General features: G+C 37.0%; 4 protein-coding genes and 1 non-coding gene across 15 annotated transcripts; 2 read left to right on the top strand and 3 right to left on the bottom strand.

Annotated features, from left to right (window-relative positions):
* Nucleotides 1-14016: 14016 nt before the first annotated feature.
* SPCS3 (signal peptidase complex subunit 3) lies at nucleotides 14017-26623 on the bottom strand. The gene is made up of 5 exons (XM_005556348.5): nucleotides 26376-26623; nucleotides 24365-24438; nucleotides 22334-22410; nucleotides 19134-19249; nucleotides 14017-18212 (listed from the first exon to the last, which is right to left on the bottom strand). Exons 1-5 carry the CDS (start codon nucleotides 26516-26518, stop codon nucleotides 18080-18082), a joined length of 543 nt encoding a protein of 180 aa, XP_005556405.1. The 5' UTR covers nucleotides 26519-26623; the 3' UTR covers nucleotides 14017-18079.
* Nucleotides 26624-73866: 47243 nt separating this feature from the next.
* On the top strand, nucleotides 73867-133667 carry ASB5 (ankyrin repeat and SOCS box containing 5). Of its 3 annotated transcripts, none has more exons than XM_045393079.2 (7): nucleotides 73867-74176; nucleotides 123256-123335; nucleotides 126337-126444; nucleotides 127160-127310; nucleotides 127470-127604; nucleotides 130305-130496; nucleotides 131606-133667. In XM_045393079.2, exons 1-7 carry the CDS (start codon nucleotides 73981-73983, stop codon nucleotides 131731-131733), a joined length of 990 nt encoding a protein of 329 aa, XP_045249014.1. In that variant the 5' UTR covers nucleotides 73867-73980; the 3' UTR covers nucleotides 131734-133667. The 3 variants fall into 3 exon arrangements, with proteins under 3 accessions (XP_045249014.1, XP_015306538.2, XP_015306539.3); XM_015451052.3 differs by lacking the exon at nucleotides 73867-74176 and adding an exon at nucleotides 110222-110510; XM_015451053.4 differs by lacking the exon at nucleotides 73867-74176 and adding an exon at nucleotides 116522-116657.
* Nucleotides 133668-145678: 12011 nt separating this feature from the next.
* On the top strand, nucleotides 145679-162938 carry SPATA4 (spermatogenesis associated 4). The gene is made up of 6 exons (XM_045393078.2): nucleotides 145679-145919; nucleotides 147803-147932; nucleotides 148420-148538; nucleotides 148649-148869; nucleotides 159035-159151; nucleotides 162715-162938. Exons 1-6 carry the CDS (start codon nucleotides 145702-145704, stop codon nucleotides 162825-162827), a joined length of 918 nt encoding a protein of 305 aa, XP_045249013.2. The 5' UTR covers nucleotides 145679-145701; the 3' UTR covers nucleotides 162828-162938.
* A 1714-nt stretch (nucleotides 162939-164652) lies between these two features.
* WDR17 (WD repeat domain 17) lies at nucleotides 164653-284208 on the bottom strand. Of its 9 annotated transcripts, XM_074040781.1 has the most exons (33): nucleotides 283967-284094; nucleotides 268574-268844; nucleotides 253643-253765; nucleotides 252584-252743; nucleotides 235281-235409; nucleotides 230715-230898; nucleotides 226839-227069; nucleotides 221599-221850; nucleotides 218100-218222; nucleotides 215537-215721; nucleotides 212571-212739; nucleotides 210254-210345; nucleotides 207883-207965; nucleotides 205669-205755; nucleotides 201630-201794; nucleotides 199474-199676; nucleotides 197834-197983; nucleotides 197619-197749; nucleotides 197203-197328; nucleotides 195838-195993; nucleotides 191742-191806; nucleotides 187794-187926; nucleotides 186904-186995; nucleotides 185734-185833; nucleotides 183517-183656; nucleotides 180694-180714; nucleotides 178361-178472; nucleotides 174639-174780; nucleotides 173789-173891; nucleotides 172746-172847; nucleotides 170638-170736; nucleotides 170142-170325; nucleotides 166147-167990 (listed from the first exon to the last, which is right to left on the bottom strand). In XM_074040781.1, exons 5-33 carry the CDS (start codon nucleotides 235401-235403, stop codon nucleotides 167871-167873), a joined length of 3873 nt encoding a protein of 1290 aa, XP_073896882.1. In that variant the 5' UTR covers nucleotides 235404-235409; nucleotides 252584-252743; nucleotides 253643-253765; nucleotides 268574-268844; nucleotides 283967-284094; the 3' UTR covers nucleotides 166147-167870. The 9 variants fall into 9 exon arrangements, with proteins under 9 accessions (XP_005556391.2, XP_005556394.2, XP_015306529.2 ...); XM_065545698.2 differs by lacking the exon at nucleotides 268574-268844 and having other exon boundaries at nucleotides 283967-284099; XM_005556334.4 differs by lacking the exons at nucleotides 252584-252743; nucleotides 268574-268844 and having other exon boundaries at nucleotides 164653-167990; nucleotides 283967-284208.
* Nucleotides 251954-252086, bottom strand: LOC123573794 (small nucleolar RNA SNORA51). The gene has a single exon (XR_006698526.1). It is a non-coding gene; the product is annotated as a small nucleolar RNA SNORA51 (small nucleolar RNA).
* Nucleotides 284209-288358: the final 4150 nt, after the last annotated feature.

Raw genomic sequence — 288358 nt, 5'->3', positions numbered from 1 at the left:
TCCAAATCCTCCTGTTTGTTTAATTTCACTTTTCCCCATTTCCACATATGGCACAATCAGGAGCTTTGCTATATGCTCTCCTGGATCTGCTTTCCAGGGAACAGAAGTAGGTATGACAATTTGAATTTCTCCATTGTAATCTGAATTAATGACTCCTGTTTGTACTTGTACCCCTTTTAAATTTAAACTAGACCTGCCACCCCATCTCTACTAAAAAATACAAAAAACTAGCTGGGCGCAGTGGCAAGTGCCTGTAGTCCCAGCTACTCGGGAGACTGAGGCAGGAGAATGGCATAAACCTGGGAGGCGGAGCTTGCAGTGAGCTGAGATCCGGCCACTGCACTCCAACCTGGACGACAGAGCGAGACTCCATCTCAAAAAAAATAAAAATAAAAATAAAAAAATTAAAAAAAATAAAAATAAACTAGACCTGCCTAGAAGTCATCGTATCGTCCCCTCTGGCAAGGGTCCACATACCCCTGTTGTAACTTTTTGCGGGGGTTCCCCCAGCAGAAGGCCCACAGTTTTTGTGCAGCATAAATCTACTGCAGCACTACTGGCCGTGTTGGGGAACAGACATTGTACATGGGTGAGGGAATGGCCCAAGCCAGAAATGCCCCAGTTTGGAACAGGGCCCGGGATGGGCCCCTCATGGCATTTCCTGAAATTGGGTTCCCATCTTTATCAAATTTAGAGTGACGCTGATTAGTCCAGTGTTTTCCTCTTTTACACTTTGGACATATTTCAGGCTCAGCAGTTTTCTTTCTTCCCCTATCTGGCAGCCTGACTCACTGATTTTTTCTACATTCTTTTTTAGTATGGCCATGCTTCCCATGGTTAAAACAAGTTCCAGGAAACAGAGTATTTCCTTTATCCACTCTCAGTCCTGCCATTGCCTGGGCTAGCAGAGTAGCCTTATGCAGATTACCTCTGATACCATTACAGGCCTTGATATAATCAACTAAATGTGCTTTCCCTCTAATAGGTCACAGAGCAGTGTGGCACTCAGGATTAGCATTATCAAAAGCTAATAACTCCAACACTGTATCCTGAGCAGCTGTATCTGCAATCACCTTTTTAAGAGACTCCTGTAACCGAGCTATATAATCCACATATGGTTCTTTTGGTCCCTGTTTCACAGCACTAAAGGGAGGGTATTTTTCTCCCCTGAAGTGATTTTTTCCCAAGCTCTAATGCACACTCCTCTAAGCTGCTCTATGGCATCATCCTGCATGACCACTTGTGCATCTAAACCAGCCCAGCCACTGACCCCCAAAAGTTGGTCTGCAGTTATATTAATTTGAGGTTGGGCCTAGACGTTGGGAGCAGCCTGAATGGAAGCTTCATCTGCCCACCAAGTTTTAAATTGTAAGAACTCAGCAGGAGTTACACAAGCTGGAGCAAGAGCACACCAGTCAGTAGGAATCATCTGACTGGAAACAACAACATTCTTTAACAGTCCCATTACAAAAGAAGAACCTGGTCCATATTGATTAATAGCTTGTTTAGATTCTTTGAGTAATTTAAAAGGAAAAGACTACAATGTAGCTATAATATTTCCCTGTTGATCTCAGGGGTGTATTCTAACAGGGAACTGCCAAGCCTCTAAATCACCCTCTCTTCTAGCTTGCTGAATTCCCACCTGAATAGAACTGAGAGCGATTGCTTAAGGCACTGCTTGAACAGTCACTGGGGCAATCACTTTTTGCCCAGCGTCCTCTGGAAAAGAAAGATCTGGAGGGTCAGGCCACTCTTTTTCTTCAAAATAAGGAGGGGGTGCAGAAGGGTAGGGATGAACCGCTCCCTCCTTTGCCACTTTAGGTTTAGTGGGCAAACAAACCTGCTCTGTTACTTCTTCTGTTACTTCATTATACTCTCCTTCCTCTTCATCATCAGTGTGGAAAGGTTCCAAGGTGGAACAAACCAGAGCCCACACTTGTCCCATTGTTACCTTGATGCTTCCAAGCTCTCCTTCTTACTCACCATGAGAGTAAGAAGTACATAAGAGTATTCAGGTGTCCTCCAACTTAGTTCCATGTTCTCCAACCGTCGCTCCAGTGACCCTTCGATCTGGGTTTGAGCCTCCACGTTGGGCGCCACTTGCTGAGACCAGCTCAGTCTTGGAGACCCTAACCCAGCAGCACTAGAGGAATTAAAGACACACACACAGAAATAGAGCATGTGGAGTGGGAAATCAGGGGTCTCACAGCCTTCAGAGCTGACAGCCTCGAACAGAGATTTACCCACATATTTATTGACAGCAAGCCAGTGATAAACATTGTTTCCATAGATTATAGATGAACTAAAAGTATCCTTATGGGAAACAAAGGAATGGGCCGAAATAAAGGGATGGGCCTGGCCAGTTATCTGCAGCAGGAACGTGCCCTTAAAGCACAGATCACTCATGCTATCATTTGTGGCTTATGAACGCCTTTAAGCAGTTTTCCGTCCTGGGTGGGCGAGGTGTTCCTTGCCCTCATTCCAGTAAACCCACACCTTCAGCATGGGCATCATGGCTAGCACAAACATGTGACAGTGCCACAGAGATTTTGTTTATAGCCAGTTTATGGCCAGATTTTGGGGGCCTATTCTCAACACCTGTGCTCTCCGGAGCCCAGGAAACCCTCCTGCTCCTGCAGGTTGGAATTGCTGCTCCCAATGCCTGGCCTCTCCCTGCTTCTGGCGCCTGCTCCTATTTTGTAGTAAAGTTGCAGATAAGCCTGGGTGCTATTACAACCCAGATGGGTGTGTGTGTGCTTGAGGCAATGCTGACATGCCAGTCCCCTGCCACCTCAGCCCCCTCCTGACTTTGGGCACTGACAAGCACAGGAGGGAGGCTTAGGGGGGCTGAGAGGAGTTCAGCACAGGGCATGCAGGTGCCCCTTGGCACAAACAGCCTGGGCACTGTGGGCACTGTGGATGGCAGGTTGATGGTGGCAGGAGGTAGACAAGCTCCTGGGCACAAAGAAGCAGGCCTCCCAGTGAAGCCACACCTTCAAGCCAGGGACAGACTGAAGCCTGGGGGCCAGGTTATCAGTTCTGCAGACTGGATACAGAACTTATGGTGCTTTTTCCGGGTCTGCCTATGGCTGCCCCTGGACCAGTCAGCATGCAATTCCTCCCCTCTAAAGCCCATAAAAACCCCAGACTCAGCCAGGCTTGGGTAGAGGATGGGACAATTTGCCTGTGGATAGGAGCTACCAACTCTGGGCCTCCTCTCCACTGAAGGCTGCAGACAGCAGGTTGACCTGCCTGCAGAGAGGAGCTACCTTTGCAGTCTCCTCTGAGCTGTTCTGTCACTCAGTTAAACACCTCTTTGCCTTGCTCAATCTCCACTTGTCCACATACCTCATTCTTTCTGGACCTGGGACAAGAACTCAGGAACCACCAAATATGGCAGGGCTGAAAGAGCTGTAACACAAGAGGGGCTAAAACATGCCCCTTGCTCACCACGTTGCAGGCAACAAGAAGGAAAGAAGAGAGAAAAAGAGAACAACTGCAGCCTTTCAAGGAGCCTAGATCTAGGAGCTCTCAAGCCAGGGCTGTGAGGCCCTCATTGGGGCTCTGCATTTCCTGGCATCTCCAAGCTTGTGGATACCACCATGTTCCCCAGTGACAGCCATGGAAGATGGTTGTGGTATGCCTCATTTGGCCACAGTCTTGCAGGGAGCCAGGACCCTTGCCAGCACCTGGAGCTGTCCATGCTACTGCAGCTGGCATACGTCAGTGTGCACAGTGACTGAATCCCACACTGGCTTGCTCACACACCACTCAACACTCTGGGCCTGGGTTGCCCTTGGCAGGTGAGGGATCCAGGCCAGCAATGTAAGTCAAGCACAGCCTGCCCGGCCAAGTGGGCAGAATGAGCCCAGCAGGCCTCAGCAAAACTCGGGCAAAGGCACCACCAGCCACAGAGGTTTCTGGCTGGAAAAGCGACACCCCAAGGATCCTGTGACTCTGGGAATACAGCAGTGGACAAAGTCAAAAATCCCAGCTCTAATGGAGCTCACATTCTTAATGCTTTACATTTTTAACTAGTAAGAATCAGTAGCTTAAGAACTGGTTAAATCTGCATGACAATATTTCAAGGTTAACATAAAAATTTTTAAATCATTGAATACAAAATAATTAAATAAAAACAAAGATTCAATTAAAAATAAAACAAGATGAACAAAACAAGTACAAAAAATGCATTATATACAAATAAGAGGGGCAAAACAAGCCCAAATACATTATTAATCACTATAACCACCAATTTAAATAGCTTACCAGATTGGATTTTAAAAATCCAGCTGTACACTATTTAAAAGAGAAATATCTAACACATGAGGACAAGGACAAGATTTCCATAGTTTTAATGATGGAAAATCATGTAGTGTAGGGCCATACTGTTTCCTGTTGTCAACCAGTTTGTAGTTCAGATTGCCCAGAAAAAATACCATGCTTTCAATCAGTGGGTTATTCACCATTTTTAATTTACTTGCCTTGTTTCAATGAAAGGAGATTTCCTGACAATATGCACATAGAAGTGGTAAGGCTGATTGATTTCTGTTAGTCTATCAGAGATTTAAATTTTTTTTTTCCTTGCCATGGATTTTTTAGCGTAGTCTCAGTTTATGAAGTTAGACATTGCTGCTGGGTGCAGTGGATCACATCTGTAAACCCAGCACTTTGGGAGGTTGAGGCGGGTGGGTCACTTGAGCTCAGGAGTTCAAGACCAGCCCAGGCAAGAGTGAAATCTCATCTCTACAAATACAAAAATTAGCAGGGTGGGGTGGTGCATTCCTGTGTTCCCAGCTACTCAAGGAGCTGAGATGGGAGGATCACTGGAGCCTGGGAGGTCCAGGCCGGAGTGAGTGCAGATTGCATCACTGCACTGCAGCCTGGGTGACAGAGTGAGAAGCTGTCTCATGTTTCAAAAAGTAAAAAAACACATACAAAGAAACCCTCACAAAGTTAAGAGATTGCTTTCTCTTACATTACCGCTCTCAACTCAAAACTTTTAGCAATTTTTATGTGAGGCAAGACTAAATAAACTGGTAAGTGTACAATTATTCTTGTGGGTAATTTTTCTTTATGCATTTTGGTGTTGTAAATTGTGTACATTAGATGGCAATACTATATAGTGTGAGAGAGAGAATGAGAGATCTAGTACTTGTTTTCATCAGCTATATCACCAGAGGGCACCAAAGGACCAGTTATGAGCAAAACTAACTAACTAAATAAATAAAAACAAACAAAAGCCCATTTGGGAAAAAACCACTATAATGATTATACTGTTTTTCTCCAATCTTTTCACAAGCACTTATCTTGCCAGTGTGAAGAAGTTCCACCTCATAAAGGTAACATGAAATACAAAGCTTCAGGGTATCGGGTCTACACAGTGCATAGTGCCATGCCAAAGACTCTCTGGTGCTATCACTTTTTATCATAAATAAAGAAATTTTTAAAGCAAGAAACTGGAAAAATTACTTTCCTCTCTAGTGACTTTACTGCTTACACTAGGTTAAAAAATATTTCATTTATAGAGAAATTGATTCTCCAGTGCTATCTCACTAATCATTTAATTGAAACAGTAACACACTAGATGTATTTGCCTCTGACTAATCTTTGAAAAGTTTGTAGTCCCGAGTGTCTTTCTTTTGTTGACAGTTTCCTTTAAAATGTGATTTCTAGCAAGGGCAATTTGACTCCTTTACTTAACCAGAAAACGTTAGATGGCCATCAAATATTTAGAGCAAGAGTTTGGATAATGACACATAGTAGATGAGCAGTCACTAGCACATGTAGTTATTTGTAACGAATAGAGCACTGACTTTGGAGTCAGCTAGACTTTTGTTCAGGACCCTCTAAGTCTGACCTTGAGCTCAATGTCCTGAGCCTGTTGTTTTGCATTTGAATCATAACTCCAGTGTCCTATCCTTTGAATTCTCCAGTATCTGTCTTGCCTCAAGGTCTGGCTCTTGCCGTTCCTTCAGCCATGATTTCTCTTCCACCCAATATCCCTGCAGTTTTCTCTCTCATCTCTCATCTCCTTCAGATATCACCTTGTTGAAGAAGTCTGCCATGACCACCTTACTTAAGCTAGCATCCCAGTACTCCTTATCTCCCTTCCCTAATTATTTCTCTTCATAGTGCTTACATCCTATGACACGAAATATGCTTTACTTTCTCATGTGTCTGTTAAATATTCTCCCTACTAGACTGTAAATTCCATTAGACAATTTTTTTTTCCTGCTTGGTCACTGCTCTGTCTACTAGAACAATGCCTAGCAAATAGGAGCACAATAACTATGTGTTGAATACTGAATGAATCCCAAGAATGTTATGACTGGTCATTTTCTTGGAAAATCACCTACCACATAATAGGTAGCCAGTAAATTGCAGCTCTTATTATGAAAACTTTTAGGCTCTTATTATCATAACTTTTAATGGCAAAAGCCACAGGTACTTTTGTACCAACCTAACAATTCTTACTACTGTTTGAACTGACTTTTCTTTTAAACAAGGGTCCTGAAATTGATTTACCCCAGGTAATGACCACCAATTTTTTAAAAAATGATATGAAAGAATAAATGAGCATATCCCCGTAAGTGTATGTATTTTGTGAAACTTATTTGTAATTTTATGTGTGTGTTATGAGTGTGTTATAAAAGCACAAAATGTACTGACAGATCTTTCATAGGTTTTCCTGGAGATCGTATACCTCTTAAATAATGGATCTTCCTTGCTAGAAGGAAAATGACCAACACAGAGACATAGATTTGAAAGGACTGATCCCCCTGGCCAAATTCAGCAATTCCAACCAGGTAGTGATGTTCCTTATTGTTTTCACGCAGGGCAAAGATTCTCTGCTATCTAGGAACTTAAGCTTCCTAGGCCTTTGCATCCATCAGGAGAATTCTAACCAGCTGGCTCAATGTGACAAGCGACATGTTATCCCCCTGCCTCCAACCCACTTCAATATATTTATTCTTTAATTAATAATCACTGCAGTGGCAATACTTTAATTCTTGACTCTCTAAGACAAGTGGAGAAATCTTAAAGGCAGGGCTGAGAATTAAGGCCAAACTACAAAACAAAACAAAACAACAAAACAAAACAAAAACCTCCCAAGAAAGTGTAAAGTGTTTTGAAGAACTGTCTGTATTACCACACTCCACTCCAGAGTATAAGCAGTGTCGGCCTATTAAAGATACTAACACACACAAATGAACAATGTAAAATGGATGAAATCTGAATAGTCTATTAACTGTACCAATGGCAATTTCTATGTTTTGATACTGAACTATAGTAAGATGTCACCATGAGGGAGAACTAGGTGAAGGTTACAGGGGACCTCTTTGTGCTAGTTTTCAACTTCCAGTAAATCTATAAAAAGATCAATAAGGGCCTTTAAACACTATAGTCTCCTTACCATCCAATACCTTTTTCAAAACTGAAATTATTGTTAGACTACTTCCCAGAAATGTATTTCTAGTTAGTAGGGATGGGTAGACAAAGGAAAAATCTTAGAACCTGTCAATGGTTTTATAGGATCATTTCACTATTGGAAAGATCATCAAAGATTGTTAAGTAGACAAACGATCAATGGAGTTATTAATATAATGCACTGATTTCAAATTAAAATTAAAATAAAGAACTTGCTAGAAAAAAAACATGCTGTGCAAATATTTAATTGAATTTCTTGATTTACAATCAAGTGCAAAGAGTGGGGGGTTGGTGGCCGCTGAACTATCAATCTTTAAGTTAAAGTTATAAATCACTTCAGATTTTGGGTTCCTCTTCTCTTTGGGGGATTAGGCTCTTGATTAGGTTTGTTACACACTTGCTTTGACCATTGTGACTGCCTGGCTACTGACCCATAGCCTTGCTGTTACAGTAGAGGATTCTGCGTTTTTCTTAGCTTTCCTAAAGGCAGTGACAATGTTGAAAATTTCCAGAGCCCTGTGCTCCCAGGAAAAAGCAATTGCTAAAAAAAAAAAAACAACTCCCACCTTTTATGTTATGAGAAACAGTTAACTTCAAGGAACCACCTCCCTTGGCACATCGAAGAACTGAGCCCCCGCATCCTTTCCCTTGACTCCCTTGTTTACCTGCCTCTCTAAAACCCCAGGCCTCCTTCATTTCTTTCACACATTCTCCTGCGGAAATGAAAATTCTCCCTATTGTAATATCCAGAGTAAAATTATCTTTATTGTCTGGCGAATTTTGTCTTTCACACCAACTTCCATTTAAAGTTTTATTATTTGTTTTCTCTGGCCCTTTTTAGGCCACATGGTTAAAATGAGGGTATATTTTCCTATACTTTTCAAGATCATTAAGAAATTAATCTATATGATTGAGCTAAGAAATTGATTTTTTTCCATTCTTACCAGAAAAATACTAAGTCTGTTGTTCAGAGAACATCTGTCTCCTACATTAAAGATACTGAAGACTCATTGGTTTGAACAAGGTAAAAGAAGTATTCAATTTGCTCTACAATTATCTGTTTAAAAAATACATATGACTTTTCAAAGAGACTTTAATGTTTGTGTTCTGTTCGGTTCTGTTTCCTCAACTCCCCTACATTTCACAGAAATAACAAAAACCTGCTATGTACTAAAAATGCTGGGAGGTCCTTTCCCATGCATATTTTTTTGCTCACAGCAATTCTAAAAGAAAGGTATTCTCATTCCCATGTTTCTGAGGAAGAAGCACAGTCTGTATGGAGGAGAGTTCAGGCTCTAGTGCAGGTGCCAGGCTTTGAATATTGGCTTTACCACTACCTACCACACTGACAGGGAGCAAGTTACTCACCTATCTTGATCTCAGCTTCTTTTTCTTTAAAATGGGAATGATAATAGTATCTACCTCATAGGGTTGTTGTGAGCATTGAGTTTAATATATGCAAAGCAAACATAATAATGCCAGGCACAAACAATTAATATCAAACATAAGGCTTAGACAACTTACTCTAGTGAGCATTGCTTAGCCAATTTCACATAGCTAGAAAGTGTCCATACCAGAATCCAAACCCAGATATTCTGACTTCAAAACTAAGAGATTTTCTGCTTCATAACACCGTAGATAGCTGGGAGAATGGTTAAAAGAGCATTATTAAATAAAAGAAAAGCCTAATACATTTGATTATAATAAGCAGCTTGATTGATCAAAAGGAACCATGCAAAAGTGAAAGGGTAAGCTAGAAGACTCAAACTGAGAGTATATAAAGAAATCCTACAAATCAATAAGACAAATAGAAAATGGGTAAAACTTGAACAGGCACCTAAGAAAGAAATTCAAATGAACAATAAACATGAATAGAAGTTTCTCATTTTTGCAAACAGAGAAATGTAAGTTACAACCAAAATAAGATACCATTGGATATTCACCAGTTTGGCAAAAACTAAAGTCTGCAAACCCAAATTGAGGCAAAGAGAACTCATACTTCGAAAAACCACTTTGGGAAAGTTTGGTAATATAAAGACGTTGATACGAATTCCACAAGACTTAGGAATTTCCAGTCTTAGATGTGTATGCTAGAGCAGTGGTCTTCGATTAGGAGGAACATGGAACTTTGTGCATGGTGACAGAGAGCTGTACGGAAATCAGCTGTGCTCTCATGAGTACTTCTAAAGTGATCTGGCTGGTAATGCACCCAGGCTTGAGGTTCTTTCCTTCCATCACCCCTTTCACAATAGAAAGCCTCACCTCATCCAGAATCTTGCTATGGTGCGTTGCCACAAGGCATCAAACCTTGGGGACAAATAAATAATTTAATAATTCCCTTAATAAAAGCAACATAAATTATCCCCTCCCATATCTAATTCCATCTCATCAAGAGTTAGGATTATCTATCACATTTCTAATATACTTGTTTTGATCAACTGTGTACTATTGATAATCACAGAATTAACTTACTCCAGAATAACTTTTAAACCCTTAGAACTTAGAATATTGGAGTCAGAGGAAATTGTAAAAGATCAATTTCAATTTACATGCACATTTTTGTTACAAAGAAATGTGGTAGAGTTATCAATAAAAGACTTGAAAATAGCACTCTCTAGAGTATTACCCATTAGGACAAAATTTTGCTAGAGACATGTAAATATGATTTGAAAAAGAAATAAGAACTTTGACCATTAAGGAAGAATTTGTTCATTAGAGAATGAATGATTGTATCAAATCATATAAATACTGTATTCTACTGGATACATTTAGATACATTTTTAAAGTAATGCAAAAAAGTAATGTGCAGTTTGTACTTTAAAATGTTAATATTTGCAATGTACCAAAAATCACATTCTATAACAAGATGAAAATTTTTCAGTATTTAAGAAAGTTTAAAAAAAAATCTTTGATGTGCTATGCAAGCAACAAAATGTGAAGATCCCTTTCCTAGAGAAACACATACACCAGGCTACCTGTACAAGAATATTCAGAGCACATGTCTGTCAACAGAACAGGTAAATAAATTATGCCTACTCCAGATGCCTACTATGGATGACTATACTACAATGAAAACTGCTAAACAATGAAAATGAACTACACCTTCACACAAAAACATAAATGAAACTCTTAAAGTTAATGTTGAGCCAAAGCAGGAAGACCAAAAATTCTTATGATAAGATTATACTTATGTTCATAACCAAACCAAACTAAACTATATCGCTTAGGAATGTGTGATAACTTATATTTCTAAGAATTCCCTCCTCCTTTCCTGTAAGAGTATTACTAAGTGCCATGTGACTTGTGCTCTTTCCCTATGGAATTTAGCTCCCCAACCCTTCAACTTCTTGGCTTTGCCATGTAACTTGCTTGAGTCAATTAAAGGAGTAGACATGATGCTTGTCACCTTCAATCAGAGGCTCCAAGAGTTCCCAACAGTTCTAACTGCCCTTTGGCATCGCAAAAGGAACTGTTCTCTCAACCTGGAATCTGGAATGAAGAGATGTGAGGAGTATATCCTAAGCCCCTATTGATGCAAGAAATCCACATTTGTTTTTGTAAGCCACTGAGATGTTTCTATTGTCCATGATGGTAGTAAAGCTGACAGGATGCAACACAGGTAGTAAAATGTTCAAAAAAGGCAAGAAAATGGCTAACACAAAAGTGAAGACAGTGGAAAGGTAACAGGTTGTGATCCAGAAGAGGTATAGGGAGGAAGCATGCAGTAATGATATTGTTCCAACTGCTGATCTGAGTAGTAGTTACAGAGGCACATGCTTTATATTATTCAGTAAACTATATACAAATATCTCATAAACTTTTCCACATTTTCTTTTGTCTGTTACAAATGTAAAAAATGGCAAAAGACATTAATCCATAAGGACTTATGATTGTCCTTAGCCTAATAATTTTCAAATATAAACTACTCCATATGCCTCCCTTTACCATTAATGTTAAACATTTATCACTGAGATACAACTAGGAGATAACATTTTACAGTAAAAACCCAGTTCGTTTATCCTCTGAAAATTTGTCATGGAATGTCCTGAAATGCCTCTCTTACATGAGACAAAATACCTGTGTAAGCCAATATAACTAAAATTTATTAATCACACTCATTTTTTGCTTTTTATTAATTCAATTTACTCAGCAAATATGTAGTGTCTTATAGTAAAGTGAACAAGATAAACATAGCCTTCTCGCTCATGAAACTGACAAACATGAAACATATATATATAGTGTGTATACATATATACACATATATACATATATACCTATATACACATATATATACACACATATATATATAGTCCCAAGGGGCAGCAAGGGCTATAAATGCTGCTGCAAAGTAAGGAAATAATGTTCCAGGAACTAATATAAAAAATTAAGTACTGGATGATTAGGCTAGAGATTAGATCAGGTAACTCATGCCTGGTAAGTGCTTTAAAATCTAACCTTTAAAATCTAATATGCTCACCTTCAGAAAATCCTTAATGCACTACAGACAAGACACAAAAAATAAAATGTTGACTATAATCAACTGGTATTCCCTGCTGGGGTATAACAGGGGCGGGTCAGCTTAAGCTGGTGAGCATGAGCAGAAAGTGAGTGACTAGCTATGCAAGAAAGATTTATGCTTCCCATCCACCACACAGTTGTTTCTGAGAAGTGATTACCCAACCAAAGATTGTACTTCCCAGAGGCCCCTTGCTTATCTACACAGGGCCATGCAATTTGTTTTCACCCTTGGAATGCGAGTTGGTGGTGTGATACTCTGGGCAAAGCTAATTAAGCAGGTGGGCCTTCTCCACTCTTTTCCTCAACCCCAGACTGCCAACTTCAAGTGAAGTCTTGTCAATCCTGGGATGGCAATCACAAGCTGGAAGACACCTGGGTCCTTCAGTCACACCATGTGGAAAGCTGCCTCAACACCCACATTGGTTCCTTGTAAAAACAAGAAATAAACTTTCGTTTTCTGAGACGGAATCTCACTCTGTAGCCCAGGCTGGAGTGCAGTGGCGCTATCTAGTGCAGTGGTGCTATCTTGCAACCTCCGCCTCCTGGGTTCCGATTCAAGCAATTCTCCTCCCTCACCTTCCCCAGTAGCTGGGATTACAGGCACGCGCCACCATTCCCAGCTAATTTTTGTATTTTTAGTAGAGACGGGATTTCACCATGTTGGCCAGGCTAGTTTTGAACTCCTAACCTTGTGATCTGACCCCCTCAGACTCCCAAAGTGCTAGGATTACAGGCGTGAGCCGTGCCCAGCCAAACTTTTTCTTATGCTACCAAAATTTTGATGTTACCTATCATAGTACTTGGTGTTAACTAACAGAGTGCTTAAATCAGGCTTTCAAATGTTGAGATGAGAGCAAGAGTCAGGTAGCAATCAATTTCTCTCTTAAACTCAATTAAGTGTGATTCCCAGTTAGACTTTTAGTCATCCTTGGTTGTCGGTGCACGTGCAGAGAACTAACAGCACTTACAGATTCTTAAAGCAGCAGCAGAGGCTGCAGTAGTTGGACAAGCCATGGACTTCTCAAATAAATTTGAGCGAGACCCACACAACCTTGAGCAGACTTCTAAGATGAATTTGTTTCAGATTCCTCAGCGCATGTCAAAACCCACTTCCTCCCCACTCACATCTGTTAGATTCCTTCCCACCCTTTGTACTCCCTCACCAGGGAGCTTGCAGCCATTCCAAGCCACTCACAAGCAAGCACAGAGCTTAGGAGCACAAACATGGTAGCTTTCAGAAGAAATGCACAGAGGCTTTTTCTACAGTATAGTACTAATCAGTCCATGGACTTCTCAACTCTTAGGTGCCTATTTCCAACTATACTCAACAGATACACAAGTGGAATGTGTATAAATTATGCACATGGAAAGGGAATACTTCAAAGCTCCTTCAGGCTTGAGGTTTATTTGGATATAAAAGTATACTTATTAACGTTGTAAGTTTTCTTTTGGCCATGGCAACTCATCAATCAGGCAACAATCTACAGAACTCAGAATTCTTGCTTAACACTTCACTGGGAGAGCGGGAAAAGGACAAGGGAGTATGAGGAAAAACGTTTAAAAAGTGAAAGTTCTGGTATACACTTGCCCAGGTTGGGAGAAAACAAAGTAAAATGTAGTTGACCTCTTTTATCATTCCTGGTAACATACACTTAGGTTAAAAACCCTTACCCTCTAAATGCAATGATTTTCTGTTGTTTTGAGGGAGTATTTCTGTTTTGATTGCCTGAATTCACTGGTAAATAAATGTTCCCTTAGTGAGCCAAACCAGCCAATGTGCCCAAGAAGCTGGCGGAGGATCAGCCAACACCCTGGCCTTTCAAAGAGTCAGCTATTTGTTTTAACCCATTTCTTCCTGAGCTGTACTTTAAACATGCATCCTGAGATTTTTTTTTTTTTTTTTTTTTTTTGCAACGGGGGGGGGGGGGGGGGGTGCGGTCAGGTCTACAGTAGGGTCTTCTAGTGTTATTTTAAAGTAAAGCAATTTATGTATCAATCTTATCACTAGCCACTATCACTTGGCTCCCTCAGCAAAAGTCAGAAAGAACACAGGTCACAGCAACTAGATCAAGAGCAGCATTTACCTTTACTGAATTGTCCAACTGAACTTGGTAAGATCTAATCTCATTAGGAACTCAAGAAAGAAAAAAAGAAAAACAGCACTTACAAAGGAGGACAGTATTAATGACAAAGAATCCCCATGGTTTGGTCACATTAGAAACACAACGCCTTCATTCTTCATCAGTATTTATTGGGTGCCTATTATGTGCAAGGCACTATGCTAGGCCCTGGGGAAGATACAAAGATAAATCTGACAGACTGCCCTCAAAGAGCTTACAGTCTAGTATAGGAGCATACAGTCTCTGGAGAAGATATTTTAAGTGTAGCTAACCTCCCCCATCCCACCCCCACCAAAAAAAGAAAAAACCTACTAGACTTGGTTTCTTCCATTTACTTTTAGTTTAGCAGCTTCACATAAAAAGCATAAATCTGAAAGTCTTTTAAAATGCATACTTCTACTCGTAAACAAAATTCATTTTCATTAGAAAAAATGCTGAATATTTATTGCAATTAAGAAAAATCTTCGGCTGGGCACAGTGGCTCACACCTGTTATCCTAGCACTTTGGAAGGCCGACACAGGTGGATCACTTGAGGTTAGGAGTTCGAGACCAGCCTGGCCAACACAGCGAAATCCCACCTCTACTGAAAATACAAAAGTTAGCCAGGCGTGGTGGCGGGCGCCTGTAATCCCAGCTACTCCGGAGGCTGAGGCAGGAGAATCGCTTGAACCTGGGGGGTGGAGGTTGCAGTGAGCCAAGATTGTGCCACTTCACTCTAGCCTGGGCGTAAGAGCAAACCTCCGTCTCGGAAAAAAACAAAGAAAAGAAAAATCCTCAAACATATATTCAGTATTTTCATGAATTTTTTTATGAATGACTACATTGTGAAGTAAACAATTTCTCAAATTGCATCAAAAACATGCAATAACTTTTTGAAACATCTCTTTAAACTACTGAAAGTCACACATGTAAGGTACACAGGCTTCTCTCTGCTAAAAGCAAGGAAAGCTTTGAAATGAATATATCTTTGTTTGCTACCAATGTTCACAGCTTATGGTTCTTCCCCCATGAACCCACTTCATGTCAGTACAAAGTATTATAAAATAATACCTCCATTGACATATACCCCAAAGATCCAAAGCTTTAGATCTCTAAGCTTCAGATAGAAAAAAAAAATAGTGAAAAATGTTCATTATCAATAGCTGGGCTTTAAGCTCATCATCTTAGAGAAAAAGCCCAGCTTTTCATCTCTAAGACGAAATCTTCCAAAAAGCCCATCTATCATCTCTAAGATGATAATCTTAAAGCCCAGCTATGAATTGGCTGACGAGACCCACCAAAGAACTATAAAATAATTCCAGGAAAGGAAACTCAAAACTCACTTTCCTATTACACCCTTAGGAATTTCTGAAGTTTTTGTTATTTTCCTTTCAGAATAAAGAAACCAAATGTAATCCATTAGGGGAATAAAAAAACACTGATACAGATGGTTGCCTAGTTAAACTGTTAGAGAAAGGGATATGTGAGCACATTTTTAAATTAATTCATTTCTAACCATAATTACTTTTAAATAAGTGTCTTGAAATCATTCTCTTTTCTCAGAAACATTTCTGGGCTCAGAAATTTCTAATCATACTCAGTTTTGTATAAGCCTAAAGCTTTGTGTCTTTGTAGAACATTATAAGACTTCTCTAAAACACTGAGACTAAAGCAAATGAAACGGTTATCAAACTGAACACAAGTCAATTTTTTAAATGTAGAAACTGCACCCCAAAATGAGTTCCTGAGACTGAGGGTCCTTATTCCCACGTTGGAGCATTCTTGTTCTGAGCAATTTCCCTTAGTCAAGCCAACAGAAAACTTTCTCCATGCTGTGCTAGTTGGGCATTTCTACTTCTCTTCCTCACCAAACTCCAAAAAAAGTGGGCTTGTGAAATTGTAATTCAAGTAAATTTCAACACTAATCTCTACCAGACTAACAGATCCACTCATCACAGAAGTGTAACGAACTGTTAAACTGGTGCCAGGTCCGGTTAAGACTGCAGGCTTATTGCGAATACCTTCTTTGAAGAGGACACACCTGATTTTTAAGCTTTGACACCTGCACATTTTAAGTTTCCATGTCTAGTTTTGTACAAAATAAATGAGGTTACATTTTCTGAGTGTAAAATCTAACAGAAATAAAGTAGATCAATATGAGTTATGTGTTAGACTTTCACTCATTTTCCTGTCTTCATATTACTAACGTGCTTTTTTTGTTCAATCTTTTTGCTGAACAGATAAATTTTATAGATTTGTGTGGAGTAAAAAGATTGCCATTAAAGTTAACTAGTCCAACTCTGTCACTTTACAGATAAAGAAACCAACACCCTGAAAAGTTTAATGAAAAAGCTGGGAGCCAAGCAGTTTAGCATTCATGGTATCTTTGACCTTTCTGCTGATTTGAAAAACCCATACCCACAGGCTTTTGCATGAACTATACAACTCCATACAACAGATGTTAAAATTAATGTAATTAAATAGTGACATATTTCACATAAGGTAAATATAACAAATGTTTATAATTTAAACTATTCTTAGAAAATATTAGCCCAATTCTTAGAAAATATTAGCCCTTTTTGGTTACTGCTAATAGTGTAACTACAGTGTTTGGTCTTGCTTTTCTAAGGGTAACTGATTTGCAGTTGCTACTTTGGGGATGTTTGTTTATCCACTGCAGAAAAAAAAAATCATGTTAAATACGATCATGTATTCAATCATGTATTATGTACTGAATTTCTAAGTTATTTTTACATACATGTAGATTTCTTTATGCTTTTAATATAAGTGAAATGAATTTATTCAGAGAATAAAATATTACCTTGACATACGTTGTTGGCAGCTTGAAAATTAGTCACTTCCATATAAAACAGGAAACCTTTTCTAGAATAGAAAGGGTGTCCAAAGTGACAAAAATATCAGGAAGGTTTTAAGTGAAATTTGATTAGTCTGCAATCTGAGGTATAAGAGAAAGGATGAGCTCAGAAAATTAGAAGATCTGAGTTCAAGTTTTAACTCTACTCCTTGATCCCTAGGTAACCATGGAGCAATTCAATAAACTTCTGGGTTTCAGTTTCTTATCTGCAAAGAGCTAACACACTACTTACCTCATTAGATTATTGAGGATGACATAAAGTCTATGAGTGGTTTGTAAATGGGAAAGCATACCACAGTTATTATCCCAATAATTATTAAAATGTAGACCTACAAAAAGTAGTAAATAATTCACTTAGTGACAGTAGGCATGCGCCCTAGAAGAAACGTAACTCAGAGGGTAAACCATGCAAACATTTTAACTTTCAATGGCAACGCTAAAAAAAAGTAAAAAGCTATAAAGGAACGTTTTTAGAGAAAGTACTGAAGACACACATTTGGTTTACCTAAAAGATTTTAAAATGAATTAGAATAATTTACAGCATATGAAGAGGTATTTAGTCTTTAAGTAGAGAAAGTTGCTAGTCACATGTAAGAAAAACAAGTATTATGGGCCTTCCTAAGACAAATGGAATAAAATTCCATCACTTTTTTATAAACCAGACTTCTAACAAATAACCGTATTAATTTTCCAGTAATCGAACATATCCTAAAAGAGATAAAAGAGAATGTCTACTTTTAAATCACATCCAACATGAACTCGCGTGAATGCAAAAGGCATAAAATACAGAGCTGTTACGACTCTACAGGCACCTGAAAGTTTTAACTACCTTTCATGCTCACTTTATATTCCATAGAGAATAATAGAAATACAGGGAATACTTCAAATATGTATTTTTTACAAATCCATTTTATGTAGTTCTTATTCTTGTAAGATAACACTCCACTGTGGCAGCCTTGTTTTTTTGTTTTGTTTGTAACATTAAGTAGCCCATTAACCTTTCCCTTCAAACAGGCCTTTTGATGTTAGTTCTTATACCAAATAAAAAAACAAACAAAAAAAACCAAACCAACAATAAATGAAGATGTAAGGGAAGAGATTAATGAGATACAATTCATTAAGTATAAAAATATGTCGTTTCAAATTCAGAATAATTTAATAACTCTTCGTTATTTCATATGTATCTGGAAATGGGACAGATACGTGTCCTGATCCTGTCACAAGAGGTAGAATTCCAGCATTTGGTACGACGTTCCAAGATAGGGTCAAAGTGACATTCCTGTTTCCCCTATAAAAAGATACAATAAACACAAATCATCAGAAACGCTAGTAGATCAAAAAAAAAATTTAAGTCAAACACTGAGATGTTAAATACTTTACTTATAACCATCTATTCCTAACAGAAATCCTAATATGCTAATCTGCAAAAAGAACTATTTTCTCATGTCACTTAAAATCCAAGGACAATGCTAGAAGACAGCGGGACTACATTTACTGATGTCCCAGGATGACCCATAGAAACTCACAGCTGCAGTTAATAGAACTCTCAACCAAAAAGTTTAAATGATTCAAACAGGAAATGTAAAAAGAGACAAGCTAAGAATCAGAGCAATGAGTTGAAACCTAACTCTTGTCAATTACCTAGATGGACAAACCTTAACAAAATTCTCATGTTCTGAAATTTTCATTGCAAATACAGAGGTTTGGCTTGGTCAAAATAGCTTTCTTCTAAAATTATTTCCAATGTTTGCCACTAGAGTCTAAGAGGTAAAAATAACCTGAGAGATCAGTCACTCTGAGTCAACTGAGCTTTAGAGAAGTCACGTCTGGAGAACCAATAGCACTTCCCTTAACTATTATCAACTCCTAGACCCAACACGCTGCTTCTAAGGTTTCCCGACTCACGCTCAGAAAGGAGCTCTTTAATTTGACAACCACAGCCCTACCACATCTGAACAAGCCCATATTCCTGGTACACTTAAGATAGAAGCTTTATTAGTTTGACTATGACATTTCACAACCTGCAAGAGAATTGCTTATCTTAGATCCCACTTTGCATTTCCACCCAATTTTTCAGTTCAGATATGCATAAATACTTCTCTTCCAATTTTTCTCCTTTTACTCTCAAGTATTTTTCTTTAAAATAAAAATATCTTTCTCTCTTTTTCATCTCTTATTAAATGTAAAAAAATGACCAAGAATTGCTCACTTGAGACCATTTCCATCGTCAAAGAAAAAATATTTTGTTTTCATATCTTTCAGCAGCAGCTTCGGATTATCACCTCTCAGAACAATCTTGTCCCACAGGACAACTTGGTTCAGAGCCTATATTGAAATGAAAATTAATTAGATAACTCATCAGAAATACCACCTTATCACTTCAAATTAAAAGTATTAGTAAGCAAATAGTTTGACATGTTAATGAATTCAACTTTGAGGAGTTTGCTGGAATCTTAATGCATACAAATAGCAGCAAAGAGACAGATACAAAAAGGAGCAAATTATTCTTGGAGAGAAGAATGATAATTCCCTGAAGGAATTCATTCCTTTTGCAAACTCAACTGTATTACTTCGGGCCTTCACAACTTAATGCAAGGTTTTTGATCTGTAAGATCTCCAAAAAGTGAGGCCTTTGGAGGAACAGATGAATTAAATCCCTAGAAGGGAAGTCTTCTGTTAAATCACTTTTCCCTTAAAATTTCTAAGACCCTCCAGCTCAGCATGGATCCTAAACGGTACCAGGAAAACAGAGCCAATCCCTGTTCCATCACACTGCTAATACAGTTTACTACTGATTAATTATGTCACGAAAATTTCTAAGAAATCTTCTCCAAGATTTCTTTACAAAATCTTGAAGAAATCACTAAAAAAATGAAGCCTTTTAAAGATCTTTTTTCCCTTTAATTAAAAAAAATACATGCATTGCTGTCTCATCAAGGCAAAATTCTAGAGGTCAGACAATTCTTTTAAGCCACTCCTTCAACGTATTACAAACAAGCTCCGTTTAGAAAATTAAAAGTGTGATATGGAAATAAAAAAAATTTATGGCCACTACTAAATCCCAAGGAATTTGTTCTTTTTAAGTTAGCATCTATTAACTTGTAAGGGCAATTACTCAGTATATGATGACTACATTAACTAAAAAGAAATGTGGAGCAGTTTTTTTTTTTTTTTTTTTTTTTTTTGAGACAGAGTCTTGCTCTGTCACCAAGGCTGGAGTGCAATGGCAAAATCTCAGCTCATTGCAACCTCCACCTCCCAGGTTCATGAGATTCTCCTGCCTCAGCCTCCTGAGTAGCTGGGATTACAGGCACGCACTACCATGCCCGGCTAATTTTTTGTATTTTTAGTAGAGATAAGGTTTCACCATGTTGGCCAGGCTGGTCTCAAACTCCTGATCTCAGATGGTCCCCTGCCTCAGCCTCCCACAGTGCTGGGATTACAGGTGTGAGCCACTGCGCCTGGCCTGAACTAGTTTTTTAAATCACAAATTATAATTCATAGTAAGTTTTATAATTAAAAGCTATTAAACTATTATATCAAAACCTATTAAAACTATTAGTTTATGACTGAAAGTTATTAGCAAGGTGGCGGGTGCCTGTAATCCCAGCTACTTGGGGGGCTGAGGCAGGGGAATCACTTGAACCCAGGAGGCGGAGGTTGCAGTGAGCCAAGATCATACTACCGTACTCCAGCCTGGGCAACAAGAGTGAAACTCCGTGTCAAAAACAAAACAAAACAAAAACAGTTCAAGTACTCAGATACTTAGATTAATGAATCCCATACAACCCCAAAACAAAGGCAAACTGTTCTCAATAGGTAGGGATATTAATTAATTGTAGCTATATGGCTTAATAAGACTACCAAAACAGTTCACACCATGTTTTTTTTTTTTAAAGAAAGGTATCTGGTACTAAGATGGATTTTAAAATAATCTCAGAAGGTTAAAAAGTTATTAACAATCTGGTACTAAGATGGATTTTAAAATAATCTCAGTAGGTTAAAAAATTATTAACAATCTTTACAGCTTTTGATTATATATCTTCATAATGAGAATTATAATCACAGATCTCAAATTCTGTTGATTCAAGTAAGTCACCATGCAGCTCTCTAACTGTAGCTGTGGAGAAAGAATATTTTAACTTAGAGAGTAAACAACAGCCGGGCGCGGTAGCTCATGCCTGTAATCCCTGCACTTTGGAAGGACAAGGCATGCGGATGACCTGAGGTTAGGAGTTCAAGACCAGCCTGACCAACATGGTGAAAGCCTGTCTGTACTAAAAATACAAAAATTAGCTGGGCATGGTGGCAGGAGCCTGTAATCGCAGCTACTTGATAGGCTGAGGCAGGAGAACTGCTTGAATCCAGGAGGCGGAAGCTGCAGTGAGCTGAGATCAATGGCGCCACTGCACTCCAGCCTGGGCTACAAGAGCGGGACTTCGTCTCCAAAAAAAAAAAAAAAAAAAGAGTAAACAGCTGAGTGGCAATACTACTGGCTACCCGCGCCATTTCCTAGTTGATAGTTCAGCAATATGTTTCTGATCTTACTATAGAAAGTGGTCTCCAATAGTTTTTGGATCACAAATCCTCGAAATAAGTGTTATTATAAATTATATAGGTACTACATATGTACTATTATTAATTAATACCATTGACAGTGTCTCAGCCAACTTATCAGATCTATTTAGGTTGTCTTTGTGTTTTTTTATTCTTCAGTGTGACAGAGCAGCTCAGAAGAAGAATACAAGTATGAGCTTCACCATTTTCCTACTGTTTACATATGTATGGATTATTAGCATCATCTTCAATCTGTGATTTCTTTGCAGAAATCTTTTTAAGCCACTTTTCCATTTTGAAAGAATTAGCTAAAATTAGATAATAGAATCCACTTATGTATTGCATATACTGCAATATTTTGCAACATGCTGAAAACAAATGAATAAATGCTAGGTAACATGGTGAACTTCTTGACCTACAGAATTCCTCCTTTCCTCCGGAATACCTGCATATTGTAGAAGGCACGTGCCCATTTATCTGACTTAAAGGCTGAATACGAGTATTAACATCAGTTCATATAGCAAGTATTAGTAAAGCTTAACTGTTTTTACTTTAAATTAATATATTAATAGAAGCTTCTGTTTTCCTTACATACATATATTTCTTTGCATGGACCCCATTCTGGAGACCCCAATGCTAGAGAGCTATATAGAACAAACAGAAAAACGAAAACAAAAACAAAAAGAGGCTCCCAAAAGAGCTAACGTTTTTATAACAGAGTTACGTCCACAGGCTTGTGATTTTTTGCTAGGTAACTCAGGTCAGGTATTTTAAATACATAAAATGTGTATTCTTTCATAAAGAATAAGGCTTTAAATAGCTATTAAAATACTTCTAATTAGATATACTTACATTATTTTTTGTTGAATATTCTGCTGATAAATAAAGAAACAACTGCTTAACATTCCAATCAAATATATTCTCTAGATGTAAGTAAATTAAGGAAAATATAAATTTATGAGCAGTATATCACTTTTAAATAGATCTTAATTATTCTTAGGTTATTTATCCATAACAGTAATACTGAAGTAGAAAAGAGAGAGGTGGCCCAGAAACATAATGTGCCACTAATTTAATAAAAATATGCAGAAGACAAATACATTGTGAAATCCACCTTATTCCAAAACAAAAAAACCTCAGTATGAGATTACTGGCATCCTGCCGTATTCCTCCAAGGATTACCGGCGGAGATACTTTGACTAGTAAGAAAAGAACAAATCCAAAATTTGTTTTCTGTAACATCAACTAAGTTTTATAAAAAAAAAAAAAAAAAAAAAAAGAGCACTTGATATTTCAAGCAAATACAATTCCACTGGTGCTCTAAAGTATAAACAATCACCACTATTTAAATTTAACAATATGCAAACATAAACAAGGCTCAATAATTAACCAAGTATAATAAATTGTACATGTCACTTTTGGTCACATGCAAGTAGACATTAAAATGTCTCTCAAAAATGCAAATGACACCAATGTGGCTCAATTCAGTTTCCCAAAGAGGACAAGAACATCACCAGAATTAACAAGACTGGTGCCAATACCAAGAAATAAGCAGAGTTAATATTTGGATTTTTAAGTATTATGTTAATTGTTAAGTTAACTCATTTTACTACATGAGTTTCCACACTGTTAGTAACACATTTGTTGCATTCCATTATTAATTATGTGTAACCACTAAGAATCACTCCTTTAGAACTAAGTCTAGGACTGCTGTTTACAAGAACAAGTACAATTTAAAGTAGTAGTAGCAGCAGCATTAAGAAAATCTGAAGAAACTACAAATAATGAGATTGGTAATATATAAATACCATAGATATCAGGAAATTTCACTATACTTCTCTGGATACACAAAATTACTACTCTCACAGTAGACCTAAATTCCCTTGAGCAGATTTTTAAAAATCATACAGACTTAAAAATACACATGAAATTTAGCATAAGACTCTTCCGATGGTACACTCTATTTCCTAAAAAGGTACCTACAGAACTAATTCTTAGCCTATTTCTAAACCTGACAATTGTTAAAAGTTAAGCTGAAAGTAAATTTCAAGGTCATAGAAAGGCAAATTAGATAAATTCCCCAAGTATATGACCAGCTTTAACTGTTCAGACAGGTACTTTCACACAAGTTCAGACTGTTCAATCTCCACAACCATTTAAATCATGGGGTATTAAAAAGGCAGGTGAGATCAGGCTAGAAATGGCAGAGAACATTGCCAAGACATTAACCTAAGACCCTAAAAAAGACTAGCTTGGCCAAAATGATCAGAGTTGTCAAAAGACAGAAATTCAACGTCAAAAGAAAACATTTAAATATCACCACCAAAGAAACTCTTACAATTGTTAATATTTTCTTTTATAAAATTCCTTATAAAAAGAGTTATGATGGCAAAAAGCAACCAGTTTACCAATAATTTTGATATCACCCTTTCAAATCGTAACAGACGTAATTCATTTTTTAAACATATGTCTCTCTCTGCTATAATAAAATATGGATATATTATTTGAAATTGTACATGAAATATCTATAGGCAGGCTGAGCACTGGTAATATTTTTCCTTCTTATCCAAATGATCTAATTTCATTTTTTCTTTCTAAAAAACAGATTCAAACTTTCTTACGTAGCTTTCAATCAATTTAATGTTTCGGTTAAGAATTTAAAGTATGTTCACACAATAAGAATTTAAAGTACGTTCACACAACTACTCATGAAGTTTTCTCAAAGTGTGATGGGGAGGTATTAACATTATTTTACTGATGAAAAAGGCACAGGAATTTCCAAGGTTTGGCTGATTCAATGAGATAGTCATCCAAATCATTAAACAACACATATCTCATTATAAAACTATAGAAAAAGTAATGAAATATTTTCTTAAAGGATATCAGCAGTTATATCAAATGTGATAAATCCCAGATCACTTCTTTCTCTAGGTCCAGTGAAATCTTCTACATTTTTTCTAGAAGTAAAGATAAAAGTTTTACCATCCAACAGAACATACAAAATTCACGTAACTTCTTAAAGAGAAAGAATACAGGTGTGTGCACAGGTGAAACAGCAATTCCACAAAGAAACAAGTAAACACCAGAGAAATCTGTAAGCGTGAAAACAGAAGAAACATTCTAATCCAATATGAAAGTAAGTCTTCAGCTAATTGCATGTAACTTAAGAGAATTCCTAACAAAACTCAGAGGGAGATAAAAACTGCTAAAAAGAATAGTAAATACTTGATGTAAAGCAATTGTGCATAATGGGTAGAAGAAACTACACATGACTACAAGGTGATATGGAATACTAACAGATGGCATATTAAGGGATGATACAGTAATCACCCCCTTATCCGAGATTTCACTTTTCGGTTTCAATTATCCGCAGTCAACCCAGTGTGAAAATAGGTGAGTACAGTAAAATAAGTTATTTTGAGAGAAAGGGAAAGAGATCATATTCACATAACTTTTATTAAGTATATTGTTACAGTTTTTCTGTTATTGTTAATCTCTTATTGTGCTTAATTCGTAAGTTTTATCATAGGAAAAAACCAAGTATACTAGGATTTGGTGCTATCCGTGGTTTCAGGCATCCACTGGGGGTCTTGGAACGTATACCTACCCCATTAAGGGGATACTACTGTAACCAGCTGCTATTTACTGTTTACTACGGGTCAGACCCACTGATAATATTTTTCACATTTCAAATAATACTCACAACCTACCAATTAGGTATTACTTCCATCTTAAAAAGAAATTAAGTCCCAGAATGGTAAGAAACTCGCTCAAGACAAGCTAACATCTGTTCAGTGTTTAATATGCACCAAGCTCTTCTAACCTCACAGGGCTGACAGTGGCAGTGCTGATTTCCACCCCAGGTCTATTCGAACAATATCTAACAAACATCAGTACAGTAATTAAAAAAAAAAAAAAAAAAAAAGGTGGGGGACAAGGCTGGCTATTTGATGACTGGCTTCTTGGCGATTCTGACAAAGAAATAAACTAAGGTTAAAGAACTTGTTGGAAGATGGAATAGAGAAGGGTATGAGAATAAGAGGGGAAAAAATACGAGGATTAAAGACAAAAGTGCCAGAGAATAAAATCAAGGACAAAATAGGCAATAGCGAAATGGCCCTGTCATTTCGAATTGCATTTTTCGGCGTTTTCGCAGATTTCAAGTGGTTGGCCAAAAAATTAAAAAAAAAAAAAAAAGAAAACAACAACAACAAAAGAAACCCAACGAAACAAAAATCTCGCTGTATCAGATGGCTAAGATGCTTAATTCCCTCAGTGCCCAATATCTCTGGCCAACTTCAAAGCAGCTGCAAGTGTTTACTGCCTTCTGAAGATGCAAAGGCAACAACTGTAAAGAGAATGTCAAACAGGGCAAACTCGGGTGATGAATGACACAAAGACAACCCCGTCCTGTGGCCTCCAGAGCCGCCGGGAAACCCCACGGAAGCCCGACCCGGAGCGTGGCGGCAGCGCCTGGCGGGCCTCGCGTGCGGACCACGAGCGGCCCCGGACCCGCGGGAGGCGCCAGCCTGGGCGGGCGGCGGCGCCGGCTCTGCTGTTGTGTTGCTCCCTCATTGGCCAGGCGTGGGTGGAGGGAAGTGAGGAACAGGAAGCAAGCGGAGGCACCGACCTGAGGAACGCTCAAAATTAAAATTTAAGAGCAAGCCCGGGAATTTACTGTGGAGGGGTGCAAGTTCCGAGGGGACGCCGGAAAAGCCCGCGACGTCCACCCCTGACGACCGCCCTCGGGGACGAACGGCCGCTCAGAAGGGCGACCCGGACGCCCTGCCTGCGGCCCCGGCACGGCAGCGCCGGCGCGGCGGCCCGGCTTCGGCTTCCGCCCCGGCCCGGTCCCGGCGTTCTGCACCGCCGGCCCGGCCTCGGCCGCACTCACAGCATGATCCGCGAGACGTGCAGCCGCACCGGGACGCTCCTGTCTTTGAAGGCGGTGGTGATGAAGCAGCCGAAGGTGAGCGCCGCCATCACGCTCAGCGAGAAGGCGAACAGCGAGTTCGCCCGCGACAACACCGTGTTCATCGCGATCGTCTCCCACGAGCCCCGGCTCCACACGCACACTCACGCTCCCGTTCCGGCGGCGGACCGGCTCCCTGCGATCCGCGCCGTCTGCGGTGCGCGCGATCCGGGAGCGCGCGCCGCCGCGGCCCCGCCTCCTTTCCGGTCCTCCGACGCGAGCGCGCGCGCGCCCTCTTCCCGAGACACACCCACAGCGCGCACGGGACCGCGCGGAAAGGGAGCGACCCAGCCGCGAGCCCGCCCCTCCGTCGCGGCCTAACGCCGCCACCAATCAGCGACGAGCGAGGGAGGGGCGGGGTTTGTCGCGGAAGACCCACCCCCTCCTAAACAGCTTCTCCTACTCTTTGGCTCAGAAAATCGGGAACGGGTCGTTCGCTGTCGTTTTTCGGTTCTTTGATCAGAGGTCTGGGACGGCGACTTCTTGATTACTATGTACTATTTATTTTCAGTTGAAACCGGCAGCAAGTTAAGGTGGTTTAGAATCTGTCCTGACGGGTGGCGTTTGGAAGCAGCACTTTACAAAACGCCTCTGCCTCTCCCTTCTTTGTCAAACCTGGTCAAAGTTAGGACTTGAGCTTTTTTTGGAGGATCTGGGGAGGAATGGGGAGTGGGGAATTGGCCGCCCAAGTCCTTACAGCCGTCACGTGCAACAGTATTTCCATCTCCAACGTCAGTCCAATTCCTATTAATGCTTTGCTTTTTATGGATAGCTAAAGATGTTGTAGAAGATAGGGGTTGAGGCTACCAATCCGAAGTATTTTAATTTTAACATGGTGACTTCTGATAAATAAAAGGATAACCTTTCTGGGTTCTTAGGAGCAAAGGAGATAATGGCTGCGGAATTGCTCTACAGCATAACGTATTCGAATTTTGTTAGGTCATTAATAAATAATGCAATTATTTTATCGCATTTTCAATATCCCGAAGGGCATTAGGGTTCAAACCGAGCCAATCCTGACTCTGATTATACTATCTGCCAAAACCTTTGTTCCTTTCACAGCTAAGGATTTTTATAAAAATGGATTCAGAGGGTCTGCTGAAATAAATTTTTTAAAAAATTTTCAGCCCGTAAACCAAAACAAAAACATCTGTCCTAGAATGTCATCAGGAACAAACCAGAAAATTGTGAAGATCTGATCTTGATACTGGCTTATGTTGTCTCTTGTTAAGCTTTCGCTTCTTTGCATTATTCATTACCATTCAATTAATTTTTGTATAGCCATACAGGTAGGATTATTACTAAGTGCCTACCGTGTACCAAGAATAGTTCTAAGTCTTGAGAATACAGCACTAATAAGGCAAACTCCCTGCTCAAATGGAATAGAGCCAACTAATGAAAAATCGATAAAATAGAGATTAAAGAGAGATCCTTAGTTGCGTTTAAAATCTTAGTTTTTAACTTCCAGGCTGGCACAGTCTATTAAAAAAAAAGGATTTGTATTGAATGCCATCTATACTGCAAGTGATACAGAGATTGTACTGATCACTTTCTACACTCAAAGTATATAATCAGGTAGAGTTAATACAATAAAAACAGAAATCTGAAATGTAAAACAAAAAAATACCGTGGGCAGTTACATAGCAAAGGAGGAACGAATCACAGCTGTGGTAATGTGGGACAACGCAGTGTGCAAGTTATTTAACACAAAGCCTCAACAATACACGTTATTATTGTAGCATGTTTTAGGGAAATAATTCTTGTTGTCGAACTGCAAGTATGGGTATAGCTAAGAGATACTCAGAAGGCTGGTCGTGATAAACAATGCATGTATAAAAGAGTAGGCAGAAATAAGCCTGGAAAGGTAAATTATAGTAGAAAACCAGGTCAAGAAGTTGACTTTATATCAGAGAAATTACATATAAAACAAGCATCGCTACACAGACAACCATTTACCAGCTATATGTGGATAGTGAGTGATTGGACCCCAAAAGGAAGACTGATAGGAGGGGCATTTCAGAAACAAACTCCGTGTAACTTAGCAACTGCCTAAATAAGAGTGGGGGTCTGTAAAGCATAGAGTGAATGCAGATGGTGAACACACAAATGAAATTAGTATTATTATTATGATACCATAGTTTTTAACTTGACTTACTGGTAGTGCTAAAAACACATAAAAGTCCACAAAAAGAGCAGGATAAGGATGGGATAGGGAATTTTCTTATTCTGTTGTCTTTTTCCAAGTGTTTCTTTAGATTTTCTAGACATTTAATCATATCACCTACATTAGATATCATTTTGCCTTTTCTTTTCCAATTATTATATTTCCAATTGTTTATTCATTTCAATTGCTAATATTTCCAACATGATATTCAGTCAGACGGGGACAACTGATGTCTTTTTGTTCCTGATTTGAGCAGGAAATTTTCTTTCATTTCTCCATCAAGTAAGATGTTGGGTTTGAGGTGGAAATGTGTGTGTGTGTGTGTGTGTGTGTGTGTGTATGTGTGTATACATGTATCGTTATATAATATATATTGCATATTGATAGGAAATATCTATTAATTTCTATTATATTGGGAAATTTTAAAAAATATAAAAAAGTGCTAAATTGTTTTCAGATGCATTTTCCCTATCTTTGAAGGTGGTAATATAATTTTTCTCCTCTACTTATTTTATGGCTTATATGAATAGATTTTATAATATTGACCCACTAAGCATTCCTGGAATAAACCCCACTTGGTCATGATGAATCCGTTTTTAATATGCTCTTGGGCTTTCTTTGTTAATTTTGTTTTTTTGTTTGTTTGTTTTTTAGTTTTTGTCATCAAAATTCATAGTGAAACTGATGTGTTTTTCTTTTTTGATTGTAATATACTCAAATTAGAAAATATATATTTCTAATATAACAAAGAAAAAAGTTTTCCTTAGTTTTCTATGCACTGGGATAGTTTAAGTAGCATTTGGATCTGGTCTTTAAAAATTTGGTAGAAATTCCCAAGGGAGTCTATTGTTCTATTTTTATTGTTAATTCTATGTATACTTGTGCTTTCTACCTTTTTCATGTATTGTTTTAATTAGTATTTTTCTTTGTTGGTTTTTAACTTCTGCATTTACTAATTAACCCTACTGTTCTGTTTTCTAACTCATTAGTTTTTGTTTTTAACATTATCAACTTTTTTCATTCCACTTTTATTAGCTTTGGAAATTGGATATTTCGTTGTTATATTTTTCATGTTTATTGTTATGGTAACTGCTTTAGCTGTATCCTAAAATTTCTGACTATGAATTTCCAAGAGAAAGTGCCCTTTTTACTTTTTATTGCTTTAAATTAATGTCTGATTTTAAATTATGTAGTCAGAGAATGCTGTTTGTATATTTCTATTCTTTGGATTATTGAGGTCTTCTTTGTGGCTTAAAATGTCACTTTTGTAAAAATTCAACATGCAACTTGAAAGAAGGTATTTCCTCTTAATAGTATATAGAATTTGATAGATATCTATGAGATCTGCCTTATTGATTAGGTTATTTATTTCTTTCACATCTGTAGTAATATTAGTTATCTTCATTTTCTTGGATTCTGAGAGATCTGTTAAAAATTTCCAATATTAATGTGTTTTGTCTGTTTATTCTCACATCTCCTATAGTTTCTCCTTTACAAAAATTGTTGATATATTATTTGGTAAGCAAGTATTAATAATAGGCACATTTTCATTATGAATGGTAGTCTTCAACATTATAACGTGTTGTTTTATTTTTAATGCTTTTTGATGCAAATACTACTAGTCAAACACTGAGGGTGTACTGAAGGAAACTGAGGCTGTTGTTTATCTTAAATAGTATTACAGACCTTAAATTAATACATAGCATTTTTAAACTAAATGTCTTGTACTCTTTAATGATTTCAACTCAGAACCTAATGCCAGTAATGGGGGGAGCAATTGGCATGCTTTGTCAGCACTTGAGTAAATAGTGACCAGTTGGGGAAGACATGCCTAACAGTATTTCCGAAGGATAGAAAGAAACCTAGAATAAATGTAAAGTTTTGATCTTCATATTTGCAAATAATTATTCTTCTGTTGTAGCAGAATGAGCCACTGACAAAAACTCCTCAGACACCCAGTTAAAGAAGGAAGGAGTTTATTTGGCCGGGAGCGTCGGCAAGACTCCTGTCTCAAGAGCCGAGCTCTCCAAGTGAGCAATTCCTGTCCCTTTTAAGGGCTCACAACTCTAAGGGGGTCCACGTGAGAGGGTAGTGATCGATTGAGCAAGCAGGGGGTATGTGACAGGGGCTGCGTGCACCGGTGGTCAGTGAGAACAGACCAGAAGTTTTACAATGCAGTCAGGGGTCGATCTTTAACTACCAGGCTTAGGTCAGGCAGGCCCAGGCCTGGTTTCAGTCTGGTTCCTTGGTTTTGGGTCTGGTCCCTAGGCGCCAGGCTACCTGCCTTTAGTTTCACTTCTCTTTCCTTTTCTGAGTATAAAACAATATGAGAGGGTCTGTCTCTCTTCTCTCACTGTAACATCAAGCTAGGAAGAGGTAAGAACAACAAATCACTTTATGAGGAAATCTTTAAATAAAGCTGTGTGCACAGGGACAGATAATGCTGTTTAAAAAGAGGATAAACTTAAAAGACATAATAAAAGCCTTCTTTTTTTTTGAGACAGAATTTCACTCTTGTTGCCCAGGCTGGAGTGCAATGGCGTGATCTCGGCTTACTGCAACCTCTGCCTCCTGGGTTCTAGCAATTCTCCTGCCTCAGCCTCCCAAGTAGCTGGGATTACAGGCACCTGCCACCATGCCCAGCTATTTTTTTGTATTTTTTTGTGGAGACAGTGTTTCAACTTGTTGGCCAGGCTGGTCTTGAACTCCTGACCTCAGGTGATCTGCCTGCCAAGGCCTCCCAAAGTGCTGGGATTACAGGCATAAGCCACCACACCCAGCCAATAAAAGCATTCTAATTACATATGGTGTTATTGGGGATATCCAAAGAGCACGAAGCACCAAGCTCCCCAAGGAAGTTCCTGCAATGGAGCATGTTATAGATCTAGCACATTAAGGACTCGTGGTTTTCAGAAAGCGACTATGAATTATATTGTCCACCATAGAGAGTGGGAATCTAGTCTTGTTCATTTTTCTGTCCCTTTCAGTGCCCAGGACACTGAGCCTTGCACACAGTAGATGGGCAAAACAATTCTTATTGAATTGAGATAACTTGAAATCATAGATCATGATATTTTTGAAAGAATTCTCATGGAAAGCATACATGTCACACACAGGCAACAAACAGTTAAAGTGTAAATGGGTAAAATGGTAAAGTGTAAAGCTAAGTTGAATATGTAGGCCAAGGACAAATTGTAAAAGGCTTGAGTGCCAGGCTAATAAGTTTGATCATAATTCAGGAGACACTAACGAACTTTTGAGGATTTTAGATCAGTTGAGTGTCATAACCATGTAGGCTCTCAGTAAATGAGAGGGATGAGACTGCCACTTTGTAGACTAGGCCAGAAGTTATTGCAGTAGGTTTTTGTTATGGTTGTTGTTTTGAAGATACTTGCGAGATCACTTGGACTCGGGAAGGGGAACATCGCACACCGGGGCCTATTATGGGGAGGGGGGAGGGAGGAGGGATTGCATTGGGAGTTATACCTGATGTAAATGACGAGTAGTTGGGTGCTGACGAGTTGATGGGTGCAGCACAGCAACATGGCACAAGTATACATATGTAACAAACCTGCACGTTATGCACATGTACCCTAGAACTTAAAGTATAATAATAATAATAATAAAAAGAAGATACTTGCTTGGTTAATCGAAGGATTTATAATCACTCGAGACTGGTAAGTAGACTATTCCAATGTGATAATTCCAGGAGTGCTAACTTTTTTTTTTTCATCTTTAAAGAGATTCACAAAATTCCAGTTTGTGAATCTCTTTAAAGATGAAAAAAAAAAGTTCCTAAGGAAAACAAGTTTTTCTCTAGCATGTACCCAAATTCCAGGCTCCCAGAAGGAAATCTGGGACATTGTGTGAAGGTGTTTGGCATAAACCACATTGTGGACAGTTAGTCACAGTAAACCAGTCTTATCACTCAGGAAAGTGTGGGTAACTGTTTACCAGTCACGTTCCCAGACACCAGCCAAGGGCCAACCTTGCTTACAGGTCTTTCTAAGGATCGGTATCTCAGGCCTGTTGCAGTAGTTTAAAATCGTTGCTTTCAGGTCATTTTATTTCTGTTGAAAGCTTTTTAAAGAATGATTCCTATGGCACATAAGAAAATTTAAGAATATATTTTAATTTTTATTACAGTATATTTCCTTCATTTATTTTCCTTTTTTTAATATTAAGTTTGCCTACTCAGCTCAGATTCATTCAAACAGAACTATTTTATTCACTCAGTAGACCATGGAGAACTTATAAAAAGCCCATTGTCCGCCACAGACCTCTAAGTATAGTATTTCTCCAAGCAGCTTCTCTTCCTTTGTTTTGTTGTCCCATCACTGTCACTCTTTTGCATCTTGGCTTTTCACTGCAGTTCTTCATTCCCATCTCAGGCCCTCCTTTCTCAGACTTGCTATTTGAACCTAGCTGTTGAACCATGTTTCTAGCCCACCTGTAGGCACTTGACCCTGAGCTTGCTTGAGCAGTTAGCACATGTATTCGTAGCTGCCTGGCCCATGTGCACGTGTCAGAATCATTTATTGAGCTTCCTTAAGAGCAGAACCAGATAGGATACCAGAGATCACTGGTTTCTGAGAATCTATACCTCACCCTCCCAAGGAAAATGGACAAGAAGCCCTTCCATATTCTCTAGATAATCAAGGACATCCAAAAGTTACTGGGATTCTTTGAATAGTTTTAGCAGTTGATATTCAGCTTCTCTGCTTATATTATCTGGACAACTATACTGTTTAGGAAAGTGAGAGAGTTTGCTTGGCTCCTTGTGAAGCCTGTATGTAGCATTCTCATAGTTAACAAAGCTAGTAAATTTTTCTGTCTTCTTGGCCTTTTCTGACTCACCCACAAACCCACTGCTGAAATTATATCTGTAATATGCTATCGTGAACATCTGGTCTTCAGAGAACCCAGGTTCTAATTTGTATCACTGCATTTTCATTCTAAAGAAACTAGTCCCAGCTGAGGTTAATGGACCTGTGAAATCACTACCAATATAAACGCTGGCTTAGGGAAATACCTGCTACTTGAAGTGCGGCTAATCCCCATTTATGATACACTGAGACAACTAAAGCTCTAGAATAAGTAAGATCCAGAAATTAAGGTCCTGTGTGGTGAGTTAATTATTTTACGTGAGTTTTTTTTTTTTTTTTTTTTTTTTTTTTATGATAGGAAAGTTTCTGGATTCCCATTTGCAAACAAAAGCAGCTATATCTGAAAAGGAAACAAAGAGGGAAAATTATGGTGGGAACTGTGTAGAAAAGAGTTAACGTAACACACCTGAGACTTCTATTCTTAAAAAAGACCTGCTTGCAAGGTTGGCCCTTGGCTGGTGTTGGAGAACTTGGCTGATAAACAGTTTCCTACACTGATATAAAAATTTCCCTAACTGATAAGAATGGCCTAAACTGTTTCTAGAAACAATGTGGTTTGTGTTAAACACCTACCTTCCTTCTGGGAGGCTGGAATTTTGGTATGTGTTAGGCAAAGGGTGCTTACCACCCCTCAATGAAAACCTTGAACACTGGTTAATGAGCTCTCCTGGTTGATAACTTCACACAAATCTGTTACTGGAGGAACTGAGCACATCCTGTGTGACTCCATTAGGACTCTTGGAAGTGTGTGCCTGGTTTCTTCCAAACTTCTCATGCTCCTTTTCCCTTTGGTGATTTTGTTGTATATCCTTTAACTGTAATATGCCTAACTGTGAATATGATCATATATATTTAATCCTATGAGCCCTTCTTGTGGGTTGGTCTTGAGAACCCTAAACACAAGGGCTATCTCCCATTTCATACATTTGCATATTCAGAATGTCTTAAGGATTTCTGCAGAGTCTAGGGAAACTCAGCCCCATTCTTTTCTGTAACGGGAGGGGTTTCATTATTGTTATTTTTTTATCCTAAGTCCTGTTAGTCATCTCAGTCTTTTGTTCTGGATGCTATACTGCTCACACATTTTGACCTGCTGTACCTCAGTTTTATTCTGCCTGACACTCAGAATCCTTGTCTCTGCCCTCTAGTTCCCAGTTACCATCTCAGGCTCTACCTGTCATGTTAACTCACATGGACCCATTTCCCTAGGTTCTTGACCTTGAGTTGTTTAATAGCTGCTCAGTCTTGATTTTCAGCGTTCTGCTTGCACGCATATACCCAGAATTGCGTGGAGAATGCTTTCACCTCTTGTTCTTAACCATTGAGGCACTCAGTGTCTTCATCAGCATTTCTGACCTCCATGTAAAGGGAATAAATCAGGCAAAATCCACTATTGAAGGTCTGTTCTTTCTGTGGACCTGTTGCTACTTTCATGCTCCTTATTTATGTATATAAAGCTGAACAGAATTTAAAATCAGTATATGAAAGAGCAGGTTAGATGAGCCGTGCACATGTTTTTATTACTGAGAATGCCTACAGAGTTAAAAATTCATATGCAACTCTATTATTCCATTTGGTAACTTAAAAAAAAAATAAGGAAATGTCCGAATTTTTCATGGTTTCCTTTGAAAATTCTATTCTGGAAAAACAATGTTTTAAAAGAATTCATTTGTTTTAGCTTCTGGGTGCTGGAGAATATGGTTTTTTCTTTTTTTTTTTTTTTCCGTATTACACTCCGGGAACCCTTTTATTGGAAGAAAGTAGAAAGTACCATTCAAGTGATAAGGATATACTACTAAAACTGAAATATTTGAAGCAAAAATTCTGCTTCGGTGAGTGGGTAGGGAAGAAAAGAACTCATTACCTGGCATGCAATCTGGTCATAGATGCCAAGAAAATGATCTTGTGCACACTGATTTTATCATTTAGACAGGCAAGATTCAGTACCCAAGAGTGGTGCAGGGCAGTTGTAATTTTGGCAGTAATCAGCATCTGAGGTAAGTTATGCGTGAAACCTGCAGATATCTTTCTGCATTTATGTCATTCATTCGTGTGAGACATGCTTCACTGTAAGTTACCATATTTAGAAGATGGTCAGTTTTGCGACAGTTTTCCTGGAGGTGATTCCAAATGATTCTTGACATGATTATCCTCAGAACAAAAACAGTAAATCAACCATTTCTTCCTTATTTTCTCAAACAGGGATAAAGAAGAAATAACCTTTAGTTGACCCACCGGTTACATTTCTCCATTTTCAGTGTTCATTGAGCCATTGGATATCAGTGTGAATACAGAGCAGTACATACATGACACTTGCACTTCTCTGTTTAACACCTTAGAGTTTACTTGCAGTCCTTCTACCAAGCCAAGAATCAGTATTTTTAAGGCAGGAATCATTTTTTTTGTATGTTACATAATATAAAAGTTATTTAAAGGTCTAGGGAGAGAGTTGTTAGAATAAAACACATAGATGATGGAGATCTGGAAATACATCTCGACCATTTCCATTCGGTCTTACAGAAATCATTATTAGTAAATCTTTTCTGCAAGGTTGCGTTTTCTGGGCACATAACCTTGACGTATTATATGCTCTGATTGGGCTTAATTTTCTGATCACAAGTGAAGAACCCAGTGTTGAGAAACTTAACAATAGAGACAATATCCAGGCATTAGGCAAGTGAAGGCTAATGTGTGTCCATGCAGGGTATAGGTATTAGTACGTACTCTGGGCAAGACTCCCAGGGCAGTAAGTTGAATAACCTGGCTGAATTTAGAAGTAGAGACCATGGCAGACTCTCAGTTCAATATAAGGTGGGGATAACACTAATGGGAAAGAAAAGTTGCACTGTATGAGCACACGTGGCTACTCACTAAGGAGACTAGAGGAGCAAAGCTGTCATAACTGGGCTCCTGGATTGCAGTGAATGATCGTTAATTAATTATGCTGAACTCTAGAGCATGAGGGCATTCATGCTGTTGATATCTGCCTTGTTATAGTCAGGATAGACTAAACAGCTAGAAAATTGAAGCTTTAGTTAGAGGGAGACGTCAGGAAGTCATGGATCGTAACCATCAGAAGCTGGGAAACAGAGGACCAGGGGGAGATGATATCGGGGTGGGAGGGCAGAGATTAAATGCCTACTTTTATTTCCATTTTAAGACAAAGTATCCATGATTAGGTGAGGTGAGTGAATTAAATCTCAAAAATTTTAAAAATAGAGATATTTATACATCTAAAAAATACTCATACTAATAAAAAGATGAGTTGCTTTTAACCCTCCCAATTATTCTGTGAACTTCATCAAATTTTAAAAATGTATTTTTGATCTGTGTGTGTGTAAATGTTTAGTTACTCTATAATTCAGTAAGTAACATCTAAATGCAAATGATAATTTAAAATGTTTTAAATTCAGATAATTTCCTATTATTGAACCATTCCAACGATTCATTCTGTATAACATAGAGCAGCTTGTAGTATAACCCTTGGCCCACTGATTAAATACATTCTTTTTCTGCTTGCATTATATAAACTATCTGTCATAATACCTGGAATAGTGTAGGAACTCAATAAATGATACCTAATTAGTATCGCCATTGCTAAAAGTAAAAAAAAAAGTCTAAACAAAGTTTTTGAAAGTAAAGACTTATATATTTTACCGGTGATCAATGCCATGGTTATACTTTTTTTCCCAAGCACCTTATGTAGTAATTAATCACATTGAGATACAATGGAGAACTGAGATAAATAATACAGTCATGCATTGGTTAACAACAAAGATATGTTATGACAACTGCATCATCAGGCAATTCCATCATTGTGTAAACATGATAGAGGGTTCTTGCAGAAACCTAGATGCATAGCCTAACATATCTAGCCTATATGGTATGGCCTATTGCTCCTAGGTTGCAAACCTGTACAGCATGTGACTGTACTCAATATTGTAGGCAACACTAACACAATGGTAAGTATCTGTGTATCTACATATCTAAACATAGAAAAGGTACAGTAAGAATACAGTATTATATATGTAATCTTATATATTACATGTATGCAGTCTGTCCTTGACTGAAACATTTGTGGCATATGACTGTAATTAAAACTTAATGTCCTAGGTATATAAACAAACAGTATATGAGACAGAAAAGACATCAGAAGTACACCTCAACATGGAATGTAATGACTTTAGAGATTACCTGTAGATATAAACATATTATTTAAATTATTTCCTATTACCTGAAGTTTAAAAAAATGACAGGTTTTGGGGCTTTGGGAAGAGGGTATAAAAAGGAAAACTTACCAAGAAACATGCCCTCAGGAAGAAAACTGTGTGCTTAAAAGCTAGACGTGAATGGGATTGCCATCTGCAGATGAGAAGGCAAGACCTCCAGTGTTTGGGAAGACATCACTTCAGTATTGTAATGTGACAGAAGAGACTGAGAACGACCCTAGTCACATTTATGTAGTCACCACTCCTGTGGTATCTGAGGGAAAGCAACAGCACAACCACCTGTGCTGCAGCTGTGACTGTCACCTGGGCACTCAGCTCTGCAGTCCTTCCTTTACCAAGCTATAGCTCTAAGTAGTCCAGTATTCAACTTTGAGGTCAAATTTGAGGTCACACCAAAACTATAAAATAGATCTTGATATAGTTGAAATAATGAGTAGTATATGACAAAATCCTGCAGAATAAAGGAGAAAATGACTCCCCAAACTGTCCTTCATTACTTCATGTGGCTTTAATGCTACTTTAAGGAGAGGTGATCTCTTTGAATGAGAAAGGCTTATTAGTCAAACATCATTTTTATGATAGCTACCATTTACTTACACACCTACTGTGTGCCAAGCATCATGCTAGCCATTTTGTTTCATTCACTAGGTATACAACAAAGTACAAAACAAATCTAGACCCAAAGGGCATGGCTCACAGCCTAGCAGAGGAGATAAACTTCAAGCAAGTAACAAATGATTCAAAATTACAATAAAGGCTATAAAGGAAAAGAAGAAGTTACTAAGACAAATTATAACAGAGATTGAGTGTGTAGGGCACCTATAGGAATTTCATTAAGATGCTTTCAGCTACAAGGAAAAGAAACTCTGAACCAAAGTGGCCTGCACAATAAAGAAGTTTCTTCTCTTGGCAGCTCATGGAGAGCTAGAGCAGGTTTTGCAGTTGGTGGTTTCAGTGGCTAAACCATATTATCAGGTGCCTGGGTTCTTGTGTTGGCTCTGCTGCCCACAGTATCAATTTCCTTTTAAGCCTGACTCTTTGTTTGGTTATAAGAAGTCTAAAAAAAATTGGGTGTTTGTTTTTCTCTCACTTAAAGAGTTGCAACTAGGATTTCTTGTCTTCTTGTTCATGTCCAGCAGGAGAGGGAAAGAGGAGTATGCTAGGACTAAGTCCTTCCCTTCGGGCTAATTGGTGCACCATGGCAGAAGGACTGCTAGTTGTGCACCGAGATCCATGATCCTACGTTTTTAGTGGGGCACAGAGCCACCGGGAGCAAAGATTACATTTCCCAGCTTTCCTAAGAACCAGGTGTGGCCTTTTGACTCTTTTGGTAATAGAGGTAAGTGGAAGTGGTTTCTGGGCTATAGTCTTACAAGGAAGGGGTGTACCCTTCCCTGTCCCTTCTTGCTTCCTGCTGCTGCAACGTGAATATGATCTGAAGATCTATAGCCACATGTGAAGATAACAAGGCAATATGGACCCTGAGTGCTTGACAGCTATAACACCATCCCGACCCCTGGCTATCTCCTTCTTTTAAATGAGGGAGAGAAATGAATTTCTGTTTCATTCAAACCACTAATTAGGAGAGTTTTCTGCCATGTGAAGCTCCAAACTAATATATTTTCCTTAAGTCATTGCCCAGACAAGGTTGGATGCAGTGGAACACACCTGTAATCTCAGTGCTTTCCGAGGCTGAAGCAGGAGGATCACTTGAGCCCACAAGTTTGAGGCTGCAGTGAGCTATGATGGCACCACTGTACGCCAACCTGAGCAACAGAGCGAGACCCTGTCTCTAAAAACTAAAGTTGTTAGTAGACAGAGGAATGCCACAGCTGACCGACTTCTTCCTGTCAGTATTCTTCACTGGACTAAGGTTGTAGTTACAGAGTTTCTAAGTGATGGAAGTTGTGTGAGGGATGGCTGGACAAAATCCAGGTACCACTGAGAAAAAAGTAGGGAAGGGTTGCTGTGTAACTGGCCTACAGAGTGTGACCACTACAGAGATTATTAGTTAACCAGGCAAAGAGAGAAGAGCTGAACAAGATAGACTGAAAGTGTGTATTGGGTCCCTGAGCAGGAATGAGCTTAGAGGTGGATATGTTCAAAGAACTGAAAGAAAGCAGGATCAATGAATGGGGAAAATTTAACAAGATGTGGTAAGATGATGCAGGGCCTTCATTTATCGCCAAGGTAACTGTATATACATGTTTGCCCAGAACTGTCCTAGTTTAACCATATTTTCCTGGAAAAATTGTAATAGCACACTCCCTTTCACTTCAAAAAATGTCCTGGATTGGTGAATAAATTATAGCATCATACCACAAAGATAGTCGTTGTTAAGGAATTTGAACTGTATTCTGAATACCGTGGGAAGTAGTCTTTGTCCTTATTTTGTATTAGTGTGGAAAGCGGATATCTTATTGTCTCAAACTTTATCATCTAGCTACTCTCTCATTTCTTTCCCTAGGTGAACCTTAGAAAGTTCTTCCTGAATTGGGTCCAAAGGTTATCCAGCCTCAAAAGAACAGATAAAAGCCTATTTCTGCCTTTTCTGAGTCACGTGATGTTCTCTACAAGATGGCTTCTCTCTGCCTGAACTTCTCATCCAGCAATCCAGTTAGGCTGTAAGCAATCTTGCTATGTTGTTATAAACTATGCTCTGTGTATTAAATATTCTTGCTTATGGCACTTCTTTTCAAATCTTTTCTAACTTATTTTGACTGATCTTATAGCCATCCAGTCTGCTGAAAATCTGCCAGCTGCTTTGTGACCTTGAGCAAGTTTCTGAACCTTTCCTGGGCCTCTTTTCTTATTTGTAAAATTGAGCTACCATGGACTGAGTGGCTTAAACAACAGAAATTAATTTGCCACATTTCTAGAAGTCCAAGATCAAGATGCCCTCAGGACTGGTTTCTAGTGAGGCCTCACTTCCTGGTTTGTGGAGGGCTGCCTTCTCACTGAATCCTCAGAGGGCCTTTTCTCCATATGCACTCAGAGAGAGAGAGGCCTCATGTCTCTTCCTTGTCTTATGAGGACACCAGTCATACTGGATTAAGACTCACTCTTACTGAGCGTGGTGGCTCACGCCTGTAATCCCAGCACTTTGGAGGCCGAGGCAGGCGGATCATGAGGTCAGGAGTTTGAGACCAGCCAGTTGGAGACCAACCCGGCTAACATGGTGAAACCCCATCTCGACTAAAAATACAAAAATTAGCTGGGCATGGTGGCACATGCCTGTAGTCCCAGCTACTCGGGAGGCTGAGGCAGGAGAATTGCTTGAACTCGGGAGGTGGAGGTTGCAGGTCAGCTGAGATCATACCACTGCATTCTAGCCTGGGTGACAGAGTGAGACTCCATCTCAGAAAAAAGAAAAAAAAAAAAAGACTCACTTTTGTGACTCACTTAACCTATACTACCTTTTTATAGGCCATACTCCAAATACAATCACACTGAGGGTTAGAGCTTTAACATGAACTGGGGGGAGTGGGGACACAGTTCAGTTGATAACAGAGTATTATGAGTAATAAATGAGAAACTGCATGAAAAGCACTTTTAGAGTTTTATATTCTTTATTTCTATATATAAGATACTCATTGGAGAATTAAAATAGCATTTAACTATATTACAAGTGCAGCTACTATTTAAAACCTAAAGATGATGAATAAGATGAATATAATTTATAATAAAATAGCAAAATTGCATATATCTTAACTGTCTACGAGAAAAAAAAAAAACTTGCAATATGAGTTGGTTGCTTTATTATGCCAGAGTGTAGGGGGATATACTTTATACAAAATGACTCGGAAGAAAACAGTATGTTTGACACAAGGAATACTAAGTATATTTGAAAGAATAATCTAATACAATAATGTGTGATTATTGTCATTATCTGTTAATTCAGAAAAGAAAAATAACTTAATTTTTAGTGCCTTCACCACAGCCGACACAGTTATGATCTATTCAGTCTTGCTATTTTATCATAAACTAGATTCATCTTATACATCGTCTCTAGGTTGTAAATCGTAACAACATGAGCAACAGCTCGTGGACGCTAACGTGCAGAGCTAGGTGGCACTCCATCATATTTAATCACAACTCCTGATTTTCTTGAAACCTAAGAATTTCACAGAGAGGAACTTGAATCTTGCCCATAATTGTGGTTTATAGACAGTAAGAAGGAGATGTTGATGAAAGTTGTAGCCAGAGAGAACAAGGATCCTGACAGGGCAGAAAATGCCACTTTAAGTGAAGTACTGAGCACAGACACTACCACCACCTCCCACCCTGGCCTGAGACAGGAGAAAGCTATGGATATGGAAAGCCTTTTAAAAAATGACAGAGACAGGTGGGGCACGGTGACTCACGCCTCTAATCTCTGCACTTTGGGAGGCCGAGGTGGGCGAATCACCTGAGGTTAGGAGTTCTAGACCAGCCTGGCCAGCATGGAAACCCCATCTCTACTAAAAAAAAACACACACAAAAATTTGCCGGGTGTGGTGGTGCATGCCTGTAATCTCAACTACTTGGAAGGCTGAGGCAGGAGAATTACATGAACCTGGGAGGCAGAGGTTGCAGTCAGCCAGGATTGCACTACTGCACTCCAGCCTGGGCAACCGAGTGAGACTCCGTCTCAAAAAAAAAAAAAAAAAAAAAAACGAAACCAGAAACAAAACAAACCACCACCACCAAAACATCTTTACTAGTGTGAATCCCAAATATCTGAGATGGTCTCAGTTACTTTAAAAAGTTTGTTTTGCCAAGGTTGAGGATGCACACCCGTGAGACAGCCTCAGGAGGTCCTGAGAACATGTGCCCAATGTGGTTGGGGCACAGCTTAGTTTTATACATTTTAGGGAGGCATGAGACATCAACCAATATATATAAGATGTACATTGGTTCAGTCCAGAAAAGAGGAGACAACTGGAAGCAGGGAGGAGACTTGCAGGTCACAAGTAGGTGAGAGACAAATGGGAGCATTCTTTGATTTTCTGATAAGCCTTTCCAAAGGAGGCAACCAGATCTGCATCTGTCTCAGTGAGCAGAGGGATGACCGAATAGAATGGGAGGCAGGTTTGCCCTGAGCAGTTCCCAGCTTGAATTTTCCCTTTAGCTTAGCAATTTTGGGGTTCCAAGATTTTCCTTTCACACTAACAATTCAAGTATTTCCGTTCTGAGAAAACATGGACTCTCCAGTGGAAATAACACTTTCTTGGTTTTCCCAGTATTCCCATAAGAAGCCCTAGTTTCCTAAGGCAAGGAGATGAGTCTGATATGCAGATAGGGAGTGTTTGCTTTGACTTCTCCTGAAGCATTTTACTCTTCATATACTAGAAGTAGCTCTATTTCTGATTTGAAAAGAGAACACTTTTCCTGTCTTCCTGAAAGCCAGATGGTTACAGCTAGACTGGGTCCCTAAGTAAAGTCCCAAAGTATCAGGAGGACTGGAGCACCATCTTCTAGGTATTTACATAGCAAAAGAGATGAATCTCGAATTTAGGAGATGACTTTAGATTATAAAAGCCAGGATCTGGGTTTATCTAGAAAGACATTTACATTCCCAAAGGTTAGGGTGAGAACCTAGCACTCTTTCCATTCCATTTCTTTTTCCTTTTTTCCTTTTTCTCTCTTCTTTCCTTCCTTCCTTCCTTCCTTCCTTCCTTCCTTCCTTCCTTCCTTTTTCTTTCTCTTTCTTTCCTTCTTTCTTTCTTCCTTTTTCTTTCTTTTCTTTTTTCTTTCTTTTCCCCTCCCTCCCTCCTTCCCTCCCTCCCTCCCATCCTTCCTTCCTTCCTTCCTCTCTTTCTTCTCTCTCTCTCTCTCTTTCTCTTTTTCAAGTTCTCCCTCTGTCACCCAAGCAGGAATGCAGTGGTGCAATCTTGGCTTACTGCAGCCTCTGCCTCCTGGGCTCAAGCGATCCTCTCATCTCAGCCTCCCAAATATCTAGGATGACAGGCATGTGGCACCACACATGGCTTATTTTTTAAATTTTTTGTAAATATGAGGCCTCACTATATTACCCAGACTGGTCTTGAAACTCCTGGGCTCAAGTGATCCTCCCACCTCGGCCACCCAAAGTGCTGGGATTATGGGCCTGAGCCATCATGCCCAGCCTCCATCCTATTTCTAAGGAACAAATATTTTGGTTTTGTTCTCTCTCCTCTTAGGATATGAGTAGGCAGGTCATCTCTCTTAAGTATGTAAAAGAAGAAAATCTATAGTTCTCTTTTTCTTACCTGGGGAGTGTCTGGCCACTCATGAAGGAGATGTTTCCAGCTGCTTTCATCCCTTTGTTCCAAGGTAAGTTTTGGGGAAATGGTCCAATAATTTATTATTTACTGTAAACTAATTAACAACAGGGCTGTCTTGGATTTACAATACTCATGTGCACATTCAAGATGAATTAACCAAAATAAATATTAAGAACCCAACATCACCTCTACTCTGCCTTGCCGAGAATAGCACTGAAAGAAAAAGTGTTTTCCTACTTAATGATGATAGTAGTGAATACAGATGACTAGATCTAGAGGCAGATGTGGCCAGGGCCATAGGGGACAGGTGCAGACATAGAAGATGGCCAAAAGGTACCAGAGCAAGAGGGCATCCATGCCACTCTATGGGAGATCTAAGTCACAGGATGGGCGTACCATTAACTAGAGTGTCCAGACTGGTTCTATAGTATATGGGCTAACAGAGCTTTCAGAGAGAATTACTGACAGTGTTTCAATTATTTTGGGATATCTAGAAGGATGTAAGAAATGGAATGTACGGAGGCCCTTTACTATGCAGATGAGAGCTATTGTTAGGAGCTAGCTCTTAGAGGTAATAAACTTACCAGTAATCTATAAAGATGAAACCTAGGGGACCTCTTTTCTTGTTCCTTCTAACTGAAAAACTGTTTACATTTTTATACCAAGTATATGAAGAAAGAAAAAGAGGTAGGATGTTGAAGAAAAATCTCAGAAGGAAAGGGTCAGAAGAGGAAGCTGAACGAATGAGGTAAATGCTAGAATAGCTGGTTTTTACACCTATAGCTTGACAAATAAATGCACTAAACTGAAGTTCTATATAAAGCTCAACAGCTTTGTGGCACAATGAAAAAGAGTAGGCACAGTCAAAGCATATACATTCTTCAATATAAACTTACAGAATATCTGTATGGAATCCTTATTTAGAATCCAGAGAAATACTCCCAGGTAAGAGGTAGTAGAGATAGATGCTTACTTTGTCATTTGTTATATACTATTATTGATCTTTTAAAGTGAAGGTTTGGCTTCTTCATATGTTTACCATTTTGTGAGTCATTTTGCTGCCTACACTCATAATGCATTCTCAGATGTTGACTCAGCCCTGCTATTTTAAGTAGAGCTATTTAGTAGAGACCTGCAAAGAAGAATTATCTGTTAGGGACTGTCATTATTGCCTAAATAAAAGTAAAATATTTAATGATTGCAAATGATTCAAGGTAACTTTTTAGATAATGTAGTATAAGAATGGCCATTTTTATTTGTAGTCTACATTCAGCCCACGCAATGCTTTTGTTCACTCACTGTGTTACGAGAATTAAATAAGATAATGTATTTTTAAGTGATTTGGAAACAAATATGTATATATATATATGCTAATAGAATTATTATTCCTAAGTGCAATAGTATTAGACTGGGCAGAACAAAAACTAACCATTTTTCAATTAAGCCAACCATGTGAAAGAGTAGGAGTCTGTTGTGTAGGCCACGAAACACTGGTACGACGTTTCCATTGAATTTTTTCTTTAGATCTGATTTAGGGTCGTTAAGCTAGAGGGATTTTGTCTCTATAAAAGATTGCTTTGATGAAGATTTGTTCACCATCTGTTTTATTGCTGCCTAACACAAAGATTCTTGGTAACAAGGAAGAGAAGCTGTTAAAAGAAAGTTGAACAAAAGCAGGCAAAATCTCTATGACTATTGGAAGGATTCAAATAGAGCCTTGTACTGGAAACTCTAGTAGATACTCTATTCAAAAACTTGCTTTGGAAGATGCCAAAAGGACTGATGCCGGTCCACCTAGTTCTGAAAATTCACATGCTAAGAAATTAACTGTAGAAGCAAAATAAATAGACAGCCCTGAACTCCAGCACACTGAGCTTGCTGACCATGGATGGTGCCCAGGCACATCCAATGAAAAGATTCCTCATTGTCTCTGATTTATCTTGGAGTGAGTTATTTGGGGACCTTGGGGAATTATTAAAGTACTATCAGTCAGTTTTAGATCTAACATGCTATAAGTAAGTCTGTTAAGCAGCTGCCCTATCTGTTGAGAGCTCAAATAATCAGTTATAGTTTTGTTGAAAATCTTTTTAATATCTGACTTTGCTAAAAACAGGGTAGTTGATTCATTACTGAAGATATTAATGCAGATTTCAATACTCATTATTCATGAGGAACATTATAAATCAAGCATATACAATTCTTTGGTTCCTACATTTTTCTAAAAATTATTTCAGAGGTCAGTATATATTATCCAGTGGAAAATGGGGTATATTAATGATATTAATAGAACTTAACCATGAGTGAAGATGTTGGAATGGACCAGGTGTGGTGGCTTACTCCTGTAATCCCAGCACTTTGAGAGGCCGAGGCGGGCAGATCGCGAGGTCAGGGGTTTGAGACCATCCTGGCCAACATGGTGAAACCCAGTCTCTTTTAAAAATACAAAAATTGGCCAGGCGTGGTTGTGTGTGCCTATAATCCCAGCTACTTGGGAGGCTGAGACAGGAGAATTGCTTGAACCAGGGAGTCAGAGGTTGCAGTGAGCCGAGATAGCAGAGTGAGACTCTGTTTAAAAAAATAAATTTGGAATATTAATTATGACTGACCTCTGTCATTCATGTCTATTATTTATGAAAGATGTTTTCTCAATGATTTCTCCATGTGGTGATAGTTTCCCACATTGTGCATTGTGCCTCCCCAACGCAGAATTGAAAAAACTACATCTCCCAGCACAACTTACTGTTAGAGTACAGACATGTGACTTAGAGTTCACCAATCAGATACAGCTTAATAAGCCTTTGATTTGATCAACTGCTTGGCAAAATAGTATGGTGACATCCATATTTGCAAGCGTGGGTGTTTCTGAGTTTAAGGGTAAGTGAAGTGCTTCCGGAATCACAGCAGAAGCAGTGTAGTTTGGGTGGTCATTGGTGGCAGTAGTTCATTCTAGATTATGGTAGAGGCAGCGTTAAGTTTAAAGTCAGATGAGTTAGCCATTCCCGCAATGGGTCATTTCTATTATGTGGTCTTGGGAGGTGTTCCTAGGTCAATCTAGGTTTGCTGCACCTGTGCTTTCAGTGATTGGACAACTTCCTAATATTTCTTAATAAATCCTTTTCTGCTTAAACTAACAGACTTGGATTCTAATCTCTATAACCAATAACATTCACTGGCAAAGTATACACAATATGATAGATAGGAATCTGACTGAAAAATAATTGTTAAGCCAGAGCTTTATTTTATTTTTTATTTATTTATTTTTTTTTAAATCTTAGGTTAGCGCAAACCTACTCTAAAAATAACTCCTAATTTTTCTGGAGCCATTTAATTTCTACTCTCTTTTATTCCACAGTCATTCACAAATACTGACTTTGTGTAATACCTATTTAAAAATGATTTCATGGGCTTAGACTTAACAGTACAAGTCTGTTTTCTGGAATATCAAGCCACTATTGACTTCTGAGACCATGCTAGTGCATCATAAGAACTGTGAACCATGTTCTCTTACATTCATTAATTCAGTTTACAATATTTAAGCTCAGCTTAGCTACAAAGTGCCAGATAGTGACGAATTTGCAATTATTTGTTTTCAAACACCATTGACTATAAAAAACTACAATATATAACATAATCATTTGTGGCCATGGTTTTCAATTCATACTGATTACACATTTCTTTGGAGATAGTTTCTAAAATGAGCCCAAAACATTATTTCGCAGAATGTTAAGCATGGGTCTTTTCTCAGTACTTATTCAAGCTTCAGAAAGCAGTATTGAATTCAGGTGCCCTACCTTTTCTGCTACTGCATATGCAAAATTTTGTTGCACTATCTCTTTGGTGTTATTCTTTGGTACTTCCTTTCTCTCACTAGCCAATCACCAGTTCTACCCCTAAATGTATCTTGTATTTATCCACTTTTCTCAGTTTCTACTCCCATTACCCTAGTTCCAGCCATCATCATCTCTCTGGGATAACTACAATAGCTTCCTAACCAGCCATCTGATTCTGTTCTGCTCTAATTCTACACATACCTGGCAAAGTGATCCTCCCTTGCTTTTATTAAAGACTTTCCATAGCCTCACATTTAACTTAGTGTAAAATCCCATGTACTTACTGTGGTATTGTAGTTTGGGTTCCTCAAGAAATCTTTGAGAGGTTGATTAGGGCCATGAAAAGCAAAGAGGACAGCTGAAGGAAGTCAGCAGGCAGCACCACTAGCAGCTGGGAGAATAAATGCTATAGTTCTGTGGGGAAATCTGGTTGGTACATCACACGATCACGTGTGGCCCAAAACAGTGGGCCCTGCCCACTTCTCAAGCACCTTCCCTCACTCACGCTTCAGGCATACTGACCTTCTGTATGTCAGTTCCTAGGAAACTCAAATCCTTTACTGTCACAGGATCTTTGCACTGTCCTGTGCCTGGAATGCTCTTCCCCAGCTCTTCATTTGGCTGGCACTCTGTCTCTGAGTCTTCAGGTCCCTGCTTAAATATTGCTTCCTCCAAAAATATGTCCTTGCTTCCTTAATTGTGGGTCAGCACTGTTATTTATTTATTGCAACACTGCATTTATTTCCTATATGTCAATCACCAGTCGTTGTTTATCTTTCAAATCATTATTATATGACTTCTTCATAAGGATATAAGGTCCATGAAGAAAGGGAAACCTGTTTTACTGACATTTGTCCTTCTGATGTCTAATATAGTGCTGGCACAGAGTTGGTGCTTGATAAGTCTATATTGAATGAAGTAATAAAAATCTTCACCATGCTTTTGCATTATAGAAGCTTCATGATCGTCCAGTTCAGATAGATCAAGTTGATTATGTATTGGTCATACTGTGGCAATTATATAATTAATACCAATACCATGTATTGGTATTAACTAACATGAATAATGTATCAAAGCAAGCTTAATGTAGTTATTAAGAGGACAATAATTGTTACAGCAACTGTCTTACTGGAAAAGCACAACATTGTTATCATTAATATGATAATAATAAGTAAATCAAACAGGTACCAATGTGTTGCTCAGGGACAAGATTGGAAAAACAACAAAAAAATGGATTACACAGAAAGCCTAAGTCTGTGGTTGTTGGAAAGGGTATGTGGTTGAAGTAAATTTAAAGATAATCACCTTAGAAGGTCACCTCACACAATTATCCAAGGCCCATAACATAAATTGCATTAGCAAACTTTGCCAGAAGGTTATTGATGACACAAATCAACACTCCATTAAGACTAAATGTGTCTTAGCCAAACTGGAAGTTAATTGATAAAGTAGATTATCATGAGATAAAACTGAGCAAGCAAAAAGCCTCGAGACCTTAAAATAAGAAAGTTGCCAAATGTTGTGCGATATGTATTCCAATTAAACTACCATTGAACAAAGCTGCCTCTTGCTGACTAAGACCTGATATTATGGCAATTCCTTCTGTATCTACACATAGCATGTAAAAGAGACAAATGAGTTAGCAATAATGCATATGATTCATAACTAACCAATATAGGTCATTTTTACTGGTCATTGTAGTTCCCAGAATTCAAAGGCTACTCTTTGTCTTCTCATTTTTTTTCTTTTACAAATATTTGGGTTTCTTGCTTATCATTGGGAGAAGTGTGGCTTAAAAACTTGAATATAATTTCCTTTCAGTATATCAGCCTTTTGAATTCCTTTTGTTTTAAGATGCAGGAATGTAAATCCCATGAAGATAAAAACTGTGTTGCTTATCATTGTATTCTCAGTTAAGCCTAGAAGGTCCTTAATGCATATTTTTTGACTAAATAGTGAACGTCAAAGAGACTTGAGAATGGAATTAGACCAGAATTCTTCTGTAACAGTAGAGGATAATTTCATTAAAGAATTTTATCTACTTTGTTTATTTTTAGTGCTGCTAATCAACAGAAAGTCAAGTGCAAGGCGTTATTTTCTTCTTATGTGTACTATAATTGTTTACTAAACTCTACCAGGCATTAATGCCTATTCTTCTAGTACATGTATTGAAAAAAAATACTGCAAAGTTTTTAACCAACTTTCTTTTATAAGATTTAGGCATAGCCATTTTAATAAATATTATTGGTTTATCGAGTATAAGACATAAAACTTTAGTTTCATTCCTTCATTCTTCCTTTTGTAGAAGACACTTAAAATGTCAAAATGATGTTGAATGTAATTCCTCTCCTATTCTGCCCATCATTTGAGTGCCCCTAAATGTTCTTATCATTCAACAGAGCCTGTTTTCAGAGGAATGCATCTTCCGAGCTGATGCTTTTTCTAGGCATAGAGACTCAATTGGTGTCTCTCTCCACTACTTTATTGACTTCCTCTCTTTCCTGACCCCACCATCAAGTGACTTTTGTGCCAGATCCCCATTGACTTCAATAGGGATAGCACTAAGTTTGACAGACTGAAGAAGAAACCCAGAGTCGGTGAATGAGATGTAGGGTTTATTGAAGGTATTTACACACAGGGTGGTCCAGTGGGGGCAGGCTGGACAGGAGAAGTGCAGCCACTTGTAAAAAGCATGCAATTTATATAGCATTTTCACCCATCACCCTCTCTTTAGCAGTCTCCTCCTGGCAACCTTCATTCAACACAAAACAGAAGGTTTCCATCTCCTGTACAGCCTGCACTCCATGGAATGGGTTAGGGATTCAAATCTTCCTCATAGATAAGGCACGAGACTCCCTACCTCAGACCATAGGGTCATTCTCAGGGTATGCTTAAGTTATGTGCATCTGTCACACAGTCATTAATCTGATTGACAAGTCGTTGGAGAAAAATATGGATATGCTCACCTCAGCTTCTCCATTTCATATTGTCCCTTGTAGGAGCTAGCTTCTTATCAGGAAGGGGCATTCTCTGCTGTTTCTGCAGGAACAAGCATTTCCATGCCTTCTGGAGCAATCTGCTTCAGTCCAGCATTGCCTGCGACTGGGGGATACATGTCCCAATTCTTTTTTTCCGTTTTTGATATGGAATTTCACTCTTGTTGCCCAGGCTGGAGTGAAGTGGCTTGATCTCGGCTCACTGCTACCTCCGCCTCCTGAGTTCAAGCAATTCTCTTGCCTCAGCCTCCCAAGTAGCTAGAATTACAGGTGCCTGCCACCATACCAGGCTAATTTTTTGTATTTTTAGTAGACAGGGTTTCACCATGTTGGCCAGGCTGGTCTTGAACTCCTGACTTCAGGTGATCTGCCCACCTCGACCTCCCAAAGTGCTGGAATTTCAGGCATAAGCCACCATGTCTGGCCTTCCCAATTGTATAATAAATGTGGGAGTCACATGGATGGTATTCTTCACCCTAGCATCTATTAGTAATAAAGGTGATATTTTGATTCTCATCTTCTTCTTTGCCTTCTTTCTGTGGGAAGGTTGAGGTGTTATTTATTTGGTCCCCTCAGACCATCACCATTTTGTTACGTTGGCCAGGATCACTGAGAAATAGGTTAGAAAGAACAAAACTCCATGTGGAGTGATTAAAGCCTGGGCTTCAGGCTCAGACTTTCATGTGAGCAGGGCATGTTGACCCGGAGCTGTGGCTGACTTCATCTGTAGTCACAGTAGGCGTAGTGCCTAAGGCCCATGACAATTTCAGGGCCCACAAAAATGTTTCCGTGTCTTTAAACTCTGAAGAAAAGAAATACATATAATCCAGCTTGGGTGTGTTCTTTATACCAATGCAGTTGTGAGATGTAACTTTTAATATTTTTTATAGCTTCTTAGAATTTTTCATGAAAGGAGCTTTGAAAGGCAAAAGTGCACAGGGCCCACAAAAGTCATAACTGCATCCCTGCTTGATGGCCTGTGGAGGCTTTTATTAGTCTGGTCAGTCATTTACCGTGGTGCAGTCGGCTTTTAACTGCTCTGGCCCTAGTAAAGTAGTTCATGTGGATGTTGGTCTGATGGGTGCATGCACCTTATGGCCACTCTGCTCTGTCCACGGGTGAGTGGCCGCTGCTAATGAAGGTTAAATTACAAGCGTGAGAAGCTCTAAGCGAACAACACGTGTGCAGCATCTCTCTGAAGCAGAGCCGTAAGGATATCAGCAAGGTTGCTCAGGGCACAGGTTGCTACAGCATCCCCTTAGGGTACACTTGGCAAACATTTCCAGATCGAAGGGCCTCAATAGGTGCTAGTGTGACACGAGAGGGAAGGAGGATTCATTATAGGGGAAGGTCTTTCTGTATACAGAACTTTTAGATGTTAGGACACAGAATGTATCTGCTGCTTTTACAGGACAGGATAGCTGACAGCTTTGTTCCTACCAAACGCTAATGAGATTCCACACTTAAAATTGCGATGCCCCAAATTCTACACTGAAGTGCAAGATGCACTGTGAAACAATAACCTTGAATTCATGTGGCTGATCTGTGGGATCAAATATAAAAATACTGGAAGAATCAATAGATAAACTGTGAAGTGACATAGAGGGAATGAACCAAGCTGCTGGTCGAACTTGCACCACCCAGATTGAGGGAACATGCTTGAGATGATTGTAGAATTCAAAGTGGTGAAAAGACAGTAGCTGGAGAAATTTACACAGGCCTCTTCAGGGCTCTCAGGGAACAGGCATTAAAATTCCCCAGTGCAGCTGCAGTTCAGGAGTTTGTTGAGGGTGATTTTCTAGGTGAACTGAAGGCGGAGAACTTGGTGAACACTTTCTCTCAATACTAGTTTCTTAGACCTAAGCAGTTCCATAAGAAAAGACAGTGGCAGAAACTTCTGAGGTGCAAGACTAAAAATGATTGGTTACCAGATACTCAGGAGGCCATATTACCTCCTAGAGCTCATACATAAAGCTTTAGTATCAGATATATGAGGCTCAAAAGGGAAATAGAAATTATGATGTTTTACTGGTTAGGAAGTAAAATATTTAGATGGGCATGGGGCTCATGCCTGTAATCCCAACATAGGGAGGATTGCTTAAGCCCAGGAGTCCAAGACCAGCCTGGCCAACATAGGGAGGCCTTGTCTTTACAAAAAAATGCAAAGATTAGCCAGGCATGGTGGTGCATGCCTGTAGTCCTAGCTACTTAGGAGACTGAATTGAGAGGATTGCTGGCACCCAGGAGGTCAAGACTGCAGTGAGCTGTGTTCAGGCCACTGCCACTCCAGCCTGGGTGACACAGCAAGACCTTATCTAGAAAGAAAAAGAGAGAGAGAAAGAGAGAGAGAGGAGAGAGAGAGAGAAAAAAAAAAGGAAGGAAGGGAGGGAGGGAGGAAGGAAGGAAAGGAAAAGAGAGAAAGAAAAGAGAGAAAGAAAAAAGAGAAAAGAAAAGGAAGGAAGGAAGGAAGGAAGGAAGGAAGGAAGGGAGGGAGGGAGGGAGGAAGGGGGTAGGGAGGGAGGGAGGAAGGAACTTTAAATAAGACTGGTGACTGGAACTGTCTTCATTGCATTCAGATCTCCGCAAAAAGACTTTAGTCACAAACATCACTCTCTGAAAGAGGAAAGAGTATGTATAGGTGGGCTTTCTTTTCCAGATATGGTAGATTTATAGTACTCAAATTAAGCTCTTGCTGAGAAATTTCTTCTCTTTAAGTTCACAACTGTAGATGCTGTACAATTTGGCATCTTTTGACAGACAATCTGGTGAAGATAAAACCCAGATTTTGTTTTTTGTGTATCCACACTCCTACACTTGATACTATTGAGTTTCTGCCTTGGCTTTTGGCAATACTAATACTGGGTAGTAGGAATGTAATTTTTCCTGGGATAATTGCCATCAGCAAAGGATTGGCTTGTTTTCTGCATTTGTTGGGTATGGGGCCAGGGCTGCTGATAATCTTATATGTCCTGTATCTATTTGGACACTTTGATAAATGAGGAACACAAGAGACCTGGCATTGAGCGAATGCAGCTTTTGATGCCCTAATGGTATTACAATCATGCAAATGAGGACAAGGCTGGGAAGGCTGCAAGAATTCCAACTCTTTCCATTTCCTGAGAATCCCTTAGACTGAACCTGAGCGGAATAAGAAATTAGGAAAATCATATTTGGATCTTAATTTAGCTTAAGATGTATTTGACTCTGGTAACTCACAAGATCAAGTGAATTTCATTTTGCACTCTTAACTCCTTTATATGTTAACATGCTAAGGGATTCATCCCCTTTAAGAAATTTTGAAAGTTAACAATATGTTGAAATATGCACAAAACAAGTATATATCTTAGCAAATTATTATAAAGTGATCATTCAAGTTTAAGAAATAGGACACGGCCCCCTCCATGTCATACCTCCTGATCCCCAAAGATAACCACTAACCTGGTAAACACTAGAATGGTTTTCAGCACCAAAATATGTAACCCTAAACACAATTGTTCACTTTCACCTTTATATGAACTTTGTAAATGAAATTCTATAGTATTCTTTTTTGGTATGGGGAAGCCATTTTCTCAACATGATGTTTGTAAAAGTCATATTTGTGTAGTTATAGTTTATTTTCATAATCAACTAAGTGCCTGGGCCTGGTTCACTGACAGTTTGGCTAAGCCCAAACCAGATGGTGTCCATTGGGCTGCTTGGACTGTTCAGCCTCAGTGCCAATGGTACAGAACAGAAAATGAACGTGGTTGCTCCATTCGGTGAGTATAATTCAGTTAGATTCTCATAGCCCTGGCCAGGATGGCCCTCCCCTGGATGAAGCTATTTTTTACTGATTCTTGAGCTGTTGCCAGTAACCTAGCTGTTTGGTCTGCCACTTGGAAAACTGCATACTGGCAAATTAAAGACACTCATCTTAGGGGCCACAAACTATGGAAACAAAGCACAATTACCAAATGAACTATCTGGGTCACTCATGTGGATGCCTGTAAGGGCCCATCCTGATGAGACCAATAAGATGAAACCAACTCAAGCTGCTGACTGAGTCTGCACCACTCAGTTTTCCTAGATTCATTATCACACTGAACATGGCAACATTAGACTGCTGCCATCAGAGACTGGGGACTGTCATGCAGAGGCCACCACTGCCTCATACGTGTGACTCCTATCAGAAGGTGTCTAATTTGTCTTCCGTAAGTAAGGCTGCATGGTGTGGGGCATGGACCTACACACTCTTGGCAGACTGTGTCAGAGCTTTGACCCTCTCCTGGGGCTATCAGTGGTGCTTTACCACCATTAACATTTTCTATTTGTGAAATGTCTTTTCCAATCTATCTTATTCCATTGTCCATGTTTGCTATTACAACAGAATACCACAGACTGGGTAATTTATAATGAACAGACATTTATATCTCACAGTTCTAGGGGATGGGAAGTTCAAGACCAAGGCATTAGCAAGTTTGGTGTCTGGTGAAGACCCCATTTCTGTTTCCAAGATTGTGTCTTGAACACTGCCTTCTCCAGAGGGGAGAAATTCTATTTCTCACGTGGCAGAAGGTTCAAGGACCAAGAGAGGGTGCCCATTCCTGAAAGCTTTCATATTAAGGCATTAAACCCGCCAATGATGGGGAGCCTTTGGGGCCTAATCACCTTTGAAAGGACTCACCTCCCAACCTCATTACATTGGCAATTAAATTTCAACATGAGTTTTTGGAGGGACAAACATTCAAACCATAGCACAATCCAATCAGCTAACCACTGTGGCCCTAAACTGTGCTCTGTGTTCAGCTTTCTGGATTATTTTCAGTCTGACAATGGTGTGCTTTTTATCAAAGCTACTCAATAGTGCATGGATAGTCAAGGTACTTGACAGACCTTCCCTGCTTCCACACATTGGATATTGTTGAGCTTTGGAACAGCTCCCTCAAAAAAAATTAAATAATAAAATAAAAAAATTAAAAATTAAAAATAAAAATAAATAAATAAATAAAGACTTCTGACTTTATCTCCCTCCTCTCCTTCTGATCCAGTGTGGTAAGGCAGATTGGTCACTGAATGTGGCTATTCCCAGAAAAGGAACATCCGCATCTGCCTTCTGGATAATGATCGGAATGAGTGAGGAGTGACATAGATGTGTTTTGAAAGCTGGGGATTCTGCCCTGAGCATTTCTGGCATAATGTACCTTTCTTTTTCCCTAATAGCAATCCAGGCCAACCTGGTAAGTATGCTTTTCTGCTGACAGCCTAGTCAAAAAGGGCTCCTGGAGATTTAAACTTAAGCCACATGGGTTAATTTTGGGGGGGAATGGCATGTTCATAGATCATGAGAAATCCTATAATTTGGACTTTTGTCCCTTCCAAACCTCATGTGGAAATTGATCCCCGGTGTTGGAGGTGGAGCCTAACTGAGGTATTTGGGTTATAAGCCAGATTTCCTTATGAATGGATTAATGCCTTCCTGGTTGCGGGGAGTGTGAGGAAAGGGGTGAGTGAGTTCTCAATCTAATAGTTCCCAGGAAAGCTGGCTGTTAAAAAGAGTCTGGCATCTCACACCCTTTCTTGCTTCCTCTCTTCTCTGCCATGAGTGGAAGCAGCCTGAGACCCTCAGCAGAAGCAGATGCTCATGCTAGCTTCTTGTACAGTCTGCAGAACATGAGCCTAATAAATCTCTTTTCTTTATAAATTACCTAGGTATTCTATTATAGCAACACAATCAGACTATGACAAGAGTAATGATGACTCGTTGCGAACACTGCTTGTCAAGTCCCACTACAATGGCCCACAGAGGCTAAACTTGGATGAGTCTCCCTGTTTTATAAAAATTTCTCTCTGTCTGTTGCATCGGACCCTTCTGGATAAAAGTCTGAGTGTATGTAGAGGATAATTGGAAAAAAGGTAAAGATTGAGCTACTGGAATAGCTGCAGTCTGGAAACATGAAGAGCGAACACCTTAGACCCTGGGAAGTGTAGGAAGAGAGAGACATTAATGATCTTTCCCCTTCCGATCTGCCCTGAGTGCCTTCCTTGTGAAGGAAAGGCCTGTTGCAAAAGAAAAAGAAAAATGGCCTGTTGCAGACTTCTCAAACTGGCAGCTTCCAGTTTAATAGGTCTGGCACCTCCAGCCTAAGGGCTCTAACCAAAATTTGACCACCATTCTCCTTAACCATATTGTAAAGTCCGTTGGAAACAGCAGGAGATGGCTCAGTTCCTGCCTCCTTGTCAATGCCTCCCGATGTCTTCTGCACTCCCCACACTGAGCCATCAAGCAGTTTTTCCATGGAGTGGGCAAATGCCACCAGCTATGGTATGGATAAACTGGACAAGTTGCACTGACTGCTCTCAGGCAGTCCCTTCCAAAATAAGGACTACAGTCAATTATAAAATTAAACTGGGAGGCCTAAGATTTACCAGCCAATGGGAAGCCACATTAGAGGCACTGTCAACCTGTGTCCCTCCGTCCCCATATAATGTACCTATCACTTGGAGTGGCCCAACAGTTCGAACAACACTTTTTGAGGACACCATGAGAATCCATGGGGTTGCACAGTTTGTGTGGAAGCCATGCATAACCTTGCCTTCTCCTGAAAACCAAGTGGATTACACCTAAAGAATGATTTAGGAAAATGCCACCAATAGATCCTGTATCCCTCAGATGACTGCAAAGATCTCTCCAAAATGAAGCTACTCTTGATTACTTGAAATTGCTCTCTAGAGCAATTTATGCATACTCTGAGGGTAATTTTTACTCATTATTTATGCATAATCTGAGGGTAACTATTTCCACAATGAGAGTCCTCCAATTAGAAAGGGTGATGCAAAATTTGCCCCGAACTTTAGCTAAAGTGATCGATGAAACCTCCTCAGCACTGGAAGGCAGGTTTGTCAGAATTTGTTTGTAGTAACTGTTCAGCTGATTGGGTCCAGAACTCTGGGAGGAATGGTTGAAATCAAGAGTCTAGGCTGCTCTCATCCTATTGTTTGGAGTCCTGTTAACAGTGTCTTCATTATGTTCTGTAGGAAGCAAATTGAATGTATTTGGTCTTAGCTTCTGTTGATCAGATTAGTCACAAAAGTTGATAGATCAGTGGACATAATGGGAAAATTTATTACAAGCCGAAAGGCTGTAAAAATGAGGAGTGAATAAGATCGGCAGACAGTTCTCCATGGGTCTTGTATGACTGTGCTTTTTTTTTTTTTTTTTTTTTTGCAAAAAGAGTGGCTTGCTGCCTTTTTTATATAGGTTTATCCTTTCAAGGATATTTGTATAGCAAATAGCTTGGAAGATGGAGGTAAATGTCTTTGGATCAGAGGGTGGGCTTGTTTACTGTTCAGCATAATAAGCATAGTGATCTTCCTCCAGGGTAAAGTGTAGGTCAGCTTACTGCCCACTATAAAAGCTCTGGGTTCCTAAAGCTTGGAGTGCCTGAGCCACAACATGAAACTACTGCAGGTGCAGCACATACACTAGTTTCATCCCTTTGTTGTTGCCCTGTAGGCAAGAGGAACTGATGCAAACACTATACTCTTGCTGTTTGCTGTGCCATGAATAATAAAGTCCTGTGACTTGAAATAGAGTGGCTGATCTAGGAGGCTGATGTGTTTTGTTAACAGCCACAAAATTATGGCAGCCTAACTTAACTAGATTACAAATAGCACAAAGTCTCACATTCTTCACAGTTCTTGACAAGGAAGATTTTTATTGTTTTTTCCTTGATTTCTTCTTAAAAAATGGGATACATGTGCAGAGTATGCAGGTTTGTTACATAGGTATATGGGTGCCATGGTGGTTTGCTGCACCTATTGACCCGTCCTCTAACTTCCCTCCCCTCACCCCCAGCCCCCAACAGGCCCTGGTGGGTGTTGTTCCCCTCTCTGTGTCCATGTGTTCTCAAAGTTCAACTCCCACTTATGAGTGAGAACATGCAGTGTTTGGTTTTCTGTTTCTGTGTTACTTTGCTGAGGATGATGACTTCCAGCTTCATCCTTGTCTCTGCAAAGGACATGATCTCATTCCCTTTTATGGCTGAATAGTATTCCGTGGTGTATACGTACCATATTTTCTTTATCCAGTCTATCATTGATGGGCATTTGGGTTGGTGCTATGTATTTGCTATTGTGAATAGTGCTGCAATAAACATACATGTGCATGTGTCTTTATAGCAGAATGATTTATATTTCTATAGCCTGGAGCTATAGAAATTGGTGCTGCCATTCCTCAGCCCGGGGAGCTTAGCGTGTTAGGTACTTGCGAGTCCCAGTGCTGGCTGCTGCTCCTCCCACAAGGAGCTCAAACGGCTTAGACAGCAGGCAGCCACAGCTGGTGATGGTTGCTGCACGCCCCGCCACCCCCAGTTCCCTAGGGTTAAGCAGATTCCAGCTGTGAGGCCGGTCCCGGTGGCTCACACCTGTCATCCCAGCACTTTGGGAGGCCAAGGCAGGCAGATCGCGAGGTCAGGAGATGGAGACCACAGTGAAAACCCGTCTCTACTAAAAATACAAAAAATTAGCCAGGCGTGATGGCAGGCACCTGTAGTCCCAGCTACTCGGGAGGCTGAGGCAGGAGAATGGCGGGAACGTGGGAGGCGGAGCTTGCAGTGAGTGAGATGAGGCCACTGCACTCCTGGGCGACAGAGCAAGACTCCCTCTCAGAAAAAAAAAAAAAAAAAAAAAAAAAAGAGTCTTCATGTGGCCTGGTGCGGTGGCTCAAGTCTGTAATCCCAGCACTTTGGGAGGCCAAGGCGGGTGGGTCACCTGAGGTCAGGAGTTCAAGACCAGCTTGACCAACATGGTGAAACCCCATCTCTACCAAAAATACCAAAAAATTAGCCTAGTGTTGTGCAGGGCGCCTGTAATCCCAGCTATTCGGGAGGCTGAGGCAGCAGAATCGCTTGAACCCAGGAGGCAGAGGTTGCGGTGAGCCGAGATCACGCCATTGCACTCCAGCCTGGGCAGCAAGAACAAACAACTCCCTCAAAAAAACCAAACAAACAAACAAAGAATCTGCATGCTCCGATGCTCTGGGGTGGGGACACTAGGCTCCGGTAGCATGGGTTTGCGAGTGGGATCTTCTGTTCTGTGGATTGCACAGTTCCATGGAAAAAGCAGTTTCCCCAGCTAGACAGCGGCTCCCTCACCACCTCCCTTGGCTGGGAGGAGGGGATTCCTCTTCCCCGCCTGGCTCTCAGGTGGCCGCTGCACCACACTGCTCTTCCTTCTCTCCGTGGGTCACTCCAGCCTTCTAGTCAATTTGGATGAGAGAACCTGGATACCTTGGTTGCCGGTGAAGGCTTCCTACACTTATTATGACTTTTTTTTTTTTTTTTTTTTTTTCTATAAGAGCCTCCAAACGCCTCTGCTTCCACTCGGCCATCTTGGCCCCGCCTCCTCAGCATATATCAGATATTTATTTATTTATTTATTTTTGAGACACAGTCTTGCTCTGTCACCCAGACTCCAGTGCAGTGGCACGATCTTGACTCACTGCAACCTCCGCCTCCCAGGTTCAAGCGATTCTCCTGCCTCAGCCTCCCGGGTAGCTGGGATTACAGGCGCCCACCACTGTGCCTGGCTAATTTTTGTATTTTTAGTAGAGATCTTGGCTAAGCTGGTCTCGAACTCCTGACTTCGTGATCCACACGCCTCGGCTCCCCAAAGTGCTGGAATTACAGGAGTGAGCCACCGCGCCCAGCCCAGACTTTTATTTTTATTTTATTTATTTTTGAGACGGAGTCTCGCTCTTTCACCAGGTTAGAGTGCAGTGGCACGATCTCGGCTGGCTGCAACCTCTGCCTCCTGGATTCAAGCGATTCTCCTGCCTCAACCTCCAGAGTAGCTGCAACTACAGGTGCACACCACCACGCCCAGCTAATTTTTGTATTTTTTTTAGTAGAGACGGTGTTTCACCATGTTGGCCAGGATGGTCTCGATCTCTTGACCTCGTGATCCCTCCGCCTCAGCCTCCCAAAGTGCTGGGATTACAGGTGTGAGTCACCAGGCCTGGCCCAGATTTTTATTTTTAATTAGCTTGCTTGGGAGTCACTGAGCTTCTTCAATGTGTGGCTTGATAGCTTTCATTAGATTTGCAAAATTCTCAGCCATTACATTTGCAAATTTTGCTGTTGGGTATTTTTTAAATCTATGACCTCTGTTAAATATGTGTTAGGTTTTCTAATTATATCAATTCCTCCTGTTCTTGCTTCTGTCTCTTTCATCCTGGATAGTTTCTCCTGACATCTTCAGAGGTGCTAACTATGAGTTACATCTATCTGCTGATGATACACCCATACACTGAGTTACTAATTTTAGATACTATGTTTTTCATTTCTAGGGTTTCTCTTTTTTTTTTTTCATTTTCATTTTTTTCTTTTGCTTTAAATCTGTGATGTTCTTTTTAAAGATTCCTCTTTTCTGCTGAAATGTTAAAATTTGACTTCTAACTTTATGAGCTTAATAAAATACTTGATACATTTATTTTCAGAAATTTCACCATCTGAAATACCTATGGGTCTATATCTGTTGTTTGTGCTAGTTCTCAATCATATTGATATATCTTTCTGTTTCCTTATTCTTTTTTGAATGACTCCTAAACTTGTTTGAAAAATATGTATAGAAAAATTTAGGCCCTAGAACATTACCTGCCGCCAGAGAGCATTGTTTCTTTCTGTTAGGTGCCTATGGGCACTAGCAATCTTGAATCACCTTAATCTGATTTCAGGGATTAGAATTTTATTGCCCATGTAGATTGCAGACATTGAAGGAGCTCATGTACTTCTGGCTTACTCGTTCTTACTGCTAGATTTCAGCTCTTCTGGATGTCAGGTCTAAGTGTTCAGCATTCCATTTTACCATGGTCCTCAATCTTGGTAGGCCTGTTTCTTCACCTTTTATTTCTGCTTTCCTGAAGAGACTGTTCGAGGATTACTTTATCTCCCTGCCATCTCTTCCTCAGAGCAAATGTTCCTAGCAAAAGTAGTCCCAGTAAAAACAAACAATGGGAAAAGGATTCCCTATTTAATAAATGTTGCTGGGAAAACTGGCTAGCCATACACAGAAAACTGAAACTGGACCCCTTCCTTACACCTTACACCAACTCAGGATGGATTAAAGACTTAAATGTAAAGCCCACAACCATAAAAACCCTAGAAGAAAACCTAGGCAATACCATTTAGAACATAGGCATGGGCAAAGACTTCATGACAAAATGCCAAAAACAATTGCAACAAAAGTCAAAACTGACAAATGGGATCTAATTAGACTAAAGAGCTTCTGCACAGCAAAAGAAACTATCATCAGAGTGAACAGGCAAGCTGCAGAATGGGAGAAAATGTTTGCAATCTACCCATCTGACAAAGGGCTAACATCCAGCATCTACAAGGAACTTAAACAAATTTACAAGAATAAAAACAACCCCATCAAAAAGTGGGCAAGGGATATGAACAGACATTTCTCAAAAGAAGACATTTATGCGACCAACAAACCTATGAAAAAAGTTCAACATCACTGATCATTAGAGAAATGCAAATCAAAACCACAATGAGATACCATCTCATACCAGAGTGGTGATTATTAAAAAGTCAAGAAGTAATAGATGCTGGTGAGGCTGCGGAGAAATAGGAACACGTTTACACTGTTGGTGGAAATTTAAATTAGTTCAACCATTGTGGAAGACAGTGTGGTGATTCCTCAAGGATCTAGAACCAGAAATACCATTTGACCCAGCAATCCCATTACAGGGTACATACCCAAAGGAATATAAATCATTCTACTGTGAAGACACATGCACATGTATGTTTATTGCAGCACTATTTACAATAGCAAAGACATAGAACCAACCCAAATGCCCATCAGTGGTAGATTGGATAAGGAAAATGTGGTACATATACGCCATGGAATACTATACAGCCATAAAAAGGAATGAGATAATGTCCTTTGCAGGGAAATGGATGAAGCTGGAATCCATCATCTTCATCAAACTAAGACAGGGACAGAAAACCAAACACCACATGTTCTCACTCATAAGTGGGAGTTGAACAATGTGAACACATGGACACAGGGAGGTGAATATCACACAGCAGGGCCAGTGAGGGGTTGGAGGGTGAGGGAGTGAGAGCATTAGGACAAATAGCTAATGCATGCGGGACTTAAAACCTAGATGATGGGTGGATAGGTGCAGCAAACCACAGTGGCACACGTATACTTATGTAACATGTTTTTCTGCACTTGTATCCCAGGACTTTAAAATAAATAATGATAATAAAAATAAAAAAGTAAAATAAAAATGCACCTGAAAAAAAAAATGGTCCCAGAGTCCATACTCTCCTCTTCGGATTTTCTATTTGTCCTGGATTCTTGGTCCAATGCCTTCTCATTTTCTTTATAGCTTGTAGATGCAACTAGAAAAATGGTTTAATGTTTCATCTAGAAATCATTGTCTCCAATGGGAGATTTGTTCTGAATTAACTAGCCTGCCATTACCAGAACTGAAGATTTGTTTGTAGTATAGTTTTTATTTAATCGCAGTATAATTCACACAGAATAGAATGCACACATCTTAAATGAACATTTGATGAGGGTTTTTTCCCCCAAATGTGTATTCACATGTTATCATCACTGAAGGACAGATGATGTTCCAATATTCCTGGAAAGTTACCACATTTCCTCATCTAGTAAAATCTCCAACTCATCCCACCCCCCTCAGCAATGTCCTTTAATTTCAGTAATCATATATTTATGTTGTTGACTTTAAACTTCATATAAAAGAAATCATATAATGTACTTTTGCTCAAAGTTTTTGAGATTCATCTACATTTTGTACATATTCATAGCTTATTCCTTTTATTGCTGTACTGTATTATGTTACATAAATGTACCAGAGTTAGTTTATTTCTTCTTGATGAAAATTTGAGTTGTTTTCAGTTTTGGTTAATATGAATATATCGTTTATGAACATGCTCAGAATTCCTTTGAATTTTAATTTCTTGTGGATAATGAGAGGCCATTCATATTTAAACTTAGAATATAGCTATGTTATTGGAGTTTCTTACGCCAAGCTACACACCAGGCTTCATCTTCCAACTTGGTCTTCATCAATTGGTTTTACTTGTCATATATTTTGTTATTTCAAAATTTATTTCTTTAACAAATTTTTATAAAACACTTAGTATATGCTAGACATTATTCCAAATGCTTTTAAGTACTGACTTGTTTAATATTTAATCATTCTGACAACCTCTTGAGATAGTTGTTATTAGTGTTTGCATTTTACAAATTATGAAATGGAGGCATAGAGAAATTAATCAACTTCCTGAGGTCACAGGAGGAGAAGTAGGAGAGTTAAGATTCAAACCAAGGTGCTCTGGCTCCTGAGGCAATGCTGGCTCTCTAGAGATGTTCATATGTGAGTAAGGAATGCCTCTAACATAATCTTATATAACCTTAGAATAAATAGCCATGCCCCTTTGATATGCTACAAATTGTCTTTATAGTAAACAATTGCACAAAAATTAGGTACATATAAAATGTGCTCGTTTGAGTGACAAGGTTGATAAACTGAAGAGACTCTCCACAAGTCAAATATGGGCAAAGCATGCTTACCTGTTGACCGCATTCAGTTCCTCACGAATGTTTCCTCATTTGTTTGGGGAGCGAGCTTTCATTCTCTCCATGTGTGAGTTGCCAAATTCATGTGATAAATATGCAAAGGCTGAACAGTTCAGTCCCTTCAGTCTGCCTTCCCTTGCCATACACACAAAAAATCTGATCTTGGTTTCATGGACCTCAGTGTGATGCATATTCATCTTTGTTGGTCTTTGCAAAACACGGCCAAAGCCCACTACTGCCTTTGGTGATATTACAGACAGAGGCCAGGCGGGGGAGCTCCGCAAAAAACACTACATAGGAAGTGTGACCGAGCCAAGCTTGGAGGCAGTTACCACACACACAAAAATGAAGCCAAAATGTAACTGGAAAGCAAAATAGAGGCTTGAGAATTGTCCAAGTGAGAAAGACAAGGAGAGAATATCAACACTAAACTAATGCGGAGGTTGGTGGACAAATAAAGGCTTCACCCGACTTTTTATTGATTTGAGATTTGAGATTCTGGCACTAGATAAAGGAAAGAGCAAAACAAAGAGCAGAATCGAGAGAAAATCGATTGCTTGAAAAACTGGGTACGGTTTACAGGCTGCGAGTCCCGACTGTGTCAGCTGATGAGTTTAACACTATGACAGCGCAGTCCTCGCCTGCCTGCTCGCTGTTGCAGTCCCCACACTGCTGTGTGCCCTATAGCACCTGGCACACGGCGCTCAAGAGATGTGTGTGAATGAAGGAGCCATATCTTGACTCGCAACTCAGAGCAGTAAGCTGGAGTTTGAGAAATTACTGTGGGACAGGTTTGTTTATTATTATTTTATTTTTGTTTGTTTGTTTATTTTGGGACTGGAGTCTCGCTCTGGCGCCCAGGCTGGAGTGCACTGGCGCGATCTCAGCTCACTGCAAGCTCCGCCTCCCGGGTTCACGCCATTCTCCTGCCTCAGCCTCCTGGGACTACAGGCGCCCGCCACCACGCTCGGCTACTTTTTTTGTATTTTTTTTAGTAGAGACGGGGTTTCACCGTGTTTGCCAGGATGGTCTCGATCTCCTGACCTCGTGATCTGCCCGCCTCAGCCTCTCAAAGTGCTGGGATTACAGGCGTGAGCCACCGAGCCCGGCCTCTTTATTATTTTTGAAAAGGATAAAATCAGGGGCTCACCAGTTGAGGGGCTGCCTTTAAAAGGAAATTAAAATGCAGGGCATATTCTCACACACCCTTCCAATGGGCCTGTAATAGAACTATTTTCCTGTTTTCATAGTTGAGAAAACAGGCTCAGAGGGATTAAGGAGCTTGCCCAAGTTCAAACAGCTCATAACTAGAGCAACTGGTTCTTCTGAAGACCTTGCCCTGCCTGCCTACCACATTCTGCTGACTTATCCTGATTAGCCTGGGACATACAGCGTGTCAGCTGCTAGATGCTCATCAGAGCAAATGTCGAGGCTTTAAGGTGGCCATGTAGTTTTTGTTGTCTTCATTTCCCTACTGGTACAACCTCAGTTAATTCACGGGTTGCATTAGGGTTACAGTAATATACAACAAGATGTATTTGCTGTTACTGTTCTTATTATCATTGCCACGATCACATCTTCAGGTAAGAGTTCCCAGTTCCAGAGCCTTGATTTCTTCAATCAGGAGCCGTGGATGCCAGCGTGGGATACGTTTTATTTCTAAAACCCAAAATATCTGCTGTTTTCCCAGGATATATCAAACTGTTGAGTAACTTTGTTATGGAGCCTGGGAAGAAGAAATTACTCAGAATATTTGTGATGTGTGTATTTCTTAAGAAGTTACGGCTGTCTTTCATACCATGGAGCAAAAAATACATCATTTGTTTTATATATAACGTTGGTTATGAATTCTGTTTGTAGAAATGGACATATTTCATAATACCAGAGGGGGACTGATTGATTTCCATTATATAGCTACATGTCTACAGTAGGCAGTGAGTATAGTGTTATTGGAAGTTGGACATTTCACTAGACAAGCACACAGTAAAATTTCCGTGCCTGGCATGCAACAGATTCTAATTTAACTTAAATAACAAAGTAATAGTAATAATTACAATGTAACTAACATTTGTTGAACTCTTACAGTGCAGGCAAGTGAGTGCTTCACATGAATTACTGCATTTAAACCTCCCAACATGTGAAGTGGATACTTTTTCATGGAACTCTTTACAGGTAAGGAAGTGGAGGTGCAGGGAGGGTTACCAGATCGTCCAAGATTACACATCTGTGGTAGAGGAAATACTTGAACTTAGTTTGTATTTTACTACACTGGATATGATATTTGAAATTAGAGCAAGGTTGAATATGTACTATCCTTTTCACATATTATTTTATCCCATTAAGCTTAACAAGGAAAAGATGAAGCCCAGCTCATTTTCTGTCTTCTGTACGCAGGTGGAGGAATAAATTCTGCCGCCTGCTTGCATGGCTGCCGCGGGGATGAAGGAGAGGGGACTCAGCCAGATGCTAAATTCTCAATTTCCAGGTTTATATTATTGCCTGCAAGTATGAAGATGGGAATATTACCAGCTAGTGCATGACTTGTGCTTATCTTGCCTTCTCCAGGATAGAAGCACCAGAGGCTAGCAGACACTAGCCAGAGACTGAGTGGTGGTCACCCGAGTGACTCCTGCGGCCCCAGCAGACATGTGCTGAGGCTCCCCGTTGCTCATATTCTATGGGATCACAGGGAGCTGGGACATGGAAGCATGAAGAGTACTAAGTTGACTGTGTAAATTGCTGGAGAAAGGTGAACTATGTACTAGTGTTGCTCATGTTGTATAAAAAGTATTAAATTTATAAGTCTAATAAGAATATGTTTAAAATATAATTTTTCTCTAAAATTCATAATTGGAGTTAAAATAGATTTGAAATCCATGCACATAAGTCAGCTACTTATGTTGTTAAAGAAACTCTAATCTTAGATTCCTAAACGGGGTCCTCATAGATCCCAATTTTATTAGCCAATTGGCCATGTTCCAGGGTAAATGATATATTTTACCTGATAGAAGAAATGATCATTATTAATTCATACGTGTGTATAAGAATACTGATCAAATTGCTATGCTGGGCCTGATGCAGAGGCTTATGCCTATAATCCCAGCACTTTGGGAGGCTGAGACAGGCGGATCACCTGAGGTTAGGAGTTCGAGACCAGCCTGGCCAACATGGTGAAACCCTGTCTCTACTAAAAAACACAAAAATTAGCCAGGCATGGTGGCATGTGCCTGTGATCCCAGCTACTCAGGAGGCTGAGGCAGGAGAATCACTTGAACCCGGGAGGTGGAGGCTGCAGTGAGCCCAGATAGTGCCACTGCGCCACTGCACTCCAGCCTGGGTGACAGAGTGAGACTCCATCTCAAAAAAAAAAAAAAAAATTGCTATGCTGGAAGTACTGGAAAGATCACTGTGGCATCATTTCACTTCTAATGTGATCCCATACTTTGGATCTTCAAAATGATGTCATTGAAAGTTTTCCCTTTCAATAGTCTTTTAAATATGTGGTTAGTTAAAATGAGATTGTTAGAACAAATTCTTAATCATAGAAGATTTGGGTGAGACACATCAGCTTCGGCCCAGTAACGTACTCCACTATTTAGCCAAAGGCTATTTATAACCCACACGGGGCACAAATGTACACTGTAGATCACAGGGTGTGGCTACCTCGGAGGACAGTGGTTAAACCAGGCAATTATCAATGTTTCAACACTAACATCTGAATAATAATCTGAGAGGCACTGCAGGGCAAAAAACCTGGGTTGGAATCTCAGTGCTTCCACTTCAAGATGTATAATCTTGTGCAAATTCCTTACCTTCTTTCAGTCTCTCTTTCTTCATCTGTTGTACAGAAGGGATAATGATACCCACTTCATAACTTCTCTTTATAAGGACTCCAGAAAATATAAATACACCAGGGTTTGTTTTTTTTTTTTTTCCCATACAAGTGAGAGAGGCCTTCAATTCAAGTTGATTTGATTAACAACAGCAAAAATGACTTTATTACTTCGTATTACTGTCAAATCTATATTACTGTCAGATTAGCTACTTCAGGTGCAACTGACTAGATCCAGGTGCTCAAATGAAGGTACTGTGATGCTGCCTTTCCAAATCTCAGCAGTGCTTTTCTTTTTATTGGCTTAATTCCTAGGCGAGCTATTTCTTTACTGTCAATTATACCTCCAGCATCTTTAGGCTTAGATCTTGCTATCTTAGCCTTCCCTGCAGAGGATGAGTGCTTTTTCCAAAACTCCAGCAGAAGTCCCGGAAATATCTTTCTTGGCTAGTTTTGGTCAAGTATCCTTCTTTCTCTAGAGCCAGGAGATCAAGTACATGGACTTATGTTGGGCAAGATATGATCCTTCAAAGAAATGCTGGGTTTACAGGAAAAGAAAAAACCAAATTCCCAACATTTCATTCTAATAAACTCTGTAGAAAATTGCTTGGCATATAGTAAGAATTTTAATGATTTTAAGAAATCTATTTTTTAAACTCTTATATATGCAGAACTACCAGCTTTCAGCCAAGTTTTTCTGGACAACATATACATGAATAAAGCTCATTTAACCTGAAGCAATTTCTAGTTAGGGCAGATCTCAATATGTGATGTTTGATGTAACTCAATTTTTAGGATAAAGGCTATTCTGTGTTTTGGGGAAAGCTAGTGAATTTTTCCAAAGAGCCTGGATGCAATCTAAGTTAGTGACCCTTTTTGTGGCTAAATACCTTTTTTGTGGATTATCATAATGCTAGCAGAAATTACTCTTTTATGGCAAGAGACCAAACAAACACAGGAATTTCCCCCCAAGTAGGATAGTCCAACAAAATAGCTCTCACCCAAACTTTCCCCAGCCAACACTATAAATAATAATAATTTGATAATTATAATCTCTAAGAGAGCTTATCCTGCATCAATAATTATGGTTATCTCATAGAAACCTGAGACATCAGTGTCTATAATTCTGCTGTGAATATATTAATTGTCTATGACAAAAGCATTATGTCATAATATCTACGTCTGCATCAGGAGTTATGAAAATGTGTTTTGCCTTTTTAAAGTATCTATTTCCATTAGTGCAGCTTGGGGGTAAGTGAAGATAAACAGGATATACTGAATGGAGATAAGACTAAATTCGGTTTTTCATTCCCTTTAAGGAATTCAGTTTGAAGTGTAAACACTGCTGTTTTCATTTCAAATTCTCATGTATTCTGAACATCTAGGGGCTTCATTTGCCTTTATTTTTTCTCATGAGATTTCACAAAACAAACAAACAAAAAAAGAGGATTATGTTTTCAGTAGTGTTTTAAATGCAATAGTGAATAGATTACCGTGACAACTTGCATAATTTTTTCTCTTTCATCAGCCATCATTGGCCTTCAAATTTATGGGTAAATGACCTTTCTGAGTTTGTATTCACTGCATACAAATAATCCTCAGTAACCTGTTCTAGGGCTAGGAACCTGTCTGCCATTATGCTGAACATTAGCAACCTTACTGTTTGAAATGTGTCCCTGTGGTTTTGTTTTTTGGAATATTAGGAATAAAAAAAGTCAATTAGAGCCTTTAGATATCTACCAGAGAATTAAAAATTACATTTTTTTAAAGGGTGGGCCCAGTGGCTCATGCCTGTAGTCCCAGCTACTACAGAGGCTGAGGTGGGAGGACTGCTTGAGCCTGGGAGGTCGAGGCTGCAGTGAGCTGTCATCATGACACTGCACTCCAGCCTAGGTGACAGAGCAAGACCCTGCCTCAAGAAAAAAAAAAAAAAGTCATCGAAAGTGGGTCACTATATTTCCCCTCTGTTAAGATTTAGCAACTGGAAAGCACTAGAAATAGGCACTTTTTTTTTATATCCCGTTGATATTTTCCATCTAATAGCTTGGATCAATACTGTAGCTAAGTCAAAACAGTTTAGTCCCATAATCTCTAGACGCAAAATTCCCTCTTTTATGAAAATTTAAAGGCTATCTGGTTATATTTGAAAGTCATTTTCCTATTCAACTTCTGAGTGACATGAAACTAAGTCCCTAAAACACAGCAACAATTCATATAGTACCCTGGGACACTGAAGAGAAGAGTGAGCAAGAGACTCAAAAAGAGGAAGGTGGGGAGTCCCAGGGGGCGGCTGTACAGTCTCTTCTCTGATACCTGCATGGAGGTGAGAAAAAGAGGCACCTAGAAAGGTGACAGCAGGAGGAAAGCCAGGGAGCCCTTGTTCTTCAGGAGTTGCTGTGAGGATCATTCCCTTAACACTGATGTCCTGATTCCCACTCCATTATTTTATTAAAATACTGAGTTGAAGGTCATCAGTGAACTTCTGGCCAGACTCAACTTACTTTCCTTTATCCTCATCCTTTTATTAGGTTGGTGAAAAAGTAACTGCGATTTTTGCCATTAAAAGCAATTGCAAAAACCGCAATTACTTTTACACCAACCTAATAGTTCTTAATCATTGGACCCTGCCTTGAACACTCAGTGTTTTTTAATGTACTAACTCTCAACTACCTTACTTGACTTTCTCTCTGTTGTTTTAGTGGAAACCACTCACCAACACATAGCTTTGAATAGTCCAACAGTATTAGCCCCTCTCTCTTTATTCCCACTTAGTAAGCGCACACAAAGTTCCGTCTTATTTAATCGTCGTAGCATGTATGCAGCTTACTGGAGCAATTGGGTTCCCGATCACATATAATTTTGTATGATCTCTTGTGTGTGTGTCGGGGGCGGGGGCAGTATGTGTGTGCGTCTGTGAATCTGTGTGACTGTCTCAGTCTCTGTATGTATGAGTCGTATTTGCTCAATCAGATTGTAAGTGCTTAAAAATAGAAAATTTTAGAGGCAACTTGAGCATGTATTTTATGTTCAAATAGTGCTGTTCTTTATAATGAACTTTTATAGGTCTCTAAAGCTCTCTGAGCCCAACTTTTCTCATCTTTAAAATGTGAATAATAATATCCACCCCTAAGATGAAATAAATTCATAAATAAATATATGCATGTAGCATCCAGTATACCCTCAATAAATGATTTTTCCTATGTTTTAACTTTTCTCACATCACCCATTCTAGTAATACAATGTTGAGTTCAGTTTCAACATTTTAGTTTGACTGATTCATCGAAGCTAACAAGATCAGGAAAGTTGTGACGTACTGAGCTAATCAACTAGATCTTGCTACCACAGTCTTTCAACGTGGTATATTATAAAAACATTTATCTCAGTAAGTCACCTCAATGACTAATCAATATTTTATTTTCCTGAGGAAATGAAAATGCCAGGAAAATAGATGCACAATACTTTTAATGTGGTTATGTGTCTTTTAAATATTAACAGATTTGTTCATAGTGTTATTTGGAAGGATTTATAATATGAAAAATACAGCATCTAATTTCCACTTGAAGAATTCATATGCTATGAGTTATTTTATTTGGGCTTAATTTTTATTAAGTAATTAACAGACTCAGAGATGGTAAAATTTGCTGAGGGAAAGTATACCAACAGAACATACAAATGGGAATCAAGTAATTCATAAAAACAAAGCCAGATGTCTTGACATAAAATCCTAAATATTATACTGTAGTTTTTTGTACTAGTAAAACTAGATGTATTTAAACTTAATGCACCGATGATTCCAGCCTTAGTGAAATGAAAATGTTGCTTAGCCCCAAAGAATCCAGGCTTCTGATTAGCTCATGCAAAGACAATTATTTGTAATAGCACTTACTGGTAGAGAGAAAGGACTGAAACCTTAGATGGGCACGAAGACGTGACTAAGGCGGGTTTTATTTCTGATCCTGAAGCATTGAAGGGGAAGTCTGCAGTGACTCAGAGCACTGTGATGGCCCAGCTGTCCACGGACATACCTCTCTAGTGTGGAGTCAGGCATCACCATGCCAGAGGGAGGACTCACCATAGAAGCATCAGCATGTATTGACTCAACTGACACAGTCTTACCGGTAGTGAAAGAGAGGAACATTTTGTTAATCTTCTATTTGAAGTTAATTTTCACTGATTTCGAAAGCACATATTGAAATGGCACACTGGGTCTAATTAGTGTCTGCCTAGCCAGTATTCTGCCTCTGAAAATGATACTAGGGGCTATTTTCATAAGAAGCTTGGTAATTTCTTTCTAATGTATAGATCTAATTATTATTATTATTTTTTCTGAGAGCCATTCATTCACTGGGGAAAGCAGCAGCCTGCTTTATTTGACATATTTATTTTACAGCCATTTCTCCTGTGTTGGAATGCATCAGGCAAATCTGTCCAATCAGTTAACATACTCAGCATAAAATGGATACACCAAGGGAGAGAAGCACACAACACTTACTAGTATGACCAGTCATAGGTACGCTCCTTATTCCAAGAACGGACACTTCTATTTTCTTACGGTTGTTATTTTTTGTTCTTTTGGAACTTCTCAAATGAATTAGGCAGCAAATACCACAATCAACAGGCCCCAAACCCGGTCATAGAAATATGTAACTAAATTCCCTGTAAGAAATGATATTTAGTATTTTGGCATATCATTTTTGGCTTAAATGCCAAAATATTGCTGTTCTATGTCATTTTCTTAATAATTTATTCTATTTCTCTTTTAAAATATGACTTGCCTAAGGATACCTATATACAGACGCATTTCATTAATGAATAAAACATATTGGGGTTAGCAAAGATTATAGCCCTAAAAAGTATATTGTTTTCCTTGGTTTTGGACAGTCTTGATGAAATGCATGTTTACCTGATAATCCTTCTGGATATGTCTTTTCTGACACCTCCCTCCCAGGATTACATGCTTCCTCTTTCTGCTCCCTTAATAACTGTTTTCACCTGCTTTATATTTACCTGATTTCTTTTCCGTTTCCTCTGCTAGACTCTGAGTTCCTTGTGGCAGGGACCATTCTACTTGTCTTTGTCTCTTCAAAATCTAGCAAAGTGTTTGACACATACCAAGTTCTTAAAAATTGTCCATTGGATGAAGGAACCGTGTTAAGTTATTAATCTGTGATGTTCCAGTGTCATGACTTGTAAGAAAAATGTTTATTTCTAAAACAGTAAAAACAAAATAATTGGTTAATCTGATGAGTGGTCATTAAGATACACGCCATGGACTGTTTACTGATTTAGCTCATGGTCTACAAATAGTACAGTGCCATTTTAAAGCCTTAAATGATAGACAACTTTACCTGATGTTATGAATATCATTTATATTAACAATGGGAACCCCATACACTGTCTTCAAATTGTTCTTGATAACTAAATATATCAAACGGAAAGGATATGCTTATATACTTCACTATCTGGATTTTGAAATTTGGAGCACAGAGGTGGAGTATCATTTTATATTGAGAATGGAAAGTCAGGAGACTTGCGACACGTGATGCAATTGCTTCCATGGAATATTTTCAGACCAATAGGAGTTTGCGAAGAACTTTTACGGACTGTATAAATATTTTGAGCTGTAGGCATCATTACCAGCTGATATTTTCTTTCCTCAGGGCCAGCTGTTCAGGAGCATCCCGGACGAGAGCCAGGCACATTTGAGACTTGGATCCAACTAAAGACAGCCCCAGATTCTTCTGCAGCAATGTCGGTGTTGGAAGAAAATCGGCCATTTGCTCAACAATTATCCAATGTCTACTTTACAATACTTTCGCTGTTCTGTTTTAAGCTTTTTGTGAAAATCAGCCTTGCCATCCTCAGTCATTTCTACATTGTGAAAGGCAACCGCAAGGAAGCGGCAAGGATAGCAGCTGAATTTTATGGAGTAACCCAAGGACAAGGTATGTTTGTGATAATCCTCTCTTGTTTCAAGTGGAGTTTAACTTTCATTTGATCCATAATTACATGTTTTCTTTTTAGACTGCTTCAAGGTAAATATGTTATAAACTTTTGTTAAGTGAAATACTTATAACTCACTTCATGGCTTTATAAAGAGGAAAATTACTTTTTTTATGTCAATGTTCGGGTTAAAATCAAGGTATCATTGCAAAAGAGATTAAGGGAGGCATACGATATATATAATAGGAATATATATATAATAGGAATATATATATATATATTCCTATGAAGAAACATTTTAAAACGTTAAACATTTTATTTGCCAAGTCATAGTATTAGAGATTAGTTTTAGAAGTAATTGATTGCACTTCAGTCATCCTCTAATGTGTACCTGGATTGTATAATTTTAAATCAAATCTTTAGTTATATGTAAAATAATTGTTATTAAAAAGAGGGGATTTCAAGATTTGGTTTCTCAGAACTTTAATAAGATAACCATTTGACTCTAAAGTAAAGCACACACAAAAAGAAGATTGATGGTATGTATTTTTCTGATGGAGTTGTTATTGCTCAGCTCAGTTTGTAAAAAATTGATTATAAAAGGATAGAAACATAATTAATAAATTTTATATGTGTGCAGCCAAGTGCATCCATGTTCTTTAGAAGAAATTGTGGTATGAAACCAAATGAGAAACAATATTACCCGTAGACTTCAAAAGGTTGTAAAACCATTTAGGTTCTATTGGATCGATACTCTAAAAAGTAAAAATGATTCATATGGCAGGCTTTAAAGTGCCATTTTTTAATTCTCTCAGTCTTCAGATTCATTTCTGATTTGAAAATCAATAGGCATGTATGAATATTTATAGCCCAAATACCTCCAAAACAACTTAAATTGTCAGAATTGAAATTTACTGTCTCACAATTTAAACATGTAAACTTGAAAGAAAAATCACTTAGAGTAGAAAGCTTGCCTTCTTAAAATCCATGTTCCTACATTTTTCAATGTGGGATGCGACTCATTTTAAAATCTAGGTTACTCTATTGTTACATGGAAAGTTGAGTGAGGGTGGAAAATCTTTTTTAGTGTATGAGGTAGATAATGAGTACATTTTTCCTGAGGAAGATTGCAATTTTGCAATATGAGGAATTGATGTTCTCATTCAAAATGAGGAAAATTTAAATGTTCATAAGAATCTCTTATAGGGAAGATAAAATCTCAAGTAAATAGGCAGTATTTAACCCTTTACCTACCACCTCTGCCTTAGAACAGAGAGAACTATATTTTATGTATTTATTTATTTTCCTGGAGACTGGGGCTCACATTGTTGCCCGGGCTGGAGTGTAGTGGCTCAATTCTCACTGTATCATTGAACTCCTAGGCTCAAGGGATCATCTAGCCTTAGCCTCGTAAGTAGCTAGGACACACAACCGTGCCTGGCTAATTTTATTCTTTGCAGAGAAAGAGTCTCAACATTGTCCACCTCAAGTGTGGTCTCAAACTCCTGGGCTCAAGCGATCCTCCTGCCTCAGACTCAGAAAACTCTGGAATTACAGGTGTGAGCCTCCGTGCCAGACCTGAACTGTATTGAAATGTGACATATACACTATGTGATTCATCTGTACTAAAAAATTTAGTTGGCAAGGGGAATATTTGTATACAAAACAGCAAACATAGAAAATTAAATTTTAAAACAAAAGCCATATTTGCAGATATATGAGTAAACAGCTTACATGATCGTAAGGTGGTAAAATTTACCCTCACGGGCAGCCTGTCGCACATTACTTCATGATCAGATCTTGTCTATGTGTTATGAGAATTGCTTTACATTGACACATGAAATATTGCCTAAACAGAAGAAACTTTTTTGTGGTTGAAAAGGGTTTTAGAGGGGGCCATGGAAGCTCCTTTTTGTACATGTTTTCAAATAAAAAGAAACATCCCCTCATTAGACAGATCTTAGTGTACTTACACTGGGAAATCATGGGAGTATATGCACTGGTTTCCACGTTCCCATATACTTTTAGGATTCTATTTTAAAATAAATTAGAACTCTAGGATTTTTTGTCTCAAGAAGGAAAGAAGAAAGGAAATCGATATCAATTAATAGGAGACACTTTTCCTGGAAATATAAAATGGAAGCAAAGTTTTTAAAATTTTGTTTTGTGTTATTTTTAATATTAGAACTATTTAACAAAAATTTCCCCTCTAATATCATTCATTAATCTGTATATGAAACAATACAGTATAGTATTATAATTTTTATTCAATGTAAGCATAATTTGTTTCCAATTTTATTTTAACATTAAGAGAACAAATCAGGTACCTTATAAAACTCTTTCTTAATCTTCTACTTCTAAGCATTCATTCTTGCTTGCCCAGGAAAATTATTACTTTCTCCATTTTAACATAGTTTTTTTGTTATTTACTATAAGTAAATTATTTTTAAGTTCTGTTTGTGTCTTTATAGGTCACTAATTAGGCTTAATTATCTGTGTTTAATCCAGCAATTTCCTCCTTCCCAGGAGAGATTATCACCTTCATTCCCCTTTGAATTGGGTTTCTCATTCCTACTTTCAAGGCTTAGCCAGACTGCTCCCCAACATTTCTGATGTGGAGTTGCCAAATTCCATGAAATAAGAGATGGTGTGTATATTTTCATGTCTTTCATAATCACAGAAGACCCTGTTGACAACATTCTGGATGCCCTCCCCATGAGCAGTAGTACTTTGGTGAGAAATAAAAGGAACTGTTAACTTTCTTAGATATTATTGCCAATCAGCTGATTGTATTAGACAAATATCTGGGGTTTTTTTTTTTGTTTGTTTTTTAAAAGCTCTTTCCTATCAGGCTTGAGACCAAGGTATGATTACCTATGAGAATGCTGAAAAGCTAAATGGTATCTAAAATAGCTTAAGATATTTCCTTCTTGATCCTTTTGCTATTTCGTTAAACTTTACAAATCTATCTTTTCATCTATAAAGGCTTTTATCATCCTCATCATCATATTGCAGGGGTCTATTCTTTGCTTTGCTTTTTTGTATAACTACCTCCTGTATCGTCCTTGCTGCTAAGTGTTCTGATTACAGTCTTTGTATATCAGAGGCCTAGTCTATTCCTAAAGCTAACTCTAGACTTTGAAACTGACAGGGAGACTACCAGGCTTTGAAGGCTATATTGTAATATTAAACAGTGTACAGAGAGAATGAGGATGTGGAGAAATGCATTAATTTGGTGAAATCATACCAAAGGCCTAGAAGAAGCCATTAACTACTTGACTCCCAAAGATACTTCAAGAGGCATCTCTTCTCTTCTGTTAAGGGCACTACTTTTCAAGTTCTGTGTTAGACTCTGAAGAAGTTTAGCAGTTTTTGCTACAAATGGACAGGACAAGTTCTAAGCATTGATTTTTTTGAGCACCCTTGATAGCAAGACACTGAGGATACAGTATACATAAAAGGCAAAATGTATTGTTCTCATCCTTAAGTTTATATTCTAATTGAGGAGATAGGATATCTACAGATAATAGTCACTTTCCAAAATACTCACTGCCAAATGACTTTAAAGAATGAATGGGTCATTTTCCAATTGTACTTTCAGAGATATCTTCAAAGAGGAGGCAGATCTTGAGGTGACTCCAGGAATGAGCGAGGCGTGGATTTATGGGTGCACATGGACTGTTGGGAGTCAGTAGATTTGGCTGGAGTGGAGAGTTCATGCAGTAGAAAAGTAATAATAAGTTGGGCCCAGATGTAAAGGAAGTTGAATGCCATGCTAAACAATTCAGACTTAACTTTGAAGGCAGCAGGCATCATTGAAAGTTTTTCATATGAAAGAAGGTGGGAAAATAAAAAAGGGTATGTATTAAACCATAATTTAAAGTATATCTCTATAGTAATATTCTCTGGAGTTGGATGAGACAGATTTGAAATAAGTTGACCGGTTAGGACCTTGCCGTGTGGAGATGAGGACCTAGACCAGTTTGGTAATGGTGGTATGGACAGAAAACAAAGAATAACAACAAAAAATAAACAAAGAAAAAGAAAAGAAGAAAGAAAGAATCTGATGGTACCTGTAAATAGCATTCAAATAGCCTTTAAATTGGCAGAAAGAGCAAATGTTACCTTAGAGTAACATTTTAACATATTATTTTTTTCATTTTAACATAGCTTTTTCTCCCAGAGTTAGATACTAACATGTCAATCAGAAGATTGATTAGCCGCACAGGTCAAGTCTGCAGCCTCCAGCCAAGGCCACCCCTTGAAAGTGAACCCTTAGAGCTTGCTGAGTCTGGTAGGTTACATACCTATCCCTACTGGGAAATATCAATGTAAATCAGGAAGTAACAGAATTATAATCTGATTTCTAGTCTTGCATTTGATTTATTTAATGTATTCTTTTCGTTCCAAATTATATTTTTAAGCACCAAGCCTTCTGATTATGACTTGGCTCCAATCTCAATCTGCCCACAGAAAGAAAATGTGCCAACTTGCCCTCAGGACTGTTTTAGTCCATCTGGCATTTGTAGGTCTTGTTGCAAATTAATACATTTGCATCTTGATATCAATCAACAGTACTTTGTGTTTGTGGAGTTGTAAGTCCATTTCTGAGACATACATTTGCTCCAGACTTGCTGACAGATTTCTGAGCCTGCAAGGTAATGGACCAAATTTTGGATTGTGGAAAATTCCTCAAGATAACGTGTCTCTGAGGCTGCTTGAGAAACAATCTGGTGACACCCAAGCTCTTCAGGTGCTCCTTTCACGGTTGAGATTTTATGTAGAATACACAACACATGTAAAATCATCGTATGGAATATTTATGCTTGTGATTTCATAAGTTTTATTTTAGGGTTGCCATTAATCATGAATTTTTTTTTGTTGAGTCTGTGGTAGACACTTGGAAATAGGACATAGTATAAATGTGTGACCTTAAGCTGAATGGCAGGTGAACTTAGCATTTTGGAGAATAGCATAACCTGGATAGGAAAAGCAGCTAGAATTTGATGTAATATCTTTTTTTCTCCATAAATAAACTCCATCCTAGGTTTAAAACCAACTTTAGGAATTTAGCTTTACAGCCAGTGCTAGCAATAGAAGCAGTAGTATTCTTTATACCTGTTTCTGAGGAGCAACTTATTTCATGTGACTTTTGGTGCTGCTGGTTACCTGTGCACGAGATTAGTTATCTTAGGGACATTCTGAGAATTACAGCAAAGAATCTGTAGTGAATCTGTAGGATGACTTATTAATAATATCTTTATTATATAAAGGTAAATATTATCAATATGTGGAAGTTTTTGGACACATTTTCTATACGTAGGTGGAACAACTCCAGAGAATAATAACTGGAATTGATAGAACTGTTCTTGTATGACAAAATACATGGCATTATACTCAAAAGTGCTACTACTTTTTTTTTTCAAAGAGGTTCTAATTTTGTCCAAGCGCTACTTTTTCAGAAATGCCTGAACACTTTTGTGGAAGAAACCACTATAATCCTGCAAATTAAAAATGAAATCTGGGAACAAAGTTCCAAGTTTAGAAAAGACTTTGTCAAATTTTAACGTATTAATGCTTTTCCTCTCCTTCTGTTCCTTATTCATTTTGTGTTGCTATAAAGGAATAGCTGAGGCTGGGGAAAGAAAACAGGTTTATTTAGCTAATGATTCTGGTGGCTGCTGAGGTCCTCAGGCTGTTTCCACTCATAACTAAAGGGAAGGGGAGCCAACATGTGCAGAGATCACATGGTAAGAGAGGACTCAAGAGAGAGAATGGGGGCAGGTGTGTGTGCTTTTCAACAACCAGAACTCTCAGAAACTAATAGAGTGAGAACTCACTCAGCACCAAGGGAGGGAGGGCAAGCATTAATGTATCCATGAGGGATCCATCCCCATAACCCAAACATCTTCCATTAGACTGTACACCTCCAACATTGAGGATCAAATTTTCACATGAGGTTTGGAGGGGACAAATATCCAAACCATAGCACTTAATAACTTTATATTTGGAGAAATGCATACATTTTTTAAATAAAAAAAATTGACATTGGTGGTGATAGTTTAGGAGGGATCAGTTTTCCTAGGAATATTCTTATATCTTTCGTTCATCTCTTCCTTCCTTTAATCATTCAATTACTTGCACATTTATTACTTACAACATAATGTACTTGCCCAACACTTATTTATGTATCTACCAGGTCAAAAGGCATTGTGCTAGACACTAAGGATGAACTACAGAAACTAACCACTGTCTTTCCCAACAGTGTACACAGTCTAGTGGAAGAAAGATGGATAAGCAAGTAATTTAAAAACATGGAAAATGCTATTTTACAAGATTAAAGAAGGTGCTATGGGAAGGTGCTATACAGAGAAATGTATGTAGAGCTAAGAATAGTTCTGCCTAGGATATGCCAGTTACACAGAAGCTGTACTAACAATATACACATTCTCTCACACAACTAAGCATGCATCCTTATTCTCAATGCTCAAAAGCTTCCCAGTTCCCCACTTTCACTTCCTACCAACTTTTTCACTTCTCAGTTTGCTATTTCGGACTAATGTATCTCTTACCTAAAGCTTTATCTTAGACTCAGAGTTTTGTTGTTAAAAGAATTTACTTTTAGGAAGGACACAAGTATGCCTTGTGAAAAATGAAAAGTATTTTGATGAAAAAATTTCAAAATGGATTTTGTATACTTTGACAGGGGACGTTGATATTGTCAACGTTTTAAAATTTTTTACATAGTCAGGATAGTAAAGGAATGAAAACTAGGTCTTAACTTTCTGCTTCTTAATTTACTACCTCTTTTAGAAGACAGTGAATTATTAAAATAAGCTATTTTTTCTTATTCATTGCCATAACTGCTATAGCTTTGAATGTAGCTTCGTTGAATAAATACTGGGATATCTACTCTCTTCCTAGCACAATATTGTGTACTGCATGCACATATACCAATATATCTATAATATATATAGTATTTAATACCTATAATACATAACTAATACATAATAAATATAAATGCATACTATAACATGTATATAATTTCTATATTATATATGTGCATATGTTTACCATGTGTGATATATGAGTAAAAGCGGAAGACTTGGATGAGTGGAGTCAAACACTGCAGAAGTAAGACAACCAAAACAGCAAGCAGGTAGAAAACCATATGGTGCTAAAAGGAAAACAGTCAAGTTTTGCAATGGATGTTCTCCTCTAAGTCAGAAAGGGAAGAGATTGAGGTCATCTGAGACTGTAAGGCATTTCATAAATAAAGCAGAGCTTAAGGCAGAAATCCAAAGGCAGAACATATTTGGTTATGTAGATGTGGAGATGAAACCAAGCTAAATATAAAGAAAAAAAGAGGAAAAGTTTAGAATGTGGAGCCAAACAAGCCTGTTTCATCTGGAGCAAAGGTGGAAGTATAAATGTGAGGGATGAAGAAATATAAGTTGAGTGGTTGATGCTAATGGGAAAAATAAACACACATCTCGAATCATACATCTAAAAGTCAGAAGTTCTTTTAGGAACTTTCTGATGCCTTACAGGATTCAGCATATGAAAAAGGGTTGCTAGCTAATGATGGCAATAATTATCACCATACATATTTTACAAAATACTCGGTATAATGATTTAATATGTCATTGTGTGTGTTTCATGAAGTACATCGCAGAGAAGATGGAGTACCTCCGCAACACTGACTCAGCCCTGCACATCCTCAGAGTGGCTCCATGGTAATTCTGTGGATTTGGGCAACAATTTTAGCAATTAAGCCCATTTTCTAAACTGCAGAGGAGAGAAGAACAATTATCCCCAGTGACAGATAAACCATGTCATTAAAAGCAGGTAAAGTATTTGGAACACCTCTTCCTCCAAAGCCACCCTCAAATAATTTTTAAAAAATCAAAAGAAAGCAAGCATTTGCTTACGAGTGATGTAGGACTTTTCTCATTTCTGGCCGGCTCAGTGGCTCACGCCTGTAATCCCAGCACTTTGGGAGGCTGAGGTGGGTAGATCGCGAGGTCAGGAGATCGAGACCATCCTGGCCAACAAGGTGAAACCCCGTCTCTACTAAAAATACAAGAATTAGCTGGGCGTTGCGGCACGTGCCTGTAATCCCAGCTGAGGCAGGAGAATTGCTTGAACCTGGGAGGCGGAGGTTGCAGTAAGCCAAGATTGCACCACTGAACTGTAGCCTGGCAACAGAGCTAGACTCCATCTCAAAAACAAACAAACAAACAGCAACAACAACAACAACAAAACAACAACAACAAAGCAAAGCATTATCAGCGGCATAGGGAACAAGTCATTTATTCTTTCCAGCCATCCCTCAGCAATGCTACAAAGCAGACCTTTGGCTTTTTAGACTGGAATTGCCCAAAGAATATCATGGCAGGGAGGGAGAGGCTTAAGGAGTTTCATAAATTGTTAAATTAATACTGAAAGAATCTTCCAGGTGGTCTGTGATTAAACAAGTCCACTCTGTGAAATTTAGGTTAAAGATGAACATATATTAGATGATTTTTTTCTCAATCCTCATCCTACAGTTCCTCATTGGTTACTATGGAAAAGGATTGAAAAAATCTGCCTTATATATTTAAGATAGATTAATATCCCATATTTAAGGTAGATTTAAGATTTTTCTAGAAGGCCCTCGGGGGCTGAGAAGCTAGGGTGGTGTGAGGGGACAAGGTCCCCATGGGTCCCCTTCCCCCTTTTGAACAGTACAACTCGGCTTTCATAAATCTTCATAAGTTGGGCTTTAAAACAGTAATAATCTTTTTCTGCAAAGAAAGGGATAAAATAATTTTTAAAACTAGACTGTCCCAGTTTATGGAAAATATTATTTGTTACACATATCTTTACAGAAGCTAACCATCTGATAATATGAGTCATAACTGAGTCTCCTTTCCAAATTCTTTCCTAGGGATTAGATGAGCAGCAAACATTTGGGGCCTGTCAGGCATGTACATAACTATGTGAAACGGCAGGAAGGCATCCTCTCTCTATCAGGACGGCTAAAATTTCCATGCCACCAGTACCCACTGAGTAAAATAGAAACCTTCAGAAATACATATACTCTTTCCAGAAGGCTTAGAGTCTTAAACTATGGGTAGAGTACAAACAAACTGAAATTTAACACCAAAATGCCATTCGTGTTTTTAAATAGAAGCGCTGGCTCACCTCAACTGTCAAGTGTGCAGCGTGATTTAAGTGAAAGCTGACAATGATAAAATTTAAGTTAAGGCCCATCCGTTGGAAATCTGCTCTTCACCGTCATAACACCGCAAAGTCCCTTGTTAGTGAATTGAATCAGGTGAGGCTGCCAAAGTGAGAAAGGAAGCAATCCTTCTTCTAAAGCAGTCTCAAGACTTCTTCTAAAGCAGACTCAACGCACTAGTCATTATTAGAACTGTTAAATAATGACATTGGAAACAGCGGTGACTTTGGTAGTGACTCAACCCCTCAGTAGCAACCAAATACATCTTTGTTTAGCCACTGAGGAGATTTATGTGCACTTATGTTTTCCAAATTCTACTTCATTCACTAGAGAAATGGTGTTTCCATCATTCATCAAGTAAAAGTAATAGTTCATTTTTAGAATGAAATGATGCACCTAATGAATTCTTGAATTTGGAAGTTTTGTGTCTCACTTCCATCTTGACCAGTCAACTAGAATCATGCATTTGGAAAAGGAAAAAGTGCTAATTCTTTAGAGCTCAAATATGCAGGTCGCAGATCTGTTGCATCCAGGAAAGGATAAATACTTCATTTTAACTCCAAGAACTAAAAGAAAAGGAGTAAAATGAAAACGTAAGCATCTCTCTCCTTCTCTCTCTCCCACCCACCACAGTAATGATGAAAATGCTCAAGTAGAATCTAGTATAGGAGCTAAGTTTTCTGGGTACTTACCATTACTCAAATAAACCAACAAAACAAGACTGGCTCTGGCTGGAGAAAAAAAAAAAAAACCTTTACTGAACATTAAGTCCCAAAGTAATAGTTGCCTATCTAATTGGTGTGACATTCCAAGAATGTGAAAAGAAATCTGTTTAAGTAAGCTTAGTATTTGGAGTCTACTGAAACTGATGATAGTATTTTTTTGAAAAAGCATTTTTATTTGTATTTATGAAACTTAATTGAATTCAGTGATTGAGATTTTGTAGGTTTAAAGCTCCATTTTAGAAAGCATATACAAAATGACTACAAACCTGGTTCTATAGCATTATAATGAATATTCTATTACTTTTGAAAGACAATGTTTTTAAGTAGAAGAAAAAAAGCTATGTACTTTATAATTAACCTAAGGGTCGTGAGACAAACCTGTGATTTTTGCCAAGTACTTGACTAGAGACTGAATTTTAATGGGCTACAAGAAAGGTAGATCAGTCAAAACTGCTTTTATTATGAAGAAGAAAATTTCAATTTACTAGACGAAAGTCACTTGGTCCTTGAAATAACTCTCAATGGCATGCAGGAAAAACACTGCCTTGGATATTGAAGGAAGTCAGCAAATCGTTGTAGAATGAATAAAAGACCTTAAAAAAAGAGAAAATGGAGGTTAAAAATCCGTTGCATACTGCACAATGTTTGACCCAGACATAAATTGTTCTGTCGTGTTTGTAGCATTTTTCTAGCTGTGTGATCTCAAGAAAGTCACTTAACATCTATAGATCTCAGTTTAATGGAGGTATTGATACTACTTGAGGGGATTAGCAGAAATCTTATATGAGATATAATTTATTACCTTAATCACTTACCACAGTGTCTGGTGTAAAGTCAACACTCTATAGATGTTAGCTTTCTATATCATACTTTTTTAAAAAATTCAAAAACAGGCTAGAATTGCCCACAGTTTAGTAACACAGGAAAGCATCAATAGGAAAATACAGTAACATTCTAATAAATTAACTGTGTTTGCCAAACAGTTGCTATAAGCACATACTATAATACCATGACCTTTCTACTAAGCAGGTGCTCTACCCCAGAATCATATTAGCTCTTTAGGTAGATCGTTTCAGAGGTCAGCTTTATTTGTCTGCCAATATCACAATTCATTGAAGTTCTGAAGAGCTTAGTTAGTTGTCATTTTTTTCGGGTAGTAACTGGAGTAAACAGAATTCCAACCCAGATTCCCCCTCCACGCCATGGTCTTTCTCACTGAATAATCACAGGGTGAGTGGCAAAATCAAAGCCTCGTGTGTGTGAGGTCTCTGTGCCATCCATGCACCTTGTCGACTGGCCCTTTCTATACAAAAGGAAAGGTATTGTAGAACTATAACTATTTTAAAAGATAAAAATACAAAGCTTGCCCAAAATAAGCCATTTATTTTATGCCTTTAAGACTCAAGGTATGTTTTTTGCAGATGCTCCCTCTGATACAAAGGAAAGTAAGACATTCTGAGCCGTTCCATAGGATTGGAGCAAAGTAATGCAGAGTTTGGCTAGTGTGACCAGGAGCCAGGCAGAATGTTAAGGTTAGGGAGGCTCGCTCAGAGTTGGAAGTTTTAAAATTACTTGCAGAAATTTCTTCTACAATCTTATTCTGTTGAGAAGGCTAGTTCAGAGTTGGGAGTTTTAAAATTACTTGCAGAAATTTCTTCTACAGTCTTATTCTGTCCAAGAAACTTTTCTTGACAGAAATTCTTCAAACAGAAATGTTTTCCTGGGCGCATTTGGTCAAATACCTAGTCATGGCTGTCCTGTGGGAAAGCCTGGGTTGCTCTGAAAGAATTCTGTGATGAGTTACATAACAGCATGTAGCAATGGCAAGTCTTGGCAAATTCTTGGCTCTCCCTTATAGTCAGTGCCGTAGAAAGAGTCAAAGCTGCTTCATTAACCTCCAGCACACAACAAAGCACCAGATAGTAATGTCCTCTGCCAAACCATCCTTCTTAAAAGCCTCTTGTCCTTTTATTTTCTTTTCTCATAATCCCTGGCAACTGAAAGGGAAAGACAAAATCTAATGACAACATTCACAACAAAGAACTGAGTCAGCTAGTTCAGGGATTTTCCTGTCTTCCTTTATTTTCTCTGCTGCTTTCTGCTAGCTGGTCTCTTCAGGAAGTAACCAAAACATAGTTTTTCTTTTCTCTTTTTTCTTTTTCTTTTTTTCTTGGAGTGCAGTGGTGCGATCGTGGCTCACTGCAACCTCTGCCTCAGCCTCAAGCAGTCCTCCCACCTCAGCGCCCCATGTAGCTGGGACTACAAGTGCAAGCAACCATGCCCAGCTAATTTTTGTAGTTTTTGTAGAAACGGGTTTCACCATGTTGCCCAGGCTGGTCTCAGACTCCCGAGGTCAAGCCTATCAACTGCTTTGGCCTCCCAAGTGCTAGGATTACAGGCATGAGCCACCACGCCTGGCAAAACATAGTTTTCCGTGTCATATCTTACAGAAAGTATTTTTCCTTATGAGAAAAAAGAAAAACAAACCATTTAAAAATAAGCAGAGTATATTTGGAAATAAAGATGTGGAATTATCTCATAGAGTCATTGAAAGACCTCAAACTTGAACTCGTATTTTCAATTATCTGGAGCCTTATGCACAGGTTTACAAAGTATCCATCCTAGAACTGAGGCTTCCAGGAACACTTGTCCCTTTACCAGGCCATTGCAAAGTCTGTCTGAAGGTGGCTAAGCCTCCAGTGAGAAAATAATAAAATGCAAATAATGATTTTTGTATTCTCTCTTCACTATGAGACCATTATACCATAAATGTTAACAATCGGGAACAAAATTATAATCAAAACAGTAGGAAAATTAATACTCTTAGGTGCAAGATCTGAGATGCTAGCTTTCTCCTATGTGATGTATGGGCAGGTGTGAATCTCAGCCTCAAGTCAGAAATGAGGTTTTACTACTCAACGCTTGGCAGGAATATGATGAAGGACAAAGAACTCTCTCAAAATGGAATATCTTATGGTGAACTGCAAACTTGAGAGTAATGTTTTTGAGTAACACAGCCATATACGGCAGCCCCTAGAATGTTTAGGACATAGCTCAGTCTTGCTAGTCTCTAAGAGACTCTTAAGGAATAATGTTAATAATACAATAATGACCTTTTGTTCTCTGAGATTATAGAAATCCAGTTCTGCTTGATAATACCAGAATAGTAGTGTTCTAACAGAATTGCTATTTTTCTTTCTTTTTGAAAATAATTTCAACCTTTATTTTAGATTCAGCGGATACAGGTTTGTTACCTGGGTATGTTGTATGATGCCGAGGTTTGGGTTACAATTGATCTCATCACCCAGGTACTGAACATAATACCCAGTAGTCAGTTTTTCAAGCCATACCCCCATCTCTGTCTCCCTCTCTAGTAGTCCCCAATGTCTATTGCTGCCATCTTTATGTCCATGAGAACACATTGTTTAGCTCCAACTTATAAGTGACAACATGCAGCATTTAGTTTTCTGTTCCTGCATTAAGTTGCTTAGGATAATGGCCTCCTGCTGCATCCATGTTGCTGCAAAGGACATGATTTTGTTCTTTTTTATGGCTGTGTAGTATTCCATGATGTGTATGTACCATATACTCTTTATCCAATCCACTGTTGATGGGCATCTAGGTTTAATCCACATATTTACTTTTGTGAATAGGTCTGTGATGAATATACTAAGTGCATGTGCCTTTTTGTTAGAACAATTTCTTTTAGGTATATACCCAGTAATGGGATTGCTAGATTGAATGGTAGTTCAACTCTTAGTTCTTTGAGAAATCTCCAAACTGCTTTCCACAGCAGCTGAATTAATTCACATTTCTACCAACGTTGTATGACCATTCTCATTTCTCCACAGTTTCCCCAGCATCTGTTGTTTTTTGACTTTTAAATAACAACTCTTCTGACCAATGTGAGATGGTATCTCATTGTGGTTTTTTGTTTTTGTTTTTGTTTTTTGTTTGTTTGTTTGTTTGTTTTGAGATGGAGTCTTGCTCTGTCACCCAAGCTGGAGTGCAGTGGCGCGATCTTGGCTCACTGCAACCTCCACCTCCTGGGTTCAGGTGATTCTCCTGCCTCAGCCTCCTGAGTAGCTGGGATTACAGATGCGTGCCATCACACCAGGCTAATTTTTGTATTTTTAGTAGAGATGGGGTTTCACCATGTTGGTCAGGCTGATCTCAAACGCCTGACCTTTTGACCCACCCGCCTCAGTCTCCCAAAGTGCTGGGATTACAGACATGAGCCACCGCACCTGGCCCTCATTGTGGTTTTGATTTGCATTTCTCTGATGATTAGTGATGTGGAGCATTTTTTCATATATTTGTTGGCCACTTGTATGTCTTCTTTTGAGAAGTGTCTGTTCATGTCTTTAGCCCATTTTCTAATGGGGTTATTTGTTTTTTTCTTGTTGAATTAAGTTCCTTATAGATTCTGGACATTAGACCTTTTTGTTAGATGCAAAGTTTGTGAATATCTTCTTCCATTCTGTAGGTCACTTGTTTACTCTGTTAATAGTTTCTTCTGCTGTGCAAAACTTTAGTTCCATTTGTCTTTTTTTTTTTTTGCAAATGCTTTTGAGGGCTTAGTCATAAATTCTTTCACAAGACTGATGTCCAGAATGGTGTTTCCTAGGTTTTATTCTAGGATTCTTATAGTTTGAGGATCTACATTTAAATCTTTAATCTATTTTGAATTAATTTTTGTATATGGTGTAAGGAAGGGGTCCAGTTTCATTTTTCTGCATATAGCTAGATAGCTATTCCAGAACCATTTATTGAATAGGGAGTCCTTTCCCCATTGTTATTTTTGTCAACTTTGTTGACGATCAGAGGGCCGTAGGTCTGCAGCATTATTTCTGCACTCTCTATTCTGTTCCATTGGTCTATGTATTTGTTTTTGCACCACTACCATGCTGTTTCAGTTACTGTAGTCTTAGAGTATAGTTTGAATTCTGGTAATGTGATGCCTCTGGCTTTGTTCTTTTTGCTTAGGATTGCTGTGGCTATTCAGGCTCTTTTTTGGTTCCATAATTCCATCTTACTTTTATAATAGGTTTTTCTAGTTCGGTGAAAAATGATGTTGCTGATTTGGTAGAAGTAACACTGAATCTGTAAACCTCTTTGGGCAGTATGGCCATTTTAATGATACTGCTTTTTCCCATCCAAGAGCATGGGATTTTTTTTGCTTGGATCATCTCTGATGACTTTCAGCAGTGTTTTGTGGTTCTCCTCACAGAGATCTTTCACCCCCTTGGTTAGATATATTCCTAAGTATTTTGTTGTTGTTGTTGCAGCTGTTGTAAATGTAAAACGTAAGCTATTGTAAATCAAGACTGTGTTCTTGATTGGGCTCTCAGCTTGAGTGTTATTGGTGTATATAAATGCTACTTATTTTTGTACATTAATTTTGTATCCTGAAACTTTACTGAAGATGTTTATCAGTTCCAGGAGACCTTTGCTTGAGTTCTTGGGTTTTCTAAGAAAAGAATCACATCATCAGCAAAGAGAGATAGTTCAATGACTTCTATTTGGATACCTTTTATTTCTTTCTCTTGCCTGATTGCTCTGGCAAGGACTTTCAATATTATAGGAATAGGAGTAATGAGGGTGGGCATCATTGTCTTATTCCAGTTCTCAGCAGGAATGCTTCCAGTTTTTGCCTGTTCAGTATGAACTATTTTTCAAACTAGCTAAATCCTAGGTTCTGTAAAAGCTATGTTTGAAACTTGGTAAAATACCAGTCAAAAAGTTTACCAGAATGTGTGCACAGTTGTACTTATAAATTGTGTATAAAAGAGCTTTTAGGAAACCACTGAATTTTGTCCTTTGGAAATAGACAATCTGTATTTTATAAATGTATATTTTTTTATAGACTACATTTTTTAAAATTGAAGTGTATCTGTGAGTTGTTTTTCCAGTATACATTATGTGGTTAATATTTGAAGACAGGAGACAATGAGAAATGAAAAAAAGTAAACATCCTCTTCAACATAAAGTCAGTCTCATGTTTCTCGAAGTTTTGTAATTGCACTTAATACATGTGGATAGCTAGTCTCTTTTGACGGTTTCTTTTCCTAGGCTTTGACCTGAACATGCCCTACCTCACACTTTAATGTAATGACAATACATTATATTTTGGCTATAATTCACAAACTTTTCACACATGCCATAATCCTCATAACTGTGCCCTACATAAGGTAATGGTATTATGTTATGCTTCCTTTGTAGAGAAGAAATAAGGCTTTAAACTGCAGAGGCATTTGCTTAAGGTTATTGATCTTAGAGGAAAGTAAAAATGTGAGCCCTGGTCTTCTGACATTGCTTCTGACATCACGCATTCTTACCATTTCTGAGATTTTGTTTCTTTATATTATGAAACAGGCAGTGTCCTTTGTCCAGAGCTAATATCTGTATTGGGTTGCAGTCTGTCTTTCAGAGTCTTTGTACCAACCCCAGCAAGACGTGGATTATCTTAATATTTTCTGTGTGGCTTTTTCCCCATCTTCATGACAGCCTAAACAAACTCAATACTGACCATTTCATCGAGTCAATATCATTACTAGCTTGTATGCCATATGAAGACAGATTGATTTCATCTTCAGAATTTAGATAAATGCCAGCACATGGCAGTTTCTTAATGAATAGTCATGGAAAGGAGAATAAAAGGAAGAAGGAAAAAGGAAAGGAGAAAGTGAGGGAACTCAAACTTAAGTGAATGGAATTTGTCACCATTTTCAATGCAGGATGTTACCTGTTCTAATTGTCCCTATCTGAATGTTGTGGGTGCATGTGCACTGAATAAGTGTTAATGGATATTGATTCTGGAGTTAATTTTCAAAGAACAAGTGAAGACAGAAAATCAATACTGTCCAAAGTTGAATCTATAAGAAATACCTTTCATTCCTTCTTCTTAATCAGACGTATTGTGCCTTTTCCCAATTTCTTTTAGCTTCATAAAATTGGCATTAGAACACCACTCCTGCATGCTCTGCCAAATAAAAATATTTTATATGCTTCCCTATTTTTTTTCTTTTCTTTTTTCTTTTTTTTTTTTTTTTTTGAGAAAATGTCTTGCTCTGTCACCCAGGTTGGAGTGCAGTGCTGCGTGCGATCATAGCTCACTGCAGCCTAAAGCTCCTGGACTCAATCGATCCTCCTGCCTGAGCCTCCTGAGTAGCTGGGTCTACAGGTGTGTGCCACCATGCCTGGCTAATTTTTGTATTTTTTGTGGAGATGGGGTCTAGCCATGTTGCTTGTCCAGGATGGTCTGGAATTCCTGGGCTTAAGTGATCCTCCCGCCTCCGCCTCCCAAAATCCTGGGATTACAGATGTGAGCAATCATGCTGGTCCTATGTGTTTCTTTTTAACTAGAATCAGTTAATGGCTGCTAATGTATTCAAGTATCTTTTTCATGTCTTATTAACTTGAAGGTCACTTTCCTTTAAGTAAAGAACACTGCTTTTTCACCTTTCGATTCTCCACTTTTAACTGAATACATTTTTAATCTTAATATTTTAAACTTTCTGAGCCAATATTCAAAAAAATTTTTTTTTTTTTTTTTTTAAGGAGACAGAGTCTCACTTTGTCACCCAGGCTGGAGTGCAGTGGTGCGATCTTGGCTCACTGCAACCTCCGCTTCCTGGGTTCAAGCGATTCTCCTGTCTCAGCCTCCTGAGTAGTGGGATTACAGGCATGCGCCACCACGCCTGGCTAATTTTTGTATTTTTAGTAGAGACGGGGTTTCGCTATGTTGGCCAGGCTGGTCTCAAACTCCTGACCTCAAGTGATCCGCCTGCCTTGGCCTCCCAAAGTGCTGAGATTATAGATGTGAGCCACTGCAACTGGCCCAAACATTATTAAACATTGTTTCTTTGTGTATTTAAGATTGAATGCTCCATATGGTACCTCAAAGTGTGTGTGGCGAACAGAAAACATCGCAGACACCAGATATGGGAACTATAACTGACAAGGAGATTACTCTCTGTTTTCTCTCAAGCAGACCAGAAAATTATCAAGTGTTAGATGGTGTCACAGGAAGGGCTGTGACTAATATAAAACTGAGAATCAGTACCTGCTGAAAACAGCCACTCTGGACTTTAGATCTTCACCCTTACAGATACTCTGCATGGATGCTTGTGTCCTAAATCCTTTACATCTGTTTTAGTTAACAAAGGTAAGAATAGTTAAACAAAAAATAGAAATCTTGCTTTTGTGCATGCACACAACTGGCTTATTCATACATAGGCTACTAGAGGATTCTGACAGGAGGGTTGATCTGTCTCCAGCGATGGGAAATCTATTTTCCTGCTGTCACTGTAAAGCAAGGAAAAGAGAAGGAAGCAGCTCCCATAGTGAGTGAGGTCTCCTGTTTGGAGACAGTTGGACAAAGGCATAGTATCTGCAGGACACCCGCTGTGCTGCCAGCATGGACGGGATGACACCTTGGCATGTAAAACTGGAGTTGAGGCCAGCACATCTGGGACTCCTGACTTTCTGTGCTTTCTGCTCTGAAGACATACTTCCGCAAATATGTTTGATTTTCATTAAAAGTATCAACACAAAACACCCTAACTGCCGTCAGAGCCTAAACCTCCCATGAGCATGAGTAAATGGTTAAGTGGTGATAAAACTATCTGTGGCTAGAGCCGTGGGGAGGAGAAGGATTATGTGTAAAATGGTTCTTACATTAAGTCCTTGTCCATGGTGCAGATCAGATTTTCTCCTCGGCAGCTGTTGTCCTCAGACTAGAGAACACAGATTGTTGATTTCATTCCTTGTGTGGATTTGTGACCCTTTGAAAATTTCAAGCTGGCAGTTGGTAGATAGAACAGTGTGAACAAAGCGGGTAAAAAGAATGCAAGGACCAGAAAAGTGACATTTTATAAGAATAGTAAATGCCCAGTTCTTACATACATGCCAGGAACTGTTTTAAACAAGTACCATTATAAACTCATTTAATCTTTACGAAAACCTTATGATGTAGGTGCTGGTGATGAGAGATCTGTTTCTGTCTTCCTTATTTGATATTCACTGGTTTAGATTTGTTCGCATGTGGTGTTGACTAGCAATCTAGTACATTGGAAAGAGTCCAAGTCAGAAGCAGACAATCTTGGTTCCTATCTTGTTTTGCTGAGAGCCCTGTGAGCCACTTTGAGAATACCACCTACCCTCTCTCAACCTGTTTCTTCATCCACAAAATGGAGGAGTTAGACAGGATCACTGGTTTTTGAACCTTTTCTAAAGCCATTGGCCCTTTCTTTTGCGGTGATCTGGAAGGTCATTTTGTAAAGCTGAGAGTGGAAGCTACCCTGATGGGAGACAGAGCCCACACTTTGCCAGCACACTCTGAGGTAGCTTTATTGAGCTCCTTGGGCTCTTTGAAGCCATTTGTAAATGGCTAAAGAAAATGATTTCTACATCCACTTTTAGCTCTGAATGCTGAATAATGCTATGCACATTTATTTTGACTTTTGGTGAACCAGTTTCCTGCCAGAGAAACTTTTAGCACAAAGAACCCAAGTTACCTTTTGTGAATTTCTCATGCCCATGACCTCAGTCACCCTATTCCAGAACATGGATGTACTTGACCGAACTCAGAACAACTGCACTGAGTCACCAAATAATGTGTAATGATCATTATGTTAGGACACTTCCTGTGGCCTTGCAGGTGGTATTTCACTTAACTCACTTTCTTTTAAGGACCGCCTAAGGTCACTTAAAGAATGCTGTTGGCAATTTTCTTCCCAGCACTCTGGAGCACTCGTCTATCTCCGTATTTTCACATCCTCTCCACCAAACACACTTTCATATGAGGAAAGTTCCTAAGTCATCTTGGATGCTCTGTTACTCCTCAGCACCCATGGGAGACGAACTAAAGTCTCTTATTGCCCTCAGTGGTAGAGCAGACATACCGCAGATCTGCCCAGTGAGGGAGAGCAGACAGTCCCAGTAAGACTGCAGGTTGGAATAAAGAACAGCAGGGTAAGAAGAGCCAAGTACTTTCTCTTCCCTTCTCATATTGGGAGTGTCCCATTTTCTGTTAACCTCTTCCTCTCTTTTAAAATCGTTTTACCTGGGTTCTTTAAGTTAATTAGTATTTTCTTGATCACAAAACATGCCTCAACTGGGAAAAAGGAACAGAACTTCTTTTACAGAGTTTAATACAAGATTTTAAAACATAAACCTGTATAGGCCGGATGCTGTGGCTCACGCCTGTAATCCCAACACTTTGGGAGACTGAGGCACGCAGATCACTTGAAGTGAGGAGTTCAAGACCAGCCTGGCCAACATGGCGAAACCCCATCCCTACTAAAAATACAAAAATTAGTTGAGTGTGGTGGCCCGTGCCTGTAATCCCAGCTACTTGGGAGGCTGAGGCAGGAGAATTGCTGGAACCTGGGAAGCAGAGGTTTCAGGGAGCCGAGATCACACCGCTGCACTCTAGCCTGGGCGACAGAGCAAGACTGTCTCAAAAAAACAAAACAAAACAAAATGTAAACATGTGTAACCACCATTCAAGTCATGAAATAGAACCCCAGAAGCCTTCAGGTATCCCTTTTCAATCACAATACCTTCTCCTCCCATCAAGACAGAGTGACTAGTTCTTATAGTAATCGTTCTCTTGCCTTTCTTTAGTTCAGCTCCTATGCATACATCTCATATTGACATGGTTTAACCTGTTTTTGAACCCTATATTAATTGAATCATTCTCTAAATATTCTTTTGTTATTTACTTTTACAATGAACAGTATGATATAATTGTCTACATATATCTAGGTTCATTTATTTTCAATAATGTAAATTCCATAACCAATTTGGGGCAATTATGAACAGTATTTCTATAAAAATCTAGTATAAATAAGTTTTCATAGCTCTAGAAGTGAAATGTCCAGGTCATAGGGCCTGTGTGTCTCCATTTCTAAGACAGTGTTGCCCTGTTTTCCAATGTGGCTGTATCTGTGGTGAAACCCCAGCAGGTTATGAGAATTCACGTATTGTCAGTACTCTTAATATTTGCCAATCTGGGCTGGGTACAGTGGCTCACACCTGTAATCCCAGCTCTTTGGTAGGCTGAGGTGGGTGGATCACTTGAGCTCAGGAAACCAGCTTGGCAATATGGCAAAACCCCATCTGTACAAAAAATACAAAAGTTAGCCAGGCATGGTGATGTGCACCTGTAGTCCCAGGTACTTGAGAGGCTGAGGAGGGAGAACCACCAGAGCCTGGGGAGGGTGAGGCTGCAGTGAGCCTTGATCACGCCACTGCACTCCAGCCTGCATGGCAGAGTGACTCAACCTCAAAAAAATAAAAAAATAAAATAAAATTGCCAATATGGTGGGCATGTGGGAGTATATTATGGTTTAATTTTCATTTCCCTAACTAATAATGCCATTTTAATTTTTGTTGACCACTTGTACTTCTTCTTTTGTGATGTGCTTGCCAAATATTTTGCCTTCTATTCTATTGGGCCGTCTGCCTTCCCCCTTTTTAAAATTGAGTATTACAAGTTATTTTGTATCCTAAAATTGTAAGAAAATGAAAACATTTAGAAGAACTATTTACAAATATCTTCCGTGGCTTGACTTTTCACTTTTTATTGGTGTTTCCACTGCTGAACAGAAACTCTTAATTTAAAAATAGTCACATTTACAAATTTTTCCCACTTCAATTAAGACTTTTTGTGGAATTCATCTTAAAAATCTTTTGGTACTTCAAGGTAATGGAAGTATTTTTTTTCCATATTCTTAAAGTATTCCTTTGCAATCATCCACTTGAAATTAATTTTTTGTATCGTTTAAGTCTACTTTTCACCAAATGCACAGTCAATTATATTCACACCATGTATTGGAAAGTGGGTTCTATATTTCATAATCTGTAGTCACTACAGTGCCCAGTTTGTGTAAGTCTAGCGTTTATTCATGCATGAGTCTGTTTATGGGCTCTTATCAATTACATTGCTCTGGACCTATACTATACTAAACTGATTTCTGTAGCTTTAAAATAGGTCTTCATAGAACAAGCTCTCCCACATTCTATTTTTTCGTAGTTTTGGCTATTCTTGGCAATTTGAAATTCCATGTATCAACTTTAGAAGTAATTTCTGTGGTTCGCAGAATACTTGTTGCATTTTTGTTGGAATTCATTGAACCTATAAATCATTTATTTGAAGAATAATTTACAACTTTGTAATACTTGGCTTTTCAATCATAAATGTGATATAGTTTCTCATTTATATAGGTTTTATTGAATGCCTCCCAATAATGTTTTATTATCCCCGGGGAGATCTTATATATATTTGTTGAATTTATTCATAGGTAACAGATTGTTTTATGCTACCATAAATAATATCTTAATAAATTTTTATGTTTTCAACCTGTTTGTCAAGGGCAGAAAGAAATATATTAATTTTTGTATATTAACTTCATACCAAAGAACTTTTCTAAGCTCTCTTATTAATTCTAATAGGAATCTATGGGTTCTATAGGGATTTTTTACGTGGAAAGTTATATTATTTGTGAATAATGAGAGTTTTGTTTCCTTTCTAAATGTTATACCATTTGTATTTCTTCTTCTTTCTTTATTCTATGGATTAAAACGTCCTGTACGATGTTGAATAGATTGGTGGTAGGGAGTGTTCATTTTTGTTTTTCAGTTGAGAGGGAAAGCCTTCAACATTCTGTCATTAACCATCATGCCTTCTGAAGGTTTCTGTTTTGTTTGTGTAGCTACCCCTTACCATTCTTAAGGAAGTTTCTCACTTCGAGCTGTGCACACATCTGGACATTCAGTATACGGAGGAGAGTTTGCTTTGAACATGCATTTTTTAGAAAGCATTCCCCATATCATTATTGGTGTAGTTCATGTTTCAGCTTTAATATCTGGGAAACAGTTCATAGCACCTGAACTCACTAAATAAGCAACTGCACTGTGGTGTGAACTGTCTACACTTGTACTCTGTGGTCATGGCTAGTGCTGTGATACTGGTTTAAATGAAATTATCTTTCAGAGTCCATTCCTTACATCCTGAATACATGCACTGCATGTATCTGATGGATGGTCTGAAAGATTCTTCTTTTTCTTAAGATAAGATTTAAAAAAAAAAACTTTATAGAAGATTGCCTCAGAAAATCTCGTTGAATAGCATGCTTCTTCCTTTCTCCCTATTATCTCTTGACCCATAAATAGTCTTATAGTAGCTGTAAAAGCCTTTCTCCTTACGGTTAAAATTAAATACAGTAAAACATTTCCCCCACTTCTTCCAATTCTGATATTTTAATGGCAACACAGCAAGTTCTAATTAGCCTAAGTTAAATAACCATTACTAATTTTACACCAAGATCAACATGGGGGATTTCCTTTTTTTTTTTAATCTGTGTAATTTTTTTAAAATATACTTTAAGTTCTAGGCTACATGTGCACAACGTGCAGGTTTGTTACATAGGTATATATGTGCAATGTCGGTGTGCTGCACCCATTAACTCGTCATTCACATTAGGAGTATCTGCTAGTTCTATCCTTCCCCCCTCCGCCCACCCCACGACAGGCCCCAGTGTGTGATGCTCCCCACCCTGTGTCCAAGTGTTCTCACTGTTCAATTCCCACCTGTGAGTGAGAACATGCGGTGTTTGGTTTTCTGTTCCTGCAATAGTTTGCTTAGAATGATGGTTTCCAGCTTCATCCATGTCGCTACAAAGGACACGAACTCATCCTTTTTTATGGCTGCATAGTATTCCATGGTGTATATGTGCCACATTTCCTTAATCCAGTTTATCATTGACGGACATTTGGGTTGGTTCCAAGTCTTTGCTATTGTGAATAGCGCCACAATCAACATACCTGTGCATGTGTCTTTATAGTAGCATGATTTATAATCCTTTGGGTATATACCCAGTAATGGGATGGCTGGGTCAAATGGTATTTCTAGATGTAGATCCTTGAGGAATTGCCACACTGTCTTCCACAATGGTTGAACTAGTTTACAGTCCCACCAACAGTGTAAAAGTGTTCCTATTTCTCCACATCTTCTACAGCACCTGTTGTTTCCTGACTTTTTAATGATTGCCATTGTAACTGGTGTGAGATGGTATCTCATTGTGGGATTGATTTGGATTTCTCTGATGGCCAGTGATGACGAGCATTTTTTCATGTGTCTGTTGGCTGCATAAATGTCTTCTTTTGAAAAGTGTCTGTTCATATCCTTTCCTCACTTTTTGATGAGGTTGTTTGATTTTTTTCTCGTAAATTTGTTTAAGATCTTTGTAGATTCTGGATATTAGCCCTTTGTCAATATGGGGGATTTCTTTGTGTTTCATTATGTTTGCATAGCTTCATAATGTATCTCATCACTTCCTGGTAATGAATAATTAAGTTTATCTGGAAACTCCTGAAGAGCTGGGTTTAGGGGACAGATTATAAAGAGGGTGGTGGCTGAGGTGAGGCCTGGGTCATCTTTTTTGTTATTGGTGCTGTTGTTGTTGAGATAGGGTCTCTGTTGCTGAGGTGGCAGTGCAGTGGTGCAATCATAGCTCACTGCAGCCTTGAACTTTTGGGCTCAAGTGATCCTCCTGACTTGAGCCTGTAGGGTGCCTGTAGTCCCAGCTACTCAGGATGAGTCCTGACATCCTGAGTATCTGGGTTTACAGGCACATGTCACCATGCCCAGCTAATTTTTAATTTGTGTGTGTGTGTGTAGAGATGGGGGTCTCGCTATATTGTCCAGGCTGATCTCAAACTACTGGCCCCAAGTAATCCTCCCACCTCCTCCGTCTCCAAAAGTATTAGGATTACATGTGTGAACCACCAGGCCCAGCCCCTGGGTCATCTTAACTCAAATGACTGTTTACAGTTTGGCTATTTTCACTTGGTAGTAGGATAAAATTGAGTTTTATCAAAGAGATAGCCACCGTTAAAGGAAGAGTCAGTGCCTCCCTGTACTACATGTGAGGTCCTGTTTCCAAACAGCTGTTCCAGATTTAAATCATACATAGAAATTGAAGCAGTAATTGGTCTATTAAAAACAGCAGTATTTTTATTCAGTGCTATAGGTGTATGTAGCTATGCATGTAAATGCGGTTTATGTGGTATGCCCTGTACATCAATGAATTTGTGCTTTGATGTGTGTATCACACCAAACTTATACTTGAAAGATGTCACTTCTGTAGACAAGATTATGGCTATAATTTTATTCCAGCTCTCCTTAATGCTTGAGTCTGAAAAAAATTTTAGGCACAGTGTTTTGAAAATCATAAATATATATCATTCAGAGTAGAAGCGGGACATATGGGATTATAAAAAAATTAAAAGAACGAAAGAAAGTGAGCAAAGAAACATAGAAATGGTGAGTCAAATACAAAGCACAAAACTAATGTAGGAAAAATAAATCCAAAATACATCAGCAATTAAATAGCTATAAATTGAATGGTTTTTCCAGTTAAAAGATTACAATGTTCAGATTGAATTTTTGTAATATCCAGCAACATATTTTTAGAAATGACCTGCCTAAAATGTAAGGATTCAGAAAGGTCGAAAATAAAAGGATCAAGAAAGATATGCCCAAGGGAAATGCCAACTAAAAGTGCTGTTGCTGTATTAATATGAGAAAAATAAGACTTTAAGGAACCAAAAAAACTGCCCGTGCGGTGGCTCATGCCTATAATTCCAGCATTTTGGGAGGTCGAGGCAGGCAGATTGCTTGAGCTCAGGGGTTTGAGACCAGCCTGGGCAACATTGTGAAACCCCATCTCTACTAAAAATACAAAAAATTAGCCAGGCATGGTGGCGCATGCCTGTAATCCCAGCTACTTGGGAGGCTGAGGTGGGAGGATCATTTGAACCTGGGAGATGGAGGTTGCTGTGAGCCGAGATTGCACTGCTGCACTCCAGCCTGGGCAACAACAGAGTGGGACCTGTCTCCAAAAAAATAAAAAGTAAAAATAAAGGAAAACAACTACTAGATGCCACTATATAATGATAAGAGGTTGAATTTACTAAAAAGCTGTAACAATTCTTATTCACATAATTGCTTTAAAATATAAAGTTCAAAAATTGACCTAAGTTTTAAGGAAAAATATTTTAATCGAATCATTTTGGTCATTGATTGGTTAAGCGGACAAACATGCTCATTATATAAACATGTAGCATAATTTAAAAAGGTAGACCTAATTGATATATGGAACTTCATATCCTCATTCTTTTCATGGACGTTTTGAACATTTGTAAAAGTTCAGTATACACAGGACCATAAAGCATGTCTCAGTAAATTTTAAATTTCTAATATTATAAAGTCCAGAGGTTGACAAACTTTTCCTGTAAAAAATTAATGAGTAAATATTTTAGTCTCCTGGGTCAACTTTGTGGGACTAGTTGAGAACAGTCCCAATTTTGCAGATGTTATGTAAAAGAAAATAGAGATAATATACAAACAATTGAGTTTAGTTCTGTTACAATAAAACTTTTATTTACAAAAACAGGTGATAGGCTAAATTTGGTCCATGAGCCATAATTTGCTGACCTCTGATTTGGAACATATAACTGGCCTCAGTAATTTTAATGGGGAAATCATTAACAAAATGTAATTAGAAAAAAACATTTATTCGGAAGTTAAGAAAAGATATTAAAGTAACTCATAGGTCAAGAAATCAAAATTATGTAAAGAATAAAACAATCACTTTCCACAAATTGATGAAGAAAATAAGAAAGCTGCAAGCAGAAATTAATAAGGTGAAAAATGAAGACAGGAAGAATCAACAAAGCCAAAGGATGGTTCTTTGAAGGACTAGTATGATTAGTAAACCTCGTCCAAACTTGTCATTGTAAAAGAGGTACAAATAACAGCTGGATTTAGGAAGATAATATAATAGCAGATATCACTGAGATGTTTACAATAAGTGATTATTATATAACAACATAATGCCAATAATTTTGAACATTAAGACAAAGTGGACAATTTTCTAAATAACACAACTGATCTAAGCTGAGTTTAGAAGGCAGAACTTAAATAGTTGTAAATTCAAATATGTATATGTATAAGTAGTTTTTAAAATTCCTCAAAAGAACTCCAAAAGCAGATTATTTTACTAGTGACTTCTACCAAGCATTACAGGTGGAAATATTTCTAGTATGTGAACCACAATAATAGAGAAAATAAGAGACTAGTCCCCAACTCCTGTCATGAAGTGAAGTATAACTAACCCTGCCATCTGTGGTGGCTCCGTATTGTGTCAGCTTGGTTATGTTGGATCTGTTTCCCTTTTTGTGTTGTTCCGAGTGAGACTGGCTGGAAGAAAAGGTAATGTAAGAGTTGGATGGCAGTGTGAGGAAGCTGCCAATGGGATTCTGAATTTTGGTGTAGGGTACCAGGTGCCGTGGGTGTTTGCACATGTCACTGGTCATTTAGCAACATACAGAGGTAAAGCTTGTCCTCGTCTTGCCAGATCTTCCCCTTGACCCTTCCAGAACCCAGGCCAGGTATATGTGTAGTTTTGTGGTGAAGGCCACCCTTTTCTCCTTAGGTCGTCTATATCATTGAGGACAAAGATGGTGATAGACAGACACATTCCTGATTTTTTTCCCCATAAGTTCGAGATAATCTTTGCTCTCCCCAGACCATTTCTTAGTCAGCTCTATTGCTGACTGCCAGACAGGCAACCTATGTTGACTTTAAGCACAACATCAGACACAAAGACAACAGCCTCACAGGAACTTATTAATCAACTTCTGCAAATGTAGAAGGTATAATTGGTATAATAAATCTCTTGTTCCGTAACATCCAGAGTGATTAAACCTTAACTGATACATTACGAGAATATGAAAGGTCACTACGAGGAAGGAATATTATAGGTCAATCTCACTCATGAATATAGCTGCAAAATCTTAAATAAAAGATCAGCAAATAAGCTTTCTAAGAAATCTGTTGTGGTAAGGTATCCTGTTTTAAATAACATCCTGTCCCATTAATTGAGCAGAAAAATAATATTTTATTAGGAGCTACAAAGTTGTTTTTGTAGAACCCAATCAAACCTGTAAAAGTTACCTTGGGATTATTTTGAAGCAAATCTCAGACAGATCACCTAATGAATAAGGAAAGAATGGATTAGAGGAAGGCCAGAATGAATGTGAAGAGAAAAACCATTATACATATAGTTTTTATATATATATGTATATTATATATATAATAACTATTATAGTTATAGTTAATAACCATTATATAGAAATACTATAATGGTAACTTGGCCTAGGCCTTTGATTCAAGTATGATGGTATTGGAAATAAAGGAATATAGGCATTGTCAAAGAAAATTTGGAGAGACATTGACATGATGAAGTAATGGATTAAATTATACACACTTTCACATCAACATCTGAAAACCTTGGGGTAATCACAATTTAATTTATCAAGGCATTTTCAGTATAAGACATGATAGTACATTATGATACATTTAAGAACTGTACTGGCCAGGCGCGGTGGCTCACGCCTGTAATCCCAGCACTTTTGGGAGGCCGCGGCAGGCGGATCATGAGGTTAGGAGTTCCAGACCAGCCTGGCCATCGTGGTGAAACCCCGTCTCTACTAAAAATAACAAAAATTAGCCATACGTGGTGGCATGTGCCTGTAATCTCAGCTACTCAGGAGGCTGAGGCAGGAGAATCATTTGAACCCAGGAGGTGGAGTTTGCAGTGAGCCACTGCACTGCAGCCTGGGAGACAGAGCGACACTCCGTCTCAAAACAAACAAACTAACTAACTAACTAACAAAAACTGTACTAAATCCTTTGTCTGTTAATCTGGAATTAATCTAGGGAAAAACTTAAAAGTGCTTCATTCAACCCAGCAACCCAGGAAACTTGCACCTAGGGACTGTCATCTGGCTTCATCACCATCGGCAACACCTTTGAGAACCCAGGGACCGTTGAGAAGGCTATTCTGGAGAGTTCTGTGCTTCCAGAGTACTGCTGCTTTAAACTATTCCAAAATCTGTGGCTTCTTCCAGACCCGTTATTCTTTAATTTTCTTATTTCTACTCTTTTAAGTACTTTCCCTCTGTAAATTTTTTGACTGTTATATGAAAATGGCTGGTCTGTTATACTATATGATGTCAACCAGCACTGATTTCTTTGCCACGGGTAGACACACCCATGATATAGGTTTAATGTCTTTTGAGTCCACAGCTCTTCAGGTTGTGGGGTTTTTTTGGTGGTTGTTTCATTTTCATGGGCTGTTTTTGCTTGTTTGCTTGCTTTTATTTGTTTTCTTCTTTGTTTTATTTTGCATACAAAGGGGCAAACTTACTCTAGTATGCCAAGATGCTGTTTTGTGTACACCATAGGCACCAAGTAACAATGAACCATGAACATTTGTGGGGTTTACCAATAAGTAAGGTGCTTTTGAGTTGTAAGTTTTCAATTTGCTATTTAACTTTACCCGTCAGTAGAAAGACAAGATTAGAAGAAGAAAGCATGCGTGGTGCATTTATATCTACGTTATAGCACCGATAAGAATAATGCATAAGCTAACATTAACTGAGGACTGGCTGTGTACCAGGCGGTGCTCTGATTCATGTACTAATTCTACAGTTATGTATTCATCACAAATTCTGTGAAGTAGGTGCCACTGTTAACCTTATTTTCCAGATAATGAAATTAAAGCACAAAGAGATTGAGTAATTTTTTTAGGTAACAAATTTAATATTTGGCTGAGCTGGGATATGGACCCACCATTGGCAGTATGATTGCAGGGCTGAGGCTCCTGACAACTATCCTATACGGGAATAAATAGTTCTGTTTATAGCTCTCCTGTAAAGTCATTTGTTATATCAAATGTAGGTAAACTGCTGATGCAAGTGAAATTTGTAAGAAGTGACATCAATGAGAGCTACTTTTATTTCTGTGTATTTTGGTTACAAATAAAATTGGCATTTTTAGGAAGTATATATTTTCTTATAAATATTGTATGTTCAGCAGAAATCTGCAGAAAGGTCAAGTCCTATTTTCAAAAATAGAATCAATATTTTTGGTTAGATTTTTGCTTATTTAATTTTTTTCTTTGCAATGACATCTTTCTTTTTAATATTTTTCATATCAAGGACGTGAAATAATTTTGTGTTTTGTTGTCATTGTCTTGTTTTTTTGAGACAGAGTCTTCCTCTGTTGCTCAGGCTGGAGTGCAGTGGCATGATCTCAGCTCACTGCAACCTCTGCCTCCCGGTTCAAGCGATTCGCATGTCTCAGCCTCCTGAGTAGCTGGGATGACAGGCACGTACCACCTTGTCCAGTTACTTTTTGTATTTTTAGTAGAGACGGGGTTTCACCATGTTGATCAGGTTGGTCTCAAACTCTTGACTTCAGGTGATCTGCCTGACTCAGCCTCCCAAAGTACTGAGATTACAGGCCTGAGCCACCACACCCGGCCAAAATTTGTTAATTTCACAGTTCACATGCCAACCAAAGGCTTTCAAGGATACCATGTTAAGGATAACAATAGCAAAAATTGTTTTTGCTTTCCTTTTCCACAGAATTCTTTTGTGCTTCATAAAAATCTTAGTATAAAAATGTACTGTCTATAGTAAAGTCATGCCCTCTGTTTTAGGACTCACTATTTTAGGGTGCTACCTACAATTTATTTACCATCAGTGAAAACGATATGTAAATCAAATATTTTATGGACAATGTTAGCAGTTAAGGGACCATCCCTACAACCTAACTATGGGAATTTGCTAAGTTTGTCATGACTCTGAGAACCTTTGACTCTCAGGCTTACGAGGATGGCTTGATTAAGGTTCACGCAATTCTAAAAGTCTCCCAAGAGCTTAAGGTTCAACTGGGCAGCAACTATTTTCACCTGTGTGTCCCCAGGACATAAAACATGTTAGGCACCTGATACATATTGAGCGAATGGGTAAATGAATGACTGACATTTCACCTCCTTCATTCATTACACAAATAAAAATTAATAAACCTTGGTACAGTTTATGATGGTCCCTCATGATTTAAGGATTTAGATATTTTGAATTAAAATTGTACTTTGTTATTTATTTCTGCATGGAGGGATTATTTGTGCCTTAAAAAAATCATCAATCTTATTCAGTGTAGTTAAAATATTCCCAAAGCAGGAATACCTTTTCTAACATTACACAAGATATTTTAAACATTTTGAGAACCTTTAGCTCTCAATATTGACAAACATTTGAGTAGGATAGAAATCATCCTGAAGTAACAGCTAAAGGAAAAGTAATGTTTATTGTTGGTTCAATATCCTGGATATTGGGAACAGATATATTTTCCTCAACAGAAGCCCTTTATCATTTTGTTTCAGGATCTATAATAAAAATATATTTCGTGAAACCATATGACATTATTATTTTAAACTATATTTAATTGGATTTTATACTATGCTTACAGTGTTTTTACTTGTATCAAAGTTGACAAAGTTGAAAAGGCCTTCTTATATAACATTTATTCTCAAAGCCTTACACACACATACTGATAAAATATCGTTCACCACAGTATTTAGGCCCTGATGGTAAATGTGTGGTTTTGTAATGATCTCAATCATATTTTCTCAAATTATGATTTTTCAGAGCGTTGTATCCTTTACCTAACCATTCAATCCCAATCACTCACTTCCACCCATATTTTCTCTAATTGTAATTTTTTTCAGACCCTTGTAACCTGTCCTAACCACTCCATTCTCTCCTGTAGGAGAGGAGACATCACACACCACAAGATTGACATCTGTAGTTTCCCAGCAACCTTTATACAAGAAATGCATGACCCTTGAAACAAAGGTTAACTGTTGGATAACAACTGCCCAATTTTTTTCCAAGATGCTTATGTCAGGCTTACCCTCAGACCTCATCTGCCCTCACTCACTATCACTAGGCCAACAGATTTAGGTACTCATGTTTAAGTAAAGTAGAATAAAAAATAAAATGGAGCAAGAACTGAGCTCAGATATGACTCCTAAAGGTTGTATGAGTGCATGGCCTTGTAAAGAAACCCAAAGCAACACAACCTCTGAGAACTGAATAATGGCTCGTTCCAGATGCGTCTTTGCAATGGTGGAAATTTGGCACTAACAGGTAAAAGAAAACCTTAGGATTTCTTTGTGATGGTTTAAGGAGAAGGTTTTATTTTTTACTTAGTGAGCCCTTAATAGTAATTTTGGAGTAAACATTCATTTTTTCTAAGGATAGGAATCTTACACTTTTAAAAAGACATTCTGAAATAAAAAGATGATCACAGACTTTTGCCCTGAGATAAAAGGACTTAAAAGTTATATCAACTTACGTATCATTATTGAAGGCAGTTTGTGAACTGAGCTGCTCTTCAGAAAATAAAAATTATCAACCTGTATTTGTTAATATTATGGTATTGCTGTTTTTGTGATTATGATATTGTGGTTATAATTATGAAGAATACTCATCTTTTAGAAATAATACTAAACTATTTATGGATGAAATTATATACTGAGATTGGCTTCAAAATAATCCTAGGAGTTTTCATGGGGAAGTGGGTGAGTTATAGATGAAACAAGACTAACTGTAAGTTGATAATTGTTGACACTGTGTATGGATATGCATGTATGTTTGAAATTTTTGTAGTAAAAAATGGGGAAAACTGCCAACCCAGATTCAGGCAGGAATATATTTATCCTGATGTTCTTTTTCTGACAGTGGAGTAACAATTACTTTTAAGTTCCCAAACTCAGGAATACACCCTCAAAAATCCATATCTGTGGATCACTCATTTGTTAATTTGTCTAAATACCACTTCTTGGAAGCAGTGAGCTCTCTAAGTTTGTGATTGGTTGTGTAAGTCAGAAAAGCTAAATTTGTGTCCCCAATATTTTAGCTTTAAAAATTGTCAGAAGGTGATCTTGCTTTCCAGTTTTTCAGAATTTCTTGAAAACGTTTATTCACTTTTAACTACGCCTTCCATAATTATGTAGGTTTCTGTCCTAACGCCTCTTAGATTTCAAATTTCTAGTTTGAAACATCTAAAAGTTTTAAGATTTCTCGGCTGCAGAAGTGTCTTCATGTCTTCGACGGTTTCCAGTGCCCTTCTTTGAAACTTTTCCAGCTTAAACATCACTTTCCCACTGAGGATTAGTGACCAAACCAGACACAGGTCCCCGTGCTTTCAGGGACATTAGCAATGGTTAAAATGGAAATAGAATAGTCCCTGTAATCCCAGCACTTTGGGAGGCTGAGGTGGGTAGATAGAATTGCCTTTGTTTCATATCCTACAAGGTTTAACATTTTATTTTAGTCCTTGTCGGTAGTAACATTAGGCCATCCCTCATCTATGGTATATCTTAGACGCTTTTTCTGAGCCATAATAATTCAGAGTCCATTATCTTCTATAGAATGTAATTCTTATTATTTTCCGAGTGTTTTATCTGATACTGGCTCTCTTTAAAACTTCTGCCTACTCATAGGGCTTAATGTTCTTCTAGATATCTCGAGATTTCGCAGTGCTCTCTTATACGTACAATCATAGCTATCCAGCATTTAAACAATTCTGTCCCTAACACGTTCACTCACTGTGCATTTATTTTTAATGAATCCATACAGCTGAGCACACAGAACATACACTGAGGACACTCAGTCTATTCACTCTTCTGTTCGTCATTTTCTAGTGAATTAACCACATACCATTTTCTTCCAATTCCATGGAGTCATTTTTAAAAATTACTTTTGCTTTTGATCCATTTAAAATTTTTAAAAGAATTAAGTATTGATAGGTTCTCCTTAGTCCACAAATTGAGCTTTCTGGTTGCAATATTCTGTCTGCAGTCATTATCAACAGACAATTTTACATTTGATTGATTTGCGGACTAAGGCTTCTCCTGAACGGACTAAGGCTTCTCCTGAAGCCCAGCACATCTCCCAGTTCAATAAGTGTGAGTTATGCTCAAATCCATTGGCTTCTTTTCTCCCCACTGCCCTGGAAATCTGTTTACTACCATTAAGGACTACAGAAAGCCTTCTTAAAGCATTCTAGGAAATTCCATGTTCGAATTACTCTTTAACAACTCTTCTAGTGCACATGGCCTAAGAGATACAGTACTTAGACCTGTGCAACAACAGCTGTATAGACTCAGTCTCTGTGATCAGAGTGCACAACCCAGTGGGGGAGACAGACATAGAAACAGATCATTATAATACACGGTGTCTAAAAGTGTTTTCAGAACAAACATTGTCACAGTACTGATGATAAAACAAAAATTGTCACAATACTTATGATAAAACTTCCTACATTTATTCTGTAGGAATATTATTATGCATTATTATGCATTCTGTAGGAATATGCATTATTCAAAAGCATAAAGCTTTTGTTGTTACAGAATAATGAGCATAAGCTTAAAATTGAAAATTTTAATTAATTTAATTTTAAACAAAAATTAAAATTTACTTTTACTGTATGGTTTGTGTAGATTACCGTACTCCCCTTATGAGTACAAACCAGGTGACAAAGAGCCAATGGGGAATGACAGTTGCTTCATGTAAATATGCTGGACTGAATAGGCCCCTTCAGTCTTTTCTAACTTCACCTAGTAATGTGCCGCCCATACAAATAGCGTGGGCCAAGCTGGCTCTGAGTTTCAGTTTCATTGGGAGTATCTGGCCTCTTCTGTGGTCATATAATATGTCTACAGCTCACGCACTCTCTTACCCTTTGTGTGTTAGTCATAGAATCTGGTCACATCCAAGCTCCTCATTTTATAGAGAAGGAAACTTTGGTGTCATTAAGCTACTTGCCCCAGGTCACACAAACAGCTGGTAGGATTAGAACTTAATTCAAGATAAGGAAAAGATATGCATGGTATTCATTAGTGATAACTTGAGGTAAACATTGGCAATGTAATATGGCAGCAAATGTCAATAGGTTAGTACCTAGGAAAGAATTATCGTCATAATTTTTTTCTCTTGCTTGTTACATGAAGACAATATCCCCAGTAATTCTTTTTCCTTTTATATACCAGAAGAAGGTAGAGCCTTAAAAATGCTGATGAAAAAAGACAGATAACAGAATCTGTCACCATATTTCAGCAAGACAGACTTCAGTATGTTAATACTCTGTAATGTGATCACCAGCTCACTTAATCCTTGGAGTCCTATCATAGTTCGGTCACTGCTCTTGATTCCATCATAGACTGTGTGCCTTTTTCAACTTTATAGGCCAGCAAAAAATACCAGGCACATGTTTGGTTTTTCCTCTCATCTTGCCAACTACCCTTTCCTCTGCCTTTTAGGGTGAACAATCTCAGCTGTATTTAAATTGACTGCTGACGTCTTTTGATTTAGAAATGACCTCTAGAAAAATCACAATAGTGAGCTGTGCCTATATAAATAAGAGGACTGTGATTTTGTACTGAAGCCAATTCTAAACTTAGATCCTTGCAAGATGAAAACATGAGCTGGTTACCAGCTGACCGTAACGCGCTTTTTATTTTATTTATTTTTTTTGAGACAGAGTCTCCCTCTGTCACTCAGGCTGCAGTGCAGTGGCGCGATCTCTGCCTCCCAGGTTCAAGTGATTCTCCTGCCTCAGCCTTCCGAGTAGCTGGGACTACAGGCACCCTATCCCCAAGTCCAGCTAATTTTTGTATTTTTAGTAGAGACGGGGTTTCACCACGTTGGCCAGGCTGGTCTCTAACCCCTGACCTCAGGTGCTCTGCCTGCCTCGGCTTCCCAAAGTGCTGGGATTACAGGCGTGAGCCAACGTGCCCAGCCCTAATGCACATCAGCCCTAATGCACATCTCATACTTGCATGTGAGGATGAAGGAGAAAGGCTAACCTAGTCACTGATCACTCCTGAACTTTCTGACTGCAATATTCTGTCTGCAGTCATTATCAACAGGCAATTTTACATTTGATTGATTTGTAGGTTATTTAAATAGGCTTTTATCTTTTAACGATAGAACTAATTTCTATCCTGTTTCGAGAAGGAAAAGCAATTATACTCACTTTTTACTTTCTATATCACACAAACAGTTAAAGACTTCCGGCTGCAGCATGTCTCTGCTTTAAAAATAGAAAATGCTCCAGCATTTCTGGCCCATCCCCCACATTGCACCTACCAGCCCTGCTCCAAGTGCTTATGAATAGAGTTCAATTTTGAAGACATTCTCAGGTTAGCACACAGGAACCTCTGTGAAAGTCTGAAGGGAAGGAAAAAATAGTTAGAAATCCAGACACTGATATTTCCTCTTGCTAGAACACTTGCAGTTATGACACCTGGCTGTCACAGACAAAAAACGTCAACCAAACTATGTCCGCAGATATTGCTGTTGAAATGAACTACATTAAGCAGGTCCTCACGAAAAGAAGGCTAGTGAGTAGAGAGGAATGTTCTTCTAAACGAAAAGCTAGCTGGGGTATTCTGACCAGTCAAGGTTAGTATGGCAGCCATTTCAAATCTGTCGGTGTCCTGAAATAAACCATATTGGCCTGTTTTGCAAATACTAACTTTAAACTGCGGGTGCTTTTCAGAATGTGGATTGAAATGTACATGTATGGCATGGCAAAGGACTGCTCTGTATTCTCGCCTTTTCGTGTATGGAAACTGCATCGGCTGCCTCATTTTTATGACTGTATATTAAACACGACTGCAAACTCTTAGCCTCTGGCTTGTTTACCTTTCTGTTTCAGCAGGTGTTTCTAAGTTGGTGTGGAAACAAGGAAAGATGCTATTAAGCAGGAAAAGACTGTTTACAGGCAATTTGGAAATTTTAAATCATGTAAATTAGACATCAAGTAGGAGGATGATTTAGGCAAGTAAATGAATAGAGCAACTTCCTTAAAGTGTTCCGACATGAAGTCATTAATTATAATGATAGAAAAATATGAAAGATATAAAGGAGAATGAGCCCAGCACCAAATAGGAGGAATTATTTTTAAAAAGGAATATGCATACATTTGCATAAGTTTCAGTAGAACACCAGTATGATAGGTGATTGATTTAAGTGTTGAAAATGCAGATTCAAGATAAAATGACTCCTGCCCCCCAAGATTGTAAGAGTTATATTTACTATGTAATAGCTAGAGCTCGAAGAATGTTACTATAAATGATTATGTTTTTCAAACATACAAAGCATATTTTCAAATAAATTAAAACACTATAATTTCAAACATTGAGAAAGCAACTGGATCCCTACTCCCCACCCCAATACACATTTCCTTTTTGTTACTTTTTAAAAACATAATTAACAACAAAATTGAGAAATATACCAGCAAGGAAAAAAGTGGTTGACTACAAAGAAGACAATTCAACAATCCAACAAATGCCTCTCCAGTGCTGAGTGTGTGCTAGGCACTATGCTAGAGGCGGAGAGCAGCAATAAACAGTCTCATCATTTCCTGGTCCTTAAAGTCCAGAAGGAATGCAATTATTACAGAAATAAAGACAATCCCGTCATTTCTTAAATGAAGGGTAAATTACCTAACAATGCACTAAATCACAGGCATTAGCAAGATAATAGAACTGTGGCAATGGCAAAAATTAAAAAAATAATTAAGTAAACTAATTCACCTGGATGAATCTCACATATCTTCAATGCAGATAGAGACTCTAAAGGAAGTTGAAAATAAGCTATTATTTTATGTTAAAAATCTAATTTTGTATACAATTTTCTTTGACATGGCTTAAATATACTGAAAATATAGAGCCAGGCCCAGTGGCACATACCTGTTATTCCAGTGACTCGGAAGGCTGAGGCAGGAGGATTGCTTGAGCCTGATTTGAAGGCTGCAGTGAGCCTTGATCACATCACTGCCATGCAGTCTGGATGACAGAGCAAGATTCTGTCTCTTAAAAAAAGAAGAAAAAAAAATGTAATGAAAAAAATGCCCCCATGCTTTGATTTAAAAGGAGAAAAAAGACAAGTCTTAGCAAACTTTCACTAGATTTAGCTTTACATTTTCTCAGTGCTATTAATGACAATGTAAATAGGATCAGTCTTGCTGGAGGTAATTTGATGGCATGTGTCAAAATTTTAGGAATTTACCCTAAGCAGATAATTATTCACAAAGATAAGTAATAATGCTTGATTTCCCAAAACTAAAAGCCACCTAAACATCATTTGATAGATGTATTGTATTAAATAAATACGTACATAATGCTCTAGCTATATGATTAAATACATATCAATCTATCATAATCACTTGTGGTAGAACTATATTTTTTCACATAGAACAATGACCATGAGATATCTTAAATGAAACAAATCGGTTAAAAACATTATGAACAGTATGATTGTATCTTGATTAAAAAATGTGTGTTTTTAGAAAAAAGTTGGAAAGATACAACCTAAAATGTTTGTAATGGTTGTATTTAGAAACAAGCATTATGATTTCTTGTGTATTTTAAATTTCATTTATTTAATGTACAACTTTTATAGTCAATATGGCATTACAGCTAATAGTACTGTATTGCTGTGTTTTGCTATTATTTCAAATATACATATTATTATATGAAAATATAGAAAACACAATTCCACAGTTCTTCCTTTTATTGAAATAACTCTCCACTTGTGTAGTCAGTTAGTTATATTTATGATGGACTCTTTGTGGATTAACAGTCCACCAAGTGCCCTATGAGTTCTAGGGTTGAAAAGAATATTGTACCCTAAAATTTCAACTGGACGTTCAAAAGAACCAAGTTTGCTTCCTGGCTTTGTCAGTTATTGTTTATAACTTGGGGCAAGTCATTTAATTGCCCTATGTCCTAATGCAATGGAAATAATAACATTGACTTTCTTAAGAACACACTGTGTTAGACACTTCTCATGTCCATGTAACCCTCAGAACACTAGAATATGTAATACAATTGCCCCCATTTTATAGATGAGGAAACTGAAACTTAGCAATGTCAAGAAACGGAGTTAGCCAATATGTGATAGAGTCAGGAGTCCAATTCAGATATGCCTCCTTTCACAGCCCTTGATTTTAACCTCATTACAAAGCTCCATATGGCCGCTCAGACAAGGTTCTAATGAATTTGGGTGTGATCGTGTGACTCTGAGCAATCATTCATGCAACATTCACTCATGTGCTAGGTATCGAGGGTATGGTAATGAATGAAATCAATTGAGTCTCGCTTTCTAAGGTCTAACATTCTAGTGATAAGTGCTGAGAAGAAAAGTAGAGCAGGGAAAGGAGACAAAGAATGAATGTTAGGGAAGGAACAGGGAGGACTTTTTAATAGAAGGTTGTCAAGAAGGCCTGTCTGATAAGGTGATATTTCAGGGAGCACTAAAGTCAGAGAACAAGTGATGTGTGTCTCAGAAAGGAGTACTTCAGAAAGAGCAAACAGAAGGTTGTGTAAGGAAAAGCAAGGAGGCCAGTATGGCTGGATGAGGATGACGGGCCTAGGAAAAAGTGCGTAGAACCCGAGATCAGAGCCTGGAGAGTTCATAGGTCATGACAAAGGTTTTGGATTTTATTCCAGGTGAGAAGGGAAGCCATTGGATTCTTTCTAGCTTCCAAAGGATTGCTTTGGCTCCCATGTTTAGTAAAGATTACTGGAAGGGCATGGGCAGAAACACACTGACTAGTTAGGAGACTTTTGCAATACATCAGATGAGAATAATGGTGGCTTGGACTAGGGTATAGTGGTGGAGGTTGAGATACAAAGTTTGGATACATTTAAATGATAGAGGCAAAATGACTTCCTGGTGTGGGCCTGGCGGTCGAGAGAAATAGAAACTAAGGATTATGCAAAGGGTTTTGGCCTTGAAGCAACTGGATGAGTGGAGTTACCATTTGCGGATCAGGAGACGTTAGGAGTAATGAATCAAGGGTTCAGTTTGGGACATGTTAAGTTGAATTACCTATTTATATATTCAAGTGGAGAAGCTGAATAGCCAAACCTAAAATTGGGGTAATCAACATGTGGATAATATTTATGTTCATGGCACTAATAGGGAGCTCCTCAAGAGTAAGTGTAGATAGATCCAAAGACTGAGCTTGGATGGTGAGGACTCAAGGTGGGGAAAGAAACCACAACAACAACAGAAAAAAACACTGGGCTAAATATAACTGACTCCTTTCGAAGAAGCATATGAAACATTCAATATAGAGTTTCCTTGACAATTATTGTGCTTAAATTTGAGACCATATTATTACTACCAGGTGATGGAGGGAAATGGTAACACTGTTTAAACCAATAGAAAAATGAAAAAGGAATAGCTAATCGTAAGAGAAAGGTGTTGGCTTTTAGAAATGTATTGAGATGCCAGGGAAGTGTCTAGGTGAATCCCCAGAAGTAAATTTTAACATGTGGCACTGAAATTTGTGGGAAAGATCAGCGTGGGAGCTATGTAGATTAGAGTAATCCATATGCATGTAATAATTGTTACTAAATTTTGACAATTCTCTCTTTTTATCTCCTACGGATATATAGGCAAGAGGAATAAAATGAGATAAAGCATCATTATCTTAAATAAGTTATCCTTCCTTCTGTTTGGAAGATGTAGTTAAAAGCTGATAGGGAAGATATATGAAAGTAATTGTTTAAGATGAAATTTGGACTGTATTTGTGATGTTTCAAATGCATTTAGTACTGTGCTAAGTACTTTACATTCATTACAATTCAATTAGGTAGGCAGAATCACCCTTGTTTTTACAGTTGAGAAAACTGAGTTTCAAGATGTTAACTGCCAAAGGTCACATAACTAGTGAATATCTATGCTGGAATTTGAACTCAGGTCTATCTTATACTTAAATCCAGCACTCTCTATCCATGGCACCAGTGATCAGTAATAGTTAACTGAGAAAACTGGTAGCTTGAAAATTATTGTGCTTCAATTTGAGACCGTATGATTATTACCAGGTGATGGAGGGAAATGATAATACTGGTTAAACCAACAGAGAAGTGAAAAAGGAATAGCTAGTCTTAAGATAAAGACGTTGGCTTTTAGAAATGCATTGAAATGCCAGACATTATTTCCCTTGAAACCATGTTTCAAGGATTTCTGTGGCTCTGTGGTTGTCTGAAAGTATACAATAAAGGCTAGTAAATGCCTGGTGATTTTTTATTTGCTTATAAACTTGTGAGTAGAGATGGGCTAGATGTTGTCCAGTCTGAAGCTTATACTGTATACACTTTAGGGGCTCCTTTAAAAAAAGTAACATGAAATTAGGGACAGAGTCTTAGAAGGGGAGTCTGTGCAGGTTAGGGGTTTCACTGGCTTCATGGTAAATCCACCTCCATTGTGAAGACACTTGTTGGTTTAATATTTTACAGGGGCTGGTCTCGGTGGCTCACACCTGTAATTCCAGCACTTTGGGAGGCCGAGGTGGGTAGATCATCTGAGGTCAGGAGTTTGAGACCAGGCTGACTAACATGGTGAAACCCCCATCTCTACTAAAAATACAAAAATTAGACCGGTGTGGTGGCGCATGTCTGTAATCCTAGCTACTTGTGTGGCTGAGGCAGGGGAATCACTGGAACCCGGGAGTTGAAGGTTGCAGTGAGCCAAGATTGCGCCATTGCACTCCAGCCTGGGCGACAGGAGCGAAACTCCATCTAAAAAAAAAAAAAAATATATATATATATATATATATATATATATATATATATATATATATATAATGTATAGTAAGAGATCTAAAAAAGGTATTGCCATTTTTTACTGAAATGAAAATGTTATATGAAAATGTCATTGCTTATTCCCTCTCCTTATAATTAATTCCCTTATTTTCCTATTTTGAGAACACTGAGGAAGAGCGGGTGTGGCTAAACTCTGCACCATCGCTAAGCCTGCTCTCTATTGAGTCCACATCCTGCTTCTGCTGATGGGATGTTCTAAGATTGGGAGCAGGTAAAGGCTTTTTTGTTTATTTGTTTTGTTTTATTTTGAGACATGGTCTCACTCTGTTGCCCAAGCTGGAGTGCAGTATTAGGAACACAGCTCACTGCAGCCTCAAACTCAGGCTCTAGCAATCCTCTCATCTTAGGACTTCCCTAGTAGCTGGGACTTACAGGGACACACCACCGTGCCCAGATAATTTTTTAAATTTACTTTTCTTTTTTTTTTTTTTTGCAGACACAAGTTCTCTCACGATGTTGCCCAGGCTGATCTCAAACTCCTGGGCTCAAGTGATCCTTCAGCCTCAGACTCCAGAGCAGCTGGGATTACAGGCATAAGCCATCGGCCCCGGCCACAAAGACATTTTTAATAATAATACGGTTTTTCCATGGCCATGGACAGAGGTCTAATTGTAGTGCTTTTATTTCAATTCAGGGCACATGTTGTAAGGAGAAAAAATAAGTTAGGACCAGGAATTTCTCACGTAAAGAGGAGTGATCAATAAGAAAAAGCAATTTTGAAAATAAATCACCTTTTCAACAGCTTTTTTCTTTTTGGAGGCTGACGGTCATATTACAAGGAGCTTGGAGCTCCTTAAAATGGCCGAACAGAACTAGCAAATGACAAGTGATTTTTTCTTTTCTTGCTGGTTAAAAAAAAAAAAAAAAAGCATGAGTCGGATTTACCTCGACAGTGGCTGGTGTGAAGTACCATGGGGAGATGGTGATTTAGGTATGGTATCAAACCTTACAAAATCGCATAGATATAAAAACGTGAGTGTTTTTCTCTAGCAATGTGGTGTTTACAAAACAGGGCAGGCTCTCTCCCTGTAAATTATATACCAGATGTCTGGGAACAAGAGTTGCTTCTAAATATAGTCAGAGCCACCTCCTGTGTAGCTACAGAGAGAGAATAACTAGGAATTTGATTAGCATGATGAAAGTTACAGACACTTTATAAAACAATTTCACACTGAATAATTTATCCTAAAGAGTTTAATTACACATTTTTTAAAGTAAGGGTTGCATTGCTTTTATCTTAGACACTCAATGAAAGTCTAACACAATTATAAAAGTAGTAAGTAGCTGTACATAAAGATGTTTATATCTTGTTTGGTCTTGAGATGGCTCATAAATCTCTCTGATATAAAGCATATTGATATTGAAAGATAAGATATTTAATATTAAATATATTTGAATAGAAATCTGTAGTTACTAAATTTCAGATTTTGAAGGGGAAAAACAAGGTGTGAAAACTTAGTTCATACAGAAATTGGAAGGTGATATACATTGTAGTACCTTTGATTCTCATATGTTATTAGATTAATTACATAAATTCTTCTAAGGAATTATAAGAAAATAAATTACAGGGAAATAAATACACAGTTCAAAACAAGTAAGATTCGTTTTCATTGAGTGGTATACATGTTCCAGAAATTACTTCTGTAATAGATCGATACAGCTTCATTTTTTGTTTCTCATTTCAGAAAGAAAAAAATGTAACAGCAGCTGTTGGTTGTTGGCTTATATATATTTATAAATCACTCAATTGTTTTATGTCATTTAATTAAGGTGACAGTGCAGAAAAATATTTTAGTCAATAAATGATGTTATTTATTACTTGAGTTTCCCTATCTTGGGAGGAAATATTGTTCCCTAAAACTCATATTAAAATCTCCCCCATTTACCAGCTTATGTTTAGCCAATAATGCTAGTTATTATTTATTGTGCATTTAGAGAGCAGGCACTTAACATGCTCGTTTCTAATCCTCCCTCAATCCTGCTTCATGGATTGTGCTTTTCTCATTTGATGAGGAAACAAAACCTCAGGGAGGTTAGATGACTTTATAAAGGCTACTGTCCTAAGCTGGGGTGCCAATCCAGGCCTGCCCAGCCCTGCAGCCTTTTTCCTACACTTGATCCCATTTCTCACTTCCTCCTACTCTCTATTTTCTTCTTCTCCTTCTGCTCTCCACTCCCATCCCCCTTCTTCAAGGAACAGTGAGAGATTGCAAGGTCCTTTGCAGGTGGGCAGAGCTCAGTTCATGAAATGATAGCATGTGCTTCGTTCTTGCAAGATGGGCCAAGGGCTCCCTCATCCAACATTCAAAACTCGTTTCTGAGGATGACGATGACATTCAACTTTTTCATGCCAAAGGAGGTCCTATTAATAGAAATAATAGCAAGTGCACATACATAATATCTCGCTTCAGTTTTTTTTTTTCTTTTCCTCTCCTCATCTTGATGGACTTAAGTTTGGATGATAAAGAAAATGGCAGTGGGGCCAGAAAGCTAAGTGACAGCCTGGGGGGAAACTGGGGGATGGGATTTGGAGACTGACATTTCTTTATTTTGTCCCTGATGTGGCCTGCTTTCTAAATAATCCTTTCCTTCTCTCTCTCTCTCTCTCTCTCAATCCCAGCAAGTAATGCTGAAATTGTTCAGAAGACTAATACAATCATTTTGATGAACAAACACATTAGTATGCAAGGGAGAAGAGCTGGCTGGAAGAAACATCAAGTACCCTTCAGCTACAAATATTGTTAGCTTTACTTCCCCTTAAAGGCCATCGTAATATACTAGAAAGGAATGATTCCAGAATGAATCCCAAAGGCCACGTCTCTAGGCCTTTACCATTCCCAACAACATCTGGTTAATTGTCCTGTTAGCTAGTGACAGTGGAAAAATAGGCAGGGATAATGGGTCGACACCATATAATTCACCACCTGTGTTTAAGAGATAAATTAAGGATAATTAAATATACTATTATACAAGAGAGAAACTGATCATTATAAATATTATGAGTGATTATTTAAATCTAAACACATTTAGGCATTGATTACTAAAATTTTTATGGATTTATTATTGCTTTGCTGATTAAACTGAACAAAGTGGCTTCACATGCAATCTATTTGCAAAGTTAGTATTATAATTTTCATATTTTCTTAAATATTTAAGTATTCACAAAAAATTGATATATGTTCTGAAGCTCTGCAGAATTTCGTTCTGCAATCATGTTGTTTAATGATGATACAAACAGAGGCCTACGATTTTTAAAGCATCAGATTTCATCTTAGAAGCTGGAACTGGCAAAATGCTTTCCCCAAAAGAACATTATTTGTGATGGTGACGTTTGCATTTTACCTAATGATAATATAATGTTCCAATTTCGTATAAGTTATTACTTTGCCACCAATTTTTGGCCTACCAAAAAATATTTATTGGTGTGCATTATTGCAGTTCTGCCTTGAATATAGAATACAGCTGTCACACAGTAGAAAGAAGTAATACACAGTATGGCTAATCACAGTAACTTGTTGCAAATGAAAACTCAAAAGAATTATGTGTCTGGCTTACTAACTTTTCTAGATAAGTGAGAAATAACACTAGATGGAAACTTGTATCTGTTATTGAGAGAGAAAGTATACATTAGTCTTCTTTTGGGAGTTGTAACATCTTTAATTGTAAACCTCAATTATTGTTATTCTGTAATTCAGGATAAACACCAATGCAAGAAACTGGCTGGGAGTTCTATCATTTCAGGGACATACTCCAGGAATTGCTTTTCTTCTTATAAATACGTGATAAGACTTAATTGTCATTGTCTTTTTTTCTATTGAAATCAGGGAGTAGAATAAATTTGCTGAAAAGGAATCAGAATGAAACAGATTATATTTTTAAATAATAAGAGATGATTAATAAAGACTGTGTAGACAATAGAAATTCCCTGACTATCTAAGAAACAGAACCCAAGAATGAGAAAAGTACTTTTAATTTTCAACCCACTAAATTAAAAAGATCTTGCTAAAACTTAGAATCAAAGTGAGCCTTTGCCTCCCTAATTTGTTTACTTACAATTTAGCATGGATTACAACATTCCTGTACTATTGCTATGGTATCTTGTTTCAGTAAACTTTATCTTGTCAAGCAACAGCCTACGTTTGCCAAGAATACAATGAAATAAAACTTCTATTTAGATTGAAGGGTTTTATTTTGGAGGGGGTGTTAGAAGGAAAAATATAGTAATGAAATCAATGACAGGAACAAAATGTCTCAGAGAGATGTATGCTGTTACCATTGGCTAAAATGTTTCACATACTCTGTGCATAAGAGTGTGTGTGTATTGAGAGATAGGATCACTATCTCTCAACAAGTGAAAAGTATTGTCACTGCAGGTAGGAGGCTGCAGTTTCAATTTTACATCCACCCCTTTCTAGCTGTGTGACCTTAGGCAAGTTATTTAACTTCTGCGTGTCACAGTTTCTTCACCTGGAAAACAGAGATAATAATAGCGCCCACCTCAAAGGATCAGGGTGAGGATAAAACAAGTAAATTTATGCCCAGCAACCAGGGCAGGACCTGGCGTATGGTGAGGACTGTGCAAGCATTCTCTGCTTTTATTTAGGCAATCAGGTTATCATTAAATAAGTTGGTTTTTCTCAATGTTAAGATTGTTACTCCAGCCTGGTGCAGAGGGCAGAAGTCATTTACCAGTTATCAATCCCTTTGTGTCTGGTAATATTACAGAATTTTCTCAGAAATACAAACCCTACGGGAGAGCAGGCATAGTTTCTCTTCTCTATGTTGACTTACAAGTAATGGTAATAGCAGGTAATGTTGAATGGTGTTTACTATGTGCATATGCTAGTCTAAGTGCAATGTATATTATCTGATTTAGTTTCTCATATCTCCTTGAGGTATATACAATTATTATTTCCATCTTCAACTTGAGGAAATGAAATCTAGATGAAATGTAATGATTTAGAGAGTCGTATGGTCTAACTCCAGAGCTGATGCTCCTAGGCCTGACTGGCATGACCATGCATTGTCTTCTTTGTTTTGCCTTTTGGTTTATGCAGAGTGATTTTACTGCGGGGGAGATAATGAGCTGCCTTGGAGGTCTTTCCTGATCACAATGATGATACCCATTTTATAGCAACAGGCAATAGAATGCTTAACCACTAGGACACTGTTGAGAATCACTCAGGAGAGCTTGGGTGCAGAAGCAGTGCTCATGCTTCACTTCAGACATGGGGCTCAGCTACTTGCCCTCCATGGCAACATGTTGCAGCCCCTACACCGCAGAGTCTGGGCAAGCTGAGGTGGGGGGACCACAGGATATAGTAGAAGGAGCTGGGAGTGTGGTGAGGTGGGCATTCAAGCTGCTATTCCTGCTAAAAGGACAAAACAAAATTGAGAGGAGGGGTTCATTGTGAAAAACCATGAAAAGAACTTTTTTGTGGCTGATCTGGTGACCCTAATTCTCCTCTTCTCTGTTAGGTGTATTAGTCAGGGTTATCCAGAGAGATGGAACAAATAGGTGATAGAGATAGATAGATAGATAGATAGATAGATAGATAGATAGATAGATAGATAGATAGATAGATAGATAGATAGATAGACAGACAGACAGAGAAAGATGTAGATAAATGAGAGGAGATTTATTAGGGGAATGGGCTCACATGACTGGAGGCTGATAAGTCCGGCGACAGGCTGTCTGTAAGCTGGAGACCCTGGAATGTGGTAGCATGGCTCAGTCCAAGTACCAAAGCCTCAGAACCAGGAAAGCCAATGTAATTCTCTGTTAGAGGCCACAGGCCTGAGAACCCAGGGGACCACTGAAGTCCTGGGAATCTCAAGGTCAGAGAAAGCCTGGAGTTCTGATGTCCAAGGGCCGGAGGAAGAGAGTGTCCCAACACCAGGAGAGTTTTTTCATTCTTTCCAGGCCACCAACCATATGATAGTGCCCATCCATACTGCAAGAAGCTCTTCTCCACTCAGCCACCTACTCACAAGACAATCTCCTCTGGAAACACCCTCGCAGACACACTCATAAGGAGTACTTTACCCATTCTCTAGGTGTTCTTTAATTCAGTCAAGTTGACATCTGAAATTTACCATCACTAATCCACCCCTTGTCAACGTGGCTCCTACATGCATCTCCTTAAGCCACATAATCTCCAAAACAAATGCAACAACAAGGTAATGGTTCCACCAGATATAATATTACTATCCTGACAATAACAGAAAACGCACTAATCCCTTCTCCAGAAGAAGAGGTAAAGTTCTGGGATGATGTTTACTCCTTTCCTGATATCTCACGATTTAAAAAATCAGTACATCTTATGCTACCTATAAAGGAATAAAAAGGGAATGAAAATAAAGATAAATTTGCTTAATATATGTTAACATATTCTTAACAAAATAGGGAGAAAGTACTTATGACAATTATAGTTCTCATGTCTGTCACTTGTCACGTGATCATAGCTGGTGTTTACAACTACCTTCTTCTACTACCCATTATGTAACCCCTTTGCCTTCAGCAAGCATCCTTGCTGGTCATACTTCTTTATCTGGCAAGATGACCCAAACCTTCATTCCTGCTGCGCCATTCATAGTCCTGCCTGGATTGGGTGTTGTGATTTTCCTTTGATCTTATTCACAGGGCATGATAATACTAAGAGATGCCCTAAAGGATCTCCTGTACTCTGGACATACTCTTCCTTAGCTCCATTGTGGGGTACTAGTCCAGTTTCCCCATGGAAGTCTGGATCTGTCACCCCAGTCAACACCATAACTCCCTTCTTCTTTGCCTGTTGACTCAGAGGCGGGAGGAGCTCATTCTGAGCTTCCATGGCAATGGAATCATTGTTGTATCTCTGGGCGGCAGCATTCCTCCCTCTGGAACTAAGACCTCTAGGCCAGCCGAGCATAAAGTCAGGAAGAAAAATGTTACTAGTGGTTCACTAGGGGTAATAGTGAGTGCAGATAATTCAAAAGGCATAGTAAGCCGGGCGCGGTGGCTCACGCCTATAATCCCAGCACTTTGGGAGACCGAGGCAGGTGGATCCCTTGAGGTCAGGAGTTCAAGACTAGCCTGGCCAACATGGTGAAACCCTGTCTCTGCTAAAAATACAAAACTGATCCAGGCGTGGTGGTGTGCGCCTGTAGTCCCCGCTGCGCAAGAGACTGAGGCGGGATAATCTCTTGACCTGGGAGACAGAGGTTGTACTGAGCTGAGATCATGCCACTGCACTCTAGCCTGGGCAACAGAGTGAGATTCCATCTATAAACAAAAATAAAAAAAATTTAAAAAGGCACAGTAAGTCTAGGGTGGGTCAATTTCAGAGCATGCATCGTGGCTCATGTTGGGAACTGCCTATCTGGTTCCTGCAATAAAAGTCAAATTTCCTAATATACAGTATAAGTATCTGGGTCACCCTGTTGAGAACTGCGTGTGAATAATTTATGTGACCTTGGAATTGATTGTATCTACTAGTAATCACTTTGACTCACAGATTTTTGTTTTCTATTTTTTTTTTTTTTGACAGGTTCCTGGGCAGATCGATCACCACTACATGAAGCCGCAAGTCAAGGTCGCCTTCTTGCTCTGAGAACATTATTATCACAGGTAATATATTACAAATAGTTTAAAATATACCCCCTTTCCATGTGCATAGAATATGGTCAAAATAAATCAATCCAAATATAATAAAACTACTTGATTTTTACTTCTGCTCTTTTATTTTAACTCATGTCGGAGAAGTCAATAATTTCTCACTTATCTTTGAAACTTCTTTTATAAATATTTTGATATAATTGTATGTCTTAGTATTTTAAATTTCCCAGACAGCATATTTGTTCATCGATAGACATTTAAGGAAGTAATGATTGGATTTATGTGTTATTGATTAAGCTTTCTAAATATGCTTAACTCTGCACAATTGTACAGCTAATTACAGACTTAGTTCAGTAATAAAATATCCAAAAAGAAGTCATCAGATCAGATGCCAAAGCAATCTTGTTTACTTTATGGTAATCTGTGATATGCTCTGGGGAATTGCCTAACAAAACTACAGGACAACCATTTCTATACTTGCCTGCTGAGCAGACTCACCAGAGGAAAAATGAAAAACACAAATCCTTATTGAGAAAACCACTCTGGCTTGGGTATTTTTTTGTTGTTGTTGAAAGCTTCTGATGTATTTCAAATGCACAACCAGGCTGGGCACGGTGGCTCATGCCTGTAATTCCAGAACTTTGGGAGGCGGAGGCAGGTGGATCACCTGAGGCCAGGAGTTTGAGACCAGCCTGACCAACATGGTGAAACCCCATCTCTACTAAAACTGCAAAAATGAGCCGGGCATGGTGGCTAGGGCCTGTAATCCCAGCTACTTGGGAGGCTGAGACAGGAGAATCAATTGGAGCCAGGAGGCAGAGGTTGCAGTGAGCCAAGTTCATGCCAGAGTACTCTAGCTTGGGCGACAGAGCAAGTGAGACTCCATCTCAAAAAAAAAAAAAAAAAAAAAAAAAAAAAATCAAATGCACACCCAGATCTGGAAGTCATGTGCTCGTGTTTCCCAGTCTCAAGGAGAAAGAACATTCTTAGATGGCTACGAAGAAGGGAAAGGGGAAAGGTCGTGTTGCCCAATTTAAACAGCACTGCCTGGGTCTCAAGACCTGGATCCTAGGCTGGCACTTGAAGTGAACCACAACCTGCCTGAGACTCCTTTTCTCATCTGTAGAGTGAGACACTTCCTTAGGGTCTTCCAGTTCTGTCATAACCATATGACTATTTTGTTTTGTTCATCACTTGATGGGAGGAAAATAAACACTGAAAAGGGGTCAACAATTTCTAAAGGGTAATTCCTCAGAAAGGGCCATGCAGTTCTTTGAAGAAGAGCTGTCTTAGGATATTTTTCAGTGTGTGTCTCTAATCCACAGACAGTTCAGCCAAGAATCACGAGATGCTGTCCCCAGAGCCTGATGCGAAAGGGAGTCTCAGCCTTCTCAGGTGCTTCTGCCATCCGGTGCCTCTAGTGTGTGGCCGTGTGGGATTAGCTTCCCAAGTCTAACTGCTGGCTAGCCAACTCGAAATCTTTGAAAGGATTATGTTTTCTTGCCTTCATTTAAAAATTATTCATGTCAGGCCGGGCGCGGTGGCTCAAGCCTGTAATCCCAGCACTTTGGGAGGCCGAGGCGGGTGGATCACGAGGTCAGGAGGTCGAAACTATCCTGGCTAACATGGTGAAACCCCGTCTCTACTAAAAATACAAAAAACTAGCCGGGCGTGGTGGCGGGCGCCTGTAGTCTCAGCTACTTGGGAGGCTGAGGCGGGAGAATGGCGTGAACCCGGGAGGCGGAGTTTGCAGTGAGCCGAGATCGCGCCACTGCACTCCAGCCTGGGCGACACAGCGAGACTCCGTCTCAAAAAAAAAAAAAAAAAAAATTCTTCATGTCTATATTGGTGTTACAGATCTTGGTGATCTGTAGTATGTTATGAGGATTTGGCTTTGAGGTTCTTCCTGTTACAGTACTTAGTATGCTTGTCAACAGACAATGAAATGCCAAAGATATCAAGAAGGTAAACAATCTCACATCCTAATAGTATTTAATTATTTCAGTGTGATATTCTGAGTTTGATTGGAATACAGTGAAAAAGTGTTTCCTTAGTTTTGATTGAATAATTGCAATAAAATAATGTTTTCATACGCTGGGCATTATAATAATAATTGCTTTACATGCATCATCTCATTTAATTTTCATGATAATCTTCAAATTTAGAGGTTAGGATATTTGTCCAAATTAAAGCTATTCATGATGGAGCCACGCTTCAAACCCAAGTCTAATTGATTTTGTAGTCAGAGTTCTTAACCACCAGCACACAACTTCATCATACCTATTTAGGGACAAAAATTCACAAAATTGTTTACTATAGTATAGAGTATTTTTCTCCCACTCTTGACTGACCTGTAATTTTATAGCCTCAATCAAAACAAGTCAGCCGGGTGTGGTGGCTCACGCCTGTAATCCCAGTACTTTGGGAGGCTGAGGCGGGCGGATCACGAGATCAGGAGATAGAGACCATCCTGGCTGACATGGTGAAACCCCATCTCTACTGAAAATACAAAAAAATTAGCCGGGCGTGGTGGCGGACACCTGTAGTCCCAGCTACTCGGGAGACTGTGGCAGGAGAATGGCGTGAACCTGGGAGGCTGAGGTTGCAGTGAGCTGAGATCGCGCCACTGCACTCCAGCCTGGGCGACAGAGCGAGGCTCCATCTCAAAAAAAAAAAGTCTTTAGTTCTACAAAACAAAAAGGAGTGTTTAATTCTACAAAACAAAGCACAAAATAAGGACAAAAACTATTAAGAAAGCAACATTTAAAGAAAATGTGCCGGAATCTATTGAACCGAATACTTAAGGCATTATTGGGTCCAGGCATGATGGTGCCACAATGATAGGGCTAGGAGTCCAGACAACGGATTGACCTCATGGCATTTGAACTGGCCTATCCTGCTAAACTGGAAACTGGTTTGCCTGAGATTCTTTAATCTCTAAAATATATCACTCTCTAGTGATTTTTTAAGTATATAACTCTTTGCTCACCTTTCACAATTATGTCACATTTAGGGTTATAATGTAAATGCAGTAACCTTAGACCACGTCACCCCATTGCACGAAGCCTGCCTCGGAGATCACGTGGCATGCGCCAGAACTCTGCTGGAAGCAGGGGCTAATGTAAGTACCTTTCAAAACATTAATAATTCAACATCTACCGACAGAGAGAATCCAACAGAGTTCTCATTTTACTTCTCCCTTCATTCTCGGTAATTTTCAAAAATAACAGAATAAAAATAAAGCTCTCGAATTCCTTAGCCTTCTTATTGCACTCTGAAAAGGATTTCCAATCATTGCATAAATGGGTAGCACGCTGCATCGTAATATAGACTATTCTCTAGGTTATTTCCTGCTTTCATGACTCTAAATAGCAGTCGATGAACATATTTAGGTCTATAATGTTTGCCCATCTTTTGGGTGATTTTCCTTAAATAAAGTCTCAGAAATAGAATTACCAATTTTACCACTTTAAACTAGCAATGTGGCTTCATTACAACTTCATCATCATTACACTTTTTTCTTCATGTTTATTCTTACTGAAAAGTATCTAATCATTGAATTAGATCTTATTTGCTATTTGAGCATGCATTTTTTTTCATGATTTCCACTAGTTTTATGCCCATTCCAATGAATTCTCTGCCACATCATATTTCTGTCTGTTTTACAGCTTTTCTTGTTGATGCGTAAAAGCAAAATATACTTTGTCATATTTACTGTGTACATTTTCCCAAGTATTTCTGTTAGCCAATCACATACCTTTTGAAAATGCATCACTAAGTCAGTTAATCATGTATGACTTATGAATCTTATTTTTGGATATTTTGGTTTGGTTTAGGTAAATGCAATCACGATAGATGGCGTGACTCCGTTATTCAACGCATGCTCCCAAGGCAGTCCAAGCTGTGCAGAGCTGCTTCTGGAGTATGGCGCCAAAGCCCAGCTGGAGTCCTGTCTTCCATCCCCCACGCATGAGGCCGCCAGTAAAGGTAACTTAGTTCTGGGATTAAGTGACAAGGGGAGAAAGTTTCTTTAGCAACCTGCAGTGCTCTGTTGATCTTTCAGTGAATGATACCACAGGGCAAGCCTGGGGTGAGGTGTGTGGGGTGGATGGGCATTAAGTAAAATCCTCTACTTTGTGTTGGCAGGTCACCATGAATGTCTTGACATCCTGATATCCTGGGGCATAGACGTTGACCAAGACATTCCTCATTTGGGAACTCCTCTCTATGTAGCTTGTATGTCACAGCAATTCCATTGCATCTGGAAACTTCTTTATGCTGGTATTTTCCTTTAAAACATCTTCCGTTCTGTCCATACACACAAGCAGTTATTTATTTCTCTAAATGAGCATCTTTAAAAATTAGATCTCATTGCTAAATATGTTCTTATTGTAAGCATTTTCACACATGAATAGAGAACCAATAAAAAGAACTTCATTCTTGATAAGTCGGCTTCCCAGCTCACAGATAGATACATCATCTCTGCATTTTGCATGCCCTGCATTAGCAGACATGTGGGTATGTAATGGAGTCTGAAAGCTCTACTTTTAGGTCATAAAATTAGGATCCTCAAGATTGAATATGATGTTGCCAAGTATGTATATATCTTGGAACAAATCCATCAAAAGAAATTTTCAGGATAGTAACTGCTTGGACAAGCTCATCTTCTGCTAACCTTAAAAACTCACGCACTTTTCTAGACTTTGTACTTTTTGTCCTGCTTACTTGAAAAGACTTATTGCCCTTTTCCACTTACTTGAAAGAAATCAATTCCTCAAGGTTTGTTTCAAGTTCAGCTTTAGTCCCTGAAAAACATTTCTAACCCATTGAGACCATAGTGGTCCCACTCACCATAGGACTCAGAGTCTCGTTAGGATTTGGATCACACCTTTTTTCCATTCCTGTTTTCTCTAGCAAGGTTCCTCTCTCTCATCCTCTCATGTGATAGATGTTTAGAAGATAGATAAAATGAGTAAATGGAGTTCTATGCTATTTATTGTTTATGAGAGTCATTTGATCCCTGATATATACTGACCTTTTTTTTTAGTAGCCCTTTTATGCACTACTCACATTATCTTAGCTAACTGAGAAACTTCTTGCAAGCAGGGTCTACATCTACACTTTCATTCTCATTATACCTACTCAGTCTTAGACATGAGTTCTGTTAATAGTCATTGACAGATTGTTATTTTTTGGCTATATTCTCCCGTGAAGTTTGTATGATCGATAGAGTTTATGCTTTCTAGCAAGCTTGTCCAACCTGCAGCCCATGAGCCCCATGTGGCTCAGGATGGCTTTGAATGCAGCCCAATAAAAATTCATAAACTTTCTTAAAACATTATAAGATTTTATTTTATTTTATTTTTAGCTCATCAGCTATCATTAGTGTTAGTGTATTATATTTGTGGCCCAAGACAATTCTTCTTCCAATGTGGCCAAGGGAAGCCAAATGATTGGACATCCCTGCTTTAAAGCCTTTTGTTCGTTTGCTAGGAATATTATTCTTTCCACCAAACATTTTATACTGGGTTTTAAAAAATATGGGCCCGTAATCCCAGCACTTTGGAAGGCCTAGGCAAGTGGATCACCTGAGGTCAGGAGTTTGAGACCCACCTGGCCAACATGGTGAAACCCTGTCGCTACTAAAAGTACAAAAATTAGCTAGGCATGGTGGCACGTGCCTGTAGTCCCAGCTACTCGGGAGGCTGAGGCAGGAGAATCACTTGAACCCAGGAGGCAGAGGTAACAGTGAGCCGAGATCGCGCCACTGCACTCCAGCCTGAGTGACAGAATGAGACTCCGTCTCTCTCTCTCTCTCTCTCTATATATATATGTATATATACACACACATATATATGGAAAAAGTACTGTTAGTATTTGTTGATTGTTATTTTCAGGCCCTTTTCTTCCATAAAATTGACATAACCAACAAAGTTTATGCTTTCTCTATGGAAATTTTGTTATGGAATATAATTTTTTCACTAAACATTTTATATTTGTTTTAAAAATATTGAAAATGATTACATTTATTGAAATTTGAAAGGAGCAGAAGGGCCATAAAGGGACACTTAAAGTGTACTGCCTCGTAAAGACATCGTTAGTTTTAAAGATCGTATCGGAAAACAGAGTTGAAAAGAACTTATGCTTTTTTATTGGTACACACTTCTGGTGTTGTAACCGTTTATGTACCAGAAAATGGGATGGTTATTTTTAACAGTACTAAACAGCATTTATTTATTACAAATGCATTGAATAACCACCACGTGCCAGGATTTGCACTAGGATAAAGTAAGTATGCAGGAGGTAATTTAACATGTAGGCTGCATTTTAACATAAGCATTTTTAAAAACTTTCCTTTCATGCAGCTATCATCAATGTGCCTTTTGATTTACAAGGCTCAATATCTTTATACACTTACTGACGTAAACTACATAAGTGAGAAATGGCAGGAAAATCTATATACATTTTACTTAAATAGCTCACATATTCATGAGTTTCCCAAGAAAACCAAAGAGCTTCATTGCCTTAAATAAATGAAAAGAATAATAGAAATAAGCACCTGAATAATTCTAAAAGCAATCAACCATGACGAAAATAAAAATGAATGAACTTTAATTGTGCACTCTTTATAATATTAGTTAATATGATTACTTTGGGGATCATTGAAAAGTTAAAAAGAATTGTATTATGATAGCTCAAGCATAAGAAAAGTGTCAGAGAGTAACATAACAAATGTATGTACCCTCTCCTATTCAGATGTGCCCAGTTTATATAGATGTTTATGTACATATGAGGCATACATGTGTATGTAGATACTGTATATATACATATATATATAAAAAAAGAAATAACTCATAACAAATGAGTTGAAGTCCCCTTAGTAACCTTCCTCTATTGCCTTTCCTTTTCTACCCTCACTGAGGCAATTGGCTTATTTAATAATTTTTATGTATATTTATCTTCACTCCCTATTACACGTAGGTGCTGATGTACAGAAAGGCAAATATTGGGATACTCCATTACATGCTGCTGCCCAACAATCCAGTACAGAAATTGTAAACTTACTGCTAGAATTTGGAGCAGATACCAATGCCAAAAATACAGAGCTTCTGCGACCTATAGATGTAGCTACGTCCAGCAGCATGGTGGAAAGAATACTGCTTCAACATGAAGGTAAGAAAAATACATGTGGAAACTTACAAAAACAAAACTATATTTGCCTAACATAGATGAAAGTGAGAGAGTTTTTGTTGGCATGGAAAGTAACAATGGCATAAAATGAGGAATATTATTTGTGAAAGTAAATAATTTTTAACTTAGGTTTTATCTATAAAGAAGATATCAACCGGGCGTGGTGGCTCACACCTGTAATCCCAGCACTTTGGGAGGCCAAGGCGGGCAGATCACAAGGTCAAGAGATCGAGACCACCCTGGCCAACATGGTGAAACCCTGTCTCTACTAAAAATACAAAAATCAGCTGGGCGTGGTGGTGCGTGCCTGTAATCTCAGCTTCTCAGGAGGCTGAGGCAGGAGAATCGCTTGAACCTGGGAGGTGGAGGTTGCAGTGAGCCGGGATTACGCCATTGCACTCCAGCCTGGCAACAGAGTGAGACTCCATCTCGGGAAAAAAAAAAAAGATATCATGATAATTTTAATTTTCTCTTCTTACCTAAACTATCATATTTCTTTGGTTAAATCTATTCAATTAGTTTTGGTGATGCATTATATGTAGTTCTGGTATCATATCTGCTGATTTCTATTTGGAACATGCCCCATTTTATAAGGACACGAACCTTCTATGACATATTATAGAAATAAAATTAGTAAATATTTTTACATTTAAGACTTTTGTTCTAAAATAGGATTTCTTAAGCCTGTTCTAAAATAGGATTTCTTAAGCCTGGAGTGTAATATTTCTTTTAGCATACATATTAAACTTAATTTTTAAATTTCTCCTTTTAGTGCATAACACTTCTCAGGACTTTTTATTTATATCTCCTTCAAACAGCTGACTTTGTTTCTGAGGCTTTAAATTCAACAATTATTTCCTAAGCCTGAGGATTATAATGTTTTAAAGAACATATGTGGAATATATCTGAATTATAATATCTTACAAATAAAAGCAATATAACTGCTTACATAAATTTCCCTAGTATAGTGGTCATACTATCCTAGGTTTACTACAAAGCATTACAATTTTTATGGCTTTATGTTATATCCCTTACAACATAAAAAATTCATTTATATTTTAATTAACAAATAGTTTCATGTCTTCTTGTAGCTACCCCAAGATCTCTTTACCAACTTTGCCGACTCTGTATCCGAAGTTACATAGGAAAACCAAGATTGCACCTTATCCCACAGCTCCAGCTGCCAACATTACTGAAGAATTTCTTGCAGTATCGATAAAACAGTAAAATAATTCTAAATACCTTGAAAAATCAAAATTTCTATTTCTTTTGCTTAAGGAATAGTTCATATTAAAATATGCTAAAGATAGGGTAAAAGTGAGTATGAGATCACCCAGGGAAGCAGTAAAATATCAATTTTCTTTTTAAGTGTACTAGTTAGTACTATTGTTTTATCATTGATGCTGTCTTTGGATTATAGCATATTTATAATATCTATTTTTTGTTATTTCAACATACCTTCTTGTTGATTTAGGAAAAAAATAATAAAGTCTCTATCATATGTTTTCTTTCAGATTGGAAAGAAATAAAACTCTTAGTAAAGTTATTCATATTATATTTATAAAGGTCTATATTCTTCAACTAATGGGTTAACTTTTAATTTTGGCTATTGTAATTGGCTAACTTGTTGATATTGACATAAAATATGAGTATGGCTTAGCAAAGAGCAACTAATATGCTTTCTGAAACCAAGATGATGCTCGTTCAGGAAATCCACTATGTTGAATGTCCACTGGTCATTAGAATGACCACTTCATAAAGATAAATTGCCCACTGCCTTGCCCCCAGCAAAGGACTCACAAGTCACTTCTTTTCTCCATAGTACATGGACCTGTTACAGAAAAGTGATAGGATGAAAGGTCAGTACTGCCCTTTCATCCTGAGATATTTAGAACATTACACACCTTCTAAGGCTATTTGAAGACTGCCTCCTTCTCAGGAGTAGCCCCTGATGATCTCTTATCAAGGCTGTTATATGCATATTACTCCAGCCTTCTTCCATGTCAGAAATTGTCAACAGCTAGTGATACTTGGGCTTAAGAAAATGAACTACATATCGAATTGATGAAGAGGCCCTGGATCACATTCCAGGGATCATCACATCAGTCCAAGGATATGAAAAAACTGGAAGTTAAAAACTCAAATTGTGGAGTTTTTAAAGAGTGGGTGCCACTTAACACATTTGGAGACCTTAAAAAAAATGTATATAGAGAACTTAATCGCACTGTTTCTAATTTTTTTTACACAAACAAGGATTTAGAATACACTGTATTTGCAGGTAATAGCAAGAGAGAGTATTGTATAAAAGAAGATTTTCCTAAGCTAGTCCTCTGCAAGGGTAAATACTATGTTTATTCTCTTCAGCTTTAACTATACTTGAGTGCAATAGAAAACATAATAAAATTTTATGCCTTTTTTGTAATTCAGGGTCTATAATGATTTTAGAAATAAGATAATCAACATACTACTCCTTGTAAAACAAAAGCAACTTTGGGTGAGTTTTATAGATTTATTAAATTTTGATAAAGTAAATATTTTGACCACTATTTTCAACAACCCAGGGTTTATTTTCTTCTGACTTCTTGGCTAACTTCCAGACTATGAGAAAATAAATTATGACTGTACATGACCCCCAGATCACTAAGCTTGCATTTTGGCAGAAAAAAGAAAAAAAAAAAAAAGCAGTTGTGATTTAAAACGTTTGTTGAGATTTTCAAACATAGAAATAAAGCTGTAGCATATTCACTAAACAATGTCTTCTATGTGGATAAGGACCTTTAAATGTGTGTTGTATAGAATATCTCACACATTTGTAATGGATAATGTGCATTAAATGGAGTTCTTATTACAGAATAACCTGGTTAAACAGATACTAAAGCTGCTTTTGGGTAAAACAGGTTTCCACCAGTATTTTCCCTGAGCTAGAGGAGAAGTCTTAGATTGTAAGAGTAATGCAACACATCTATCTTATTAGTCTTGTGCCAATAAAAGAAGTAAATATCAAACATTAAAATGGACACTTTACAATTTCAGTATATCTGTACCTTGTATCTCAGCTTGAGTATGATTGTCTTATCAAAGTAGTGTTCTAACTTTAATGTATTTTATGTTTGTTATTATATTAAAGTGTGATTATTATTCACTGGAATAAAACACTTTGTGTTTGTCTCATTATTTTATTTTATAATGAAGGTCATGGAGTGACTCAGTTGCACTAATATTTTTCACCACCGATTTCCAAATCACCGAATCTAATCCAAAACATATTTTATATATATGGGACATATAATACGTATATGTGATATTTAATACATATATTATACATATATACATATTTTATACATATATGTATACACATACATTAAAGTTCAAGGACAAAATTTCACAAAGTAAAAGAAAAGAGTTACTATGTGACAAAAGATTTAAGAAATTTAGTAAAACAATAACTATCGATAGACACTGTTGACACAATTTGTTTGGATGAAAAAAGTAATTAAATTCCATTGCTTTTATAACCACAGCATATATTTGGTGTTTCTGAGAAAGTGAATAGGTAGCGGAAAAGAAAGGCCTCTTCAGGCCGGGCGCGGTGGCTCAAGCCTGTAATCCCAGCACTTTGGGAGGCCGAGACGGGCGGATCACGAGGTCAGGAGATCGAGACCATCCTGGCTAACACGGTGAAACCCCGTCTCTATTAAGAAATACAAAAAACTAGCCGGGCGAGGTGGCGGGCGCCTGTAGTCCCAGCTACTCGGGAGGCTGAGGCCGGAGAATGGCGTAAACCCGGGAGGCGGAGCTTGCAGTGAGCTGAGATCCGGCCACTGCACTCCAGCCTGGGTGACAGAGCAAGACTCCGTCTCAAAAAAAAAAAAAAAAAAAGCCTCTTCAGAGCAGAAGGCTTTCATCGTTCCATCATAGCACTGAGCTCAACTGAGTAGTAATCTAGCTACAAAGTAACTTAAAAATTATCCTTTCCCTTGGATTATTCCCACTTTTTTACTTCAATTTCTCTATCATTATCATTTAGAATTTAGCTTATTTTAAGGTTAGTCCTTTCTCTTAAAAACCTAACTGAACTTTCTTACACTTTCAAGATCGATGTAAGAAAATTTATTAAGAAAATTCAGTGCATTACTAGCTCATCTGACCCATGACCTTAAGCAAATCATTTCATTTCAGCTGTGTAGGTCTCAGTTTTGCTTTCTTTTTTTTCTTTTGAGACAGAGTCTCACATCTCAGCTCACTGCAACCTCTGCCTCCTGGGTTCAAGTGATTCTCCGGCCTCAGCCTCCCGAGTACTGGGATTACAGGTGTACGTCACCACACCCGGCTAATTGTATGTTTTGTAGAGACAGGGTTTCACTGTGTTGACCAGGCTGTTCTTGGACTCCTGACCTCAAGTAATCCACTCGCCTTGGCCTCCCAAAATGCTGGGATTGCAGGCGCCAGCCACCTCACCCAGCCAGTTTTCACATTTTTTAAATGATAGGTTTCCTTCCCATTTTCAGTTCTGTGTTCAAATTCATTGAGTCTTTTAATAAGGATGCGGGAATTCAAATACATTTTAAAAATTATTTTTTGGTTTATGAAAAACATATTGTGTGTAGACATTTTATAAATCACATGTTCAGGTTTGCAAAAAAGTTTGTTTTATTATTCTGAACAGAATTTAATTTTTACTCCAAGCTTCCTTTCCACCAAGTGAAATCAGGAAATTCCCAGATAAACTCAGTCAATTCAGTGCTTTCTTAGTTTCTTCAGGTAAACTTTTCAGTCAATTCAAACCTCTACCCCTCCACCCGCCACCCCTGGCACCCACCCCATCCCCGGCCCGCGCCATTTCTTCCTGGAATGGCATCTAAGTTCCAGGAGACATCTGTGAAATCCACTTTGTGGTGGGAGCATGCGTATGCTCCCGTCCTCTGGGAGACTCAAGTGTGTCAGGAGAGTTAGGCAGGTGATATGGGGCAGTGATTAGGTGACAGATCACAAAGGACATTTGCACTGATTTAAGAAAGCTCTTGCTGGGCGGTGGTGTGCACCTGTAGACCCCGCTACACAGAAGGAATGAGGCAGAAGGATCACTTGAGCCCAGGAGTTGAGGCTGCAGTGAGCTATGACCACACCACTGCACTCCAGCGTGAGATCCTGTCTCAAAAAGAAAGAAAGAGGAAAGAAAGAAAGAAAGAAAGAAAGAAAGAAAGAAAGAAAGAAAGAAAGAAAGAAAGAAAGAAAGAAAGAAAGAAAGAAAGAAAGAAAGAGGGAAGGAAGGAAGGAAGGAAGGAAGGAAGGAAGGAAGGAAAGAAAGAAAAAGAATAAATAAAAAGGAAGAAAGAAAAGTAAAGAAAGAGAGAAAGAGGAAAGGAGGAAGAAAAGAAAGAAAAAGGAAAGAAGTGAGAGAAAAGGGAGAGAAAGAAGAGAAAGGAAGGAAGAAAGAAGGAAGGAAGGAAAAAAAGAAAGAGAAAGAAAGAAAGAAAGAAAGAAAGAAAGAAAGAAAGAAAGAAAGAAAAGAAAGAAAAGAAAGAAAAGAAAGAAAAGAAAGAAAAGAAAGAAAAGAAAGAAAAGAAAGAAAAAGAAAGAAAAGAAAGTTCCTAATGTGAAAGTCAAAACACAGACTAGATCCTCCCAGAGCTCATTTTGCTTCCTTGTCACTGCAAATGCTCTTCCCTCTGCCTGGAACACACCCTGCTCCATCCTCCATCTTAATAACTGCTGCATTACCACCAACAATTAGCTAAAAAATCACTCTTTCAAGAAACCTTCCTCACCCTCCTCCCAGCCAAACCTTCCTCACTACCCCCCAGTCTGGGTTGCACACCTATCTATTCTCTTTGGGACCCTGTGCAGGCCTCTTCTAATCACATCCCCAGTACTATAGGACAAACTTTGATTTGCTAGTCTGCCTCCTGTGTAGGGACTGAGTTTATTGTAGATGGAACTGTGTCATGTTCACAACTCCCTCCTCATCAGTCAAAGATTCATCTACATTTCCTTCCCCTTAAAGGCCATCACATACTTCTTCAATTAGCTTGAAACACAAAAGTTCTTTTCTTCTCTGCCCACTAGGGATGTGTGTGATTGTGTGCGGAAAGATAGCACCCTTTCTCCTAGAGTGGGAACAAGAGACAGGAGATGTTAAAAGAATTCAGCGGCTTCGGGCTTAATCAGTCTCCCTACTGCAAAGCTTGAAGTTAAGACTTCGTGGGTAAAGAGAGTGGCTCTATTATTTGAAGTGGAGACATCTGCGGAGTTAGGAACCCGGATCCAGGTCCTTTGGGACAGTTACCACAGAGCTGTCCCTCACTCCCCCTCCACTGGGCAATGTTAGATGACAATCCCTCCCACAATGGGTGGAATCTGGGACTTAGGGTTAGAACGCAACCCAAATTCTACAATCAGACTAGACTGGCTTTCTCAAACACACTAATAAAAATAAATTCACCCAAAAGTTATTCATCTTTACTGAACAAAGTATGTCTTAAAAATCTGCTACACCTACAGCCACTGCCAAGTCCAGCACGTGCAATGTGAATCATGTACAACCCCTTCAGAGATGCTTGGGCATTTCCCCCAAGAGCAGACGACAGGCTGGCAGGTGACTTGTGGTGTGTGGCAGGGGTTTGAAAGATAAGCTGGGACAAGGAGGTGCTCTGATGTGAGGTGCTGAAAAATTGAATATCCCATAAAGCACTTAACAGAGAGATATGAGACTAACAAATGAGACCCAGAGAGCCGCAAACATATGCCAATGGCATAGAAAGTAGAACTGCTGTCTCTAAGGACAGACTTTTCAAAGACTTTCCTTGTTCACCTGCCTGCCCTTCCACCTGTCTGAAGCAGCCCAACCTGAGGCCAATTGCCACAGCAGCAAAAGTAGGAGGATCGCAGAACTTTCAGAATCGTGGAGAATCATGGAACTTTCAGAGCTGGCAGGACACCAGAAGAGATGAGCACTAAACATGAACTCTTTGGCACTTCAGATAACACCCAATTTCCTGCAATTATGCTGAAGAATATCAGTGAGTCTCTAGTGCATGAAACAAAAAGAGATAACTAAAATATACAAGTAATCAAAATAAAAAGACAAGAGATACAAACTTACACATCCCCTGACAAAAGAAAATCCTAACTTTTCTACTTGCAGTGTAACTTCTCCCTCTACTCTCTTGAATTTTTGTGGGAAAATTACCACATCAAACCAAATCATATTCCATTAAGACTTGAAGGAAACAGAGGAACAGGAGTAGATTGGTTGCAAAATATGACAATAATTCCTCCCGTGCAGTCTTTTGCAATGTCACTTGCCTTCTCCTCCCAACAAGAGAAGCAGGCACATTCCCCATGTCTTGCATTTGGATGGGTCCTGTCTCTTTCTGTGACTAAGACATGGAGTAGCAGTGACGTTGGGTTAATTTCGAGCCCAGGCCTCAAGAGACCTTGAAACTTCTAATTTCGTCCTTGTGGAAGACTGAGATACACCTACTAAGATACACCTGCTTAACTGGTCTTAAGCTAGCAAAACGTTATGAACAGAGATCGAAAGGCTCAATCTTTCTGTCATCATTGTCCTTGTCAGACTGGACCCTAGACAACGAGGTCTAAGAACAGAGTGAGCCACCACGCCCGGGTAGATGGTCATTTTTAGCAGGTCCAAAATATACACACTAAAGGTGGGAGAAAGCAGGAATAAAAATGTGATACAACCTATTACAGAAATACTTGTCTTGGGAAGGCAATTAATGCTTTTCTCCTGTGCTAATCCCACGTGGTCCTTCCTTTAAAGGCAAATTCATGAATATGTAAGGAATAGCCCAGAGGGAAGACATCCTCCTATTGTGCAAACACTATTCTGGGATTCATTAGCTGCTTCACGAGCTCTGGCATGGAGGTTCCTTTTATGGGTTATATAGAACAACTTACAGTAAGCAATTAAAGTATTTAAAAGGGGTTTCATAGGTCCAAGCAGCCAAAGTGCGTCTCGATGGGGAACGTAAGCACTGAGGTGAACTGTGTGCTCTAGGAAGGGAGCTGGCAGCTATGCCTCGGCAATTAATGCAAATAATGGTGACCCAGTAACTCTTACTGCCAACAATCACTATCTTTATAGCTCCAGAGAGAAGACAATTAAAAGCTTGAATCTGGTGAGGGCAGAGCTCTAAAATCTCTGTCTCTTGCAGGCCAGTGATGTAACTTTTTTTTTTCTGAGACCAGGTCTTGCTTTGTCTCCCAGGCTGGAGTGTAATGGTACAGTCTCTGCTCACTGCAACCTCCACTTCCCGGGTTCAAGTGTTTCTCCTGACTCAGCCTCCTGAGTAGCTGGGATTACAGGTGCCTGCCACTGTGTACAGCTAATTTTTGTATTTTTTAGAAGAGATGGTGTTTTGCCATGTTGGCCAGGCTGGTCTCGATCTCTTGACCTTAGGTGATCCACCCACCTTGGCCTCCCAAAGTGCTGAGATTACAGGTGTGAGCCACCATGCCCAGACCAGTAATGTAACTTTTTAAAGCCAATATATCAGGATCTTTCCTTCTGATATCCTCTTAAAGGAATTGCTCAAGAGAGAACTTTAGAGAATATAAATGCCCTACACATACATAAGAAAACATCCAGTGGAATCGCTGTTCTAAGTGGATTCCTGCAGGCTGCATGATGAAGGGCTGTGACTGGCTGCACATTCATTCCATTCGCAAGGTGGGCGGGATGGCATCTTTCTTCCATTTTTCTTCTCCCATGTCAGGGGAGTTCCACAAGCACACCACCCTCAAGCTCTGTCCTCACTCCCCCAGTCCTTGTCCTCCATCATTGCCACCTGCAGCACCCCTCACCTCACAACAGAGGGGATGGCTGAGTGGAACTGGTTAACTGGAAGGAGAAGGGAACATGCATAGCCCCATCTTCTGCCTACCTGATCTGAGCTACCCATGCGGAGCAAGTAAAGCTGATTCAGTCCAGTTCCTAAAAACCAGAGGTATTAGTGTTTTTGTGCCAGAACACTAACAACTTGCTAGAGAACTAAACGATGAAGATTCCCAAAGACGCAAGGAAGAAAAGGATGGGGGTTTTGGTGGGCATAAGACTTGACATCAAACAGGGGAGGATCGAGAGAATCAGAAAAGGGATCCCTTATTGATCCAGGGTAGAAGAGGCAGTCAGTCAGGATATTTGATATCAGGACAGGTTTCTACAGGGAGGACCCTGTAAAAATATTCAACAGGAGCAGTGTAGGGAGAGAATATGTGAAATTAGAGGAATGAGGACTAAGGCTGCTTCGCTGTAGGAGCAGCCCAGGGTATATCACACCGCAGGACAGACCTTCGAACTTGCTTTGTCATGGCGTGAGCATACCTGATAGAACAAAGGAAATAAGACCCGTAGTAAATAGTGTTTTCCAATCTCCCTTTACCAATATACAAGATGGAATTAACCCTCCACGACAGGCTTTTAAAAAGAAAGAATTGGGTATTATGGAGGTGCTGGGGGATATTGTGGAAGGAAGCAGGGACTCCATCTCTCCCTCTCCCATACTTGTGCTTAGGCTGGATTCTTAGCCACTTCCTTCCCCTAAATGGATGAAGACAGCATTCTGGATGTGATGCGTCATCTTTTGGGCCCCCAACTGTAGTTGCTTATTCAAGAGGAGTTTTGAAAATGAAGCCTATGTACCTTAGCAGTTCCATATATGGCAAGGATTTCTTCTTCTAGTTGCTCCTCCCTCAACCCCATGCCCCTCTGTTCTCATGACAATATGGAGGGGTTTCATCAAGCTGGGTCCCCTCTCTCCAAAGGCAGTAGCTGACTGCACACTGATCCTCTCTGCAAGGTGGGCAGGACGGCATCTTTCTCCCATTCCTATTGTACTCTCCCATGTGTAGGGAGCCCCACCAGTACAGCGCTCCAGGGCTCTGTCCTCACTCCCTCAGCCCCATCCTCCATAACTGCCACCTGCAGTAGTGCCCATTCTTACAAGAGAGGGAACGACTGAATGGGACTGGTTAACTAGAAGGAGAACTGAGCATGTCTAACCCCTTCCTCTCCCTACCTGGTCTGAGCTGCCACAGGAAGCAAATGTTCTGTTCTGCTTCTCTATAACCATGCATTTGACAGCAGCTGATTCTACCTGAATCCAGGTCCCAGGAGTCTGTGACTAGGAGAGGCGTCATTCTAGACCTGGAGTTGAATATTAGGAAGACGCTTGCCCATGGACGTAAACCACCTTCTCAAATAACAACTCCATCAGTGACAGATTTGAGGGTTTTTTTTCCAACTGCTTTGATCTTTTGTCTTTTTTTTTTTTTTTTTTTTTTTTTTTTTTTTTTTTTTGAGACGGAGTCTCACGCTGTTGCCCAGGCTGGAGTGCAGTGGCGCGATCTCGGCTCACTGCAAGCTCCGCCTCCCAGGTTCCCGCCATTCTCCTGCCTCAGCCTCCTGAGTAGCTGGGACTACAGGCGCCCGCCACCGCGCCCGGCTAATTTTTTGTATTTTTAGTAGAGACGGGATCTTTTGTCTTATCTGAGAATCATTTCAGAACTCAAGAGGGAAGGAAGCATGTTTTTGAGACTCTTTATAATTCAGCAGAGTAGCTTACTCCTAAGACCTGTTCGTGATAAGCAGGGCCAGCTTTGCATGAACTCTGTCTAGCTGTAGTAATGGTTAGTAACAGCAGGAAGTAAAATATTCATAAGGTCTGCAACAACGTTGCATAATTTCAACCTTTGCTTCTTATCACAGTTCACACTATTCATAAATGCACATGCTGTTTGTTCTCCTTTCTCCACCTCCCGAGGCGGGATAGGTGTCTGTGGAGCTCAGTTCTAACATTACCCATCCATCCCCCACCTTCCGTCCTCAGGTATGTGAGGGCCACCCTCTTCCCTTCATTGTGTTCTCCTTGGAGACTTCACAGGAACCCACACCGTCTGCTCACAGCACCATCCTCACCTCGGAGTCCCCATCTCCCACTCAGCAGCACACTTTTGCAAGTTTGAGTTAATCTAAAACAGAATATCTCAACCTCCACGTTGTGAACATTTGGAACCAGATACTTCTCATTGTGTGAGACTGCCCAGTGCACTGTCGGATGTCCAGCAGCGGCCCTGGCCTTCGCCCACCAGATATCAGCAATCTGCTCCCTCCCCCAAGTTGTCAGCACCCCGCCCTGTCCCCTCTCCCTCCAGTTGTGAAAATCAAGGTGTCCCTAGACATTATCAAATGTCCCCTGGGGGCACATTTGCCCCACTGAGAGCCAGCAATGTAGAGTAATCCTTCAGTGACTTCAACAGACGTAATTCCTTTGATATGCAAACACCTGAAGACATATTTGCTGTATGCAGAGGGGTATTAAAGGAAGTGCGGATTTACAGTATCACTGCAGAATAGGACCAACGCTATAATTGGCTCCAAGCATGGACCCCTTCTAGGAATGGAGCTTCCCAGGCTGCACAGCTTGCACACCTCAGAGACTAGGCCTGCAAGCTTGGGTTGGACTTAGACATTCAGAAGCTGGTGGGGCTTGTGACCTCCCTGCCAGTGTGACAGTAAGAAATATTTTCCTAACTACCTTATAATTTTTTAGGCATCTCTCTCTAAGTGAAGTCAGCACTTCTCATCATTATGTTTCAAATTATTCTGTAGAACCATATTCATTATGCACATAATGACACATTGGCTAAGGTAAAACATTACTCCTTGTAAGGAAGAACTCAATTTAATTGTCAGCCAAATGGTCCCTTTCTAAGGAAATGAAAGACAGTAATTTTACCCTTTCAGTCACATTCTCTCTGGGGAAAAAAAAAAAAGGATTATTTTTTAAAATCTCACAAACTTTCTTCTTGAGTTGTATAGGACAAATTACGTGATCAACATGCTTTTTTTCCATGCCTCTTTATTAACACTGAGCTGGACTCAGCTGCAAGGCCCCACACTTAGAGGAGCCCCATGCTTGCTTTTATGGATCCACTATCATCTTGAAATTCTTAATTTTTGATCAATAAGCCCACATTTTTATTTTGTACTTCGCCCTACAAATTACGCAGCTAGTCTTACTCTGTTGTGCACGCACCAGCTCATACACTAGTACGTAACATCCATCCGGAGGGAAGTTGTCCTCTTTGGTTAAATCAGATGGAAGTGACTTAGGTAATTCCTTTACCCTATTCTGGGACCTAACAAGCTAGAGGGAAAGGTCACACTTGGAACGAAGATGTATTTGCTTAACAATTGGCATATTGATTACAGGAAGATTTCTAACTCTTTAGCAAAACTGTTTACAATGAAGCCCCAATCCAGCTGTGCGTGGTGGTTCATGCCTGTAATTGCTGCACTTTGGAAGGCCAAGGCTGGAGGATTGATTCCTAGAGCCAACAAGTTCAAGACCCATCTCTACAAAAAATTTAAAAACCAACCAATCATTGTGGTTCGCACTTGTAGTCCCAGCTACTTGGGAAACTGAGATGAGAGGCTGAGGCGGGAGGTTCACTTAAGTCCAGGAGGTCAAGGCTGTAGTGAGCCCTGAGCACGCCACTGCACTCCAGCCTGGGCAACAGCACGACTCTGTCTCAAAAACAAAAACAAATAAACCCCAACCTATAGACCTAACCTACTTCTCTAGCCATTATCACCTAAACCTTTGGTTGATAATGTTTCTTTGGTTGATAATGTTTCTTTGGTTGATAATGTTTCTTTGGTTGATAACACCAGAACACTCTTTCTAACCCTAATGCGTTCCGTTATTTACTAAAACTCATTTCAAAAACCCCTCATATTTCTGTGCAATTGCTCCCATCAGTCATTCTGTGTGAGATTCCCCCTTCATCATCCAAATAAATTTCCAAGATCACCTTTGAAGCAGTCATCTATGCTTACTGAGCACTATGTGCTGCCCATTGTTTCAGGCTTTTTATAGATTTCACTTATTTAATCTCTACAACTTTGTGGTGTATCCTATTTATTTCCCTATTTTACAAATAAAAATGTTAAATAACTTGTCCAAAGACATATAGCTAATAAAAGGTAGTGTGAACCCAACTCTGAGACAGGTCACAGTTAATTTAGAAAGTTTATTTTGCCAAGGTTGAGGATGAGCACCCATGACACAGCCCCAGGAGGTCCTGCCATGTGCCCAAGGTGGCCAGAGAGGTTTGGTTTTATATATTTTAGGGATACAGGAGACATCAATCGACATGTGTAAGATGAACACTGATTTGGTCTGGAAAAGGTGGGACAACTAAAAGCAAAGGCAGGACAACTCAAGCAGGGAGGGGACTCCCAGGTCATAGGTAGACAAGAGACAAAGGATTGCATTCTGTTGAGTTTCTGATTGGCCTTTCCAGAAGAGGCAATCAGGTATGCATTTAGCTCAGTGAGCAGAGGGGTGACTGAAGAGGAGGCAGGTTTGCCCTAAGTGGTTCCCACTTTGACTTTTCCCTTTAGTGATTTGGAGTTGGGGGGGATCCCAAGATTTAACTTCCTTTCACAATAGAAATGGCTATTCAAAGCTTTCATCTTAATCAGCTTAAAATACCACCTTCTAAGATCAAATTAATGGTCATCTCTTTTGAGAAGACTTCTTACACTCTCCCAGGCCAAAGGATTTGCTTCCTTTCTGGTGCTAACATATGTTTACCATGGCAGAGCTTTTCAGGGTATGCAATCTTTTGACTGATATTTCTATGTCTGTATCTCTTATAAATGATCTGCTGCACAGAACTGTCCAATCAAAATTCCTGTAGTGATGGAAAGTGCCGTGTCTGTGCTATCCAACATGGCAGCCACTCGCCACATATGGCTATCAAGCAGGTGAAATGTAGCCAGTGGAACTGAATTTATTTCAATTTAAGTTTAAATAGCCCCATGTGGCCAGTGGCTACCACATTGCATAGCAAAGATCTAGCACATACCCCAGGATAGTTCCTCAAAAAAAGTTTATAGAATGAATGAATCATTCATTAAAACATTTTTAGGCTAACAGAAAACACTTATATAGCTTCAGTTTGGGTTTTCTTTTTTAATCATATAGAGAACACATTGGTTTACTTTATTAATAGGCATGCATATGAATAAACATTAAAAATATTACATAATATCATTATCAAGATCTATCCCATATTTTACCACGTGTATGTATCCACAAGGCCTCATTTTGTCACCTGGCTTTCTGCAGCCTCAAGTTCCTCAGCTCAAGTGATCCTCGCACCTCAGCATCTGGAGTACTTGAGACTACAGGTGTGCACCACCACACTCAGCTATTTTTTTTTTTTTAGCAAAAGTCTCTCCACCTTGTAGTGCCCAGGCTGGTCTTGAACTCCTGAGCTCAAACGATCCTCCCGCCTCCGCCACCCAAAGTGCTGGGATTACAGGCATGAGCCACTGTGCCCTGCCAAGCAAAAAAAATAAAAATAAAAAAATAAAAAAATTTGGCTATAAAAATTTTTAATGGATTTTAATAATTATGCTTACATACTTATAATTGCCTGTGCCAACTTTGCAGTTGTTTTGTGTTCAGATAGATCCCGAGTGACTAGATGAGTGCCTGGCACGTAATATGGACTCAATACACATCCGTTGAACTAATGAACGAATTATGCCTACTAGGACATTTTAATTAAGTGTGAAAATCTAACCTACACATCGTTTTCTAATATTACTGTTGACAAATACTTAATGCAATAATTAAGGAAATAGTTATGCTAAATTTTGTGGACATTCATTTCCATTTTAAAGATTTTTTCCCCCCATCTCTTCCAATTCCCAAACAAAAACTATCTCGGCCTCTGGAGTCTTCTCACACCACTCCTCTAACTAGAGGACTGAAAATAGGCCTTTGGCTGGGCAGAAACCAACAATATTTAAAATATAAAACTTATGAACAATGACAGAAGGAAAAAAAAAAACACAAAACTCTAAATAGGTTAACAGTGAGGCCAACTAAATCTGAGATTGAAAGTTCTGCCCAAGGTTTACACTCCCCAGACCGCGGCCACACCACTGGGCCCACAGTTTTGCATCCCTCAGTACCCGGCTCCGCGCTCCAAAGTCGGAGTAAAGCGGCAGCACGGGCGGCTGCGGCAGCGCTTGCGCAGGCGCTGATGTCTCGACCCGTAAGACTCCGCCGCGCCCCACGAGGCCGCCCCGCCAGCTCTAAGGCCCCGCCCCGCCTTCTGCTGTTGCCGTAGCAACCCAGAAAGCGCCATGGCTGCCGCCGGCTGGGGAAAAGGGTCTTTGACACTGACGGCGGCAGCCCTAGCCAAGTCACCGTCACTTTCGCCACAGCTAGCAGCTCCCATCCGAGGGAGGCCTAAGAAGTGTCTGGTCTATCCGCATGCGCCGAAGAACTCCCACCTGTCTCGTTCCGTTCTGCGTTGGCTTCAGGGTCTGGATCTCAGCTTCTTCCCCAGGAACATCAACAGGTGCTTGAGTAAGCCAGGCCTAGGCCCCCTCGGTGGGCGCCCCGCCTGCTTTCCGCCGCCTGCCAGGCCTCAGATTGCCTACCCTGGCCTGGCTTATGTTTCAAATCAAGACCCCTCACCCACGCATACACACGAAAATACTATTAGGGAGCAAGGGTTTAACAAAATATCAAGAAACATTTTGTTTACTCAATCAAGCAATCATTAAATTGTAGACAATATAGAATGCTTTGGTGACTACAAAAAATACTAAAATAGTCAAAGATTTTTCTTTAGTGACATTGGGCATTAATACTGGTAAGGATGGCCAGGCACAGTTCCTCATGACTGTAATCCCAGCACTTTGGGAGCCGAGGGAGGCGGATCACCTGAGGTCAGGAGTTCAGTAACAGCCTGGCCAACATGCTGAAACCCGATCTCTACTAACAATACAAAAATTAGCCCGGCGGGTGGTGGGTGCCTATAATCCCAGCTACTGGGGAGGCTGCAGCAGGAGAGGTCTTGAACCCGGGAGGCAGAGGTTGCAGTGAGCTGAGATTACGCCGCTGCACTCCAGCCTCGGTGGCAGGGTAAGACTCTGTCTCAAAAAAAAAAAAAATAAAAAAATAAATAAATAAATAAATATATATATATATATGTGTGTATATATATATATGTGTATATATATATAAAAATACACACACACACACATATATATATATATATACACACACACACTGGTAAGGATCAGTTTACCCTCTGTCAGAGATGGCATCTAGTTTGAGAGTTATCAACAAGTTTTTAAAGTTGCTGCTTAATTGTAGGCACTTTGTACGTAACTGGCAGTTAATATTTGCTCTGGGAATCCAAACTAAATTCTATAAAAATTAAGGCAATGAATCTTTTGTAGAACTCTGGTTTAGTCTCTCCTTATCAGAGAGGCATAGGTTCCAAGATCGACAGTGGATGCCTGGAACTGTGGTACTACAGAACCCTCTGTCAGAACACATTTCCGTGTATGTCTTCCATCCACAAATTCAATGCCTTTTTAAAAATCTTAACTAAGCACTTATCACACACTGTGGCTGAAAGTTTTTCAGTTTGAGGTGTGATGGTGAAACTATCAAGAATTTCTTTTTCTTCATATTTCAGGGATATAAGATTCATTCCTACCATTCTAAGCATTCTTACAACTTTCTATTAAGTTAAGAACTTTCATCTTTTCACCCAAAGGAAGAATTTTATGGTTTCTCTGTGGCATATCTGAATCACCAGCATCACTACTCTTGCACTTTGGGGTCATTATGAAACAAAATTAGAGTGACTTGCACACAAGCACATCACACTGTACAGTTGATCTGATAACTAAAAGTTGACTGATGTCTACAACATGGAGACTCTGGACAAAAGGAGGAGTCACATCCTAGGCAACACAGAGCAGGCTGGGAGATTTCATCACACTCCCAGAACAGAGTACAATTTAAAAGTTACAAATTATTTCTTGAATTTTCCGTTTAATATTTTCCGACTGTGGTTGACCCAAGGTAACTGAAACTGCAGAAAGCAAAACTGCAGATAAGCGGGGGACTAGTTTACTAATTTGTCTTCAGTATTTCTTACAAAGATGCCTCTGAAACTTTAAAGTGCATATGAATCACCTGGGAATCTAGTTGAACTGCGGATTCAATACAAATTAACAGGTTGGCTTCATCAAAAGAACACCAAAGCCTTTGAAATGTACATAATCTTAGTGAAATTCCACAGTAGGTTCTCCTTAGAGCAACGATCCAACAGCACTCATTTAACAAGATACTTTTAGTATGGAATATTAGGCTAGTGTTAATTATAATACAAACTGCATAATTAACTACACTTTATTTCATTTCCTAATTGCCATGGATCAGAGATTTTTCAAATGGCTTCCTAATTGCAGAAATATTCAGTATATATTACCCCTGGGAACTTGAATTATCATCCTTTGAAAATGGGACCTCTTTAAAAGTCAAGTTGGATAACTGGGCACAGTTGGAGAAGGTATGTTAGCAATCATTTACACTTTTCACTGTTAAGATGTTTGTTTTAAAGTGTGCCATCCTCGGAGCTTGCAGTGAGCTGAGATCCGGCCACTGCACTCCAGCCTGGGCGACAGAGCGAGACTCCATCTCAAAAAAAAAAAAAAAAAAAAAAAAAAAAAGTGTGCCATCCTAATTTCCTGGATCTCTACAGGTGTGTGTGTGACTGTGTGATACTGAGTTGGCAGCTTGTTCCTGTGTATCACAAAGTTTATTAAATTCCAACTGTTTATGTCATGAATCACCTATGAAATTGAGCATAATGATTTCCATTAGCATGATAAATACTGATTGGTTTCCCTGCTGAATATTGTCTTTTAATAACTAACGCGTTAAACACAAAAAATGACTTGATAGGTAAATAAAAGGATGATTAAAGTGAATTCATGGTACTTGGAGATTTTTATAGAATTTCTTATGATAAAAACATTTTCTTTCTACTATTAAAGTTCCTGGCAAGAAAAAAATTTAAATTACCTAAAGAACTAATCCATGGAACAATTCATTGTAAAGCTGGAGTGCCTGAAATATTGATAGAAGAGGTTTACACTTTATTAACACATCGAGAGTAAGTTCTTTGTAATTTCCTAGTGATACAATTTAATGTGAAACTTTTGATAATATAAATCTCATTACTACAATGTTGCTTGTCAACAGTATTTTATTTTTTATTTCCAGAATTAAAAGTATCCAGGATGACTCTGTGAATTTCACGGACTATAGTTACCAGAGGCATTTACCCCTGGTTTCCAGGTCTACAGCTTCAAAGTCTATTAAAGATAACATTAGGTTATCAGAATTACTAAGCAATCCCAACATGCTCAGCAATGAACTGAAAGCAGAGTTCCTCATCCTTTTACATATGTTGCAAAGAAAATTAGGCAGAAAATTGAATCCAGGTAAGTTTTCCTTGGAAACGGCTGAGTTCTTCCAACTCTGTCAGGCTATTCTTGAGCACAGATGAAAGAAATGTCTGCACTGGCCCATTTTGCTATTTTCTGTAACTGGTTTAAAGGGAAGTGACTTCTTTAATGCTAGCAGTGAAATGATTTATTAGCATTGGAGTGGTTTATAAATCAATTTTTTTGACGAAGGCATAGGTTAACATAGTATACAGACACTTCTTTTAGAAAAATGTATATGTTTATGAAAGATTCATGTAAACTTTCACAAGAAATAAGTTCACATATCAAGTAACTAAGGAGTTTAAAAGTTAAGCAGGACACTCATCCCTTGGGAAAAGCCTGGATTCCCATGATTCACTGGGGATGCTGTCTACAGTGTGGACAATGTTATCCTTTCCATAGTAGGCTTGTTCGGATGTAGATGGTAGAGCAGATTGGAACTATCATGGCAACTTTCCAGAGATACCACTGAAATCATTCTCTAAGTACCCAAACACAGCATTTGCCATCTGCATTGCCAGAATCACTGGCAGGTGGCAGAGTAATTGAACTTTCGCTCTATATTTGTTTGTTTGTTTTTCTAGCAGTTACTCAGGATACCACTCATGTATTGAAATCTTATTTCACTTGATTCCAGACATCTATAGAGACCACATCATTTCTGTGGCACCCAAACATTCAGGAAAAGAGGCAGATGTAGGTCATTAGGATTTCTCTCACCTGTGAACTTTTTCTGAAGAAAACCATTTTCTCTCTGGTTTCTAGCAAGAGAGGAAAGCACCAATTTTAACATGTCCTAAAATTGTGAGATGGATATTTTAGAGGTTTGGTCCTTCCTTACTCTGTCCATTCTTCCATGTCTTATATTTTGTTTTTTCTTCCTTGATTTTTGTCATCTCTGGCTTTACTCATGAATTCGTGAGAAAAGAAATAATTCAGGTCATTAATGAGGAGAATTTTATCTTGAAACACTTTGTATGTTTTTAAACATTAACACTTCGCTGTGATATTTATCACACATGCAAGTACATAATGTATATGTACAATTTAAAGAAGATGACTAACAATGAAAACACATTTGTATATCCCTACGCAGGTTAAAAAAATAGAACGTTACTAATGCCTTTACCTTCCCCTTTGTGTCCTCGGACTGCATTCTCCACATTCCCTTCCAAGGGTAACTACCATCCTGCTGCCTTTGTTTGTAATTTCCTTGATTTAAAAATCTAGGCCAGGCGCAGTGGCTCACGCTTGTAATCCCAGCACTTCAGGAGGCTAAGGCAGGCGGTTCATGAGGTCAAAAATTTGCTACCAGCAAGACCAACATGGTGAAATCTGGTCTCTAATAAAAATACAAAAATTAGCTGGGTGTGGTGGCGGGCGCCTATAATCCCAGTTACTGGGGAGGCTGAGGCAGGAGAATGGCTTGAACCCAGAAGGCAGAGGTTGCAGTGAGCCGAGAATGTGCCACTGTACTCCAGCCTGGGCGACAGAGCGGGACTCCATCTCAAAAACAAAAACAAAAAACAAAGAAAACACCAAACTATACTTACTATTTATATATTATTCTTTATTTCATTTACCTATATATAATATTTATATGTTATTTTTTATTTCATTCATATATATTTTTAACTTTAGTTGATTTTATGATACTCTGTAGTAGGCAGAATAAGCCCCCCTGTTATCCATGTCCTAATCCCTGAAACCTGTGAATATGATACTTTACATGGCAAAAGAGACTTTGCAGATGTAATTAAAGTTATGGACCCCAAGATAGGGTGTGTATGCTGGCTTATTCAGACCAGACCTGATCTAATCACAGAAACCCTTAGAAGCAGAGATCTTTCTTCAACTGGAATCGTAGGAGATCTGGAGTGTGATAGGGTCTCAATCTGCTATTGCTGCAAGAGACAACATGGAAAGCATGAGAAGGTATGTGGTGCAGCTTCCAGGAGGAAAGAATTACCTTGGGCTGAGAGGCAGGCAAAAAACAGGGGCCTCAGTCCTGCAAACATAAGAAACTGCATTCTGCCAACAAGCTGAGTGAGCCTGGGAGAAGATTCTTCCCCAGAACTTCCAGAAAGGAATGCAGCCCTGCCAATACCTTGCTTTCAGCCTCTGAGACTCTTAATAGAGGACCCAGACTTCTGTACCGTGAGATAAAAAGGGCTGTTTTAAGTTATGATATTTGTGGTAATTTGTTATGGCAGGAATGAAAATAGAATGCAAACTCCGTAGTTAACACTGTTCCCATAATGAGATTATAAATATATCCTCATATGTTTAAATTGATTAAAGTGAAACCTTTTAAGGTTTAAACCTTTTAAAGTTTAAGTTGATTAAAGTGAAAACTTGTAAACTGTTACTTCATCTGCAATCCACATGAAGAAGCGATTGTCTCAGCCCCACGTTTTGAGTAGTCTATCCTTTCCTCACTTATTCGTAAGGCCCTCTCGTGTTTCAGTTGGTGTGTAAGTATGGGTCTGTTTCTGAGCCCTCTATTCAACTTTGTCTACATGTGTGTCACTTTAGCATGTTGTCTTAATTATTATTGCTTTAGAATTAGTGTTGATACTTTGTAAAGTCTTAAAATTTGTTCTTCTATGAAGTGTTGTTTCTATTTCATCCACAGTAAATTTTATTGTTATGAATTTATTAATACTGCCCACTGTTATATGTATTCATATCTGACATACTATTTTGAGTTTTTTTTTTTTCCTCTTTTTCTGTTTATTGTTTTCTTGTTTTTTTTTTTCACTTTTTTTTTTAAATTATTATACTTTGAGTTCTAGGGTACATGTGCATAATGTGCAGGTTTGTTACATATGTATACTTGTGCCATGTTGGTGTGCTGCACCCATCAACTCGTCAGCACCCATCAACTCGTCATTTACATCAGGTATAACTCCCAATGCAATCCCTCCCCCCTCCCCCCTCCCCATGATAGGCCCCGGGGTGTGATGTTCCCCTTCCCGCGTCCAAGTGATCTCATTGTTCAGTTCCCACCTATGAGTGAGAACATGTGGTGTTTGGTTTTCTGTTCTTGTGATAGTTTGCTAAGAATGATGGTTTCCAGCTTCATCCATGTCCCTACAAAGGACACAAACTCATCCTTTTTTTATGGCTGCATAGTATTCCATGGTGTATATGTGCCACATTTTCTTAATCCAGTCTGTCACTGATGGACATTTGGGTTGATTCCAAGTCTTTGCTATTGTGAATAGTGCCGCAATAAACATACGTGTGCATGTGTCTTTATAGCCGCATGATTTATAATCCTTTGGGTATATACCCAGTAATGGGATGGCTGGGTCATATGGTACATCTAGTTCTAGATCCTTGAGGAATCGCCATACTGTTTTCCATAATGGTTGAACTAGTTTACAATCCCACCAACAGTGTAAAAGTGTTCCTGTTTCTCCACATCCTCTCCAGCACCTGTTGTTTCCTGACTTTTTAATGATCGCCATTCTAACTGGTGTGAGATGGTATCTCATTGTGGTTTTGATTTGCATTTCTCTGATGGCCAGTGATGATGAGCATTTTTTCATGTGTCTGTTGGCTGTATGAATGTCTTCTTTTGAGAAATGTCTGTTCATATCCTTTGCCCACTTTTTGATGGGGTTGTTTTTTTCTTGTAAATTTGTTTGAGTTCTTTGTAGGTTCTGGATATTAGCCCTTTGTCAGATGAGTAGATTGCAAAAATTTTCTCCCATTCTCTAGGTTGCCTGTTCACTCTGATGGTAGTTTCTTTTGCTGTGCAGAAGCTCTTTAGTTTAATTAGATCCCATTTGTCAATTTTGGCTTTTGTTGCCATTGCTTTTGGTGTTTTAGACATGAAGTCTTTTCCCATGCCTATGTCCTGAATGGTACTACCTAGGTTTTCCTCTAGGATTTTTATGGTATTAGGTCTAACATTTAAGTCTCTAATCCATCTTGAATTAATTTTCATATAAGGAGTAAGGAAAGGATCCAGTTTCAGCTTTCTACTTATGGCTAGCCAATTTTCCCAGCACCATTTATTAAATAGGGAATCCTTTCCCCATTTCTTGTTTCTCTCAGGTTTGTCAAAGATCAGATGGCTGTAGATGTGTGGTATTATTTCTGAGGACTCTGTTCTGTTCCATTGGTCTATATCTCTGTTTTGGTACCAGTACCATGCTGTTTTGGTTACTGTAGCCTTGTAGTATAGTTTGAAGTCAGGTAGCGTGATGCCTCCAGCTTTGTTCTTTTGACTTAGGATTGTCTTGGAGATGCGGGCTCTTTTTTGGTTCCATATGAACTTTAAAGCAGTTTTTTCCAATTCTGTGAAGAAACTCATTGGTAGCTTGATGGGGATGGCATTGAATCTATAAATAACCTTGGGCAGTATGGCCATTTTCACGATATTGATTCTTCCTATCCATGAGCATGGTATGTTCTTCCATTTGTTTGTGTCCTCTTTTATTTCACTGAGCAGTGGTTTGTAGTTCTCCTTGAAGAGGTCCTTTACATCCCTTGTAAGTTGGATTCCTAGGTATTTTATTCTCTTTGAAGCAATTGTGAATGGAATTTCATTCATGATTTGGCTCTCTGTTTGTCTGTTACTGGTGTATAAGAATGCTTGTGATTTTTGCACATTAATTTTGTATCCTGAGACTTTGCTGAAGTTGCTTATCAGCTTAAGGAGATTTTGGGCTGAGACAATGGGGTTTTCTAAATATACAATCATGTCATCTGCAAAGAGGGACAATTTGACTTCTTCTTTTCCTAACTGAATACCCTTGATTTCTTTCTCTTGCCTGATTGCCCTAGCCAGAACTTCCAACACTATGTTGAATAGGAGTGGTGAGAGAGGGCATCCCTGTCTTGTGCCAGTTTTCAAAGGGAATTTTTCCAGTTTTTGCCCATTCAGTATGATATTGGCTGTGGGTTTGTCATAAATAGCTCTTATTATTTTGAGGTACGTTCCATCAATACCGAATTTATTGAGCGTTTTTAGCATGAAGGGCTGTTGAATTTTGTCAAAAGCCTTTTCTGCATCAATTGAGATAATCATGTGGTTCTTGTCTTTGGTTCTGTTTATATGCTGGATTATGTTTATTGATTTGCGAATGTTGAACCAGCCTTGCATCCCAGGATGAAGCCCACTTGATCATGGTGGATAAGCTTTTTGATGTGTTGCTGAATCCGGTTTGCCAGTATTTTATTGAGGATTTTTGCATCGATGTTCATCAGGGATATTGGTCTAAAATTCTCTTTTTTTGTTGTGTCTCTGCCAGGCTTTGGTATCAGGATGATGTTGGCCTCATAAAATGAGTTAGGGAGGATTCCCTTTTTTTCTATTGATTGGAATAGTTTCAGAAGGAATGGTACCAGCTCCTCCTTGTACCTCTGGTAGAATTCGGCTGTGAATCCATCTGGTCCTGGACTTTTTTTGGTTGGTAGGCTATTAATTATTGCCTCAATTTCAGAGCCTGCTATTGATCTATTCAGGGATTCAACTTCTTCCTGGTTTAGTCTTGGAAGAGTGTAAGTGTCCAGGAAATTATCCATTTCTTCTAGATTTTCCAGTTTATTTGCATAGAGGTGTTTATAGTATTCTCTGACGGTAGTTTGTATTTCTGTGGGGTCGGTGGTGATATCCCCTTTATCATTTTTTATTGCATCTATTTGATTCTTCTCTCTTTTCTTCTTTATTAGTCTTGCTAGCATTCTGTCAATTTTGTTGATCTTTTCAAAAAACCAACTCCTGGATTCATTGATTTTTTTGGAGGGTTTTTTGTGTTTCTATCTCCTTCAGTTCTGCTCTGATCTTAGTTATTTCTTGCCTTCTGCTAGCTTTCAGATGTGTTTGCTCTTGCTTCTCTAGTTCTTTTAATTGTGATGTTAGAGTGTCAATTTTAGATCTTTCCTGCTTTCTCTTGTGTGCATTTAGTGCTATAAATTTCCTCTACACACTGCTTTAAATGTGTCCCGAGATTCTGGTATGTTGTATCTTTGTTTTCACTGGTTTCAAAGAACATCTTTATTTCTGCCTTCATTTCGTTATGTACCCAGTAGGCATTCAGGAGCAGGTTGTTCAGTTTCCATGTAGTTGAGTGGTTTTGATTGAGTTTCTTAGTCCTGAGTTCTAGCTTGATTGCACTGTGGTCTGAGAGACAGTTTGTTATAATTTTTGTTCTTGTACATTTGCTGAGGAGTGCTTTACTTCCAATTATGTGGTCAATTTTGGAGTAATTGCGATGTGGTGCTGAGAAGAATGTATATTCTGTTGATTTGGGGTGGAGAGTTCTATAGATGTCTATTAGGTCTGCTTGCTGCAGAGATGAGTTCAATTCCTGGATATCCTTGTTAACTTTCTGTCTCGTTGATCTGTCTAATGTTGACAGTGGAGTGTTGAAGTCTCCCATTATTATTGTATGGGAGTCTAAGTCTCTTTGTAAGTCTCTAAGGACTTGCTTGATGAATCTGGGTGCTCCTGTATTGGGTGCATATATATTTAGGATAGTTAGCTCTTCCTGTTGAATTGATCCCTTTACCATTATGTAATGGCCTTCTTTGTCTCTTTTGATCTTTGATGGTTTAAAGTCTGTTTTATCAGAGACTAGTATTGCAACCCCTGCTTTTTTTTGTTCTCCATTTGCTTGGTAAATCTTCCTCCATCCCTTTATTTTGAGCCTATGTATGTCTCTGCATGTGAGATGGGTCTCCTGAATACAGCAGACTGATGGGTCTTGACTCTTTATCCAGTTTGCCAGTTTGTGTCTTTTAATTGGAGCATTTAGTCCATTTACATTTAAGGTTAATATTGTTATGTGTGAACTTGATCCTGCTATTATGATATTAACTGGTTATTTTGCTCATTAGTTGATGCAGTTTCTTCCTAGCCTAGATGGTCTTTACATTTTGGCATGTTTTTGCAATGGCTGGTACCGGTTGTTCCTTTCCATGTTTAGTGCTTCCTTCAGGGTCTCTTGTAAGGCAGGCGTAGTGGTGACAAAATCTCTAAGCATTTGCTTATCTGTAAAGCATTTTATTTCTCCTTCACTTATGAAACTTAGTTTGGCTGGATATGAAATTCTGGGTTTAAAATTCTTTTCTTTAAGACTGTTGAATATTGGCCCCCACTCTCTTCTGGCTTGTAGAGTTTCTGCCGAGAGATCTGCTGTTAGTCTGATGGGCTTCCCTTTGTGGGTAACCCGACCTTTCTCTCTGGCTGCCCTTAAGATTTTTTCCTTCATTTCAACTTAGGTGAATCTGGCAATTATGTGTCTTGGAGTTGCTCTTCTCGAGGAGTATCTTTGTGGCGTTCTCTGTATTTCCTGGATTTGAATGTTGGCCTGCCCTACTAGGTTGGGGAAGTTCTCCTGGATGATATCCTGAAGAGTGTTTTCCAAATTGGTTCCATTTTCCCCCTCACTTTCAGGCACCCCAATCAGACGTAGATTTGGTCTTTTTACATAATCCCATACTTCTTGCAGGCTTTGTTCATTTCTTTTTCTTCTTTTTTCTTTTGGTTTCTCTTCTCACTTCATTTCATTCATTTGTTCTTCAATCGCTGATACTCTTTCTTCCAGTTGATCGAGTCGGTTACTGAAGCTTGTGCATTTGTCACGTATTTCTCGTGTCATGGTTTTCATCTCTTTCATTTCGTTTATGACCTTCTCTGCATTAATTACTCTAGCCATCCATTCTTCCACTTTTTTTCCAAGATTTTTAGTTTCTTTGCGCTGGGTACGTAATTCCTCCTTTAGCTCTGAGAAGTTTGCTGGACTGAAGCCTTCTTCTCTCATCTCGTCAAAGTCATTCTCCGTCCAGCTTTGATCCGTTGCTGGTGATGAGCTGCGCTCCTTTGCCGGGGGAGATGCGCTCTTATTTTTTGAATTTCCAGCTTTTCTGCCCTGCTTTTTCCCCATCTTTATGGTTTTATCTGCCTCTGGTCTTTGATGATGGTGACGTACTGATGGGGTTTTGGTGTAGGTGTCCTTCCTGTTTGATAGTTTTCCTTCTAACAGTCAGGACCCTCAGCTGTAGGTCTGTTGGAGATTGCTTGAGGTCCACTCCAGACCCTGTTTGGCTGGGTATCAGCAGCAGAGGCTGCAGAAGATAGAATATTGCTGAACAGTGAGTGTACCTGTCTGATTCTTGCTTTGGAAGCTTCCTCTCAGGGGGGTACTCCACCCTGTGAGGTGTGGGGTGTCAGACTGCCCCTAGTGGGGGATGTCTCCCAGTTAGGCTACTCAGGGGTCAGGGACCCACTTGAGCAGGCAGTCTGTCCCTTCTCAGATCTCAACCTCCGTGTTGGGAGATCAACTGCTCTCTTCAAAGCTGTCAGACAGAGTCGTTTGCGTCTGCAGGGGTTTCTGCTGCGTTTGTTATTGTTTACTGTGCCCTGTCCCCAGAGGTGGAGTCTACAGAGACAGGCAGGTTTCCTTGAGCTGCTGTGAGCTCCACCCAGTTTGAGCTTCCCAGCAGCTTTGTTTACCTACTTAAGCCTCAGCAATGGCGGGTGCCCCTCCCCCAGCCTCGCTGCTGCCTTGCCGGTAGATCACAGACTGCTGTGCTAGCAATGAGGGAGGCTCCGTGGGCGTGGGACCCTCCCGGCCAGGTGTGGGATATAATCTCCTGGTGTGCCCGTTTCCTTAAAGCGCAGTATTGGGGTGGGAGTTACCCAATTTTCCAGGTGTTGTGTGTCTCAGTTCCCCTGGCTAGGAAAAGGGATTCCGTTCCCCCTTGCACTTCCCAGGTGAGGCGATGCCTCGCCCTGCTTCAGCTCTCACTGGTCGGCTGCAGCAGCTGACCAGCACCGATTGTCCGGCACTCCCTAGTGAGATGAACCCAGTACCTCAGTTGAAAATGCAGAAATCACTGGTCTTCTGTGTCGCTCGCGCTGGGAGTTGGAGACTGGAGCTGTTCCTATTCGGCCATCTTGCTCCGCCCCCCTCTTGTTTTCATCTTACCTATCTTTTCTTTTTTGGACCAAATTTTTTTCCAAAGATTTTTTTCCCACTAATTTTGAACATTTTAAATCTCTACTCTTTTTAGTGCCAATCTATACATTTTAGCATGCATACTTATCTTAGTCTAAAATTAATATCTTCACTCTCTTCCTGAAACTGCAAGGACCTTAGAACACTATGACACGGATCCCTCCCTGCCACCCCTTTACCTCCTTTCAGTGCTTTCGTTGTCTGGCATTTTAGTTCTGTCCAGTTATATTTTAACACCACAAATCAGACATCACTGACTTTTGTTTAAAAGTCTATCTTTGTAAAAAATTAACCTGCATCTCTGTTGTCTTTTGAACACATTTGTTCTTTAGCTACACGTCATCTCAACCTTTCCAAATCTTGAACAGTACTCTTTCTCCAGTCTTGATTCCTGAGACTGCTGATTTTAAACGTTTCTCATTTGTGGCCAAAGTAATTAATTATGATAATTATAGTTCTGGCAATGTTACTGACCAGAGTTGTGTTTAGTGTTGATAGAGTATGACTGGTGAGTAGCAATTAACTTAGCAACTTCTTCAAGCCTCAGTGAAGGATGAGCTGCAGATGCAGAGGAGGAAGTGATCTTTAGAAGCACAAGGAAATTGCCCAAGTATTTCAGCTTACAGGATTAGTTAAAAAGAAATATGGGAAACATGGAAATAATTTTAATTCACAATTTTTATCATATAAAATGTTTGCAAAATGAAAGGTACTATATGATTTTATCAAATATAAAACTAGATAAAACTAACCTACGATGATAGAAGTTAGGATAGCACTTTCCTTTTAGAATACTGTCTTGGAAAGACATGAGGGGTCTTTGGGGTACTGGTAATACATCATTTCTTGATCTGGATGATGGTACCCTCAGTGTATTCACTCCACAAATTCATGGGAGTGAACTACACTTATTGTTTCTTTACCTTTTTGTACATTATAATTGAATAGAAACTTACCAAAGACTAACAGGAACATAAACACATTACCTTTAAAGTAATTATTTTGTGTATTAAATATATTGTGAGCAATGCGGGGAGGGATTATTAATCTATGTATTCACACTACTCAGGAATATGATAAACAGAAATTTAAATGATTTACTGAATTTTTAAATTATGGCGTCTTACTTTGACAATGGCCATTATGACTTTTTAAGAAATAACTTCTGTGTTCATATTTTATAGAATGGTTTGACGTGAAACCAACAGTGGGAGAAGTTACTCTCAATCACCTTCCTGCTCAAGCCTGTGGGCACAGATATAATTCCAAAGTTACAAGAGGAAGAGTTGCCCTTGTTTTACGTAAGTTTTAACTCTTTGCTTCTTAAAATTGATTGTTTTTTTTTTGCTTGACTTTCTTCAATTAAAGTTTTTAAAAACGGTTAAATAGTTAAAATGTTGGTGTAGGTCAACTTTCAGTCCTACACTGTCAATTACATTGGTATGCAGTTCTTTATGGTAAGTGGAGGGAACATGTGGTCCGCTAAGTCGCTGCCCCTCCCCAGCCTGCTACAATCAGATCCACTTGAGTTCTGATTTATGCTTAAATAGGTGAGTCTGAAAAACGTCAGGGTCATAGACTTGAAAGCTCAGTTCTTTAGTAGTCAGAAGATGAGTCCGTGAGTCCTGAGACAGATATAGATACTTGCATACTAAGAATTCTCAATCAGTTGTATTACGAGAAGTCACTTGATTAAACCCTGTTAATTCAGAAAGCATTTATACGACACCAAACTCTAGCCCACGGTCCAAATTCAGCCTGTTGTCTATTTTTGTATAGTTCACAAGTTAAAAATAGTTTTTACTTTTTTTTTGGAGATGGAGTCTCACTCTGTCACCCAGGCCGGAGTGCAGTGGTGCGATCTCGGCTCATTGCAACTTCCACCACCTGGGTTCAAACGTTTCTCCTGACTCAGCCTCCTGAGTATCTGGGACTACAATGCACGCTGCCATGCCTGGCTAATTTTTTGTATTTTAGTAGAGATGGGGTTTCACCGTGTTGCCCAGGCTGGTCTCGAACTTCTGAGCTCGGGCAATCCGCCCTCCTCGGCCTCCTAAACTGCTTGGATTTAATGGTTTAAAAAAAAAAAAAATCAAAAGAATAATAGTAATTCCTGACACATAAAAATGCTATGAAATTCAAGTTCCCGTGCTCATAAATAACAGGGAACAGAGCCACTCCTGCTCAATTTATGCCTTGCGTATGGCTCCTTTGACACTACAACAGTTGGTTTGAGTAGTTGCCAAAGTGACTGTCTAGCCTAGAAAGCTGAGTTGCCAGATTTAGCAAATAAAAACACAGGACAATGCAACAAATACGTTTGAGGACATATTTAGGACATATTTTTACTAAAAATTATTCACTATTTATCTGAAATTCAAATTTAACTAGGTGTCCTATATTTTATCTGGCAAGCCTACCACAAAGCCTAAAATATTTACTCTCCAGCCCTTTACAGAAAATGTGTGTGGACCTCTGCTACAGATTATGCTTCCTGACCTGTTGAGGCATTTCACCGGGGATAAAAGTTCTTTGTTTACATAGAGTCTTTGAGAGCCCTGCCAATTTTCCTTTTTTTTTAAACAAAAACAAAAACGAAAAAAAACTTATGATTTTCCAGAACCTTTAATATGCTAATATGCATTGTAAATACTAAAGAGAAGAGAGGCAGAATGAAGTGTTTTCCAAACTCTATTTGATCACACATCACTATTTGGTTTTGCTTTGCTTAATGGTCTTGTATAACTAGTGTTCCTCATAGCACACTTTTTAATGTCCAAACATCAGGCCAGCCCATCAAAATCCCGTTAACTCTTCATCCACCTGAGGCATAGTAAGCATAATAGAACCAACGGAAGTGGATAACAATGTTTCAATGGGCCAGGCGCGGTGGCTCACGCCTGTAATCCCAGCACTTTGGGAGGCCTAGGTGGGCGGATCACGAGGTCAGAAGATCGAGAAAATCCTGGCTAACACGGTGAAACCCCGTCTCTACTAAAAATAAAAAAATAAAAATGAAAAAAATTTAGCTGGGCGTGGTGGCGGGCACCTGTAGTCCCAGCTATTTGGGAGGTTGAGGCAGGAGAATGTCGTGAACCCGGGACGTGGAGCTTGCAGTGAGCCGAGATCGCGCCACTGCACTCAAGCCTGGGTGACAGAGTGAGGCTCCATCTCAAAAAAACAAAACGAAACAAAACAAAACAAAACAAATGTTTCAATGAATAAAATGCATCCATAGTTTCACCTTTAGATTCTAGGAATATATCCTGTCCTTCAGCCTGCCTTAACTTCTTCTGTTGCTGACATTTGTGGCGAAAGTTCCAGCAGGGAGGGAGGTGAAGCCACAGGGGTAGGGTGAGCATGGGAGGAGGGGATCAGGAGGTATGGAAAGGAAACTGCAGGTAAGTTTTGTTTTTGTGTTTAACTTCCTTGCCTCATTCCCCTTATGACTGACTGAATTTCACCGGGGCAGGGAAAGAGCAGGGCCACCTGCTTTGGGACCTGCAGTGAAAGGTAGAAAGTAGTAGTGATGAGTCACAGCACGGCTTCCTTCCTGTGTAAGAAAGAGATGCAAATAGACTAGAGACAGAAACTGATGCCTGCTGATATTTGAATTGCTAAAGAGTATTTCTCATTTTCGTTATCTTTTTTGAAAATCTTCAAGGTGCACATACGAGGTTTTAGAAAAACTACATGCTATCATTACTTCAGATCAGGATTCCAAGTAAAATGAATTTTTGCTTTTACAATTTTAATAATGTATAAGCTGCCATAAATAACTCCTCCCATTTTATTCTCTACTGCTCTTTTTTACAATTCTCTGGATGCTCTTTTATGATTCGCTTTCACCTCAATAGTCTTGCTCTCTTTGGAAAAAGAGATGGTTTTATGGAAGCCTTCACTGGACAAGGTAGATCAGGATGGGAAGGTGAACATACATTTATTTTTTTTACTTGTCTCAATCCAGATATATACTTGGATTCTCTTAATCTAGGCACACAGTAAATTAATCAATGATGTGGATTCAGCTTTGGTAATTATATGGATGAGAACTATTAAGTGTTAAATCTTTTTTTTCTAAATTTGTTCAAAGGATTTCATTTAATTTCTGAAAAGAGGGTAAATAGTTCAGGTCAGTTATCATAGTTTGATAGTTAATGGAAGGAGGAGATGCAAAAACACTAGACTGTAGGAACTTAACTCTACGTTACCATCTAAGATTTCATATAATGACACTGAAATCACAGGCTGTTCATCTGAAAATCTTCTAATTATCAAACAGGGTGGCCAAAATTAATCATAATATAGGTTATTACCTTTGCTTTTTTCTTTTTATAACACTCAAGTTCCTCTACTTTTTTACCTAAATTTAGTATCTAGCAAAATTATGGGTCAATGGAATATAGATGTCTTAGTTGCCACTGGCCCCTCCCATTAGAACTGAGTGACCTAAAGAGTCTGGGTGGCTAGCTGGAATGCCTCAGTGTAATCAGAGTTCCAAAAACTGTATTATGAATCATGGACATTTGTCAAATCTAAGTATAAAATTGTGCTACTGTTGCCTCAGCTGCTTTCTGAAGCAATATCTAAGAATAGTTGGGTCATATTCAGTATCAGATGCACCAAAATAAACCCTGGAGATTTTTAGGCTGATGACTTTTGGAAGTGGCTGACATTCAGACTTTTTTTTATCCATGAGTACTATAATCCGTGATTTAAATATTCTTGTTTACCAGGCATTTAGATTAACTGTGCTCAACCTGTTGCCAATCATTCTGCATATATTTGATATATTAGACATGTTGATGCTTGTATAAATATTTAGTAACCATGAATTGATTTTAATTTTATTTAAATGCCCCAGCAAATATAGGTAATGGTGGCAATTCAAATAGAGAAATACATGTGAAGCAAGCTGGACAACATTCTCATTACTCTGTTATGAAACCTATCAGAAACATGGAAAAGAAACCTTGAAAAGCACCTGTCAAATGGCTTTGAAGAAATGATGCCATCATCTCTCGCCATAATAAAGAATCGCCCAGTATTGAATGCATTTCAATAATAAATAGAGTGGTGTCTTTTCCATAATTGTGTTAAAGAACATTTCTTTTCCATTCGTTTATTAAACTCCTATGCCAGGTACTGTTGAAAATACAAAATTAAATAAATTAATACAGAATGAGCAAAAATAATTTTAAAGGTATAAACATAATTCACCATGATGAGTAAGAGTTCTTTCTAATAATTTTGTAGGAATGGTAAATCTACTTCTTAATATGTTTTCCTTATTAGAAATTAAAAGTTACTGCTTTGCCTATTATATAGTTACATCACATTCATTAATTAAATTTTATTCTGAATGATTATTATACTATGGCCCATAGAACACCTTGATCATCTCTAAGAACAGCCTGAACTTAAACCATTAAAAAGATAGGTGTCCCTTCTTTTGAAAACAAGTTGTGGGGAAAGAAAATCATCCTTTTCTTGGAACTTGGTTCTGGTGTTTAGCAATACATTTAGTTCAATTAAAAAGTTCCCACTGGTTGCTGCTATGCCCCATATTTTAACTGAAGGGAAACAAAAGCAGACTGATGTCCTGAAAAACTAATAATCTTTTATATATTCATGGTAATTTTATATTTTATATGTGAAAAATTTTCAACTGGTATTATTTATGTTTTGATACTAGCTCGTTAACAGTCTCATTTGACTTCCAAGATGAATATTACTAATGTCAATTTCCAGCTAAACTTACCAGTTTTTCGGCATTTTTGAAAGTTCACACTGTTTTATTAGCAATTCTACCTTCAGAGACTTCCTTGCTAAATTTTGCATTTTTAGATAGATAACATTTAAGAAGACTAAGAAAGCCCTGATGATACAGGTAACTTACTGGGAATGTGTTCAAAATCCAGTTTTATCTGAGGTAAGAGATCTAGGTCAAATGCATCTCTTAACCAGCTATAAGTAATGTATCTGTTGTCTTGCATTCTCATGGGACAATCTAAAGTGCAAAATTATGAGAATAATTTTTAACCTATATAGTTCCTTTGGAAAAGGTTTGAGAAACAAGTCTTTGAAGCTCAGTCATGAAAAAGATCCACAGAAGAGGGTTAGTTTTGGGTAGAGTCAAATAGTAAGTTTCTTTGTCCTCTTGGTGCTGTGTTCAATCTCCTGAAAGAGGTCATCACTCATGGCCCGACTATGGTAAGTTCCCAAGAATCCTGTGGAACCTATAGAGATTGTGGAAAATAGGAAATAGTCTGTAGGCTTCATTACATAGTGATTATGTAAATGAAGATACCAAGGATGGTCAAAGTGCGTAACCTCAAGAGCTTTTTGAGGACAAATTGTGCAACAGAAGCCAATACTACAGGAATATCTTAGAAAGACCATTTACTTCAAAAAGAATCTTTGACAGAAGGAAGCAATGAAATTTTCTAGGAACTATAGCAGCTGCTACAGGAATAGAAACTTTTCAATTGAAAGAATACCTATGGGAATAGAACCTACTATGACATAGCATTTGTATTAATGAGTAAGCACTTTCTCCATTTTTTATACTAATTGTGGGGTATATTGTAGTCAGTGTTTCTAAAGTGAAGAATCAGCCTCTGGAACAATTCAATGAAGTGATTTTCCTAGGTTACTGAGTAGGGTAACAACTCAGTTGGACAGCTTGGCCCTTTCACAGCTCTGATGACTCTGATCCAAGCATTTATGGAGAAACACTTGTCTTTCAATGGTGTTTTGGGGAAAGAAACAACTACTCATCTTAGCAGGTAACTATGTCGTATCAGGATTTAACTGTAATATTTAATAAAATTTAAAGAACCTGAAATACATACATACACGTAAATCTAGATAATGACATGCCAAATTATAGCATAGTCATGATACATAATTTTAGCATGAAAGTACATATTTCATTTAGGTACAAATATCTCAAAGATTTGGTACAATCAACATTTATTAAGAGTTGACTATAAAGATGTCTTCTCTATTACTGATATACTAAATATGAACCACTAAATTTTACAAATAATTTATGAGGCTTTTATTACATTCAGAATACCTTTTGACTTAAAATCAAAAGAGTATAAATGTTATAAGGACAACAAAATACAGTCATTGCTCTAATGCAGTTATGTTCCTGAACACATCTGGACAATTTCATAGAAATATATATACACACACACACACACACATATATATTTCATATATACATATATATACACATACATATATATTTCATTTGTCTTGATTGACATAAAAATAATATATTTTCACAAGATGTAACTATTTTGATGTTGTGATTTTGTGAACCACTTGATAACTGCTAACTTTTACAGGCAAAATGTTTTTCCAATGCTTTAAAAATCACTGTCTAATGAGACTCTTCCTTTAGAGAGGCATATTGAAACCTGCAGAGTAATTTGTCCACATTATTGGTAGTATGAACATTTTCAGATAGTAAAATAAATTCATAAAATTTGCTTGGGTTTCATGCATATGAAATCTAATAAAAATATTTTTATGAATTAAAAATTTGTTTTTCATATTAAGGCACAATATATACAGACTGACATAGTCAAATGACATTTATAATTCTAGGAAAAATTAACAGTTATAGGTCATAAGATATAGACATTGTAGGAATCAAAGATAATAGAATGATGGTCAAATGAATCCAATTTAGATTTCAGACAGAAATTGGGTTGCTCTTCTGTTGTATTTATGTGTTTAAAGACTTGCAAAATTTTCTCATCTTTTATACATAAAAATATTATTTTCCTGCATTCATTAAAAATACAGAAGTAATGATTGTTTATATACTTAATGACATCCTTTGAAGTATGTAAGCACAAAAAAGATAGGCTTATTTATTTTAAAATAAAAAGGATGACAGTAGGATTGAGACTGCCATTTTTAAGTGAGGGGTTTTTAGTACATATGTGCCAGTTAATAATCCTCCTCACCTAAGAAAAATTTGAGTTACAGATATCACTAAGAGTTTAAAAAAATACTTCTCAGGTACTCTTTTTATTATCCATTGCATCTCTGAGTTGTGTATATTCTCTTCTATAAGATTAAATATATATATATATATATATATATATATATTTTTTTTTTTTCTTTGGAGATGGTGGTCTTGCTCTGTTGCCCAGGCTGGAGTGCGGTGGTGCGATCTCGGCTCACTGCAACCTCCACCTCCTGGGTTCAAGGGATTCTTCTGCCTCAGCTTCCTGAGTAGCTGTGACTATAGGCACGTGCCACCACACCCAGCTAATTTTTGTATTTTTAGTAGAGACAGGGTTTCACCACGTTGGTCAGGATGGTCTCCATCTACCTACCTCATGATTCGTCCACCTCGGCCTCCCGAAGTGCTGGGATTACAGGTAATTTGTTTTTTTATAAAATGGAATTTAAACCTGTAATGTCTTTTTGAGGAATCAAAAGTGGTCAATATGATAAATATGATACATAGACGCATAATATATATTTTTTCCAGTTTTAAGAAGTTTTGTTAAGAAGGTGTTAAAAATATTTTAAATGTAACAAGTTTAAAGATAATAAAAGCCCCAAGTATTCTAGTTATTTGAGATTACTCTTTAGTCAAACAAAAACATCTATATTATAAATCTTGTAAAACTTGAGTATCAAAGTACTTTCAGTATGCATTAATTTAATAAGTTTCAAAGTCAGAATTCTAGTCCAACTGAAACATTTGTAGTCACATATCAGGCTTTTCATAGCTTTACACTATTAAAAAACATTTTAAAAGTTAAATCAACCTAATATGTCCAATATTTCAACCAGTATCTATTTACAAAGATTTACTTAAAACTAATTTTCATCAAATAAATTGTGTTTTTTGTTTGTTTTTTGAGATGGAGTTTCGCTCTTTGTTACCCAAGCTGGAGTGCAGTGGCGCCATCTCGGCTAACTGGAACCTCTGCCTCCCGGGTTCAAGCGATTCTCCTGCCTCCGCCTGCCAAGTAGCTGGAATTACAGGCATCCGCCACCATGTCTAGCTAATTTTTGTATTTTTAGTACAGACAGGGTATTACCATGCTGGCCAGGCTGGTCACGAACTCCTGACCTCAGGTGATCCACCTGGCTTGGCCTCCCAGAATGCTGGGATTACAGGCGTGAGCCACCGTGCCCAGACAAATAAATTGTGTTTTAAATAAAGTTAACATAAATTGACTAGAGTATAATGTGTAAATTATTATACACATTAATCAAAACTAATATCCATGCATGCTGAATCTCTTAAAATAGTCACTTTATCATCTAATGCTTTTCATATATATTCGACTGCATTTTGTGATTTTTACTCCCCAATTTTTTTCATGCCTATATAACTTACACCTTTACAATTGGACAGTTAAACTTCAGATAAAAAACTGGTAACATTTTCTTTTTTTAAAAGTATTTTGACTGTGTATCCATTTATTAATATTTACCAAACTTATAACTGAAAACTTTTATTAAATAGCTAACATTAGTGGTTTACTATGCATTTTATAAAGGAGAACGTAAGTGTTTGTTAAGTTGAAGATCACTGTGCACACCTTACGTTTTGACATTTCAAGATATTCAATCATTCACATATCCATTAAGTACTTACTGTATGTCCAGCACTCTTCTAGGTGTTGCACAATTTAATATGTTTCAATATTTCAACAATATGATATTTTGATACCTTTTATGCTGTGTGAAACTTTTATATGCTTTTTAGATTATTCAGTCCTTTATAATTTAAATATTTCCTCCTTCTCAAAAGTAGCTGTTACTGTTTATAAAAGAGGCACCTGTTTCTCCTTTAAATTATATACATATTTTATTTTTTGAAGTGAATGAATAAATTCACTGTTATTTCCCAACTCTCCCAACCTGCGATCCTTCTCCCAACCTCTGGCACTTGAACAACAAAGATTAAGGTAATAGGAACCCACAGAGTTTTTCTTTAAAAAAAAAAAAAAATCCAGCATGGAAAAAAATCTTCTATCAGAATGGATTGAGTCGTATTCCAGTCCCTAAAGGTGAGAATGGATTCACCTTTGCCCACATCAAAGCGTCATTCAAGGAGATAGCAGATTTCCCGTCTTCAAGGAAAAACACAGGGCCCTGTGCAGTGAGAGTTGAGGAAAGTGAAGATGAGATTATAAATTTGCGAAGTATTTTTAAACTTTCAGAAAGAGAATCACTGCAATAAAAAACATGATATTTAGGCAACGCTAATAAAAATTTAAGAATATGAGAAAATTACTTTTTTTGAGTTGGACCCAAATATAGAAACATTTTCAAATGTCCTAACATTACATCATTATGCCCTAATATCTGTCAAAATAGAATTGTTTTCAATTTAAATTCTTTAAATACAGTAGCACTGCCAATGACAAATACATCTTGTTAATCTGGTAACTGCCACAAAGTTTACTTATTCCATAAAAGCATATATGCCTAATAATAGACTTAAATATATTTCACTATTTTACTCATGTAGCCTATGTCAATACATCTGGGGAAATTACTTAAGCCAGAAACTTTAAATGTGCTCTCCAGAAGATGAAGAATATTGTTCTATATTGTATATATAGTTTAAAATATGTTTAGTCATGTGATTTTCTTGCTTATTTATAATTTAGTTGCATCAGTTATGATATATGCCAAGGTAGTTATGAAGAACGAAATGCGAAGCGTTTTCAATCTATATTACCTAGCTTGGGTAAGGAAAAGCATAATTTCAAAAACACAAGATGCAATACATATTATGTTTTCTTAATTAGGTTATAAAGTTGTTGAATTTTGGGTCTGATTTCAAATAATACAACTTGTAGCAAATTATTTCTAGATAATGGAAAGCTCATCATAGGAGTATGTAGAGTAGACAGCTTCCTATTAGTAGGCACTAGAAATTTCACAATTATAACCCAAACATATCAACTTTCTGATGAAATAGAAATATCCTGGCAGGACAGTACTCCATCTATACCAGTCATGTGGGCCTCAGTGTACATGAGATAATTAGTAGCTCTTTTCCTGGATGTAGGCTTGGCTACAGAGAGCTTAGATAGTACCTTTTAGGTCAAGGTCAGATGGAGAAAAGAAACCTTAAGAAAAGGAGGAAAGAAACATGAAGGTATCAAGTACTAGAAATGGTACACAAAGCACAGAGAATGGCACTGATGACACACTCCAAAGATTTCATAATGTTTCTTGCTCTTTACTAAAAGTTATTTAATTTCCTGATTTGGTTCTTTATTTCTGAATGTAAATGGATAATAAAGGTGTATACAACTATGTGTCCTATGTTTTGGAAGATACTGGTTATGTTTTGAGACTAAACTAGCTTGCAGTGGCAAGCTAAGCTACAGTTAGGATTTATATCAGTATCCAGCTGCTTCATTTATCTTGGGTCGCTATGGCAAAACCTGCCTTCTTCATTGGCCTAGCATGAAATGTGACTTTTCACATGATTAGAAATACATAAGAATCTGCTCAATAAGTTGTGTATATTATTGGGAGGTGGGGATCTTTTAGTCTAATCTGTAGTCTCAATTTGTATTTCAGGGGATTTGGCTTTGTTTACTTCATGGGGACACCTACAACTAGTCCTGGCTCTAAGACAATAAAGATTTCTCTATTTCTTAGAGATAATGGCACCCCTGGGTCATATTGGGAGGCTCTGGTATCATTCATCATCATTAGTTTGACTGTACATTAGGGACCAATCCTTGGCAATTCGACATCCCTCACGATTGATCCCAGTAATTTTTAATAGCTGAAAAGCTCCGTAACTCGATGTAAGAACATGCACAATATATTAATGATATAATACACATCTCTCAGTTTTTAATTGCTTTGCTTTTATACATCATAGATGGTGACTAGAAAGTGAATGTAATCTACTCTGACATAATCATCTGTTGTTCACTGTTGCTTTGTCTCCCTTATTTAATTCCCGTCAGGATATGACCTGTATATATTTTCAAACATAGTTGTTACAAAGTATACATATCATCTGTTACTAAGTATACATATTACATGAATTGCTTCTGTGGTAAGATGTCAGCACAATTACTGTATCTGAATTTATTTTAAGCCGAAAGAGGCCACTTGCACTAACTATGGAAGCACTAGAGGCAATTTTTCTTATTGGGCCCCAGTCCTAAATTACCTACTTTTACCCAAATTAGGCTTATTTTAAGATATCATTTCAAAAAGTAAACACATAAAAATGGTGAAATGCACGTTATGTCTGACATTAGGCTTTACCTGGATTTTTAATCCCGTAAGACAAGAAATGTGAATATCAGAATGACTTGGAAGATTTGATCCAGTCACATAATCTGGTCCAATAATTCCTTTCAGTGACTCTTCTTTTAGTCTCTTTAATAAAGTTGCATAAACCATTCTTTGTGAATCAGAAGGGGGTGTATACGGAGAGTCTTCTAATGATCTATATTTTCAACAGATGTCAACATTTCATTTTGTTGAATCACAGAATTTTTGATGTTTAGATTAGAAATTATCCCTGATGATTATTTAGTTCCCCTTTATTGACGGAGACAAATCACCTTTAATTTATAGTAAAACAAAGGACTAAATGGCAGAAAAGTATGGCACTGTAAATTATTACTGCATATATGCCAAACAAATCAAGATTCTGCTAAATTCTGCTACAATTAATGAGACAACACATACTTTCAACAAGTTTGTCTATAACGTCAAATACCTTCTGCCTTCCAATTTTTATATCATATTTACTCACCTGCTGGTGGACTGTGTGCAAGCTCTCCATGCATCCAGTTCCTCAGAAAGATATTCAATTTTTAAAGGTACTGACACCTCCCGACGTTTTAATAGCTGACTGAATGTGTGAAAAGGAAATTAACATCTGATACCAAAAACTAAGATATCAGAAAAAGCAAACAAACTTTAAATGTGATTTTAGATTTACGTTTCTGTATACAGACATTATACCTTATATATAATGTACATATAGAATATTTTTTAGTATATGTGTATATATGCTCATCTGTATATTTAATATATTTAGCAGAGTCCCTGGCAAGTCGAAGTTATTCAGTAAACGTTGGGTGGATGAGTAACTGAGTGAGCGGATGAATAAATGAACTGCATAATGTATGGAGAATGGTTGGACAAGTCAAGTGATGTTAAATAGTAGCCACTGTGAGAGAGAACACTTAACTGTGACCCTGATGATTTAATCTTGAATGACACAAAGAGAACACAGGAGAAGGAGATTTGAGAAGAAACATGATTTGAATTCTGAGCATACTGACTTTTAGGCTGGAGTTTAGCAAGCTGCTGAATATACACACAGGAGTTTGAAGAGTAGGCTATGCCTGAGTATAAGACACTGAGTTACCTCCTCAGAGGTGATAGGTGAAGCTAAAAAGTGGTGAGGTTTCTGAAGGACACCGTATAGCAAGGAGAGGGGAGGCAGTGGAGCTGTGGGAGGAGAGTGGGATGGAGAGGAGGAAAAAGAGAAGCAGAGGAGGAGAGAATGAAACTTTGAGGGCTCACATATTTAGTGGGTCAGGAAAATAATGATAAGCAGCAAGACAACAAAGATGAAATTGTGAAAGACGATAAATTCTTTAATATTAGGAAATTATTTCTCTTTTTAAGCTAACACATTCCCTAAACTTAGTCACATTCTCTCACGTCTCTCCTGCCCCTGCAGATAAAAACCATTCTTTTTCTTCTTGCTTAATTAAGAATTTTTCTCTTTACTTTTATAATTATATATAGCTGAACATACTTCATTAAACATTATTTTACATCTATGTGATATATCCTACTGCTCCCATAATATCTTTCAATGTTGTTAAATGTTGCATTCCAATTTTGGTTATGCTACCTATATAGAAAGAGATTTTTTCCATGAGCATGCTGACAATATTAATTCCGTATTATTCCTTATTTGCACTAGGTGACAGCTAGTGCTTCACCTACACAGTAGGGAAAATAAGTTAGGAATGAGAAAACCTGTTTCTCTCAGAATCTTCGGCCACATATGAACTTAGAAAAACTGCTTAACCACAGACCCTCTGCATTTGTTAAAATGGTCACCTACTAAGCCATTTAGCTAACTACTAGACTTGGAAGTAGGTTTTCATGGAAGGCACCGTGAATTTTATTTTATAGTATAAGAAGTTTTAAGTACAAGGGCTGAAGTTAAACAAGTTGTTAGAAAAGGTAGGGGTAAGGCTAACAGGTTATGCCTGAATATAAAATATTAAAATAGTAAGTAACCTGCTACTTACAAACTCCTTTTACTTTGCCTTTTCTGCTGTGGAGATTGAAAAGCTACAATATTCAGTTTCCTATTTTCTTTTAGTGAGATGTGGGCATAAAACCCTAAGGAGGACCTTCTTCCCTGAATAAAATGGTCTTGCCAGGAGAAAGTCCTTTGCGGTCTCTATCTTCCACTCTTACCTCTTTCCTGCTTAGAATGTAGTCGTAATTCATGGAGGGCTAGTATCTATCTTGTAACCATGGGATACTCAAGCAAGAGGAAATAATCCAAAAATATCACAGTGGAAAGACGGGGAGGATCAGGTCTTTGAAGAAATCACTGCAAGGCAGTAAAAGCCCTGGAACGCCTGTCTTAAGTGTCTTGACATGAAAGATCAATAAACCCTAGGAGTTTAAGCTAGTATTAGAATTTTTATTATTTATAGCCTAACACATCTCTAGTTTATGTGCTTCTTTATTATAAAGCACATGCGCAGTAAATAGATGGATACTTGTAATAATATATTTGATACTTTCTATAATCCACTTAGAGATTATCCATCTTAGTGAAAGAAATTGCTCTAATGTCGCGATGGAAGAAAAAACCTTTTTTACCTTGTGTATTCATAAAGTGCTGGAACAATGCTTTGGTACTGTCTTCTGATAGCCAATAATGCACCAGTGTAACCACATAATATTAGCAACTCATTTCGGGCTCTAAAAGAGAATATACTTATTTTTATAAATTCCACAATTTGAGGCATAGAACATTACTCTGACACACAGTTCATGTACTTGTATCTCTGTACTCTGAAAGGTGACATTTATAGCAATATATGTTTAGAAAATTTTCTAAACTTAAGGAAAATTATCCATCAGTTCCTAATTCCTATTCAGATATTTATACTGTATCATCAATTATAATATAAAATAAGAGTCTTTAAATAATATTTCACTCTTGCCTGCTTGTTTTTCTCTATTTCCTGGCTGTTTCTTCATGTAATTTATCCCTAAATAACTCCTTTGGTCAGGTGGAGGGAGTCCCGGAATACCGTGTAGACTCTAGGAGAGGGTAAAGAATGCCTTCTGCAGTTCTTACACAGGGAGTTAGCCACTTTCCCAGGCTTCTGCATCATTTTTTCCATACAGGCTTTAAAGCAAGTAGAGCCCGAAGTTTCTCTTGTAAATTATACAAGAGTCTCTGACGGCTTTAGTTATATAGATAACAATGTCTTTTAATAGGACTTGAATCCAGGGATGATGTCTATTTTGTACTTTCTAGCCTTTTACTTCTTTCCCACAAGCTCAGTATGATGCTTTGCATACAATGGATATTTAATAAATATGACCATGAGTTTCTTATGGACTTGAGGTCCAAAAGCTTTGAACTTGCTTTCTTTAAACCAGGTATGTGTGTGTACATATAAAAACATACGCATACCAGATATTAAGTGGACCACTAAAATTTAATATTCTATTTCAAGTTGACCTCTACCTTTTTTTCTTAAAAATATAACAAACACAAATACACTCTTTCTACAAGTGTAGCTACCTGTCCAAGATAATCCTATTTCCTGATCTGAATACCAAAATCAATGGAGCCACTTTAAAATTATCACATAGATTCACTTATATATTTTGCAGAAAGAAATACTCACTCAGTACACGTATGCAAGAGCAATTTCTCAGTACGAATATAGCTCAATAGGTCAAGAACAGGGTATATGGTATCCAAAGTCCAGTCCGAACTACTGATGTATTCTGGAAAAATAAAACCAGATGAGAGATTCATTAAATAGCAGTCTCAAAATTTATTCATCCATTTTTTAACTTATATGATGAATTTTCTGTGAGTCAGTACTACCTACCTCTTTGTTTTCTAGATCACAAGTATTTTCCTATTCATCCTCTCTCAGGTCCCCATACCATAAAATTGGAAGAGATGCCCTATTTCACATCAGCATCACTCTCCTTTTTAAATTGAGGATGACTAGTTCTTGGTTTTAAGGCTGATCACTGATATAGTTAGGATGCTGGTCCTCTCTAGAGCTCATGCTGAAATGTAATCCCCAATGCTGGAGTGGGGAGGTGTTTGGATTAAGGAGGTGGATTCCTCATGAATGGCTTAGTGCAATCCCCTTGGTGATGAGTGAATTCTTGTTCTGAGTCCACAAGAGATCTGATTGTTTAAGAGTGTGGCACCTCCCTTCCTCTCTCTCTTCATTCCTTCTCTCTACCCCTGCTCTAAGTGATATGCCTGCTCCTGTATCACCTTCTGCCGCGATGAAAAGCTTCCTGAGGCCTCACAGAAGCTGAGCAGATACCAGTGCCATGCTTCTGGTACAGCCTGCAGAACTATGAGCCAGTAAATCTACTTCCTTTATAAATTACCCAGCCTCAGGTATTTCTTTATAGCAATGCAAAAATGAATTAAAACGATCATCAATATGAAAACAAAGATCAAATAAATGACTATATTTTAAATTATACTACCAACTAATTACTTACCTTTAACAAAGCTAATACCAATAGGAAGGGCTTTTTCAGGTTCTTGACTTAACAAGTAATATTTTACAGTTTCAAATATATTGTCATCCGCATGGGCTGTCTCAGCTAACTGTATACATTCTTCCACGGTGGGTAGCTTACACTAGAAAACAATTGATTTGAAAACAATGTTACTAAAATTCACAGGGATAAAGGCAATAGTGTAGGTGCAAAATATTTTCAACTTTCCTAGTATGGTTTTCTTATTAAAGTTGTCTAAAATAGATGTAAATGAAATCATTTGAATTAAGAGAATATATTTATGGAAATACCTTTAAGATCTAAAAACAGTAAGCGGGGATATTAGCTAATGAGTTAGTAGTTTTCCATCACACAAATACCTAAAAAAGAAATAGAAGTAAACTGTCCTGATTGTGATACTGAAATTAGTACCTACAAATGCAATTTAGCACCTAAATGATGAAATTAATTATGTTAGAAAAAATATATTGACCATTGTCAAAAACTACATTAAATGCACCAAACATAAAGGGTGTGCATTATTACATAACCTCTACACTGTAATTTAACGTCACTTGGCTTTCGAAACAAAGCAACCTTATTTCAGAGACACAAAAAAATGTAGAAGCTCTAAAAGTTTTTAGCTTTGACATTTTGAAATGCCATGAAATGGATATTTTTTCATCCATGAAATTTCATTACTATAAAATAAAAAGCCACATTCCCCATTTAAAAAAATTCTTTTTCTGTTAAAACTGAGAGTCTGATCCTTTCTCAAGTAAGTTGGTCTGCTTCCTTATAATGTAGGTAAGCATTAAGTTACCTTTTATATCCAATTCTGATGTGTTTATAATAGATGAAGCTTAAATGTTCAAGTTTACATCTAAACAATGTGGATAGTTTCATGGTTTGTTTCAATTTATTTATTAATACATTCATTCAATCATTTCATATTTCTTGTTTAAAAATTAGGTAAAATGAACATTTTACATCTCAATCTCTCAAAAAAATTACAACAAACTGAATTAACGGGGCTCTCATATATTTAACATTTCATATCGTTTCCCCATCCTTATTCATGAAATGCCAGTTATTTACTAAGCAACTACTATATGGTAAGTACTGTGCTTGGCTAGAGACATAGGTTCTTCACCTTGATATATGCTCACGGCATAGAGGAAATAAAAAGTCACTCCCATTTAAATTTCATTTTTAACTAGCCTATAAGAAGAAGAGTAAGATGATCACCTTATAATTTTTATCCTATATATTTTACAATTCTAAAAGTTATATAAGTAAACATCATATGTGAATATATAGTTTTCAGTGTTACAGACAGTCCCCAACTTACGTTTTGACTTTATGGTAGTGCAAAAGCGACATGCATTCAGTAGAAACTGTAACTTTGAGTACCCACACAACCATTCTGGTTTTCACTTTTTGTACAGTATTCATTAAATTACATGAGATATTATTATGAAATAGGCTTTGTGCTAGATGACTTTGTCCAACTGTAGCCTAATGTAAGTGTTCTGAGCACAATTTAAGGAAGGCTAGGTTAAGCTATGATGTTTGGTAAGTTAGGTTGTAAATGCATTTTTGAGTTAGAATATTTTTGACTTATGATGGGTTTACTCACTGTAACCCCATGGTAAGTCGAGGAGCATCTGTACTTGTGAAATTGTTCAGAGTTATTAACACCTTCACACACACTCACTAGTCTTTCTAAAAAGGTATTAATGAAGTATGATCAGAAAGTCTAATTATATCCTTTTAGAATGTGTGATGAAAAGACGAGGTGAGTAATATTCTAGCCCCTATCGTTAAAAGCTGTCGCAGCTAACTGCATATATTCTTCTACTGTGTGTAGCTTGTATTAGAAAATAATTGATTTGGCAGGGTGCGGCGATTCATGCCTGTAATCCCAACACTTTGGGAGGCTGAGGTGAGTGGATCACCTGAGGTCAGGAGTTTGAGACCAGCCTGACCAACATCGTGAAACCCCATCTCTACTGAAAATACAAAATTAGCCGGGTGTGATGGTGCACACCTGTAATCCCAGTTACTCAGGAGGCTGGGGCAGGAGAATCGCTTGTACACAGGAGGTGGAGGCTGCGGTGACCCAAGCTCCTGCTATTGCACTCCAGCCTGGGCAACAAGAGCGAAATTCCGTCTCAAAATAAATAAATAAATAAATAAATAGAAAATAATTGATTTGACAACAATGTTAGTAAAATTTATAGGAATAAAAACATAGTACACATACTAAATTTTTCCAGTATTACTAGTGTGGTTTTCTTATTAAAGTTGTCCTAAATGATACAAATGAAAGTATTTGAATTAAGAGCATATATTTATGAAAATATCTTTAAAATCTGAAAATAATGACTGAGGTCATTAGCTTAAGTCTTAAAGCTTAGACAAGTCATTTAGCCTCTCTGAGCCTTGATATTAACATCTGTACCTTCTGCCTCAGAGGATATCTGTTAGTGTACATTCAAACACTACCAGTTAATGTATAATTAAAAAACTCCCACTTTCATATGCATTTTAATTTCAAAATAAATTAGTTTTTAGTTGTCATGCTAAAAAAGCAAAGCCCAGCTTTTTAAAAAACATAATTCACAGACTACAAAGTGTATAAAGTAGTTAAAATATCCCATCATCTCACCACCCACTGGTAACTTTGGACATTTCTCCTTTCACAAGTATTTTCCCTGTCTCAACACAAACACATTCACATACACATATCCGCCCACACATTCTCATTCACACACTTTTGGCCAATCTGTATTAATACAATACTCAGAATATATCTGCTTAATGAATAGGGCTACTCACCCACTAGGGATAAAAAAATCACGGTTCAAATAATTGAAACAAAACTTTGTTGTTTTAGAGGTTCAAGACAAGAAAATATTGTACTTATATCTTATCATTTTCTTACAAGAAACTGTAGGTATCTTTTTAAATATGCTATCAACATAAATAAATATGTACATTCACAGTTATTTTCAAACCAAAATCATATGGCATATGCATAGTTTTATGATCTGCTTTCTACTTAACTGTTTCATAGCCATGTATCATGCCAATAAAAATAGAGCTTCATGATTTTTAATGGATTAATTGTACTGAAATATAGAAAAGTACTGTAAATTAATATAAATAATCTTCCTATTGAACATTTTGGTCGTTTTTATATATAATATTGATGCACAGATTCCTATGTTCTGCAGATGAGTATTTTTAAGGCACTTTAGAAAAATGCATGTAAATTTCATTATATTTCATTAATTCTTTTAAGGATTCTAAGTTGTCTATTTTCAAAAGTTATCCTACAACATACTTCAAGATGCAAAGTGTACAGTGGAAAACACTTGGGATTTGGAGTTAGACTTGCTGAAGTTGAAATTCTCACTCCACCACTAACTAATTTGGGTAAATTCCTTACCCTCTCCAAGTTTTCTTTGTATAATTATCCCCTGCTTTTCAAAGTTTTATGAGAATGAAGATACACATATATGTAAAGATTTAGAATGCCAAGCACATAGCAGAAGTTCAGGAAATGTTCTTATTGTTGCCATTTTTGTTGTACATATATGTATCCCAAAGGGACCATATATTTGTTTCTCTGCATGCATCTCTATTTGCTTGAACCTACAATTAATTAAATCATAGCACTGCATTCCAAACCAGAATATTTAACATCATCAGTATACCTTATCATGAAGGTCATTTATCTCTTCAGTACATCCTGGGTAGAAAGCACAGAGTTTTATTAAATGTAGTTCATTATCAGGAATCATCAGGAGAAGATCGGCTGCCAAATTCCTGTTAACGTAACAAAAGGGGACACTTCATTGAGGAAAAGATTTAAAAATAACATTCATAACTATCTCAAAGAAAGGAAATTCAAATAATATACCACTCTTGCTTTTCAATTTATGCAAACATTATTAATTACCTAGGTAATTATGAAACTACTCTAAATGCAGATTACCCAAACCAAAGGTCATGAACAGCAAACATATTTATAAATTCCTAAATATTAAAAAGTAAACTTTACATACATGAGTCTTAACACACTTAGAATTAATTTTATTATTACAGAATATTCTCTAATCAGTTAAGTAGTTTTGACTATGTTCTTTGGAGTGAATTATAAAGCAAACATTGTGAAAGTTAACTCTCGTCAACTTTTATTATGCTTGTCAATATTGACAAATTGTATTAGCCAGCTCAGTGAAACCTGAGTTATTTTAAGTTCATAATTTTGGGTATCCCACATATTTCTTAAATCATAAGTGGAAATTAAAGATGGAAATGTAGTTTTCTTACTTTTTTTTTTTTTCTTTTGAGGCATAGTCTCATTTCCTCTGTCTCCCAGGCTGGAGTGCAGTGGCACAATCTCAACTCACTGCAACCTTTGCCTCTTGGGTTCAAGCAATTCTTGTGCCTCAGCCTCCCGAGTAGCTGGGATTACAGCCATGCGCCACTATGCCCGGGCAATTTTTGTATTTTTAGTAGAGATGGGGTTTCACCATGTTGACCAGGCTGATCTCAGACTCCTGGCTTCAAATGATCCACCCACCTTGGCCTCCCAAAGTGTTGGGATTACGGGCATGAGCCGCCGAGACCAGCCCATTTACTTTTTAAACATTCAGTCAGTGAAGTAAAGCAATAGAGGGTTTTAAAAATATAAAATGGTATGTACTTAAAAGATTTATATCAAAATATTTTCTGTAAAATCCTCTTCAGATCACTAGGTGAGGAGTTAATGAATGCATACATCATAACTGAGAAAACACCTAATTTTCAATAATTCAGGATACTGTTTTTAAGAAATTGATATATAGCCACACAGAATAGGTGACCTTAGATTAGGTGATATTTCACATAAGAATTTACAAAGCTGTGCGCTGAGGCCTCTGAGAGTAAAACCCCACTTAATCTTCTTTGTGAAGACATCAGTAAAATCTACATTAGTCATTTAAGTAAATCGATTCCTTTTTAAAACTTAAGAGATGCTTAATTAAGAATATAATGAATATAGAATAGGAAGAGAGATAATTGGCAAGTTCTGGTACGAAATCCAAAATTTTACTAAAAATAAAAAATACACACATATCACAAACTATCAGGATAGTAATATTTTAAATTAGGCTTACTTTAAGGTTTTTAGAATAAGAAAAACTTTAGTGAAGTTTTTTACATAAAATATTTTGATAACTCATCATTTTACTAATAAATAATTTTCTAGATAATATCAAAAGAGAATTGCTAAAAGATCACAATAATTTTTCATATTATTTTCCCCTAGCCATTTAAAAATTATACATAATATCTTTCCAAACTGCTGCATTTTCTATTACATTGGGCAAGTTCCATGCTGTAGTTTAGCTGTTCTTGCTAAAATGTATGAATGACGTCATGTGTTTCCTCCTATCAAAATTTAATAGCAGTTTTAAATAATGTCCATGAAAATACAGAAATTATTTGTTTTTACTGTGTATAAAATAGCTGTGCTAAAATTCTATTCAAACTTCAATGAACTACAAAATTTGACTTTCTTAATGTAGAATTATATCTTGATATGGTGAAATTTTAGCAAGGCCAGCTAATTTCCTTCAATGTTTAATCAAATTCACCCTTTTTTGAGAATTCAGTACACAAATGGGGAAAAATGTACATATAAAAATGATTTAGACCAATTGAATGATCTAAAATATAAAATTTCACTATCAGAACAGGTATTTCATTCTGCTTAGCTGAGTTAGCTATTTATTTGGTATTGCAGGAAGTCACATTTCATTTATTGTACAACTTTTAAGTTGTACATGAGTGTACAATCATGAGTGATTATAGGAACTTTTCTCAGTACTTTGTAGTCAGGTTTTATGTGCTGTAAATTATACATGTGAATTGGCATACTATAAAACAATGTGAAAATAGTTGATAAATATTTCTTAATACAGATATACCATTCAAATAATACAATAAAGGAGTGTATACATTTTCAATGAACACGTTCTTAAATAAAAGTAGATAATACCTGTATCCAACAGATGGAAAGCTAAAAGAAAATATTAAATATGAATACCATGATTATATGATGAGTATCAGGAAGAAAAGACTTTTACAGTAAATGTAAAACACATGAGGTGTTTATAGCTTAAAAATTATGCACATCTTTATAAATGATGTAGCTATGTTTTTTAAAATCTGTGCAGCTCTACTACTGGCCAGGAGGACCACAGATTTCTCCTGAAAATAAAGCTAATCAGCACCACATTTAAACTGTTTGCTAGTTTCTGTTACATCTATCTATGGATATATTAAAAAGAACTGTTGGGGTGGGGGCGTTACAAGGAATAAGTTTGTTTTTTCGTAAAAGTAACTAAGACATATAGTTAATTGAAAAATGTTTAGTCATAGTATGTAACATACAATGTTACGAGTTTGAACTGCTCAGTATGAAGACTATGTAGATGAAGACCTTTACGATGACCCACTTCCACTTAAGGCATAGGAAATTGATTTTCTTAAGATTTTCTTAACAACATTTTCTATTCTCCAGTTTATTGTAAGAATACAGTATATAATACACAAAGGATACAAAATATGTGTTAATTGTTAATGTTATCAGTAAGGCTTCCAGTCAACAGCAGGCTATTAGTAGTTAAGTTTTGAGGGAGTTGGAAGTTATAGACGGATTTTGGACTGCTTGGGGGGTTGGCACCCCTAACTCTCATATTGTTCAAGGGTCAATTGTATACGTATTTCTCTTTTGCTGCCAATTTTTTTTTTCTTTTTTTTCTTGAGATGAAGTTTCGCTCTTGTTGCCCAGGCTGGAGGGCAGTGGCGTGATCTTGGCTGACTGCACCCTCCATCGCCTGAGTTCAAGTGATTCTTCTGCCTCAGCCTCCCAAGTAGATGGTATTACAGGCACCTGCCACCATGCCTGGCTAATTTTTTTTTTTTTTTTGGTATTTTTTTTGTATTTTTAGTAGAGATGGGGTTTCACCAGGTTGGCTAGGCTGGTCTCGAACTCTTGACCTCAGGTGATCCACCCACCTTGGCCTCCCAAAGTGCTGGGATTACAGGTGTGAGCCACTGGGCTCGGCCCTTTTACTGCTTTTTACCTTCACTTTTTAAAAGCAAATCCCCTTTCATCTGATGATGACTTTTAGCATGAAATCAGCCATCTTTGTGAATAAATAATTTGAATTAGGCTTCATGCTTTGAGATGAGGGCAAGTCCCTATGTAATTGACTATTACAGCTCTTGATAGAGGGATAACTAGATACTCTCAGAGGAGACTCACCATTATGTATACTGAAGTCTAAAACTGATGGTAGGGTACTACTACATTTGAGTGGGGGAAGGGAGCTCTTACATTACTGTAAGATATATGTAAAAATCAAAACAACTTTGAAATTCCTGATTCACTATAAAACCTTCAGATTCAGACAAAAAAGAAGAATGTAAATGTTGTTCTTTTTCCTGAGTTGGCTGCAGATAATAAAGTGGTACAGGTTGGATATCCCTCATCTGAAACGCTTGGGACCAAACGTGTTTCAGATTTCAGAGTTTTTGGATTTTAGAATATTTGCATATACATAATAAGATATCTAAAGGGTGGGACCCAAGTCTAAATACAAAATGTATTTATGTTTCATATATACCTTATATACACAGCCTGAAGGTAATTTTATACAATATTTTTAACAATTTGTGCATTAAACAAATTTTTGTTAAGTACTTACGTGTGGAATTTTCCACTTGTGGTTGTCATGTCAACACCTGAAAGGTTTCGGATTTTGGAGCATTTTGGAGTTTGGATTTTTGGATTAGGGATGCTCACCCTGCACAGTCTGATAGCTAATAATGCAAACTTCAGAGCTGATTTATGTAGCTTTGAATCTTGGCTCTATCACTTACTGCGACCTCAGGAAAATCAAAACCTACCACATAGAACCTAGTGAAGTTTTACATATAAAGTACTTAAAATTGTGCTTGGCACAGAGTAAGCAGTATAGAAGTGTTAGTTAGCATTCATTATTATCATTACCACCTGTAATGTTCAGTAGTTATAGTCATCTGTATAGCTCCACCTCAAGGGTGCTGTGTGTGTGACTGGGATTTGTAATGGGGAAAAGGTCACAGTCCTGATAAATTCATTTAGAAACTTCTTGAGGTCCTAAGTATTTGAGGGAAAGAAAAGATAAAAATCTAAAATAATCTTTATTCCATAAACATCTACTGAATGATGGAATCACATATTTCCTAATAGAGCCTCTGTAACAATGGATTGTTTGACTTAAGGCCAGGGCTCCGCAGATACGAGCTGGAATTGCTCTGCCCTGGATTTCCGGGCTACCCCAGGTAATTCCCAGGGTCTCTTTCTTTGGGTATTGCCAGAGTCTGGGGGAGGTGTCCTGTTTCAAGTGTCCAGCAAAACCATTTTTCTTGCTGCTTTATATTAGAAAAGTGACTTTATTGTCCAACTTTAAAATAGGACACAAGATCTGACAAGAAAAAGTATAGATACACAGAATTTTAAGATGTGGGAATATGTGTTCAGATCATCTTAAGAAGAGCACCTTTGTTGTCTCATGATACTTTAAGTGCTTGAAACATTACAGAATTACAACTGGGCTACTTGAGAATGGATCATGGCAGATTTCATTATACAACCATGGTAGTTCTCATCATTATGACATTGTTATATCATTGTTTCCTTCCATAATCTTATCCTTTATAAACAAGGTGATCCTATATCCTCCCAATGCATATCTTATTAAATGGAATTTATAATGTTTTAAAAATGTATTCCATCACTATGAAATTATTCTTTGAATTTCAAAATTCTTACCATATTGAAATCATCATGCACTTTCTCGCCAGTAATTCTAGGGCATAGTGGGTTGCTGGTGCTGCAGACTCTCCGAGTACTGTGCCCACACAGACTGCCAGCTCCAGTTCATTTCCGCGGATCAGGTATGCCATAGCAAGCTTGCTCAATAAGAAAATAATTTCTTCAGTTGCATAGATGCTGGGTAGGTTCATCACTCCCCTCCAAGCTCATAAAGCAGATAAAGCAGTATTAACCTATAAATCAATTGTTCTTAGAAAATATTGACTGTAATAGCCCTTATTATAAAGTAGTTATGTAAGAGTAATTGCAATTTTCAGATGGAAAACTTATTAATGAGACATACAGAAAATGTTATCAGGTCAGAATTAAGGAGTTTAGAACCCTTAGTTCTATTTTTGTACTTAATTCATAACACTCTATGATATTCTCAATATGTCCTTCAATCTCCATATCAGAAAAACATGTAATTTTTTTTTCTTTTCTATTATACTTCAAGTTCTAGGGTACATGTGCACAACATGCAGGTTTGTTACATATGTATACTTGTGCCATGTTGGTGTGCTACACCCATCAACTCGTCAGCACCCATCAACTCGTCATTTACATCAGGTATAACTCTCAATGCCATCCCTCCCCTCCCCACCCATAATAGGCCCCAGTGTGTGATGTTCCCCTTCCAGAGTCCAAGTGATCTCATTGTTCAATTCCCACCTATGAGTGAGAACATGTGGTGTTTGGTTTTCTGTTCTTGCGATAGTTTGCTGAGAATGATGGTTTCCAGCTGCATCCATGTTCCTACAAAGGACACAAACTCATCCTTTTTTATGGCTGCATAGTATTCCATGGTGTATATGTGCCATATTTTCTTGATCCAGTCTGTCACTGATGGACATCTGGGTTGATTCCAAGTCTTTGCTATTGTGAATAGTGCCGCAATGAACATACGTGTGCATGTGTCTTTATAGCAGCATGATTTATAATCCTTTGAGTATATACCCAGTAATGGGATGGCTGGGTCATATGGTATTTCTAGTTCTAGATCCTTGAGGAATCACCATACTGTTTTCCACAATGGTTGAACCAGTTTACAATCCCACCAACAGTGTAAAAGTGTTCCTATTTCTCCACATCCTCTCCAGCACCTGTTGTTTCCTGACTTTTTAATGATCGCCATTCTAACTGGTGTGAGATGGTATCTCATTGTGGTTTTGATTTACATTTCTCTGATGGCCAGTGATGACGAGCAAAAAATGTAAATTTGTAAGAGCTTCTTCAAGATTTTACAGTTATCTATCACTTCCTAAAGTCAATATATCTAAGGATAAATGCACAATAGAATCTATATCTTTTTTTTTTTTTTTTTTTTTTTGAGACAGAGTCTCGCTTAGTCGCCCAGGCTGGAGTGCAGTGGCGCGATCTCGGCTCACTGCAAGCTCCGCCTCCCGGGTTCACGCCATTCTCCTGCCTCAGCCTCCCGAGTAGCTGGGACTACAGGCGCCCGCCGCCTCGCCCGGCTAATTTTTTGCATTTTTTTAGTAGAGACGGGGTTTCACAGTGTTAGCCAGGATGGTCTCGATCTCCTGACCTTGTGATCCGCCCGCCTCGGCCTCCCAAAGTGCTGGGATTACAGGCATGAGCCACCGCGCCCGGCCAGAATCTATATCTTTAATTAACATTTGCTTATTAAATTAGAGTCAAATGGAAGGTACTTTAAACCTATAACTTGTGAATAATACACTGGAAAATAAGTGCTTTCATTTGTATTTTTTTCTTATAATCCTAACAACTATATGTGAAATAGGTAAGGTAGGTATTCATATGTTAATTTTAGAATTGAAGACATTTGAGATTCTGAGAATTAAATGACGTGCCCAAAGTCAGTATGTGACAAGAAAGACTCAGATATTTTGGGTCCACGTCCAGTGATTCTTCCCTTTACTACACTGGCGCTTCTTATATATGTTGAAATGTTTAAAACAAGGTTGTTACAAATAGGTATCTTGTGGTAGAATAAAAGAAAACAAAGGTTCATAGTCTATGTGTACTTAAAACAAGAGCTCATAGTTTATGTGTGCTAATTAGGAATGTAATTACTTAATTGGAAGGCATGCAAAACTAGATCTCACACAGAAAGTCACCATATCTTTTCCTCTCAAACACCATGACGTATCTAAAAAACTTTTCATTCGCATAAATCAGTTTTAAACATCATACCTCAATATTATCTACGGCAAGATGGCAACATGCGGCCAGTACTGCTCGACCATCTTGAAAATACCATTCTGCCAGTTCTTTACTGACTTTGTGCAGGAGTCTAGAAAGAAAAAATGTATGTATTCTGTATAAACACAAGTATTCCATTATAAAAGCAAACCAATACTTTTTAAAAGGTATGATAAAAAGACCAAATACAATTTAATTTGTCATGCTTGCTTTAAAGACTTGTTTTTAGAAAAAAATAAATCAGGAAAGTGGTCTTTACAAGTATATGGTCTGATAAGCCTCCCCCTCCCTCTATCCCCACAAATGTCAGAAGAGAAGCCTGACTTTAAAAGCTTACCATCCTGCATTGGACAATTTATGACTCAGCCACAGGGAAAGTTAAGTGTAGAAGAATTACAGGTTGAACTGAAATTTTTCAAAATTTAGGTGGTATCCAAAATACAGCTAGCATGTGTTAGCTTTCTCAAATGTCAAGTTTAGAAATGGCAGAGAATGGCAGTAAAGACACAGGCAAGAATACATTATTCTCAACACACTATTTGCTTAACATTTCATGATCCTCTTCTACTCAATGAGTGTCTTAAAAGTTTAAATATTCTATTTTCTAGGGTAATAATAGGAGCAAATAGAAAGGATGGGGGAAGGCAGACTATTGGATTAAAAAAAGGTTAGAGGGCTGAAAAATTCTAATTTCCTTTTCTTTTTTAAAATAACTATCAGGATTTCTTCTTTGAAAGATGACTAAATGTTATTCTAGGCACCAATATTGGGGTCATGGGATTATAAACTACATTCCTGTGAACTTATACACTAACTTTAGAATAAAACATTAATAAGCAGTCTACCTGATTTTCATCATTGGTCCTCTCCAATAGGTTTGATTAGTTTGTAAGTGTTTAGGTGCCTTACTTGCCATCTCTCTAGTAAAATGCATTTTGCTTTTCTGAAAGCAATATAAAATGTGTATAAACGGAGTCTCCATGCCTAAAATTTCCCTATTCATTTAGGAGTAGATGCTGTAATGGAACTGGACCATAGTGAGAAAGGTTGAGGCAGTCAAGTCCTCAGTATACAAAGAAGGATGAATTATAGAGGCTTTAAAAATTCGTAAAGGGAAGACAACCATAAAACATATGGACCCAGAGCAAATAAATCACTCACTCATTAAAGTCTTCCTTGTAGATATCATCAGAATATGAAGCTCCTTTAGGCATAGAAACATGTAAGGGCTGCATATTTCCTTCACAAGCAGCCTAGGATTTAATTAAAGATTGAATTATTCTTTAGCTAACTGTTGATAATTGACACATTTCAGAATATTATTCTGAGCAAAGTATACTTAATGTTTGAAATTTATACTATAATTTGGAGATAATCTTAGAATTTGAGGAGAAATGAGATATTAATTGTGTGTAGCAAAAAAAGCTTCAAGTGAATTATTACTAAAAATAAGTTGTTCAAATCCATGGTATATAACATTCAGCAGCATGTGAAAAGTTTAGAGTTCAGAGATGCTTATATGTTTAAAGATCTAAAATAAGTTCGGCTGTGTGTGGTGGCTCATGCCTGTAATCCCAGCACTTTGGATGGCTGAGGCGGGAGGATCACCTGAGGTCAGGAGTTTGAGACCAGCCTGGCCAACATGATGAAACCCCATCTCCACTAAAAATACAAATGTTAGCTGGGCATGGTGGTGGGTGCCTGTAATCCCAGCTAGGGCTGAGGCAGGAGAAATCGCTTAAACCCGGGAGGTGGAGGCTGTGGTGAGCTGAGATCATGCCATTGCACTCCAGCCTAGGTGACAGAGCGAGACTCCATCTCAAATAAATAAATAAATAAATAAATAATAAAATAAAATAAAATAAGTTCACTGTGTTCAGAACAAAAATAGTAAGCTCTCAAATGATGAGAAAGAAGGCCAGGAAGGAGGGCAGAAACCAAACCCTTCATGACTTTGTCAATTATGTAAGGGTGAGCTACTCAACACGGTCTTCTCCCTTCTACATCCTTACCCATCCATGTGTGTGACTTGTGTAATCACATGGTTTTACCTGTGCAACAAGCAGAGCTTCTTTAAGCCGACCTCTTGACATGAAAAAATGGACCAGCTTTTTCACATCACCAATGGCTATGCAGTATGGAATGACATCATCCTTATCTTCCTGGATTAATTGGTCAGCTCTCCTAATACAATAAGGACAATTTTTTTAAACAATATATTTTTTGAAGGTTTTTAGGTGAATTGAGATTTTCTGAAAGTATGGCTAAAATTTGTAGCAGATTTCATAAAGCCCTTTGGCATATCACTTTTAAAAAAGACATTTTATAATCAAATTACATGTGGAAGACAGATAAAAGTTGCATGAAATAATAAATACTACAAGAACTTCTTTGCCCTTAGAACATGACATAAAATCATAAATACTATAGGAACTTGTTTGCCCTTAGAACAGGACATAAAATATGCCTGAACATTTTAGATCTTAAAATCAATGTAGTTTATCTATTAAAATGGACAATTAGTCTATTCAAAAATATGTTTTATACAAGATATGTGTGATAGGATATCAGGTGGATTAAGCAATATTTGGGTATCTACATTGTTAAAGACGGATAATTTTAATTGTTTTAGGAAGCCTTAACAATGAATAGAGAACCTTGAAGCTCAAGTAGCTTAAAAATCACTAAGAAGGAGAATATAGAAACATAAATATTAACAATAACATGTAGAATGTTTTAAGTGCCCTAAGTGAGGAAGATTACAGAAAAATAATATTCCAGACACGTGAAGGGAGAAAGGGAACGGTAATCTTAGAGACTGTGAAGGGTGCACATGTGTCTGTTTCCATATCTGTCTCTCTCTCTCTGCACCCATCTCTCTCTCAATCTCTTCCCCTCTCTCTCTGTGTGTGTGTGTATCTTCCCATCTAAGTCTCAAGTATTTTCTCAATGACTAACCACCTAGTTAATTCTACCCTCAATGTTTAACCTCAGTTTTGTTTAAAAATAACCTGGTCTATTTAATTTATGCTACCATTTGCATTAAACCAGAATTCAATTTTTAATCTTTGGGTAGGGGTAGCAGATATTTTTCATGCTGAAAATGGAAAATATTTTTCATGATATTTGCCAGCTCACTGTTAACGGTCTCCAATTTCATAGAGTCATCGAAGTATTCCTCAACAGCTATGTTTCTACTACGTGACTTTGATTTTCTTGTTACAGCTGTTTAGAAAAAAGCTGGTTACAAATAATGATCTACTTCTCTGGGCATCTGAAACTATGCTGGAGACACTGCCAATCTGGATGAATGGCTGGATCTAGAAAGTACAAATGCAGGAGTTGTGGAGAGACTACTTTCTGGCAGCTACACAGGCTAAGGGGCAGAGAAAATCAGGAGTTGGCTTTCAAAGATAAATGAAACAGAATTGGAAGTTTTGTATATTCTCATTTGCCTCCTCCTTTTCCTTCCCCACTAAATCTATTCTAATCTTGCTTCAGTCTCCTTCTTTCTATCAAAACAGCTCTTATTAAGATCAACAATAACCTCCATGTTATCCAGATTTCTTATTTGGGCTACAAAATCAAGACTGCCTATTGAACAATGCCACAAAATCACAAGGAACTTCAAGCTCAACATGTCCAAAGAGAACTAATGATTTTTTTGTGCCATTTGATTCAAATCCTCTCCTAATGGTTTTGCTTTTGTTGTTGTTTTAGTTGTTTGTTTTTAAATCCCAGTGATTAGCAACAGCTCCTATCCAGTTTTTCAAACCTAAAACCTAAAATTTTTTTGTGATACCTTCCTCATCTCTATTACCAAATCCAGTTAATTTTAACTCCTAGATATATCAAATTCGTCTACTTCTCTCAGTCCCTGCATCACTACATATGGCATCCACGCTACTGCTGTCTCCTGACTCAGCTACTCTAATTGCCTTCTAACTGGCCTCCTCATATCTGCTATTGACCTTCTCTAATCTGTTCTTGATATTTCAGCTTGTGCAGACATTCTAAATGAAGAACTGGTCACATCAGTTTCTACCCTATTTAAAATTAAAACTCTTTAATGTCTTGTGTTCCTCTTAGGATAAGGAAAAAAGCTTACTACATTTACAGTGCCCTAAAACCTCTAGCATGTGCCTACTCTCCCTTGGCATCACTTCCCCCTGGCTCTTGCACTCTAGCTACAGCAGTCTCCTTTCACAGAGTTCCTGTACTCTGCTCCCTAAGCCTAGGATGCTTCCTCTAGCCTCTTCACTTGGTTATCTCCCATGTATTCTTTATAGCTCAGTTCATATGCACCAATCTTGGTCAGGTTTCCTTTGTTCCAATTTATCTGAGGATACACCACATTTTAAATTCATAGATACCTAGCTAGCATAGAAAGCAATGTAGTAGCATATTAATATGACTAGATGCTAGTAAAATGTGTCAATAATCACGTAGAATACAAACTATGTTTACTTTTATTCTGCAATATTAACACTGAGTGACTCCACCTTGGTCTTAAACGAAATTCCATTAAGTTTTTGCTGAGACTGAAATAATGTTTTGTGAAATAAATATCCTCTGCTAACTTGACTTTAAGGATTTGGTGAGAGCAGTAACATTCACAATTGTGCTGTGAGCGTACAGGGACTTAGAGCACTGGGGATTCTTAAAGCTCAGGAGAGGGAGCCTAAAATCTGATGGCTACAATCAGCCTGTTGCTTCACTTACTGTTGGGAGAGCAGGTGATTGGGAACAGTCTACTTTCCCACAGCAAATGTGTTAATCCTTCCGAATTTTATGTTTAGCCTTTGATTGATTTTCACTTGTGTCTGTAAGAAGCAGTTGATTTTTTGCCACTAAACCATGTTCCATAAAAGAAAAATCCAAATTTCTGTTTTTAATGTCAGAAGCAAGGTAACTGCATAATAATATATAGTGCTCTGTAAGTTTAGCACAGTGATTGGCATAGAGTAGGCATTAAGTATTTGTTAAATGAACGAATAGCATAGAAGAGAGTAGAATAAAACAGAACAGAGAATAATCATACGTTGTAGGTTTCAACGTGTCCCTCTAACAATATGTTGAAGTCCTAACCCACAATACTTGTGAATGTAACCATTTATGGAAACAGGGTCTTAGCCGATGTAATTAAAGTAATACGGGTCATACTGGATTAGGGTAGGGCCTCAATCCAATATGACTCATGACTTATAAGAGGAGGAAATTTGGGCACAGAGACACACAGGGAATAATGCCATGTGAAGATAAGGGAGAGACTGGAGTGATGCGTCAAAAAGCCACAAGATGCCAAGGACTGCAGGCGACCAGACACCAAGAGAGAAGCATGGAACTAATTCTTTCTCAGAGCCTCCAGTAGAAACCAACTTTGCTGACAACTTGATTCAGACTTCTGGCCTCCAGAACTGAGAGAAAATAAATTTCTGTTGTTTTAGGCCACCCATTTTATGGTAATTTTTTTTTTTTTTTTTTTTTTATGGCAACCCCAGGAAACTAACACACTTGAGAGCAAATCTTGTTGGTTTACTGCATTCTAAAACAAGAATGTTTATTTAAGTTTCCTCAGTGCTCAGACCCTTCTTTATCATCAGTGCCTTCCTCATATCCATGGGGAAGAAATGGCAGGAACTGGTGCCTACAGAGAAGATTTTTGGGATAATTCATAGAATAGTATTTCACGAACCTATGCTAACCTTCAGGAAATCTTGCCACTTGTATTTCAATACCAACTTATTAATCAGTGAGTATGTTTGCTTATCTGTCCTTCTCTCCATTGACATGGGGAAATTTGCCTTCTGCTATCTTCATCAGAGGCCAAGTCAAATCCAAGAACACCAAAATTATTTGTAACTGATTCATTTCATTTACTGTATCAGTAGATACAAAATTTAGTTATTATTTAAGACAACATAAGAATAAGAAATCTCAAGAGCTACTGCCATATTTATATACTGCTTCTATTTTAACATGGACTCTCTCTGCCTTACCTCTGCATTAACTTCTTCCAGTATTTCACAGAGACCCCTGGTGCAACTGACAGGGCTTTGTCCCACTAGAATAGAAGGCAAAAAGAGAAAGAGCATATTAATTTCGGTTGCTCTGTATAATCCTTAAGACACTTTAAAAAGATTCCTGTTTATAATATAGAAATTATAGAGTTCTTGAGTCCTGATTTGGTACCCTCTGTCTTCTTTTTGTTCCGTAGTCTTAAAAAAAATCTTTAAAGAGCACTAATTTTACCCCTCTTAATAATATAAAAGAAGCTGGGCATGGTGCCTGATGCCTGTAAAGCCAGTGCTTTGGGAGGCTGAGGTGGGAGGACTGTTTGAGTCTAGGAGTTTGAGGCCAGCCTGGACAACACAGCAAGACCCTCATCTCTACCAAAACAATTTTTTTTTTTTTTTTTTAATTAGCCAGGTGTGGTGGTGCACACTTGTAGTTCTAGCTACTTCGGAGGCTGAGTGGAGTGGATTGCTTGAGCCCAGGGGTTCGAGGCTGCAGTGAGTCGTGATGACATCACTGCACTCCAGTCTGGGTAACAGAGCGAGACTTCATCTCAAAAAACCCAAAACAAAACAAAAGAAAAGACAAAGTAAAAAAGACTGTATTGACACGGTTAAATTCCAAGGACCCCTCAGCTCCTTAGGAAGGACTAAATGGTTGGTGTCATCACTTACAAAAGTGTCTTTAACTTGATGGAGCTTGAAGAAGTTGAGAAAAATATTTATTTTTTATTGTTATATTTTAATTCCATTTTCCACAAATTTTTAAAACATTAAAATATTTTAAAATAAAATATGTAAAATTATATTATTTAGGGAAAATCCAGTCCTAAACCCAGAGAGAAAGAAAGAGAAAAATGGAAGGAGAGACTGAGGGAGAGAAAGGAAGAGGAGAAAAGAAATAGTAACTAAAATATGTTCTTTGAAAAATATATTGACTCATCTTCTAATACAACTCCAGAGTAATTTGTTCTATGGTGTTCAAAATATTAACATTTTTATTTCACTGCTACTTAAATGAACAAATATACCATCTATGTCTCTTTTATCCTTTCCTACTCATTTTAATAAATTTTATTTATTGTCATTTCTTCATTTAACTGATAATACTTGTCTTCATATTTAAAAATTAGACTTCTGTTGAAGAACCTCATTGTTTAATAAAGGCTGATTGTTACTGTTATATGAAAATATAGATTTCACTGATTTCCAGTCTAGAGTGGAACTGAGAAGAACATTTTCTGAAATATCACTACATGAATCAAAATTCATTCTAATTAAGGCTCTTCAAAACACTAGGGTTCTACTGTAATTATCACTAGAATATTGGTAATTAACCAGAAAAGAGTATGTTAATTTTAAACAGGCAATTTTTAATACTACATATTTAAAATCATGTTACCTAAAACGTATCTTAAAATATGTTTTCAGGGGAAATCTGCCTCTAACGGAAGAAAGAAGTTGGAATGTAGATTAAATTAACTTTGAATTCACCACAAACTCTTTCAATAGAAACTTGTCTAATAAATAAAAAAAATTAAATGTTTACCTAATCCCACAGTATTAAGCTTAAACAAATAAAAAACATTCCTAAGGAAGTGATTATGAACAATTCTAAGGTCACCCATATTTCTTTTCTTTTCTTTTTTTTTTCTTTTGAGACGGAGTTTCACTCTTGTCACCCGGGCTGGAGTGCAACGGAATGATCCTGGCTCACTGCAACCTCCGTCTGCTGGATTCAAGTGATTCTCCTGCCTCAGCCTCCCAAGTAGCTGGGACTACAGGCATCCGCCACCACGCCCAGCTAATTTTTGTATTTTTGGTAGAGACAGGGTTACACCATGTTGTCAGGGCTGTTCTCGAACTCTTGACCTCAGGTGATCCACCTGACTCAGCCTCCCAAAGTGCTGGGATTACAGGCGTGAGCCACCGTGCCCAGCTTAGGACACCCATATTTCTAACAACTTGCACAGTTTTATGGATCATTTTAAGTACATTGATGAACCTGCATAACAATAAAATTATTAAGCTTCACAAACAGATACCTGATTGAAATAGGCTTTGAGTTAAAGGCAGTTTCAATTATATTTAATCAAATATAAAACTCAGAAAGATAAAGAATTACACTGTTCTATCAAAATTTATTAATTCCTTTTCTCCTTGACTTTTGATAGATCTTCTCTGCAGTAGTGGTGCTTTAAAAAAGCAATTTTTAGTTAAATATTTACTACTTTTCAAGGAAAATTTTTACATTGCTCCTAAATTAAAATACTTTTAAATTTATAATGCCTTTTCAATAACATTTTAAAATGGCACATTATTTGGGGTCAAGCAGTAATTCATTGTTTTCTTAAAGTATGTGGAAAGTAAAAAGGTGAGCTAAATTTAGTTTTGATTTATTTTAATGTAACCATATTGCTTAGTTTTACTTTATATTATTTACAAGTATTCTTAATATTATGCTTTGGAGCTACACAATTAACTAACTTAAACATTTTAAAAGATGATAAGCTATGAGATAAGTCCATGCCATTCTAACCATTGTTTCCTCACCATTGTTTGGTGAGGAAGAATTTTCACTGAACTAAAATGCATATACAGAAAAGGGAAAGGTCCAATAAGTTTACACAAACTGAATGTGCCCATGTAATCAACACCCAGGATCAAGAAACAGAAGCCCCATTCTCCCCTGTGTTCCATTGTAGTCACTACCCATCTACCAAAGCGTAGCAAAAGCATCAATTCATCCTAACCTTTTTGTAAAAATCAGTGTTGCTGATTTAGTCCTCCATTAAACAATCATCATCCTTTATCAGATGATATTCAGCAGAAACCCTTTTTCTGGCCAGTGTGGGATTTAGTTATGACAAGTAGTATTAGCAAGGGGATTCCATTGTGAACTAATTAGCCAACATAGTTTTTTGTTTGTTATGTTTGTTTGTAAGAAGTTAAGATTCCAGCCTAGGGTGGTAGTTCTCAAACTTCAGAATGCAAGAGAATAACATGGAGAGCATATGAAAACGTAAGATGGCTGGGCTCCAACCCCACAGTTTCTGATTCTGTAGGTCTGAGGTGAGACATGCATAGGGATCCCCAGTGATGCTAATGCTGCTGTCCTGGAATACTTTGATAACTACTCTCCTAACGTCTACACTTAATATCAGATTGATAGAGAATCAATTAGATCTGTAAAAAAGTAAGCTTCCTTCTGCCTCAGCTTCCTGAGTAGCTGGGATTACAGGCACATGCCACCACGCTGGGTTAATTTTTGTAGTTTTAGTAGAGGCGGGGTTTCTCCGTGTTGGCTAGGCTGATCTCGAGCTCCTGTCCTTAAGGGATCCTTCTGCCTTTGCCCCCCAAAGTGGTAGGGTTACAGGTGTGAAGGTGCGAGACAGCACACAAGGTATATACATTTATTTTCCTTTTTTTTTTTTTGAGATGGAGTCACCCAGGCTGGAGTGCTGTGGCATGATCTCGGCTTCCTGCAACCTCTGCCTCCCGGGTTCAGGTGATTCCCCCTGCCTTAGCCTCCCACGTAGCTGTGACTAGAGGTGTGTGCCACACACCCAGCCAATTTTTTTTTTTTTTTTTTGTATTTTTAGCAGAGACAGGGTTTCACCATGTTGGCCAGGATGGTCTCAATCTCCTGAACTTGTGGTCCACCCAACTTGGCCTCCCAAAGTGTCGGGATTATAGGCGTGAGCCACTGCGTCCAACCTTTTTTTTTTTTTTTTTTTTTTTTGAGACAGGGTCTCTTTCTGTAGCCCAGGCTGGAGTGCAGTGGTATGATCATAGCTCACTGCAACCTCTGCCTCCTGGGCTCAACTGATCCTCTCATCTTAGCTTCCCAAGGTTGGGATTACAAGTGTGCACCACCATGCCTGTCTAATTTTTTGTGTTTTTTGTAGAGGTGGGTTTTACCATGTTGCCCAGGCGAGTATCAAACTCCTGGGCTCAAGTGATCCACCCACCTTGGCCTCCAAAGTGCTGAGCTTTTTATTTTTAATACTTAAAATTGAGTATATTCTTAATATTTAGACTACTATGTTAAACTCATTAGTTTTACTTTCATAGCACATACCTCCCCAAGTTCAACCATAAGTTCACAGTATCTCTGAATTTGTCCTAATCTCAAGTGGATTTCAGCAGCTTCCTTCAGTCTTTCCTCTTTAGTAGGTACACCAATACCACCACCAAATTTAGACATCTTGACTGTTGTTAGTTCTTGAGCTTCAGACTGGTTTAAAAAAGAAAATAGAATTTTAAAAAATCTGTCATATTTTGTTTTATATGTGTCACAATAATTTGTTGCATATTTCAAAATAACTAAAAGAGAGGAAGTGAAATGTTCCTAACACACAAAATAAGATAAATGCTTGACGTGCTGGATACCTCAGTTACCCTGATTTGATCAATATTTATTGCATGTTCGTATGAAAATATCACATATACCCCATAAACTATTATGCATCCATAATAATTAAAAATTTTAAAAATTGTTTTACAAGAGTTCATGATAACAATGAGCATATAAACATTACATGAATACATACTTCAAAAGCATATAGCTCTGGAAAGTCAATATTTTAAAAATATTTTTCTCTATAAAATATGATACCTTTCTAAACATAATATTTTGGGGGGTGTGTGGGACACAGGAGGGGAGAGACTGAACCCCATTTTCCTTAACCCTGTCCAGGTGTTGTAGTTACACAGAACAGATAAAAGGTAATGATACAGTAATATGCAACAAGACAGAGAGGCCTCTAGTAAAAATAAAAAGTTACTGGCTTACTTTAATTAGCTCCTCTCTGTCAAACAGATTTTGCAGTTACAGTCATTAGGTGTTTAGTTTGCAATTAAAGAAAGTACTTCCTCATTATGGAAAAAACTGCTCTTTATGAGCATTAGATCACATCTCTGGCACAACCGTCTCCATGCTTTAACAGTTAACTATAGATATTCCAGAAAAATATACAAGCAATTTTTTCTTTCTGGTCCCAGGATAGGTTTTGTGGTTAGTACTGTAGATTGCCCCAGGGATGACGTAACTACTAGTTTTTACTGAAATTCATTAAGAGCTATAATACGATCATTTTTTATAAAACATATCCCAGAATAGCCTATTAGGCCCTCTGAGACTAAAATTAGAATAGTCCATATGTCACAATCATCTGCTAATAGGGGAAAGATTAAGCATTTCAAGGAGTTCCAAGTGACTTTGAAGGAATTTCATGAGACTCAACCGATGATAACCACGATTGACTTAATCTGTTCCCAAGTAATTCACTTTCATGATTCATTTTACCCAAGATGGATCTCCTCAATGTTCATTTATTTAAATCTACCAATCTAATTATACATATTTTTCAAATCATTTTTATATTTTAATAGTTAAAAGGCAAAAAATTTGCTTGAGTACATCATATTTGCATACTTTACTTACTGTTCTAAATTTAATCAGATGTTTCAAGTGCATTATTCCTTTGCAGTAGTTCTGAGGAAGTAAGCTGTCATCCTGTCCTTTTATCACAGCAACCAAGTTCCATAAATTGTCACTGCCACCCGGAGGCTACAGAGTTGATAAAAAATGAATATGTAATAGTGAATCAGAAACCTCATAGTATTTTGCATCTTCAAAAATATTATAATGCAGGCATATCTAAATTTAAAAATTAATAAAATAACTACATGTTATCTCATGTATTGTTTCCAGTTTTACATTTGCTTTCTTACAGTGTACAGATTATGGTAAGAGGTACCCAATGAATTAGAATGGTCCATGTAAATATGTGAAAATAGTTGTAAAGATTCATGTTGGCTAAAGGGAAAATATTCGCATTTAATTCCTGTAATACTTACGGATAAACATTCTGAAAACCATCTTAGTTTTTTCACTCGAGAATTAGCAGTTAGTTTTTCTATTTCTTGTCTAATATCTCTTGACACTTTACCACACAGTAGAGGAGGAGTGGCTGGTTCTACAGCATAATCTGAAAAACAGACATAATTCAGTGAGAGAAGATTTCTCATAAAACGTTTAGAAATAAACTATAATACATGTATATATTCCATACCAGTGTTCCCAATAATTTCTTCCCAAGATCTGTCTGCCAGAATATTTATTTGTACAGGAGTGATTAAGGCTGTTAATGACCAGAGTCTCACTGTAGAGTCACGGGAGCAAGAGGCCATAGTGAAGGGGCGACTGGGATGGCAGGTTAAACCTGATGAAAATAAAAATCTATTTTAAGTAAAGTGAACATTGAAAAATATTCTTTATTTATATGTGCTTCATAAAACTTCTACAGAATTGAAGCTATGAAGAAATATTATGAGTAACTGAAAGATTCTTAGTCAACTTCATATCTGTATTTAATATATTGGCTGAAAATAGTAACAGAATGCAATAAATCATTTCATATATCCTATAAATATGAATATAAAACTGAATAACTATTAGAGGCTGGACATGGTGGCTCACGCCTGTAATCTCAGCACTTTCCTGGGAGTCCGAGGCGGGTGAATCCCTTGAGCCCAGGAGTTTGGGATCAGCCTGGGCAACATGATGAAATACCATCTCTACCAAAAATACAGAAACTAGCTGGGTGTGGTGGCATGTGATTGTAACCCCAGTTACTTGGAAGGCTGAGGTTGGAGGATCTCTTGAGCCTGGGGGGTGAAGGTTGAAGTGAGCTGTGTTTGCGCCACTGTATACCACCCTGGGCAATAGAGCCAGAGTGAGACTCTTGTCTCAAAAAAAGAAAAAAAAAAAAAAAAGAAAGAAAGAAAGAAAAAAAAAGAAGAAAAAATTATTAGAAAGCAAATGGTCATGGATGAAAATGTGAAAATTATATTTCGTGTGGTTAAGCAGCAACAAGTATACTGTAAAACCAATAGCATACATAGTATCTGTGAGTTAATGGATGGGCAGATGACGTTCTAGTTAAAAGACGAAGACCTGGGGACGTTTCAATTCAAATATTGACAAATATGATTCTCTCCCACACTCAGTCCCGCATTGTCTTGGCTAAAAGGCCACTGTGGTTAAGCATATGGATTTGAATCTGATCTAGATTGAGGTTACTTTCTCTAAGAAATCATTTTTGGATTCTTAATCTGCCCATTTACTCCTATCAAGGTTTAAGGATGAGAATAAATACAAACAAGAATGAGAGTGAAGAGATGTGCAAATGGTAAGTAATCTGATTTTCCATAATTACGTTAATTATATGAAAACAACTTGGGATTATATTCAAAAACAAAACACTGTACTAAACATCCAAGAATAGAGGAATGGTTAAATAAGTGGTATCTACTCTATTACTGATTTCCTGTTAAACAACTTACCTCTAGAGTGATGTCAAAGGAAGGAAGAAAAACAAAAGCCAGACATATATATATATATATATACACCCATCGCAATATGTGTGCATTGTGTGCGTGTTTGTGTGTACACAGAAACGGGTGCAGACGGGGCGAGGGGGAGAAAGACACCACAGTGCTAACAACAGTCATCTTCGGTAATTTTTGTTGACTTTTTCTTCTGCATATTCTGGTATTATAATAATAAACATGTATATTTTCTAATGTGAAAAATGTTATTGTAAAATAAAACACTGTATAACTTCTTTAAAAATACTGTATTCCTCAGAAATTATAAGCACCATTAGTAGGTCAATATAACAAACACATGAAAGAATGAAAGACACTTTACCATATACATCTGCACCGTGATCATACACAGTGTCCACACAAGTTCCTTCTCGAGTGTCCCATACTTTTATAGTATAGTCCCAGCTGCCAGATATGAGCAGATACGGAATCTCAGTATTCCACAATAATCCCCTCACAGGTGCAGTGTGTCCACTAAGAATATTGATGCAAGCATCTTGAGTATAATCCCAGATGCGAACGGTACTGAAAACAGAATATTATGGGTGTGATAACATTCAAGTTCTAATGTATCTAGAGTATTAACATATTCTTAATAGAGTGTAATAATTATTGATTAGCTTATCTAGAAGCATTTTATGTCTCAAGATAAAAGGTTCTCTTCATTTCATTTTAATTTAAAAAATAATAATTGCATATATTTGTGTGACATTTTGATATATGCTTACAATGTGGAATAATTAAATCAAGCTAATTATTAACAAATTCATCCCCTCACACACTTTTCTTCATAGTAGATGGAAATGAATATTTAACTAGGCTAGTGTTAGCTTATTTAAACATATTTTCTTTCTTGACTTTTACTCTTCATTTATTACTGGTAGCAAATATATTATTTCACAGTTTTTATGTGAATAAAATTGCTTTGTTAAAATGAAATTTCAAAAACAGATATAACCAAAGTGGAAAATATGACTAATAATACAGATACAATAATTTAAGATATTAAGACTATTTGTAAATTATAAAAGTATAACATGTATGATGATGGGTATTATTTGAAATGTCGCTTCATATTTATGCTTTAATCAATACAGCAAATAATTCTTCACATTTTTGTCAGTGATATAAGTTGCTTGGTCAGTGCAGAATAAATCTTAGATCAAGTTAAAGAATTTAAATATAACTGGATTCGCGAAATTACTTGTATCTATTGATTGCACAAATGTTACTGAAATTAAAATTTAACTTACAATCAATGTAAGACCTCCAACTGCTAATTTTGCTTAGACAAGTCACAATAATTTTTTAGTCAGAGATAAATGCCAAACTGACAACAAAATAGTAGTACTTCAAAAGTATTACTATTTTGCACTATATAACATAGGAGATAAATGATATATTCTTATTTCTTAAGGCATATCCCTTTCTGCTTTACATAAAAAGTTTCCTTTTGGCCAGGCACAGGGGCTCATGTCTGTAATCCCAGCACTTTGGAAGGCTGAGGCGGGTGGATCATGAGGTCAAGAGATCAAGACCATCCTGGCCAACATGGTGAAACCCCATCGCTACTAAAAATACAAAAATTAGCTGGGTGTGGTGGTGCACACCTGTAGTCCCAGCTACTAGGAAGTCTGAGGCAGGAGAATCGCTTGAACCCGGGAGGCGGAGGTTGCAGTGAGCTGAGATCGCACCACTGCACTCCAGCCTGGTGACAGAGCAAAACTCTGTCTCAAAAAAAAAGAGTTTCATTTCTTCTTCGTCCTCTTAAGCTAGTACATGACAATATATCAAAGTATATTATAATCTAATTTTTTTGTTGCTAATTTCTGATATATGTTAACATTTAAATATTTTACATTTGATATACTTTCATAAATAAGAATACATTAAAGGGACTTGTATCAAAACAATTTAATGCTATTGTAGGGGCCACGAGAACAGGCGTCTTTCCTTTTATGACATGTTAGGTAGTTAGGCTTTGAAGCCCCAGTGCATGTTTTTTTGGTCAAATCTAAGAAAGGCTTTTACAGGCCCCACTGCAAATGAGTGTCTGAGGCTTTCCAGGCCGAAGCACAGCATCTGTGAGTTCTGTGATGAGTACAGCAGTATAACTGATTTCCCTACCATTCTGACTTATTTCAAGTCATAACCTAGAGAAATCTCATAATTGTTTCTCTTATTAAATTTGGATTTATGCCAAAAATTCAATAAAAATGCTTAATCATTCAATACTAACTCTGTGGTTCCCAGCTACTCGGTAGGCTGAGGCAGAAGAATCACTTAAACCTGGGAGATGGAGGTTGCAGTGAGCCGAGATCATGCCACTGCATTCCAGCCTGGGTGACAGAGGGAGACTCTGTCTAAATATATATCTATATTTCCACATATAATTTGATCCTATAAATACGTGCATTTCTAGGAAAATATCAGCTTATGATTTTAAGGACTAGAAAATTAGAATCCAAAAATACATACCCATCATCAGAACCACTGCAAAGAATTCCCTCTCTCAGAGGAGACCATTTAACATGAAACACTTTTGCTGTATGCCCACTAAATACTTTCAATGGTTGATCTGAGCTGGTGGCTACGTAATAAACACGAACATTTGTGTCTTCACAGCCAGTGGCTATCATGTCTCTGAAATATCATCAATGGAAATATTGACATAGGATAAATATGATATATAACTAATAATTACAGGTATACTGTAGTTCTAATTTCTAAAAGTAGAATTTTTGCTTCCTAGGTGAAGTTAGATTAAAAACTTACCTATGTAAAAAATCATGTATAATCACTCTACTACTCATTTACAGAAACTGCACCAGTATAGAAAGAGTTTCTTTCTGTGCTTTCTTTTAATTGATTGAATTTTTATTTTATTTATTTCAGGTCAGAGGTCATGGTATTTCTATTTCTGTACGTTCTTTTTCAAGATGACCAGACTCATAATTTTCTGAATTTTTCTCAAACTTTACATTTTGCAACACTTAGTTGTTAAGAAGCATCCCAAATGGTGAGTGATGACATTTGCTTACTTGCTGGTGGGCAAATTATTATTACACGCCTTAGCCCATTTGTTAGATTGTTTTTGTGGCATGGGTATAAACAGCAATATTCTCACTGAAAGTTTTTTGGAAAAGCTCCCCCCAGACTAGGGTTGTCTCATTGGACAGGGAGTCAGAGTCCAGTTTTCCATTCCTTTTTGATGGCTTCCCTTCTTTAAGATGCTTTAACTGTTTGATACAACTATGGAGTCCCTGGAAATAAAATATGATCTTTTAATGTTCTTTGCTCATTATTCTCACAATAGTGAGAATAAGCTAAGCAACTGCTTGTACCTTCGTGATCAAACTTGGAATACTGCTAGGAAAGGAATTCTGAGTACTAGGCAGACCTGTGGAAATCACGGACTTGCCAGAATAGTCTACTTGAGGAACATCTACTCTAACCATCACATAAACGGTCTCCATGTGCTAAACATAAAGAAAGGCAGTTACACACTGTGGATCTCAACCATCATCAAAATCCTTTCAAAACTTCAAACTGTTGACTTTGTCACATGGGTTATAAGGCTTATATTACATTATATGGGTTATAAGATTACATCTTCTCAAGGCCCACTGATAAACAAGACAGTTTCTACACTTGGGAAATATATTTTACATATATATATATATATTTACATGTATATATGAGTATATTTTTATATATGTATGTGCATATACATAAATATAAAGTCTTAGAAATGGTATCATAAACATTTAAAGAATACACATAAAGATATCAAAATTATACAGTCAGAGATAGCTTATAAATAAACTTTGTTATGTTCAAGGTTCACTTACCTACTAAGATGCTAAGTGGAATATGAATATAGCAATCAAAACATTTTAAAAGGTTTTTAAAATTAAAAATGAAATGTATTAGGTATGCTTGGTAGTAAGCATAATAGTTAAATATAAAGGACTTCCAGTGTCATCTGAAAATAAAGCTTTCTTAAATAACTAAACATATTATATTAATATCTAACTTTTATTTCAACTGGCCAAATGGGTTATTAACTCTATAAAACAGAGAAATAGGAATGTGGAACTGTTCTATTAGTCAGATACAAGGTAATTCTGTTCATTTGCATATTTAACAAATATTTATTGAATATCTCCTTTTTTCAAGGCATAGTGAGGGTCAGCAACTGAGTGTTTTGCTAATAATATGCTGTTTAACACAGATAACACAGTTGGCAATCTCATAGGGCTTACATTTCAGAGAGTGAGACAGTCATTATGCAACCAGGCAACAAATAAAATTTAATTTTACTATATTAAGTGCTCCAAAGGCATATTATATGGGAAACTTATTTCATATGGGGGTCAAGGAATACTTTTCTGTGGTTTTTGAGCTGAAAGCTGAAGGATGGGTAGCAGTTATCTATGTCCCACCCAGGTAGGGTGTGTGGTGTAGGATGGGAAAAAGAATCCTAGGTAAGGCGGCCAGTGTAAGTGAAAGCCTTGGGGCAAAAATCAGATGGCTAGTTCAATAAACTGAAAGCCAGTGTGGTTGGATGCAAGAAGTAAGGGAAAGCAAGCCTGGGAATGAGATTAATAAAACAGGGAAAAGATTAGTCAGGGACCTTCTTGCAGTGCTTGCTAAAAAGTTTTCATTTTATCCTACAGTTAATGGGAAAGTATTGAAAGATTTAAGCAGTAGAATGGTGTGCTCAGCTCTGTGTCTTAAATGTTCATTCTGACTGCAACATGGAGAGGTGAGGGAGAGAGAGAGGAGGTGATGATAAAGGGTGTAAACTGTAGAATTGACTTAGAAGGTTTCTGCAGGACTCAAAAAAACCCAAATGTTATTGGTTTAGTGGCAGGTTGATAGGAAAAATTTATATTTTTTTCTTTTAAATTGAAACAGGGTCTGGCTCTATCACCCAGGCTGCAGTGCAGTGACACAATCATGGCTTACTGCAGCCTCGACCTCCGGGACTCAATCCATCCTCCTACCTCAGTCTCCCGAGGAGCTGTGACTACAAGTGTGCCCCACCAGTCTGACTAATTTTTTCATTTTTTTTTTTTTAAGAGATGAAGTCTCACTATGTTGCCCAGGCTGGTATTGAACTCCTGAGCTCCAGTGACGCTCTGGCCTCAGCTTCTGAAGTGCTTAAATTAGAGGTATGAGCCACCATACCCGGCCAAGATGAATATTTAGACAGAGAAAATTACAGGCATTGGTGGCTGATTGAAAATGGAAAGTGAGACATAAAAATGTATAAAAGAAAAGGCTAAGGATTCTGGCTTTAGCAGTTTTTCTTGTTAGCAATATTGGCCACTGAGATAGGAAATACTGAGGATGAGCGGATAGTGAGCTTATTTTACATATAACCTTAACAATGTGTAAGGCCGGGTGTGGTGGCTCACGCCTGTAATCCCAGCACTTTGGGAGGCCGAGGTGGGTGGATCACCTGAGGTTGGGAATTTGAGACCAGCCTGACTAACATGGAGAAACTCCGTCTCTACCAAAAATACAAAATTAGCTGGGCGTTGGTGCCGCATGCCTGAAATCCCAGTTACTCAGGAGGCTGAGGCAGGAGAACTGCTTGAACCCGAGAGGCGGAGGTTGCTGTGAGCCCCGTGAGCCGAGATCGTGCCACTGCACTCCAGTCTGGGCAGCAAGAGCGAAACTCTGTCTCAAAAAAAACCACAAAAAACAGTGTGTTACACATTCTTCTGCACTTACTGGAGGAAACACATAGTCTGTCATTTTGTAAAATGTGTGATTTGACTTGGAACACAAATATAGTTAGGCTTTAGTACCTTAATCTATATTTCCCACATTTCATATGAAATAACATAATTCACATTGTTTTTGACAATATCTTAAATAACTTTGAATTTTTAGATATATTTTATATCCCATTAAAAGAGGCTTGAAACACAATATTCTAAGAAATGCAATGAGTTAAAGGTCTAATTTTAGTGGAGATTTGACTTGGATGTAATTTTAAATCTAAGCTGATTTTTACATGATAAAAACTCTGCTGTCAAACAAGATCAACCTTTCAAAACCAGGCCCTTAAGTTCCACATCATGGAAAATTACCCAGTGCCAGAGGCATTAGCATCAGGTGGGGGACAATGCAAAGTCACAGTGGAGCACTGGCACTGCACGGATTCCTCAGTGAGATTAAAAAAAGGGCCACATTTCTATGACAGAAGCCATACATGCAATGGACTCATTTCCATTTTTCATTAGTTAGCATTATTTTTTTTCCCTAAGTATTAGAAAGTTTTTTTGAGAGTAAGAAATCAGTATTTGTAAATCATGTAAAAACTTCATGGAATAAAAATAACTAAAACAAATGAGCAATTACAAGGCTGTTTCTCATTTGCCAGGCAAAGGGGATATTGTATAAATAGAGTGATAAATATTACCTTTGGAAATAGCACTAAACTTTACGGTTATTTAAAGTTTCCAAAATGCAGTTATTATTTATTTCAGAAAAAACCACTTACTTATTGTTTTGGCTCCAATCACAACCAAACACCGCAGCCGGATGTTTATATTTGTGTAGCACTTTACCATCAATTGTTCGAATAATACTAGAATTAATTACAACGTGTTAATAGAAAAACAACATTCTAATACATTATTCAAGGAAACAAAGTCAGAATTGTAAATTTCAAATAGAAATATTCCAGGACAGAGATTTTGTCTACAAAGCACAAGGAACATTTGATAGTATTGTGTAAATATTATCAATTACGAGTATATTTGCATCTCTTAATATTAATTATGGTAACCTACAATTAATATAAAGTAATAAATTTTTATTTAAAAAGTATTTTCTTGGCCAGGCACGGTGGCTCATGCCTATAATCCCTGCACTTTGGGTGGTCGAGGCAGGTGGATCACTTGAGGTCAGGAGTTTAAGACCAGCCTGGCCAACATGGTGAAACCCCATCTCTACCAAAAAATACAAAAACGGTGGCCAGGTGTGGTGGTGCACACCTGTGGTCTCAGCTTCCAGGAGGCTGAGGCAGGAGAATCACTTGAACCCAGGAGGTGAAGGCTGCAGTGAGCAGGGATTGCGCCACTGCACTCCAGCCTGAGCGATGGAAAAACAACAAACACCCTTGTTCTTATAGAATTTTTTTTAAATTGAGGAAAACATAGTCTAACACATTTTAAAACATAATGATATAACTAACATATATGTTAGATTTTTAGCTTCAAAATGAGGTAGTTCAAAATTTATAGTATTTAAAACAACTATTTATAAAGCTGGTTTTATGTACCATTGCACCAAGACCAAGACATTAAGTTATTACTTTTCATTGCATACTCTCAGTAATATAACTACAATTTAGAGATGATCCCCTACCCTCTGCTCTCAGAAAAGGATTCTATGTAATTTAACTGCAAAAATAAAAGCTCTACTACCCTGCTCTATTATTACCACAATGCAAAAGCTATTGATTCCACTAGGAAAAAAGCATGTACTAATTAATGTGTTATGAAGTTTTAGAAGTGTATGGAAAAGACTGTCTTAAATGTTATTAGGCCCACCAACACTTTTGAGGTTACTGGGGAGTGATGGTGACTTATGCTTACAGGTGTTTAGTCATTGAATGTGGTATCTGTCAAACAAATAATGCCCTGAAATACATGGTCAAACTAATTTTGTATCACTTAATCAAAAAACTCACGTCTTTTGTATTTTGGTATCTATCAATTAGCACATAGTTTCTTTCTTGGAAAAAAAAAATCACTAATATTGTTGTTTCTGAAAATTTTAACTTCCCAGTAAGGATCTTTGGTTTCCATAACTACTGTCTTTTCTACTGAAATTAAAAAGTAAGGAAGAGAAGACTGGAGTGGATTTAGCAAAACCTAACAACTTCTGTATTCTCAAGAACTATGAGTGTCTATACCACGTATCCACCTATCAAAGATGACTTTATCCATAGATAGCTACAGGGGAGGAGCATCTGGTTTTAAAAAGTTTTTTAAACCAGGCATTTTTTGCTTACATATTTTTATTTGGAAACTTACTTATTTCTGGAACTTAAAGAATTAAGAAAGCACATACTTCTAAAACACAGGGTCAGTGAAGTTATTTCCTAACAAAAGACATTTCCTACATGCATGACCTTATTTCTCCTTGCAAAGGCTTTTTATCCCTTTATAAATAACAGCATCTACAAAACTGTAAACAAGTTTCTACAGCACTTTATATCTGCCGAATCACCTGTAAAACTGAAATACTACTGTGACCTTATTGTGATAATTACTAAGAGAAAAGTCCTTAAAGTTTATTTGAGGCAAATAAATGAGTATTTTCATAACAATTCAAGTAGTATTTTCACTGAGAATGCAATGAATGGCTTATTAAACAAATTTTGTGATATGATGTGATGATAATTACTAAGACTATGTGAAAAGTCCTTAAAGTTTCTTTGAGGCAAAAAAATGAGTATTTTCATAATAATTCAAGTAGTATTTTCATTGAGAAAGCAATGAATGGCTCATTAAACACATTTTAAATACCTTTGCATTGTTATTTATTGATGATACATTACAGTAATATAATATGTGCCTATATGGGCTTAAAAATAATGCTTCTGAGAGTTGGTAGAGCTATACAAATGAAATATCACTGATAAACAATTGGAATGATCAAATGGGAACAGTGTAATTTCCTATCATGTATCATACATAGTACTTACCAGAAACCATCACTGCTGCAGGTTGCTATTCTTTTAGAATCTTTATGACTCCAGGCAATACAGAATATTCCATTTGTTCCATGCTTCAAAAAATGTAAAATACCTATCAATAAGAAATAATTCACCCCTTTTTTTCTCTTATATATTTACTTCTTCTAAGTATTACTTTTCTATTAGGAATGTGCTTTAGATGACACTAACAGAGGCATTACTGTCAAGAGCAGAAACGTGAACATATACTTTAAAAATGTCTAAAGCTGTCACAATTGAAAAGTTTTAAGATATCAATCTGTTGTTTTAAGACATAAATCAGGTGGCTCCATTTCCTTTTGTTGGATACAAGGTAAAGAGTCAAAATATCCTTCTTAAGTTATCTGTAGATTTAAGCTCTGCTTAATGCTTTTTCCCATGAATACCAGTATGGTGATGAAAACAGTTATCTGTCTGGTTCCAAACACAGCGCTACTTCAACCTCAGTATAAGACATGTTGTAAGCAGTTATTATTGGTTGTTTCTCTAAGTTCCAAAGTTGTTCCATTTTATAAAGAAATCAGAATAGATTTAACATTATTCCTATAATAAATCACTTTATATTTGCTTGATTTTCTGCTTTCTAGGATTGAGGAAGGGCCAGGGGATATAGTTATAGCTGGAATTATAAGAATTTTTAAAACTAGAAGGAATATATTACACATGAGAGTGTCATTCATCAACCATGTGATCGGTAAATAAAAGTTGTAATCAACCCATTTCTAAATTTTAATTAAAACATTTCTACTTTATATAGTACTTAAATTGTGGCTTCCATTAAGGGGAAACTAAGGTGACTTTTTATCTTGCATCTTAAGGTTGCTGTGTAAATACAGCTTTAACTTCTTAAAGCAATCTCCAGTTCGCTGGTTGTGCCTCTTTGGGGGATCAAGGAGGGTAGGTTTATGCAGGCAGATTTAAAAATGGGACTAGTCCCTTTATTCATTCATTTTATGAGGTGGAGGCCTTCTGTCAGCTTCATTTATTCCCATGAAAATTGCATTTATGACTCTCTACTATCCCGTAATTCTTTTCGTGGAACACGTGTAGCTTAGTTAATAAAGCTGGCATTGTTAATTTTTCCCTTATTCATGACATAGGATTTAAGCAATTTCAATAGTGGTCTTAACTATGCTAGTGAATGCTGGGAAAGACATAAAGAAATAAAAGACATGTCCTTGATACTAAATGCTGGGTTTCCAGAATCAGGCTGGAAGTGTTTAGGTATTAGTGGGCAGATATGTGAGATTCCAAGTTGCCAAGATGCCATAAGAAAAAATCAACAGATCTAATAAGTAAAGATACACAATTTTTGAATCTAGGCTATAAGTTTCATTTTTAGGCTCATCTCTTCTTATAATCCACTATTTATTATGGGATAAATTGTTGTTTTGGTGATGGGAGGGAAGATGGCAGGTTGGGGCATTGCTAAACTGAAAGGGTATTGTGTTGTATGTAGAGAAAGGGAAGGATGTAAGTTTTAGAATCCTTTTCAAAGTTTCCTTTTTTGAGTGCAAAATTGCTCACAGTGGTCCATAAAGTTTTCCTAAAAACTCTGCATTTGCTGCACTACTACAAGTAGTGGGAAAGCAAGACTATTAAGGAGCATCTTCAAAGGGATAATACTCTTTGTATAGATGTTTTTAAAACCCCAAATATAGAAGCAATTTTCAAAGAAATTATATATTTAATAAGCTTCAACAGTAACCATCTAAAATAAACGAAATTTCAAGACAATCTTAGATCCTTTTCCCGATTCATACCTAATATTTTGTAATTAGATTACATGTATTTTTCAAATATCAATGGAACTCAGTAAAATATAGGATGACAATATAACTCCAAGCCAAAGGAGAAATAAAATCTGTGATGCTACAAATGTAAGTGAGCAGGTTTTAAGGCTCTTCATGGAAAAATAGAATTTGAAAACTGGTAGGAAATCTAAGAAACTATATAATCCACCTTCATCATTTTTTAGGTGAAGAAACAGGTTTAGGGCAATAAAATGATTCCCCTTATGTCGAGAACTAATTAATAACAGAACCAGGACTATAATTTGCGACTTGCTCTGAGTTTAGTCTTCTTCCTATTATTTAGTATTTGCCTAGATTTTGTGGAAGATGACCCCAAATTCCTTTGACTCTCTAATGCAACTTTAGGTGACTCAGCTACAATTTTCAGAATTCATTTTAGTATGTAAGCATCCTTTAGGATTTTCTTCTAATTGAGAGAACATACATACCACCTGATTATTAAGTGTTATATTACGAAATAAAAATATTTACAAAATACAAAATGGTATAAAACATTATATTATTCAGTAGCAATAAATAAATCTTACCTCATTAAATCGCTGTATAATTTTGCCCTTTTGAACATTCCAAATAAAAGCACCATTTCGGGAAGTTCCCCCAGCAATACAATTTAAACCACCTTAGGAAACAATTTGTTAGACATTATACTAAATGTCTCCCACAAATGTAATTCTTTTTAAAAAACATAACTTGTGAAAATGTAAGAATTGAGATTTGCAAATTAATTCTTTAATTTTTTTGGAAATTATTAAATGCATAAAATACAGATAAAATAATACAATTAATGTATCCATTATGCAGCTTCAACAATTATCAAAATATGGCCAGTCTTGTTCTGTCTATAGCATCTGCTGAAGTTCTCCGGAGTAAATCTCTGACATCGTATTATTTCATTCTTAAAACTCTTCAGTACGCATGTCTAAAAGACAGGGACTTCTTCATTGACCAAGACCAGACTCTCATGGAGATTGACAGTAATTCCTCAATATTGTCACATATTCAGTTGTATTCATATTTCCATGATTAGTAGTATTTTAACGGTTATGAAAGTATTTCTACGAACAGATCACATGAAAAATACAGTTTCTCCATAAAAACATAAACAATGCTTTCCGTGTTTAAGAAATAAAAAATATTTGTGAAAATAAAACTACTGCTAAGGGAACGGCCAAGGACTTAAACAAGTGCCTTTTGCAAGTCAGTGAAAGGAGAGGTTTTCTCCATCAGAAGAAAGCAGCGGCTGTCGTCTGCGATCTAGGGATAAAAATACGGAGAAACTACTTTCTGATAAACGATTATACACACTAAAATGTTCTCATCATATTTCCAACATTTTTATTCTGCTCTCCTTTCGGGGTTCTTAAATTATTGGGGATATGTTTCAAAATTTATTTGCTTTTCTTTTCTTTTCGTCTTCTATCTACACTAAGATACAGAGGAAATTATATAATTATCTATATCCTACTCTATTTCCATCCTTGTCAACCCTCATGGATCTTTTAAATACTATCCCCATTTACCTCAAAATCATGATTCGCCAGTAATCACATAACAGAAAATGACAGAATTTCCATTTTCTAACATTTTTACTTTCTTGCTGCAAATTCTCAATGTAGAGAGCGAAAGAATGCTATAAGTCAGATTAGATCTTCTGTGTTATGATTTGAAACAATAGTTTTTACAGTCACAAGTTTTATTTATGTTTTAAGTTTCAGATAAATACTTTTGTAGGATGAAGAGTATTCAGCTAATAAGAGCTCTAGTGCAAGGTGACTGCACTGGCTGGTGCAATTCCTATATTGCTAGCCAAGGTAACCCACTGTGGAGGTGCATACTGCAATAATCAAGATAACAGGCTCAGTTATGTTCTGCTTAAAGGTCAAACGTTGTCATTAAGAGCTGTATGTAAAACCTTTTTCTATAATTCTCCTCATTGTAGGAGAGGAAGGATACATAAAGCAGTGGTCCTTAACCTTTCTTGTATCATGAAACTCTGAAAATCTGAGTACTGTGACACTCTTTGACAGATATAGGCCTATATACACACACAAAAAAATTATTCATAAATTTCTAAGCAATTCCCAAGCTCTCTGATGAAATATAAAACCCTTGGAGGCCCACATATTGAAAGTTAAGAATCCTTGTGTATGAAGAAATAATTTTAAAAATAAGGATGAGCTATATCCACATTGCATGTAGTTACTGAATTAATATATTACTATTAGGCTAAATAAGTAAACCATTACATATACTTTAAAAGTGAAAAATTCATTTAGGTGTGTGAAATTATTTGCTATGGGAAAGTAATGTTTTGGGAGACAATGTCAGAGGTTTCATAGGCCGTCTCTCCTCTATACGTACAGCAAGGTAGAAGGTGGCGTCTAAGATCAGAGATAAGACCTTACTATGGCATACAATTTCTTCAACATTTCAAAGCTGAACTTAATATAGAATTACACGGTTACAAGTGAACTTACTTGATATATAACCATAAACAGGATTTACATTAAAATTTTCCAGAAAACTTCTATCATGTAAATTGTATTATACTTTTAAAGGCGTAGCCATAGAAATACAACTAATGTTAGATGGGTGAAGATAATCCTGATTACTGTGGTTTTTCTGTGTGACTTGTTATATAGAGGACGCCAGGAATCAAAGTGCCTCTGAAGATAGACTCTTCTTAAACCTCACAAAAAGAGAAGCAACAAATACGTTCACACTAACTTGCTCTACATTCATTTAGAACAAGATGAGATCAAGAGGAAGAAAGTAACTCAGATGAATATAAAACTTTAAAAAGCCATTTCATTGCACTCCCAATTTCAATAAAATATCTCTTACCTGGAGCCCAAGAAAGGGAATAAATAACACCTTCATTACCCGGGGATGTGTACACTGCTGTTAATGTATTTATATCCCAGACTTTTATAGTGCCATCAAAGGAAGCTGTTGCTAAAAGATTAGGATCATCAGGCTTGAATTTGCAGTCAAAGATAGTTTCCACATGTCCCTAGGAATATGGCATAAAGAGTCATAATCATTGAGAAAACTTCACATTACTAATAGACGAACCACAATGTATACTCAAATCGACACATGTAGTATGGTTTTCCAAATATTAATGCAAAAATATATAGGCAAGAAAAACAGAAAACTGGAATCACTATGGTGACTGAATTTTCTCTGTGCCATGACTGTATTATTTTGTACAGACCTAGATTTTAGTCAACCATGGTTCCTCAAATCAGCAACTAAACTCAAAGATGTTCAGAAGTCTCACTTTTCAATTTCAATTCAGTGCAAAAGATATTTTCTATTTTTATTAAACTTACAGAATGCTATGCTAGAAATCTATAAAGCAATTAACTTAATAGTTACCATATGTCATCGGGCACTATAATAGAAGACCAAGATGAAACTCAAACTAAAAGTCATTTAATGCAAATATTCCTTTTTTATACGAATGCTCCTAAAGCACCTCATAATTTTAGCAGAAACAAAAGAATCAGGCATAAGTCCAATTTTTAATGAGCCTTGTTCCAAAATTTTCTAAGTCTATTCTTTGGAACCTGAATACTTGTTCCCATTACACAGTGATTTGGATCCCAAACACCCACAAGACTATAAAGTGGTATATGCAGATGCACGTAAACATATACCAGTAAAGTAGTGCTTAACTACTGTGGGCCTTTGGGAAAATCCATTAAGAGACCAACATAAATAGCCGGAATTACAACTATTCTAATGCTGGGGAATGGGAATAGAAATTTCTTCTTTAAGCAAACGAAACTAACATTTGGGATCTAGAGACGGAGTTGAAGTACAAAGACAGGGTTTGCTAGTCCTCAACTAATAGAATAAGGGTAGAGAAGAAAGTTCTTAAAACTCTGTACTTCCATTAATACCACAAATCACAACCGTTAGGAAACTACAAAAGTACTGTAAAGTTTCTCCTTTAGGTGGAGGTAAAGGAAAGAAAAATCTCAAGGGTTAGCAAGAAGGAAAAATGTTGTTAGAGTCACTGGTTCACCTGGCTGCAGCTGTCCCACGTGGTCATTTCCAATGTTAGGAACATAATCAAGGCAGGGACTTACATGCAGTTTTAAATGTTATTTCACTGCTAAGCCTTACATTTTTATTTTTTGAAATATGAAAATTCACATAGCAAGAACGAAATTGTAAATGTTTCTTCCGTGTTTTCTTCTTACCAAGAGGAAGGTGGGTAAGAAAAGGAAAATGTTGTGGCATTTTTCTTAATTTTAATGAAGCAAATATTCACATGGAAGTACACCTTTTGGAATGTTTATTAATAAGATTTTTAAAATTATGTAAGATTTTAAAAAATATTAATAATATATTTCTTATCCTATGTAATCTGGAATCTTTGGAGATGCTTTATACATACAGCAGTTCAGAGTTGTTTCTTCTGGTGATACTTTGAGAAATTTCAAATTTGGGTCTATGTTAAGAAAACTGAAACTATAAGGAAAAAATGACTGCCTCCTGACTGGCACACAATTTAAAGTGAGAAAAGCAACTGAGATAATTTATAATCAAGCAGCTTTTAGTATTTAGTATTCAGCATTTATTAGAATTATAAATGAACAGATTTTAAGTAAAATATACTTTTAATATGAAGTGTCATAGAAAATTTATTGAATTTAGATTGCATGACTTCTCTTCTGCTTACATAACTTTTTATAGATTTAAGTGTATTCTTACATTTCTCTCCCTTCCCTTTCATAAATTTTTTTGAAAATAAACGGTAATTTGAAGTACACAAAAAGTTTACCACACTAGGAAACAGTTTATATAAAAAGAAAAGTTAAAGTAAAAAGAAAATTATATCATCCTCAAATGAATATCTACAAAATGAAAATTTAAAAATAATTAAGCTACAGATTAGTTTTAAAATATTTTTGCTATAAATCAATTTTTCATTTGAGGATAAAATTAAAAGAGAAGTCTTGAAAAGATACAATATTACTGATTCTTTCTCTCCCTTCAGTTACAAGGACAATTACAATTCTAGATTTTTTTTCTAAGATCAAAAGAAAATAATTAGCATTTAAAAGTTTATTAAATGTCCAGATTAGTCTAATTCAAACCAGTGGAAAAAGACAGGGGCATTTTTAGAAACTCTAAAGTAGGGAAAATTAAAGACGATGGTTTTTGACAAATATTAATTACAACACAATATGTATCATTGCATGTCTTCATTCATTCAACAAAATTTAATAGTCTTGCTGTGTGGCAGACACTATATTAGGTAGTAGGGCTGTACCACCGAACACAACCAGACAAAAATGTGGGATCTCGAGAAGGTTGTATTTTATCTTATATAGGGGCTTAATTATCATAAAAACAGAATTCATGGAATCGCTTAAGTATCATAACGATTCAACAATAGAAACAAATCTTAGAAAACATAATCCAACCTTACTCAATTAACGAATGGGAACAATAAGGCTTTGAGTAACTGGCAGAGATCAACTTGTCTTTTCTCTTGAAAGGACATTCTATTCTCGTTTTGCTTCCAAAATATACTACAGCTATGTAATTTTCCATTGTACATAAAATATAAGTAGACATTAAGATTTTAAAATTATAGTGGTTAAAAATTATTTTAGTAGTTTTATCATCATTCTATGCATTTTCTAAAATGTTTCAACCAGCTACAATAAATTTCTAATATATTATTACTTACAAAAATAATTTCAAATAATATTAAGATACAGGTAGAAGTAAAGATCATGGGTTTACACAAAAAAGTGTTATGTATAATAAAGAAATGACTAAATACATACCAAGTCTCTAAGAAAATCCCACTTCTTAGCTCCCATATCATAAAGTCCAACTCCACCATCCAAGAAACAACACACTGCATGACCAGGAGGAAGAGAAAACGCTTGATTCTGTGTCAAAGTTGGGGGTGGAACTGCTTCACTTGTTGAGGATGTATAATGGTTTTTGGTTGGAGATTGGACTGAAACTAAAATAGAAGGAAAGAAAACATTCTTATGGAATAAAACCACAGAACTTAATTTAGAAAGATTCTTCATTAAAAAAAAAAAAAATTCCAGAATCTGTACCAGTAAACCCTTTAGGCAATGATCATATTTTCCACCACATGAGCACTTCTTTGGGATTGCCAAAAAATACAACACAAAATTGGACATTATTTTAAAGTACAGATGGAGCCAAGAGACGAAAATTAGCGTGTTGAGGGATCACAATCTGTTGTGAATATGTGGTTTCTTATCACCCCATAAATTAAAGCGCAGCATGATTGTTTCTGAATTATAAACTTCTTTCAAAATCCTGCCATAATAACTTATTCCCTCCTTCCACACACACAAACATATATGCATATAATTTTTTCTTTTAAAACAAGTAACTCTCTGCCAATAATTTCCAAGCCAGAGAAAATAATTTTTTGAGATTATGGATAGTTCATTTTAATTTAGCACAAAATAAGAATCACAACACTAGCTGACCTGCATTGGCATCTCAATTTTCTTTCTTCTTCCTAGGTGTTTTTTTTGTTTTTTTCTTTTTACTGTTCATAGACTTGGATTTCTCCTACTTTCAATTACATAAATATCACTGTATTTATTTTTATATATTATTTATCCCATATTTTGTCTTCTTCCAAAAAGCTTTTCCTTCGAATGTGAATGGAAATATTTTCTCGTAAACATAATACAAAATAATGACCCTATAGTAAATTATGAGACCAATCTACTATTAAATTATACACTGGAATATGGAAAATATTTCTCAGTATTTTAAAAATTAAAATACAATACAATTTTTCTTAGTTCATTTATTCTGGATAACATTCATTTCTCAGAATCTGAGAATCAAAGAAAGTCCAAACTAGAATGAACCACAAATGACGAAAGAGGCATTTGGTAGCAATGAATTTGGTTCACTAAATTTTGTTGATATTTTGGTTAAAAATTAATATAATCCATCATTGGTTTTTCTAACACTTTAATTAATTGACATTATAGGTGGGTTAGACAACTTTTATGTACCAGTCTATTTGTAAATCATGCTTTTCAGAATTCAGTATGTTTACTTTTTAAAATTTCATTTTCACAATTGTTCTTTTTCCATACTTTCTGTTATATTAAAAAATTGAGGGAAAAACCTAGAAGTCAAACAAGAGGTAATCTGAAAAGAATTGCTCGAAAATGACAAGACTGGTATGTTATTCTTCATATTTTCTGATTTTGTCTAATGGACATGGGCTACTTTTGTAGTAAGGAAAAAATGTGAAAGAAAAGAATCTGGCATATCAGACATTCCATGGCATGGCAGTTCAAAGTTTCTAAACAAAGGAACTAACAATGACAGAAAAACTGAAAGATCCCGAAACAGTGAGCCAGCATCCAGCATATTACTTCTCTAGTCCTAATATTTCTAGACTCTCTTAGCTTCCAGGCTCTAGATTTATTAGGTACTTCACAATTTTGTACAAGGGGTATAGGTTCAAATACAGAGATTTTCTACTACTTGCCATTGCCTACCAATTAGACACCAAAATAACATTACTTTGAATAGCCATTGTTAATTACTTAGTATTTTATAAAGATAGAGTCAGAAGGAAACAATCACTGTAAATTTTTCATCACTGAACTCCCTACCCCATATTTTTTATGGTATATTATACAAAATGGGAATGCTACCAACCACACAGAGCAATCGTGACAGACATAACTGGAAGTCTATTACTTTTCCCTGATATTTGAAAAAAGTTCTAATTCTAAACCTCCCCCAAATTTCCAGTTGTTTTCTTTTTATAAATTAAGTGCATTATATTTTTTCTTAATTACAGAGGCAATGAATGATACAGAAAATATGAACAGAAATAAAGAAGATACAGAAGATCCATAATACTAACTACTAATCCAGTGACAACTGGTATTCAAACATGTAATATGTATACTAGATCCTATAATTTGAATATTTAGGTTGTTTTTGTTATAAACTGTACAGATTTTAAACGGGCCATGTTTAAAACATAAATTCAGTTCAGATAATCTATTTAATCCTATCACTCTTAATATTTCTAACTTATTTTCATCAATATCATTGATTCATCTTTTCCATGTAATCTGAAATTATCTAAATATTCTTATTTAGTAGCATTAAAAAATGTAACTTGACTCTAAATATTTTCAATTTAGTAATATTAGATCTTGTGTAGCTTTGATGGTTCCTTGAGCACATATATTATCAAAGCCTTTTTTAAAAAATTGCTTTTCAGTGGCATATAGTATCTGATATATCACTATATCATTTTATTTGATAGAAAATACAATATTTTTTAAAAATTAAAATTTTGATAACATTTTTACTTACACTTTTTTCTTGGAGGAGAATTAAGTACATGTAAGCAGTGAAATCCTGTTTTCTTTAACTTAAGGTTATCAATAGGTGTTGTTCTTGAAACATTCCAAATGCGTAAAACACCCACTTGAGAATCTAGTCAGATCAGGGAAAAAGCATATTTTAACAAATTTTGTATGAAACTAAAATGCCTAGACATAAAAGCATAACAAAATTTCAACTGGAAATATTTTAGGACTAATTATTGACATCCTTTGAATAACAATACCATACAGTAGTACAACCAAAAGCTGAAATACTATTTAACCTTTAAATTTTTGGCATGTTTCACTACTTTTTTGCTCCAAAACCTTTTATAGGGTTAGAAACTGCCTGTCTTGGCAACTTCCTCCAATAAAGATCATTATAATAACTCAACCACAAAAAAAGACCCTATTGACACACACTTGTTCTAGGAAATAGCCAGCCACAGAAAACCCTCGATTTCTAACCTTAAATAATCAATCCTTCTACCTTTGAAATGTTTATAAACTGCTCCACTGTCCACTTTCAGCCATTAAGGACTGTCAGATATACCTGAAGACCAATCAGACAGTCTCCTTTCTTCCAAAATTCCCACCTTAATTACTGCTTTGGAGAAGAGTCTGGCAGTTCCACAAATGATTAAATATAGAATTACTATATGGCTCAGCAATTCCTCTCCTTGACAAACACTCAACAGAATAATAAGCAAAAGTCCACACCAAAACTTTTACACACATGTTCATAGCATCATTATCTATAACAGCAAAAAGGTGGAAACAATATATATGTCTATCAACAGATGAATGGATAAACAAAACCTGCTATATCCATATAATGACATATTATTCAGCCACAAAAAGGAATGAAGTACTGATACATGCTATAACATGGATGAACCTTGAAAACTTTACGTTAAGTGAAAGAAGCCAGAATCAAAAGGCAACAGATTGAATGGTTCCATTTACATGAAATGTCCAGAAGAAGCAAGGCCACAGAGACAGAAAGTAATGAGCAGTTTATGTTTGCACATGTGTGTATCAGGGACTTCGGCGAGGCAGTAATGGAGAGTAACTGCTGATGAGTACAGGGTTGGCTGGGGGAATAATGACATGTTTTTTAATTAGACGGTGGTAATAATTGCACAGCTTTGTGAATATACTAGAAACCACTGAACTGCATGCTTTAAAAATGGTGAATTTCATATGTGAAGGATATTTCAGTAATAGTAATAATAGACATTAAAAATTTCTATGCCTATTGGGCTGGGCATGATGGTTCATGCCTGTAACTCCAGCACTTTGGGAGGCTGAGGCAGGTGCATCACTTGAGGTTAGGAGTTTGAGACCAGCCTGGCCAACATGGTAAAACTCCGTCTCTACTAAAAGTAGAAAAATTAGCCAGGTGTGGTAGCATGTGCCACAGTGCAATCTCAGCTACTTGGGAGGCTGAAGCAGGAGAATCACTTGAACCCAGAGGTGGAGGTTGCAGTGAGCCAAGATTGCACCACTGCACTCCAGCCTGCATGACAGAACAAGACACTGTCTTTAAAAAAAAAAAAAAATTCCATGCCTATTATTAATTATATCCTGAAAAGTTAAAGGCAATTAAGATATATAAATTAAGAATCCATCTACTTTCATGTACAGTTGCCCCTTGTTATCCATGGGAGATTGGTTCCAGGACCTCCCATGGATAACAAAATCCATGAATGCTCAAGTCTCTTACATAAAGTGGCATAATATTTGCACATAACCTATGCATGTTTTCTCATATACTTTACATCATTTCCAGATTATTTACTGTATTAATCTGCTCTCACACTGCTATAAAGAAATACCCAAGACTGGATAATTTATAAAGAAAAGAGGTTTAATTGACTCACAGTTCTGCATGGCTGGGGAGGCCTCAGGAAACTTACAATCATGGTGGAAGGCAAAGGAGAAGCAGGCACCTTCTTCACAGGGCAGTGGAATGGAGTGAGGGCAAACAGGAGAAATGCCAGACACTTATAAAACCACCAGATCTCGTGAGACTCACTCATTATCACGAGAACAGTATAGGGGAAACTGTCGCCCCCATGATCCAATTAGCTCCACCTGGGTCAGGCCTTGACAGTTGGGGATTATGGCAATGACAATTCAAGATAAGATCTTTGGTGGAGACACAGTTAAGCCATATCGCTTGCTATACCTAATCCAATGCCTACACATCACATGATTCACATGGATTCAACGTAGTACTTGTCACACTGCAAAGTCAGGTTTTGCTTCTTGAAATTTTGTGGAATTTTTTTCCCTAACATTTATCATTCACAGTTGGTTCAATTCACGGATGCAGAACCCAAAGATACAGGGTGGCATCAGTATTATGTTAAGTGTTAAAGAAGTAAAGAATTTAAAATTTTGAGACTATAAAGAGTCTTTGTCTATTATTTTACACTAAGCAAATATGGGAAGTATTTATACAGTAGCTGAACATATTCTGTTTTTCCAGAGGTCTCTCTCTCTGAACACAATTAAATGGTAAAAGTAGAGAGTCATTTATTTAGTTTCTAATTATTATTCCTCAATTCCCCCATCTTCCCATCCCCTATCACTACTTAGCTTTGCTAATTCTCTCATGACTAGGAAACCATGAAGGAGTATCCGTTCAACCCATGGATCAGTGAGTGCTAGAGTTTGAATGCCTCCCACAAATTCTTGTGTTATAAACTTAATCCCCAATACAACATTGTTAGGAGATAGGGTCTAATCTGAGGCAATTAGGTCATGTGGGCTTTACTCTTATGAATGGATTACTATAGACAGTGTAGGAGTGGGTTATTTATTGTGAGAGTGGCTTTGTTATAAAAGCGAGCTAGTTCTCCTCTTGCTTTCATGCTCTTGCCCTCTCTTGCTTTCAGCAGCACGAAGTTCCTCCCCAGATGCCTGTGTCATGCTCTTGGGCACCCCAGCCTCCTTAGATTAGCCTTAAACTAATCTAGTTTATAGTTTAGATTACTATAAACCTTTTGTGGTTTATAGATTACTCAGCTTGTGGTATTCTGTTACAGCAGAATATTCTGTGGTATTCAGTTATAGCAACACAAAATGGACTAAGACAGTGAAGCTAATAAAGCTCTGATCAGGTAATTGTTTTTCTGGTCGGCACCTTCACTGTCATCCTACTATGCCTGAAATTGAACTGTCTTTGTCTTTTGCACATACACAGACATGCTCACATGTGTGCACATATATAATATATTCCAAGGTATTTCCAGAAACCTGGCAGAGTGGACCTTAAGTTTCATTTATATTTGTCATTTCATTTTATTTATCATCAATGACACACAATATAAATAAAAGTACACTAGCAATTTACAATGAATGATAATAATTGAGCTATTAATAAATTTTCCACAAAATCAACCTATAAAGGACAATTTCCTAAATTCAGTGAAAGAATACACACACATATTTAAAACTCTGCGGGATGGGCATTAGCTTACCTCCAGTTACAAACATCCCCGGAGCACTGGGAACCCAGGCTAAGCACTGCACAGAAGCTGCTGCACTGGGAAGATTAAATGTGGTTATGCAAGAAAGCGATTCAGAATCTACGAGGCGAATTCCGGAATGCAAATTAACCACTAGAAGATAGTCGGTAGACAGTGGGTCCCACTCCAAGGCTGTAACGGGATCCTCTTCGTCTGTCCCTTCAAGGGATTCAGGTCTCAGAACATGTTTCTGATTTTTATTACCTATTAAAATATAGAGATAATTATTTCCAAAAAACTTGCAAAAAAGATCAATAATTTGGATGATGTTAACTTTTTCCTACAATATCTATCTCTGAGGGTACTGAAAATACAAACGTGGTATTTATATGCAGAAGGCATAACTGACATGTGAATGCAGAAAAAATTTGTTTGTCCTACTGATGAAAGTCAGACTCAATACTCTGCTTTGGCAATTTCTCGTGCCTTGAACGTGTCTCCCATTTGTTACCGAAAAGCGGTAAGAAAATATACAGATAAATAATATACTCAGATCTAGTCCACAATTACAAATTTCACTGGGTTACAGCAGCACAGAAATAGGGAAAATGCTTATTGAAATGAAGAATATCATACAGTGATTTAAAAGGAGAAATATCAGAGCTGGCTGACTGCCTGGGTCCAATCCTACTTCTGCTTCTTACTAGCTTTGCTGCCTCAGACCAGATACTTAATCTCCCTGTGCCTCAGTTTTTTTTTTTTTAAATAATGGAGAATATAACAATACTTATCTCACAGAGTTTTAAAAAATGACTAAATGAATTTGATTAAAATGTTTAGAATAGTGGTGCACATTTTAAACGGCATCTTAATATTTACTGTTATTCCTTTCTCATTCATCTTACCATCTGCCACAATTATAATTCACACCCGACTACTGGTACAAATAGGGAAGCCAGAAAGATACGGAGTTAAAACAAGTCTAATTAAATAAAGCAAAGGATCACCAAACAAACTTATTGTTCCTTGTAATTTATGTACACAACTGGAAATATGGAAAAAATAATAATTCTGCTGAGGTACCACATGGGAATCCACTGGGCGAGTCCTCTCATTCTCAAGAGAGGCAGTGAAGCAACAGTTAAAGAGACTACAGCCTTAACAGAAAGTACCAATTAGTCCTGAGTATCATAAAGGAAGCGTTTACTTTTTAAAAAGCACAATTGAAAGATAATACAATCTTGCTGCAATCCCATAATTACAGAATTGAGGCCAGAAAAACATGTCTCCTGTGTGTTTCTAAAAGGGAGACTATGATATCGTGAAATAAATGTTTGGTTTTCATCCCTGTTTCCTGGCATTACAACTCCTAAAATCCTTGGAATCTCTACAGTGTCTTTTTGTATGCTAATGAGTTGACTAGGTAGCTGGTGGCCACTAGGTGGCTTCACAATGGGGACTGGTCACCGGAAAGACCAAGGCTTGATTAGAGAGTTGGGACCTTCAACCTCATCTCCCAATGTCCAGGGAAGGAAGAGAGACTGAATGTTAGGCTGATCGCCAAGGGCCAACGTTTTAATCAATATGCCTATGTAATAGAGCTTCTATAAAAACCCAAAAGAAGCAGAATTTGGGAGCTTCCAGAAAGCTGAGCACGTGGAGGCTCCTGGAGGGCTGCATGCCTGGAGATAGCAAGGAAGCCCCATTTTCTTTCCCATATGCCTTGCCCTTTTCATCTTTTCATTTGTATCCTTGTAATATTCTTTATAATAAGGTAAGGAAGTGTTTCCCTGAGTTTTGTGAGCTACTCTAGCAAACTAATCAAATCCAAGGAGGGGGCCATGGGAACCTCAATTTATAGCCAGTCATTCAGAAGCACAGGCAAAATAAGCCGGGGCTTACAACTGGCATAAGAGGGGACAGTCATGGGGACTGATCCCTGAGTGTGTGTGTGATGTGACTCTATCTCCAGGTAGACAATGTCGGAATTGAATTGGAGGACACACAGCAAGTGTCTGCTGTAGAGGTGACCACTAGCTTAATGTGTGGAGAAAGCCTCTCACACATCTCGTGTCAGACGTGTGTTGTGAGAGTACAGCAGGAGAAACTGAGTCTGTTTCTTCCACTAAGTAACAGTTACATAGAGACAGTGTCATCAACAATATTCCTAAAATAAAACAAGGCAAATTTCATTAAGGCACATTCATGGAGTAATACTAAAATCAATTCAATTTAAACATGATTATAATAAAGATTTTTTAAAAGGTCCTCTGAGGAACGTGGCCTAAGAATACATTTGAGATAGCTAAAGCAGTTTTCCAATTTTTTTTTGCCCTGGAATCTTCTGTTCACATGAGAAAGTTTACAAGAAAATCCAGTAAGTAATACAGGATGGCATGGTGCTTTTCAGGCTGAAAGTGAGAAGAAGGCTTAAAGCTCAGCTGGATCATCTATGAAGCCCTCCTACCCTCAATACACACACAAGTATACAAACATACAAAGCATAGTTTAAAAATTACTGATTTAAAATGATGAACTACATTACTGTGGCCAGTTCTCCATGCATATTTATTGTTTCTTCTGAGAAGGACTAGACAACAGAGATATTGAGGTCATAGGTTCCTGCAAGAACCTGGAGGACAGAAATCTTATGTTGTAACACAGGGATAGAGCCATCTGTGGTGCTGGTAAGTCATTAAGAAGATAAGGTTAACAACTCATGAGCAGTAAGAAGCCTAGCTATACTGGTATTAATGCTAACAGTTTCCAACTCACAATCCAGAATGTAGTGTTAGAATTAAAAGGCAGTGGTTCCTTCATGATCCATTAGCTCATGTATATGCAAATGGAAAATACCTATCAGGATTGTACCTTTTGTAATGTTTTGTGCATATTAATTGCTAAATAAATCCTGCAGAATAAATGAGGTTAACAAGTCTGTACTGGGTTGTTACGGATTGAACTGTGCTCCCTCAAAAAAGGCGTTAAAGTCCTAATTCCCAGTACCTGCCAATGGGATCTTATTTGAAATGAGGGCCTTCGCAGATGATAAAGTTAAGATGAGGCCCTTAGGGTAGAGCCTAATCCAGCATGACTATGTCTTTATAAAAGGGAAAGTTTTGTCACAGAGACATGCACGCACACAGCAGGGATGCCACGTGCCACGTGAAGACTGCAGTTATACTGCCACACGCCAAGGAACAGGGAGCCAGGAGACAGGCCTGGAACAGATTCTTCCTTAGTGCCTTCAGGGGGAGCACGGCCCTCTTGACACCTTATTTTATACTTCTGGTCTCAAGAATTGTGAGATAATAAAATTTATGTTGTTCTAATCTATCCTGTTGGTTATCGTTTTCTTACATCAGCCCTAGTAAACTAATACATGGGTGGAACAGAAAAATAACACACGCTGACTTAGGTACAGATGGTTTCACTTGGTTTAACAACTGGAAGATGGGGTTATTGAAAAACAATGGTCTCTTCTGGAAGGCACATAGCTCAGATTGTTCAAATATTAAACATTCTATCTTCTAAATCTAAGAGAGAGAAAACAAAAGTAGACTTTTTTCTTTCCTGTTCTTTCTATGTCAAAATAAACATGCACTGTCTCAATGTTTTATATTTTAGATACACAATAAAAAGTCTCAATGTCCTATGGCTTGAAACGTTCAAAGATGCCTAATAATAATAAAGCAAGAAAAAGACAACCTTAGTTCAGTGACAAGAGGGTAAAAATGACAAATCATAAAATATAAAAAATATCTAGAGTGCAATTTAGAATAAAATAAAAACACACTGCTCACATCTTCTTCAGATCTAGCTTGAAAAGAAAGTGTCACAACCCTGATGAAATCTTTGGGTGCAGGCGAGGGAAGAAGTGGAGGAATATCACTAATGAGATTTGGTTACATAACCCAGAGAGGTAAGAGGAGGAACCACACAGCATACGGCCATGTTTATGATAGACTGCATTCCTGAGTCTAAGGAAGACTGCTGGAAATAAAGGTTACAGAGAAAGAAGTGGTATTCACCAGATCAAAACAAAGAAAGCTAGGAATTATATTGCCTAACTATGAGCCTTAACGACCGACTATAAAACAGAATCGGCTTCCAGTGCAAGGATGGAGCAGGTAAGTTGCAGTGCAGGTACCTGGTACAACAAATCCAGAAGCAGCGCCAGTCATTGATCCCTCCTCATCCTAATCTCCAACAAATCAGTGAAACTGTCCCCATGAAAACCTGGTACAACCAGAAGGAACAACAGAGGACAGGGACAAAGAGCTGAGATAGAAGCTGGGGAAGAAGTATATGAACATTTATTTTTATCTTTCTTTAAAAGGTAAAAATAGACCCTGTTTAAAATGTATTCAGAATATAATGGCCCCAATGTTTCAGTGTTTTACACAATCCTTTTTAACTTTAGAAACATTATTTACTGAAGAAAGATTTGTTTAAATTTCACAATTTCATTTGTTCAATTTCGATTTCTTTTTTACATTAATTTCACACAAATTAAATGTAATTTGTTTTGTGAAAGTAGTTATCGTGTTCCTGAGAAAGCACTTTCATTCATCCATCTAGCCAGCCAGAAGTCACATCCATCAACAGTGATATCAAATGGTTAAAAGCATTTTCCCAAATGTTAAAAATACTTATTTTTGAGGGGAAAGCAAACAATTCAGGTAATTTTTGATTTTTCAATCTTACTTTTGTAAATTAGTTATGTAAGAACATAAACTAATTTCTCAGACCCTTTCATTAAGCCAAATCAATTAACTAATAGGGGTTCAAAGGGTTATCATTTTTCTTTCATGCCAGTTTCAAGCCTCTGCCAAGGAGCCGTGGCATCAGAATGGTATTTTTACAAGCGAATGGGAAAATATTTAGTATTAGTAAGCCATCATATCCTCTAGTTGTATGTCCTTGTTCATTCAGGTTGCTTTTAGTAAATATACAGAAATAAAGAATTGATTAAAAATACAAATTGGGAAAAATGACTGATTTAGGTTAATTCCAAGTGAAATATTCACAGCTGTGTTGAACGTATTATAATATATATACATTTTACATCAAATGTATATTTAGACTCAGTACAATACTGGATAACATTTTAACAATAATATCAAAATTAAAATTTTGTCACTTTTGGCTTTATTCAAAATGGGGACTGGTCACTGGAAAGACCAAGCAAGTACAAAATGATATATAAGAAAAACATACTATTTACGATACCTTACTAATTACATTCTTACCTGGATGAAAAATTGATAGACTTCCATCAATATGACCAAACGCAACTTTCCCCTTTTTGTTTGTGTGCCATCTGAACACACAGATATCAGACAGGAAGCTACGCGCATCTCTGTGGGCAGTCACTCCACTATCTGGTCCTGAGATGGTCCAAATGAACAGGGGGCCTCTGTGGGAAACAAATGCCACCGCATCCTCTGCATTCCAGCACCAACTAAGAGAGGCGGGGATCCCTGGAATAAATTAAATACAGATACATAATAAAGAGATATGGCATAAGATTATACCATTAAATATTCCTTGCACTGTTTACATTTCTAAAACAAATGAAAATACCAGAGCATGTTTATTATTTTTAAGACACATTACTTTCTTACTTGGGAATTGGATTTATAAAGACATCCCAAAGACTGCAGGGAACATACGTAGGGAAAGTCCACGATGAAAGAAAATGTATCTAGTTAGGTTGAAATACTACTGACACGATCATTTGCTTCATACAGTCAAATACATTTATAGACTTCTTTATTTTAGTAGACTATATATTAAAGATTAGAGCAATAAATTCTTATTGTGTATTTGTATATAAGACCTCTAGGCATTCTAGGTGTACAAGGTAGTATGGGATAAGATTCCTGCTTTAGAGAATTTTAAATATGTGTTAGGGAGACAGGGATTAGTGAATAAAAAGATAAATGCTACTATAAGGATTTAAAAACAATGGACTTAATGTTATAATCTATGTCTTATCAGGAATTTAGATTCAAATCTAAGCCTTGTCTCAGATAAACAAGTCATTTTATTTCTCTAAATTTCTGTTTCCTCATCTATAAAATCGAGATAACAATAAAAATAGCTGACCATTTATTTCACATGAAAGTCAAGGAAATATAATCATTTACGTAAAGGTACCTTTTAATCGATAAGATGGAATATAAAAGTTAATTGTTAATATACCTGCTATTGTGATCAAATAAATCATATATAAAATAAGTATTATGAGAGAGAGATTGTGCATCTTCCAACACTGATATACCAGCTGGCTGCATCAAAATCATGAAGTGGAATATAACATATCAGTTCATGTGGAGTTTGAGCCAAGGAATTTATTTTTAACAAGCTTCGTCAAATGATTTTGATATGCAGAAAGGTTTAGAAACCACTGTGCTACTGTCCTAGAAAGAAATTAGATTTGAATCATACCTAGAAGGAGGGGTAGAGTTTAAATACATAGAATGAGCAGTATTTCCCAGAAAGAGAAAATGATATGAACAAAGACACAGAGTCGAAATTCGCTGACTGATAGTAAGTTCGGTTTGTGTCAGCAGTCTATGCTCTCCAAGAGGCAGAAACAAAGCCTAATGCTTACTTCAGGGCCTCATCCACAATGAGGACTCCATAAATATTTGCTGAATGAATGAATGTGTACATGAAAAAAGCCAATACAAATGTTGATGTGGTTTTAGGATACATTAACAGAAGTAGAATTTACCCAAAAAAGAGATGAGGTACTCTGTATGGATCAAACCACACAGCACAGTAGAAGAAGGTCAACAGAATACTGGCTCTCTGACTATATATTTAGAGAAAGACAGCAAGGAAAGTGAAGGGACCAGAAAAAGTGTCACAAAATAATAATAGAAAACACTTTTATAGTGACATGTACAAGCACTTTCAATGAGCGCTGCCATTTAATTCTCCTAACAATATTCTGAGATAGGTAAGTGGTATTATTATCCACTGTTATATAAAGTATGACTTTTTCAAGTTGGTGACAATTTTTACATTTGGAAAAACTAATATGTATTTTCCTTTAAATGGATTGTTAGATTATTAGAAACAAAAGGAAGAAGTAAAAATACAGAGGTGAGATCAAATTCAACAACTGTATCTGAAAGCTGAAAAAAAAAGTTCACTTAATGCAAATTTCTACTTTGCTTAAGCTGGATTCTAAAAAGAAAAATGAGCCTAAAACATTTCAAAAGTGTTAACTTAAGATGCAAATCACCAAAAATAGTCATAATTTTTTTTGCAAATAAAATATCAAAGCTTTTAATCTTCAGATTAGGAAGATATTTGGATGAGGGAGATATTGATAGCTGAAAATTTTCAAAGAAAGGAAAAAGATGAAAAATTTGCCAAAAGTTTTCCACAATTATCTAATCATTCTGGGACTGTTAATTAGAAAGTATTATTTAATTGTATATCCAGTAACAAAAGAACTATGGTGCATATAGCTGATGAATAAATAAAATCTTCCCCTGTGAATGGATGTGATGTATATAGTGTTTGATGATAAAACCATGGACACACTAGGAGGTAATAAAATTAATCATTACTTTTGCATAACATTTAGAATTTATGTTTATTATATGCAGTTATAACCTAACATTGACTTTGTGTTACACCTTTATGAGAACAATAATATCATGCAACATTTTAGTTTATGGCACATAAAAGATGGAAAGAATTTCAAGAAAAATTTGTTGTGTTATTTAAAATTAATCTCACACAAAGTTGGATTTAAAGTACTTGGAAATGCATTATCGATCAATATAAACAGTAATAGAGTAACCTATAGAATTTGTGATTGGCGGACAAACAGATATGACTAGAAAACATGGGGAGATATGAAAAGTCTTGATTGAGGCTATCAATCATTGTTTATATATCACAAAGTATTGTGCCAAAAGTAATTTGGTTTTTTTTGTCATGGAAAGCCTTAAGAAAAACTGTTAATTACATTAATGGAAGCTCACTGGATAGCTGACTTTTTACAATGTTTGTTCAGAGATTGGAGCAAACATTACTCACTGTCTAATACACTGGTTGTTCTAAGTAAAAATAAAAAAACAGGGTACGTAAACTTGGGAATGAGATCCGTATTTTTCTAGTTGAAAATTAACTTCATTTGACAAATACCTTTAACAGTTGAGTAATAAAATTTAAGTATTACACTGATATTTTAAGCATTCTTAATGACCTAAATTTGAAAAGACAAACCAATATACTAAATATATCGAATATGTCTAAAAGTTAAAGAAGTTTTACTATTATGGAAACAAATTCAAGGATAATTGCCTATAAATTCCCAGTATTTTTGCCTTAGAATATTATAAAGAAATTTGAACAAAACAAGGTTAGTGAGATTTTCATGTCTCAGTTTTATACCTCAAACTTATAACAATTATTTTTTAGAGAAGAAGCAGAATTGAAAAACATATCTAGCAGTAGCTTTCAAAACCATAATCAATTGAGCTAAATATGGTGCTCAGAAAGAGAGTTAATTATTGTGACACTGAACACAGAATAATTATTACTTAACTTTACCATTATGATGGGATAAGATTGAATACAAGTTCCCAATTCTAAGTACAAAGAGTATAATGCTATTATTCCAATTCATAAAGCCCAATTTGTGTGATGAGGACGTTCTACGTTGACCAAATTAAAAACAAAGGCATGAAACCAGCTCAACAATGCATCAAATATATGCATAATACTTTCTTTGTAATTTAAAGGTTGGACTAGAGTAACGAACAGCCAAGGCTTCTTACTTGTCTCAATAAGAACATCTTTCTGATTACTAATTTTATATTTATTTTGGAAATTCTTACATTATATTTAAACATTAATAAAATTATTTGGTATTGACTAGGTTTTTAGTTCATCGTATGTTGTAAGTATAATTATTTCATGAAATTTTGTTTCAGTTTTGTACCTATGGACACGAGTCATTATGTAAACTTTATTTCTTATACAGATTGCCATTAGGAAGTTTGAAAATACCAGTTTAAAAGCTGAACTAATAATATTGATAGTGCTTGTTGAAATAAAAATATTTTATTCCATAAAATAAATCCCAGTTATAATTATACCTTTTGTACTGTCGAGTTTAGCAATGACTTTTTGTTCTGCAACATTCCAAATGATCACTAAATTATCAGTACTGCCACTTGCAAACAGATCAGGATTATGTGGACACCAAGAAATTGCTGTGATTGTTTTTTTATGTTCAGACATAATTGCATGAAGTTTGAATTCATTATAACGGCGATCCAACTAAAACAAAATATATAAATAACATATTTTAGTGCTCCTTTTTAAGATAATACACTATTAATAGTCATGTTACACAAAACTAAAGCTACATACATGAAAATCAGTTCACCTAATAATAAAGACATGAACACATTTCAAGCCTTGGTCTATATTCAAGTATATTCAGGAATATTCAACCAGCTGAAAAAAAAAACATTAAAAACTGAGAGAATAAATCACATCCATTTTAAATATAAGTAAAAATAAATGTTTCACATTTAAATATGCATGATAATTCAGAGCTTTATTATATTTTCCATAACTATATGTACTTATGAGAAGAAAAACCCTTGGTTTTGGAATATTTTTTCTGCAATTTTTCACTTATACTTGAATCAAGAAAATTTGGGTTGAATACGCCAACTGCTCATTATTACACTATTAAGATGTCCAAAGCTTCCAGAGCAATGACGTCATTCGCTCTTTTAATTTTACTGTTTTTTGGACAGGACATTATATTGTGTTTTTATATATAAATAGAAAAAAATAAACAGCCTACTTTTTCCTATTCCTTTTGTAAATGAGACTGCATTAATTAGTGAATTAATCTCTACCATTTTTAGCATGTTTTGGAATATGTTGTTATGTCCTTTTGTTATAGTTTTCTCCCCTTTAGCATATAATGAGCCTTTCACAGTGCTATTCTAAGTTTTAAAAATCATTATGATATTAAGTATTTATTACATCAAACTTTTTAAAGCCATATGCTTGCAATAAAATCCTAACTGATAAGCAGCCTTCCAATCTCTACACGATCGAATCTCTGCTCTTTAGCCAAAGTAATTTGAAATCATGTTCCTCCCTGATCCCTCTGAACTTCTTGTTTCTCTTTTACGGCCAATCACCTCCACTTGATGGCCTTCTGCTTGCTGCTCCCTTGGCTTCTAAACACCCTATCCACGGATTTGCTTACGGTTATTCATTCTCCTTTTTTTTTTTTTTTTTTTTTTTTGAGACGGAGTCTCGTTCTGTCGCCCAGGCTGGAGTGCAGTGGCGTGATCTCAGCTCACTGCAAGCTCCACCTCCTGGGTTCACGCCATTCTGCTGCCTCAGTCTCCTGAGTAGCTGGGACTACAGGCGCCCGCCACCATGCCTGGCTAATGTTTTTTGTATTTTAGTAGAGACGTGGTTTCACCGTGTTAGCCAGGATGGTCTCGATCTCCTGACCTCGTGATCCGCCCATCTCAGCCTCCCAAAGTGCTGGGATTACAGGCGTGAGCCACCGTGCCCGGCCTCATTCTCCTATTGAGGTCTGAGTTTAAACGAACCTCTTCTGAGACATGTTTTCTGACCATGTTATCTTAATTCATAACTCTTCCGAGAACCTATCCCATGACTATCTTATTATACCTGTTTTTTCAGCCTCTGTAGAACACTTTTTTCTGAAAATTTTACCTATTTGTTTACTTATCTTATCACCTTTCCTTACACTTTATAAGAATATAAGTTCCATAAAAAGACTTTGCCTGTTTCTTCATAGTTGCAATCCTGGTACACAGTAAGGCTTGGTTAATTGAAGATATTCCGTTAATATTATTGAAAGAATAAACACTTATGATCTGTTTAACATCTAAGTAACTTAATGTCTGCCATCGCAGATAATGCTGCAGTGAACATTGTATGTAAAATTTTTGACTAATCACATAAGTATTTCCTAAGGCTTTCTATTCTATAACTTCTCTCTCTTTCTATAACTTCAGCTATTCTTGGACAACTTTGGATTAAAACATTATTAAAGATAACCCATTACCAATGGAGTTTTCATCTGATTAGCACTGCAGCAATAGCAATTTTAAGTTGACTTACTTAAATACATAATTGTGTTTTCTATACCTTTAGAAATAAATAGGATTTTAAGTTTCAAATTATTCAGAAATTTAAGTCACCTATGGTAGATACAGTGAGGATATCTAATGTATCCAAAAGAAAAGCCCTACTATATAAGTTAGAAATTAATAGAAGAATCTATTAATATAGTAAATGTGTGAAGAAGCTACGTGGCATATGAGTGACCTTCATTGACATTGCCACACAAATTATCTATATAGTAACTGTGAGCACACTAGAGAACAATGAACTATTTGCAAGAATTAATCTACTAATGCGTTCTTATGATATTTACAATTCAGTAATATTAAACTGTACTATTACATTGAGATTGACCATAAACTACTCTATTTTTAGGGTACATTAGCATATTAGTGCATTACAAAACAACAGTTAAGGAAAAATTCTAATACCATTTCCCATTATCATTTAATCATTCAGAAAAATATAGTGTGACCGATTGTCAGACTGACTATGCATTAGTGCTAGGTGTTATTTAATAAATATTTCCTCCGAAAATAATTGTATCATGTTATATTTACGTAGCATAATTTTCAAAGCACTTTAATTGAGATGATAATATTTAAAACAATACATATTAACATAAATTTCATATTAATGTCACCATTTAATAATATAATTTTCTATTGGCATACTTTGAAACTAGGTTTTATAGTGGACACTGTAATGAACTGTCTCCTAAGTTTATTTGCATCACCTTCTAAATTAGGATAATTTTTGTTTGTTTCAGTCCTTAATGACATGACAACTTTCATGTACATTGTTTATATTAATAATTTTATCTCGATATTTTTAAATATTCATCATAAAATGTCATCATAAATTTAAGATATAGAAACTTGAAAAAATTTAGTTTTGGTTTCACCCACTGAGTTTCTTTACCATCCTTACCTCAGAAGAATAGTTTGACTTGCTTGATAACTTTCTCTTCTTTGAGGAGGAAATAAAATACAAGACAGGGACTTAGGATTAGGAGAGAAATTGTGTAGGAGGGATTTGGGAGTGAGAAGCCTGGTATTATATGAAGAGTGTAAAGGAGGTAGATGGGAGAACAAAAGAGGCATTTAGAAGTCTTGCTGCTGTGTTGTGTATGAAGGGTGTGAAAATGAAGAAGTGTGAGTTTCATTGAAGTTACATTTTGTTTGCTAGATATTTCTACATTTTAAGAAATAGACCACTTAAAATCTTACTCTATATTGTGGAAAATTGATTGTTTTATACATTAATGCTATTATTTCTTAAATTTTCAATAAAGCAGAATACAATTAGTAATGAACTAATATGTAGTAATGAAAAGAATTTTTGCTCTAGAATAAAACAAGTTATTCTGAGTCTTAACCGAAGTAAGTTGGAGTTTCAAGATTCTTTCCTTAAACCCATTCTTTTAAGACAAGTAATGAATGTCTTCTAAGTGCCAGAAAGTGTGCAAAAATTTGAGAATTAAAAGATGGGAAAGACTCACTTCTAATAAATGAAAGCATGTAGAGAGGCTTTTTATGAGGTCCGTTACTACTAAGAAAGAGGGGAAAATAGAATATGGAAAAGAGTTCATACAGCAGCTGAGATTTGAAAGATGAGAAAGTGTTCCCTAGACAGGCAATGTAAGCAAACTGAAAAATTAGTGTAAGCGAAGGCAAGATATGAAAGACTGAGATGTCTTAGAAAAGTGTAATTGGTTTGGTAGACCTGGAACACAGAGTAAGAGACAGGCAGGAAGATCACAAAAGCATTTGAATGCCGTACTACGAAGTTTAGATGTTACTATTAGGGAATAAGTAGCAACTGAAAGCTTTAAAATTTAGATTTGCATTACAGATAACTGATTACACTGAACAAAAAATTAGTGGGAGCCAAAGTAAAAATAGCGACTATTAAGAGATTATTATAATAGTTCAGGTGAGAAAGATATCAGGAACATATTAGAATCACCCTTGGCTACCAAGGGCACAGGATGTGAGTGGAAGAGGGAGTCAAAGATAACTATCACATTTCTGGTTTAGATGAATGGTTAGCTGGTGACACTCAGATGCTGACTTTGAATTTAAGGAGAAAGACTGGACTTTGATTTAACATGCTTGTGGCACTTCTATATGAAGAAATTCAGGCGGTCTTTGGCTCTATAAATTATGAACTGATAAGGGGTATCTGAATGGAGCTAGGACATGAAAAAAATAGTTATATGAATTTTTCTCCCAATAATATCTCAAAATATATCTGTCCTAATTTTACTATAATGATCTCTAATGGACTACCCACATTTCTCAACTGATAAAAGAATTTTCTTATATCAAAGTTACTAATAATTTAATAATGTGTTTTCTAAAGGTTTAACTTTTAAAACCTATATGGTATAAATCGCAAAACTTTAAAAATAGAAATATAAATGAAATTATAGCATTATGTTTTTCATGTAACAAGGACTTAAAATATGTATTCATTAAATATTAATTTTACCTGACATAATTAAAAATGGAAAAGAATTACCATTATTTTACCTGATAAATATAGATAGCCAGAGTCGCACAATACGCAAACCTATCTCCGCCGGCGGCACACACATCCTTGTTCCACGGCTGACATCCAGCAGCCAGCAATCCCACTTGCCTTACCTGGGACATATTTGCCTTGAAAAACAAATTTGAAGACATGTCAGTGATTTTCATTATTGATAAACCTCCTCATTGTTTTATGTCTGTCTTCCCCAACCCTTACCTTTATGCCCTGAAAAACATTTTACTAGTACTGTTAATTTTGACTTTTATTTTCAGAGAACAGTAGTGAACTCCCTAAATGTCTGCAGACATCGAGGCAATTTATTTATTTATTTATTTATTTTTTTTTTTTTGAGACAGAATCTTGCTCTGTCACCCAGGCTGGAGTGCAGTGGCATGGTCTCGGCTCACTGCAAGCTCCACCTCCTGGGTTCACACCATTCTCCTGTCTCAGCCTCCTTGAGTAGCTGTGATTTCAGGTGCCCGCCACCACATCTGGCTAATTTTTCTATTTTTAGTAGAGACGGGGTTTCACTGTGTTAGCCAGGATGGTCTTGATCTCCTGACCTTGTGATCCGCCTGCCTCAGCCTCCCAAAGTGCTGGGATTACAGGCGTGAGCCACCGCGCCCAGCCTAAGGCAACTAATTTAAATGAGGAAAGCAGGAGATACCATAACGAAGGAACAACAGCTGATATTTGGCCAAGGGCTGAGAAACGCATAAGCAGTGATACAGAAATTGCACATGCTGTATTAATAGTATCACTGAAGAAGGCCATCATCCCATGTTGCAAGATTTATGGAACTTCCTAGAAAAACTGAAATATCCAGATTTTTTTTTTTTATTCTAGTGGTTGACATTTATTATGATCTTGCTATGTGCAAGACACTGTTCTAAGTATTAGGTTGGTGCAAAAGTAATTGTGGAAACAGTAATTTTGCAACAACCTAATTCTTTCTTTATTTTTTTTTTTTGCAGGGTCCTCCTTTTTTTTTTTTTTTTTTTTTTCCAACATTTCAAAGTGACTTTATTGGCTGTACATTCTTTTTTTTTTATTATTATACTTTAAGTTCTAGGGTACATGTGCATAACGTGCAGGTTTGTTACATATGTATACTTGTGCCATGTTGCTGTGCTGCACCCATCAACTCGTCAGCACCCATCAACTCGTCATTTACATCAGATATAACTCCCAGTGCAATCCCTCCCCCCTCCCCCCTCCCCATGATAGGCCCCGGTGTATGATGTTCCCCTTCCCGAGTCCAAGTGATCTCATTGTTCAGTTCCCACCTATGAGTGAGAACATGCGGTGTTTGGTTTTCTGTTCTTGTGATAGTTTGCTAAGAATGATGGTTTCCAGCTGCATCCATGTCCCTTCAAAGGACACAAACTCATCCTTTTTTATGGCTGCATAGTATTCCATGGTGTATATGTGCCACATTTTCTTAATCCAGTCTGTCACTGATGGACATCTGGGTTGATTCCAAGTCTTTGCTATTGTGAATAGTGCCGCAATAAACATACGTGTGCATGTGTCTTTATAGCAGCATGATTTATAATCCTTTGGGTATATACCCAGTAATGGGATGGCTGGGTCATATGGTATTTCTAATTCTAGATCCTTGAGGAATCGTCATACTGTTTTCCATAATGGTTGAACTAGTTTACAATCCCACCAATAGTGTAAAAGTGTTCCTATTTCTCCACATCCTCTCCAGCACCTGTTGTTTCCTGACTTTTTAATGATCGCCATTCTAACTGGTGTGAGATGGTATCTCATTGTGGTTTTGATTTGCATTTCTCTGATGGCCAGTGATGATGAGCATTTTTTCATGTGTCTGTTGGCTGTATGAATGTCTTCTTTTGAGAACTGTCTGTTCATATCCTTTGCCCACTTTTTGATGGGGTTGTTTGTTTTTTTCTTGTAAATTTGTTTGATTCTTTGTAGGTTCTGGATATTAGCCCTTTGTCAGACGAGTAGATTGCAAAAATTTTCTCCCATTCTGTAGGTTGCCTGTTCACTCTGATTTTTTTATGTGAAATGTATCCATTTTTGAATACTGGCAATTCATTCAAGGCATCCCATTTGAATTTAAAACACTATGGGCCAATAAAGGAAGGGTTGTGACCTGTGTCATAGAACTTCAGTTTTTACATCGACTCTTCATCCTCACAAAATCTATTTGAGGTGCATAAGACAGGTATACAAGCTGGGTTAACAATACTGTTCACTGTTAGGACGGGGCAGAAAGAAGCTGAAAAGTATCTGAATAAAAACGGTTTATGTGGCAGGACAGAGAATGTTGGAATAGACAACCCCAAAGATGCAGACAAAGTAGTGCAGCAGAAGCAGGCCTGGGCAGGAAATAAGGAATTATACCAAGCTTTACGCCAGGCGTAGAGTGAGAGTGGGAGTCAAGCATTAAACCTTACGTCTCCATTTCTTGTATCTAAAATACAGCTTCTGAACTATATTTCCTGTCAGATTCCTCTCACATAAAAAAATGCTATGAATCTATCTGTAAACTCTAAATACCTCCAAGATACCACAGAACAGACAATAAGTGGTAAGGCTGTAAGTCTATGATCATAATGAAAACTCATAAGAAAATCATACTAAGGCAAAAAACACCTCTGTGCAGAGTATTAAACTATGTGCTTATCTAATAAATGACATTCAAAAACGAAATTAGTGACAAAAAATACTTTCTAAAGGTAGAATCCAAGCCATTATTAGCTATCTTTTCAATATGGTCTAAAATACTGGTCTAAAAATAAAGATAGGAGCTCCTAATATGAGAGACAATCTTCCATTTACACTACCACAAAGTTATACCAGGCAAATTCAATTTTTAACTATTGTCAATTTCGTATCTGATTTTTAAATGAGGAAAAAATGTAAGTAGTGATTATAATCTTAAATATTTTGGTTTGGAAAGTTAAGTAGAAACTGAGAGCTATAATAAATTTGGTTTTACGTGACTAATATATTGCATAGTGAATATTTAATTTACGCTGCTCAAAAGCTTCGCATATGCTAATGTCAAAACCACAACATGTAAAATATCACACATACAAAACTTACACGCATAAATATATACACATCTGATCTACATCTCAAGTCTTATAGATGCTTGCTCAGTGTATACCCTGAACCTTCCAACTCTTAATCCAATTCATTTAATGCTCAGCAATTAGTAAATTTTAAATGGTTAAGTTTTCTCCCATAGATCACTAACTCATATTTATTTACAAAACTATGTTCTTCATTTTATCTTTTCTACTTCATATTTTCACTTCTGAAAAGGATCTACTTTCTTCTCATCTCCTCTTCCATTCTTCTCCAATTCTTTCTGTCTTCATCTCATTAAATCCCCTTATCCGAGCAGAATTAGTGATAGATTTAGAAAAACAAAGTAAATAAATTACTTGAAGTATAAGCTGGCATGATAAAGTAACAGCGCTACCAATCTTGAGTGCTTTTATGTATTCAGAAACTTTCCTCCTCCTCTAATGACACCTGTATTTCCTCAAACATTAGCATCCAGGGTAAATTAAAAATATATACATTTCTTTTTTTTTTACCCTTAGTAATATTACAGTATCTTTCACTGAAAATGTACATTATTTCAGCCACATTGTGAGTTACATTGACTTATGGAGATTATGTGGAGATCTTTAAAATTACTATTTATAACATTTGCATCTAAGTAAAAATGTCTTTTGATTTCTCTTTAACCAAATATTGAGTTTATATTTGGAAAAGAAACATAACTAAAGAAAAAACTTTAAACACACAATTAAAATGAAGTCATTTGGCCAAGCACAGTGGCTCATGCCTGTAATCCCCCAGCACTTTGGGAGGCCAAGATGGGTGGATCGCTTGAACCCAGGAGTTCAAGACGAGTCTGGGCAACATAAGGAGATCCTATCTCTACAAAAATACAAAAATTAGCCAGGGGTGGTGGTGCGCACTTGTAGCCCTAGCTACTTGGGAAGCTGAGGTGGGAGGATTGCTTTAGCCTGAGAGGTGCAGGTTGCAGTAAACTGTGATCGCACCACTGCACTCTAGCCTGGGAGACAGAGCAAGTCTCAAATAGACAAATACATAAATAAAAGTCATTTTAAAATTTTCACTTTTTGGTAACTTTTTTTTTCACATTTTTCATAATTAACAAACAATTCCTAGAAAAACAGCAAAATTGAGCAAAAAGTAGAGAGTTCCCATATGCCCCTCATAGCCTCCCCCCACCACATAACACGAGTTTCCCCACTATCAACACTCAGCATCAGATGGCACATGTTAAAACTGATGAGCCTCTATTGACACATCATTATCACCCAAAGCCCACAGTTTACATTAGGGCTTATTCTTGATGTTCTCCATCATACAGGTTTTCACAAATGTGTAATGATATGTATTCACCATTACAGTATGGGCAAGGATAGCTTCACTGCTCTAAAAAGTCTTTTGTGCTGGCTGGGCGCGGTGGCTTATGCCTGTAATCCCAGCACTTTGGGAGGCCGAGGTGGGTGGATCACGAGGTCAGGAGTTCAAGACCAGCCTGGCCAAGATGGTGAAACCCCATCTCTACTAAAAATACAAAAAATTAGCCGGGCGTGGTGGTGGGTGCCTGTAATCCCAGCTACTTGGGAGGCTGAGGCAGAGAATTTCTTGAATCCAGGAGGCAGAGGTTGCAGTGAGCCGAGACTGTGCCACTGCACTCCAGGCTGGGCGACAAAAAAAAAAAAAAAAAAAAAGTCCTTTGTGCTCTGCCTATTCATCCACCCTACCCCCCTTCAATTCCTGGCAACAACTAATCTTTCAATGTTTCCATAGTTTTGGCTTCCCACAAAGTCATACAGTTGGAACCATAGAGTATGTAGCCTTTACAGACTGCCTTCTTTCAGTTAGTAATTCGCATTTAGTTTGCCTTCATGTCTTTTCATGGCTTGAGAGCTCATTTCTTTTTTTTTCTCCATTTTTTATTTTGGTAAAATACGCATAACATAAAATCTAACTTCTTAACCACTTTTAAATGTACAATTCATAATGTGCAACCAGGAGTGTGAGGTTGCAGTGAACTATGACCGTGCCACTGCACTCCAGCCTGGGTGATAGAGACCCTGTCTGCGGGGGTGGGGGAGAGGGAGGCAAGCAGGGAGGGCAGGAGGAAGAAGGGAGGGAGGGAGGAAGGAAGGAAAAAAGGAAGGAAGGGAAAAACACTATTAATAGTACCCAAAGAATGGGAGAAAATATTTGTAAACCACATATCTGATAAGGGATTAATATCCCAAATATAGGGAGAATTCCCAAAACTCAACAATGACAAAGAAACATGATTTATCCGATTCAAAAATGGGCAAAGGACTTGAATACATAATGTCCTCAAATTTCATCCCTGTTGTAGTGTATGTCAGAATTTCCTTCTGATTTAAAGGTGAATAATATTCCATTGTGCACATATGCCATATTTGCTTATCCATGTGTCTATGAATTGTCACCTGGATTGCTTCCATGTTTTAGCTATTACAAAAAAAAATGCTGCAATGAAAATGGATGTACAAATATCTCTTTCATACCCTGCTTTCAATTTTGGGGGGTTTACATGCAGAAGTGGGATATTACATCAAATAATCATTTTATTTTTACTTTTTTGCAAAACTACCATACTGTTTTCCACAGCAGCAATTCCATTTTACATTACAACAAACAGCGCACAAGTGTTTGGATAACTCCACATCCTGACCAATAGGTACTATTTTCTGTTATTTGATAGTAGCCATTCTAATTGGTGTGAAATGGTGTTTTATTGTTCTTTTGATTTGCATTTCCCTGAAGATTAATAATGTTGAGCATCTTTTCATGTGCTTATCAGTCATTTCTGTAACATCTTTGGTGAAACATCTATTTAGGTATCTTGTCCATTTTTCAACCAGGTAAATCACGTTTCTTTGTAATTGTTAAGTTTTAGGAGTTCTTCCTGTATTTGCGATATTAATTCTATATCAGATATGTGATTTACAAATATTTTCTTCATTGTGTGGGTTGCTGTCCATTTACTGTTGACAGGGTTTTTCTTTTCTTCTTCTTCTTTTTATTTTTCTACAGACAGGTTTCTTTCTGGAGTGTAGTGGCATGATCATAGTTCACTGCAACCCCAAACTCCTAGGCTCAAGTGATCCTGCTGCCTCAGACTCCCAAGTAGCTAGGCCTACAGGCATGCACCGTTATGCCTGGCTATTTTCTGCTGTTGTTGAAACAGTCTCACCATGCTGCACAGGTTGGTCTCGAACTCCTGGCCTCAAGTGATCATCCTGCCTCGGCCTCCCGAAGTGCTGGGATCACAGATGTGAGTCACCATGCCTGGCCAGTGTTTTTCTTTTGATGCACAGAATTTTTAATTTTCATGAAATCCAATTTGCATGTTTTGTGCTTTTGATGCCTGTGCCTTTGGTATCATATTCTAGACATTGCTGTCAAATCCAATGTTGTGAAGCTTTTGTCCTCTGTTTTCTTCTAAAAGCTTTATAGATATTGGTCTTAAATTTAGTGTCTTTGATCCATTTTAATTTTTTATATGGTGTTAGGTAAGAGTCCATTTTCATTTTTGGCATCTGGATATTTCGTTTTCCCAGCACCATATGTTAAGACTGGCCTTTCTGCATTGAATGATATTGCCACTCTTGTCAAATGATATTTGGTCATATATGTAAGGGGATAGTTCTGAAGTCTCTATTCTATTCCATTGGCCTATGTACCTGCCTTTCTGCTGGTATGACACTGTTTTGATTACTGCAGTATTGCAACAAGTTTTGAAATCAGAAAATGTGAGTCCTTCAGGTTTGTTATTCAGGGTCTCTCGAGTTTCTATATCAATTTTAGGACGGCTTTTTAAAATTCTTGCATTTGCCCGTTTCATCTAGGTTATCAAATTAGTTGGTGTGCAATTGTTCCTACTACTGTCTTATAATGTTTTTAATTTCTTTATAATCTGTAGAGATGTTCCAATTTTTGTGATTTTAATAATTTGAGTCTTCTCTCTTCTTCTTAGTCTATCCAGCTACAGGTTTGACAATTTTGTTGATCTTTTTCTCTATTTTTTTTTCTATTCTCTATTTCATTTATCTCTGCTTGGATATTATATCTTTCATTCTAGTTTTGAGTTTAGTTTATTATTTTGTTAGTTCCTTAAGTTGTAAAAATAGGTTGCTAATTTGAGATCTTATAAATGCTTTAATGAAATTATTTATGGCTACAAATTTTCCCTCTGGCATTGATTCTACTGCATCCCATAAGTTTTGGTATGTTGTGTTTTTGTGTCACTCATCTCTAAGAGTTCTCTACTTTTCCTTGTGATTTCTTCTTTCATCCATTGGTTGTTTGAGAGTGTGTTAATGTCCATAAATTCGTGAATTTTTCAGTTCTCTTTCTGTTATTAATTTCTAACTTTATCTTGCAGTGTTCAGAGAAGACACAATGTATGATAACTACTTTTTAAAATCTATTGAGGCTTAATATTTGGACAAACATATTGCCCATCCTGGAAAATGTCGCATGTGCACTTGAGAAGAATGTGTATGCAGTTATGGAGTAGGGTGTTCTGTATATGTCTGTTAGATCCAGTTGGATTAATATATTGTTTGAGTCCTCAGTTTCCTTGCTTATTTCCTTGTCTGATGTATTCATTATTGAGAACGGGGTACTGAATTATACAACTATTATTGTAGAACTATCTATCCCTTCAATTCAGTTAGTTTTTGCTTCATATATTTTGATGGTGTTTTTTGGGTGTATAAATGATTGTAATTGTTCTATTTTGCTGCATTGAAACTTTATTGATATATAGTGTCCTTCTTTGACTTTTCTGAACTTTTTTGATTAAAAATCAATTTCATCTAATATTAATATAGGCATGCCTGCTTTCTTTTTGCTACTCTATGCATGGAAAAAAATTTTTCCATCCTTTTACTTCCAATTTATTTGTGTCTTTGGATCTCAAATGAATCAACTGTAGACAGCATATAGATGGACTTTGTATTTTTTATTGTTATGCTTTAAGTTCTAGGGTACATGTGCACAACGTGCAGGTTTGTTGCATATGTATACATGCGCCATGTTGGTGTACTGCACCCATTAACTCGTCATTTACATGAAGTATATCTCCTAATGCTATCCCTCCCCCTCCCCCCACCCCACGACAGGCCCCGGTGTGTGATGTTCCCCTTCCTATGTCCAAGTGTTCTCATTGTTCAATTCCCACCTATAAGTAAGAACATGCGGTGTTTGGTTTTTTGTCTTTGCGATAGTTTGCTAAGAAAGATGGTTTCCAGCTTCATCCATGTCCCTACAAAGGACATGAACTCAATCTTTTTTATGGCTGCATAGTATTCCATGGTGTATATGTGTAACATTTTCTTAATCCAATCTATCATTGATAGACATTTGGGTTGGTTCCAAGTCTTTGCTATTGTGAATAGTACTGCAATAAACATACGTGTGCATGTGTCTTTATAGCAGCATGATTTATAATCCTTTGGGCATATACCCAGTAATGGGATGGCTGGGTCAAATGGTATTTCTAGTTCTAGATCCTTGAGGAATCGCCACACTATCTTCCACAATGGTTGAACTAGTTTACAGTCCCACCAACAGTGTAAAAGTGTTCCTATTTCTCCACATCCTCTCCAGCACCTGTTGTTTCCTGACTTTTTAATGAACGTCATTCTAACTGGTGTGAGATGGTATCTCATTGTGGTTTTGATTTGAATTTCTCTGATGGCTAGTGATGATGAGTATTTTTTTCATGTGTCTGTTGACTGCATAAATGTCTTCTTTTTAGAAGTGTCTGTTCATATCCTTTGCCCACTTTTTGATGGGGTTGTCTGGTTTTTTTCTTGTAAATTTGTTTGAGTTCTTGGTAGATGCTGGATATTAGCCCTTTGTCAGATGAGTAGATTGTAAAAATTTTCTCCCATTCTATAGGTTGCCTGTTCACTCTGATGGTAGTTTCTTTTGCTGTGCAGAAGCTCTTTAGTTTAATTAGATCCCATTTGTCAATTTTGGCTTTTGTTACCATTGCTTTTGGTGTTTTTGACATGAAGTCCTTGCCTTTGCCTATGTCCTGAATGGTATTGCCTAGATTTTCTTCTAGGGTTTTTATGGTTTTAGGTCTAACATTTAAGTCTTTAATAGATGGATCTTTTTAAAAATCGATTCTGCCAATCTCTGTCTTTTGTTTGAAAAGCTTAATATCCATTTACATTTACAGTAATTTCTGATAAAGGACTTACTTCTGTCATTTTGCTATTCATTTCCAATATGCTTCATAGCTTTTTTGTCCTCATTTCCTGCAACACTTTTGCCTTTTGTGTTTAAAAGTTAATTTTTGCAGTGAAACTTTGAATTCCTTTCTCATTTTCTTCTGTGTATATCCTATAGTTATTTTCTTTGTGGCTACCATGGATATTAAACTTAACATGCTAAAGTTACAAGACTCTAATTTAAATTTATTCCAAATTAGCTTCAATTACATGCAAAACCTGAGCTCTTTTAAAACTCCAACCCCACACCTTTAAGTTGTTGATGCCAAAATATTACATCTTTATATATTGTGTGGCCTGAAACACAAACAAATTAATTATTTTAAATACATTAGTTTCTTAAAGTAAGAGAAGACAAAATGTAGAATCACCAACCAAAGTTACAATAATACTACTTGTATACTAAGAATTTTTAAAATATTTTATTTGTTTAAATGATGATGAAGACAAACAATAGCATTCCACACCACTGTTTCCAAATACTAGCACTTACAATTGTCCATGTATTTACCTTTATTGAGATCTTTATTTTTTCATATGGCTTTGAGTTACTGTCTAGAGACATTTCATTTCACCCTGCAGAACTTCCTTGAGCATTTCTTCCAAAGCAGGTTTAAAGATAATGAACTCCCTCAGTTTTTGCTTACTGGGAAATGTATTAATTTCTCCCTCACTTCTGAAAGACAGTTTTGTACGATAAAAGATACTTGGTTGACATTTTTTTTCTTTTAGCACTTTAAATATATTGGCCCATTTCCTTCCAGTCTCCAAAGTTTCATATCAGAAATCTGTTGTTTATACTATTGAGGATCCCTGTACGTATGTGTTAATCACTTCTTTCTTATTGATTTCAAGATTCACTCTGTTTTTCAAGATTTGATTATGATGTGTCTCCATTGTGGGTCTGTTTCAGCTCAAATTCTTGGAGTTTGCTGAAACTCTTGGAAATTTACTTCATGTTTTTCATCAAATTTGAGGAGTTTTCTGCCATTATTTCTTCAAATATTCTTTCTTCTCTTCCATCTCTCTCTCTTCCCCTTTGGTACTCACACATGAGTGCATATTGTTGGGCTTCATAGTGTCCTTTATGTCCCTTCAATTTTGCTTACTTCTCTTCAATCTCTTTCTGTTCCTTAGACTCAATATTTTCTATTGTCTTATCTTCATATTTGCCAATAATTTCTTCTTAAATGTCTCTGAATTCTTCTATTTTACTTAAGTTATTATATTTTTCAGCCCTACAATTCTTTTTCTGGTTTTCTATCTCTTTATTATCTCCATTTTGTTCAAATATTGTTTTCTTGACTTTCTCCATATCTCCTTTTAGTTTTTAAGCATCCCAAAACAGTTGTTTTAAAGTCTTTGTCTAGTAGATCTTTCATCAGGTCTCTTTCAAAAAGCATCTGTTTATTTTTTTTCCACTGAAAGAGCCATAATTTTCTGTTTCTTTTTAGGGCTTGTGGCTTTCTGTTGAACACTGGACACTTGAATCTAGTAATATGGTAACTCTGGAAATCAGAGTCTCCTCCTTCCTCAGGATTTGCTATTTTTGTTTTCACTTGTTATTTTTGTTTTCAATTGTTGTGGGCTGTGTCTGTGCCAAGGATCATCCTCAGGTATAAACATAAGGACTTCTCAGGGTTATTCTGAACTTGTGTCTTTTTCTGTTCATGCACAGTAACTTCCTAATTTTGTTTGTATAGGCAGTTGCTTTTGAATTGCATAGGCTTTAATTGCTGGCTCTCAAAAAGGTGAAAAGAAAAAAATTAAGGGATTCAGCCCTTTAAGTCCCCTTGAAATCACTTCAGCTGGAGCGGAAGGAGATTGTAACAGTGGAGGTAGGTGCAATAACAATGGCTGCCCACCTCTTTGTCTGCACTTCTGTGATCAGAAGCAGTAGATTCCTGATATACAAAGGACAGAGTGCTTTTTTTTCTATCCTGGTGCAAATAAGCTGCTTGCAAGATACTTCTGGAGTATATGCTCAGTTGTCTGCCCTGGAGCTTGAGGTGAGGGATGAGTAGCTGCCACTGTGCTGGGAACTAAAACTTACTAACTTCAATTTATCATCCAAGCCTTCCCCTGAAAGTTGCAAGCCTTCACAGATTCTGGTATTACAAAATAATTACATCAGACAGACTGTACTGGTGCAATTGTTGTCTAGGTGGGGAGAGAGATTTCTAGTGCCTTTCATGGCTTAATGGCTAATTGCTTTTTAGTGTAGAATAATATTTATCTATCTAGATGTAGCGCAGTTTATTTATTAACCAGTATACTGAAGGACATACTTGTTGCTTCCATGTTTTAGCAATTATGCTTAAAGCTGCTATAAACATCCATGTGCAGGTTTTTGGGTGGACACAGCTTTTTTGCTGGACCATATAATAAGAATATGTTTAGCTTTGTAAGGACCCATCAAACTGTCTTCCATAAGGTCTGTGTCATTTTGTATTCCCATTAGAAATGAGAGTTTCTGTTGCTCCACATCCTTGCCAGCATCTGGTGTTTGGATATTAGCCATTCTAATAGATATGAGGTGGTATCTCATTGATTTAATTTGCAATTCCCAAAGACAAATGATGTTGAACATCTTTTCACATGCTCACTGGTCATGTATATATATGCTTTGGTGAGGTATCTGTTCAGCTCTTTTGCCCACTTTAAAACCAGGCTGTTCCATCTTCTAATTACTGAGTTATATGAATTATTTGTATATTTTGGATAACAGATCTTTAGCAGATGTGTCTTTTGCAAATATTTTCTTCCATTCTGTGCCTTGCCTTCTTATTCTGTTGATATTGTTAAAATTGAAGATTTTCATTTTAATAAAGTCCAACTTATCAATTATTTATTTCATAGAACATACCTTTTGTATCTAAAAAGTGCTAGCAAAACCCACAGTCATCCAGGTTTTCTTTTATGTTACCTTCTACGAGTTTCATAGTTTTGCATTTTATATGTAGTCCTATGTTGCATTTTGGGTTATTTTTTATAAAATATATAAGGCCTGTGTCTAGATTCTTTTTTTCAACATTGTATATCCAGTTATTCCAGCCTCATTTGTTGAAAAGACTATCTTAGTTTCACTGTATTGCCTTTGTTTCTTTATCAAATATCAGTTGAGTATATATATGTGGGTCTATTTCTAAGCTCTCTATTCTGTTCCATTGATCTATTTGTCTATCCTTTTGCAGATACCACAGCTATCTTTTTGATTGGAGCTATATAATAATTCTTTAAGTTGGGTAGTGTTAGTTCCCAACTTTTTTCTCCTTCAATCCGTTCCTGCATGTTGTCTACTTTTACCATTAAAGCTATTAGCAAATTAATTGCAGTTTTTTTTTAATTCCTTGTCTGATAATACCAACATTTCTGTTGTATCTGACTCTGGTTCTGATGCTTTGTCTGTCTATTCAAACTGTATTTTTTTGCCTTTTTGTTTATCATGTAAATTTTTGTGAGGTGTACATGATGAACTTCATAAAAGAAAATGCTGTAAACAGGCCTTTAGTAATGTAGTGGTAAGATGTGGGGGTAGAGTGAGCATTATAAAGTCCTATGATTAGGCCTCAGTCACGTGCCCATGACCAGTGCTTCTTAGTCCCCCCATCCCTGCTTAGGTGGGACACAATGGCTGAGGAAGGGCTGGTGTTGGGTATTTTCCTTCTCCCAGGTAGGTAAGGATCTTATGAAATTCTAGAGTGTTACACTCCGGACAAATAGGTTCTCTGGAGGTTAGGTCTTAAGAACAGAATGCCATGATCCTAAAATTCATACAGAACCAAACAAGAGCACAAATAGCCTATGCAATCCAAAGCCAAAGGAATAAGGCTGGAGGCAATGCATTACTTGACTTTAAATTATATTACAAGACTATGGTAACCAAAATAGCATGGCACTGGCATAAAAAATAGACATATAGATCAATGGAAGAGAATAGAGATCCCAGAAATAAAGCCACATACCTACAGTGAATTGATTTTCAACAAGGCCAACAAGAACACAGAGTGAGGAAACAACACCCTTTTCAATAAACAGTGCTGGAAAAATTAGACATCCACAATCAGGAGAATAAAACTAAACCCATATCTATCACCATATAAAAAAAAAATTCAAGATGTATTAAAGACTTAAATGCAAGATCAGAAACTATAAAAATACTAGAAGAAAACCTAGGGGAAACTCTTATGGACATTCATCTAGGCAAGGAATGTATACTATGACCTCAAAAGCACAGACAACAAAAACAAAAATAGACAAATGGGACTTAATTAAACTAAAGAGCTCCTGCACAACAGAAGAAATAATCAACAGAGAGAACACATAACCTGCAGAAAAGGGGAAATATCTGCAAACTATTCATCCAACAAGGGACTAATATCCAGAATATACAAAGAAACCAAATAACTCGACAACAACAAAAATACAAATAATCCCATTAAAAACTGGGCAAAGGACATGAGTAGACATTTTTCTGAAGAAGACATACAAATGGCCAAGAGGTATATGAAAAAATGTTCAACATCACTGATCATAAGAGAAATGCAAATTAAAACCACAATAAGATATAATCTTCCACCAGTCAGAGTGCCTATTACTAAAAAGATAGAAATAATAGATGTTGGTGAGGATGTGGGGAAAAGAGAATTCATACACTGTTGGTGCAAATGTAAATTAATACACCTTCTATGAGAAACAGCGTGGAAATTTCACAAATAAATAAAATTAGAGCTATTATATGATCCAGTAATCCTACTACTGTGTATCTACCCAAAGGAAAATAAATCATTATAGCAAAAAGATACCTGCACTCATATGTCTATTGCAGCACTATCTGCAATAGCAAAGCTATAGAATCAACTTAAGTGTCTATCAACAGATGACTGGATAACAAAAATGTAGTATATATACACAGTGGAATACTATTCAGCCATCAAAAATCATGTATTTTGCAGCAACATGGATGGAGCTGGAGGTCATTATCCTAAGGGAAACAAGCCATGCACAAAGAGTCACATATCACATGCTCTCATTCATAAGTGGGTAGTAAAAAAAAGTGTACACATGGACGCGAAAGTGGAATGTTAGACAAGGGTGACTCCAAAGTGTGAAGGAGTGAGAGGGGTGGATGATGAGAAATTACTGAATGGTACAATGTACATTATTCAGGTGATGGATACCCTAAAAGCCCTGATTTGATCACTATGCAATCTATGCATGTAACAAAATTGTACTTGTACTCCATAATTTTATATGAATTATTTTAAAAGTTGGTTAAAAATAAAGAACAGAATGCTCTAGTGTAATTTAAGTGGTTTCTTTTCCCCTCCCGCTGCTGGAAGCAAGAGGATATTCTTCTCTAATATTCACTGAGAGTACCAGTTTAGAGCTCCTGGAAGTAAAATGTTCAAAAGCTGCCCCACCACTCCCACTACTGGGTTCCTGTGAAGTTTTTAACTCTCAGACTTGACCATATTGTGCTTCCATCAATTTATCAGTTATAGTTCAGATTTTCTTACTCTGGCAGCGAAGCCCAGGTTGGTTTCTGCTAATTGATTTCTGCTCTGGTAAGTTGTGATTCTCTGCAACCGCATTTCTACCTCAATCATTTTGAGGGCAGTGATTTGCCTTGTGCCCTTACTTCTCAGGTGGATCTAGGAAGAGTTGTTGATTTTTCAAAGTGTTCAATTTTTTACTGGTTAAAATGGAGTAGCAACTTCTAAGCTGCTTTCATCCTGAACTAGAAACCAGCAGTTTCTCTGCTTATTTATTAAAAACAAAAAGAAAGTTCTAAATTTGTGCCAACACATTTTGACTTTAACTAAGAGTATATCTTGATTTATTATTTTTTAGTTTCCAAAATTAGATAATACAAGCATTTCTATGTTGACATAAAATTTGGTGTACCTTTGATCTTAAATAGCTTTTACAGGTCTTACAATCCAACAACTTAAATCCTGTTGAAATTCAGAGTCGAATAACTTGCTAAACCAGATATTAAAATAATAAATAGGACAAACAGAATAGATATTTCAAAACAAAATAGATATTTCAAAACAATAGATATTTTAAAAAATCTATGATTCTAAATAAAAGATAAAAAGCATATCATACATTATTGAATATATAAATATCATTGCATTTAAAGTCTGAATTATGTATTCAAGCAAAGTCTAATACGTGAATTTCTAGATTTCTTTTCAAAAGGACTAAAAAAGATATGCAATAATTATGCAGTCTTAATTAAATTATATCTACAATTGCCAAGGAGATGAAACAAAATGTCCAGAGCCTTTTGTTATCTTTGTAGTCAGCATCAATTGTTACTCAATCATGATTCTGCATTACTAAAAACAGAAAATGGTCCACTGAAAGTCCATTTCAAAATATAAATTTATATTTTAAATATAAATTCTACAAAATATGTCACATTTAAAGGTAAATAAACATATTTAGACAGGTAATATATTGCAGATAAATCTTTTACAAAGTCTTTATTATCCTTACTTTAGAATGTTTCATTAATATATGAACCACTCAAGAATTTTCATGTCTATTTCAAAGATTTGTTGCTTCAGAATATACAATCTTTTTGGCCCAGAAACAACACACACACTTTGCCAATGAAGTACTAAACACTGTAGCTCACTGAATAATGCAGATTTATAATGGATTTAGGAAGAAACTCTGAGCATTGTGTCACCCCACATAGAACTGACAACATCAGTCGCCTGGCAACTATAGCCTTTGCAATGATGTATTTTTTTGTTGTTGTTTAACTCAAATTGTATTTTTGGATTAAATCTCATACCATATGAAACACACATACACAAAAAATAATCATATTAAATTTATTCTTAGGTTCAATAGGGAATACATGGTGAAGATGCTTTTCGCAAAGTGAATAAAGAAAGCGATAAGGATATATCTACATTAGTTTGGCACAGGTAATAAAACTCGCTTTTAAATATGTAAGATTATTATGATATAAAATAATCATAACAAAAATTATAAAACTAAAGTTCATATATATGTGTTTGTATAAACATAGTCACATGCCATAAATACTAATTATGTAATTATGTCAAAATACAAACGTCAACTTAGTGCTCTAAAAATCAAATTCGCACTTGTATGTGACTTTCTAAACATTACATTTCTAATTTACAATTTTTAACTCAAAAACACAACTTACCTCTTCTTGTGAACATTCTAAAAAACAGCTTTAAAAATCTGCTATGCTGAATGCTTATTATATGTAATATATATGCATATACAAATAACAAATAACAAATATATATGCATATACAAATAACAAATGAAAAATAATACACTGAATTTTTTTTCAAATTCTATGTTTCCCCCATTCACAATACAGACCAGGCACAGGTCCTGGGCTGAAGCATATATGGGGTAGGTTTATTCTACCTTCTCTTTCTATACACTCAGTGTAAGAACACAGCCTGTGGTAAGCACCAGGAGGGCATAAGCTGGATTTCTGAAAGAAATTAAGGTCAATATTCATGTGTCAATTTTTTTCAATCAGAATAGGAGCTTTCATTTCCATCTACATACGTATGAGAGCTGGTCAATACTTAAGCCAGAAGGAGCTCAAACTCACAATAAGATAGTAATTTTAGGGTCAATCTATTTCTATACTTTAACAGCAGCTGCACTTTTAATACGTTTCAAAACCAGGCATTCATTTATAAAGGCCCATAGTAGCATAAAGGGCAAGAAGGGAAAGATTTTGAATTCTCATAATCTCCATGAGCTGCTCCAAAGTCATTTTAAGGAAACACGTTTCATTAAAAAGCATTTTTCTTAAAATCAGTTCCCATTCCTGCATACAATACAAACAAGGATACCGGCAGTGTGTGTGTGTGTGTGTGTGTGTGTGTGTGTGTGTTGTGTGTGTGTGTAAGTGGGACTTGGAGTATTACTATTAAACTCATAAGCTAAAATAGTTCCATCATTTATACCTGAAATCGAAATTCAGGATGGCAAACTGCTCATTAACTCTCAACTCCTTTTCTGAAGAATGCTTTAGGATTTACAGTATGAGGATTATTCTCCAGAGTTAGATATTTACTGGCTCCAGAAATGTTTACCAGATGTTTTCACAGCTTACAAAACAAGTATCTGGAAAAAAAGTACAAAAGGCTTCAAATGGTTGAGGATTTATAACTAAAAAGAAGTAATACTGAGAAAATATCTGTAATTAATGTGCTTAGGATGGAAATCTCAAGAAAAAGAAAGTACTGTATATCTTTGGCAGCCTATGCTCTTGAACAACAGTGGTGAAAAATCTAGTAAAATAGCATATACTCTGGCTTTTTTGTCTCACTAATTAATAAAATAAAAATACACAAATTGTCTTCATTTAAATAATCAAGAAATTTAAAAAGTGAAAATAATCAAAGAGAAATCATATATTATTCTAGAATAAATCCATGTGACAAGGTACCTTTTAAATAGCATTTTTTCTATTATTGTTATAACAGGTCAGAATACTGTTTTCAAAATACTATGTAAATGTTTTCACACTAACAATGCAGTTTATTTTCAAATGTAATTAACTACCTAAAAATTTAACACATGCAACATGGCACTCTTCTTCAGAATTGTTTTATTTTCCTTTTAAAATATTTGTATAATAAATAGTATCAGCATACATTTATCTTCTGTTTCATTAAATGATTTTCTTTATGGGAAAGACTTGCTTGAAATTACTGCTATTTTCATATATTAATCTCAATATATAAAATGTTATTTTATATTTAAAGCCTAAGATAATTTGAAAACATTACAAACTCATCTGAAATTAGGATAGAAAAAAACGCCCTTTCTTCAATATATAGTTACACTTATTATATTCTTACTTCTGCTTTAAAACTAGCAAATAAGTGTCTTATTCACGCTCAGAATTTTGCAAGGCAAAAATGTCCACAATATAAATCACGCAGAAATAGAACTATATGAGAAGAAAAGCAGAAAAAAAAAATGGCAGGAAATCGTAATTACAAATAAATGTATCTTACTCTTTGCAGTCCTTCATACCAATCATCTTGCTCAAACCAATTTGAAATGTAAGTCATCCAAGCCATAGAATGTTTCCACTTTAATCAAGGCAATTGGAAACTCGGCATCAGAATAGACAGCACCTAAAGTAACAACAATGTGTTTCAACCAAACAAGATTTACCAAAATCTCCCTTGTGAAATGATGTTCAGTACAAAAGGCTAGAACTGCACAAATATTTCAGCTGAAACAATTTTAATTATTTACAAGTAAATAAGAAAATAAGAAAAAAATCAATAATAATGTTGTTGGATAGTACCAGAGAATGCTATTATCAAATATTTTATTAACCTTTCTGTTTACGTTCTTAAAAAACAATCTTAGATTTAACTTTTATAAGAAATAGCTCAATGATTTATAAAAGTTACCAAGTTAAAAATAAGGAATCCATAAAAATCACAAAATGGGCAGCAGAAAATGAGTTATATTTTCAACCTCAGGAACTGAAGCTTTCTAAGTTAAAAGGTATACAATGATAAAGCCAATCCTATATTTCTGTTTGCTTCCAGCCCCATACTTGAGAGTTAAATCATTTCACATTTAAGTTAATTGCTAACCATGTAACCACATCAAAAAGTTTAAAGACACCATTTAATACAGTGCTGATATGTTCAAGAGTCAAAATCACATGAATGTAATTTAATTTTAGTTTTACTCATTTTTAGAAGGAAATATTTACTAGCCATGATAAGTAAGATATTTCTTCCTACACTGGAAAATATTTGGACTTCAAAATATCCTCTATAATGTTTAGATGCTTAACTCAACATACAACAGGTTCTAAGTGATCTTTTCTTCATCAGAGACAAAATAATGGAAGGAAGGACAAAGGGATGAAGGATGGACAGTAGGAAGAGAGGAAAGAAGGAAGGAAGGGAAGAGAAAAAGAGAAAATGAGTAAAATAATGAAAAGAGAATTAAGCAACAAAGGAAAAGAAGGAAGGAGGGAAGGAAGGAGGGGAGGGGAGGGAGGAAAGAGAGAATTACAGTCTTTGTAATTTGAGTGTTTCATTCTTCAATATCCAAAGAGTAAGATAGATTTTGCTCTGGCATAGGAAGATACACTTGTATGAAATATAATTATCACAGCAGCTACTCGAGAACAGCTTTATCTCTAATGTGATTCCTTACTCTTCAGAAGTATTTTCAATAATAGATCTGAGTGAAGCCTCAAGTCAAAATGCTTGGGAATAGGTTCTTGCTTCTGCAATAAGCTCCAGGACTGGCAAAATCTCTTGCTTAATTTGTTTACATTTTGTGACTTCCTTGAATCTGTTACCTTGGCTATTCTGCCCTGCCCTTTTAGTTTCCACAAAGCCCACTGTTTCTGCCTATCTGCTCAGGTTTTTAACCGCCTGCCTTATCCTATCCTCTGTATTTGTCCTCTCCTCATTGTTGTCTCTTGCTTATCATATTTTGAGTTGCAATTATTTATCTAAGTCCTGCCATCAGCTTTTTTTACCCTAGCTTGAACTTTTATCTAATACGGGCCCAACAACTTTACCGACCTTGTCTCTGCTTCAGTGATTCCAGTGTGTCTCCCATAACACAACCTACAGGCCATACCAAGCTCCTAAACTCCATTTCCAGCTACCTGCTGAATCTAGATCTCTCAGCCCTTTACTTGATAATCTAAATATTAACATATTTAAAACCTAATGTATCTCTTTCAAGTAAGGTTTTCCTTTCTGCTACCCCAAATATTCTTTCTCTTACATTCTCCATTTCAATGACTATCATTATATTCTAGATAGTAACCTGAGATGAAAATATCAAATCATCTTTGATTATTCCATCAACCTCATCTCCCCCTACTACTACATTTGATCACCAAGTCTTATCAAATCACTTTGAAAAAGTCTATTCAGAAGGGCCTTATCTTCATTACTAATGCCACTACTTTTAATGAAACTCTTCATTGTGCCCTGTACAAACTAAAAAATGCACTGTACTGTTCTGTACTGCCCTGTACTGTTCTCTTCTTTCAATATAATTCCCAAATACATGTTGTCTTTCTATGCTTTCAAGGCTTTTTGCCTGGAAGCTTTTAAATGTTTTGCCCAGGCTGCCCCTTTCACCTTTTCCTGTGAGTAGTGAGCTCTTGCAAATTTTTCAAGACTCAAATTAAGTATCTCTTTCTTTTGAAGACTTTCTCAAATCCTCCAAATCTCTTGTCTGTGCTCCTTCATATCTATATTTGTAGGTATTAGATAGTGATTATTTGTATACATATAAATTTTGAGTTCCCCAAAAGACCAAGCCTTAATCATCTTTGTATAGAAGATGCAAAATGTGTGTTGAGTGAATTGACACATGCAATGCTATAAAAGTTGGTCACCTAGTGATATTTCACGTGAACTGAAGGCATACATTACTGAAACTTGGAAAAGATCTAGGGAAATGTATCTAAGTAAAATGGGATTACTATCCGATTCCTTGTAGGGAAGCAGCTAAACAAAATCACTTAAGAAATTGTTTTTGGTGTTTTTTTAAGAGTAACATAAAACTTGAATCAGTAAAAGTACTTTGTAATCATGCCATCACCAAGTGTGTCTTTATTATACTATTATAAATCCAGTGTAAATAAAATACCTTATTCATAGAGCATATAATAGTTCTTATTTCTTATGTCCTGATACTTTTCCATGAGCACCACTTATTATATTTGCAAGGAATAAGAAAAGCAAGATATTTCACATTGTATAATCTCAGATAAAATGTTACCTTGCATAAAACATATATTTTTTGTTATACTCCAGGTATTTTGATTATATGAGAGTAGGTGGGATCTAGTTCATTTAGTATAAGAATGGTAAATGGGTTTTAACTCTCACCCCTCCCTGGGGTGCAGAGTTGAAACCTTTAGCTGACCTCAGATGGGAAGCATGTCATGATCACTCAGCAGTAACTGAGATAAGAAGAAACTTTTGAGGAAATTTATTACACATCTTCGCATCCCTGTATCTATGTCCATGAGTCTAATTGATATTTCATTAAAATCACACATTTAACTTATTTTAGTCAGAAAATTCTTACTGCCTATTAAAATTAGTGATAGAAACAAATGACAAAAATAAAATATTAAATATCACTAATTAAAATAAAATAGAAAATGAAGTAAAGTAGTTTTCATTGTCAGAAAACTTATTGCAGGCATTGAATAGTCAAGCACACAAGTAGTCTGTGATTTCTCCATTTTTTTCACAGATGACTTTTGGCTATTCTGGGTCTTTTGTGGTTCCATATAAATTTCAGGATTATTATTTCCATTTCTGTGAAAAACGTCATTGGTATTTTGATGGGGATTGCACTGAATGTGTAGATTGTTTTGGGTAGTAGAGACATTTTAATAATATTGATTCTTCCAATCCTTGAACACGGAAGATCTTTCCATTTTGTGTCCTCTTCAGTTTCATCAATGTTTTACAGTTTTCATTATAGACTCTTTCACTTCTTTGGTTAAGTTTATTCCCAAGTATTTTATTTTATTTCTAGCTGTTATAAATGGGACTACATTTTTCTTTTTAGACACAGTTTCACTCTGTTACCCAGGCTGGAGTGCAGAGGCACAATCTGGGGTCAGTGCAACCTCCACCTCCCGGGTTCAAGCAATTCTCATGCCTCAACCTCCCAAGTAGCTGGGATCACAGGCATGTGCCACTACACTCGGCTAATTTTTGTATTTTTAGTAGAGATGGCATTTCACCATGTTAGCCAGGCTGGTCTTGAACTCTTGACCTCTAGTGATCCACCCACCTTGGCCTCCCAAAGTGCTGGGATTACAGGCATGAGCCACCACATCCAGCCTTGATTTCCTTTTCAGATTGTTCACTGTTGGCATATAGAAATGCTGCTTATATTTGTATGTTGATTTTGGATTCTGCAACTTTACTGAATTTATCAGTTCTATTTTTTTTTTGGTGGAGTCTTTAGGTTTTTGTAAATATAAGATCATATCCTCTGCAAACAAGGATAATTTGATTACTTTTGTTCCAACTTGGATGCCCTTTATCCCTTTCTCCTGTCTGATTGCTATAGCAGGATTTCCAAAACTATGTTGAATAACAATGGTAAAAATGAGCATCCTTGTCTTGTTCCAGATATTGAGGAAAGGCTTTCAGTTTTTTCCCATTCAGTATGTATATGGCTTTTATTGTGTCATGTTATGTTCCTTCTACACCCAGTTTTTTTAAGGTTTTTATCATGAAGGAGCGCTGAATTTTCCAAATGCTTTTTCGGCATCAATTGAAACGATCATATGGTTTTTGTACTTCATCCTGTTGACATGATGCATAATTTGATTTGCATATGTTGAACCATCCTTGCATCCCCAGGATAAATCCCACTTGGTCTTGATGAATGGTCTTTTTTAAATATGCTGTTGAATTCAGTCTCCTAGTATTTTGTTGAATATTTTTGCATCAATATTCATTAGAAATATTGGCCTTTTTCTTTTTTTGTTGTGTCTTTGTCTAGTTTTGTATTAGGGTAATTCTGGCCTCACACAATGGGTTTGGAAGTGTTCTTTCCTCCTCTATTTTATAGAATAATTTGAGTAAATTTGGTATTGAGTTTTCTTTAAATGTTTGGTAAAATTCAGCAGTAAGGCCATTGTGTTCTGAATTTTTCCTTGATGGGAGACTTTTTATTATCATTTTGATATCATTACTTGCTATTGGTCTATTCAGGTTTTGGATTTCTTCATGGTTCAATCTTTGTAGGTTGTATGTCCATTTCTTCTAGGTTTTCTAATTTATTGACCTATAATTGCTAATAGTATTTTTAATGAACCTTTGAATTTCTGTAGTATCAGTTGTAATAACTCTTTTTTCATCTCTGAATTTATTTAGGTCTTTTTTTATTGTTAGTCTGGCTTACGGTTTGTTGATTTTATTTATCTTTTCTGAAAACCAACTTATCACTTCATTGATCTTTTGTATTTGTTTCAATTTCTTTTATTTCTGCTCTGATTCGTATTACTTCTACTAATTCTGAGTTTGGTTTGCTCTTGCTTTTATAGTTCTTTAAGATGCATCATTAGTTTGTTTACTTCAAGTTTTTCTACTTTTTTGATGTAGGCATTTATTGCTGTAAATGTTTCTCTTAATACTTTTCATATATCCCATAGGTTTTGGTATGTTGTGTTTTCATTTTCATTTGTCTCAAAAATTTTTCAATTTCTTTAATTTATCCATTAACCCACTGGTCATTCAGGAGCATATTGTTTGATATTCATGTGTTTATAGAGTTTCCAAAGTTTTTCTTGTTACTAATTTCTAGTTTTATTCCATTGTGACCAGAAAAGATATTTCATATGATTTCAACTTTTTTGAATTTTTTAAGACATTCTGTGGCCTAACATATGGTCCACCCTTACAAATGATGCATGTGTTGGGGAGAAAAATGTATATTCTGCAGCTGTTGGATAAAATCTCTACTAGGTTGCTGGGCATAGGCCCCCAAATCTGGCCAAAAACTGGCCCCAAATCTGGCCATAAACAAAATCTCTGCAGCACTGTGACATGCTCGTGATGGTCATGATGCCCAGGCTGGAAGGCTGTCGGTTTACCGGAATGAAGGCGAGGAACACCTGGCCCAACCAAGGCGGAAAACCGCTTAAGGCGTTCTTAAACCACAGACAACAGCGTGCACCATCTGTGCCTTATGGACACGCTCCTGCTGCAAATAACTAGCCAGAGCCCATCCCTTTATTTCAGCCCACCCTTTTGTTTCCCATAAGGAATACCTTTAGTTTATCTATAGTCTATAGAAACAATGCTTATCACTGGCTTGCTGTCAATAAATATGTGGGTAAATCTCTGTTCAAGGCTCTGAGTTCTGAAGGCTGTGAGACTCCTGATTTTCCACTTCACACTCTATATTTCTGTGTGTGTGTCTTTAATTCCTCTAGCACCGCTGGGTTAGGGCCTCCCTGACCGAGCTGGTCTCGGCATTGGGTGATAATGATGTCCTTTCAGTGAGGACCATATGGGCCTATATCTTAATAATAAGGAAGAAATGGAAAGAGACCATTTCTCACAAAGCCTGAGGCTCAACTTAAGTAAATTCATTTAATGACTAAAATAATGTGACCTGCCTGTCTTCACCTGTTTGTCTTGCTACAAGGCTGGGTAATTTATAAAGAAAAGAGGTTTATTTGGCTCATGGTTCTACAGGCTGTACAGGAAGCATGACACCAGAATTTGCATCTGGTTAGGGCCTCAGATTACTTCCACTGATTGCAGAGGGGAAAAGGAGTTGGTGTGTGCAGAGATGATATGGAAAGAGAGAGGGAGCAAGAAAAGGGGAAGGAGATGCCAGGCTTTTTTTTTTTTTTTTTTTTTTTTTTTTTTTTTTTTTTTTTTTTAACAACCAGCTCTAATAGAAACTAATAGAGCAAGAACTTGCTCATTATTGCAAGGATGACACCAAACAATTCATGAGGGATCTACCTCCATGACCCAAACACCTCATTATACCCTAACTACAACATTGGGGATCAAATTTCAACATGGATTTTCAGGGATAAACATCCAATCTATAGCACTGCCCTACTCTAATACCCCCCATAAGCAAAAGTAGATTCTCTCTGGAGGAAGATAACATTAAATTATCAGCATTTAATAAAATAATGACCAGGCAGGCAAAAATACAGAAATTCCAAGTTATGCTTGTTTCCACTTACATATAAATGGAACACCTTCATTTCCAGGAACAATGGAGAAGGAGTAAAAGCAAACCTCACTTGTTTCGGAGGAGGGATAGAAAACCCTCTTTTCCGACCCTAGGAACCAGGGAAAAATCACCAGTTCTACGAAAAGAGAAGAAGCAAAAGCTCTCATACCCAAGGGAGCAGGCTGCGAAAAATCTTAGTCCCCAGTTCTGTCCAAAAACAAGGCATAGATCTGCCACTGTTGGAGGAAATGCAAAAAAAGCTCTCTTACTCAACACTCACATATACAACACTCAACACTCATACATACAAAGCAGAGACTGGCTGCCACAGAAAGAGGTTTAGGGGTACAGGAGAGACTCACAAATGTTCGCTAAGAACCAGACTCTCATAACCTGGGGATCAAAATTGTCGTATAATACTACATTAGGGTACTATAAAAGAATTAGAATGAACTATTACAATCAAAAGTCAAACATAAAAGGATACATATTGCATGATTCCATTTATAGTAAGTTAAAATAAGCAAAATTAATTCTATGTTATTAGAAGTTGTGAAAGAGTTTTGGGGGGGGAACAGAAATTGTAACTTAAAAGAAGCCCTAAAGGAGATGTCTAGGGAGTTTACAATGTTTATTTTATGCTAATTATGCTGATGAGTACATTTTGCTGCTATAAAACACTAGATTACAATTTCTGCTTTCAGGTATATGATCTAAGCAATTACATACTAAAACTCCACAGTAGTGTTTTCTAATATTAACAAAATTAAAAGGGGAAAAATGCGGAAATTAACTCGTCCACATAGAGATACAGTGTAATTAGATTATATTTTCTAACTTCACTTGGGCAATTTCATTTCTCCTTTCTACTTTTCCATTAGAGTTTGCTGCCCACCAACCCCAACCATCAATATTTCAGCATACATCAACTTAAATCTATCTCTGGGATATAGTACAAATTCTTCTCTAATCCACAAGTATTGTTAGAAGCAGTGTCAGGGACAAGCAGATGAGGAAGGCAGAAACAAAAAATAAATAATCCCCATGATGGGGCAGGAATAAAAACAGAAGTCTTTCTAAATAAACTGAGGATGGATTAGATCAAGGAAATGTGTTTGGGATCCAAAGAAATACCAACAGGAAATGTGATGACTTTGCCATAATTATCTCAGTCTGTTCATGCCACATCTATAGCGGGTCCTCTGAGTCCTTAATTCTTGTTCTTACCACAGAAAATGTGTACTTGAGCAGATCTCCAATATCATGTTCTGAAAGGCCTGAAGAAATCTGCATAGAAAAATGTTTCTGATTCAATATTTCATACTTTGATCAGACATTCCAAGCTCACCCTTATCAACAAGAAAAAACAGTGCAGCTGACAACACTCCAATTATCAGTGATTCCAGTTTGAAATTTTTTTAAAGAGATAGGGTCTCACCATGTTGCCCAGACTGGCCTCAAACTTTTGGGCTCAAGCAATCCTCCCACTTCAGCCATTTAAGTAGCTGGGGTTACAAGCATGCATCACTACCCTCCTGGCTGGGTCTGAAGTTTTTAGTGACAAAGTATAAACTATGCTTCTCTTTACCTTAGGTCATACACTATTTTTATGTGCAGTAACACATAAAATAAAGTAAAATAGTTGAAAAATGAAGTATTTTTACCAGATAATTGGAATATATAAAAATAAAGGCTGGGCATGGTGACTCACGTCTGTAATCCCAGCACTTTAAGCCAAGGAGGGCAGATCACTTGAGGCCAGGAGTTTGAAATCAGATTAGCCAACATGGTGAAACCCTGTCTCTACTAAAAATATAAAAATTAGCTGGATGTAGTGGTACACACCTGTAGTCCCAGCTACTCAGAAGGCTGAGGCACAAGAATTGCTTGAACCCGGGAGGTGGAGGTTGCAGTGAGCCAAGATCACGCCACTGCACTCCAGCCTGGGTGACACAGATTCCGTCTCAAAAAAAAAAATTAATTGATTAAAATAAAAATAAAATGAATATACTATACTTTAAAACTGAAAAAAACAATAGCTGAAATTTAGATCTCAATGGATGAATTTATTAGTTGATTGGATACCCCAAAAGTCACTATTAGTGCAGTGGAACATAAATAAATGGTATATGCCAAAATCAATGCATAGAGAAAAAGAGAAACAGAACAAAGCATAAGAGACAGATAAGGTAGGCAGAAAAGTTAAACATGTGTGGAAGAGTAGAATAAGGAGAGGAAAGGAATAATATAGTGGAACCAAAGAGAGAGAAAGAATGAGAAATTTCTGAAACTGATTTTAAAACTAAGATCTCTGAACTACCAAGCTCCAAGGAGGATAAGTTAAAGTGATACCTTATTCATGCACATCACAATAAATGCCAAAAACCACAAAAAGAAAATGTTAAATCTTAAAAATGGTCATGTTACAGCAAAGATCAATAGAAATAATGGAAGTCAGAATGCAATGAAATTACATTTTAAAGTTCTGAGAAAAAGATAACTAACAACTCGGCAAACATAGTATTTAAAAATGGAAGAATATGAACATTTTCATTGTAAGTTTTCATACAAACAAAACCTAGTAAATTCATTGCTAGTAGACCCATTCTAGAAAAAAAAATGTCAGGGCTTTCTTTAGGTAGAAGGAAAAGAAACATGAAAATGTTAGAGATAGTGAAGATCATCAGAAAGGGAAAATATGTAGATAAATATAAATGAATATTAACTATGCAAAATGATCATTGTAATGTCTTATGAAATTTAAAATATTTGTAGCACTAAATTATATGAAAACAGTAACACAAAAGAGAGCAGGATAAATGGAGTTAGTATTAGCATTAAAGAAGAGGTAAAAGTAATCATTTGTATTAAACTATAATGAGTCAAATTTACATGCTGGAATCTCCAGGGTAATTACAAAAAAGGACAGTAAATAAACATACTGTTAGCAAGTTAATTGAAGGAAAGTGTAACTAATTAAAAATTATAAATGAGAAAACAAAAATTATAAATGAGAAAAAGTTTGTATACATAAATAAAACTATAACAGTTATATATTGAATAAGAGAAAATAAAATTACAAATCAAAATAAAATGAGCATCTACATTAAAAAATTCAACTCATTACATGGGACACACTTTAATAAAAGATTACAGAATGGTTGAAAGTCAAAGATCAGAAAATGATAAACTATACAAATATTAACCAAAAGAAAGATCTTACGTAAATCAAATATAAAATAGATTTTAAGGCAAGAAATATTACCAAAAAAGAGAAGAACATTGCTTAAAGATAAAGGGGTCAATGAGACTGAAATATATAATAATCCTAAAACTGGTTGCATCCAAATGACATACACAGTTTTCAATTAAATAAAGCAAGAATGACAAAAAAAGAAAGACACAATTAAAGGAAAACTATGTAAATCTATAATCATAATGGGAGATTTTAAGTAATAAATCTCAATAGCTGATAGAATAAATAGATAAAACCCCATAGGATCTGAACAACATACAGAAAAGGACTCAATTGACATATATATGATACTGTACCCAATAAAGATAAACTTCACATTCTTTTCAAATAAACATGGGTGGGCTGCTTATAAAAATAAACCGTGCACAGAGTCATAAAGAAAATTTAACCAAACTTTAAAACACTGAAATCATTCAGAGTGTATTTTTAAATCAGGATAGAATTAAGTCTGAAATCAATAAATAAAACTACAAAATCCACAACTACCTAGAAATTAAAGAATGCATTTCTAAATCTTGGAATCAGAAAAGAAATAAAAAATGGAAGTTAGAAAATACTTAGCACTAAATAGCAAAGTCTAAACATAGAAATTTGTGGGTTGCAGCTAGATCAATGCTTAAGTGGGGGAGGATTATAGCATCAATTATATTTTACCTTTTTCTAATAGAAAAGGAGAAGGAAGAAAATTCAAAGATTTAAGTTTCTATCTTTAAAAATTGGAAAAAGAAAAGCAAATCAAGCCCAAAAAAAATGTAGAAAAGGAAATCATTCCAAAAACAGGTGAAAGCAATGAAATAGTTCACAAACATACAGTAGAGGTAATCAACTAAACCAAATACTGCTTCCCTTATTGATCAAGAAAAATACAGAAAAAATACAAATATCCATATCAGATCCTTCTCAGGAATAAAAAAAAAAAAAAAAAAAAAACACTGTAGAACTTTACTGACATAAAAAAAAAGAATATTATATCCACCTTCACACCAACATATTGGATAACTTGGATGAATGCACACATTCTTCAAAAAGAAATACAAGTTACCAAAGTTGATCGAAGAATGAGAAAATCTAATATTTAGCCTGAATATGAATATAAGTCTACATGTAAAACTTTTCCCACACACAATCTTCCCGGCCCAGATCGTTTCACTGGAGAATTATTTAAAATATTTCAAAAAGAAATGTTACACAAACTCTTTGAGAATATAGTAAAAGAAATCACTTCTCACTTCTTTATATCTTCCCCAAACCTGAAAAAGACGTATAAGAAGGGAACTACAGAGCAATGTCTCTCATAAATTAAACATAAAAATCCTAAACAAAAAAGTAAAGATACATCGAGTTAATGAATTAGAAGATTAAATGTCGTGAAAATGTAAATTCTCTCAAAATTAATCTTCAGATTTAATTCAGTCTTAATAAAAAATCCTAGCAGATTTTTTTGTATGAAAAATGCCAAGTTAATTCTAAAATGCATATGAAAATGTAAATGCCCAAGAATAGCTAAGACAGTCTTGAAAAAGACTGAGGTTTTATACAAACAAGCCTAATGTTTATACTACCCATTATAAAGCTATCTTAATTAAGACAGGGTGGTGGTGATGCAAAGATACACAGACTGACACAAACTGAACAGCATGAGTCCAGGATAGATCTCTTCATATGCCATTAAGTGATTCATGGTGAAGGTGATAATTCAGTGGGGCACAGAATAGACCTTTCAGTAAATGATTCTGCGTAATTGAATACCCTCATGGAAATACGGGGGTGTGTGGAGTGTATATACACACACACACACACACACACACACACACATATATGTATATATATACACACACACATATATGTACGTATGTATATATGGATATACCCAGATAAATACAGTATGCTCATACTGTGTGGAAAAGTTTATAATAATGAGAATAAATGAATAAGCAACAACTACATGCAACCCTATGGATGAAACTCACAAATAATTAAAGAAGCCAGATATAAAAATAATACTGTATTCCATGAATACATATATATACATATATATACACACACACACATATATATATAAAATCTTGACACTAAGCTAACATAATTTTAAAAAGAGAGGGCGATTGTAAAAGTAAATACATAAGGTAAAATATTAAAGCTTTAAAAGAAAACTAATGATAACATCTTATCTTAGGGATAGGAAAAGACTCATTAAATAGGACACAAAAACTGCCAATCACAAGGGAAAACACTGACATATAGGACACTGACATATGGTTACAAACTTATTGGTATAATTTGGATGTTTGTCCTCCCTCAAACCTCATGTTGAAATTTGATCACAATGTTGGAGGTGTGATGGATGTAATGGAAAGGTGTTCGTATCATAGGGGCAGTTCTCTCACGAATAGATTAATGTCTTCTCTCAGGAAAAGGGTGAGTTCTTACTCTAGTTCCCAGGAAAGCTGGTTGTTAAAAAGACACTGGCACTCCCAGCTCCTTGCTGCCTTTCTTGCTATGTGTTCTTTGCACACACCAGCTCCCTTTCACCTTCCACCATGAGTGGAGGCAGCCTGAGACCTTAACCAAATGCTCAATCTTGAACTTTTCCAGACATTAGAATCATAAGCTTAATAAATCTGTTCTCTTTATAGATTACTTAGCCTTGGGCATTCCTTTATAGCAACATGAAACAGACTAACACATTTGCATTCATCAAGATAGCATTAAAAGTGTGAAAAGGGAGAAAATGTTTATAGACCTATAAACATTTATAGCATCTATAAACACAGGATACTTACAACCAAGGAAAAACAAAAACAAAAACAAAACAGACTGGCAAACCAATAGAAAAATGTATAAAAGGGAAGATAAATTCAGAACCTGAATCATCCAAATAACTAAGTAGCATATAAAAAGTTGCTCAATATCACTATCATAAGGGAAATACAAAGTAAAACTGCAAAGAGGTACTGCTACACTCCCAACAGAGGGCTAAAATGCACAATAGCAGATTAGCGACAATGCAGAGTAACTGAAACTCATATACTGCTCAGGGGAATGTGTGGAACAACTGCTTTGGACAACTCATTGGCCGAATCCTCTAACGCCAAACAAATACATGCCCTATGACCAGCATTTCCACTCCTAAGTGTATAGCCAACAGCAATGGGTAATGTTCGTTAAAAGACATGTATTAGAATATTCACAGCATTTCTATATATAAAGTATAAACTGCTCAAGTATACTTTAATAGTACAATGACAAATACAATACATTCATACTCTGTGGAAAAGTTTATAATAATGAGAATAAATGAATAAGTAACAACTATATGCAACCCTATGGATGAAATTCACAAATAATGAAAGAAGCCAGATATAAAAATAATACTGTATTCCATAAATACAAAGCACAAAAATGGACAATATTCATCTATTCTGCTAGTGGTATCCTTGGTGGTGGTAGGGAGTGCTGATAATGTTCTATTTATGCTTAAAAACAAAAATAAAAACAACCTAAGGGAAGAATTTCCTCTGGATGATACGTTTGTGTAGTATGAATCATAATCATCATAGTCAATGAATTCTTTTTAATGAATTACTCAGCCTCCATCTCCTGAAAATTTAACCAAAATTTCTAGCCAGAATCCCTAATTGTTCTAGTCTAAATATTAAAAAATCACTTGCATGAGGGTAATATAACAAGTCTAAAATGTCCCACATATGCCACAGTCCCTCATGAATAAAATATTATTAATTTTTAGAGTAAAAAATAGAGTTCTAAGTTAATTGCTATTTAATCTATTTGGGTTTTCTAAGAAAATCTATTGAGCAGTTTCTTAAGTACATTTTATTTCTAAGAAATATAAATACAGTCTTTATTAAAATTCACAGAAAAACATTTTACTCTTTTATGAAAGTGGCTTGATGCAGCAGAAAAAGTATAATAAGCTATTCAAAAGTACCTATATTTTTGAATAAGTCTATATTTCCCTGTCTCAAATTCATCTTCATCTGTGCTATTTCCTAAGACTTACAGTAAATAAATTCAAAATATCCCATGAAAAGCATTTTGTAAAATGTAGATGAATCTAACATTGGAGAAAATAATTTTTAAAATGGAAAGTATGTTACTTAAACATTATATTTCCACAAATTTTCAAAGATAAAAAGCATTAGGATTTATTGTTTGCATTAAGAGAAAAGGCATACCCTTTTCAGTTCACCCTTTTTCTTCCATTTGGAACTTGGAAAGGAAGGCTGACACATTAGCAAATATCTTGGATCATAAGGACAAGGGTTATACCAAAGAATAGTAGAATGGGAACTGTTAGATGTCTCAATCCTGGAAAACTTGGACTTTTAAGCCACTATAATGTTGCATTTCTCGGTCATGCAGCCAAATCTCAGGTCAACTCTTAGGTTACCTATTTTCAAATCATATTTTACAAAGTGGAATTCTCAATTAGTCAATAATGTCAAGTACTTACAGCTTTCTTAATTTCTCATCTTTAAATGTGATTACCATGTTTCATCACCCGAGCATACATGGTTATTAAAATGCAGTCACTACTGTCTATAGTAATATTATAAGCAGAATTGGTGTCATTTGCCTTACCAAATGTATTATTTACCTATGTTTTTATCTCATTAATATCACATATTATTTAGTGAAAAAATTAATCCATATATATTTGTTGCATCATTTCATTTCATTCATGTTGGCACATAGTATAAATCATGGCCAGGAACTAAAGCCAGTTATTTAAGATACAAAGAAAACAAGAAGTAAACAAAGGAGGAAAAAAAAGCTGCTTCAAGAAACTTACAGCAGAAGAGCTAGACACACAGCAGACATATATGTTGTCTAATCTACCAACAACCATTGTCACTTGTCTCTTTCCCTGCCAACAAAGTCCCACATTCTTTTGGTACAGGTGGAATTACACTGATCTCAGGGAGGAAAGGCTGTTTACCTGTTCCTAGAAGGAGAATGATGATTGGTCTATGCCAGTCATAGTAATTTCATCATCCTTGGACAAGTAGAGGCCTAAGTGTGGGCATCTGATCCAGCTTCAGCTAAGGAGATACAAGTGGAAATCTATGATGTTATTCTCCTGCCCTGCTGACTGGAACACTGATGTGATGCTGTCGCTGCAGCAGCTGTCTTGCGTCCCCGAAGGAAAGGCCAAGAAAACTGCAGAGATGCTGCCGTTCTAACGGTATTGTTGTACCATCTTCAGGCCTCTTGTTATATGAAAAAAAGGAAGTCTGTTTTAGTTGCTGATTTTCTGTTTATTTGCACTCGACTTCATTTCTAATAGACACAAATAAATGTATGAAACAATATGCAATAGCTGCTATAATACAGAATGAACACATACTTGGAGGAATAAAGAAAAATGTGCCTATGATCTAGGTGGCCAAGAAGGCTGCATAAAAAAAAAAGTTGGGACTGGAACTTTGAGACAGAAATTATTTTTCTCTGCCTAAAGTATAATGGCACATAAAGAGAAGTAGTGGAACACGAGGACGAACAGACAGGCAGAGACAGAAGGATGGAAAGTCATGTAGATCATGGTAAGAATTGTGGATTTTACTTTATAGGGGCTGGGGAGTCTTTGAAACATTTTCAACATGCTAATGATATTTTTAAATCACACAAAAATCCCATTTTGTGATTTACTAGTATCATCCTGACACTATTTTGAAAAGGCCTCTGGGGGACATGGTGGCAAAACATATGCAAGTAGATGACAAGGACAGGGGTTGAACTAATAAACTGGAAGCACGGGAGAGGGAGAACTTAAGGAAGATTTGTGGACTTCTGCCTGACTGAATAGCTTAGCCCATTCATTGAGAGAGAGAATTCAGTAGGAGCACCAGGTCTGGGTAAAGCTCTATAAAGAGATATTGAATGCAAAATGTCAGTGCGACATGTAGGTGGAGATTCCTAAAATTAAAATACAGAAGTCTGGATAAGCATTTCATATACAATTTTGAGCAACACCAATGTCTGAGGGATAAGTACAGGAAACAAAAAAGAGGCTGAAAAGACAACTGAGCAGAGGTACAATAAATAAAAATAATATAGAAAATAATATGCTGAATGTCAAAGGAGAACATTCTCAAGCAGGTTAAATATTTCAGACAGGCCAAGTAAAGTTAAGACTGAAGTATCCATCCTGCATTTGAGGATTGAGAAACAGGTTGTTAATTAGCAAAATTAGTAAAACCCCCACTAGTCAAAGATGAGTCCTCATTTTACTTGCTACTTTAGCAGCAGTAGTTGCCACGTTGGACCACAGTTGAATCCACCCTCCTGCAACATCTCTTTCACTTGCCTTTTAGAAAAGTGCTTTCTTTTGGTTCCCCTACTACTTCAGTGCCTTCTCCCCATTCGTTTTTTTTAACCTTTTTGTTTTGATTCCTCATCATCTTTCTGAACTCCAAACTTTAGAACGTCCTAGGGATCAGTCGTTGGATCTCTTCTCCACACTGTTCTCTCGGTGATCCCATCCAGTTTTAGAAATTTAAATACCATATAAATTTACCCCCATGTTTTTATCTTGTGTATAATTCATATTTATAATTTCCTGTTTAACATCCCCACATGGATTTTAAACAGAATCTCACATTTAAGTTATTAAAAAAAAAAAAACTTACGATGTTCCCCACAAAATATGCTCCTAGTTATTTTTTTCTAATTCAGTAAATGGCCACCAATTTGACTACAGTAAATAGCTACTGACGACTGCTGCTATGGTTTGACTGCATCCCCTAAATTTCATGTGTTGGAAACTTAATCCCCAATGTGGCAGCACTGAAAGGTGGGGCCTTTATAAAGTGATTAAATCATGAGGGTTCTGCTCTCATGAACGAATTAATCCATTCATGAATTAATGAATTAGTGGCTCAATGGATTAGTAGGTTATCATGGGAGGGGAAGTGGTGGCTTATAAGAATATGAAGAGACCTCAACAAGCATGTTAAGCATGTTAGCACACTCACCCCACTCGCCTTGTGATTTCCCGCACTTCCTTTGGACTCTTCAGAGTCCCGACCAGCAGGAAGGCTCTTAGGCTCTTACCAGATGTGGCCTCTTGATCTTGGACTTCTTAGCCTCCATAATGGTAAGAAACAAACTTATTTTTACAAGTTACCCAGTTTCAGGTATTCTTTTGTAAGCAACAGAAAATGGATGAAGACAACTAGGTATAAAGAATAACTGCTGTTTCCTTAATTTGATTTAATATGAATCTCCTTCTGGTGATAGAGACATTCCATTTGAGAAATGTATGAGTATGTATGTGTATGTTGACATTTTAGTAAAGACTATGTGTAAATATTTAAAAGCATTAATAGAGACTATTTGCAGTACTGCTAATAAAAAACTGGGTTTTATTTTTCCAATTCTAATACATTTCTTATTAGTTTACATGTCATTACCTACTTACTTATTAAACAGCCCATGACAAAAGGAAATCAGTACATCAAAAAGATATCTCCACTCACATGTTTACTGCAGCACAGCAGCACTATTGCCAAAATATGGGATCAAACTTAAAGTCCATCAACAGATGAATGGATAAAGAAAATGTGGTGTATACACACAATGAAATATTATTCAACCATAAAAAAAAATGCTGCCATTCATGGCAACATAGATGAGCCTGGAAGACATGTTAAGTGAAATAAGCCAAGAACAGAAAGGTAAATAGTGCATGTTCTCACTCTTATGCAGAAGGTAAAAAAGTTGGTATCATACAACTAAAGAGTAGAATGCTGCTTATGAGAAGCCACGAAGAGTAGCAGCATAGGGGAGATAAGAAAAGATGGATTAAATGTACAAAATTACAGCTATATAGAAGGAATACGTTCTAGTGTTCTAAGCACTATAAGAAGACTATAGTTAATGATAATTTATTACATGTTTTCAAATAGCCAGAAGAGAGGACTTTGAATGTTCCCAATACAAGACATGATAAATATTTGCGGTGACAGATATACTATCCTGATTTGATTACTCTATATTGCATATCTCATAAATATGTGCTCCATAAGTACATATAACTATGTTTCAATGAACAAAATTAATTAATTAAAAAATGACAAAAAGCCCATGACAAAGATCAAAATATGAGAATTGGAGAAATAAGCAGCAAAATACAATTTTAATTGAAAATTATACTTTTATATTCCAGTTGAGGAATTTTGTTCCCACAAGTTTCAAGATTCAAAGTTCTATTTTGTTTGTAGGTTCAATGTGCCTGAGTCATCTGTGCTATAGAGGCATACAAGTGTTCCAGGTTAAAATAGCATTTCTAGCAGATCCTGACAGAATCTCTTCCCACTTTCCACTTAAACACCATACTGAAGATTTGTTGTTTGCCTCCCCACCACCTCCATTCCCTTCTTTGTGCAATCACTACATTTGTATTTGATGACCCTCTCCTCTGCTTCAGTCCAGGTTTAGGTAAAATTCCAGTCCCTGAACTAGAGCAGGTGATTCCAGTTTATACTCATCATTTCCCTAGCCATTTTAATGGTTCAGTGATGGGAAAATAGCTCAAATGTGTTTATTTTTTTTAATAAATGTTTAAACAGATTTATTTCTAATAGCCAAAAACTGAAAACAACCCACTAACCATTAGTAGGCAAAGGAATTTAAAAAAGGACTATATCCATATAATGGAATATTCTGCACCAATAAGAAGGAATGAACTAGTGATACATGCAACAAATGCATAAATATCAAGATAATTATACTGAGAACAATACAGACAAAAAGTATACAATGTATCATTCTATTTATAGAAAGTTCTAGAAAATGCAAACTAATATTTAGTGACTGCAAGCAATCAGTGTTTGCCTGGGTCAAATGTGTTTAATCTTGAAATTTAGGACTTTCATGGGCACTACTAGAAAAAGCAGCTTTCTCTTCTGTGGACTAAACCACAGAGAGTCTGAAATCAGAGAGGATATAAGTTATCTCACTATCATGAGGAGGTATGTAGAATTGCTTGAGGCTACTACCTGGAGCTTGAAAAAAGCCAGTACAGTAGAGAGGGGCTGAGTCACAATGACATCAATTTAACACTGAAGCTAGTTATGAATGATACATACAATCGTCCAACTCTATCCTTAGATTCTTTTTTAGTTACATGAGCTAGTAAAGTGAGTATATTTTCTGTTACCTACAGCTGGAAGAACCCTAATTGGCACTTACCACAGGAAAAATACACCAAAAAACTCACAGTCACACATAAAATAAGGTCTCAGCATCAACGACATTTTAATCTCGGAGGAATTTCCTCTAAACACTAAGGTACTATAATTGGTGTCATAGGTACCACGTGAAAGGAACTATAGTGTCATAGGTGGACCATCCGCAATGCTGCTAGAAATTGTAGAAGCCTTTCTCCCAGGACATACGTATAAATGTACATTGTCATTGCCTCATCAAATGCCCCCAATTTAGAAAAACAAGATCAGTATCAACCAGAAAGTAACAGAGCTATTAAACCATGCATGGCCTCGGAGCTGTAGGACTGTCTTTCTCATTTCCATCATGTACCTTTTCTGTCCTCCTTCACTCAGTCCATGATCCCCGCCCTTATATTTACTCAGTGACCATGGCTCCTAGTTTAAAAAAAAAAAAAAAAAATTGAGAGAAAAAGTGAGGTAAGACAATAGTACTACACTCTAAGGAAGTGTAGCTCTTCAGCAACATATTATAAGTGGAAGCAAAAAGTACTTTTATTTTTTTTCATGTATTTCCCCATTGATTGAGTCAATGCAGAAAGGAGAAAATTCCATCTCAGGAAAAAAGAATCTACTAGATAATAGAGAGTCTGCTAGACAATGCCTATTAGATTAGGATATTGACATAAGATTTCTATCAATGTTGATATAAGAAGGAGATCTGACATTGATCACATAGTGATATAACTGATCCAGTATCTGAGAAGAAAATGTTTGGGGCCTGCAGAAACCTACACATTCTGTACTTTGGTCATCAACAGCCTATATGGGCCATCTCTCATTCAGGAGTAGGAATGAGCATACTATCAGCTAAGATAAAGAGTCTGCAGGATGAGATGGCTAAAATAATGATTATGAAAATAAAAAAGACAATAGCAGAATAAAAATCTACATTAAAGAACAATAAAGAGCCGAACTGAAATTGCAAAAAAAAAAATCAATGATTCAGAGAACAAAGTGAAAAAACTCTTCCAAAACACTGGAAAATAGACATTTTTTTTTAAATTTAGAGAGAAATTGAAAGACACAGTACACAAAGAAGGAAACTTCAAACTAAAATATTAAAAATATTTTTAGAAAAAGCTAAAGCACAAGTAAAAAAAACTACAGAAACAAAAACAACAATTTGAGATGTAGCCAAAAAAAAAAAAAAAACAGCAACAACAAAGACAACTCATTTACTGGGTTTAAAAAAAGACTCTAATTAGGCAGATCAAAAGTGCTTTTGTTTTAAGCAATATACATATTTTGCTTAAATATATAGGTACACATACTTTGCTTAAATATATATATGTATGTATGTATGCATACAGTTAACTATCCATACCTAGGTATATTAAGGCAAATTCAAGGCTAATTTATTTCTTTACACTCTAATGAGCAAATAAGAATTTTGTAAAAATAGTACATACAAGTGGAAAAAAAACAGATTGGCATCATTTTTCACCATTGCACAAAATTCCCAATTCAGTGATATAATTACTTTATTAAACTGAAGAACTATTGTGTTCTGGCTTTTTTTTTTCTCTCTTTTTTGAGACCGGGTCCTGCTGCATCACTCAGGCTGGGGTGCAGTGTCCCGATCATAGCACACCCTCTCAAACTCCTGAGCTCAAGTGACCTTCTTGCTTCAGCCTCCCGAAATGAGACTACAGCACACACTAACACTTCTGGCTAATTTCTTTTTCTTTTTCTTTTTTTGTAGACATAGGGTGTCGCTATGTTGCCCAAGCTGATCTTGAACTATCCTCAAGTGACCCTCCTGTCTCAGCCTCTCAAAATGCTGATCTCACTCTTCTATAAGTCGCCAAAGTATCATCCATATGTGAAGGGAAAACAAACAGAAAGACATTCTCATACTGGGAAGATTTAGAGGGCAATTTACACATGTATTCTTCTTTAAAAAGTACTTGAAAAAAATTACAGTCTTTTTAAAAATGAATCAAAACAAACAGCTCAAATATGAAAGTCAATGTAATTTTTAAAATGTATTAAGCAAAGAAACTGGAATATGGCTATGAAAATGCAAATAACAAAGTAATGACTGAAAGAGAAGACAGATAACCTAAAATGTTCATTATCAAAACTTTAAAATCATATATTGTTTTCCTAGGTACTAGAGCTGAGGAGAAGAATAGAAGAAAACAAAGATATGGTAAATTTCTCATTTAACAAAGGTAATCAATAGACACAATTTGTTTCCTGATATTTAGGGAAAAATCGACTCACAATGTTAGAAATTGACACAGTCATCTTATAATTAAAAAAACACAAAATTACAAAAATTATGAAATGAAATCTTGAATTTTACTATTTTTGTTAAAATATATCATAAAATTGAAAGAAAAAACTGGGAAAATATTAACATATACATAAAACATCTTAATATGAAAAGAGTAGTTATAAATCAATCATTTCATAAAGTCTACACAGTTAATTTAAAAGGCATGTCAGAGTTACATTTCTGCATTTAAAAATTAATATATACATATATACACATATACATTAAAAGCTAAAAGAATATACAGTTCAAGGTAAATATTTGGCTATTTTGAGATGGTAAAATTCGGGGAAGTTTATTATTTCATTGACTTTTTAAACTTTCAGTAATCACTGCACAATTTACTCATTCACTCAATAAATATTTATTGAGCAATAACTATGTGCTAGGCAAGAACTGAAAAAAAAAAAATTAAAAAAAATCCTGCATGCTCAGAGCTTTTATTCTTGTAGCAGGGAATCACAAAATTAGCACGAGGGCTCGTGTATTTAATCCCAGGCTTGGGGAGGATAAGGTCGGAGAATCACTTGAGGCCAGGAGTTCAAGCCCAGCCTGGGCAACACAGCAAGAACCTATATCTACAAAAACACAAAAATTAGCCAGGTGTGGTGCGTGTACCTCTAGTCCCAGCTACTCAGGAGGCTGAGGTGTGAGGACCACGTGAGCCCAGGAAATCGAGGCTGCAGTGAGCTATGATCATGCCACTGCACTCTAGCCTGGATGACAAAGTGACACTCTGTCGTTAAAAAAAAAAAAAGGAAATCAGCAAAATGAATAATTATACATATATATAAAAATATATATGTATATGTGTAATATATATCACAATTATCTTGAGTTATATATACACACACATATACACACACACACACATATATATACACACACACATCTCTCAAGATAATTTGTGGAATAGAGGAAAATAAAAATACTGGAGCGAAAAGGGAAAAGGAGTTCTGGAGACAGAGCTCACATTGTAATTGTTTTAAAAGAGAGCATAGGAAGACCTCAAAGGTGATACCGAGCAGACATTTCAAGGAAAGCAAAATATAAAGACATCCGGTGAAAAAAAGCTTGCTAAAAAGAGGGAGCACAAAAATAAAGACTCTGAGATGTGTTTCTGGGAATTTCTGAGAAATCGTAAAAAAAATCAATAAAAGTACCTAAAAATGTCTATTCAAAGGTCAGAGTTATACCAGGATGCAGAGATTCAAGGTAGTTTTGTTAAACTCACTTTTATACACTTCTGAATTGTGTAATTTTTCTGTAATGGAAATGTATTGCCTTTATTACTAAAAAATAAAACCCTAAAAACATGTTGTTGAAATATCAGTGTTTAAAATGTAAATATACTATATGCTCAGAGCTATGCAAAAAATATGTCTTCTCATATAATCCATAGGTGCTCACTCTTTGGAAAACATCTGGAAAATGCAGTAAACTGAAAGGAATTTTTAAAAAATCATCCATTGGCCCACTAACTTGAACTCTTCTTGTCTGAATCCATAATTCTAAATGAGCATTATTATCATTGTGATATATAGCATCATACATTATTAAGGATAAATAGGATTTCAAAAGTCTCTTAATCAGTGTATCTCAAAGTGTGGTTCTCAAGTATTTCGCATCAGAATTGACTCAGACACTTGCTAAAAATGCAGAATTGTGAATCACATCCCAACTCTTATAAATGAGAACCTTGGAGTGGAGCTTTTCAATATCACTCTTAGACAATTTAAGTACACAGTAAGGCTTAAGAACTACTGGCCTAGTTCAATGACTATAAAGATGAGTTGGCAGAAAAACTGCCTCTGGTATCTTCTACTGACTGAAATTAATCTCTTAAATGTCTAGTTTACCTTTTACATGCTTGAGTTTGCCTGAGCATTTCTGAGTTAACCTTTTACATGCTTGGCAGGCAGTGTTATCTAAGCATTCCCAATATATGTCAAATCATGATGTTCTTAAAAGCTTAGAAGACAAAATAGGTCACAAGTACAGTATTAGCCTACATTAAAATCCTGGATTAGGTAGCAAGTAGAGAAGAATAAGGTCATTATGGCAGTTCTAGTTTGGGCTCACAAAATGACCACTACACCAGTATGAATTCCATCTTGGTCAACAAAACACAGGAGTTATATGTAAGACCAAACACTGAACATCAAGAGAGCAAGACACTGATCCAAAGATATGGAAAGATGAATGGAATTACCTTTATTATCTATTTCCATATACTTATTTTTATACTTTCCTCCATTTTAGCCATGAAAATGAAAATTACATGGATTTGAATCCTGGAACTAGACTTACCCAGATGCTTAGAGGATTACAGAAGCTTTTGTGCTGCAACATGGAAATAATTTTTGATTTGATCAAAGAAGTAATCCACCTCTACTTCAACAGGCTCATTCATATACTTTCAATGTGACCATTCTGAGAGAGTTATCCAAAGAATAATAGAAAAGGGAGAGGCCGGGCGTGGTGGCTCATGCCTGTAATCCCAGCACTTTGGGAGGCCAAGGCGGGCCGAGGTCAGAAGTTCGAGACCACTCTGACCAACATGGTGAAACTCCGTCTCCACTAAAAATACAAAAAGTATCCAGGCATAATGGCGTGCGCCTGTAATCACAGGTACTTGGGAGGCTGAGGCTGGAGAATTGCTTGAATCCGGGAGGCGGAGGTAGCAATGAGCCTAGATCGTGCCATTGCACTCTAGTCTGGGTGACAGAGTGAGACTCTGTCTCCAAAAAAAAAAAAAGAAAAAGAGAGAGAGAAAAGAAAAGGGAGAAATCACATATTTTCAAGGATAAACTCGGAATTTTTGAAGTAAATATTCCATTCAGAGAACACTATGAAAGGAAATAAGTAAATATTTGTCATAGAAAAGATACAAGATTATTTCTTCAATAGGGCGTGGCAAGAAAGTATACTCCTATTTTTATAAATAGAATCACTGCTCATTAAAAAAAAAAAAAAGACTTGAGGACCTCTGCCATAAATTGCTATGTAATCCCCAGGACCCTCGCTCCTCTTCTAATTAACCTGGTTTGTGAGTTGGGTTTTGCATGTTGAGTTTTTGAAGCAGGATGAGCCTTCATGCTTCTCTGTCTATCAAACTTAGGATTCCCCATATGGCAGAAAGTCACTTAATACTGGCATATTCATGTTCTGGGAAAAGGTGTTAAAAATTATTTTGGCAAGTCAATTTGGGAAAACCAGGAAAGAAAATCAAATGGACACTTAGAAGTTTGAATATCAAAACAAACAAACAAACAAACAAAAACAGGGCCAGGCACAGAACCTCATGCAGACCAAGTTGGGTGGATCGTTTGAGCCCAGGAGTTCCAGACCAGCCTGGGCAACATAGTGAGATATCTTCTCTACAAAAATTAAAAAAAAAAAAAAAAAATTAGCCAGGAGTGGTGGCACGTGCCTGTAGTCCCAACTACTCAGAAGGCTGATATGGGGGGATTGATTGAGCCTGGGAGTTCGAGGCTGCAGTGAGCCATGATCGCACCACTGCACTCCAGCAGGAGACCCTGTCTCAGAAGAAAAAAGAAAAGAAAAAAGAAGTGAAAAAAATGGGAAAAAAGGGTCTACATAAAGTAACTAAACTAAAACCATCTTCAGTATATGCATAATATATTGACAGAGACCTGAAATAAGTCTGATTTTAATTCGCTAAGTAAAGGGCTATATCACCCAAGGCAGGGCGCAGGCACAGATCTGATAGGTTGGTAATCTACATATTAGTCTGCCTAAGTCAAATACTATGCTCTTAGCCAACATAAAATTTCCCTTAAACATGAGCTAATGAATTAATTTTGAAGGTGAGATATTATGCCCAAAAAGCCACTATTGATATGTAAATTTTAGTGAAACATATCCACTATTATATTTTCAGGAATAAATTCATTTACTTAGTAGTTTATGGTACTTCCAAGTAAAGCTTCAGAAGTAGAATAGTACATGAACATTACTATCTCAAGAGGCAACCAAGTTGCCAAGAGACTTGATCGCCTGTTGAGCCAGTAATGTTCATGTACCATTCACCTGCACGGCATAAAGTACTCTGTAGCAGTACTTCTCAAACTCCACATTGCATAAGAATCACTTGGGGCTTGTTAAAACACAGATTCCTGAGCCCCTCCCTGAGAAATTCTGATCTGGTAGGGACCTGGCCTAAAGATATGTATATCTAACAAGGTCCCAAGAGATGCTTATGCTGCTAGTCCAAGGTACACTTTGAGTAACAGTGCTATAAGTAGCATCTAGTACCAAAGTGGGAGAAAGCCTAGAAAACAAACGTATTCAACCTTACAGTTGTACCTAAGGGTAACCATAATCTTGGCTTCAGATATAACTTCCAAAAGCATCTTATTTCTAATATTCTTAACATTTAATTTTAGGCGTGATGGCTACTTATGTACCACGGAGTGCATTGGGATAAGACATTTCTAAGGTAACCAGATCTCAAGTCACAAACGACTTTGCAGCAAATCTTATTTTAATGAGCAAACCAATACATTATATAAGTATTGGAAAAATAATTTTTAACTAGTATTTTAAGTAAACTTTCTATATGATGAGACCAAAACACGTGCATATTGTTTGTTAACTACAACAATTATTTTAACCATGCAAAAATGATTTAGACTTTAATTATTTAAACTTCTGACTTAGTCACTTGAAGAAATATAATACATGAGAAAACCATGTTGGTGATCCATTCTGTAGCTCTTTAGAGAGGGAGCACAAAGATGAGTGTCACAGTCCGAGGTTCTAAGCCAGTTTTTCCCTTAAAAATTTTGCAAACATAATTTTTACGTGTTCAGTGTCCTCATTAAGAAAATAACGGTGTTAGAGTAACTGGTCTTAAGGATCCTTCTATCATAAATTCCGAAATGATCCTTTCAAACCTGTTTGCCTTAAAAATAAAATGGTCCATAACTCGTTTCATTAAAAGCCACCCATAATATTTTATCTTAAAGAATCAAACGTAATTAAATGTTAGCTATTTCTTATTAACCAACTATTCATTTTTTGAGACTTCATGTGGAGCTGTTTGTATTGGATAATGAAGAGTTTTTTTTTTAATAGCACATTAAACATGAGTGCTTCGTGTAATAAAAATTATTTTCTACTTTCCAATTTGAAAGTAAGTTTTTTTGTGTGCGTGATATGAAATTGAACTTACTATACATCGCTGTGAATGAGTCTGCCTGGGATACTGGCACATGCTTACAGCTAAAAAAAATACATATGAAGAATCTTGAAGAAGAAAACAATAAACCTAAGCACAAGAAAAATTGTTTAAGGACCTCTACCTTGAGTTCTCCATCTCAGAACATCTGAATGTACAAAACAAGTATTGACTGTTATATCTTCACTGACATATGGAAATTTATTTCTTACACTTTTGCTAGAATTTATCTGAACATGACAATTATCAATCATCCTTATCATAGCAAATAACATTGTTAAATTACCTCCTGTATTATCTTAATTATAGATTTATATTACTGTCTATTTCTATGGTGCATTTTTAAAATTAGAATGTAGAATTATAGAATTTTATAAGAAGTTTACTGAACTACACATTGTAAGTACATTTAGCTCAATAAAAAGTAAGACTTCTATCATTATATATAAAAATTATTTTACTCAAGTAGCTGATAATGTGACATCTGGAAGGCATGTGCCAGCTGTGGCTCCAACATCAAGTTCTTTTTTTTCTTACAAAATCTAGCCTATTTGAAATGTTTGACTAGTCACTGAAGTGATACCTGTCTAGTCACTGAAATCAGATGAAAATAACCTGAACTGTGTCTTCTAAAGTGACAGCCCATGCTTTAAGTGGGAACTTTTCAAATCTTTCTAATTAATCATAATGGGAATTTTTCTTCTACTATACAAAGCGGATCATTTTATAGTGTTTCTACCAATTTTTATTACCAAAGTTGCAAGTCCTTAGTGAACATTGTAAGTAAACTCAAATAAGAAAAATGCTTTTCTCTACGTTTTGTTTCCTTATAGAACAGATTCTTTGGGATAATTTCTAAAATTCTCTTCAGGTATCCATATCTAATTTCTTGCTCACAAATCTCAAGGAATAGTCTTATCAACAATGAAAAAATAATCACGATATTTTTTTTAACAGGATAAAGCACAGTCTTGGATATTGAAAAGTACCAATCAAATCTTGAGTTTCATATGTTTCTGATACAAAAGAAAAGGAGCATGAATTAATAAGAAATTCCTTCCAGTATCATCTCTTTTTTTTTTTTTTTTTTGGACGGAGTCTTGCTCTGTCACCCAGGCTGGCGTGCAGGGGCACAGTCTCGGCTCACTACAACCTCCGCCTCCTGGGTTCAAGAGATTCTCATGCCTCAGCCTCCCAAGTAGCTGGGATTACAGACATGCGTCACCACGCCCAGCTAATTTTTGTATTTTTAACAAAGATGGGGTTTCACCATGTTGGTCAGGCTGGTCTCAAAATCCTGACCTCAGGTGATCCACCTGCCTCAGCCTCCCAAAGTGCCAGGATTACAGGTATGAGCCACCACGCCCGGCCTATCCTCATATGATTTCTATAAATTAATATAATTTTGATGAAATCTCTGTTCCTGAAGACACACTGGAAGATACATGACTTCACTTTAATATTTCCATCTGTTCAATGGAACAGATATACAAAATGTAAAATGAGATAATTCAGCAGTTATCAAAAGAAGCAATGATGCTTGCATATACGTAATTATCATGAATGGCTGGGTAAACTCTAAGTATTCAGTATTACAATTCAGTAATCTGATCAAGGGTTACCTTTCTTGCATACGTTAGATTTCAAAGAAATTCTGGAATACAGGACGAAAATGTGAATGCTTCAACACTGTTAGAATTACATTTTAGTTTTCATTAAAGTATTTAGGTAACAAAATTAGGTACTCTGGAGAATTTACACATTTCATTAATAGTGACAAACTAATCATTCATGTTGGACTTCTAGTATCCATCAGGGTAAAACAATAAAACAAACAAACAGAAACCTGTTCTTAAACTTCTCCCAGTTAAAAACCTGCCACTGGCCCTGCCCCTCCTTTCCCAGACTAAAGGATACAAGATAGAGTCTACAGAAAACAGCAACAACAAAAGCGCTCTAGCCCTAGTCTTCCCTATACTGGGAGCACTGTTTTTCTGGCCTAAATTAATGTATGGCTTTCTAATCTATGGGATTATTATGTGACTAATGAGTAACTTAAAAATATTTAGAACACCACTATTTATCATTAGAAATAAGAAGAATAAAGAATGGTAAAACTTTCAAGTAAGCATATTTAACATCTTCAGATGTCCACAGTTCTTTAAGCAGTTCTATTAATAACACAAGAGAAAGTCAGAGTAATGTAAACAATAACATTCAATCAGTTATTTTTACATAAAGTTTGTGGAACTCAAGAGCTTTACTTTCCATATATGCCCTTTGAAATAGGTCATTGCTTTAAAACTTCCCAGGAACTCTAAAGCCACCATTTGTAACATTAATCTCCAAACAATCCAGTAAAGGATGTATCCCAAAATATTAATGAATTGACAACTTTTCAAAAGCACTTAATAACTACACTTAATTTTAGATCATAGGAGGGGAAAGGTTCTCAGACCACCTATCTCAGATGTCTGCCTTCAAAACAGTTAGATATAACTATAGCCATTTTCTTGCACACTTAGGCCAGTGAGGCAGAATCTCAAAAGGATGTAAGAGTGCTTTCTCCAAAGAGTTTGTAATCACCACCCGCCCAGCATCAGCTCCTGGCAAGCAGGGTAATGATAAGGCATAAATCTACAAATAAATTAATGCTTAAACTCCTGTGGACTTCAAATTTATTAATTCTCATAAATTCATTGTCATTTATTTTCTAATTTTTACAACGCAGAAATGTTACTACAGTGCTAAGAATGGCAACTATAACCTCACATTGTTGGACTTTGGCCATTTCGTATCCTTTTATAATGAACTTGTGTTTTTGGATAGTTTTCTCTAAAGGATATTTATGAAAGATTCAGAAATGCAATATCTTTCTTCAAACCCTTGTTAAATATATATAGTACGTATATGTATATATTAACATGCAAAATAACTTATTTTTGATACATGGTTGGACTTTTCATTACTTTTCATTCAAATCAATTGCTTTTAATTAATATAGTTAAAAAGTCTCCTTAAATTGTTTGTTCCTTTCAATCTTTGCAAGCAAAACAAGTCTGGTTTTGGAGAGGGGAGGACAGCAAAGATTCTATTTTACGATCTACTTAATACATAGTATACATGTCTTACATCCAATATCGTTTTTTTTTTTTTTGTTTGTTTTGTTTTTTCTGGAATACATTTCCTTTTTACTCAAACCTTTCTTAGTACAACCCTACTAATAAGACCATCTTCAAAGGGTTACCGTAAATGATCTATACAGAAGTGTCTGGCCGGCGGAGGGATGAGAACAGCAATCTATGCTCTAGACATATACTTAATGGCCATAAAAATAAAACAATGTCCCTCGAAATGTCCATAGTTTACACTGCAATGGTAGTTTAGATACATAAATATTCGCTGTTTGCTGTGCCTTGTAAGAATCAGGTGTGTGGCTCTAAAATCAAGGGGATTATCTCATTAGGCACCATGGTGTGCAAAGTCCTGCAGGACGTACATCACCCTGGTCCGCGACCACAGGGTGGTCAGAGCCCGTCTCGCATGACGCCGCGACAGTTCAAGCATCACCCTCTTCAAGCCTGAGCTTGCCGTATCTCTGCGGCCCCACCGGCTTCTTACCTGGAGGAGGAGGCGGCTGTAGCGGCGGACAGAGAAAGGTGCTGAAGCCGGCCGGCGCAGCTGCGGGGCTAGCACCGCCAACGCGCGGACCCGCCCCGCCCTCCCGGCCTGCTCCGCCCGGGCTCCCGGGGGCGGGGCGGCCGGGCCCGCGGGCTCCGCGGGGCGGGGAAGCGGGCTCCGCAAGCCCCAGAACGGAGCCACGATGTAAGGCGCCGCGAGCCGGGCTCTCCAGGGTCGGCCCCGGATGCCCACGTGACAGCCACACTGGTCGCTGATTGGAGCACCCTGGCGGGGGAGGCGGAAGCGGCTCGTGACCCCTGGAGACTAGGCTGAGGGAAGTTGGTTACCTGGCAACAGGGAAAGTGTGCTGAAGACGCAGCTCCTCCGTGCTGGAGCGAGTCTTTGGGCAGAGGGTTTGCATTGAGGCTGAAAGTGCAGGAAAACAGTGAACCACCGGCGTTCTCACCACCTAACACGTTTTATAGCGAGTCTGCACTTTCTAGGAAAATGAGTCAAATATACAATAAGTCAGTCATCCTGTCTCCTCCTTGGAGGACCTAGAGGAGGGGCTTGAACTATTGCCTGGAATGTGAGTACAGAATGCTGTCTCGCCTGCACTTCATTACTGTCTGATTGGGCCCAAGAAGGTCTGTGGGAGAGCTCAGTGGATAAGATTATTTATATTAATGGAGTTGCACGTGGTTAATATATCTGCCTTCACAAAACTGACATTTTCCCCGTGGGATCTGGTTGAATGGAAATGCTGGGTGTTGTCATTCCTACTGGATTCTTCACATCTCCGAAATATCTTCACTACCTGTGGCCTTTATCCAACACACGAGAGAGAATAAGCCTCCATATACTCGAAATAAAGTGTATTTAATGACATCTATTGAGAATTAATTATACTCCACTCTAAATAGTTAATAAACGAATGGTCGACCTCAACCAGAGAAAGTCCTTGGACCTAATTCCTACCCTCCTATGCAGTAAATTTTAAAGTTCTTTTTTCCAAAGTATTCTCTGCAGAGACGACTACCTACCACAGCACTCAATATCCTATATTGTAAATTAAAATTTACTTAAATGTTGGATTTCCATATAAAAAATAAACTTGTTAAAGCTAAACTCAGTTCTTACAACTCCATCCCCTATATTCTGACAAAGTGTCTGATGAATAGCAGGTCTTCAGTAAATGCTTGATGGATAGATGGATAAAGAAAGAAAGAAATTAGCACATAATCTACCAGAGAAAGTATAAGGGCAACAGCTAAATATAACTCAATGTGTTAAGTACTGAAATAGGGTTACATAAAAGTGCTATGAGATGACTTCAGATGAGGGAGGCAGAACTTTTTCTTCCAAGGTATTCAGGGAAACTTTTCAATACAATTAGTATTTGAGCAGGAACTTATAAATAGGTAGAATTTCACCTGATAAAAAAAGGGGAAAGTGTATACTATGCAGCAGGAGCAGCATTGCCAAAAGCAGAAAGTGGGAAAAAACGAACGACTGATGTAACTAAATTTGATGTTTTTGCCTTCTCCAGAGTTGGGGATGTGAATCCAAAGATATGAAGGAAGATGGAAATTGGCAAAAGACTATACTAGAAAAATAAGAAAACTAGATTGGGAAAGATGCAGACTTCTATATATGGGTTAGGCTTTAACCTCTAAATCAAAGGAAGAGGTTGAAGTTTATAAAATCAGTGCTTTTTCATCAAGAAAGACACCTTGGAAACATTGGAGATACTTGGGGTGCAGGGAGATGAAGAGCATGGTCTGTTAGGATAAAAATTCAGTAGTTCATGTGAAAAGATGCTGATGACCTGAGTTAAGACAGTGAAAATAAGAATAGCAAAGAGGGAAAAATCACAAGAAACATTTCTGTGAAAACAGACTATAGTTTTCATTTGTGACTGATATTTGCTGGGAATAGTGCTGAATAGTCAATGGTGTACCTGAAGAGAAAATGTTGTTGAAGATACAATGTCTAGCTTGGTCCATCGGTTGGACGGAAAAAATCTTTTCTGTTTATTTTGCTCATAATGGCTCCAGCTCTCCAGTTAAGAAACATAAAACTGGCCAGGCGCGGTGTTTCACGCCTGTAATCCCAGCACTTCTGAAGGCCGAGGTGGGCGGATCACCTGAGGGCAGGAGTTTGAGACCAGCCTGGCCAACATGGTGAAACCCCGTTCCTACTAAAAATACAAAAATTAGCCGGGTGCGGTGGCGGGCGCCTGTAGTCCCAGCTACTCCGGAGGCTGAGGCAGGAGAATGGCGTAAACCCGGGAGGTGGAGCTTACAGTGAGCCAAGATTGCACCACTGGACAAGCGTGAGACTCCGTCTCAAAAAAAAAAAAAAAAGAAAAAAGAAAGAAAGAAACATAAAATTGAATGAGAAAACTGAAATTACATGGTTGTGCACTCATAATTTAAAGATGAAGATATTTAAATCTCCAGCAGATTTTGATAGAATTATCCCAGTCTCCCAGTTCAGTACTCGTATTCCTTTACCATAATTTAGTTAATTGCTTTTGAACAGTAGATTTAAATAATCACAACTATAGTTAGATTAGATCTAGAGGAGCAATATACCTAATTTATAAAACAAAGATCTCTTTACTTTGATTTTTTATTCTTTTATTCAACAAGTATTTAATGTCATACACTCACCTCACGAAGAAAAAATTGTCAGTCACTTAGGCTGACTGACATTTTCAGGGCAATCATTAGTTGTTAACACTGAGTACCTGGAGTTCTTCATGATTACATTTAAAAGCAGAGCTATTAGGGAAGCCAAATGACTCCAGTCAAATTCATCTTCAAGCATAGACATGTTCTATGAGTGCACTGGCTTTGAAAAGGGTGTTCAATGCAATTTAATGTGGCAAATGCCCTTTTAATATATATTCTGGGTGATAAATCAACAAGAAAAAAACTTCTTATACTAAAAGTTTAGAAAAATTTAGCCAAAAAGACTTGAGAGTCACCTGACTGAAAAGCCATCTCACACTATTTTTAATGTAAAAATGGTAAGCGAGCAGAAACAAGTATAACAGAAAAAAAACTTAAACTAATGTGCAGTAAATAGTGAACTAAATACTTAAAAAAATTACTGTATGTAAAAACACTTAAAATTGATATTTAAATATTTATTCTATTTTTCACTTCTAAAATTTTCATCGAACCTATATGAGAGTTGTTAATTCTACCCGTAATGTATTTATCACTTGTCTTTTCCTAGTTTGAATCTCTTTGTCCCTTTGTGCTGGGTTCTGTATGACTCTCAGTACCGTATTTCAATTTATGAATTTTTTCTTCAAATAGTTTCAAAGTGATGATCCTGGCTCCTGCCCAGCCTCATATGAGACATTTAGGTTCCATTTTTCAGCTTAGGCTAATTCTCATCTACTCTTACTTGATTCAGATTTGGGATCCGAAAGATTTACGGTTTTAGCTTTACAATCATTATATTTAAGCCACAAATGTGCTTATTAAATTTTTGACTGAGAGATAACAGCTTTAATATTCAAATTTTCAAAAGCAAAATTCCCCAACCTCCCTGAATGTTAATTTATTCCCAGGAAAATCTTTTTATATCTTTACATAAATTTTGCATATTAATTGAGAGGGATCATCTTTGAAATTCCCATAGAATCCACTGACTCTGAGTAACAAATCCCTACTCTGTTAGTTTCTGTGACACTGTTTCTCTTTGTGCAACTAGAAATGCCTTGCCTTTGACAATATAACCATTTTTACAAACTGAGTTTCATACTAATGGATCCTTTTGATTTTCTCTTTCACTTACCTTTTTCTTTAGTTCAGTTGATTTTATGTATAGTAAGAAAGAGCATGGTGTTTTCATTCAGTCATCTGCTGAAGTTAGATTGCACTGGTTTGAGAGAAAACTGTTAACATTTTTTAGGAATTTTGCCATTCGTTATTAAACACATCTATTCTTAAAATTAAATTATATAAATGTATAATTAAACTAATTAAATTAAAATCAAGGTAATAAATACTCAAAACATATCACTTGTTAATTATTGACTAGTGTTTTATCCATGCTTTAGAGGTTATTTATGTTTATTGGAACTGTATGGTACAAATACTGTATAATAATGTACATTTCTTCCTAACTTATTCAGTGATGTCACATCGATAGCTTGAAATTGGTAGCTTGAAGTCGATGTGTTTACTGTCATGGGTGATCAATGACTATCTAGGCCAGTGGCATCAGGATAAGAAGAAATTACCAAGACAGTTGTAGATAAAAAGGCAGATTTATTGGAGAAGGTATGAAAATACTTCACAAGGGTGCAATGAGCAGACCAGCAAAAGAGGAGCTGACTTCAAGGAGACAAAAGCTTGCTGGGGATTTTATAGA

Source organism: Macaca fascicularis, chromosome 5 (genome assembly GCF_037993035.2).
Source record: "Macaca fascicularis isolate 582-1 chromosome 5, T2T-MFA8v1.1".
Classification (NCBI taxonomy): Eukaryota; Metazoa; Chordata; class Mammalia; order Primates; family Cercopithecidae; genus Macaca; species Macaca fascicularis.
This window is presented reverse-complemented; position numbering and strand designations above follow the sequence as displayed.

Coding starts and splice junctions, on each gene's coding strand:
- SPATA4 (XM_045393078.2), top strand. CDS start 145,702: ATGGCTGCCGCCGGCTGGGGAAAAGGGTCTTTGACACTGACGGCGGCA. Junction 148,870..159,034: donor AGGCAGAAAATTGAATCCAG/GTAAGTTTTCCT, acceptor CATATTTTATAG/AATGGTTTGACGTGAAACCA. Junction 159,152..162,714: donor AAGAGTTGCCCTTGTTTTAC/GTAAGTTTTAAC, acceptor TAAATGCCCCAG/CAAATATAGGTAATGGTGGC.
- WDR17 (XM_005556334.4), bottom strand. CDS start 253,708: ATGGCTTGGATGACTTACATTTCAAATTGGTTTGAGCAAGATGATTGG. Junction 215,722..218,099: donor TTCTCCTCCAAGAAAAAAGT/GTAAGTAAAAAT, acceptor CTTCTATTTTAG/TTTCAGTCCAATCTCCAACC. Junction 170,737..172,745: donor GCACTTTATGAATACACAAG/GTAAAAAAGGTT, acceptor TCACACATTCAG/TCAGCTATTAAAACGTCGGG.
- SPCS3 (XM_005556348.5), bottom strand. CDS start 26,518: ATGAACACGGTGTTGTCGCGGGCGAACTCGCTGTTCGCCTTCTCGCTG. Junction 19,250..22,333: donor AATATTCAACAAAAAATAAT/GTAAGTATATCT, acceptor ATTTCAATATAG/GCTCTGAACCAAGTTGTCCT. Junction 18,213..19,133: donor GACGATGGAAATGGTCTCAA/GTGAGCAATTCT, acceptor ATCTTTTTATAG/GGGAAACAGGAATGTCACTT.
- ASB5 (XM_045393079.2), top strand. CDS start 73,981: ATGTCGGTGTTGGAAGAAAATCGGCCATTTGCTCAACAATTATCCAAT. Junction 74,177..123,255: donor TGGAGTAACCCAAGGACAAG/GTATGTTTGTGA, acceptor TTTTTTTGACAG/GTTCCTGGGCAGATCGATCA. Junction 126,445..127,159: donor TGCTGGAAGCAGGGGCTAAT/GTAAGTACCTTT, acceptor GGTTTGGTTTAG/GTAAATGCAATCACGATAGA.